At 41.0% G+C, this 242,722-nt stretch overlaps 2 protein-coding genes across 6 annotated transcripts in view; both read left to right on the plus strand.

The window, feature by feature from the left end:
* The window catches only part of rps4x (ribosomal protein S4 X-linked), a 15,827-nt gene extending 1,640 nt beyond the window's left edge, over positions 1-14,187 (plus strand). Inside the window, exons 1-7 of one of the 2 annotated variants that reach the window (XM_060922805.1) lie at positions 1,253-1,332; positions 3,330-3,407; positions 3,516-3,696; positions 11,550-11,647; positions 12,944-13,115; positions 13,351-13,508; positions 14,025-14,187. In XM_060922805.1, the coding sequence (XP_060778788.1) occupies positions 1,330-1,332; positions 3,330-3,407; positions 3,516-3,696; positions 11,550-11,647; positions 12,944-13,115; positions 13,351-13,508; positions 14,025-14,126 (792 nt within the window). In that variant the 5' untranslated portion in view covers positions 1,253-1,329 and the 3' untranslated portion in view covers positions 14,127-14,187. Of the gene's footprint in view, positions 1-1,252; positions 1,333-3,329; positions 3,408-3,515; positions 3,697-11,549; positions 11,648-12,943; positions 13,116-13,350; positions 13,509-14,024 lie in introns of those variants that run through there. The other variant, XM_060922871.1, reaches the window with a different exon arrangement.
* A 13,003-nt stretch (positions 14,188-27,190) lies between these two features.
* On the plus strand, positions 27,191-240,933 carry nhsl2 (NHS-like 2). Of its 4 annotated transcripts, XM_060923136.1 has the most exons (8): positions 27,191-27,534; positions 210,994-211,146; positions 224,919-225,061; positions 229,324-229,513; positions 231,577-231,705; positions 231,953-234,451; positions 237,161-237,293; positions 237,440-240,933. In XM_060923136.1, exons 1-8 carry the CDS (start codon positions 27,255-27,257, stop codon positions 237,753-237,755), a joined length of 3,843 nt encoding a protein of 1,280 aa, XP_060779119.1. In that variant the 5' UTR covers positions 27,191-27,254; the 3' UTR covers positions 237,756-240,933. The 4 variants fall into 4 exon arrangements, with proteins under 4 accessions (XP_060779119.1, XP_060778952.1, XP_060778999.1 ...); XM_060922969.1 differs by lacking the exon at positions 231,577-231,705; XM_060923016.1 differs by lacking the exons at positions 27,191-27,534; positions 231,577-231,705 and adding an exon at positions 174,147-174,548.
* Positions 240,934-242,722: the final 1,789 nt, after the last annotated feature.

Raw genomic sequence — 242,722 nt, forward strand, 5'->3', positions numbered from 1 at the left:
CCGACGGAGAAGATGGATGGTCTCTAAAATATTGGCAAAATGATGTTTATTGACATAGCAATCGTGTGTAACGGGAAGCATTTGCATATCCGAAGTGTTGTGTTTACATCAAAGATAAAATAAACTGATATGACAACGACTGCTGCTGCCAGGTTGGGGACACAAACTAGAAGAAAGGAAGTGTGCCAACAGTGCCAACACACTTCCTTTGTGGTCGATTCTGCTTTAAGGTAAGATGCATTTAATTATTCGTCTGCTGTGGGTTTGGAATCGGTAGCCTGACCGATTCATTCATGTTTGTGGAGCCATTTGTTTGTTGACGCGTGTTGAAATGGAAGATTGGTTGTTGACATGATTTCCAGTGATGCTTTGGTGCTGCTGTGGATCAGATGTGTTGAGTAGCCTGACTGTTTTGTTCTTGCGTGTGGTATCATTGTTGACACGAGGTTGTTTTTTGAACATGCCAATGCAGACACGATTTCCCCTGATGAGTTATGACTTCAGACGCGATGCGTGTGTGGAGGTGTGGAGTCCGCGTGATATGTGCGTAAGATAGGCTTCTCATGTGTTTCGAGATCCACGCTCTGAGACAAGCGCAATCGCAAGCACCCCCCCAAGGGAAAAAAAGGGACCCCCCGAAAATATCGGCATAGTTCGAACACTGGGTTGGAGAAAGTAATGGCAAATAGTGAGTGCACAAACCATAGAAGGTAACCTGTACACAGCGCCAGGGCAGTGTGATGGTATGTCTACTTTTAGATTGTGTTAGCTTATCAATGAACACACTCGTCACTCGACGAGTTTCACGTCTTTACGACGGATACTTAAATGTGTGTTAGGTATTATTGTTGCAGTCTAAGCAGTCATTGTAGCAGCTAGATGAGCGAGAACCGAAAGGGTCTGTGCCATAAACCGTTATTTCTTCATGTCCAAAATGGCGGTCGCGCTTACGAAGGTCACGTGAGTGAAAAGGGTCTATAGTGGAAATGGCGATGAAACCGATAGCCTTCCTGCTGTGACATTACGGATGTCAAGATCATTCACTCAGCCCGCTACCTATATGAATCACTTTAATCGTAAAAATGACTATATTAGATTTATTGTTAACGCTTAAAACTATTCTTGTGCCATTCTTGAGGTCTCAAAGCATTTATAAACAGAAAATGAGGCCATGGCTGGTGAGTTTGAGTGTAGTTCTAATCCAAGCCGCTAGGGGGAAGAAGCGCGTTCAGTTCGCACATTGCGCTCCAATTGTCCCTCTTCGCTCGCCGTAGTGCGGCATATCTCTCTTTCCCCGGAAGTAGGTGGCCCTTTTCCGCAGACTCCATCATGGTGAGCAGATTTCTTTTTTCGTCTCTCTTCAGGTTTTATCCACAATCATCAGACTTTTTGCACATTATTTATCAACCAAAACACTAAAATATAATATTTTCACCCGCTGCGTGCTCATAAACCCTTATATTACTGTGGTTTGGTTTGATTTTGTATTAAAGATGTTTACAGGAAAGTGTTGGGCTTGAGTGTACAGTGGATCTCTGTCCTGCTGCCATATTAGCGTTACATGGCGCCTTAACACAGCTTTGAGCAGTTTAACTCTGTTTTTGCTTTTGTAAGTTTGGTCTCTTTTTGTAAAAAAAAAAAGAGAAACATTAGTGAATGTAGTGTAGTTTCAGTGAGTGTTGCTCGGCTGTGTGCCTGAAGGCCTCGGCTGCTCTGTGTGTCCGTGTGTATGAAGCTAAAGCGTTAGCTCTGGTGCTAAGAAAGCTAAACACTTCCTCTGTGTAAAAGATTACTCTGGAGAATTTTTTTAGTTTTATTTAACCCTTGTTTAACCAGGAAAGGTCCCGTTGAGTCACAGTGACTCTTCTTCCAGGGTGTCCTGGCCAAGTGGCAGCAAGTTAAAAAAACACAAGGACAGAGGACAACACTACCAAAACACTAAAGACTAAATCAGACTACAAAGCACACAAAACAGTGGAATATGTGCTGTAACTAAACATATAACATACACTAAATACACCAAGTCAAAGGAACACAACTAAAACAAGACAAATCTCATAAACATAACAAAAACAATTGACAGTACAGCCAAGAACACTAAAGACAAGAGACTGCAAGAAGACAAGACTCACATAAATTCTAAGATAAAACAAAAACTAAACAACAATAAAATGATTTTTTAAAAAAAACGTAGACACATGGGCACCATATTTAAAAGCAATGGCACTGCTCTGTAAGAGCTGATTTTAAAAGATTTTTAAAAGTATTAACAGAAGGAAGTGTCTCTAGGTGTAGTGTGTTCTGAAGTTCGTTCCAAACGTATGGTGCATAGAAGGAAAAAGAGGTCTTGCCCAGTTCAGTCCTTTTTGAGGGTGTGCTTAATAGTATGTTATTTGTAGATCTTGTACTATAAATACTAGTGTGATAAGAAAGCAGATTTGAGATGTACTGTGGTAATTTACCCATTAATGCTTTCAAAGTAAAAATCAACAAGTGAAACTTTCTCCTGAGAGAGAGGACCATTGAACCATTTCATATAGCAAGCAGTGGTGAGTCCTATTTGCTGTTCCTGGGATAAAACGCAAGGCAGAATGATGTATCTCATCTCATTATCTCTAGCCGCTTTATCCTGTTCTACAGGGTCGCAGGCAAGCTGGAGCCTATCCCAGCTGACTACGGGCGAAAGGCGGGGTACACCCTGGACAAGTCGCCAGGTCATCACAGGGCTGACACATAGACACAGACAACCATTCACACTCACATTCACACCTACGGTCAATTTAGAGTCACCAGTTAACCTAACCTGCATGTCTTTGGACTGTGGGGGAAACCGGAGCACCCGGAGGAAACCCACGGGGAGAACATGCAAACTCCACACAGAAAGGCCCTCGCCGGCCACGGGGCTCGAACCCGGACCTTCTTGCTGTGAGGCGACAGCGCTAACCACTACACCACCGTGCCGCCCCGCAGAATGATATAAAACATCCAATTTTTTCAATAGCAATTGTGAGGAATGCATATAAATCATATCACCATAGTCTAATACTAATAAGAAGGTGCTCTCTACCAACCTTTTTCTTGCTTTGTATGGAAAACACTTGTCTAAAATAAAATCCTAATTTGGGTCTGAGTTTTTTTTAAGAGACACTCAATATGTGTACTAAACGACAGTTTATCATCCAACCATATTCCTAGGTATTTATAGGAGGATACTTTTTCTAACTGTGTTCCATTCATAGTACAAATAGTGTCATTACAAGATGTGTGAAGACAATTAACCCTAAATGGTTTCAAACTGAAAATTAAGTTGTGGTTATTGTGTGTTTCAGGCCCGCGGACCGAAGAAACACCTGAAGCGCGTTGCAGCGCCCAAACACTGGATGCTTGACAAACTTACTGGAGTGTTTGTGAGTTTTCTTCCTCCCACTATCACTCTGATGATGATGATTGTGTGTATAGTAGCTTTTGTGGAGGAAAATGTAGTTCGTCCTGACCTGGTGCTGTATTTTGTTCAGGCTCCTCGGCCCTCCACCGGTCCCCACAAGCTGAGGGAGTGCCTGCCCCTCATCATCTTCCTGAGGAACCGGCTCAAGTATGCGCTGACTGGAGATGAGGTCAAGAAGATCTGCATGCAGAGGTTTATCAAGGTTGATGGCAAGGTTCGCACCGACATCACCTACCCTGCTGGATTTATGGGTAAGTCTGTGAGAGTAAGTGTTGAAATTACACTCCTGATACCGGAGAGAGTTTGCCAAATTAGCATCACATGGGTTGAGATGTGTATAGATGAAAGTTGACAAAACTCTTGAAAATCTCCGGTTTCCCGAATGCAGAAATTTGGTTTCCAGATTTTTTGCGTTCCTAGACGCGGCGTAATGCTTCGCATCGTCCTTGCATGGGTGCAGTCCTTAAATAGCCCAAACACAGTTCATTGATTAAAGACAAGTGTTCTTCGTTAACAGCGCGCGTGCCGGAGCTCGTTAGGAAGGCGCTCCTTCAGGTGCACAAGCTAAGGCGTGCAGGACTGACACTGTTCTGCGCAAGCACAACATAATCGCACTAGAAAGCACGGTCAAGCTGCCAGTGTAGCTGCAGTCTTTTTAGTTGCGAATTACAAGTATTTCCTCTTGTTAATAATTCACCATGTCAAAACAAGTGAAACTTTCCTCCTCCTTTCGACGTGAAGAGAGGTCAGCAATTATATATTTTTTTCCATCAAAGTTGCATATTGTGGCTTCGAAGCCAAGTTTTAGTGCCGTTTCTAGATCACAACATCAAGAACGCGTGGAAGAAACAGCAATAATGGAAGAGCCGGTTTCTAATGCCGCTTTTCCACTACCAACGCAGCTGAGTTGGGCTGAGTCGGGCTGAGCCGTGCGGTGCTGAGTCGAGCTGAGCGGGGCTGTTGGAGTTGCATTTCGACTACAACCGCGCTGAACTGTGCTGGCTGGAAGTGGGTGGACACATTGGGTGGAGTTAGCGAAAGTGGGTGGACGTCACGTGATGACGTTAGGCGGCGCAAACAGTGACATCAGTGAGCTTTTAAGCGGTAGTCTCACGACCCGGATAGTAAACAATAAACATGGTGTCGTTAGTGTTGCTGGTCTTGGTGCTGTGGCTTGTTGTCACCGACAACGCCAACAGATACTGGCAAGAGCGTATAGATGAGGCGAGGCGCATAAGGCTTCAGAACTTCTCGTAATTTGTAATTCTTCTTCTTCCGGGTTTACGGTGTTTACAGATCCCAGCGTGCTCGCGGGGCGTGTGTGGGCATGTGAGGACACTCCTCCTCACCAATCAGTGCACAGGGGAGTGTCTCCTCACGCCCCTAGCCCCACTCGGCTCGGTTTGGCTCGCTTCAGCCCCACTCCAAAACCGTGCGAGTTTTGGGTGCCGAGTAGGGCTGAAGCGAGCTGAGTCGCGCCGCACTGAGGTAGTCGAAACGTGAGCCGTATCGGGCTGAAGTGAGCTGAGAAAAGGGTAGGTGGGAAAAGGGCCATTTGCTACCTAAAACTAGCAATGGTAATTTATTTTTTTGTTGCATAATGTACTCAGGCTGCCAGTCAGTGTGTGAGACAAACACACACACACCCACCCAATGCCCCCTGATTTACATGAGAAATGTGGTATTCATTGGTGTGTTTAAATTTACAGACGATGCGAACTAATGCAACAATTGGCTTCAACTCGCATAAATCTGAATTGGAAATGTTTAGTTCACTTTAGCTTTTGCAAACGCACAACTCTACTAAAAGATTGAGCCTCGTTTATCAATGTCCCCAACACAGAAACCTGAAAGCTTTAGAAACTCTAACAGACCTTTACTTTTTAACAGCACTGTTTTGGGATTTTGCTGAGTTTACCTTCAATTGTCTAATTTTTTTTTTTTTTCAAAGTAATGAACTGTGTAGCAGGAAAATCATCGCGTTTTCTAAATGCACACCTGAAAATTACTCATTAACTAGGGGAATTAAATTTTATATTTTTGACATGTTAATCATTAATGTACATGAAGAAAAAGGCTTAAAAGCTATAACTTGTTTTAGTGAAAATAAGTACTAGAATGCAGGGTTTTGCGTGTTATGTTATTAAATTTTTTTGGGGGGGGGGGACGGGGACGTAGCCCCCCCCCCCCCCCCCCCCCCCCCCCCCCCCCCCCCCAAAAAAAAAAATCTTAGTTTGACTTTCAAAAGTTCAGGATTTTTTTCTTTGCTCCACTTTCATCTCTAGATGTGTAGTCATGGGGAACCCATGGCCTAATGGTTAAAGAAGCCAGCTTGGGGATCAAAGGTGGCCAGTTCGAGCCCCTGGACTAGCAGGAATGGCTGAAGTGCTCCTGAGCAAGGCACCTAACCCCAACAGACCGTTTGCACTTAAATCACGAATCTCCCATGATGCTTTCTGATTTTGTTGCGTCTGCCATCTTTGTGGTATAGCATCCATGGCGACCGATGAGAGTCCATTGGCGAACTGTAATTTTTTGCAAATATATCCACGAATTGAGTAATAGTGACAAGGTCAGAAACAGGGAAAAGAGATGATGTTCAGGGGTGGATCCGTACAGCAACGTCGTAGAGTATGAAGACGATGTATGGCAAATGTACACAACAAACAAAAAATCAACCTAATTATTGACGCCTTCTAGGGCAACATTTTACTGAGCTCAGCTATCTACATTTTACTGGGGCTATGTGCTATGCATTTGTAACTATAATATAAATTGGAGTTGCACTTGCATTGTATATCACTTATGCCGCTTTTCCACTACCAACACGGCTGAGTTGGGCTGAGCCCGTGCGGTGCTGAGTCGAGCTGAGCGGGGCTGTTGGAGTTGCATTTCGACTACAACCGCGCTGAACCGTGCTGGCTGGAAGTGGGTGGACACATTGGGTGGAGTTAGCGAAAGTGGGTGGACGTCACGTGATGTCGTTAGGCGGCGCAAACAGTGACATCAGTGAGCTTTTAAGCGGTAGTCTCACGACCCGGATAGTAAACATGGGAGTCGTTAGTGTTGCTGGTCTTGGTGCTGTGGCTTGTTGTCATCGACAACGCCAACAGATACTGGCAAGAGCGTATAGATGAGGCGAGGCGCATAAGGCTTCAGAAATTCTCGTAATTCTTCTTCTTCCGGGTTTACGGTGTTTAAAGATCCCAGCGTGCTCGCGGGCGCGTGTGTGGGCATGTGAGGACACTCCTCCTCACCAATCAGTGCACAGGGGAGTGTCTCCTCACGCCCCCAGCCTCACTCAGCTCGGTTTGGCTCGCTTCAGCCCCACTCCAAAACCGTGCCAGTTTTGGGTGCTGAGTAGGGCTGAAGCGAGCTGAGTCGTGCTGCTCTGAGGTAGTCGAAACGCGAGCCGTGTCGGGCTGAAGTGAGCTGAGAAAGGGTAGTGGAAAAGGGCCATTACAGTATGTCGCATCTTTATATGTTTTGTCTATGGTTCACAGAAACGGTACAAATAAACTTAACCTTTACGAAATGATCTGCACATACTTGTACATATTTTGTAGTCTGGTCTCTTTTATGTCCGATCTGTTCAGATTTGCAAGCCACTGTCTGTCGTCTATGGGTTAGAGCTTCCATTTGGGGTCTTTCTCGCATTTTAACAGTGGGTAAACTAAACAATCTGACTCCAGCCTTGCAGAATTGTTTTGAGCAGCTGATAATTGCGCAAATTTGCGACATTTCATATGAAGGTACTTGTTGCTACGCATGTTATTCCACAAAGATGGCGGACACAGATAAACCAGAGAGGATCATGGGCATGTGACGTCATGTGCAAACGGTCTACCGCTCCCCAGGCTGCTCTGGGTATGTTGTATGTCGCTCTGGATAATAGCGTCTACTAAATCCCTGTAATTTAAGGTGATGGCCCAGCGATGGTATAGATCTTTCGTCTCATGGCATCGTCAGATCGTACAAGCAGTACGGTGAACTCTGATCTGATTTTATGTATGTGTCTGAGCTCAGATTTGCTTTAGAGGTCATTAGACTTATTCAGATTGGAATAGTTTTACATGTAGACTTGGAATAACGTAATGGTTACTGAAGTAGAGATTTTTAGTCTTTTTTTTTTTTTTTTTTTTTAACCAGGTCCTCCTGACTGACATGTTGGCAAAGAGAACGTAACTTCCTGTGGGAATCAGGGTTTTGTTCTTTTTCTTCCGACATTCTTAGAAATATTAGGTTTTTCCAATTGGATTCAAAGTTTTAATGCCTCAGTTTGACACAATGAAATTCTGTTGGTGAAATCCCAATTCAGTGTCATTAAGATAAATTACATTACCAAAGAGGGAGAGATTAAAGGAAAACTCTGGCGTATTCATTTATTTATTTATCTAACTAAACCTGGGCTCTATCCCATATCTTTGGGCCCAAATATTTACTCGGGACAAAAATGATTGAAATTGGTCCAGTATTGAGTTAGAACATGTACACTTCTGGAAACATGGAAAGGAACCTTATGGCCCTTTTCCACTACCCTTTCTCAGCTCACTTCAGCCTGACACGGCTCGCGTTTCGACTACCTCAGAGTGGCGCGACTCAGCTCGCTTCAGCCTTACTCAGCACCCAAAACTCGCACGGTTTTGGAGTGGGGCTGAAGCGAGCCAAACCGAGCCGAGTGGGGCTAGGGGCGTGAGGAGATACTCCCCTGTGCACTGATTGGTGAGCAGGAGTGTCCTCACATGCCCACACGCCCCGCGAGCACGCTGGGATCTGTAAACACCATAAACCCGGAAGAAGAAGAATTACGAATTACGAGAATTTCTGAAGCCTTATGCGCCTCGCCTCATCTATGGCCCTTTTCCACTACCCTTTTTCAGCTCACTTCAGCTCGCTTCAGCTCACTTCAGCCCGACACGGCTCGCGTTTCGACTACCAAAAACCAGCACGACTCAGCTCATTTCAGCCCTGCTTAGCCCCTAAAACTCACACCGTTTTGGAGTGGGGCTGAAGCGAGCCAAGCCGTGCCGAGTGAGGCTGGGGGCGTGAGCAGACACTCCCCTGTGCACTGATTGGTGAGGAGGCGTGTACTCACATGCCCACACACGCCCCGCAAGCACGCTGGGATCTGTAAACACCGCAAACCCGGAAGAAGAAGAATTACGAATTACGAGAATTTCTGAAGCCTTATGCGCCTCGCCTCATCTATACGCTCTTGCCAGTATCTGTTGGTGTTGTCGGTGACAACAAGCCACAGCACCAAGACCAGCAACACTAACGACTCCATGTCCTCCATGTTTATTGTTTACTCTCCGGGTCGTGAGACTACCGCTTAAAAGCTCACTGAATCAGTGACATACAGAGCATCGTGGACGAGTTCGCGGAGCGCAAGGCTCGTCGTATGCCCTTCAAATAATGCGCGCAGTAGGCTATTGATGTTTTATTATGAGCCATGTACAGTATGTCGCCTAATGTTTTTTTGTTTGAGTTACATGTTCGTCTGAAGGACTTAATGTACAAAATAACATAGTTGCACCCCGTAGTGTTGAAATTGGTAAACACAGTGCATTCAGTGAGGTTTGCACCGCCCTCCTTTTATTTCTGACTCTTCCTGTCACCGTTGCAACCTCTGAGCGCTCATTCGTATGCCCTTCAAATAATGTGCGCAGTATAGGCTATTGATGTTTTATTATGAGCCATGTACAGTATCCTAATGTTTTTTTGTTTCTGAGTTACATGTTCGTTTGAAGGACTTGATGTACTAAACATAGTTGCACCCGGTAGTGTTGAAATTGGTAAACACCGCAGTTGCGGACATTTTGTAGCCTAAAATGATGTTATGATAAGCTTTAATAAAGGGCCCGGTCATTTGCCCCGCCCCCGGCCCGGCTCTGACTTGTTCCGCCACTGTCACTGATGTCACTGTTTGCGCTGCTTAACGACATCACGTGACGTCCACCCACTTTCGCTAACTCCACCCAATGTGTCCACCCACTTCCAGCCAGCACGGTTCAGCGCGGTTGTAGTCGAAATGCAACTCCAACAGCCCCGCTCAGCTCGACTCGGCACGGCACGGCTCAGCCGCGTTTGTAGTGGAAAAGCGGCACTATACGCTCTTGCCAGTATCTGTTGGCGTTGTCGGTGACAACAAGCCACAGCACCAAGACCAGCAACACTAACAACTCCATGTTTATTGTTTGCTATCCGGGTCGTGAGACTACCGCTTAAAAGCTCACTGATGTCACTGTTTGCGCCGCCTAACGTCATCACGTGACGTCCACCCACTTTCGCTAACTCCACCCAATGTGTCCACCCACTTCCAGCCAGCACGGTTCAGCGCGGTTGTAGTCGAAATGCAACTCCAACAGCCCCACTCAGCTTGACTCAACCCAACTCAGCACGGCACGGCTCAGCCCAACTCAGCCGCGTTGGTAGTGGAAAAGCGGCATTAGAGAGATGCATCGGTCTGTTTCTCTCAGTAACTGTAAAGAAACCGTAGAAAATGACTGTTTCTAGAGTCGTGGTTTTACCTTTCTCATCTCCCGCTCTCAGACACGGCACCCCGTTCACTGCCTCCTGTCTGATCACAGAGCTGTTTTCTGATGTTTACAAAGTCATTAATGCAGAATTTATCAAGTCTATTTCCAAAGTAATGCCAGAGTATTTAGCTGATTGCAACAATATGAATGAGCGACAGTATGGAAGGATCCCTTTTGTAAACATCAGAGGCGATATAGCTGTCTTGCGATTTGGCCGTTTTATTGGACTAATTTCAATCGTTTATGTCCCAAGTAAATATTTGGACCCGAGGAATTTTCCTTAAAAAAACGAACAAACTGCAGTATAAATGGAGTAGGAAATACAGGGATTGTGAAAGTACAGTGCAAAAAAGGTATGACAAGTATTGTGCACATAAGATGAATATTGCATTTATAGTCTTCTGCTGAAAAAGTAGAACAATAAAATGCATCCTCTGGCAGCATTACTCAATCAGGAAATCTTATCCTGTCCAAATATTACTGTTAAATGGTAATTTTGCCAAGCAGATTCAGGTCGTCCCCATTCAGACTCGGGAGTCCTAGATCTTGAACACTGGCACTCGGTGCATGTATTTCCTGTATCTGCTACTATTTAAAAAAAAAATGAGGAGCAACGGTAGCCATGTTGAGAATCAGTTTATTGTGTTAGACTTTATTTAATCTGTGACTTAAAGTATTAGGCAAACATGGTTTTACACTGAAGGTAAATGAATGAGCACAAATTAAGTTAGTAGTTGATTTAAAGATGCAGTTGAGTGCTTTTTTTTAATTATTTTTATTTATTTGAGTAGTGGTGCTTTTGCATCCATCAGCGATGAATGTTGGTAAATGCCTGTAATGTAGACGTTCTTATCCAGAGCGATGTACAACATGCCCAGAGCAGCCTGGGGAGTAGTTGGAAGTTCACACTGTTACCTTACAGCAAGAAGGTTCTGGGTTCGAGCCCAGAGGCCGACGGGGGCTTTTCTGTGTGGAGTTTGCATGTTGTCAGCATGGGTTTCCTGCTGGTCCAGGGAATCGAACCAGAGACCTTTTGCTCCCAAAGCTCCTTCTCTAACCATTAGACCATGGCTTCTCTGTGAACATGAGACAGGATTTGACAGCAGAGGTGTCTCTGTGTCTCTGTTATTGTTGATGTGCAGTTTAGCTTTGCAATGCAGCACATCCAGGATTACAGTTTTACTGTTATTTATTTTCCATTTGGAGTTGTTTACACATTTTAGCAATGTGGTGTTGACATGCTGAAATCAGTGGTTTGTATATAATGGCTGAATTTGATAGCACAGATTAACAGATGGCTGGAGCTGCTAGATGTCCGTCCTCTTAACATGTTGTGTTTTAATGGAGCCATCGTCATTCACCCAGTGGGAGTTGAGAGAGGATTGCCAGGAGGATATTAAATATGATTTGATTCATTCGTCAAAACCTGATGCAGCATGATGCCAGGCTTTGTGAAATAACTGACAGACTGTTGCACTATAAGGCCTGGGCTTTCGCAGGGGAATTGGAGCAGGTTGTATGAACAGCTGATGGACAGCATTACTATATTGTGTTCTGTGTTGCAGATGTGATCAGCATTGAGAAGACTGGAGAGAACTTCCGCTTGATCTATGATGTGAAAGGCCGTTTTACCGTCCACCGCATCACCAACGAGGAGGCCAAGGTGAGTGGGATATAATTGAAGTCAAAGCCTTCCTGAGGGACTTTTTCAGAGAGTTTGCTTTTTGAAAGATCGTGAATTCGGCCCTGATGACCATAGCATGGCTTGCTGTCAGTGAGGTCAGTTAGCGCTGCTCTGTGTTAGTGTAACATTGGCCAACTGTCCGTGTCTGTAAACCCAAACCTGGTTTTTGTTTATAACATTTAGACTACCTAAGTGCTGAAAATGTGGTACCTGGGATAAGGCTTTAACATGTCAGTTTTGCAAGCTTAACGTGCAGGGTTTTTTCTAGAAAAATTTAGTATGAGGGCGCTCACCATGGCGAGGGAGCGAAGCGGGGGGGGGGATGGTGCCGGTTGTCTCCCCCCCCGCCGTGCAAAGCCTTTGAAAAATACTCCAATGGGACATTCTGAGGCTATCTGAGAGGGAAATTGTAACAAATTGTCTGTCAACATTGAAAAAGAAAGAAGTAATCATCTTCTGCCCCGGACAGTCTTTGGCTTTCTTCCGCTTCGTGCCACGGGACGACATCTTTAAATGCCCAAGTGTCAACAAAAACAACTCGCGAACTACTTCTGTCAAAAGCTCCCGCGCCGGTGGGTGAAAGGTCATTCAGTCTCGAGAAATCTCGCTCTACAAGTCAGCTGACCTTGTATGTAACCCATGTCAAATCTCGCGAGAGCAGCCGCGACAAGTAAACAACTAAACAACATGGCGCCTCAGTCTGGAAAACGCCAATTCGGATTGTTTTTGCACCGTCTGGCGGTGTATCTACTATGATTGGAATATTTTTGGAGCAATTATAACGTATTTGATGATCAGACACATTGTCACGTAGCGTTGCTGGGATGTTTTCACGGAGTCGGTAAGGGGGCGCACGCCGAGAGTAAGAGGGTGCAGCGCCCCTGTTCCCCCGTTTAGACGAAAGCCTGACGTGAATTTCTCTATCAATAAAGCTATTCGATTTGACTGGGATTGGTTGTGTGGGTTTAATGGCAGCCCTGGTTTCTGACTACTTGAAGTAATATCCTGACGGAACAAACACCCCACCCCCCTTTTTTCTTTTTTTTTTAAATAAACCTTTTTGCTCATGTTGCTTACTGTTAAGACAGAATAGAGCTGTACAGTTGAGTTTAAAGGTCTTGCTAAAAGAAACCACAGTGACAACAAGGCAGCTTGGCTGTGCTTTGCTGCTGAGCCACCTTTTCCATCAGTCTCTGTTCAACTTTGCAGCCACTACATTATAGAAGTCTTGTTTCTGATTTTGCATTAATCTTCCTTTTCCCCTTGTGCGTGTAGTACAAGCTGTGCAAGGTGAGAAAAATCATCATTGGCACTAAGGGAATCCCTCACCTGGTGACCCACGATGCCCGCACCATCCGCTACCCCGATCCCATGATCAAGGCCAATGACACAGTCCGCATTGACCTAGACACTGGCAAAATCACAGACTTCATCAAGTTTGACACCGGTCAGTCCTGCTGTTTTGTAGCTTTCTAGAATCCTTATTTCTTCAAGAACACTGCAGCCTGCTAATACTGATGGGCAGCCAGTGGAAACTTGTGCAAATTGGAACCAACCAGTTAGACTTTAATCCATTATGGAATTATTTGGCATGAGATTTGCCTGTAAAAACCAGATGGCTTTAATATGCGTCGTCATTTCTGCTTGAGCGACATGTCTACTGTCTGTCTCCCTGTCCGTAGGTAACCTGTGCATGGTGACAGGCGGTGCTAACTTGGGTCGTATTGGTGTCATCACCAACCGAGAAAGGCACCCTGGCTCCTTTGATGTAGTGCACGTGAAGGACAGCACAGGCAACAGCTTTGCCACCAGGCTTTCCAACATCTTTGTCATTGGCAAGGTGAGTAAGAAATGGATCTGTCTTCTGATAGCTGCTCTGTAGCTGTACTCGATTTTCTTTTATTGCTCACATTTGGTTTGGTACAAAGTTGGCTCGGTAAGGATTTCAGATGGAGATTGAAACAACGTGATTCTTTCTTGTAAATTCTTATTGTTGGCTGGTGGATTTCCCATTGATCTCATGTGCTTTCCTACATGCATTTTAATAAGATGTTAAACTTGCACAAGAGCTGATATTTGTGGAATAAATACATCATTAGTCACGCAACATGGGGATGATCATGGGTTTTATCCATCATAATGAATACATTTCATTATCGCATTTTGAGTAACTTTAAGGACACACACAAAACAGGCACACTGAGTGGATTTTTACTTTTTTTTTTATACTTTTATATATAAAATGAGCAAGGTTCAAGTTGCTATGTGAACAAACCAGTACCATGTGTGAAGGGTGAACTCATTGTTCCTAATTTCCCTAATCATGTCTTTTTTATGTGGTTATTCACTTAACCAGGGTAACAAGCCATGGGTGTCCATTCCTCGTGGAAAGGGTATCCGTCTGACCATTGCTGAAGAGAGAGACAAGAGACTGGCTGCCAAGCAGAGCAGCAGTTAAGTCCACTCAGGACTGGCTCCCCAAAACCCTGATTTCAAATAAAAGAAATTTACTACAACAATGACACAAGATTGATTTATTCATGTTGCTTCTAATGCTAGTGACAAGGAACAAGTTGAAAGCTGGGTGGAAAAAGCAATCCAAATTAAGTCAAGTTTATTTTTTATAGCGCTTTTAACAATAGACATCGTCACAAAGCAGCTTTATAGAATTTGAATGACTTTAAACATGAGCTAATTTTATCCCTAATCTATCCCCAATGAGCAAGGGTGTTTTTTTTTTTTTTTTTTTGTGGTGATGGTGGCAAGGAGAATCTCCCTCAGACGACATGAGGAAGAAATCTCGAGAGGAACCAAACTCAAAAGGGAACCCCGCCTCATTTGGGTGATAACGGACAACGTGATTATAACATTTTTAACTGTTAAACATTTTAACATTAAAGGTCATAGGCAACGGTCGGAGGTGAAATATAGAATATCAACTTTATTGTCTAGAAGAACGACCCAAAAACGAATTCAATCTTCCTGGTGTCTAATTTGCACCCGAAAATTTAATAAAACGCTTAAAATATACTGTTTTGCCCAATTTCCGAAGGTTTGTTTACATCTCACTTATGCACACTTTCTAGGGCTGTAACGATACACCCAACTCACGATTCGATTCGTATCGCGATTTTTGACCCACGATTCGATACACCCACGATTTTTTTAAAATGTATTTTTAAAGTAGTAAATTTGACTTATTAACATTTACTTACTTACATTAACTATTTAATAACAAATAATTCAGACCACTGCAGAGAATGAGTAATATGTATGCAAAAATGAACAAATGTATATCCAAAGACTGTTTTATTTCTCAAAATAATACTGTTGAGCCGGAAGCTCTGTTTTTTCCGGTTCTGAAAAAGTCATTTTTCCAAATCGTGTAAATCCGTTAAGATTTTTTTTGGGGGGGGGGGGGGGGGGGTGGCTCTCTCACTGTCTCACTCTCATAGGGCCAATGATTTTCTGTGATCGCGGAAAACAGATGGAAATTACGGAATTTTTATGGTGAAACATTGCTCGCGTGTCAAAGTGTAACTGCCACAGAAGGCTTCCGCCCAAGCAGACATGCCTTCAGTGTTGCCAGATATTGCTAACGTTTTCCACCCCAAAATATGTTCAAAACCAGCCAAAAAGCACCTAAACCCGCCCAATCTGGCAACACTGCATGCCTTTCCGGTCAAGTGATTGTGATTGGCTTGTGGCACACCTAGCCAGCCAATGAGCTGCTTGTTTACAGATTCGCTCCCCGCATCGCAACCAGAATGGCGACCGCTTAAAAGAAATGAATGCTCTGCCAGTGGCGAGTGTGGACGTTGCGTGACTCGCAGAAGATTGTCGCAGGTCGGCGAAAAAACGACTTACTAATAGATATAAAAAATAAAAGTAATTTAAGTAAGTTTAAAATGTAATTTAAATAAAAAGTAAAGTATTCATAAATTGAAGTTTGGAAGCGCCTCTGTTTTTGGGCTGAGAAGTTTGAAAGGGTGTACCGCGATTCTGCCTTCTTGTATCGCGACACGGATCGTGGCTCTGCGTATTTCGATTTCGATACGCATATTGTTACAGCCCTAACACTTTCACCACCAAGGGGCGTCATCGTGACGTCATTTAAGCCAAACAGACTGGGAGCAAAACTGTGTTTACTTGCAAACCAAGCATGCATGTAGGAGGTTCATTTATTTAACCACTTTCTAAATATCTTTTTTTTTTGCTGGAGAGAAACATACAGGGCTAATTTTCAACAATTCAATAATAACATATACCAGGATATTTAATGGGGTTCCCCACTGATGCGCGCACACAATCCCTATAACAGAACATGGATTTGTTTATATTGCTAATATAATTTATTGCTAATATTAATACAAGCATTATACTATTTATAGCCTACTCTAAACATGCACACAAACATTTATCATGTTGGTCAATTGGATGCTGGCAGGTTGCCATGACAAACTCCTTTTTGTCTCATTTCCGCAATGATTGTTCAGGATCTCTCAGGATTCTTTACTTAGAAAATTGCAAGCAAAGGTAAAAATGTTTACCTCCAATCTTCTCCTTTTTGCTTGTTACAGTGTGCGAAATAGATTTTGGTTGGGGGGGGGGTCAGTGACCCTGGTCACCCAAAACTTAGATGATAAACTTTATGGGAATCAGTTGTTGTTGTTATACCATAATAATAATAATCATAAGGTAAATAATGTATAAATAAGAGGAAACCTTTTATTCAAACTGATACTGCCATATCACGTGAAGATATTTCTAGAAGTATTTGCACGTAAATTTAATAAATGACTTTAATAAAACAAACATGTAGTGATCTATAATTATATAGTGCTGGTGCTGTCTGAGTGGTGCGCGAGAGACTACTTAGTAATGTGACGTCACACAACAGCGTACAGACCCAAATAAGGGTATAGCTTTGACTCCTGTGGGGGTTCAATAAACGTACAGACCCAAATAAGTGCGTATAGCTCAGGTTTTTGGCTATTATAAAACTTACGCATAATGCATTTATTATATAGGCTCATGCACAGGTTTTAGAGGGGTCTTTTCGAGACCCACCCTGGTCTTTTAAAATACATCTTTTGAGGGGGCTTGTTTAGCTTTTGGGAGGGTCAACCCCCCCCAGACCCCCCTCATTTTGCACGCTTGAGCATTGCTCGTCTGTTTTTTCTTTAACTGCTTAATTTTGTGCTCAAATTTTGTTGGAACAGCATCAGATTTGAGCCTTCTCTGTCCGACACTGACACCTAAACTCTCCAACAGATGGGGATTCTTCAAAAATGAACCTCCTCCAAGTGATCGGAGCACAGAGCGACGTATTTATCCTGCTGCCAACCCTCTCGCTTCACACGCACAATCCACTCTCTCTGCCTCTTCTCCTCTTTTGGAAAATGGAAAAAACTTCTTCCTGAACCGGTCCTGTTGTTACAGTTCACTGCACAACAATAAGGCATAGTTTTTTTTGGAAATTCCCAAACGCACATCTGCACTCAAGCCGAACAGCAATGCAAGTAAACGGAAGTGGACTCAGCTCAAGCGATTTGTTTGGCTTAAATGACGTCACGCGCCGAGTGGTCACGTTAATAGCCGACAGAAATTCGCCGCGATCCGTGCTAACTTATTTTAATTATTACTTATTAACAGTACTTCTTGGGACCAGAAGAAAATTACAGAGGTGTTTTTTTTAACATATAAAGTTTCAAATGTGCATAAAATTAAAACCGTTGCCTATGAGCTTTAAGCATTTGTGCCAACAGATCTAATTTTCAGTATGGTTTGTACGTGGCTGTTGAATATTCCACAATGTTGGCAAATCAAATGAAGTCGAATTACATCCAGAAGCGATAGTCTTAATCCATGAAACTTAATTGTTTAGGAGTTAGCATATTGCAGGTACAGTAATTTTGAAAGTATGTACAACTTAAAGTGCATATCCTGGACCAATTTCGGGTTTTTTTTTTTATATGAAAGTATGTCCTTTTATACACTCATCCAGAAGGGTAATTTTGCACAAGTCCATCTGTCTACAGCAGAAAAAAATAAAATAACAAAACGCGTCTGGAAAAATCCCAAGGGAGTCTGGAGCCAGATTCGTGACGTCACCCGCGGAAGCACCAGCAGGCTGCGCGAGCTTTGCACGGTTTCAGTGCACAGCCTGTGTAGACCAAGCGCTCCCATTTCTCTCTCATTGTCCGGTCTTTTGGAAAACGATGAGCACTAATCCCATCAAGATTGGTGTTGCTACACCCTCCTACAATACATCTGTTAACCATTTTAATAATTACGCGATAACGTTGAAGAAATTTGCAGAAAACTACCAGGTCGTTTTCTCATAAACAAACCAGCGCTGACGTAGGATTCAGAGGGAGGCGTCCCGCACGCGACACCACGATAATCAATGTTTGGCGGGAAATCCGAATGCCAAGTTTTTTCAGAGGCGGACCAATTCACCTCAAATGGCTCGATTTCAACTGAATTTTTCTGGTATTGCGCAAGGTAAAAAAATTGCACAAAATGCAAAATGTGACAGATATTTGCCCAAAGTTTAATATAAAATAGGAGAATTACATTGATCTCGCTCCTGAATTTACCCGTGATATGCACTTTAATTCTCATCTCATTATCTGTAGCCGCTTTATCCTGTTCTACAGGGTCGCAGGCAAGCTGGAGCCTATCCCAGCTGACTACGGGCGAAAGGCGGGGTACACCCTGGACAAGTCGCCAGGTCATCACAGGGCTGACACATAGACACAGACAACCATTCACACTCACATTCACACCTACGCTCAATTTAGAGTCACCAGTTAACCTAACCTGCATGTCTTTGGACTGTGAGGGAAACCGGAGCACCCGGAGGAAACCCACGCGGACATGGGGAGAACATGCAAACTCCGCACAGAAAGGCCCTCGCCGGCCACGGGGCTCGAACCCGGACCTTCTTGCTGTGAGGCGACAGCGCTAACCACTACACCACCGTGCCGCCATGCACTTTAATGTACATGGCAAATAAGTTTAATTCTCTTATAGACTATTTTATTCCTGTTTAGTTCTTCTGTCTGCTTGGTCATGTAATGCATTTTAAAAAAAAACTAACATGGTTGACATAAATGGTGGTTAGTATATGAAGTTAAATACAAAAGGATTTCAAAACAAATGTCAATTTAACAGTAAATGTGTGAAGGTTTTTAAGCAATTAAAATCTGACCAATTTTACAATTGATTTTCTAAACAGTTAAAGAATTGCTGCATGTCTCAGACTAGGAGTAATCAAAGAAACTTTAATAGACTCATGTTTAATAATGGGCGGCACGGTGGTGTAGTGGTTAGCGCTGTCGCCTCGCAGCAAGAAGGTCCGGGTTCGAGCCCCGTGGCCAACGAGGGCCTTTCTGTGTGGAGTTTGCATGTTCTCCCCGTGTCCGCGTGGGTTTCCTCCGGGTGCTCCGGTTTCCCCCACAGTCCAAAGACATGCAGGTTAGGTTAACTGGTGACTCTAAATTGACCGTAGGTGTGAATGTGAGTGTGAATGGTTGTCTGTGTCTATGTGTCAGCCCTGTGATGACCTGGCGACTTGTCCAGGGTGTACCCCGCCTTTCGCCCATAGTCAGCTGGGATAGGCTCCAGCTTGCCTGCGACCCTGTAGAACAGGATAAAGCGGCTAGAGATAATGAGATGAGAGATGAGATGTTTAATAATCCGGTGGAAGTTAATCGACTTGTTGTTTAATTTGAATAATCTTGTTGAAGGAGCTGATTGACCTGCCTGCACTAAATGCAAGAAAGTATGCACAACAGAGAACCATGACTAAACTTGGGCCTGTGTAGTAGTGGCTGAAATGATCACTTAAATTACTCAACTTGTCCTTTGTGTTGAGTCCATTAACTGTAAGTTTGGTGTGTGTATATACACACCCAGAGGATAAACCAAACGGTGGTGGGTTTCCCTCAAGCCTCAACACTAGGAGCATCTTAACAAGGAGAGAGTGTTCTTTATGGTGCTCGCTCTACCATTTAACGATGATCTTTGTGCTACGATGTTTTTGGGAAACTGCACAGACAAGTAAAAAATGAATTAGCAACTGGTGCTTTAATATGATTTTTTTTAAATGGGTAAATTAAAATGAAAAATTAATGTTGACCATTAAAATTAGAAGTCCAAAAGTCGTGTTCACCATTATGATTGTACTGCTATAATGCTACAAACACCAGTACAAAACAATCTTGGAAGTTCAAGTTAATTTAGAAGTTGAAATTTAAATGACTATCACTTTACAATTAAAAACAATAATTGGTCACCATAACATATTCCTGAAGGTAGAGAGCACATCTGGAGAGATTTAAATGTGTTCAAGAGAGCTGCGTCATCTTGAAAGCTGTAAAGCTAGCTCGAGTAAAAGAAGCTCAGCTATCCGTTCCCAACATGGTACTGAGCATAGACATATAAACATAGACGCCGCATTGAGCTGGTGGCCCCGTTGCTGGGATACGTCAGAGTGTCCGCCATATTGGATGTGGCAAATCTTCCCCGTAAACCTCATCTCATCTCATTATCTCTAGCCGCTTTATCCTTCTACAGGGTCGCAGGCGAGCTGGAGCCTATCCCAGCTGACTACAGGCGAAAGGCGGGGTACACCCTGGACAAGTCGCCAGCTCATCACAGGGCTGACACATAGACACAGACAACCATTCACACTCACATTCACACCTATGGTCAATTCCCCGTAAACCAATGCAAGTAAATGGACTGAACTTCATAAAGCCCCTTTCTACAATAATATTTAACTCGATGCCTTTTATTCACCCATTAAGACACACGTATATATTTGGGAAACAAACAGGCATCAAAACAACACATATAACTTTTAATGTGATGGTTATAAATAGTGTGCGAAATACCCTGTACACCGCAAACTAGCGACAGATACGCAATAGATAGCTCAGGTAAGCTAATCAGTCAGCATACCGTAGCAAGCTACCAAAACCTGAGGCCACAATAACCAACCTACAAGACTGAATATGATAAATGATGGAAATAGTGGAAAAACTGGAAATAGTGAATGAAAATAAAAATGTACTGTTTTATTTATTGAGTCACCACACAGACCTACTCTCGTTGAATAAAGTGAACTGAATGAGCGTCAAACTGAGTTCGGCCAGGTTCTAACGTCATACCAAAACAAAATACATCACTGATTCCTTCACATTCAGAAAGGTTAAAAACATTCATCATACGTTCAAAAACGTTCATCATAGTGTGGCACTGTATTATCTAATTCTCACTGCTTATAACTCTACACCTACCCGGTGGAGATGAGCTGGGAAACTGAAGACTGAAGGAACAGCTCCCTCTCTGATCCTGACTGTCTGACCTGTTCTGTCAAAATCCTCCGTTCTGAAGTGTTCACTGCAGAGCATGGATGACGGAGTAGCGGAAAACCCTTCCCGTCGCACAGCTGTCTCCCACTGCTTTTTCATGTCTTTATTTTTGGGAAACCTACATAGTATGTGAAAAGTTAGCTAAGCAACTAACAACAATCAGCGTAGTTACGAAGGAAATACTTCGTTGTTTGGAGACAGGTTTCACCGAGCGGCTATTATGCGCGAGACTTCATATTAGCCACAAAGTCAGAAAAATCTGTTCGTAAAATTACATTATAATGACCAAATACAATGAAAAGTATTTTTCCAGTCTCACCTGTGAAAGGTAATCCCATGTGATCTCGTTTGGACGGTAAACCTGTTGGTACAATTAAACGCAGCACATGAATGAGGCATCTTTATTCTCGGCTACTGTCTAGACGCTATACCACAGACGGTTGAAGAATCTCCACTTTGCCACATCCAATATGGCGGTGAGGATGACGTATGATTCTACGCAGAAGGCGGCGTCTATGTTTATATATCTATGGTACTGAGTCTTGTTTTAGACGTAACGTCAGCACATACGAGCGATTATTGCCAAGTGCAGTCACTCACAGACTAGTGATCATGGCTGAGTAGGGCTGAATGAGCGAGTGCTTCCCATTAACCCAGATGCCTCTTTGAATCCTTGTCTCCTTGATCCTACATCCCTCAGCCTGTGGCCCAGAAAAGCGTATTTGTTGCATCAATAAGTGAAATCGCTTTAGAATGATGGTCCAGCAAGCATGGCAAATATATTTGTCCTCAATTTGATTCTTCCTGTCCTGGTTTCATTTCCTCAGAGCAAGGAGCTAAGAAGTTATGGGAACACGAGATGCACACAGTGACTCCATTTCAAAGGTGATCTTCCACTGGATCTTGATTTGAGCCACTGTAGATCCTCAGAGATGAAGAGGGACACTGATGTATTATATATGCTGTCATAAAATGTGAGCCAGTCATATCGGAGTGTGTTTATTTCTGTAAGATCAGTGTGGATGCACATGAGGTACAGTGGTGCTTGAAAGTTTGTGAACCCTTTTGAATGTTCTATATTTCTGCATAAATATGATCTAAAACATCATCAGATTTTCACACAAGTCTTAAAAGTAGATAAAGAGAACCCAGTTAAACAAACGAGACAAAAAATATTATACTTGGTCATTTATTTATTGAGGAAAATGATCCAATAATACATATCTGTGAGTGGCAAAAGTATGTGAACCTCTAGGATTAGCAGTTAATTTGAAGGTGAAATTAAAGTCAGGTGTTTTCAATCAACGGGATGACGATCAGGTGTGAGTGGGCACACTGTTTTATTTAAAGAACAGGGATCTATCAAAGTCTGATCTTCACAACACATGTTTGTGGAAGTGTATCATGGCACGAACAAAGGAGATTTCTGAGGACCTCAGAAAAAGCGTTGTTGATGCTCATCAGGCTGGAAAAGGTAACAAAACCATCTCTAAAGAGTTTGGACTCCACCAATCCACAGTCAGACAGATTGTGTACAAATGGAGGAAATTCAAGACCATTGTTACCCTCCCCAGGAGTGGTCGACCAACACAGATCACTCCAAGAGCAAGGCATGTAATAGTCGGTGAGGTCACAAAGGACCCCAGAGTAACTTTTAAGCAACTGAAGGCCTCTCTCACATTGGCTAATGTTAATGTTCATGAGTCCACCATCAGGAGAACACTGAACAACAATGGTGTGCATGGCAGGGTTGCAAGGAGAGAGCCACTGCTCTCCAAAAAGAACATTGCTGCTCGTCTGCAGTTTGCTAAAGATCACGTGGACAAGCCGGAAGGATATTGGAAAAATGTTTTGTGGACGGATGAGACCAAAATAGAACTTTTTGGTTTAAATGAGAAGTGTTATGTTTGGAGAAAGAAAAACACTGCATTCCAGCATAAGAACCTTATCCCATCTGTGAAACATGGTGGTGGTAGTATCATGGTTTGGGCCTGTTTTACTGCATCTGGGCTAGGACAGCTTGCCATCATTGATGGAACAATGAATTCTGAATTATACCAGCGAATTCTAAAGGAAAATGTCAGGACATCTGTCCATGAACTGAATCTCAAGAGAAGGTGGGTCATGCAGCAAGACAACAACCTTAAGCACACAAGTCATTCTACCAAAGAATGGTTAAAGAAGAATAAAGTTAATGTTCTGGAATGGCCAAGTCAAAGTCCTGACCTTAATCCAATGGAAATGTTGTGGAAGGACCTGAAGTGAGCAGTTCATGTGAGGAAACCCACCAGCATCCCAGAGTTGAAGCTGTTCTGTACGCAGGAATGGGCTAAAATTCCTCCAAGCCGGTGTGCAGGACTGATCAACAGTTACCGGATACGTTTAGTTGCAGTTATTGCTGCACAAGGGGGTCACACCAGATACTGAAAGCAAAGGTTCACATACTTTTGCCACTCACAGGTATGTAATATTGGATCATTTTCCTCAATAAATAAATGACCAAGTATAATATGTTTTGTCTCATTTGTTTAACTGGGTTCTCTTTATCTACTTTTAGGACTTGTGTGAAAATCTGATGATGTTTTAGGTCATATTTATGCAGAAATATAGAAAATTCTAAAGGGTTCACAAACTTTCAAGCACCACTGTATAGTTTGAGTTCCATGAAGAATTATTACTGCACTACTTTAAACAAAGCCCAGTACCGGTATGTTGCAAGTTAAGGAGTCATGAGGAGCTACGTCACAGGAGGAATATACACTTGCATGTGAATGTGTGTGTTCCACTTGGCTGTGGCTCTTCTCCAGGCCATATGGGTCCTGCTGGGTTTCAGCCTGTTTGTCCTGTAGCCTTTGGCCTGATGGTCCACAGCGCTGCAGCATGGCTCGGCTCATCCCACTCCAACACGCTGTTGGGGCTCGTGTCCAGAATAAGACACACACACACCTACACAGTGTTTTGTGTCCTTGAGTTTAATATATAAACTTCTCCTTCTAGATGGCTTTACGAAGCATTTTTGTTTCATTTCTTTCCAATGCTTTGTGCTCATATCCACATTTACGCTATTGAGATGGCGTGTCCTCAATGTGTAAGCATTATTATTGACGTAAGTGCATCTATTATGAGAGCAGAATTTCAAATGGACCTGACGTGCTTTTTGCAAGCAGGTCTGTGGTCTTTTTTTGTCAAAGGACTTTTTTTATGCACTGGTTGTGCCCTTTGAAAATGAAACATGAAGCTTGCCAGACTCCAGCACTGCTCCTACCCTGCTCACATCTCTCTCTTGTGCAAAATAAAATAGCACTTTGATCTGATTACACAAGAGCTCTGTGGTTTCAGAATCACATTTGGCCAATATTATATATATATATATATATATATATATATATATATATATATATATATATATATATATATATATATATATATATATACTGCATGCAGGCAAACAGAGTGAAGAAGAAAAAGGTTGGACAAACCAGATGAGAAGAAAAATATTTCAATGAAAAGGGGAGGAGTGTGTGTATGTATATGTGTGTATGTGTGTGTGTGTGTGGGGGGGGGGGGGTCCAATCTCAAGGTTTCTGCCTGCGTGTTTGGCCTGTGCGTAATGGGGTGGGGGACCTGGAACAATGGAGACAGTCATGTTTCACGAGGAGCCAGACACGGTTCGCCCACATGTTTCTAATCAATATCACTGCATGACACACTTTCATAAAGTCATGCATGGATGGAAACGTTTGATTATTTGAGTGGATATGGATGACATGCTGCTAATCTACCTCTTCTTCCTCTGCTTCTTCTTCTTTAGTGCTGGTCAGCTTAACTTCACTACTTCAGTGCTGGGAAATGTATGAATAGATGAACAAAACATGTAGGTGAGCCAAGTTATAGTTTTGGGTGGGGGGTGCACACAGGCAGCAGATGTGAGCTTTGGGAGGGGCCAACATCTGGACTGGAGAAGGAGAGTAAGAACTGGAGGATGTTTTTTTTTTTCTTCCCAGAGTTGAACCTGGGTGCATTTTTTCCACTGTTGGAATTCACACTGGTCTTGAAGTGCAGCTGTTAAAACTTAAAGTTGCCAAGCTTACTTTTTCATCTAACAAGAGATGTGTGGCAAAATGCGACAAAAAAAAATCTTTTCATTTTCAGGAAAAAAATTCTTCAGGTGTGAGACAGACTGCAGATCTGGACACTCGATTACTTTTTCATACCAGTGTACTCTTCTGTCTGAACCAGGAGCACCAGCACGGATTTTGCACTAATAAAAGGGGAAAACACCAGATTCCTCTTCCTGGATCATTGTTGTGGGTGGTGTAGTGGTTAGCGCTGTCGCCTCACAGCAAGAAGGTCTGGGTTCGAGCCCCGTGGCTGATGAGGGCCTTTCTGTGTGGAGCTTGCATGTTCTCCCCGTGTCCGCGTGGGTTTCCTCCGGGTGCTCCGGTTTCCCCCACAGTCCAAAGACATGCAGGTTAGGTTAACTGGTGACTCTAAATTGACCGTAGGTGTGAATGTGAGTGTGAATGGTTGTCTGTGTCTATGTGACAGCCCTGTGATGACCTGGCGACTTGTCCAGGGTGTACCCCGCCTTTCGCCCGTAGTCAGCTGGGATAGGCTCCAGCTTGCCTGCGACCCTGTAGAACAGGATAAGTGGCTACAGATAATGGATGGATCATTGTTGTTCTTTACATTACATTATTGACATTCAGCACATGGGTGGCACGGTGGTGTAGTGGTTAGCACTGTTGCCTCACAGCAAGAAGGTCCAGGTTCGAGCCCCGTGGCCGGCGAGGGCCTTTCTGTGCAGAGTTTGCATGTTCTCCCCGTGTCTGCGTGGGTTTCCTCCGGGTGCTCCAGTTTTCCCCACAGTCCAAAGACATGCAGGTTAGGTTAACTGGTGACTCTCAATTGACCGTAGGTGTGAATGTGAGTGTGAATGGTTGTCTGTGTCTATGTGTCAGCCCTGTGATGACCTGGCGACTTGTCCAGGGTGTACCCCGCCTTTCGCCTGTAGTCAGCTGGGATAGGCTCCAGCTTGCCTGCGACCCTGTAGAACAGGATAAGTGGCAACAGATAATGGATGGATCATTGTTGTTCTTTACAATACATTAATGACATTCAGCACATGGGCGGCACGGTGGTGTAGTGGTTAGCGTTGTTGCCTCACAGCAAGAAGGTTCAGGTTCGAGCCCCGTGGCCGGCGAGGGCCTTTCTGTGTGGAGTTTGCATGTTCTCCGTTTCCTCCGGTTTCCCCCACAGTCCAAAGACATGCAGGTTAGGTTAACTGGTGACTCTAAATTGACCGTAGGTGTGAATGTGAGTGTGAATGGTTGTCTGTGTCTATGTGTCAGCCCTGTGATGACCTGGCGACTTGTCCAGGGTGTACCCCGCCTTTCGCCTGTAGTCAGCTGGGTTAGGCTCCAGCTTGCCTGCGACCCTGTAGAACAGGACAAGTGGCTACCTTGCTCTTGGGCACTGGTCCAGGGAGTCGAACCAACAACCTTCTCGTTGACGGTTCCTTGGACTCATTACTACTTAACAACAGCACTGATCTGAACTTCTGTAGCTGGACAACTGGCTTACAACCAGGAAAACGTTTGGTTTTTAGTGTTTGTAAGCCACAACGCGTGCATGATGTTAGGGGTGAAGTAGAAAGACTCGGGTTCGGGCGAATTCCCGCATGCGCAAAGTCGGTGCGCAAAAGTCAGTCAAGTTCAGGTGAACACGAAAAGCAGCAGGAAGCTGAGCCCTGTTTCACAGTTGTGTGTGTGTGTGTCCAAACCGCACACTACCGTATTAACTAGTGTGTGAAAATATTGCGGCAGCTCCAGTGGCCCGTCCAAAACCGCGCATTGCTGGACTCCAGAGCTCAGAAGTGTGACATGCTGTTGAGTTAGTTAGTGTGCGTGTTTTGATCGCAGCTCCTGTACCTGTGGCTGGGCTGCATCCTGCTGTAAAGCTGCTGACTGCTGAATCCTCCCTCACACTCCTGCAGGCTGAACAGAGCTCCGCGCAGTGGACAATCCGCTGCAGCGCAAAAAAGATGCCCGCACGGTTCTGCGGACGCAGCCACGGAGTTCAGCGCGGGGAACAGACCATGCGCTGATCTCTCTCTCTCTCTCTCTCTCTCTCTCACACACACACACACACACCTCCAACACACTGCAACAGTTCAGTAAATATATAAAGAAGAGGAGAAGAAGATGCCGTTCTGTAAACGCCTCATTGTGCCCAAGGACGTGTGTAAAAGCGCGCTGAGGAGCGGCGGAGCTTCCTTCACTGAGCTGGCGGACGTGTGCGGCTTCAGCCTGAGCTCCATCCTCAGGCAGCTCTCTGATCTGTGCAGGCAGTCGGTCAGCATCCTGGAGGAACTCGAAGGAGAAATCGCCAACATTTGCCATCGCTCAGGGACGCTGGAGAGCAAAGTTATCAGCCTGCAAAGACACGTCTCGGCGCTGACATCCAGCAAACCGCCGCTGAGAAGTAAGCTGCGCTCTGGCGCTTTCAGTTCGCGGAGCTCCGATGGATCACTTGTTACACGTTTAAACCGAGTTCAAGGTCGCTGTTTGTCTTGTCTGGGTGAAATATCTCCACTCTCTTGGCATATGAGGTAGGACAAGGAGGTTATACGAGCGCGTGACTTTTATGGCAGTTCGGCGTGGCTGGAAATGGGTGTTTATTTGTTGCGCTCATATACAGCACACATAACTCTCATATACAGCACACATAACTCTCATATACAGCACACAGAACTCTCATATACAGCACACAGAACTCTCATATACAGCACACAGAACTCTCATATACAGCACACATAACTCTCATATACAGCACACATAACTCTCATATACAGCACACAGAACTCTCATATACAGCACACAGAACTCTCATATACAGCACACAGAACTCTCATATACAGCACACAGAACTCTCATATACAGCACACAGAACTCTCATATACAGCACACATAACTCTCATATACAGCACACAGAACTCTCATATACAGCACACATAACTCTCATATACAGCACACATAACTCTCATATACAGCACACAGAACTCTCATATACAGCACACAGAACTCTCATATACAGCACACAGAACTCTCATATACAGCACACATAACTCTCATATACAGCACACATAACTCTCATATACAGCACACATAACTCTCATATACAGCACACACAACTCTCATATACAGAACACATAACTCTCATATACAGCACACATAACTCTCATATACAGCACACATAACTCTCATATACAGCACACAGAACTCTCATATACAGCACACATAACTCTCATATACAGCACACATAACTCTCATATACAGCACACAGAACTCTCATATACAGCACACATAACTCTCATATACAGCACACAGAACTCTCATATACAGCACACATAACTCTCATATACAGCACACATAACTCTCATATACAGCACACAGAACTCTCATATACAGCACACAGAACTCTCATATACAGCACACATAACTCTCATATACAGCACACATAACTCTCATATACAGCACACATAACTCTCATATACAGCACACATAACTCTCATATACAGCACACATAACTCTCATATACAGCACACATAACTCTCATATACAGCACACATAACTCTCATATACAGCACACATAACTCTCATATACAGCACACACAACTCTCATATACAGCACACACAACTCTCATATACAGAACACATAACTCTCATATACAGCACACATAACTCTCATATACAGCACACACAACTCTCATATACAGAACACATAACTCTCATATACAGCACACAGAACTCTCATATACAGCACACATAACTCTCATATACAGCACACAGAACTCTCATATACAGCACACATAACTCTCATATACAGCACACATAACTCTCATATACAGCACACATAACTCTCATATACAGCACACATAACTCTCATACACAGCACACATAACTCTCATATACAGCACACATAACTCTCATATACAGCACACATAACTCTCATATACAGCACGCATAACTCTCATATACAGCACACATAACTCTCATATACAGCACGCATAACTCTCATATACAGCACACACAACTCTCATATACAGCACACATAACTCTCATATACAGCACACATAACTCTCATATACAGCACACATAACTCTCATATACAGCACACATAACTCTCATATACAGCACACATAACTCTCATATACAGCACACATAACTCTCATATACAGCACACATAACTCTCATACACAGCACACATAACTCTCATACACAGCACACATAACTCTCATATACAGCACACAGAACTCATATACAGCACACATAACTCTCATATACAGCACACATAACTCTCATATACAGCACACATAACTCTCATATACAGCACACATAACTCTCATATACAGCACACAGAACTCTCATATACAGCACACAGAACTCTCATATACAGCACACAGAACTCTCATATACAGCACACATAACTCTCATATACAGCACACATAACTCTCATATACAGCACACAGAACTCTCATATACAGCACACAGAACTCTCATATACAGCACACAGAACTCTCATATACAGCACACATAACTCTCATATACAGCACACAGAACTCTCATATACAGCACACATAACTCTCATATACAGCACACATAACTCTCATATACAGCACACAGAACTCTCATATACAGCACACAGAACTCTCATATACAGCACACAGAACTCTCATATACAGCACACATAACTCTCATATACAGCACACATAACTCTCATATACAGCACACATAACTCTCATATACAGCACACACAACTCTCATATACAGAACACATAACTCTCATATACAGCACACATAACTCTCATATACAGCACACATAACTCTCATATACAGCACACAGAACTCTCATATACAGCACACATAACTCTCATATACAGCACACATAACTCTCATATACAGCACACAGAACTCTCATATACAGCACACATAACTCTCATATACAGCACACAGAACTCTCATATACAGCACACATAACTCTCATATACAGCACACATAACTCTCATATACAGCACACAGAACTCTCATATACAGCACACAGAACTCTCATATACAGCACACATAACTCTCATATACAGCACACATAACTCTCATATACAGCACACATAACTCTCATATACAGCACACATAACTCTCATATACAGCACACATAACTCTCATATACAGCACACATAACTCTCATATACAGCACACATAACTCTCATATACAGCACACATAACTCTCATATACAGCACACACAACTCTCATATACAGCACACACAACTCTCATATACAGAACACATAACTCTCATATACAGCACACATAACTCTCATATACAGCACACACAACTCTCATATACAGAACACATAACTCTCATATACAGCACACAGAACTCTCATATACAGCACACATAACTCTCATATACAGCACACAGAACTCTCATATACAGCACACATAACTCTCATATACAGCACACATAACTCTCATATACAGCACACATAACTCTCATATACAGCACACATAACTCTCATACACAGCACACATAACTCTCATATACAGCACACATAACTCTCATATACAGCACACATAACTCTCATATACAGCACGCATAACTCTCATATACAGCACACATAACTCTCATATACAGCACGCATAACTCTCATATACAGCACACACAACTCTCATATACAGCACACATAACTCTCATATACAGCACACATAACTCTCATATACAGCACACATAACTCTCATATACAGCACACATAACTCTCATATACAGCACACATAACTCTCATATACAGCACACATAACTCTCATATACAGCACACATAACTCTCATACACAGCACACATAACTCTCATACACAGCACACATAACTCTCATATACAGCACACAGAACTCATATACAGCACACATAACTCTCATATACAGCACACATAACTCTCATATACAGCACACATAACTCTCATATACAGCACACATAACTCTCATATACAGCACACAGAACTCTCATATACAGCACACAGAACTCTCATATACAGCACACAGAACTCTCATATACAGCACACATAACTCTCATATACAGCACACATAACTCTCATATACAGCACACAGAACTCTCATATACAGCACACAGAACTCTCATATACAGCACACAGAACTCTCATATACAGCACACATAACTCTCATATACAGCACACAGAACTCTCATATACAGCACACATAACTCTCATATACAGCACACATAACTCTCATATACAGCACACAGAACTCTCATATACAGCACACAGAACTCTCATATACAGCACACAGAACTCTCATATACAGCACACATAACTCTCATATACAGCACACATAACTCTCATATACAGCACACATAACTCTCATATACAGCACACACAACTCTCATATACAGAACACATAACTCTCATATACAGCACACATAACTCTCATATACAGCACACATAACTCTCATATACAGCACACAGAACTCTCATATACAGCACACATAACTCTCATATACAGCACACATAACTCTCATATACAGCACACAGAACTCTCATATACAGCACACATAACTCTCATATACAGCACACAGAACTCTCATATACAGCACACATAACTCTCATATACAGCACACATAACTCTCATATACAGCACACAGAACTCTCATATACAGCACACAGAACTCTCATATACAGCACACATAACTCTCATATACAGCACACATAACTCTCATATACAGCACACATAACTCTCATATACAGCACACATAACTCTCATATACAGCACACATAACTCTCATATACAGCACACATAACTCTCATATACAGCACACATAACTCTCATATACAGCACACACAACTCTCATATACAGCACACACAACTCTCATATACAGAACACATAACTCTCATATACAGCACACATAACTCTCATATACAGCACACACAACTCTCATATACAGAACACATAACTCTCATATACAGCACACAGAACTCTCATATACAGCACACATAACTCTCATATACAGCACACAGAACTCTCATATACAGCACACATAACTCTCATATACAGCACACATAACTCTCATATACAGCACACATAACTCTCATATACAGCACACATAACTCTCATACACAGCACACATAACTCTCATATACAGCACACATAACTCTCATATACAGCACACATAACTCTCATATACAGCACACATAACTCTCATATACAGCACACATAACTCTCATATACAGCACACAGAACTCTCATATACAGCACACATAACTCTCATATACAGCACACATAACTCTCATATACAGCACACATAACTCTCATATACAGCACACATAACTCTCATATACAGCACACATAACTCTCATATACAGCACACACAACTCTCATATACAGCACACACAACTCTCATATACAGCACACACAACTCTCATATACAGAACACATAACTCTCATATACAGCACACATAACTCTCATATACAGCACACACAACTCTCATATACAGAACACATAACTCTCATATACAGCACACAGAACTCTCATATACAGCACACATAACTCTCATATACAGCACACAGAACTCTCATATACAGCACACATAACTCTCATATACAGCACACATAACTCTCATATACAGCACACATAACTCTCATATACAGCACACATAACTCTCATACACAGCACACATAACTCTCATATACAGCACACATAACTCTCATATACAGCACACATAACTCTCATATACAGCACGCATAACTCTCATATACAGCACACATAACTCTCATATACAGCACGCATAACTCTCATATACAGCACACACAACTCTCATATACAGCACACATAACTCTCATATACAGCACACATAACTCTCATATACAGCACACATAACTCTCATATACAGCACACATAACTCTCATATACAGCACACATAACTCTCATATACAGCACACATAACTCTCATATACAGCACACATAACTCTCATACACAGCACACATAACTCTCATACACAGCACACATAACTCTCATATACAGCACACAGAACTCATATACAGCACACATAACTCTCATATACAGCACACATAACTCTCATATACAGCACACATAACTCTCATATACAGCACACATAACTCTCATATACAGCACACAGAACTCTCATATACAGCACACAGAACTCTCATATACAGCACACAGAACTCTCATATACAGCACACATAACTCTCATATACAGCACACATAACTCTCATATACAGCACACAGAACTCTCATATACAGCACACAGAACTCTCATATACAGCACACAGAACTCTCATATACAGCACACATAACTCTCATATACAGCACACAGAACTCTCATATACAGCACACATAACTCTCATATACAGCACACATAACTCTCATATACAGCACACAGAACTCTCATATACAGCACACAGAACTCTCATATACAGCACACAGAACTCTCATATACAGCACACATAACTCTCATATACAGCACACATAACTCTCATATACAGCACACATAACTCTCATATACAGCACACACAACTCTCATATACAGAACACATAACTCTCATATACAGCACACATAACTCTCATATACAGCACACATAACTCTCATATACAGCACACAGAACTCTCATATACAGCACACATAACTCTCATATACAGCACACATAACTCTCATATACAGCACACAGAACTCTCATATACAGCACACATAACTCTCATATACAGCACACAGAACTCTCATATACAGCACACATAACTCTCATATACAGCACACATAACTCTCATATACAGCACACAGAACTCTCATATACAGCACACAGAACTCTCATATACAGCACACATAACTCTCATATACAGCACACATAACTCTCATATACAGCACACATAACTCTCATATACAGCACACATAACTCTCATATACAGCACACATAACTCTCATATACAGCACACATAACTCTCATATACAGCACACATAACTCTCATATACAGCACACATAACTCTCATATACAGCACACACAACTCTCATATACAGCACACACAACTCTCATATACAGAACACATAACTCTCATATACAGCACACATAACTCTCATATACAGCACACACAACTCTCATATACAGAACACATAACTCTCATATACAGCACACAGAACTCTCATATACAGCACACATAACTCTCATATACAGCACACAGAACTCTCATATACAGCACACATAACTCTCATATACAGCACACATAACTCTCATATACAGCACGCATAACTCTCATATACAGCACACATAACTCTCATACACAGCACACATAACTCTCATATACAGCACACATAACTCTCATATACAGCACACATAACTCTCATATACAGCACGCATAACTCTCATATACAGCACACATAACTCTCATATACAGCACGCATAACTCTCATATACAGCACACACAACTCTCATATACAGCACACATAACTCTCATATACAGCACACATAACTCTCATATACAGCACACATAACTCTCATATACAGCACACATAACTCTCATATACAGCACACATAACTCTCATATACAGCACACATAACTCTCATATACAGCACACATAACTCTCATACACAGCACACATAACTCTCATACACAGCACACATAACTCTCATATACAGCACACAGAACTCATATACAGCACACATAACTCTCATATACAGCACACATAACTCTCATATACAGCACACATAACTCTCATATACAGCACACATAACTCTCATATACAGCACACAGAACTCTCATATACAGCACACAGAACTCTCATATACAGCACACAGAACTCTCATATACAGCACACATAACTCTCATATACAGCACACATAACTCTCATATACAGCACACAGAACTCTCATATACAGCACACAGAACTCTCATATACAGCACACAGAACTCTCATATACAGCACACATAACTCTCATATACAGCACACAGAACTCTCATATACAGCACACATAACTCTCATATACAGCACACATAACTCTCATATACAGCACACAGAACTCTCATATACAGCACACAGAACTCTCATATACAGCACACAGAACTCTCATATACAGCACACATAACTCTCATATACAGCACACATAACTCTCATATACAGCACACATAACTCTCATATACAGCACACACAACTCTCATATACAGAACACATAACTCTCATATACAGCACACATAACTCTCATATACAGCACACATAACTCTCATATACAGCACACAGAACTCTCATATACAGCACACATAACTCTCATATACAGCACACATAACTCTCATATACAGCACACAGAACTCTCATATACAGCACACATAACTCTCATATACAGCACACAGAACTCTCATATACAGCACACATAACTCTCATATACAGCACACATAACTCTCATATACAGCACACAGAACTCTCATATACAGCACACAGAACTCTCATATACAGCACACATAACTCTCATATACAGCACACATAACTCTCATATACAGCACACATAACTCTCATATACAGCACACATAACTCTCATATACAGCACACATAACTCTCATATACAGCACACATAACTCTCATATACAGCACACATAACTCTCATATACAGCACACATAACTCTCATATACAGCACACACAACTCTCATATACAGCACACACAACTCTCATATACAGAACACATAACTCTCATATACAGCACACATAACTCTCATATACAGCACACACAACTCTCATATACAGAACACATAACTCTCATATACAGCACACAGAACTCTCATATACAGCACACATAACTCTCATATACAGCACACAGAACTCTCATATACAGCACACATAACTCTCATATACAGCACACATAACTCTCATATACAGCACACATAACTCTCATATACAGCACACATAACTCTCATACACAGCACACATAACTCTCATATACAGCACACATAACTCTCATATACAGCACACATAACTCTCATATACAGCACACATAACTCTCATATACAGCACACATAACTCTCATATACAGCACGCATAACTCTCATATACAGCACACACAACTCTCATATACAGAACACATAACTCTCATATACAGCACACATAACTCTCATATACAGCACACATAACTCTCATATACAGCACACATAACTCTCATATACAGCACACATAACTCTCATATACAGCACACATAACTCTCATACACAGCACACATAACTCTCATACACAGCACACATAACTCTCATATACAGCACACAGAACTCATATACAGCACACATAACTCTCATATACAGCACACATAACTCTCATATACAGCACACATAACTCTCATATACAGCACACATAACTCTCATATACAGCACACATAACTCTCATATACAGCACACATAACTCTCATACACAGCACACATAACTCTCATACACAGCACACATAACTCTCATATACAGCACACAGAACTCATATACAGCACACATAACTCTCATATACAGCACACATAACTCTCATATACAGCACACATAACTCTCATATACAGCACACATAACTCTCATATACAGCACACATAACTCTCATATACAGCACACATAACTCTCATATACAGCACACATAACTCTCATATACAGCACACAGAACTCTCATATACAGCACACACAACTCTCATATACAGCACACATAACTCTCATATACAGCACACATAACTCTCATATACAGCACACATAACTCTCATATACAGCACACATAACTCTCATATACAGCACACATAACTCTCATATACAGCACACAGAACTCTCATATACAGCACACACAACTCTCATATACAGCACACATAACTCTCATATACAGCACACATAACTCTCATATACAGCACACACCACTCTCATATACAGCACACAGAACTCTCATATACAGCACACACAACTCTCATATACAGCACACATAACTCTCATATACAGCACACATAACTCTCATATACAGCACACACCACTCTCATATACAGCACACATAACTCTCATATACAGCACACATAACTCTCATATGCAGCACACATAACTCTCATATACAGCACACATAACTCTCATATACAGCACACATAACTCTCATATACAGCACACACCACTCTCATATACAGCACACATAACTCTCATACACAGCACACATAACTCTCATATACAGCACACATAACTCTCATATACAGCACACATAACTCTCATATACAGCACACAGAACTCTCATATACAGCACACACAACTCTCATATACAGCACACATAACTCTCATATACAGCACACATAACTCTCATATACAGCACACATAACTCTCATATACAGCACACATAACTCTCATATACAGCACACAGAACTCTCATATACAGCACACACCACTCTCATATACAGCACACATAACTCTCATATGCAGCACACATAACTCTCATATACAGCACACATAACTCTCATATACAGCACACATAACTCTCATATACAGCACACACAACTCTCATACACAGCACACATAACTCTCATATACAGCACACACCACTCTCATATACAGCACACATAACTCTCATATGCAGCACACATAACTCTCATATACAGCACACATAACTCTCATATACAGCACACATAACTCTCATATACAGCACACACAACTCTCATATACAGCACACATAACTCTCATGTACAGCACACATAACTCTCATGTACAGCACACATAACTCTCATATACATAACTCTCATGTACAGCACACATAACTCTCATACACAGCACACATAACTCTCATATACAGCACACATAACTCTCATATACAGCACACATAACTCTCATATACAGCACACATAACTCTCATGTACAGCACACATAACTCTCATATACAGCACACATAACTCTCATATACAGCACACATAACTCTCATGTACAGCACACATAACTCTCATATACAGCACACATAACTCTCATATACAGCACACATAACTCTCGTGTACAGCACACATAACTCTCATATACAGCACACATTACTCTCATGTACAGCACACATAACTCTCATATACAGCACACATAACTCATATACAGCACACATAACTCTCATATGCAGCACACATAACTCATATACAGCACACATAACTCTCATATACAGCACACATAACTCTCATATACAGCACACATAACTCTCATGTACAGCACACATAACTCTCATGTACAGCACACATAACTCTCATATACATAACTCTCATACACAGCACACATAACTCTCATATACAGCACACATAACTCTCATATACAGCACACATAACTCTCATATACATAACTCTCATGTACAGCACACATAACTCTCATGTACAGCACACATAACTCTCATGTACAGCACACATAACTCTCATGTACAGCACATATAACTCTCATATACAGCACACATTACTCTCATGTACAGCACACATAACTCTCATATACAGCACACATAACTCTCATACACAGCACACATAACTCTCATATGCAGCACACATAACTCATATACAGCACACATAACTCTCATATGCAGCACACATAACTCATATACAGCACACATAACTCTCATATACAGCACACATAACTCTCATATACAGCACACATAACTCTCATAAACAGCACACATAACTCTCATATACAGCACACATAACTCTCATGTACAGCACACATAACTCTCATGTACAGCACACATAACTCTCATGTACAGCACACATAACTCTCATGTACAGCACACATAACTCTCATATACAGCACACATAACTCTCATATACAGCACACATAACTCTCATATACAGCACACATAACTCTCATATACAGCACACATAACTCTCATGTACAGCACACATAACTCTCATATACAGCACACATAACTCTCATATACAGCACACATAACTCTCATGTACAGCACACATAACTCTCATATACAGCACACATAACTCTCATATACAGCACACATAACTCTCATGTACAGCACACATAACTCTCATATACAGCACACATTACTCTCATGTACAGCACACATAACTCTCATATACAGCACACATAACTCATATACAGCACACATAACTCTCATATGCAGCACACATAACTCATATACAGCACACATAACTCTCATATACAGCACACATAACTCTCATATACAGCACACATAACTCTCATGTACAGCACACATAACTCTCATGTACAGCACACATAACTCTCATATACATAACTCTCATACACAGCACACATAACTCTCATATACAGCACACATAACTCTCATATACAGCACACATAACTCTCATATACATAACTCTCATGTACAGCACACATAACTCTCATGTACAGCACACATAACTCTCATGTACAGCACACATAACTCTCATGTACAGCACACATAACTCTCATATACAGCACACATTACTCTCATGTACAGCACACAGAACTCTCATATACAGCACACATAACTCTCATACACAGCACACATAACTCTCATATGCAGCACACATAACTCATATACAGCACACATAACTCTCATATGCAGCACACATAACTCATATACAGCACACATAACTCTCATATACAGCACACATAACTCTCATATACAGCACACATAACTCTCATAAACAGCACACATAACTCTCATATACAGCACACATAACTCTCATGTACAGCACACATAACTCTCATGTACAGCACACATAACTCTCATGTACAGCACACATAACTCTCATGTACAGCACACATAACTCTCATGTACAGCACACATAACTCTCATATACAGCACACATAACTCTCATGTACAGCACACATAACTCTCATATACAGCACACATAACTCTCATGTACAGCACACATAACTCTCATGTACAGCACACATAACTCTCATGTACAGCACACATAACTCTCATGTACAGCACACATTACTCTCATGTACAGCACACATTACTCTCATGTACAGCACACATAACTCTCATGTACAGCACACATAACTCTCATGTACAGCACACATTACTCTCATGTACAGCACACATTACTCTCATGTACAGCACACATAACTCTCATGTACAGCACACATAACTCTCATGTACAGCACACATTACTCTCATGTACAGCACACATAACTCTCATATACAGCACACATAACTCTCATGTACAGCACACATAACTCTCATGTACAGCACACATAACTCTCCTTTAGAATTTTCTCTATTTCTGCATAAATATGACCTAAAACATCATCAGATTTTCACACAAGTCCTAAAAGTTCATAGAATTCATTGTTCCATCAATGATGACAAGCTGTCCTGGCCCAGATGCAGCAAAACAGGCCCAAACCATGATACTACCACCACCATATTTCACAGATGGGATAAGGTTCTTATGCTGGAATGCAGTGTTTTCCTTTCTCGAAACATAATGCTTCTCATTTAAACCAAAAAGTTCTATTTTGGTCTCGTCCGTCCACAAAACATTTTTCCAATAGCCTTCTGGCTTGTCCACGTGATCTTTAGTAAACTGAAGACGAGCAGCAATATTCTTTTTGCAGAGCAGTGGCTTTCTCCTTGCAACCCTGCCATTACACCATTGTTGTTCAGTGTTCTCCTGATGGTAGACTCATGAACATTAACATTAGCCAATGTGAGAGAGGCCTTCAGTTGCTTAGAAGTTACCCTGAGGTCCTTTGTGACCTCATCAACTATCACACGCCTTGCTCTTGGAGTGATCTTTGTTGGTCGACCACTCCTGGGGAAGGTAACAATGATCTTGAATTTCCTCCATTTGGACACAATCTGGGCAGCACGGTGGTGTACTGGTTAGCGCTGTTGCTTCACAGCAAGATTGTCCGGGTTCGAGCCCCGTGGCCAACGAGGGCCTTTCTGTGCGGAGTTTGCATGTTCTCCCCTTGTCCGCGTGGGTTTCCTCCGGGTGCTCCGGTTTCCCCCACAGTCCAAAGACATGCAGGTTAGGTTAACTGGTGACTCTAAATTGACCGTAGGTGTGAATGTGAGTGTGAATGGTTGTCTGTGTGTCAGCCCTGTGATGACCTGGCGACTTGTCCAGGGTGTACCCTGCCTTTCGCCCGTAGTCAGCTGAACTGTAAAAAAAAATTAGTTAAGCCAACTTAAAAATGTAGCCCAACCTGCTGCCAAAGGATTTTGAGTAAACTCAACTCCGGGCCAAATAGTTGTGCTGACTTGCTCTTTTAAGTCGACACAGATGAGTATTTTATGTTGACCTTACTTTATTTAGCAAGTTCAGTGCATTCAAATTGTGATGTTGAAATAAATTGAAATAATCATTCCAATTAACTTTTAAAAGCAAGTTGGCGCAAAAAAACATTATGTTATCCTAAATTATTCTTTTTTGGGCTTTTTCCACCTTTATTGGATAGGACAGTGTAGAGACAGGAAATGAGCAGGAGAGAGAGACGGAGGGATCGCGAAATGACCTCGCGTCGGAATCAAACTGAGGGTCCTGGATTTATGGTATGGGGCCTTATCCACCTGAGCTATGACGCCCCAAATTATCCTTTTAAGTTCACATAGAAGAGTATTTTATGTTGACTTGACTAGACTTGACTTTAGAAGTTCAGTGCATTCAAATTGTTTAGTTGAAATAAATTGAAATAATAATGCCAATTAACTTAGAAGAGCAAGTTGGCACATCATGGTTCTAAGTTGAGTTTACTCAAAATCCTTTGGCAGCAGGTTGCGTTACATTTTTAAGTTGGCTTGACTATTTTTTTTTTTACAATGATTTAGTGTGCATTACATTTTTTAGTTAACACAAACCTCTCAACACTTAAGTTCTACTTCACTTTGCCTATTATTACACAAACAGAAACAAATACCGACATACAAGGAGGGCATTCCCTGGCCTCTGTTGAGGAAAGCTTAGTCTAGACTCCTAGACAACGTCTCGTGTCAGTTTGCACGGACTTCTCACTCCACCTGACCGTTGAACTTGTGAAGTGCGCATGCGCAGTGGCATCGGTTAAGGAGCGTCAATCAGCACTTGAATATATAAGTTCACTTAACTTAATTTTCCAATTCCTATGAACTTGTGGCGAAGGAAAGGCATCTCAACTATTTTTTTTAGTTACTTGAACAATTAGAAGGGAAATTTGTTCATTCAAATTAGAATAATTTTTTCACTCAACAGTTTTGCAAGTTACATCTTTTTTACAGCGTGGGATAGGCTCCAGCTTGCCTGCGACCCTGTAGAACAGGATAAAGCGGCTCGAGATAATGAGATGAGATGAATGGACACAATCTGTCTGACTGTGGACTGATGGAGTCCAAACTCTCCAGAGATGGTTTTGTAACCTTTTCCAGCCTGATGAGCATCAACAACGCTTTTTCTGAGGTCCTCAGAAATCTCCTTTGTTCGTGCCATGATACACTTCCACAAACATGTGTTGTGAAGATCAGACTTTGATAGATCCCTCTTCTTTAAATAAAACAGCGTGCTCACTCACACCTGATTGTCATCCCATTGATTGAAAACGCCTGACTCTAATTTCACCTTCAAATTAACTGCTAATCCTAGAGGTTCACATACTTTTGTCACTCACAGATATGTAATATTGGATCATTTTCCTCAATAAATAAATGACCAAGTATAATATTTTGTCTCATGTGTTTAACTGGGTTCTCTTTATCTACTTTTAGGACTTGTGTGAAAATCTGATGATGTTTGAGGTCATATTTATGCAGAAATATAGAAAATTCTAAAGCATTCACAAACTTTCAAGCACCACTGTGTAACTCTCATATACAGCATACATATCTCTCATATACAGCATACATATCTCTCATATATAGCACACATAACTCTCATATACAGCATACATATCTCTCATATACAGCATACATAACTCATATATATCATACATAACTCTCATATACAGCATACATATCTCTCATATATAGCACACATAACTCTCATATACAGCATACATATCTCTCATATACAGCATACGTATCTCTCATATATAGCACACATAATTCTCATATACAGCACACATAACTCTCATATACAGCATACATATCTCTCATATACAGCATATATACAGTGCCTTGAAAAAGTATTCATACCCCTTGAACTTTTTCACATTTTTCCACCTTACAACCACGAACTTAAAAGTTTTTTATTGAGATTTTATGTGATAGACCAACACAGAGTAGCACATAATTGTGAAGTGAAACGAAAATGATAAATGGTCTTCAAAATTTTAAACAAATAAAAATCTGAAAAATGTGGTGTGCATTAGTATTCAGCCCCCCTGCGTGAATACTTCGTAGAGCCACCTTTTGCTGCAGTTACAGCTGCAAGTCTTTTGTGGTATGTCTCGACCAGCTTTGCACATCTAGACACTGAAATTTTTGCCCATTCTTCTTTGCAAAATAGCTCAAGCTCAGCCAGATTGGATGGAGAGCGTCTGTGAACAGCAATTTTCAAGTCTTGCCACAGATGCGCAATGGGATTTAGGTCTGGACTTTGACTGGGCCATTCTAACACATGAATATTCTTTGATCTAAACCATTCCATTGTAGCTCTGGCTGTATGTTTAGGGTCATTGTCTTGCTGGAAGGTGAATCTCCTTCCCAGTCTCAAGTCTTTTGCAGCCTCCAACAGGTTTTCTTCCAGGATTGCCCTGTATTTAGCTCCATCCATCTTCCCATCAACTCTGACCAGCTTCCCTGTCCCTGCTGAAGAAAAGCATCCCCATAGCATGATGCTGTCACCACCATGTTTCACAGTGGGGATGGTGTGTGCAGGGTGATGAGCAGTGTTAGTTTTCCGCCACACATAGCGCTTTGCATTTAAGCCAAAAAGTTCAACTTTGGTCTCATCTGACCAAAGCACCTTTTTCCACATGTTTGCTGTGTCCCCTACATGGCTTCTGGTAAACTGCAAACGGGACTTCTTATGCCCGTCTTTCAACAATGGCTTTCTTCTTGCCACTCTTCCAAAAAGGCCAGATTTGTGGAGTGTACGACTTATAGTTGTCCTGTGCACAGATTCTCCCACCTGAGCTGTGGATTTCTGCAGCTCCTCCAGAGTGATCATGGGCCTCTTGGCTGCTTCTCTGACCAGTGCTCTCCTTGCTCGCTCTGTCAGTGTAGGTGGACGGCCATGTCTTGGTAGGTTTGCAGTTGTGCCATACTTTTTCCATTTTTGAATGATGGATTGAACAGTGCTTCTTGAGATGTTCAGAGCTTGGGATATTTTTTTATAACCTAACCCTTCTTTAAACTTCTCCAGAACTTTATCCCTGACCTGTCTGGTGAGTTCTTTGGTCTTCATGATGCTGTTTGTTCTTCAGTGTTCTCTAACAAACCACTGAGGCCTTCACAGAACAAGTGTATTTATGCTGAGAGTAAATTACACACAGTAGGACTCGATTAAATAATGAGATGACTTCTGAAGGCAATTGATTGCACTGGATTGTATTTAGAGGTATCAGAGGACAAGGGGCTGAATACTAATGCACACCACATTTTTCAGATTTTTATTTGTTTAAAATTTTGAAGACCATTTTCATTTTCATTTCACTTCACAATTATGTGCTACTCTGTCTTGGTCTAGCACATAAAATCTCAATAAAAAACTTTTAAGTTTGTGGTTATAAGGGGGAAAAATGTGAAAAAGTTCAAGGGGTATGAATACTTTTGCAAGGCACTGTATCTCTCATATACAGCACACATAACTCTCATATACAGCACACATAACTCTCATATACAGCACACATAATTGTCATATACAGCACACATAAATCTCATATACAGTACACATAACTCTCATATACAGCACACATAACTCTCATATACAGCCCATATAACTCTCATATACAGCACACAGAACTCTCATATACAGCACACATAACTCATATATAGTACATATAACACTCATACACAGCACACATAACTCTCATATACAGCACACATAACTCTCATATACAGCACACATAACTCTCATATACAGCACACATAACTCTCATACACAGCACACATAACTCTCATACACAGCACACATAACTCTCATACACAGCACACATAACTCTAATATACAGCACACATAACTCTCATATACAGCACACATAACTCTCATATACAGCACACATAACTCTCATATACAGCACACATAACTCTCATACACAGCACACATAACTCTAATATACAGCAGACATAACTCATATATAGTACATATAACACTCATACACAGCACACATAACTCTCATATACAGCACACTTAACTCTCATATACAGCACACATAACTCTCATATACAGCGCACATAACTCTCATATACAGCACACAGAACTCTAATATACAGCAGACATAACTCATATATAGTACATATAAAACCCATACACAGCACACATAACTCTCATATACAGCACACTTAACTCTCATATACAGCACACAGAACTCTCATATACAGCACACATAACTCTCATATACAGCACACAGAACTCTCATATACAGCACACATAACTCTCATACACAGCACACATAACTCTCATATACAGCACACATAACTCTCATACACAGCACACATAACTCTCATAAACAGCACACATAACTCTCATATACAGCACACATAACTCTCATATACAGCACACATAACTCTCATATACAGCACACATAACTCTCATACACAGCACACATAACTCTCATATACAGCACACATAACTCTCATATACAGCACACATAACTCTCATATACAGCACACATAACTCTCATACACAGCACACATAACTCTCATATACAGCACACATAACTCTCATACACAGCACACATAACTCTCATACACAGCACACATAACTCTCATATACAGCACACATAACTCTCATACACAGCACACATAACTCTCATACACAGCACACATAACTCTCATATACAGCACACATAACTCTCATACACAGCACACATAACTCTCATATACAGCACATAAAACTCTCATATACAGCACATATGTGTGCTGTATATGAGAGTTATATGTGCTGTATATGAGAGTTTTATGTGCTGTGTGTGTTGTATATGAGAGATATATGTGTTGTATATGAGAGTTATGTGTGCTGTATATGAGAGTTATGTGTGCTGTATATGAGAGTATGTGTGCTGTATACGAGAGTTTTATGTGCTGTATACGAGAGTTATAACTCTCATATACAGCACACATAACTCTCATACACAGCACACATAACTCTCATACACAGCACACATAACTCTCATACACAGCACACATAACTCTCATATACAGCACACATAACTCTCATATACAGCACACACCACTCTCATACACAGCACACATAACTCTCATATACAGCACACACCACTCTCATATACAGCACACATAACTCTCATACACAGCACACATAACTCTCATATACAGCACACACCACTCTCATATACAGCACACATAACTCTCATACACAGCACACATAACTCTCATACACAGCACACATAACTCTCATACACAGCACACATAACTCTCATACACAGCACACATAACTCTCATACACAGCACACATAACTCTCATATACAGCACACACCACTCTCATATACAGCACACATAACTCTCATATACAACACATGTATCTCTCATATACAGCACACATAACTCTCATATACAGCACATAAAACTCTCATATACAGCACATAAAACTCTCATATACAGCACATATGTGTGCTGTATATGAGAGTTATATGTGCTGTATATGAGAGTTTTATGTGCTGTATATGAGAGTTATGTGTGCTGTATATGAGAGTTATGTGTGCTGTATACGAGAGTTTTATGTGCTGTATACGAGAGTGGTGTGTGCTGTATACGAGAGTTATATGTGCTGTATATGAGAGTTATGTGTGCTGTGTATGAGAGTTATGTGTGCTGTATATGAGAGTTATGTGTGCTGTGTATGAGAGTTATGTGTGCTGTGTATGAGAGTTATGTGTGCTGTATATGAGAGTTATGTGTGCTGTGTATGAGAGTTATGTGTGCTGTATATGAGAGTTATGTGTGCTGTATATGAGAGTTATGTGTGCTGTATATGAGAGTTATGTGTGCTGTATATGAGAGTTATGTGTGCTGTATATGAGAGTTATGTGTGCTGTATATGAGAGTTATGTGTTCTGTATATGAGAGTTATGTGTTCTGTATATGAGAGTTATATGTACTGTATATGAGAGTTATATGTACTGTATATGAGAGTTATATGTACTGTATATGAGAGTTATATGTACTGTATATGAGAGTTATATGTGTTGTATATGAGAGTTATGTGTGCTGTATATGAGAGTTATGTGTGCTGTGTATGAGAGTTATGTGTGCTGTGTATGAGAGTTATGTGTGCTGTGTATGAGAGTTATGTGTGCTGTATATGAGAGTTATGTGTGCTGTGTATGAGAGTTATGTGTGCTGTATATGAGAGTTATAACTCTCGTATACAGCACATAAAACTCTCGTATACAGCACACATACTCTCATATACAGCACACATAACTCTCATACACAGCACACATAACTCTCATACACAGCACACATAACTCTCATACACAGCACACATAACTCTCATATACAGCACACATAACTCTCATATACAGCACACATAACTCTCATATACAACACATATATCTCTCATATACAACACACATAACTCTCATATACAGTACATATAACTCTCATATACAGTACATATAACTCTCATATACAGAACACATAACTCTCATATACAGCACACATAACTCTCATATACAGCACACACAACTCTCATATACAGCACACATAACTCTCATATACAGCACACATAACTCTCATATACAGCACACATAACTCTCATATACAGCACATAAAACTCTCATATACAGCACACATAACTCTCATATACAGCACACATAACTCTCATATACAGCACACATAACTCTCATATACAGCACACATAACTCTCATGTACAGCACACATAACTCATATACAGCACATAAAACTCTCATATACAGCACACATAACTCTCATACACAATACATATAACTCATATTCAGCACATATAACTCTCATATACAGCACACATAACTCTCATATACAGCACACATAACTCTCATATACAGCACATAAAACTCTCATATACAGCACACATAACTCTCATATACAGCACACATAACTCTCATATACAGCACACATAACTCTCATGTACAGCACACATAACTCATATACAGCACATAAAACTCTCATATACAGCACACATTACTCTCATATACAGCACATAAAACTCTCATATACAGCACACATAACTCTCATATACAGCACACATAACTCTCATACACAGCACACATAACTCTCATATACAGCACACATAACTCTCATATGCAGCACACATAACTCTCATATACAGCACACATAACCCTCATACACAGCACACATAACTCTCATACACAGCACACATAACTCTCATATACAGCACACATAACTCTCATATACAGCACACATAACTCTCATATACAGCACACATAACCCTCATATACAGCACACATAACTCTCATATACAACACATATATCTCTCATATACAGCACACATAACTCTCATATACAGCACACATAACTCTCATATACAGCACACATAACTCTCATACACAATACATATAACTCATGTTCAGCACACATAACTCTCATATACAGCACACATAACTCTCATACACAATACATATAACTCATGTTCAGCACACATAACTCTCATATACAGCACATATAACTCTCGTATACAGCACACATAACTCTCATATACAGCACACATAACTCTCATATACAGCACACATAACTCTCATTTACAGCACACATAACTCTCATATACAGCACACATAACTCTCATTTACAGCACACATAACTCTCATATACAGCACACAGAACTCTCATATACAGCACACAGAACTCTCATATACAGCACACATAACTCTCATATACAGCACACATAACTCTCATATACAGCACACATAACTCTCATGTACAGCACACATAACTCTCATATACAGCACATAAAACTCTCATATACAGCACACATAACTCTCATATACAGCACATAAAACTCTCATATACAGCACACATAACTCTCATATACAGCACACATAACTCTCATACACAGCACACATAACTCTCATATACAGCACACATAACTCTCATATACAGCACACATAACTCTCATATACAGCACACATAACTCTCATATACAGCACACATAACTCTCATACACAGCACACATAACTCTCATATACAGCACACATAACTCTCATATACAGCACACATAACTCTCATACACAATACATATAACTCTCATATACAGCACACATAACTCTCATATGCAGCACACATAACTCTCATACACAGCACACATAACTCTCATATACAGCACACATAACTCTCATATACAGCACACATAACTCTCATACACAGCACACATAACTCTCATATACAGCACACATAACTCTCATACACAGCACACATAACTCTCATATACAGCACACATAACTCTCATATACAGCACACATAACTCTCATACACAATACATATAACTCTCATATACAGCACACATAACTCTCATATACAGCACACATAACTCTCATACACAGCACACATAACTCTCATATACAGCACACATAACTCTCATACACAGCACACATAACTCTCATATACAGCACACATAACTCTCATATACAGCACACATAACTCTCATACACAATACATATAACTCTCATATACAGCACACATAACTCTCATATACAGCACACATAACTCTCATACACAGCACACATAACTCTCATATACAGCACACATAACTCTCATACACAGCACACATAACTCTCATACACAGCACACATAACTCTCATATACAGCACACATAACTCTCATATACAGCACACATAACTCTCATATACAGCACACATAACTCTCATATACAGCACACATAACCCTCATATACAGCACACATAACTCTCATACACAGCACACATAACTCTCATACACAATACATATAACTCTCATATACAGCACACATAACTCTCATATACAGCACACATAACTCTCATACACAGCACACATAACTCTCATATACAGCACACATAACTCTCATATACAGCACACATAACTCTCATACACAGCACACATAACTCTCATATACAGCACACATAACTCTCATACACAGCACACATAACTCTCATACACAGCACACATAACTCTCATATACAGCACACATAACTCTCATATACAGCACACATAACTCTCATATACAGCACACATAACTCTCATACACAATACATATAACTCTCATATACAGCACACATAACTCTCATATACAGCACACATAACTCTCATACACAATACATATAACTCATGTTCAGCACACATAACTCTCATATACAGCACACATAACTCTCATACACAATACATATAACTCATGTTCAGCACACATAACTCTCATATACAGCACACATAACTCTCATACACAATACATATAACTCATGTTCAGCACACATAACTCTCATATACAGCACATATAACTCTCATACACAATACATATAACTCATGTTCAGCACACATAACTCTCATATACAGCACACATAACTCTCATACACAATACATATAACTCATGTTCAGCACACATAACTCTCATATACAGCACACATAACTCTCATACACAATACATATAACTCATGTTCAGCACACATAACTCTCATACACAATACATATAACTCATGTTCAGCACACATAACTCTCATATACAGCACACATAACTCTCATACACAATACATATAACTCATGTTCAGCACACATAACTCTCATATACAGCACACATAACTCTCATACACAATACATATAACTCATGTTCAGCACACATAACTCTCATATACAGCACACATAACTCTCATATGCAGCACACATAACTCTCATATACAGCACACATAACTCTCATACACAGCACACATAACTCTCATATACAGCACACAGAACTCATATACAGCACACAGAACTCTCATATACAGCACACATAACTCTCATATACAGCACACATAACTCTCATATACAGCACACATAACTCTCATTTACAGCACACATAACTCTCATATACAGCACACATAACTCTCATATACAGCACACATAACTCTCATATACAGTACACATAACTCTCATATACAGCACACATAACTCATATACAGTACACATAACTCTCATATACAGCACACATAACTCATATACAGTACACATAACTCTCATATACAGTACACATAACTCTCATATACAGCACACATAACTCTCATATACAGCACACATAACTCTCATATACAGTACACATAACTCTCATATACAGCACACATAACTCATATACAGTACACATAACTCTCATATACAGCACACATAACTCATATACAGTACACATAACTCTCATATACAGTACACATAACTCTCATATACAGCACACATAACTCTCATATACAGTACACATAACTCTCATATACAGCACACATAACTCATATACAGTACACATAACTCTCATATACAGTACATATAACTCTCATATACAGTGCACATACCTCATATACAGTACACATAACTCTCATATAGAGAATGTGCAGTCACGTGACCCGTCCGTGTTTACTCCACCATATTGGACGGCTTCAGGATTGTTTACCTTGCGTGAGCGTAATGGATCCAGGGAGTAATCCCCAAGAAAATTCGGAAAATACCCCATCTACATCGTGCGATAACTTGTCTAAGTTTGTTCAGCATCTTGAAGGTGACGTGAGGCAGCGTTACGTGGAAAAGTGTTCCAGGTTGGGGATTGCAGATCCGTACAACTTGCCGCAGTCCTTGTTCAGGGAAATTCGGAGCTGCGGTGCCAGCGATTTGCCCGATCTGGCCTACCACGACATTTACAATTTTCTTGTTAATCGTGAATCGTGTTACACTGGCAAAGCCCTCAAAGCTTACAAGAGCCTGGAAGCTTATAAATATTTTGTTGCGGGATGGGTATCCCAACTATACTTCTGCAAGGTTCCGAAGAAGAATGTCTACTTGATAACCTCACGGGTAAGTGGCATTAAGACGTTTATCATAAAGAGACTATGCAGGACGTTTTATCGTAAGAATGTTCGAAATCTAAACTCAGTTCCAGATAATGACAGGGTTGTAAATATGTATGTTTTTGTCTGAAAAGAAAAAAAAAATCACAAATCACCGACTATGCAGTTATCATTCGATCTGAAAATCAACTTAACAGATGTACTAGGAGTATTGAATTAGAAGATTACACCTACCTGATATGAAGTGTTCACTACAAATTCGGCTGGTAGAACTGGGGTACCAGTTTTCTCTTCGCACAGCGGACACCCATTTTGCGCGTCTCTCCTCGTCTGCGGGGAATCTATAAAATGACAGGCCCTCCTTTTGGCCCTGTCTATTGGTACAACCAAATGCTGAACAAGATATAACCATTCTCGAAAGATCTACTCCCACACACTTGATAATTAGAACTGGTTCGTCTAAGTTCTATGCGCGGCCATGCCGTCCAAGATGGCAGATAAACAAATATCACGTGACCTCGTGACGTCACGTGCACGCTCTCTATACAACACATATAACTCTCATATACAATACACATAACTCTCATATACAGCACACATAACTCTCATATAAAACACATATAACTCATATACAGCACACATAACTCTCATATAGAATACATATAACTCTCATATACAACGCATATAACTCATATACAATACTCATAACTCTCATATACAGCACATATAACTCATATACAGCACATATAACTCTCATATACAGCACACATAACTGTCATATACAGCACACATAACTGTCAAATACAGCACACATAACTCATATTCGATACATAAAACTCTTACAACCCTGATTCCAAAAAAGTTGGGACAAAGTACAAATTGTAAATAAAAATGGAATGCAATAATTTACAAATCTCAAAAACTGATATTGTATTCACAATAGAACATAGACAACATATCAAATGTTGAAAGTGAGACTTTTTGAAATTTCATGCCAAATATTGGCTCATTTGAAATTTCATGACAGCAACACATCTCAAAAAACTTGGGACAGGGGCAATAAGAGGCTGGAAAAGTTAAAGGTACAAAAAAGGAACAGCTGGAGGACCAAATTGCAACTCATTAGGTCAATTGGCAATAGGTCATTAACATGACTGGGTATAAAAAGAGCATCTTGGAGTGGCAGCGGCTCTCAGAAGTAAAGATGGGAAGAGGATCACCAATCCCCCTAATTCTGCGCCGACAAATAGTGGAGCAATATCAGAAAGGAGTTCCACAGTGTAAAATTGCAAAGAGTTTGAACATATCATCATCTACAGTGCATAATATCATCAAAAGATTCAGAGAATCTGGAAGAATCTCTGTGCGTAAGGGTCAAGGCCGGAAAACCATACTGGGTGCCCGTGATTTTCGGGCCCTTAGACAGCACTGCATCACATACAGGCATGCTTCTGTATTGGAAATCACAAAATGGGCTCAGGAATATTTCCAGAGAACATTATCTGTGAACACAATTCACCGTGCCATCCGCCGTTGCCAGCTAAAACTCTATAGTTCAAAGAAGAAGCCGTATCTAAACATGATCCAGAAGCGCAGACATCTTCTCTGGGCCAAGGCTCATTTAAAATGGACTGTGGCAAAGTGGAAAACTGTTCTGTGGTCAGACGAATCAAAATGTGAAGTTCTTTATGGAAATCAGGGACGCCGTGTCATTCGGACTAAAGAGGAGAAGGACGACCCAAGTTGTTATCAGCGCTCAGTTCAGAAGCCTGCATCTCTGATGGTATGGGGTTGCATTAGTGCGTGTGGCATGGGCAGCTTACACATCTGGAAAGACACCATCAATGCTGAAAGGTATATCCAGGTTCTAGAGCAACATATGCTCCCATCCAGACGACGTCTCTTTCAGGGAAGACCTTGCATTTTCCGACATGACAATGCCAAACCACATACTGCATCAATTACAGCATCATGGCTGCGTAGAAGAAGGGTCCGGGTACTGAACTGGCCAGCCTGCAGTCCAGATCTTTCACCCATAGAAAACATTTGGCGCATCATAAAACGGAAGATACGACAAAAAAGACCTAAGACAGTTGAGCAGCTAGAATCCTACATTAGACAAGAATGGGTTAACATTCCTGTCCCTAAACTTGAGCAACTTGTCTCCTCAGTCCCCAGACGTTTACAGACTGTTGTAAAGAGAAAAGGGGATGTCTCACAGTGGGAAACATGGCCTTGTCCCAACTTTTTTGAGATGTGTTGTTGTCATGAAATTTAAAATCACCTAATTTTTCTCTTTAAATGATACATTTTCTCAGTTTAAACATTTGATATGTCATCTATGTTCTATTCTGAACAAAATATGGAACTTTGAAACTTCCACATCATTGCATTCCGTTTTTATTTACAATTTGTACTTTGTCCCAACTTTTTTGGAATCGGGGTTGTATATACAATACATATAACTCTCATATACAGTACATATAACTCTCATATACAGTACATATAACTCATATTCAGTACATATAACTCTCATACTCTATGAAGTTTATTACCTCTGCCAAGGAGGTTATGTTTTCGGTGGCGTTGGTTTGTTTGTTGGTTTGTCTGTTAGCAACATTATGGAAAACTAATGAATGGATCGCTCTGAAATTTTTCCCAGAGGTGTGACTGGGCACAAGTAACAATCCATTAAATTTTGGCGGTGATCCGGATCACCTTCTGGATCCCAGATTTTTTTAAAGGATTCTTGGTGGAGATCTGCGCTCTCCGAGTGCTTTTCTAGTCTGTCATGGATTGTTGATACAGCTGGTGAGAAAGGGAACTCATAAAGTAGAGTGACAGTGGTGTGTACATGCTCTTATTGCCTCATACAGTTTTCTATACTATACTATACTATACTATACTATACTATACTATACAACACCACACTACACTATACTACACTATGCTATATTACACTATACTACACTATACTGTAACAAACTACATTATACTACATTGTACCATAACACACTACACTATACCACACTACACTACACTGTACTATAACATACTGTCCTACATCACACTACACTATGCTACGCTACATTACACTGTATTATAACACACTGTACTACACTTCACTATACTACACTATACTGTCACACACTATACTACACTACATTACACTGTGCTATAACACACTATACTACACTACACCATACTACACTACACTGAACTACAACCCCGATTCCAAAAAAGTTGGGACAAAGTACAAATTGTAAATAAAAATGGAATGCAATAATTTACAAATCTCAAAAACTGATATCGTATTCACAATAGAACATAGACAACATATCAAATGTCGAAAGTGAGACATTTTGAAATTTCATGCCAAATATTGGCTCATTTGAAATTTCATGACAGCAACACATCTCAAAAAACTTGGGACAGGGGCAATAAGAGGCTGGAAAAGTTAAAGGTACAAAAAAGGAACAGCTGGAGGACCAAATTGCAACTCCTTAGGTCAACTGGCAATAGGTCATTAACATGACTGGGTATAAAAAGAGCATCTTGGAGTGGCAGCGGCTCTCAGAAGTAAAGATGGGAAGAGGATCACCAATCCCCCTAATTCTGCGCCGACAAATAGTGGAGCAATATCAGAAAGGAGTTCGACAGTGTAAAATTGCAAAGAGTTTGAACATATCATCATCTACAGTGCATAAAATCATCAAAAGATTCAGAGAATCTGGAAGAATCTCTGTGCATAAGGGTCAAGGCCGGAAAACCATACTGGGTGCCCGTGATCTTTGGGCCCTTAGACGGCACTGCATCACATACAGACATGCTTCTGTATTGGAAATCACAAAATGGGCTCAGGAATATTTCCAGAGAACATTATCTGTGAACACAATTCACCGTCCCATCCGCCGTTGCCAGCTAAAACTCTATAGTTCAAAGAAGAAGCCGTATCTAAACATGATCCAGAAGTGCAGACGTCTTCTCTGGGCCAAGGCTCATTTAAAATGGACAGTGACAAAGTGGAAAACTCTTCTGTGGTCAGACGAATCAAAATGTGAAGTTCTTTATGGAAATCAGGGACGCCGTGTCATTCACACTAAAGAGGAGAAGGACGACCCAAGTTCACTGTAAAAAAAATATTTGTTGTTTTAACTTAAAAAAGTTAGTGCAAGGGCTGCCTTAAAATTTTGAGTTCACTGGAATTCACATAGTAAGTTAAATTGTTGTGAACTTACTATATTAATTTCAGTGAACTCAAAATTTTAAGGCAGCCCTTAAGGCAACCCTTGCACTAACTTTTTTAAGTTAAAACAACAAATCATTTTTTACAGTGTTGTTATCAGCGCTCAGGTAGAGCTGTGCAATATATCGTATTTTTATCGCGATATCGATATTGGTGTCAAACGATATCAAAATTCATAATATCGATATGAAACGATTTTTTGTCATTTGTCGAAAGGGACGTGCACAATATTTCTACAATGGCAATAAAACAACAATAACATTGACGTGACAGTAAGGTAAAACGAACCCTTCTGTCCCCTAAGGCACACCGTAGCCTTGCATACGTCATCCATTCTACTCCCGCGATATCTCCGCAACAGTAAAAAATCAATTCTTCTGTTTTCATACGTGTCGGGTGATTTGATATATTGATTTGTTAATATGTTGTTTGATTTGCTTGCTAATAGTTATAATAATACAATTAACATATATTTACGTCATATTTTTGGATGTGGGACTGGGTAATGTAAAAATGGCATCTACGGAAGAAAACAAGCACAACAATATTAGCACATATCCAGCTTGCTAGCTGTGTTAGATGTGTTAAACCGTGTGGATTTAAGTGGAATAATTGCGAGTCGTCCTGTGGTCAAGGCAGCGTTTTAAGGTAAGGCAATTTGGTTATTAATGTTGCCCGCCGCGGCATGTTTACTTGGGTTCATTTGATTTTGACTTGTGCATCTGCAGCTAGCATCATGCTTTGAAGTAGGTTCTGCTAAGGACGGGTTTATTGCGCGATGTAGACGGACTCAGATGTAATTACATTGTTTTTAAAATTCCGTGCGCTTAAAACGGTGTCCCCCTGCTAATCATGTAGCCCTAATCATGTGTTGCTTTTACTTTTCGAGTGAAATATCTCTGCAAATGGTATTTCAATGCTGACATGCCAAAAAGATAGCGGAGTCCACATTTGGAAGATGAAGGAAGAGAAGCCTGATGCTTGAAAATAGATCGCTTAATCCACAACGCATATCTGTATTTGAGACATAACCTGCAACTAGTGGGGATGTTTTGGAATGACTGTGCGTAGGGTGCTTTTGGCCACAGAACACTAACCCACAGTAGCAGGAGGACTACTGGGTTCGTGGATTTTGTCTGTTGACTGAGCGACGCATGGTGTTTGCCTTGTGCCATTTCACGGAGCATCTAGCCGCAGTGCCACCTACACTTTCAGGGAATGTTTACATGCCGCTGAGCTATTTTCATGTATGTTAATTCTTAAGGACTTGTCTCTATATTGTGCGTGTTCACACACGGACTGGCCATCGGGAGTAGCGGGAGTTTTCCCGGTGGTTCAGTGTGGGCTGGCGGAGAAAAAAACAAAACAGTTGCGCGCTGGCCTTTAATATGATAAGCAATGTTAACGGTTTCTTTAACAAACTGTTAACATTGTTTATTACAGTTGCGCGCTGGCCTTTAATATGATAAGCAATGTTAACAGTTTCTTTAAGAAACTGTTAACATTGCTTATCATATTAAAGGCCAGCGCGCAACTTTTTTTTTTTTCTCCGCCGGCCCACAAACTCCCGCTACTCCCAATGGCCAGTCCGTGTGTGTGCGTGTTTTAATGTTGGTGTCTTAACAACACACAAGCTTACGTTGTAGTGTGTGTGTGTGTGTGAGAGAGAGATTTTATCCTTGGCTGGCTACGAGCCAGTGTGGACGTTACGCAGTAATCACTGGTAATACCAGCGCTGGCTCCAAACTCTGTGATCGGAAATGTTGAGTGAGGAGAATGTGAGCCTTGTGCAGGCTATAGGACCTATGCAAAGTACGCGCTTGCACAGTAAATAGTTTAAGTAAAAGGCGTTTCAGGGTACAACGGGAAGGGTTGACAGGTAGCCTATGAGGCCTGTACTATAAAAATGTGGCCCGGTGCCTCAGGTGTTGATGATCAGGGCTTTAAAAAAAGGTGTATAAATATCGTTTTAAAAATCGCGATATCGATATTTACTGAAAAAATCGCGATATTGATTTTTTCCAATATCGAGCAGCCCTACGCTCAGGTCAGAAGCCTGCATCTCTGATGGTATGGGGTTGCATTAGTGCGTGTGGCATGGGCAGCTTACACATCTGGAAAGACACCATCAATGCTGAAAGGTATATCCAGGTTCTAGAGCAACATATGCTCCCATCCAGATGACATCTCTTTCAGGGAAGACCTTGCATTTTCCAACATGACAATGCCAAACCACATACTGCATCAATTACAGCATCATGGCTGCGTAGAAGAAGGGTCCGGGTACTGAACTGGCCAGCCTGCAGTCCAGATCTTTCACCCATAGAAAACATTTGGCGCATCATAAAACGGAAGATACGACAAAAAAGACCTAAGACAGTTGAGCAACTAGAATCCTACATTAGACAAGAATGGGTTAACATTCCTATCCCTAAACTTGAGCAACTTGTCTCCTCAGTCCCCAGACGTTTACAGACTGTTGTAAAGAGAAAAGGGGATGTCTCACAGTGGGAAACATGGCCTTGTCCCAACTTTTTTGAGATGTGTTGTTGTCATGAAATTTAAAATCACCTAATTTTTCTCTTTAAATGATACATTTTCTCAGTTTAAACATTTGATATGTCATCTATGTTCTATTCTGAATAAAATATGGAATTTTGAAACTTACACATCATTGCATTCCGTTTTTATTTACAATTTGTACTTTGTCCCAACTTTTTTGGAATCGGGGTTGTATAACCCACTATACTATAACCCACTATACTATACTACACTACACTACACTATACTATACTATACTATACTATACTATACTATACTATACTATACTATACTAATCTCACTCTCTATCTCAGGGGTTCTCAAACTTTTTACAGTCAGGGAGCCCTAATAGTTGAACCCTTTATTACTTTCCACACAGTCAACCCATTATTATTATTATCTCATCTCATCTCATTATCTCTAGCCGCTTTATCCTGTGCAGGGTCGCAGACAAGCTGGAGCCTATCCCAGCTGACTACGGGCGAAAGGCGGGGTACACCCTGGACAAGTCGCCAGGTCATCACAGGGCTGACACATAGACACAGACAACCATTCACACTCACATTCACACCGACGGTCAATTTAGAGTCACCAGTTAACCTAACCTGCATGTCTTTGGACTGTGGGGGAAACCGGAGCACCCGGAGGAAACCCACGCGGACACGGGGAGAACATGCAAACTCCACACAGAAAGGCCCTTGCCGGCCACGGGGCTCGAACCCAGGACCTTCTTGCTGTGAGGCGACAGTGCTAACCACTACACCACCGTGCAGCCCATTATTATTATTATTATTATTATCGCTAAGCTCAGTCCACCGGGTGTCTTGGACTGGCAGTTTTGGACCCCCAAGTTCGAGTCCTGTCCAAGGACCTATGAATTTTAGAGGTCCTTGCACAAGATGTGTGCAGCTCCTCATAGTGCTGCTTTCTGAAGTTATTGTGGTGTGAGCTTGTTGAACTCCAACGTCTTCAGATGTTTTTCAAGGTCTTTGGGTATTGCTCTCAGCGCTCTGACCACAACTGGCACTACCGTGGCCTTCTTTTCCCCTCGTCTTTCAATCTGTTATTATTATTATTATTATTATTTTTATTAGCATTATATGTCAGTTGACATTATTTGCTTATAGACATAATAACAGATATTTGTTGCTTTCCCTGATTATCAATATTAGACGATTTCTGGACCCTGACCCCTTTTTCAGAAGCATAGTTCTAAGTATCTTTAATTCTGAGGCACACTTTTTAAATATGAGATATAAGCAGAATGAATAGTGTCCTAACAAACTGGTGAGGCCAGTCACAGAGTGGTGTTAATGAAAATCAAGAGCTGTACTGTTTACATGTATTGGCTCCAGTGGGATTTCCATTGTAACTAATTTCTAGGCCGAGGGAGTGAAATGCCACAAGGCTGTATTATGGGTCCACAAAAGATTTAGACCTAGAATAGCCATAGAGCTCAGTACAAGCAAGAGATTCACTCAGATGAACAAGACAAATCTGTGTGGCCACCGAGGTCACTGGACAGCTATCAAGAAGTCATGCTGAATGGACTCTTGTCAGATAATAATCAACAGCAAACAAACTGTACGGGCTGTTCCTTGTAGCGTATTCATCTTCATCAGGTTCATCTGTCAAATCCATCATGCGCTTATTCTTCTTTTCATTTTCTGCTCCACAGTTTTGGCATGCAATCACTATCACGCCTCCTACGCTACTCTGTGTTGCTACGCTGTGTTGCTACGCTGAAAAAGAGCAGAATATTTCCTCTGTCCACTTCCTTTTGTCATAGCAGAGGAAGCAACTCCCCAACTTTGTCCTTAATCCCACATGTCTGGCCATGTGTTGCAATCCAGCATTTGTACATCAACATGAGTTCATTAACCTTCTCTGGTGAACAGAAGAATGATGATTAGGCCTAGGCTAGTTTTTGTTAAAATATTACCCATTTGTATTTGCTTAGGATTGTGGCCTAATTGTCCAATAATTCCCTTGCCCTGACAAGTTCAAGATAACTGAATCAGATCCTGAAAGGCAGCAAATTATTTGGCACGGATGATTGTTTCTTCAGAGTATGGCAACTGGAGTTCATGTCCCACTCGAGACTGTGTGTCAGCATTTGATGAGAACATGGGGTGAAGGAGCAGCTTATATTCAGCTGGTTATCCCTTCATGTTATACTTAGCCTTAACATATACACAAAAACACGGATGTGAAGTAAATCAACTCTAATTCTTTAAGGATGCTGGTCATTCCTTCTAGAAAATCACAGCCATGTAGGGTATCAGAGTCTCTCCTATGCCAGGATCTGGTCTTCCCAGGCAGTCTTCTGTCCCAGTACTAACTAGCTCTTTGAGACACATGGGTGCAGCACGGGGGCGGCACGGTGATGTAGTGGTTAGCACTGTTGCCTCACAGCAAGAAGGTCCTGGGTTTGAGCCCCGTGGCCGGTGAGGGCCTTTCTATGTGGAGTTTGCATGTTCTCCCTGTGTCTGTGTGGGTTTCCTCCGGGTGCTCCGGTTTCCCCCACAGTCCAAAGACATGCAGGTTAGGTTAATTGGTGGCTCTAAATTGACCGTAGGTGTGAATGTGAATGGTTGTTTGTCACTGTGTGTCAGCCCTGCGATGACCTGGCGACTTGTCCAGGGTGTACTCCGCCTCTCGCCCATAGTCAGCTGGGATAGGCTCCAGCTTGCCTGCGGCCCTGTAGAACAGGATAAAGCGGCTACAGATAATGGATGGATGGAAGGGTGTGGCACCGATCTCCATTTCTATAGCCCTCGGCCTCTCGCCTATTATATAGCTAGGGTTACAATGAGGGGCTAGTCCTCTTATAACTGCGAGAGTTTGACTCCCTACTCACATCTGTATTGCAGCTTGCCTTGCCAGATGGCAGTAGGTACCATTTTTATGATGGTCTTTGGTATGACCCAACTGCAAGTAGAACTCACGATCTCCCAGTTGAGAGGTGGACACGCTAACCACTAGGCCAACTCGTGGTCATGTAGGGTATAGGATAGGAAAAAATGAGGCAGGAATTGAAATAAAGCCACAGGAAGCCATGGCCTAATGGTTAGAGAAGCAGCTTTGGGACTAAAAGGTTGCCACTTCGATTCCCTGGACCAGCAGGAATGGCTGAAGTGCCTTTGAGCAAGGCACCTAACCCCTAACTGCTCCCCAGTATGTTGCTCTGGGTATGTTGTACGCCGCTCTGGATAAGAGTGTCTGCTTAAATGCCATTAATGTAATGTAAATAAGGATTAATGTGTGTTTAGTAGATGGCCCCGATGTGCATAACTAAATGTTTGTATCACCACCACATCACAGATCATGCTTGATAGATCAAGCATTTACAACATGCCTTGTGTCAAAATCTTCAGCCTTGAGCAGAGCTGCAGAATCATTTTCACTGAATAAATATGACATTATCAAGGTGATATTAAAAACCAATCTGTTAATATTAATATAATTAAGATATGTCTTAGACTAGGTTTAGCCATTAATGTTTTTGCAAAACACTTTCTGTATTAGGGACATTTGTGTATTTGAGGAGAAACTGTTTAGGGGCAATAAACATTCTGTTCTGACTGTGATGGGTTCCTGATGTGCTGTTATTTATTGATAATAATATTAATTTTATACTATAGTGGTACAGATGACAGAGTAAAAAAATCATCTTGAAATGATTGCCACGATTTAAAAAAAAATCTTTTCAATGGCCTTTTTTTTTCAGGACAACCACCCAAGCAAAACTCAGAGAGAGTGATATTTCTATATTGTTTTGATACTTTGACTACTGAAGGGCAGTGTTGGGCAAGTTACTCAGGAAGAGTAATTAATTACAACCCCAATTCCAAAAAAGTTGGGACAAAGTACAAATTGTAAATAAAAACGGAATGCAATAATTTACAAATCTCAAAAACTGATATTGTATTCACAATAGAACATAGACAACATATCAAATGTTGAAAGTGAGACATTTTGAAATTTCATGCCAAATACTGGCTCATTTGAAATTTCATGACAGCAACACATCTCAAAAAAGTTGGGACAGGGGCAATAAGAGGCTGGAAAAGTTAAAGGTACAAAAAAGGAACAGCTGGAGGACCGAATTGCAACTCATTAGGTCAATTGGCAATAGGTCATTAACATGACTGGGTATAAAAAGAGCATCTTGGAGTGGCAGCGGCTCTCAGAAGTAAAGATGGGAAGAGGATCACCAATCCCCCTAATTCTGTGCCGACAAATAGTGGAGCAATATCAGAAAGGAGTTCGACAGTGTAAAATTGCAAAGAATTTGAACATATCATCATCTACAGTGCATAATATCATCAAAAGATTCAGAGAATCTGGAAGAATCTCTGTGTGTAAGGGTCAAGGCCGGAAAACCATACTGGGTGCCCGTGATCTTCGGACCCTTAGACGGCACTGCATCACATACAGGCATGCTTCTGTATTGGAAATCACAAAATGGGCTCAGGAATATTTCCAGAGAACATTATCTGTGAACACAATTCACCGTGCCATCCGCCGTTGCCAGCTAAAACTCTATAGTTCAAAGAAGAAGCCGTATCTAAACATGATCCAGAAGCGCAGACGTCTTCTCTGGGCCAAGGCTCATTTAAAATGGACTGTGGCAAAGTGGAAAACTGTTCTGTGGTCAGACGAATCAAAATGTGAAGTTCTTTATGGAAATCAGGGACACCGTGTCATTCGGACTAAAGAGGAGAAGGACGGCCCAAGTTGTTATCAGCGCTCAGTTCAGAAGCCTGCATCTCTGATGGTATGGGGTTGCATTAGTGCGTGTGGCATGGGCAGCTTACACATCTGGAAAGACACCATCAATGCTGAAAGGTATATCCAGGTTCTAGAGCAACATATGCTCCCATCCAGACGACGTCTCTTTCAGGGAAGACCTTGCATTTTCCAACATGACAATGCCAAACCACATACTGCATCAATTACAGCATCATGGCTGCGTAGAAGAAGGGTCCGGGTACTGAACTGGCCAGCCTGCAGTCCAGATCTTTCACCCATAGAAAACATTTGGCGCATCATAAAATGGAAGATACGACAAAAAAGACCTAAGACAGTTGAGCAACTAGAATCCTACATTAGACAAGAATGGGTTAACATTCCTATCCCTAAACTTGAGCAACTTGTCTCCTCAGTCCGCAGACGTTTACAGACTGTTGTAAAGAGAAAAGGGGATGTCTCACAGTGGTAAACATGGCCTTGTCCCAACTTTTTTGAGATGTGTTGTTGTCATGAAATTTAAAATCACCTAATTTTTCTCTTTAAATTATACATTTTCTCAGTTTAAACATTTGATATGTCATCTATGTTCTATTCTGAATAAAATATGGAATTTTGAAACTTCCACATCATTGCATTCCGTTTTTATTTACAATTTGTACTTTGTCCCAACTTTTTTGGAATCGGGGTTGTACTTTTACAATTTACTGCCTTCAAAAAAGTAATCAAATTACTTTACTAATTTCTTGGTATCAAAAGTAATTAGTTACATTACTCACTACATTACTTTTACTTCCCCTTTTCTGAAAAAGTGAAAGCTTTTGCTGTTAGCTGTCCAGATGTCAGCTGTGGTGGACACAAAGTTTACCTCTCTGAATGTGGCCTTGAAATTAGATTCCATCACAGCATATTCGCTCTCGAGGTAGTCAGCAAACGTCTTTCCCTGTAGCAGCCTAGCATTGCTCTTAGATTAGGTTAGATTCACTTTATTCATCCCACATCGGGGAAATTCATGTGTTACAGTAGCAAGAAAATGTCAAACAGATAACAAATAAAACTGAAATAAAAATTAGACATACGAAGGATTAAATACAGAGGGCTATTTGCATTATCTACTGTGAAAAAGTATAGAAAAATTGCCTTATTGAGAGGCTCAGAAAAGTTGCACATTACAGGTAGACTCTGTATATATACACACATATACAGTGGTGCTTGAAAGTTTGTGAACCCTTTAGAATTTTCTATATTTCTGCATAAATATGACCTAAAACATCATCAGATTTTCACACAAGTCCTAAAAGTAGATAAAGAGAACCCAGTTAAACAAATGAGACAAAAATATTATACTTGGTCATTTATTTATTGAGGAAAATGATCCAATATTACATATTTGTGAGTGGCAAAAGTATGTGAACCTTTGCTTTCAGTATCTGGTGTGACCCCCTTGTGCAGCAATAACTGCAACTAAACATTTCTGGTAACTGTTGATCAGTCCTGCACATCGGCTTGGAGGAATTTTAGCTCATTCCTCCATACAGAACAGCTTCAACTCTGGGATGTTGGTGGGTTTCCTCACATGAACTGCTCGCTTCAGGTCCTTCCACAACATATCGATTGGATTAAGGTCAGGACTTTGACTTGGCCATTCCAAAATATTAACTTTATTCTTCTTTAACCATTCTTTGGTAGAATGACTTGTGTGTTTAGGGTCGTTGTCTAGCCACATGACCCACCTTCTCTTGAGATTCAGTTCATGGACAGATGTCCTGACATTTTCCTTTAGAATTCGCTGATATAATTCAGAATTCATTGTTCCGTCGGTGATGGCAAGCTGTCCTGGCCCAGATGCAGCAAAACAGGCTCAAACCATGATACTACCACCACCATGTTTCACAGATGGGATAAGGTTCTTGTGCTGGAATGCAGGGTTTTCCTTTCTCCAAACATAACGCTTCTCATTTAAACCAAAAAGTTATATTTTGGTCTCACCTGTCCACAAAACATTTTTCCAATAGCCTTCTGGATTGTCCACGTGATCTTTAGCAAACTGCAGACGAGCAGCAATGTTCTTTTTGGAGAGCAGTAGCTTTCTCCTTGAAACCCTGCCATGCACACCATTGTTGTTCAGTGTTCTCCTGATGGTGGACTCATGAACATTAACATTAGCCAATGTGAGAGAGGCCTTCAGTTGCTTAGAAGTTACCTTGGAGTCCTTTATGACCTCACCGATTATTACACACCTTGCTCTTGGAGTGATCTTTGTTGGTCGACCACTCCTGGGGAGGGTAACAATGGTCTTGAATTTCCTCCATTTGTACACAATCTGTCTGACTGTGGATTGGTGGAGTCAAAACTCTTTAGAGATGGTTTTGTCACCTTTTCCAGCCTGATGAGCATCAACAACGCTTTTTCTGAGGTCCTCAGAAATCTCCTTTGTTCGTGCCATGATACACTTCCACAAACATGTGTTGTGAAGATCAGACTTTGATAGATTCCTGTTCTTTAAATAAAACAGGGTGCCCACTCACACCTGATTGTCATCCCATTGATTGAAAACACCTGACTCTAATTTCACCTTCAAATTAACTGCTAATCCTAGAGGTTCACATACTTTTGCCTGTCACAGATATTGGATCATTTTCCTCAATAAATAAATGACCAAGTATAATATTTTTTGTCTCATTTGTTTAATTGGGTTCTCTTTATCTACTTTTAGGACTTGTGTGAAAATCTGATGATGTTTTAGGTCATATTTATGCAGAAATATAGAAAATTCTAAAGGGTTCACAAACTTTCAAGCACCACTGTATACATAAATTATATATATATATATATATATATATATAATTTATATATATATATATATATATATATATATATATATATATATATATATATATATATATAAAGTATGCATAAAAATAGTTTAGGGCCTATATTAATTGCACATAATAATTGCATCGATGAGAGATGGCAGAGGTAGTCGTGGTGAAGTAGTGCAAATATAACGACAAACAGGTTATTGGTGCTACGTTACAAGTTGTGGGTGTTATACAGTCTGACTTCATGGGTATTTTCTTGATAATGCATCAAAATGTGGACGAGTCAACAGTGCAAACAAGTAACATCTCTTCTACGATATAGTCAGTTCACTTCACTTCTCTCTCCCACCGTTTTCTGTTCTGAAGTCCAGTTTTTGTTGTTTAGCCGGAGTGCATGCATCTTTATCAGCGCCTGTGTTTTTTTCCACAAGTTTCACATCGCTGTGTTGCTGCGTCAGATGCTTCATTAAATTTGAGGATGTATTTTTCGCAGTTGAAAGTGTTTTGTTGCGAGACTGACCGAGTTTACAACAGACGACAATGTTCTTCGCATCTATGGTTGTCACAAATTCAAAATAATGGCAGAATTTCCCACTTTGGAAAGCAAATTTCTCTTCCAATAGTTCATCCTTCATCAATGTTTGTCTGACCTGCTGCGCATTCATGTCATAGGAAACAGGCTTGTAGTACTCGAGTCCGACTCGTTTTAAGGACTTGTGACTCGACTTGGACTTGAGCACTGATGACTTGGACTTGGACTCATTTATTAATTGCATTCAGACTTGTAAATTGAAGAAGAAGAAGAAGAAGAAGAAGAAGAACTTTATTCATCACACGCTTGTGAAATTCCTCTCTGCATTTAACCCATCTGAAGCAGTGAACACACACATGAGCAGTGAGCACACACACACACCCAGAGCAGTGGGCAGCCATGCTAACAGCGCCCGGGGAGCAGTTGGGAGTTAGGTGCCTCACTCAAGGGCACCTCAGCCCAAGGCCATCCCATATTAACCTAACCGCATGTCTTTGGACTGTGGGGGAAACCGGAGCACCCGGAGGAAACCCACACAGACATGGGGAGAACATGCAGACTCCACACAGAAAGGCCCCTGCCGGCTGCTGGGCTCGAACCCAGAACCTTCTTGCTGTGAGGTGACCATGCTAACCACTTACACCACGAGAGACAAGCACTTTGATTTTTTTCTTTATTTTTTGTAACATGCCATAATAATTTGGCATAAGATATTTATATCTACATTAATTTTTGTACTACTTTCGTATAAGAGTGTCACACCTCCGTGCCTTAGCACGTGTATCAGATAGACTCTCAAGTGCGCGCCGGACAGTGCATGCACCAAGCGGACTCTTGCAAGTGTGCCGTAAACGACTCGCACCTGCACAGGATTAAGGCGCAATCAGCGCACCTATATAAAAACTGTGAAAACACACTTACTTTGCGAAGTATTGAGTTGCGTTGCTGACACATTACTGAGCTTTATTTGCTTGTTTGGTTTTCTGATCCCTGATTTCCTGTTTCTCATCTTTGATCCTGCCGAGTCTAAGATAGCCTGTTTGTGCCTCGCTCGATCTATTGCCTGTTTCACTGTTTTACAATTTTTCCTGCCGTTCTGGATTGTTTACTTTCTTCACTTGTATTAATAAACACACCTTTTGCGCTTACATCCGTCTCCCAGCCATCTCTGACAGAATACTTCACACTCCCTGATAAAGAGAATGCACATTCACCTGTTCATATGTCATGTTCAGGAACAAACTAATGTTAATGGTGCTAAAACAGCCACCGTCAGATGGTGTGGTTGGAGTCTTGTTCTCGGACTCAACGCAGATCAATAGTGGACTCGACTCGAAATTTTTTTAATGATTTAACCGACTTGACTCGGACTTGAACACTGGGGACTCAAGACTGGACTCGGACTTGAGGTTTAGTGACTCGACAACAACACTGATAGTAAGATAGCCCATCTAGGACAAAATTCAAAGTGTGTTCAGGTAACGAGGTGATACTTGGATTAGTAACTGCAATATAATTACCGTTTTAGAAATTGTAATGTTACTTTACTCGTTACTGAGGAACGTATTCAAATTACAGGAACGCATTACTCACTACTCAAATATTTTAGCAATTTCCCATGTCAAAAAATGCAATCCTTTTTGACCAGTAGGTTTTTTTTTGTCATTTTGTGTGAAATACCTTGATATATCAACTTTTACTGTTATCATGCCTTGAATTTTTCTTCACATTCCAGTCAATTTTAAAGGACAGTTTTTAAACAGGTATGCTATCCTTACAGAATTCAAGGCATCTGGTAGCGAGACTACATTTAACGTGTTGCAGTTGAGAGGGAATCAGAACCAGAGTGAGGAGTTGCTTCTTGGTAGAGTCTCTCCGACTCTATGGACCTGTATTGGAATGATGAATGCCATTCTTCCAACAGATGTTACCTTAGCTATTGTTTTAATGATGGTGTTGGAAAGCACTGTCTCACACGTCTGTCCAAACTCTCCAATAGGCATGAGTTCTGGTGACTGTGAAGGTCATAGCTTATGATGTTTATCATTTTCATCCTCATTAAACTATTCACTGAGTCTCTGTGCCCTCTTCATAGGGGTGGCGTCATCTTGAAAGAAACCTCTCCATCAGGATAGAAATGTTTCCTTGGAGGATAAAACTGATCAGTCAGAAGAAGTTTGTATTGATTTGCAGTGACTTTTCCCTCAGAGAGGACAAATTGAGCCAAATCATGCCAACAAACCATATGCAGAGATGACTGTGAGATCATGGACTCAGGACTATATTTTGGCCCATAGAGATGCCCTTTTAATATGAAAGTTTATCCTTCATACACTAAGGTAGGGTGGCATGGTGGTGCAGGTTGGTGCACTATCACCTCACAGACAGAAGGTTCTGGGTTTGAACCTTGTGGCTGCCTGGGGGCTTTCTGTGCACAGTTACATGTTCTCCCTGTGCTCCGGTTTCCTCCCACAGTCCAAACACATGTGGATGAGGTCAGCTGGCTACTCTAAATTTCCCATAGGTGTGAATGTGAATGGTTGTTTGTCTCCATGTTAGCCCTGTGATAGATTGGCGACCCCCCATGGTGAACCGCGCCTCTCACTTGAAGTCAGCTGGGATTGGGATTGGCCCTTCACGACCCTGATGGATAAGCAGTATAGATAATGGATGGATTGATGGATGGAAGGATGTACCAAGGTACAGTTGTGCTTGAAAGTTTGTGAACGCTTTAGAATTTTCTATATTTCTGCATCAATATGACCTAAAACATCATCAGATTTTCACACAAGTCCTAAAAGTAGATAAAGAGAACCCAGTTAAACAAATGAGACAAAAATATTATACTTGGTCATTTATTTATTGAGGAAAATGGTCCAATATTACATATTTGTGAGTGGCAAAAATATGTGAACCTTTGCTTTCAATATCTGGTGTGACCCCCTTGTGCAGCAGTAACTGCGACTAAACGTTTCCGGTAACTGTTGATCAGTCCTGCACACCGGCTTGGAGGAATTTTAGCCCATTCCTCCGTACAGAACAGCTTCAACTCTGGGATGTTGGTGGGTTTCCTCACATGAACTGCTCGCTTCAGGTCCTTCCACAACATTTCGATTGGATTAAGGTCAGGACTTTGACTTGGCCATTCCAAAATATTAACTTTATTCTTCTTTAACCATTCATTGGTAGAACAACTTGTGTACTTAGGGTCGTTGTCTTGCTGCATGACCCACCTTCTCCTGAGATTCAGTTCATGGACAGATGTCCTGACATTTTCCTTTAGAATTCGCTGGTATAATTCAGAATTCATTGTTCCATCAATGATGGCAAGCTGTCCTGGACCAGATGCAGCAAAACAGGCCCAAACTATGATACTACCACCGCTATGTTTCACAGATGGGATAAGGTTCTTATGCTGGAATGCAGTGTTTTCTTTTCTCCAAACATAACGCTTCTCATTTAAACCAAAAAGTTCTATTTTGGTCTCATCCATCCACAAAACATTTTTCCAATAGCCTTCTGGCTTGTCTACGTGATCTTTAGCAAACTGCAGACAAGCAGCAATGTTCTTTTTGGAGAGCAGTGGCTTTCTCTTTGCAACCCTGCCATGCACACCATTGTTGTTCAGTGTTCTCCTGATGGTGGACTCATGAACATTAACATTAGCCGATGTGAGAGAGGCCTTCAGTTGCTTAGAAGTTACCCTGGGGTCCTTTGTGACCTCGCCGACTATTACACGCCTTGCTCTTGGAGTGATCTTTGTTGGTCGACCACTCCTGGGGAGGGTAACAATGGTCTTGAATTTCCTCCATTTGTACACAATCTGTCTGATTGTCGATTGGTGCAGTCCAAACTCTTTAGAGATGGTTTTGTAACCTTTTCCAGCCTGATGAGCATCAACAACGTTTTTTCTGAGGTCCTCAGAAATCTGCTTTGTTCGTGCCATGATACACTTCCACAAACATGTGTTGTGAAGATCAGACTTTGATAGATCCCTGTTCTTTAAATAAAACAGGGTGCCCACTCACACCTGATTGTCATCCCATTGATTGAAAACACCTGACTAATTTCACCTTCAAATTAACTGCTAATCCTAGAGGTTCACATACTTTTGCCACTCACAGATATGTAATATTGGATCATTTTCCTCAATAAATAAATGACCAAGTATAATATTTTTGTCTCATTTGTTTAACTGGGTTCTCTTTCTCTACTTTTAGGACTTGTGTGAAAATCTGATGATGTTTGAGGTCATATTTATGCAGAAATATAGAAAATTCTAAAGGGTTCACAAACTTTCAAGCACCACTGTATGTCTTTGTCCAATGACCAATGCAAGCCTTCATTATTATTCTAGTGTAAAATATAGAAATTTTGAAAATGTTGTTTTTCTACCTTTAAAAATTTCACTGAAGCACTTTCAGTCTTTAGACCACTCATGCTTAAATATCATCTAGCCTTGAGATTAATAACGCATGGAGTAAAAGGCCTGAAGATGAATGTGACAGGAGGCCTGGACATAATGCAGACATGTTAACGTAACTTTTGTCTGGCTACATGTCTGGTGTGTGTGTGTGTTTTCAGCAGTCAGGAAATCATTATAGTATTCTTGTGTTTAAAATAAGAAAAATGATCCTGTATATTGTTTTAGAGAGATCACCTCTTGTACACCACCACAGACAAAATTTCAAGATACTCCGACTGCATCTATGAAATAAATACCAGAGTTGTGCTAATTTTATGGTTCTAAAATCTACAAATTTACCTGGAACTGTTGTGCTGTTCCGCACCTCCTTGTCATCAGTTTTCTCTAAATATGTGAACTAGCCTAACCTAATGTAATTAAAACATCCATCCATCCATCCATCCATCCATCCATCCATCCATCCATCCATCCATCCATTATCTGTAGCTGCTTATCCTGTGCAGGGTCGCAAGCAAGCTGGAGCCTATCCCAGCTGACTATGGGCGAGAGGCGGGATACACCCTGGACAAGTCGCCAGATCATCGCAGGGCTGACACATAGAGGCAACCATTCACACTCACATTCACACCTACGGTCAATTTAGAGTCACCAATTAGCCTAACCTGCATGTCTTTGGACTGTGGGGGAAACCGGAGCACCCGGAGGAAACCCACGCGGACACAAGGAGAACATGCAAACTCCGCACAGAAAGACCCCTATCGGCCACTGGGCTTGAACCCGGACCTTCTTGCTGTGAGGCGACAGTGCTAACCACTACACCACCGTGCCGCCCAGTAATTAAATCATGACTTGTTGAAGTCTATTGGACATGATTTGTTGAAAATTTTGACTAAAAATGCAAAAAGGTATGCTCTGGGTATGTGTGCTCATTGCTCCCTTGTGTGTGTTCACTGCTTCAGATGGGTTAAATGCAGAGGCTAAATTTCACTGTGTGCTTAAGTCTGTGCTTGAGTGTACGTGTGACAAATAAAGGCTCCTTGAAAAGAAAGAAAGAAAAACAACTCTGAACGCTCAACAGAATATGGTTTTGAGGTTTAAAGTTGAACTCGTCCTTTAAAGTATAATGAGATGGAGAGAAGTAGAGGAGCAGAAAACTGAGTTGATTGAATGAGAGTGAGGAAGAAAGAAAGACTGACTAGTAGAGACAGTGGTAGAGAGAGAGAGAGAGAGAGAGAAATTAGACAGTGTCTGAATCGAGTGAGGGAAATCATTCTAGCAGAAAAGACAAATTCAGGTGAAATACAGAAGAAACTATTAACAACTTCCTGCCTTGGACATGTGCCCGAGTTCCCTCTTGTGCACCACAGAACATTTTTCTCTAATTTAAATAATTTTTTGCGCTTCTGTTGCTCTCTTGCCTGGGAGTTTGGCTGCCATGGCAGAGTTCCAGCTGCCAAGAGAAACCCAGTTAAACTGAACTGAGGCATCATATGCACAGGAATGCCTCAAGAACAAGTTTATTCAGTGGGATATTAAACTCTCCCAACTACTCTATTCTGTGATTTTCGATTTCTCCTTCTCCTGATGTCCTGTCCAAAGATGCACGAGCGAGGACAAAAGGAATCAATTTGTCAGCTGAAACGAAAAGAAACAGTTACGCAACAGGTTCAACCCCCCCCTTTCTCTTTCTGGCATCCCGTGGGAAAGTCATGTTTGGGATTGACGGAGGGGAATGGGATTTTCATGGCCGTGCTCTCATGTTGACCACATTAGCATGATTTTGAAGTCATTTTGCCTCAGGGACCAGTTTCATAACAACACATACTGCAGTGTCCAGTCCAGTCCAGTCTTTGTGTGCACCCAGTCACAAGGGTTTTACAGACGGGAGACCATGTGTGTGTGTTTTTATGTCGAACATGTGCAGTATGTGATTGTTTTTCCTGTTCCTGTAACTCATTCAGGCTCTGGGCGGTGCCTCAGATTCTCTTGGCTGCTCAGTCTTTGGCTCTGAATCTGATGACACAGACCATGTAGCTTTGCAACACAGCCATCTTCCCACTCGCACTCTGACACATTGCTATAACAATCTAACAGACTGCCGTTATGCTCCTGCACTAGACAGTCTTAAAGATAGAAAAAATCAAGAAGCAGCTGTTGGGTCTGAGGGGAACTAGAGCACCTCAACTCGATCTTTGCTTGAAACCTCAGAAATTACCTAATGATTAATCCATTAGTAGAACAAAAATATTTATTGGCTCTTGGATCCTCTGTGACCCTGATCAGGATATAGTAAAGAACATTGTGTTATACACTATATTGCCAAAAGTATTCGCTCACCTGCCTTGACTCACATATGAGCTTAAGTGACATCCCATTCCTAATCCGTAGGGTTCAATATGACGTCGGTCCACCCTTTGCAGCTAGAACAGCTTCAACTCTTCTGGGAAGGCTGTCCACAAGGTTTAGGAGTGTGTTTATGGGAATTTTTGACCATTCTTCCAGAAGCGCATTTGTGAGGTCACACACTGATGTTGGACGAGAAGGCCTGGCTCTCAGTCTCCGCTCTAATTCATCCCAAAGGTGTTCTATCGGGTTGAGGTCAGGACTCTGTGCAGGCCAGTCAAGTTCATCCACACCAGACTCTGTCATCCATGTCTTTATGGACCTTGCTTTGTGCCCTGGTGCACAGTCATGTTGGAAGAGGAAGGGGCCAGCTCCAAACTGTAAAAACAGTCTGCATGCCTAGGTGCTTGATTTTATACGCCTGTGGCCATGGAAGTGATTGGAACACCTGATTCCGATAATTTGGATGGGTGAGCAAATACTTTTGGCAATATAGTGTATCTTTACTGGTTCCTACATGTTTTGCAATTCAGAAGAATCCAATTCAAAATAAAGGCCAAAATTTCACTGGCTATCTCAGGGCTTCACAGCAAGAAGGTTCTGGATTCGAGCCCAGTGATCGACAAGGGTCTTTCTGTGTGAAGTTTGTATGTTCTCTCTGTGTCTGCGTGAATTTCCTCCGGGTGCACTGGTTTCCCCCACAGTCCAAAGACATGCAGGTTGGGTTAACATGGGGCAGCCATGGCCTGAAGGTTGGGCTGAAGTGCCCTTGAGCAAGGCACCTAACCCACAACTGTTCCCTGGGTGCTGTAGCATCGCTGCTCACTGCTCTGGGTATGTGTGTGCATGTGTGTGTTCACTGCTTCAGATGGGTTAAATGCAGAGGACACATTTCACTGTGCTTAAGTCTGTGCTTGAGTGTACGTGTGATAAATAAAAGCTTCTTGTTCTTTGGCCTGGTGACTTGTCGACTTCACACACAGCATACTGTGTATTAAATATATATTTATCACCTCTACTGGGTAGAGAAAAATGTTGAACTACTTATAAACTAATTGATTCAAATAGCTTCACTACTTACGCTGTGAAGCGACACAGTGTGTAGCGTGGCAGCGTGAGTCATAAAATAAGCCAAATGAAGCAATAACTATTTTTTCAAATCTTATTTATTTTGTTGATTAGTCTGTTAGCTCTCGTCCTGTCTTCCTACACATACTGTAAAATACACAGCTGAGAGAACATTCAGGTGGATGGGAATGGTGTGGGTACTTTCCTTTTTTATTGTAGGCCCTGCATCAGGTTTTCCATTACTTTCCCAAATACTTTTTCCCTTTTTTTTTCCTTTCTAGATATTTTGACAGTGCTTTGGAAAAATCATACTCTGACACACTGGATCCTGGTCAGTGTTTACTCTGTACACTCCTCTCAGATTCCTATCATCAGAGAGCATGGACTTATGCTTCCTTTAGGACCCCTCTCCCCCCCTTCTCCACTAACACACACATACACAGAGGTTTCCATAGTGTTCACAAAGTGATATCTGCAAGAAGCACACCGATGTATAATATCCAATATCTCATCATACTGCAGATGTGTTTGTAAAGAAAAAAAAAAGATTTTAAAAGGAGGTTCTGTTTAAACACTTTTTTAAGATTTAGGAAAATATTCAACTTTGGGATGGTATTTATTTGGGGTATTTCACTGCTAGCAGGTTACCCGGTGTTGCCCGGGTTTTGCAAAATTCTGGGTTGCCTCCAGACTTCCATGTCAAATCTGGTGAAGATCCGTCAAGAAATGGTGTTAACTCAAGACAAACAAAAATCCAAACATCCACCACCCAGGGGCCCACCGGGGACCCCCTGGGGCCCAAATATGGAATTTCTGAGTTCTGCCAAATTGTGGCTATCTCCTGTACCTACTTGCCAAATTTGGTGAAAATCCGTTGAGAAATGGCGACGTTAGCTCAAGACAAACAAACAATCTTTGCCGCTTATTATATAGATAACAAGCACACCCTGTCACTTATGACATCATGTCCTTAATTACAATATCATCCACAGGAACAGTATCATGCAATATTGACAAAATATCACCATGCAGTAATACCAAGTAAACAAATGTCATCTGTAAAGACGTGGAAGGGCATCTGAATGCAAAGTTTGACACGGTTCTCCCAATAGGAGAATCTCATCTCATTATCTCTAGCCGCTTTATCCTGTTCTACAGGGTCGCAGGCAAGCTGGAGCCTATCCCAGCTGACTACGGGCGAAAGGCGGGGTACACCCTGGACAAGTCGCCAGCTCATCACAGGGCTGACACATAGACACAGACAACCATTCACACTCACATTCACACCTACGGTCAATTTAGAGTCACCAGTTAACCTAACCTGCATGTCTTTGGACTGTGGGGGAAACCGGAGCACCCGGAGGAAACCCACGCGGACACGGGGAGAACATGCATACTCCGCACAGAAAGGCCCTCGTCGGCCACGGGGCTCAAACCCGGACCTTCTTGCTGTGAGGCGACAGCGCTAACCACTACACCACCGTACCGCCCAATAGGAGAATCACTTTGTAAAAAGGAATACTGTGATAATATACTGTAAACCTTCGGCAAAGTTTAGACCATTTACTACTGGCCAGGGGTGATTCTAGCAACTGATCTTTGGGGGTGCTTAGCCCCCAGAGCTGACAGAGGCACCTGGCTTGAACGACAGTGTTTCCACGTTTATTCCGCATTTAGACGAGACTTAACTAGACAAGAAGACTAGACTAGACAAGACTAGACTTATGCAATGTTTTAACAGAAGCTGACCCAATAAACTATGATATCTACACATTTACAACCACTGACACAAATATTTACGTTATATTTTTAACTAAACAAGACCTACTACTGCATTTGTAATGTTGGAGCTATTCATTTAGAACAGTGGTAATTGTTAATTAATGTGTTATTGTGTATTGTGTAATAATAGTGTGTATTATTATGATTTTACATTAGTTTACATTAGTTTATATTTTTTGTTATCATCATCTCATCATCTCATTATCTCTAGCCGCTTTATCCTGTTCTACAGGGTCGCAGGCAAGCTGGAGCCTATCCCAGCTGACTACGGGCGAAAGGCGGGGTACACCCTGGACAAGTCGCCAGCTCATCACAGGGCTGACACATAGACACAGACAACCATTCACACTCACATTCACACCTACGGTCAATTTAGAGTCACCAGTTAACCTAACCTGCATGTCTTTGGACTGTGGGGGAAACCGGAGCACCCGGAGGAAACCCACGCGGACACGGGGAGAACATGCATACTCCGCACAGAAAGGCCCTCGTCGGCCACGGGGCTCAAACCCGGACCTTCTTGCTGTGAGGCGACAGCGCTAACCACTACACCACCGTACCGCCCAATAGGAGAATCACTTTGTAAAAAGGAATACTGTGATAATATACTGTAAACCTTCGGCAAAGTTTAGACCATTTACTACTGGCCAGGGGTGATTCTAGCAACTGATCTTTGGGGGTGCTTAGCCCCCAGAGCTGACAGAGGCACCTGGCTTGAACGACAGTGTTTCCACGTTTATTCCGCATTTAGACGAGACTTAACTAGACAAGAAGACTAGACTAGACAAGACTAGACTTATGCAATGTTTTAACAGAAGCTGACCCAATAAACTATGATATCTACACATTTACAACCACTGACACAAATATTTACGTTATATTTTTAACTAAACAAGACCTACTACTGCATTTGTAATGTTGGAGCTATTCATTTAGAACAGTGGTAATTGTTAATTAATGTGTTATTGTGTATTGTGTAATAATAGTGTGTATTATTATGATTTTACATTAGTTTACATTAGTTTATATTTTTTGTTATATTTGTTATATTTTGGTAGTGTTCTTTTGAAAATGTAGGCTATATCCAAACCACACTCACTGTCCCCCCAGACAATGACCAGGGTTTGGATTTGTGAATGATAAGCAAACATAAACGCTATGTTACATTAAATAAAATTGACTAACACACGGTGGTCTAGCACCGTAGCACTTGTACAGCTCTGCACAAAAGTATCTCGATATCATATCGAGATACTTTTGATGATCGATGATAAATGTCATTTTTATCATTCTGTTCATAGACCAGGGAACATCAATATTGCATTATGCATATTATTGTGTTGTGTTTAACAATTGTAACTCCAGTCCGTACCTTCACATCTCGCTATGCCAGTAATACTCACGTGCTACTTCGAGTTCCTCATCAGCGTGGAATCCAGTTAAAAAAAAACACCATGTCGTAGCAAGCACTCGCGCGGACAAGCAACCCAATCAGAGGGGACGCAAGGAGGAGAGGTATTTTACTGCTCATAGAACTATCACGTAACAGGTGAATTCAAGAACACATACACGCCCGCGCACACATTCATTGCGCAGTGCGCAAGGGCACTTATTTCTGAAAATTACGTCCAAAAGCAGTGTTTTTGAGGGTGCTGAGCTAGGGGGTGCTGAGCTCGTTTTTGGGGGTGCTTGAGCACCCCCAAAAATAGGCTAAACACGCCCCTGCTACTGGCACATGTCTGAAGATGTATGCAATGGGAATGGGAGTCCATATTATAGTTAGTTGAAGTACTCACCGGCCACTTTATTAGGAACACCCATCCACCTGATGTTTTATGCGGTACTCTAATCAGCCGATCCCTTGACAGCAGCACAGTGCATCAAATCATGCAGATACAAATCAAGAGCTTCAGTTAATGTTCACTTCAAACATCAGAACGGGGAAAAATTGTGATCTCAAAGTGTGACTTTCACTGTGGCGTGGGTGTTGGTTTGAGCCAGATGGACTGGTTTGAGTATTTCAAGAAACTACTGACCTCCTGGGGTTTTCACACACAACAGTCTCTAGAGTTTACACAGAATGGTGCGAAAAACAAAAAACATTAAGCGAGCGACAATTCTGTGGGTGGAAACAAACAGCTTGTTGATAAGGGAGGACAGAGGAAAATGGCCAGATTGCTTTGAGCTGCCAGGAAGGATATAGTAACTCATAGCAACTCTTTACAGCCGTGGTGAGCAGAAAAGCATCTCAGCATGCAGCAGCAGAAGACCACACTGGGTTCCACTCCTGCCAGCCAAGAACAGGAATCTTAGAATCAAGAACAAGTCCCTGTTAAAGTGGCCAGTGAGGGTATATTTTTTGGGGGGAAAAAAACAACAATAAAAATGATTGCTCCAGAGCTGCTTTTGAAAGAAACAAACTTTTGCGAGCCCCAAACTTTCATAGTCTTTCAGAAGAGTAGGAGGACCTTATCTGTCCATCAAGCAATGTTGTAAACAGCACAGCGTAATATGTAGAAGTACACATTTATTGTTTGTTCAAATAAAGTGGCAGTGCTTTGACATTTGACATTGCTGTTTTTTGTGGTCTCATACAAGGAAGACTATAATGAATCACATCATCTAATGGAAAATACTTTCAATACAACCTCATCAGGACAATCTGGACAGGCTCCCCCACCATCGCTGTGTGAAATGTAGTTAGAGGTGCATCTAGATGTACTAGATTTATGGTCAGAAGCTTGTTCAGATTGAAATGTTGGCCTTATGTTTGTCAAAAAATACCTCACATTGGTACAAGCAGAAATAACTCCGGAGCAGGCTGGAATGGGATTTAAAAAAACAGCCACACTCACCTCATCATGCCTATTTCTATAGCAGAAACGGACCAGCGAAAGACAGTTGAAATGCCTGAACTGCAAAAAGAGCTTCAGTGCGATTTCATTCCCAAAACACTTGTGCTAGCAGGATGTCTGAAATATTGCATAGTGTCTGGAGGATGGGACTTGAACTGTAGTTGATTAGGAGATGAAGAAAGAACAGCACAAGGTTCCTCATCGAGAAAAGGTTCCAAGTATATCCTGCTTTAGAAATCTAGACCCATTATCCATTCAAGGAACCATCGAGGAACACTCAGTATTAAAGAATTTTTTTTTTACTCACTGGACGTGATTGGTGGTGGTGGTGGGGTGTTTTATCAATACACCATTAACAGGGAAAGAAATTTATATTTAATTAGTGAATAACTCCTTGTCAAGATCAACAAACAGGCCAAGTCTGTCTGTCGTAATAGTTGTGGAATTATTTCCAGATGGTTGTGGACTCGGAGAGGAAGGAATGGTTTGAAGGGAGGAGCAAGAAATCAAAACAAAGATGAAACATGGAGTAGAGAGGAGAGGAACGTGGTCAGTCGGATCTCGGATTCACTCTATATGAGTGCCTGCATTTGGTACTTTAAATAGTCTTTTTTGGTGCTCTGATTTGATATATCTGCATTATTCCATCTTACCTTACGTTCCAACTGTGTTATATGAGAAAACACCTTATAGAAATTATTGCCTTGAAAAGTGTCTCTATACACGAGATGCACAGAGTCGGCAGATTTCATTACTCAGCACGAGAAGTGAGGTGTGAGTGGGCAATAAGAGAACAAACAGTGCTGCCTCTGAAGCTCACGCTGAGTTTTAATTCTGCTCGCATGATGGGGACCGTATGTGTGAAGGCACCCCTGCATTCCAGCGCGCCCCAGGCCTCCCGGCCCCGCCCTGCCGGATCTGGCGTATGTACACACTCACAGCTCCACATTCTCCTGCTACGTCTGTTGGTAAACATTTCAAAGACACGAGTGCTGCTCAGCTTTTGATTTGTTAATGCCTTGTCGTTTTGTTGTTTCCATTATGAATAACCCCTCCAGAAGTGAAACGCAACCTAAACTCAAAACATCTCACTGCTGGTGCCTATAAATTTGTTCCCTGTAAAATTGCTCTCCTCCCCGCTAATTTTCACTCTCTGGGGTGTTTGGGGCAGGAAAGTGGGGAGGAAAAAATATATGATACAGAATGGTTATCTGTTTTTCCTTTATATTTCATATCGCAGATATTTCATATTGCACATGCTGTAAATATCTATATCATATCATTATACCATTACATACCCTGTAATTTCTGCACAGTTATATTTGTATATTACACTTACGTTATTTACTGCTATGCACTTCTGGTTAGATGCAATCTGCATTTCGTTCCCTTGTACCTGTGACATGTGCAATGACAAAATCTAATCTAATCTAATCTTTATATTTATGTTAATATAAATCAAGAGTTTACAGCAATATGCCCTTGGTGTAGTGAATAATATTGTAGAGAGAGTCAGGTTTTTACACTGACCCTGCGTGCCCTTGCATGTTAGGCAGATTTGCCTTTTGTACAGGATTGCGAAAGTAACTCATTGCTGTAGGATGGAGGAGAGAGAGAGACAGAGAGAGAGAGAGATGTGGCATTGAACTGATACTGCAGAATTTGCTGCAGTGTGTATGTACAGGCATGAAGCTGATGAGAGAGAGAGAGAGAGAGAGAGAGAGATGGAACGAGATGGAGAAAGATTCATGAAGCAGCATCTTCTCTCTCCGTGACTTAAACTCTAGGAGGAATTAAAACACTCTGCTACACATTGAGCAGCATCGGAATGAACTTCCAGTGTTAGTGTGTGAGTGTGTTTCAGTGTTAGTGTGAGAGAGTCTCTGTGTGTGTGTGTGTGTTTTCGGATGCGTACAGCGATGCGGTGGAAGCGGAGGAGATCTCCAGGTCAGGGGAGGCAGGTGGAAGCAAAGAGTTCGAATTCTTCATTCACCGCACCGTTCTTCAGAGGTAACGTTAGTTCCAGTGTGAGACTTGTGTATGACTGAGATGTTTGTTGGAGAAAAAGTCTGTGGTATGCCGTGGTTGCATCCGCGTGTGGATGTAAATGAGTGATTCATAGCTTTGAATATTGGTTACAATGCATAAAACTTTTTGTGTGTGTGTGTTTTCTGGACATGTTAACGAATATTAACGTGTTGACTGGTGTGTTGTTTCAAGTGTACTGTAGACACTAGTCATTCAGAGTACTAGCTGTGCTCAATCACACACACACAGAGCCCTTTTTCACCTACAAGAATGCTCTTTCCACACTTTTCAACCACAAAAGGGTTGAAACAAACAAAAAACATTGCTGATGTGGAACCAGCTGGGTGATTCCACAACTGGATGTTATTTAACCTGCATAACTCATTTAAATGTACTTTTAATCTCAGACAACAATCTTATTTTCTCTGAGGTTCCCTTTGTTTACAGTGGCTACATAGCAAGAATGGGTTTTAGCACAGAATTATTAAATATGTATATTGTGGTTAATTAGCCTTATGAACACACTTCTTCTTCTTCTTTTGGCTGCTCCTGATTAGGGGTCGCCACAGCAGATCTTTCATCTCCGTTGCTCCCTGTCTTCCGCATCCTTCTCTACCACACCTGCCACTTTCATGTCCTCTCTCACCACATCCATGCATCTCCTCTTTGGCCTTCCTCGTTTTCGTTTGCCTGGCAGCTCCATCCTCAACATTCTCCTTCCAACATGCTCTGCATCTCTTCTCAGGATGTGCCCAGACCATCTCAGTCTCATCTCTCTTAGCTTCATTCCCAAGCTCTCCACATGTGCTGTCCCTCTGATGTGCTCGTTCCTTATCCTGTCCAACCTCCCATCGCAAACCTTAACATCCTCAACTCCGCCACCTCCAACTTTGCCTCCCGTCTTTTCGTTAAGGGTATGGTCTCCAATCCAGACATCACAGCTGGTCTCACTACTCTCTTATACATCTTGCCTTTCACTTTTGCTGGGACTTTCCTATCACAAATGACTCCCGAAATCCTTCTCCAACTGCTCCACCCTGCCTGCACTCTCTTTCTCACCTCACTATCGCAGCCCCCATTTTCCTGAGCCTTATGAACACACTAATGATTTTTACATTAATTATTTGCTTTCCGTCTATAATTTGTGCAGTAGGTCGTATGTTGAAAGGGACCTTTTAAATCAATGTCAAAATATCACTGTTAAAGGAGAGAAGGAATGAGAGTGTTTACTTTTCTTCTTCGCATGATCTGCAGGAAATTTGGATGAGGCAGCTTCCTGTTGAACATGTGACTTGGGGAATATTCCAAATATTCATACGTCAACATTTACCCTCAGTAAAGGAGCAGTTCATAAGTTTCAGTTTATAACTGCCATTAAAACATTGATGTTCACCACTTCACCCCACTGCCTGCACTAGCGATGATGAAACAGTGTACGCTTATGGCATTGTTTAAAAAAAAACATGGTTCAGGTTGAGCAGCTGTTCTGGGTGGGGTATTGTTAGGTTTTGATCTGTCTGTAGCGAAGGAGGTTGAATTGACAAAGTATGATCTAGGAGTGTAGTCCTCTGCCGTCTAAGAGATTCTGCCTCATGGATCGATCTGAGAGCAAACAGTCATTGACACAGACACAGCTGTTCAGAGATGTTTCTCAGTTTATTGTAGGACAAACATGAGTATTCACATTCAAAAGTGTGTTGTAGCTATGTGCTTGGATGATGATGTGACTGACGAAGCTAAGTTATCTATGTATGATGTAAATGGGTGATGAAACATTACATCACTGGTTTAGACGACACTACTGTATGAAAGAAGAGGGACATTATGTACCATTACATCACACGTCAGGATCATAGTCTTACAAAAAGAAGAAAGACATTACTGGTCAACGTAACCTTCATTAAACAGAGAGCAGAATATGCGAGCAAAGGTAAATCTCAAGGATTTAACTAAACAAAACAAGTAGCAATCAGGACCACCTGTATCAATTTCAAGCATGCCAAACATATAAGATAAGATAACTTTTTATTATCCCACAAGGGGAAATTTACATTGTTACAGCAGCAAAATATATAAAGAGAAAAAGATAAGACATCGAAGGAGTAGTGCAAAAGTACTAAGTATATATATATATATTATATATATATATATATATATATAAGAGTGATTCCACGCTTATGGGTACTGAAATGGGGACATGAACTTATTTTTAAAAATTCACCTAAAACCATTTCTTTTTTTACCATCAGGTCACAAAACATGTAATCTTTAATGAATGATATGTTAAAAGATAACTTTAATTTTCTGAGATGTAATAAAAACATATTTATATGCCAAAGTCAGAACGTAACAGAAGTGTTGTGGACATATATATTCTCAATTTTAACAATGTAGAATTACTTTTTGAAACATAGGAAGGTGATGTTTTAGCAAATATAATTAATAAACATGTGTAGTAGAATAAACATACACATTCTTTCAATAAGATTAACATGGTATATAGCTAGATTGTAATTAATTTGTAACAGACGCAAGATGGACAATCGTAACAGAAGTAATGGAACAGACATCATTTTGGAACTCATAGGCTTGACTTTGGCATATAAATATGTTTTTATTACATCTCAGAAAATTAAAGTTATCTTTTAACATATCATTCATTAAAGATTACATGTTTTGTGACCTGATGGTAAAAAAAGAAATGGTTTTAGGTGAATAAGTTCATGTCCCCATTTCAGTACCCATAAGCGTGGAATCACTTCACTCATATATATAAGAAATAAACTACAAATTTAGAGATAAAAAAATTAACAAATTTGCATAAATTAACAGGTTTGAAGATATATAGATAAATATATGCATATGAGTCATTCTATAATTAGGGGTACATTTCATGTAAAGCAAAATCTCAAAATATCAGTATTCTTTTTCAATAAATAACCTATATGTTTCCATGGTATATACCTTCAAGTTCCTAAACAAATTAATTGCCAAGCTTAATCTTAAATTACTTTTAAAATATTTTAATGAAAATGAACATTTGATTGTTTATTTTGTCAACCGTGTTACGGACAAATGTTATGTCATCTTAAACATATATAAAAATACTACACATTTGAAAACACATTTGTTTGAAAGTGCTTAAGTCCATTAACAAGATGTTTTTAATTAATCTGTACAACTGTTATGGAAAATATAAATTTTGAGCTTCATAAATAGGATTTTATGGTTCACTGTGATGCAGAATGACACTTTTTTCAACATAAATCCTTGTTACATCGAATTTAGAGTTGTTCTCCCTCCTTATACAAGACTTCCCTATCCAGAGATAATCCCCAATCTTTTATTTTACAGTTCATCAAACACATAAGAGATTTATAGCACAAAAAACACTTGCAACACAGTTGACAGGCAATGTAACACAACTGACGGGAGTAACACAGTTGACAGGGCAGAAGAACAAGAGGACACTTTTTAGGATAAAAAGAGCTTTTTATTGTTTTAAATTTAAATACAAATAAGCTGATGAATTCAGGTGAACTGTTAAAACAACATTTAGACACAATTTCAGAGAAACGTAGCTTATTTAACAAATTGAACATATTAAATCATTCTGTTTGTTTGTCTGTCAATATGAAGATTAAGTGACAAAAACATACTCCTCCTCAACTGTGTCATAGCTGATGGGTAACACAGTTGACGGTAACACAGTTGACATTTCGGCCATTTTTAGAGTGTTGTGCTAACTGCAGACCTCAGAGCTTTCACTACAAGACCTTAATCAATTCATATTTTTATTATCTTTAGCTGTATACTTTGTAAATACAATTTCTAAATCAGGTTTATATGAATATGTTGACAACACAGTTGACAGACAATTAACCCTCTCTAGGACTATTCAACAGTATTGATGAAAATATTGAAGAGGTGAACTCAAAACTTACCACACGGTCTTCAAATTTCCCACCAAAGAGGATATGACATCACATGATGTTGGTCACATGACTTAGGACCGAACCATTTGCCGATTTATGGGGGGGTTTCAGTGGATAACACAGTTGACATAAGTTTCTCGGACGCACACAAAATTCTTCATTTAATTTATAATATAAAGCATTTTAGGCTTTTAAACACTTTTGTCATATTAAAATAATTACCATGAATAAATATTTGTAAAAATTTTAAACAAAAACCTTTTTTTAAAATGTAAATATGAAGACCAAACCTGACATTTGGAAAATCGGACAGCATAAAAACACCAAATTCCAGTATTATATATGCATTTTTGCAGAGTAAAATAATGTAATTTGTTGACTTTTTGTATTATATAAAAGAGAAATGTGTGCTAATGTACAAAAGATCATTGGCTGAAGTTAATAGTTAGTGAAATTGACAAATACAGCACATGGACTTGAGATGTACCCCTAATTATAGAATGACTCATATATGTATACAGAAATATACATATATTTCTATCAAGTATGCAAACCAAAACCGAAAGTTAAGAATCTGCCGAGATTCATTGCTTGGAATATTGTCGATCACAGTTTTTTAAGGTATTCTTATAAATTATATTGTTATATTATTTTATATTCTATCCACATTCACTTAACATGAGCAATCATGTGCTCTGATTGGCTACTCTATTATGAGGATATCAGCTCATATACCTTGAGTAGAGAAAAATAAAACAGCGGAGCGTGTTGCTGAACCAACCAAAGACGAAATAAAAACTACTTGAAAACTAAACCCCCCAAAAATACAAAAAAAAAGCAGCAACAAAATATGGAATAAAAGTATTTGATGGTAAGAACGTATCTTTTTTATTTTTCAAGAATTATTATTATTATTATTATTATTATTATTATTATTATTATTATTATAGCGTTTTTCACAAATGGCTCCTGTCATTTCCCAGCTTGTTTACATTATAAGCGGAAATTATTTTGTCGGGCGTTTTGTATGAAATTTTTATTTATTGAATTTTGCGAAAAATAAAAATGGCCTGTTTCTCAAAATCCAGTGAATGTGGATAGAATAAAACAGTTACTCCACTCGGGGCGGCACGGTGGTGTAGTGGTTAGCGCTGTCGCCTCACAGCAAGAAGGTCCGGGGTCACACCAGATACTGAAAGCAAAGGTTCACATATTTTTGCCACTCACAGATATGAAATATTGGATCATTTTCCTCAATAAATAAATGACCAAGTATAATATTTTTGTCTCATTTGTTTAACTGGGTTCTCTTTATCTACTTTTAGGACTTGTGTGAAAATCTGATGATGTTTTAGGTCATACTGATGCAGAAATATAGAACATTCTAAAGGGTTCACAAACTTTCAAGCACCATCCACTGTATATATATATATATATATATATATATATATATATATATATATATATATATATATATATATATATGCGGCGGCACGGTGGTGTAGTGGTTAGCGCTGTCGCCTCACAGCAAGAAGGTCCGGGTTTGAGCCCCGGGGCCGGCGAGGGCCTTTCTGTGTGGAGTTTGCATGTTCTCCCCGTGTCCGCATGGGTTTCCTCCGGGTGCTCCGGTTTCCACCACAGTCCAAAGACATGCAGGTTAGGTTAACTGGTGACTCTAAATTGACCGTAGGTGTGAATGTGAGTGTGAATGGTTGTCTGTGTCTATGTGTCAGACCTGGTGACTTGTCCAGGGTGTACCCCGCCTTTCGCCCGTAGTCAGCTGGGATAGACTCCAGCTTGCCTGCGACCCTGTAGAACAGGATAAAGTGGCTACAGATAATGAGATGAGAATGAGTTATTCCACTCAATCTCGTCGTACACGGCTTTTAGCCAACTCAGCACTACGTGTCTCATCAGCGATCAGCTCATGTACAACTCGATTTCGTGGAATAATTGTTAAATATACTCATGAATCAACTGCTGTGATGAAACAGTGCTCTAAAGAAGAGATTAAAATGACTGAATCCTAATGTGAACAAAAGTTTACAACCCCAATTCCAAAAAAGTTGGGACAAAGTACAAATTGTAAATAAAAATGGAATGCAATGATGTGGCAGTTTCAAAATTCCATATTTTATTCAGAATAGAACATAGATGACATATCAAATGTTTAAACTGAGAAAATGTATCATTTAAAGAGAAAAATTAGGTGATTTTAAATTTCATGACAACAACACATCTCAAAAAAGTTGGAACAAGGCCATGTTTCCCACTGTGAGACATCCCCTTTTCTCTTTACAACAGTCTGTAAACGTCTGGGGACTGAGGAGACAAGTTGCTCAAGTTTAGGGATAGGAATGTTAACCCATTCTTGTCTAATGTAGGATTCTAGTTGCTCAACTGTCTTAGGTCTTTTTTGTCGTATCTTCCGTTTTATGATGCGCCAAATGTTTTCTATGGGTGAAAGATCTGGACTGCAGGCTGGCCAGTTCAGTACCCGGACCCTTCTTCTACGCAGCCATGATGCTGTAATTGATGCAGTATGTGGTTTGGCATTGTCATGTTGGAAAATGCAAGGTCTTCCCTGAAAGAGACGTCGTCTGGATGGGAGCATATGTTGCTCTAGAACCTGGATATACCTTTCAGCATTGATGGTGTCTTTCCAGATGTGTAAGCTGCCCATGCCACACGCACTAATGCAACCCCATACCATCAGCGATGCAGGCTTCTGAACTGAGCGCTGATAACAACTTGGGTCGTCCTTCTCCTCTTTAGTCCGAATGACACGGCGTCCCTGATTTCCATAAAGAACTTCAAATTTTGATTCGTCTGACCACAGAACAGTTTTCCACTTTGCCACAGTCCATTTTAAATGAGCCTTGGCCCAGAGAAGACGTCTGCGCTTCTGGATCATGTTTAGATACGGCTTCTTCTTTGAACTATAGAGTTTTAGCTGGCAACGGCGGATGACACAGTGAATTGTGTTCACAGATAATGTTCTCTGGAAATATTCCTGAGCCCATTTTGTGATTTCCAATACAGAAGCATGCCTGTATGCGATGCAGTGCCGTCTAAGGGCCCGAAGATCACGGGCACCCAGTATGGTTTTCCGGCCTTGACCCTTACGCACAGAGATTCTTCCAGATTCTCTGAATCTTTTGATGATATTATGCACTGTAGATGATGATATGTTCAAACTCTTTGCAATTTTACACTGTCGAACTCCTTTCTGATATGGCTCCACTATTTGTCGGCGCAGAATTAGGGGGATTGGTGATCCTCTTCCCATCTTTACTTCTGAGAGCCGCTGCCACTCCAAGATGCTCTTTTTATACCCAGTCATGTTACTGACCTATTGCCAGTTGACCTAAGGAGTTGCAATTTGGTCCTCCAGCTGTTCCTTTTTTGTACCTTTAACTTTTCCAGCCTCTTATTGCCCCTGTCCCAACTTTTTTGAGATGTGTTGCTGTCATGAAATTTGCCAATGAGCCAATATTTGGCATGAAATTTCAAAATGTCTCACTTTCGACATTTGATATGTTGTCTATGTTCTATTGTGAATACAATATCAGTTTTTGAGATTTGTAAATTATTGCATTCCGTTTTTATTTACAATTTGTACTTTGTCCCAACTTTTTGGAATCGGGGTTGTATTTGAGCAGAAACACACTCAGAATTAATAGTGTAAAAAGGCATCCAATATTGATATTGACCACATTTTCTATTTGTTAAAATATATTACAGGAGCTTGTTTATATTTAGCCAACATATCGGTTGCTGTGTTATTAATGAATGATGGATGATCATTTTTGTAGACTGGTCGGATCAATAAAAAAGTTGTATTAAATAAATTGCAAACAAATTCAACATACTTCACACTTTTATCGCTATCACTTCTAATCTCCTAGCAAAAGCTAAAAGCAATAAAACCATTTCTCGGTAGTTTTTGCAGTAATGATTGTATGATGAGATCCCTGTGCTGTGTGCAGATGGTGAAAGATTTGACTGTGATGGTAAAAGCTGTTCTCAAAGCCAAACGTATGAATTGTAAACTCCTCCGCAGTTGTTATTTTTACATCGTCCATTAGGAAACGCCCACAACTGATGATGAAACAGTTTGGCTGTTAAATGAGTGGAAACGTGGCTATGATTGGAATGATTTGCAGGTTCCATGATCCAGCCCTATTTAAAACGAGCCCATTGTAAGTCTGTATTTTATGTATGTATTGACATTTTAATTTTAATCTGTTTATAATCTCATCTCATTATCTCTAGCCGCTTTATCCTGTTCTACAGGGTCGCAGGCAAGCTGGAGCCTATCCCAGCTGACTACGGGCGAAAGGCGGGGTACACCCTGGACAAGTCGCCAGGTCATCACAGGGCTGACACATAGACACAGACAACCATTCACACTCACATTCACACCTACGGTCAATTTAGAGTCACCAGTTAACCTAACCTGCATGTCTTTGGACTGTGGGGGAAACCGGAGCACCCGGAGGAAACCCACGCGGACACGGGGAGAACATGCAAACTCCGCACAGAAAGGCCCTCGCCGGCCACGGGGCTCGAACCCGGACCTTCTTGCTGTGAGGCGACAGCGCTAACCACTACACCACCATGCCGCCGCTGTTTATAATATTTACCAAAACACTATTTGTGTTTACTTGTCCCATTCAGAACATGCTTCAATAACAGTATATGACATACACTTACAGGCAAAAGAGTTGTCTTTATTTTAACTATTTTATACTATTTTAGAATTATAACAAAGATATTAATACGATGGAATGACATGTATAGATTTGTTTAAATGAAAGTGTTGTATATTTTAGATTCTTTACAGTATTCTTAAGGAAGCTTTGCACACGCTTGGCATCTTCTCATCCAGCTTCATGAAGCTTTTCTTAAAGTTTCCAAGTAGGCTGAGGACTTATTACCTTCTTCTCAGATGTAAATAAAAACTACATATTTGTGGAAACAGTTTATTTTTAATGAATGCTTACTTCTTTTAAGTTAAAAAAACCCACACACATTGATTCAGGAATAACTTTGCACATTGGCAATAACTTCACTATTTGAATTTATCTCAGAAAAATTCCAACCATAAGCCTTTATCCGATTCTTTTTACATTTAAATCAGTGAAAAATATTTACTATGTGCAAACTTTTCACTGGGATCGTAATTTCAAATTGTGCCTGTGATATCTGTTTACTGACAATTTACAAGCTTCTAGACGACTACCTTCTGTAGGGATACTGGAGGATTTTAGATAGATATGGACAGTAAATATTTAAATAATATTAGCTGGCTTTTTTCATGGTGTATCAGATATATTCCATTCAACCTGCATGATATTGAACAAGTCAAAGATTAGTTCAGTATCATGCTAGCTGAAAGGAATATATCTGATATGCAGTGGTGCTTGAAAGTTTGTGAACCCTTTAGAATTTTCTATATTTCTGCATAAATATGACCTAAAACATAATCAGATTTTCACACAAGTCCTAAAAGTAGATAAAGAGAACCCAGTTAAACAAATGAGACAAAAATATTAGACTTGGTCATTTATTTATTGATGAAAATGATCCAATATTACATATCTGTGAGTGGCAAAAGTATGTGAACCTCCAGGATTAGCAATTAATTTGAAGGTAAAATTAGAGTCAGGTGTTTTCAATCAATGGGATGACAATCAGGTGTGAGTGGGCACCCTGTTTTATTTAAAGAACAGGGATCTATCAATCAAAGTCTGATCTTCACAACACGTTTGTGGAAGTGTATCATGGCACGAACAAAGGAGATTTCTGAGGACCTCAGAAAAAGCGTTGTTGATGCTCATCAGGCTGGAAAAGGTTACAAAACCATCTCTAAAGAGTTTGGACTTCATCAATCCACAGTCAGACAGATTGTGCACAAATGGAGGAAATTCAAGACCATTGTTACCCTCCCCAGGAGTGGTCGACCAACAAAGATCACTCCAAGAGCAAGGCGTGTAATAGTCAGCAAGGTCACAAAGGACCCCAGGGTAACTTCTAAGCAACTGAAGGCCTCTCTCACATTGGCTAATGTTAATGTTCATGAGTCCACTATCAGGAGAACACTGAACAACAATGGTGTGCATGGCAGGGTTGCAAGGAGAAAGCCACTGCTCTCCAAAAAGAACATTGCTGCTCGTCTGCCATTTGCTAAAGATCACGTAGACAAGCCAGAAGGCTATTGGAAAAATGTTTTGTGGACGGATGAGACCAAAATAGAACTTTTTGGTTTAAATGAGAAGTGTTATGTTTGGAGAAAGGAAAACACTGCATTCCAGCATAAGAACCTTATCCCATCTGTGAAACATGGTGGTGGTAGTATCATGGCTTGGGTCTGTTTTGGTGCATCTGGGCCAGGACAGCTTGCCATCATTGATGGAACAATGAATTCTGAATTATACCAGCGAATTCTAAAGGAAAATGTCAGGACATCTGTCCATGAACTGAATCTCAGGAGAAGGTGGGTCATGCAGCAAGACAACGACCCTAAGCACACAAGTCGTTCTACCAAAGAATGGTTAAAGAAGAATAAAGTTAATGTTTTGGAATGGCCAAGTCAAAGTCCTGACCTTAATCCAATCGAAATGTTGTGGAAGGACCTGAAGCGAGCCGTTCATGTAAGGAAACCCACCAACATCCCAGAGTTGAAGCTGTTCTGTATGGAGGAATGGGCTAAAATTCCTCCAAGCCGGTGTGCAGGACTGATCAACAGTTACCGGAAACGTTTAGTTGCAGTTATTGCTGCACAAGGGGGTCACACCAGATACTGAAAGCAAAGGTTCACATACTTTTGTCACTCACAGATATGTAATATTGGATCATTTTCCTCAGTAAATAAATGACTGAATGTAAAAATACTGAATGTAAAAATTGAAGATAAAACAATAGAACAGGTCACAGAAGAGAAATTACTTGGTGTGTTGATTGATAGCAGAATGTCGTGGATGAGTCATGTAAATGAAATGGTGAAGAAAATGGGTAGAGGAATGGCTGCAATTAGATATTGTGGAAAATATTTACCAGGATGCTTTGTTAAGCAATTAATGCAGGCTGTGGTTCTATCTCAGATGGATTATTGTACTGTAATATGGTCAAACACATCAGAAAATAATCTTCAAAGGCTACAGGTTGCGCAAAATAAAGCTGCACGTATAGTGCTCAATTGTTCTTTCAGAACAAAAGTGTTTGATATATTAAAAACATTGAACTGGTTAACAGTTAAAGATAGGTTACATCACACTCTTCTTAGTTTTGTAAGAAACGTAATTATGACAAAGCGTCTTTGTTTAAATACTTGTTTACTCATTTACTCGTACTTTGTTTAAATCCTTGATGTTTTCTAGTAATATACATACATATTTTACAAGACATTCAGTACAGAGAAGATTTTTGTTGCCTGTGTATAGAACAGGGGCTGGGCAGAGAACACTGCATTATAGAGGAATGTTAGCGTGGAATTCTTTACCCTGTTTTTTGGTTAATGAAGTAAATGAGAAAGCTTTTAAAATTAAATTAAAACTGTATTTGTTTACTCAAAATATATGATTATTTTCTGTTCCTCTATAAATAGGATATGTGGTACGATGACTAATTGATGGGACCAACATATTTAAGAAACAAATTTTATTTCCTCTTTTGTTTTTATTTTATGTTTTTGTTTGTACAGTCTGTAAAAATGCATGTCTATTTTAAAAAAAATTAAGGAATTGTAAGTTTGACCACAGGGAGAACAGCACCCTTCTGTGAAGGGGAAGCTGATGTGGATCAATATAAATAAATAAAAATAAAATGACCAAGTATAATATTTTTGTCTCATTTGTTTAACTGGGTTCTCTTTATCTACTTTTAGGACTTGTGTGAAAATCTGATGATGTTTTAGGTCATATTGATGCAGAAGTATAGAAAATTCTAAAGGGTTCACAAACTTTCAAGCACCACTGTACCATGAAAAAAAAGGCAGTCATTATTATTATTATTATTATTATTACACATAGACGTTCCTTTTCGATGTTTATCGTGTCTTTCTCTTTCAAAATTATCTCAAAATCTTCCCTATTTAACGAAGCAAACCTGGTGACCATGTTTGTTTCCAGATTGTCCCATTCGCTCGCTCGCGCAGAAGTTTTACATCTCCGACATGTGACGTCATGTTGTCTTGACAACCATGCAATATCGTAAACCATATTCAACTCTCATTCTCCATTGGGTAAAGTGATGTAGTACACGTAGGATAAGCGATATGCTAACAATATTGCATGCTATTAAAGCAAATGAATGAAACCCACAAGAAGGGAATAGAACACATGTTTTTATTCCATCGAAAAAGTGTCCTGTGTGTATAATATTGATTTACATGGTGTAGTTGTTAACTGGGGCATGTCTACTGAAATCAGTCAAGTGAACTATAAAGTGGCGTACTGTTTACACTGTAGCTGAATTGGTTCAATGCCAGCTTGGACAGACTCTTCAGATGAGCTGCTGGGTTTGTTACTGTTGAACTTTATGCCTGCCATACACTCAGCTGTGTGTGCTCTCTTCCTGCATGCCTGCACTCTGAGTCAATATCTGCACGTCTTTTTTGAAAGACAGAATGGAAGAATAAGACCAAGCATTCAGACATGCAATCTGGCCTATGGGCATGGAGTCGCTCTGTTTCTTTCATCACATGACATGGACTGACTTTAAAGGGTATGTTTCATTAAGCTGAATATTATGGATTCTTCTGCCTTCTGTGCCATAGAGCATGTCCAGGTATTCATCTTGATTTATTTTAAAACACAACTGTTCTACTTTAGAGAATAGGTTTTCCTTGAACTTGTGTAATCCTGGGTATGGGTATACACTGTGCGATTTTGGGCTGGCCTAGATAAAAGATGACTAACATGTAAGAAATGTGGCGATTTCTTTGGTCATGGCTCCAAAATGGTCGTTATCACGCTCTTGCAATTGAAGAAAGCCTGGGACAAAATTCTGACAGTGTCAGAAATTTAAGCGAACCATCTCACAATGTGACTGCTTCTATGACCTACGTCTGCTAACCGACCAGTAGGAATGCAGCATAAAATGACGTATTGATTGACGTTACACTGGTACCGAACTCATTCTTGCTTAGCTTCATTGTTTACCACTATAGTGGTGCAGATGGATGATGCACACCAATGACATTTTATTCTTGTATTCTGACCTGCATCATAGCCAAAGGTTATATGTACAGTCTACGTAAGGTATATCAAACCTGATGTTGTACCCAAGTTTATAGACCCTTTCGTATGTTTGTAAACAAACCGACTGTTGCCAGGATGCGCGCGCAGCCTGGACCCAGAAACAATGGCGCTGCCCATAGACCGGCATTATGAGCTGTCAGATTATGCAAAACAATTGTCGTTACAAGATCGAGAATGCTACATAAATAAGTTAACTCTAACAAGTGGACATCGCCTACCGGATCCGCATTTAATCAAAGAGTGGACGGACGATGTTAGTAAGTTTTCCTCTGATACCTGAAGGCAGTCATACTATTTACAAAAAATGTCAAACTCAAAAAAAAAAAACCCTATTTACAAAAGTAGCCTGCCATCAACATTCTGGTTACAGCGAGACTACAACTTGATTAACAATAGGACATTCATATTCATTTTGTTTTAATCAAATTATGCCAGTGATGTGATGGCAATGTGGCTTTAGCTACAACAGCAAATACCAACACTAAACAGCAATTTGCAGGAGGTAATGGCATGAAAGGAATGATAGTGTAAAGAGTGCAGCTAAGAGAAATCAGAGCTGCGTAAAAAGCGAGAGGCAGAGAGCAGAAATGAAACTGAACGGGGCGGGAGCTAGGTTAGAGCAGTCAACGTAAGTTGGCATTTAGAGTGAGGGCACACAATTTTACCTTTCCATCCTTGCTTTAAAATTGTGATTTTCGGCATACACAAATAATGATGGCACAAAATCTGGACTGCTTGAGTCAAGCGAGACCTCTCCTACAAACAAAATTGCATGCAAAGCTAAGTTAACATGCTAACTATATTCATTACATTGTGTAACTATGACCCAGCTAATCAGACAAACGTTACCAAAGTATTTTGCTGCATCAATAAATGAAGACTAGAAAGAATAAAAAAGAAAGATTTAATAAATAGCCTGATCTTACCTGTGATGAAGTGAGCGCTGCAAACCCGCGCATTTTTGATAGTGCTTTCATCCCAGTCTACACGTTTGATGGCTTGTAGCCATAGACGTCGGCGATTTTTTTTGAATGGGTGAGATCCTGCTGGAATTCTGAACATTTTCACCCCATCACTGCTACGATTCTGACACCCGACAACACAACAACTAGGCATTTCTTCCAAATATTTCTTCTCGTCTCTACCGTCGCTGAGTCTTTTTTGGGTCCAGGCTGCGCGCGCAATTTCCTCTTACGTATGAATGACGTTTACTGCGAAGGGGTCTATTAGATCCAGTGTGGCTTGCAATTGAAATAGAATTTCTGAAATCTCACAGTCTGTAGGTGCCATAAGACTATCATTTTGTTTTTCTGTAAGGTGTGTGTGGAATTTGTGTTGAATAATTTCGAATAAATAATAGAAACTTATTCAATCTATGGGCAAGCCCCCCAAACAGTCTGCTGCTTCAGCTTAAATGGGCGATGTAACCCAGCCTGTGGCACTTGTAAAACTTAAAATAAAAAAAGCACATATTCTTAGATTGATTTGTACAGTTTGACCTGAGAAATGTTTCCAAAATCCACAAAAATACAGACACTGTACAAATAAATGATAGGCGAATGTGTTATTTGTGAACTCCGAAAATATTTGTGGATCCCGTTTTGTGAAAGATGTTCAATTTATTTGTGGCTCACTTTTTTCTTGGCACTTATGTTATTTATTTCAAGACTAGCAAACAACAGTGATAGTAACATAGCGTAACAAAGTGTCTACACAAAATATTATTTTTGTGCTGTAGCACTGAAGCCTTTCATTCATTAGTAAACAAATGCTCTTTGAAAACAGGATGTTTCTGGGTCCCCGGGTAGAGTTCTAGTATTTCACTTGATCCAAATTTCATGAAACTTGGTTCTCAGATATGTCTGATAGTGGTCCAGGGGAGTAGAACTCAGGGTTACAACTGAGCTCTTCTTTGATGCGCTCTTCTTCTCTTTCCACTGCTGGAAGCGATTAAAGGAAAACACAAGGGTCTGAACAGTGCACTATTATTTCACATCATGGCCATAACTAATTATGAGGACAGAGAGGTTTGTACCTTGACATTTCCTGAATGTTATGGGGGGTGAGGAGATAGGGGGGATTGGTTTGTGGGGATATATATATATCCATATCCGCTTATCCTGTGCAGGGTCGCAGGCAAGCTGGATCCTATCCCAGCTGACTATGGGCGAAAGGCGGGGTACACCCTGGACAAGTCACCAGATCATCGCAGGGCTGACACATACGGTAGAGACAAACAACCATTCACACTCACATCTACGGTCAATTTAGAGCCACCGATTAGCCTAACCTGCATGTCTTTGGACTGTGGGGGAAACCGGAGCACCCGGAGGAAACCCACACAGACACGGGGAGAACATGCAAACTCCACACAGAAAGGCCCTCGCCGGCCACTGTGCTTGAACCCAGAACCTTCTTGCGGTGAGGCAACAGCGCTAACCACTACAAAAGGACAGTGTGGTTCTATGTGGTTCCTTTTGAAATAAATGAAACCAAAATTCCTCGACTACTTTGTCAAATTTGGAGTCAGAGTCTGCGCAGTACAGATGAGAGTCCAATGAACAATGAGTACACCCACCCATAGATGACTTGCAACCAAGTGATCAAAATGTGCTACGTCATGAGCGTCCACCATGATGGTGGATATACCCAGGACCTTCTTGCAGTGAGGCGACACTGATAACCACTACACTACCGTGCCGCCCAGTGATTTATCTTCTATTTCTTGGTTGATTAAAAAGCTCATTTTTAATAATTAGATATAAATGATATTTATTACAGCCCTGTGATGACCTGGCGACTTGTCCAGGGTGTACCCCGCCTTTTGCCTGTAGTCAGCTGGGATAGGCTCCAGCTTGCCTGCGACCCTGTAGAACAGGATAAAGCGGCTAGAGATAATGAGATGAGATGAGATATTTATTACAATGACTCCTTATACTATGTGTTCCTTTAATATGAAGTTATTTATAAGAAAAAGGAAAGCAAAATTCTCTCCATAAAAGCTCTAAGACATTGTCAGACTCCTTCGTTTTGGAGACTGAGATCAGTAGATAACTTTAACTTGGGAAGTGCCTGTAAATGAAACTATTTAACTCAACAAAATTATGTCGTGTAACTCAGGGCAATTTATGGAAAGCTAGCATAACATAGATAAAGAAAATTGCAGTTGACGCATTATGCATTCAGCATTGTGATCTGTTAACTCTGACACATCTCTGCAGTGTGGACCTCGCAAACATTTAGCTTCAGGTTATGGGCACTTTTTATATAAAGTCTGAAATGATTCGAGCTTTGCCTGTTTCACAGAGGTGTGTCCACCTCCACTGACTGTCCAAATCTCTGTAATGTTCTCTTGAAATGCTGCTTGCATAAGGATCAGCTTACAGGACCCACACATTTTGCATTCTTCATATAAACCTGTTGAAGTCAGTTATACTGTTGGACTGAGTGTGTTTGAGGATATTTGCTCTCCTATGTGGTGTCATTAGCTCATACTTGTAAGATTCACCTGCCTACTCGGCCTGTATTTGTTTGTTTGTTTGTTGGGATTATTTTTAGCACAGATCGCTGAGAAGGTAACTCTGCATGTGCAGGTTTTGTTCTGCTCTCTCAGTGACGTGGTTTTGCTCCTGGGGACAGGACTCGTGCCAGGCGCATGCTGAGAGAGCTGCACCTCCGACTCTGCCAATAGCTTTTGTATCCGTTTTAATAACATCACCTCGATCATGCTGTGAGGTTTCTCTAATAATAATGAAGGTGAGGGTTTATGGTGTGGTGTTAGCTTGTGTGAAAGGGCAGCTTGTGCCTTGTAGTTCCTGAACTAGGCTGCGTAGTCGGATGGCTCTTGTTCCTGCTCTGTAGGGACTCGCTGCAGGAAATGCCGACTGAGCCTGTTGACTAATAACCTGCTCGGAGGGATTCAGTGGCAAGGTCATAAGAAATGTGTTAAATATTAAGAAAACTTTTAGGGGTGGGACATTAACGCGTTAATTAAGATTAATTAATTTCAAACAAATTAATTAGTTAAAAATATTAACGCATTTTATCGCAGTTTGCATTCCAAACAACCCGGAACCGTTGTTAGTGCACCGTGTTATGGTGCGACAAATATACTGACGCTCACAGTTCCAGTTACAGCAATGGAGCTTGAAAGCGCGCCGGGTCTGCTGGACGGTAAATTTATATTCAAAAAACGACCCGATGGAACTGTTGATAAAACCACAGTTTATTGCAAACTGTGCAGAAAGGAGTTTGCTTATCACAGAAGCTCGTCAACTTTACAGTACCATTTAAATGCCAAGCATGTCACCGCGATTACTGAAACAGCTGCAGCTCGAGGTAGCAGTTCTGGTCAGTAGTGCAAACTCGAAGAAATGGCTGGATTCCAGAAGAAAATGAGCAGGGCAACGTCGGAAAATTTAACGAACATGCCGGTCAAGTGGATTGCCCTGGACTGCAGACCGCTATCGGTGGTAGAAGACAAGGGTCTACGAGATGTATTGCAGATTGCGGCGTGTGATCCAGAAGGTAACAACTAAAATGGTTAGTAAAATGGCACTGAAACTTTAGTCTCTTCAATTTTGGACGGGGACCATACTTTTGTTTACTATTGCAAAATGAAATGCAATTTATTGTTTACAGCCATTAAATGAGCTTGAATGTAAAAATCATGTCTGTGTATTATTTGAACTCTTCACATGTTATTTAGATACATAAAATAAATGTTGCTTTTGGGGCAAATACGGTAGTGCGATTAATTGAGATTAATTAAGATTAATTAATTACAAAGCCTGTAATTAATTAGATTATTTTTTTTAATCTAGTCCCACCCCTAAAAATTTTATATTGTAGGGAATACTTCAAGTGTTTTTTGCCCCAATCTTTATCCACCGTATAATCAGTGTGATTATCATGGACAAGCGTGCGACAAGTTTCACTATACAGTTTACTTAAAATTCACTTTTAATAGAAGTCTAAGGGCAGCCACTGAATTTCAAACATTCTTCAAGCCACATTTAAGCATGCGCATACCCATATACCACTATTAAAAAATTAATTCCGATTGGTCAGAAGGTATAACAGCATAATATTTGTATAAGAGCAGTTCTAATAGTTGATCAGACTGCAGATCACAGGTTTAGAGTAATGTGCTTGTTCTAATACGTTGTTTCTATAGTGTCAGCTCAGTCACTGGGACTCATCCTAATAATTTAATACTAAATTAATTCAAAATATGATGTTATTTACCAAAGATTTTTTTAAAAAATGCAATCGTAGATAAAGTAGATTTCAGTGAGCAGAGGTTTATTTAATATTTACAAAAGAAGCCCTGGGTATCAGCACTTTGTAAAGTCAGCTAGTTTTCCTCCACGGGAAAGTCTTCAGGACAGATTTTTCAGTAACCTGACAAGCTGATTTTTTTTCTTTTGTTTGTTTGTTGTTTTTTTGTATTATTAACTCCATGAAAGAGGAAAAAAGAGGCTGGTGAGGGAGCAGCTGTTTATAGATGGCAGTTAATTGCTGGCAAATTGCTGTGGTATTAGACGAATATATACCGTACCACATGGGCGGCACGGTGGTGTAGTGGTTAGCGCTGTCGCCTCACAGCAAGAAGGTCCGGGTTCGAGCCCCGTGGCTGGCGAGGGCCTTTCTGTGTGGAGTTTGCATGTTCTCCCCGTGTCTGCGTGGGTTTCCTCCGGGTGCTCCGGTTTCCCCCACAGTCCAAAGACATGCAGGTTAGGTTAACTGGTGACTCTAAATTGAGCGTAGGTGTGAATGTGAGTGTGAATGGTTGTCTGTGTCTATGTGTCAACCCTGTGATGACCTGGCGACTTGTCCAGGATGTACCCCGCCTTTCGCCCGTAGTCAGCTGGGTTAGGCTCCAGCTTGCCTGCGACCCTGTAGGACAGGATAAAGCGGCTAGAGATAATGAGATGAGATACCGTACCACTTGAGGATGTGCTGCTTTAGGAAAACAGGAAAATCATATTCAGAGTGGTAGCGGCACCACACCAATTTTTTGTTGATTACCTCCGGCAACTTTGTTGGAAGAGGTTATGTTTTCACCTCCGTTTGTTTGTTTGCCTGTTCCCAACGTAACTCAAAAAGTAATGAACGGCTTTTGCTGAAATTTTGAGGAAATTTCTGTCTTGAAGACGTTCCCGTGGAGGAAAACTAACTGACTTTACATTACATTACAGGCATTTAGCAGACACTCTTATCCAGAGTGACATACAAAATATCCCGAGCAGCCTGAGGTTAGTTGCCTTGCTTAAGGCCACTTCAGCCATTTCTGATAGACTAGGGAATAAAACCAGCAATCTTTTTGTCCCAAAGCTGCTTCTCTAACCATTAGGCTATGGCTTCCCCCATTGGTACAAATCCAGATATGTGTGTGGATCCAGGATTTTTTTTTTCTGTTTCCAACGTAACTCAAAAAGTAGTGAACAGATTTTGATGAAATTTGGTGTACAGCTTAAGTATTATCCTAGGTTCAAGTACTTTGATTTTAATGTTGATAACATGTGGCCTGGCGGAGGTATACACTCTACCGAGTGCCCTTCTAGTTATTTTCCTATTGCTGGGTTTCACGTGACGTGACATCCGCCTCATTAGTTTTTCAAAACTTTAGCTGGTGGTCAACCAAAGCTCAGTTAACAAAGCATTTGTATGGAGAAGGTGCATTGCTCGCATGAAAAATGCCTTACACTTTTAGGTTTTAGGTTGTTCGAATCGATCAGACCATGAAACTGATAAAAGTTTCTTCAGGGTTCCCTGTGAACTAATAAAAGCGGGTGAACGAACACAGGATTTCACAAAAAGACATCGAGAAAGGTGGCTTTCGAACCTCTCACTGAAATCGAAGGGAGCCGAGTCGAAGCATGCTCGAGTTTGCAGTGATCACTTGGTGAAAGGTTTGTATCTCCCTCTCAGCTGTCCTTAGTGTTTTCCAAGTACTTTTCTTGCTATGTGTCATTATTTTATGGTACTTTTTTTAGTCACAAAGCGCTAAAGTCTCCAGCTGTTTCTTTCTTTACTCCTCACAAAGTCCATATGCATGAAGGTCGCGACAAAATTCTTCCCCAGCCGTACAGTTACAATGGGCCGTGATCACTTCTCCGTCTTGTTTAACTAAGATCCAGGTCTTTAAAGGGGTTTCTGATGATCTTTGTGAATGATTTACCGGAGAGATAAGAGTCAACACAAGTGAAAATCGAGCAAACTGTTGTTTGTTTACTTAAAAAAACATACTTACACAGACAAAAACAATACAGGATTCATTCGGCAGTGACTTGATACCGAGTTCCTTTACCCAGCCACATACAAAAAAGTTGTAAGCCTCCATATGCTTCCACGCTTTCATCTGTTTTGCGGTGTAGAAGGACGTCTGCAACACCAGATAGTTCGAGATGTCGTGGAACTCGACTGAAGGGTAGTTTTTTAGATCGCATGACAAATCCTTCTTTCCCAGACTGTAGGGATCGATTCCATTGCACATAGCAATCTTCTGAATATATCTAAAGCGAGCAGTGGCTTCTAGATTACGAGCGTACTCTGATAAGTTATCGCTAGTTGTTTGCACTACGGTAGCCATTTAGACTACCAGCTATTTCACTTCTGGTAAAACCGCTAAGAAAAGTCACGTGACTGAAACCCAGCAATAATAGCATGCTCAGCCATGTTTTATTCTTTATATATTCTATACTAAAACTGTTGTGTTAACTTCACTAGTCATGCATAACCCCACATTCATCCTCCTGAAACAGTAGTCCAAACTGTGAAAGGATAACTTTTACAAATCTAAAGTTTAATTTCCAAATCCCTCTGACTATATATATATATATATATATATATCTCATCTCATCTCATTATCTGTAGCCGCTTTATCCTTCTACAGGGTCGCAGGCAAGCTGGAGCCTATCTCAGCTGACTACGGGCGAAAGGTGGGGTACACCCTGGACAAGTCGCCAGGTCATCACAGGGCTGACACATAGACACAGACAACCATTCACACTCACATTCACACCTACGGTCAATTTAGAGTCACCAGTTAACCTAACCTGCATGTCTTTGGACTGTGGGGGAAACCGGAGCACCCGGAGGAAACCCACACGGACACGGGGAGAACATGCAAACTCCACACAGAAAGGCCCTCGCCGGCCACGGGGCTCGAACCCGGACCTTCTTGCTGTGAGGCGACAGCGCTAACCACTACACCACCGTGCCGCCCCCATATATGTAGTAATTATGGATTATTTTAAAAGGTACTGGATTTTCTCTTTAATTTTTCTTTGTTCCATGATCAGTGAGGTACATTAACATTTCTGCAGTAGTGAAAACACCTTACACTTTATATCCAGTCCTGTGATCAGCAGAGCGAGTAGCATCTCACTGTACATTTAACTCTCTTCCTAATCAGATTTTTTCTGATGATCTCACAGCTGTAATCAGCACTGTAAAGCCGTGCTGGTCTGCCGTTTGTCTTCCTTTCCCCATGTGGTGTGATGTAATCTCTCTTCTTCACGTAAACCATTTGCACAGTTCATCTTTCTGAGTTTGTATTGATCAGATCTCCAGTTTAAATGAATTTGGTGAGAGTGGTTTGGGGTATGTCATCATGTTAGAAAACCTTATGGTTTCCCACCATGGTCAACTGACTATGGTGCTGTGTTTTGTTTTAGCTTTTCTGCTTGTTCAAGAGTGTGAAATATGGAGGAAGAAAAGCAGAGGGGTTGAGCAAGAGTGGGGTGAGGAAGTGAAGTATTGGTGCTGATGGCCCAGCTTTGCTTCTTAGCAGAAGAAATGAGGAAATGAGTACTTTGTGTGTGTGTGTGTGTGTGTGTGTGTGTGTGTGTGTGTGTGTGTGTGTGTGCAGGCGCTGAGGGGGAGTTGTTGCTCTCCAGGCTGAGAGGTGTGATGGTCTCCCCTAGCGGCCCATAACACTCAGCAGATGTTTTCCACTCTCCCTTCTCATATTAATTTATAGTCACATGACCCATCAGGGAGCAAACTGTTCCAATACAATGCTGCTTTCTCTCATTTTGTTCACTCCTTCTCTCTACCTGAGTCTTTCCATTTCCAATTTGTACGGAAATGATTATAATCTCTGTTCTTTTTTTTTATGCTATATTTTCCAAACCTCTCTGCACTTGGCGAATACGACTTTCTCCATTTGCCTGAAAGTTACTCCAGCACAAAACGAGCCTTCAGGAGCAGCCAGAGGCCAGCCTGAAGAACTTTGGCAGAAATACAAGTGCAAGACACAAGTACAAGTAAATACAAGTTCAAGACGTAAAGCTTTCTGAATTGACAATCATGCATCCTTGTCCTGATTGGTTGGACATTGGTGGTTCGCATCAGTTGCTGTTTGAACCTGTTTACAAAGCCTGGGGTACCACATAGACTGAAAGTTCTCCTCTGATCAAATTTTGAATGAGGAGAATTTCAAAAAGTGTATAAAAATTAATGCAAAAATCAGTGACCACAATATTGCGTAGAATTTTCCGTAACATCGCATACATCCTCATGGGAATATAGAAAGCAGTAAAAAAAATTGCCTGAGAATTCATCTCATCTCATTATCTCTAGCCGCTTTATCCTTCTACACAGGGTCGCAGGCAAGCTGGAGCCTATCCCAGCTGACTACGGGCGAAAGGCAGGGTACACCCTGGACAAGTCGCCAGGTCATCACAGGGCTGACACATAGACACAGACAACCATTCACACTCACACCTACGGTCAATTTAGAGTCACCAGTTAACCTAACCTGCATGTCTTTGGACTGTGGGGGAAACCGGAGCACCCGGAGGAAACCCACGCGGACACGGGGAGAACATGCAAACTCCACACAGAAAGGCCCTCGCCGGCCCCGGGGCTCGAACCCAGGACCTTCTTGCTGTGAGGCGACAGCGCTAACCACTACACCACCATGCCGCCTGCCTGAGAATTGTCAACGATATTTCGTTATCTTTAACAAGCCTGACAGTTTCCGCCACATTAGTCTTGTTTACATACTCAGAGAGTTGGTGGAGAGTTTGGTTTATGTTTACAGGCTGCCCTTGTCAAAAAGAAGTATACTTCAAGTTCATTTTATTAAGTATACTTAAGTAAAGTTAAAGTATATTTCTTTAAGTATACCTTTGTGTACCAAGTATACTGATATCAATGTACTTACAGTATACTTGTAAGTAAACTAATCTAATACTTCTTGGGACTAAATTGGCCCACTTTTAGTTTATAAAAAGTATACTTTACGTCTAAGAGAAGGAAACTCTGAGTATACAACTAGTATTTTTTATTTTGTACTGCAAGTATACCACGAGTAAACTTACAGTGGTGCTTGAAAGTTTGTGAACCCTTTAGAATTTTCTATATTTCTGCATAAATATGACCTAAAACATAATCAGATTTTCACACAAGTCCTAAAAGTAGATAAACCCTTAGCAAAAAGAAGTTTATTCAAGTGTCCTATGAGTATACTTATTTTTTTACTAAAACTGAGGAAGTATACTTGAAGTTGACTTTTTATAAACTATATTTTATATACTTAAGAATAGTATAGTGAAGTATACTTGGCTTATACTGAAAAGTATAAACAGAAGTCTAAGACTAAGTACATTAATATTAAGACTTACACTTATACTTTAATACTAAAACTTATACTTTAGTATACTTTTTACGTTTTTCTGCCACAGAGTACTAATACTTAGTACGGTATATCTTGCTCCAAGTGCATAATAAGGTCAAGTAATTGACTCATGCTTAACATTTAATTTATATATTAATATAATATAATGGGCGGCACGGTGGTGTAGTGGTTAGCGCTGTCGCCTCACAGCAAGAAGGTCCTGGGTTCGAGCCCCGTGGCCGGCGAGGGCCTTTCTGTGCGGAGTTTGCATGTTCTCCCCGTGTCCGCGTGGGTTTCCTCCGGGTGCTCCGGTTTCCCCCACCGTCCAAAGACATGCAGGTTAGGTTAACTGGTGACTCTAAATTGACCGTAGGTGTGAATGTGAGTGTGAATGGTTGTCTGTGTCTATGTGTCAGCCCTGTGATGACCTGGCGACTTGTCCAGGGTGTACCCCGCCTCTCGCCCGTAGTCAGCTGGGATAGGCTCCAGCTTGCCTGCGACCCTGTAGAAGGATAAAGCGGCTAGAGATAATGAGATGAGATGTGCACTTTTTCCTTTCATTTTCTCCAGTAAGAAAGGACTTGATTTCATAGGTCTTTGTGTTTGAAATGTTTGAAAATATATCAAACTTGTTTTCAACATTCTGTCTTGTGATTTTGTAAATGCATCACACTCTTGTGTACATACAGTATGAGTAAACTTTAAGAATACTTTAAGGAGTATATTTCCAGTATATAAATAGTAAGCTACAAGTAATATGCCAAGCAAACTTAAAGTATAACAAGTAAACTAGTGAAATAACCAACGTTTATAACAGTATACTTAAAGTATACAATAATAAACTAAAAATAGGGACTCAAAGTATATAACTAGTACAATGGCAGTATATCGATAAGTGTACTTGTGGTATACTTTAAGCATACGAGAGGGATATACCAAGTACATTGATAGTATATAGATGAGTGTACTTGTTGTATACTTTAAAGTGTACTTTTGCAAACTTAAAATGAACTTTAAAGCATACTTTTATAAACTTGAAATGTTCCAATTTAGTCCAAAAAAGTATTAAATTTGTATACTTTCTAGTACACTAAAAGTACATGGTCTGTAGTATACTTGCTATACTTATACTGACGCATACTTAATAAAATGAACTTTAAGTATACTACTTTTTGCTAAGGGAAGAGAACCCAGTTAAACAAATAAGACAAAAATATTATACTTGGTCATTTATTTATTGAGGAAAATGATCCAATATTACATATCTGTGAGTGGCAAAAGTATGTGAACCTTTGCTTTCAGTATCTGGTGTGACCCCCTTGTGCAGCAATAACTGCAACTAAACGTTTCCGGTAACTGTTGATCAGTCCTGCACACAGGCTGGGAGGAATTTTAGCCCATTCCTCCGTACAGAACAGCTTCAACTCTGGGATGTTGGTGGGTTTCCTCACATGAACTGCTCGCTTCAGGTCCTTCCACAACATTTCGATTGGATTAAGGTCAGGACTTTGACTTGGCCATTCCAAAACATTAACTTTATTCTTCTTTAACCATTCTTTGGTAGAACGACTTGTGTGCTTAGGGTCATTGTCTTGCTGCATGACCCACCTTCTCTTGAGATTCGGTTCATGGACAGATGTCCTGACTTTTTCCTTTAGAATTCGCTGGTATAATTCAGAATTCATTGTTCCATCAATGATGGCAAGCCGTCCTGGCCCAGATGCAGCAAAACAGGCCCAAACCATGATACTACCACCACCATGTTTCACAGATGGGATAAGGCTCTAATGCTGGAATGCAGTGTTTTCCTTTCTCCAAACATAACGCTTCTCATTTAAACCAAAAAGTTCTATTTTGGTCTCATCCGTCCACAAAACATTTTTTCCAATAGCCTTCTGGCTTGTCGACGTGATCTTTAGCAAACTGCAGATGAGCAGCAATGTTCTTTTTGGAGAGCAGTGGCTTTCTCCTTGCAACCCTGCCATGCACACCATTGTTGTTCAGTGTTCTCCTGATGGTGGACTCATGAGCATTAACATTAGCCGATGTGAGAGAGGCCTTCAGTTGCTTAGAAGTTACCCTGGGGTCCTTTGTGACCTCGCCGACTATTGCATGCCTTGCTCTTGGAGTGATCTTTGTTGGTCGACCACTCCTGGTGAGGATAACAATGGTCTTGAATTTCCTCCATTTGTACACAATCTGTCTGACTGTGGATTGGTGGAGTCCAAACTCTTTAGAGATGGTTTTGTAACCTTTTCCAGCCTGATGTGCATCAACAACACTTTTTCTGAGGTCCTCAGAAATCTCCTTTGTTCGTGCCATGATACACTTCGACAAACATGTGTTGTGAAGATCAGACTTTGATAGATCCCTGTTCTTTAAATAAAACAGGGTGCCCACTCACACCTGATTGTCATCCCATTGATTGAAAACAGACTGACTCTAATTTCACCTTCAAATTAACTGCTAATCCTAGAGGTTCACATACTTTTGCCACTCACAGATATGCAATATTGGATCATTTTCCTCAATAAATAAATGAACAAGTATAATATTTTTGTCTCATTTGTTTAACTGGGTTCTCTTTATCTACTTTTAGGACTTGTGTGAAAATCTGATGATGTTTTAGGTCATATTTATGCAGAAATATAGAAAATTCTAAAGGGTTCACAAACTTTCAAGCACCACTGTATATACTAATAGTTTAGTAGTTCTATACTTGTAGTCCACTCTTTAGTTTACAAAAGCATACTTCATAGTATACTGGAAATATAGTAAACTTCTAGTCCCCTTTTAGTTTACTACAGTCCTCCCAGCCTGTGTGCAGGACTGATCAACAGTTACCGGAAACGTTTAGTTGCAGTTATTGCTGCACAAGGGGGTCACACCAGATACTGAAAGCAAAGGTTCACATACTTTTGCCACTCACAGATATGTAATATTGGATCATTTTCCTCAATTAATAAATGACCAAGTATAATATTTTTGTCTTATTTGTTTAACTGGGTTCTCTTCCCTTAGCAAAAAGTAGTATACTTAAAGTTACAGTATACTTTTGTAAAATACTGGAAATATACTATTGGTTTACTCGTTACACACTTCTAGTCCACTTTTTAGTTTATAAAAGTATACTTTATAGCATATTGGAAATATACTATTAGTTACTGGTTATTTCCATCTAGTCCACTTTTTAGTTTTGAAGTATACTGCAGTTACCCTTCTAGGTATACTATTAGTTTTCTAGCCCTAACCCTTACCTCATGCACACTACCAGTAGACAACTTAAGTGTTTTGTACCTTAACCTCCTAAGGCCCAAGCTGTTTTTTACATGCATTTTTTATTTTCCTTTGCTATTTGGGCTTATTAGAACCTGATTAGAATAAAAACTAAGCATCATCTTTTGATAAGATGTACTTTTAGAGAAAAAGTATGTCCACATATGTGGATTCTTGTTCCGAATTTCCATAAAGTGCTGTCCACGCATGTGACCGCTAAGCCCTATAGGTTAAGTTACAATGAAGTTATAAAGGTAAGAATTCACAAAATCACAACAGATACTCAGGATTAAGAACATATTCATTTTCTTTAAAAATCAAAATTTAAAGCAACATTGTATTAAATGCCAAAGTATAAAAACATGGCAGTGACAACTGAAATTGCTCTAAAGAAAGAGAAATAAAACAAAAAAAATTAATTATCCCACTCCGGAGAAATAAAAAAAAAAAAAAAAAAAAACTTATATGGAACCACAGACATACCTAAGAGTCAACAATGCTGAAGTACAACTACAGGGCGAGTACATTTAAACATAAGGCACAAATATTTTAATACTTTATTACACTTTTGTCAAGTATATCTTGATCAAAAGTTTAAGTATAAGCTTAATATACTTAGACTTTTCTATATACTTTTCAGTATAAGCCACGTATACTTATGTATAACTTTATTACGTATATATCTGATAAGTAAATAAAAAGTAAACGGAAAGCATACTCTCTTATTTTAAGTTTAAAAGAAGTATACTAGACGCACACTTGAATAAACTTCTTTTTTGTAAGGGTGTCTCTGGTGCCATTGCTGTCTGGGTGCATTTTTCTTTACATCTTAACACGCTGCACCTTTACGATAACACTACGGAAAACAGTTCTCAGTTCACATCGAGTGAAGTTTTACAGAATGTGGATGTCAGCCAGCAGTACAGGTCTGTGGAAAACTATCTTTCAGAGCACGTTTAACGGTTCCAGAGGATTTAAACTGGCCACACTGTTGTGCTAGTTCATAACATCAACGGGATGCACACTTCACCATCGTTTGTTCAGCCCTAGCTAGTGAGGTTTGTGCAGAAATAAGTTGATTGTTTGGTTGACCATGCGCCTGTGCTTGTGTCTTTTCTTGTGTAAATCAGCACTACTCTTCTCTGCATGTTTGTGTAACCTGTGTTTTGCACCTAAATGCTGTGCTGCACATTCCACTTGCTCTTTGTAGTGTGTGTGTTCTGGCGACGGTGGTTTGTTCTGGCACAGACTCGGATCTTGGATGCTGCAGGCCCACATTAGGAGTCTCTCTGCTGACCACACACACCTCACAGTGCTACAGAAAGGCCACAGCCCTGCCTGCTTATGTAACCATGTGGTAACAGGAACTTGCCTGCCAAGAACACAGCTCACATCATAGAGCAATCTTATTCTTTTATTATTTCCTCTATTGCTTCATGATTTGCAGTTAGACCTTCCTTCATGCTCTAATTTGCAGTGGTCCTGTAAACGACTAATCGAAGGCCAGTTTGAGCAGTTCATTTGTTTAGTGCACATTCAATTACAGGAAAATTCAGCTGTGGTTTACCGCATTGTCCTATTACCCAGGTTTGGTAGTATAGCTTGAGAATTGTAATTATTCTCAGTGAAATAATGATCTGAGTGATTCGGTGTGTGTGTGTGTGTGTGTGTGTGTGTGTGTGTGTGTGTGTGTGTGTGTGTGTGTGTGTAGAACTATCAGTATACACCAACCAATATTTTCACTTCAGCCTCTGTTAGTATCAGTATATAAAGGAGCAGGGCGTAATTTGTAGTCCTCTGTTGCCTTTGAGGTGAATTGAAAAAAAAAAGAACTGAAAGTAAAAAACAACAGGTCTTCCGTTTCCCCCACCACCGACCTCACTATCACCACCACCACCACCTCTCATGTTTTAATTTTAATTTAAAAAATCTCTTTGATGTAATATTATCTATTTTTTATTTCCTCTTTTTTTGTTTGATGCATTATTATTATTATTATTATTATTATTATTATTATTATCTCATCCGGTCGACAGGCGGTGAGCTTATGAAATCATGTGTTGTCTGTTGTCCATCGTCCGTCCAGCGTTGTCCATATCTCACGAAAATCACTTCTTCTCTCAATTCTTCACCGATTTTTATTCTTTTTGGCAGGATGGTAGGTCTGCCTGGGGTGCATATAGCTTCTACCCAAATTTGCATAATTGCAATTAATAATGAAGATATGGAGTAATTAAGCCCTAACGAGCAGTTTCCACACAAATCACTTCATCTCCCTCAATTCTTTACTGATTCTGATTCTTTGTCGCATGACGGTAAGGGTACCTAGGGTGCATATTACTCCTACCCAGATTTGCTTAATTACAATTATTAATGAAGTTATAGACTAATTAAGCCTTAATGAGCAGTTCAACAAAAATCACTTCTTCTTGTTCAATTCCTCGCCATTTTGGATTCTTTCTGGCAAATAGGTAGGTATTCCCGGGGTGTATATCTCATCTCATCTCATTATCTCTAGCCGCTTTATCCTGTTCTACAGGGTCGCAGGCAAGCTGGAGCCTATCCCAGCTGACTACGGGCGAAAGGCGGGGTACACCCTGGACAAGTCGCCAGGTCATCACAGGGCTGACACATAGACACAGACAACCATTCACACTCACATTCACACCTACGCTCAATTTAGAGTCACCAGTTAACCTAACCTGCATGTCTTTGGACTGTGGGGGAAACCGGAGCACCCGGAGGAAACCCACGCGGACACGGGGAGAACATGCAAACTCCGCACAGAAAGGCCCTCGCCGGCCACGGGGCTCGAACCCGGACCTTCTTGCTGTGAGGCGACAGCGCTAACCACTACACCATCATGCCGCCAGGGTGTATATAGCTTCTATATATAGCTTATATCTACTGTATATAGCTTGCAGCATTTATTGTGCAAAGTGGCCCACTTTAGATTGTTCCTTCTGGACTAGATGGGGCCAGAGTAAGCGACGCCATCATTGACAGTCTCGTAATAATAATAATAATAATAACATTTCTCATCTCATCTCATTATCTCTAGCCGCTTTATCCTTCTACAGGGTCGCAGGCAAGCTGGAGCCTATCCCAGCTGACCACGGGCGAAAGGCGGGGTACACCCTGGACAAGTCGCCAGGTCATCACAGGGCTGACACATAGACACAGACAACCATTCACACTCACATTCACACCTACGGTCAATTTAGAGTCACCAGTTAACCTAACCTGCATGTCTTTGGACTGTGGGGGAAACCGGAGCACCCGGAGGAAACCCATGCGGACACGGGGAGAACATGCAAACTCCGCACAGAAAGGCCCTCGCCGGCCACGGGGCTCGAACCCAGGACCTTCTTGCTGTGAGGCGACAGCGCTAACCACTACACCACCGTGCCGCCCATAATAACATTTATGTATTATTATTATGAAAGCAGAGTTTACCTGTTTCTGCTGAAGGGGAGCTAATTCTAGGTTTGTATTAAAAAAAAGTAAACAGAAGCACAGTATAAAACAAACCTAGCCAAATCCAGTATTGCAAATGATTAGTATAACTTTCGAATCATTTATTTATTTATTTATTTATTTATTTATACAGGTAAGTAAAACATTATACAGGGTGTTTCAGAAAAATTGATATTATTTGAGATGTAAATATCCCAGAAACTACATAGTCTAGGCAAATGAAACTGAATAGGCTTAATGTTGAGCAATACAAGATTTATTCCTCAAAATTTGAATGAGAAATTCAAAGGTATGTGGACTCCATGAACAGTTTCACAAATTTTCAATATGTGCACCGCCTGAGACACGGCACACAGACAGCCTTCCTCTTTGAGCCGTGTCCAAATCTGCATTGCAGTTGGTGCATTTTTAGAGAATTCTCCCATAAATGCACGCTGCACAGTCTTGTTCGACTGTGTTCGAGCGTACTCTAACACACAAAACACCTTTTCTTTTCTATACCTAAAAAGTTAAAAAGAAAAAACACACTAAACATAAAATTTTGACCTGTTTCCACACATGCTGTTAAAATTTGAGGTCAATTGAACAAGAATTGGCAAAGTTATTAGATTGTGAAATGATGTCAAATTTTTTGAAACACCCTGTATACTGTGCCTTAGATTCAGCTCTGATTTACATCATCATATAACCAAAGCTAAGTAGATGAGACCTTCCACAGATCACAGCTGTGGAAGAGCAACGATGCCCACGACACACAACACTTGATAAAGAAGCTTTTAGAATAGCTGTTAGTCATGCTTCCACTATTCTCACTGCTACTTTTACCTACACTAGATATTTTATTTTATGGCCTGTGTTCTTCATGTAAGAAACAATAGCATGTCGCATTGTTATGAGGCCGGGGAAGCCATGGTCTAAAGGTTAGAGAAGCTGCTTTGGGAACAAAAGGTTGCTAGTTTGATTTCCTGGACCAGCAGGAATGGCTGAAATGCCCTTAAGCAAGGCACCTAACCCCTAACTGCTCCCTGAGCTGTGGGTATGTCAGGGTCCTGTTGCACATTACTCTGGATAAGCGTGTCTGCTAAATGCCTGTAATGTATTATGCTCTGTTTGGTATATCAGAGTACTGGTCTTTTAATAAATTCATTTATCTGCAATTGCAATCCACACAGAAAAAACAAAAGACTATTATCAGTATCAAGATTGTTCACAGCACTGCTGTCTCACAGCTTCAGGGTCCCTGGTTCGATCCTGAGCTCAGGTTTCTGTCTATATGGTGTTCTCTTTGTGTTCCTCCAAGTTCTCTGGTTTCCTTCCACCTATTAAAGGCATGCATGTAGTTGGACTGGCAACTCATAATTTCCTTGAGTGTGAATGAACGTGTGAATGTGTGTGCACATGGTCCCCTGCATTGGACTGGCACCCATCCAGGGTGTATTTCCACCTCATGCCCAGTGGATTTACAGGATATAGGCCCAGGATCCATCATAACCTTGACCAGGATAAAGCTGTTACTGAAGATGAATAAAGATTGTTCATTTAAATTATAAATAGTGTTTTAATATTAAGGTCCCGTGTCCTGGCAGAGCTGGGCTTGTAGTCAACATTTGTTTTCTACTATTTAACATTAACAAGACTGTAGTCAGTAAATAGGATTCAGTGGGTATTGTGTAAAAGATGCATTTTGGTGTGTTTGTTTCTGTATATACATAATATAATCAAATAATATCAAAAGTACAACCCCAAATCAGAAAAAGTTGGGACACTATGGAAAATGCAAATAAAAAGAGAAAGCAGTGATTTCTAAATGTACTTTGACTCGTATTTCATTGCAGACAGGATGAACCCAAAATATTTAATGCTTTGTCAGGTCAACTTCATTTCATTTGTTAATATACATCCATTCCTGTGTTTCAGGCCTGCTATACTTTCCAAAAAAAAAGTCAAGATGGAGGTCAATTTAGTGCCAGTAATGAAGTAAAACTATTAAATAATGATGTGATTTCAAACATGTGACGTTAACAAGTGATTGTCATCATGGTTTGGTTCAAAATCAAGCCTAGTCTTTGAGGAGCAAAGATGGGCCGAGGATCTCCAGTTTGTCAATAAATGCATGAGAAAATTATTTAAATGTTTAAAAACAATGTTCCTCAAAGAATGATAAGAAAGAATTTGGATATTTCACCCTCTACAGTGCATAATATCATTAAATGACTCAAGGAATCTGAAGGAATTTTGGTGCATAAAGGGTAAGGACACAAGCCTAAGCTGAACACCCGTGATCTCTGATCCCTGAGACGGCACTGCATCAAGAGCCATCATTCATCAATATCTGATATAACCACATGGGCTCGAGATTACTTTGGTAAACCTTTGTCAAGCACTACAATATGATGTTACATCCACAAATGCCAGTTAAAACTTTACTGAGCAAAAAGGAAGCCTTATGTTAACTGTGTCCAGAAGTACCATCGCCTTCTCTGGCCTCAGAGGCATCTGGGATGGACCATCACACAGTGGAAATGTGTACTGTGGTCAGATGAATCAGTATTCCAGGTGTTTTTTGTAAGAAATGGACGCCATGTGTTCTAGACCAAAGACAAAACGGACCATCCAGGCTGTTACCAGCAACAAGCCTAAAAGCCAGGGTCTGTCATTGTATAGGTTTGTGTCAGTGGCCTTGGTAAAGGTAACTTACACTTCTGTGATGGCAGCATTAATGCAGAAAAGTACATTGAGAATTTGGATCAACATATGCTGCCTTCAAGATGACATCTTTTCCAGGGAAATTTCAGCAACACAATGCAAAACCACATTCTGCACACATTACAAAGGCAGGGCTGCGGAAGAAGAGGGTGCCTGTCCCCTCTGGCCCTAACAGAGAATATGTGGAGAATTTTGAAATGAAAAATATAACAACGATGACCCTGTACTTTTCAACACCTTCAGACCTGTTTGCAGGAAGAATGGGACAAAATAACACCTGAAACGCTTCATCACTTGGTGTCTTCTGTCCCTAAAGATCTTTTAAGTGTTGTGAGAAGGAATGGCAACGTAACAAAGTACTAAATGCTTTACCGTTCCAACTTTTTTGAAATGTGTTGCAATAATCAAAATTGAAATCAACGTTTATTTTGAAAAAGCAATATAATTCATGAGGTAAAACATCAAATAATATGCTGTTGTATTGTTTTGAGTGCAATTCAGGTCAAACGTTATTTACAAATCATTGTTTTCAGCTTTAATTTCAATTTCAACATACCGTCCCAACTTTTTCTGATTTGGGATTGTACTATGATTCAGAATATCGAAACTATGATTCAGAATATCATTGGTTAGTTCCAGGCTTCTGTTTACATTTTTCTAGCATTGAAAACACACACACACACACACACACACACACACACACACACACACACACACACACACACACAAACAACGCCCCAAACTCCTCAGATCTGCCCTGTTTTCCTTACAAAGCAAATCACGTGACATATGTAGAGCATTCAACAGAGGAGGGTGGGGTTGATCAAGGTAAAAGTTTGTAAGCGTTTTCATTGCAATCCACTTCACAGGCAGCAGAGGGTGCTAAGCAATTATAAACTGCTGCTTTAATGCAGAGCTTTTTCACAGGCTTGCTGGGGTACAGTAGATGGCAGATCCATTTGAGAGGACTCAGAAGCAGCTGGGCAGAGAATAGAGTTGCTGTGTGGGATTGCAAACCGAATGTATTTTTAGATAAAGAGCACACACGCAAATACAACTCGATGTACTCAATATGTAAAATATGACACGCAGAGTGTATTAGGGCATCCTCAGTATCTACTTACTACGTTAGACAAGAGATGAATTATTTTTACCCACTCTAAATCTTTTATAATACATAATTCCCAATTTCTCTACTATGTGAAGACCTCGTAATTTTATTCACTGCCTCTCTATTGCTACTACTCTCTCTTTCTCTCATGCACAAAAACTGATCTGTAGCAGATTTAATTGTGGTGACAGAGGGCTATGTGAGTGGGTGGATGGGTAGAGAGAGGTATTGTGGGACAGGCTATGGTTTTTGCCCAAAGGCTTGCCATTGAAAGAAACACCCAGTTCTTTAAGGCATCACTCAGCAGCCTCTCCATTAGCTGTAGGTCAGGGTGAAGTGGTTAGAGTAACAGAATTAGTCAGCAATGCGCTTGTGTGTGTGTGTGTGTGTGTCTTTCACTCAGTAATGTTATCTCAATAAAAAAAATCACCCATTTCTGCCTGTAAGGTAGAACAGCTTGCTTTTGGGGTGTTGGATTTCCAAACCTGCAGCAGTTTGTGTGTTTTAATACAGCAGAAGTGTTGTGTGGAAACAGCATGGCTGATACCAGAGAAATACACAGTAACATCGAAAGTACGTTACTTAACAGGTACAGCCATTTAAGAGAATCAGTTACATTTCATAATTACTTGAGTGTGGTGTTCATAGGGTTAGGTGACACCTCCATAACAAGTGGCATCAACCGATTTCCAGTCAAGCCAAGTGGGTTTTTATTGTCTCATCTCATCTCATTATCTGTAGCCGCTTTATCCTGTTCTACAGGGTCGCAGGCAAGCTGGAGCCTATCCCAGCTGGCTACAGGCGAAAGGCAGGGTACACCCTGGACAAGTCGCCAGGTCATCACAGGGCTGACACATAGACACAGACAACCATTCACACTCACATTCACACCTACGCTCAATTTAGAGTCACCAGTTAACCTAACCTGCATGTCTTTGGACTGTGGGGGAAACCGGAGCACCCGGAGGAAACCCACGCGGACACGGGGAGAACATGCAGACTCCACACAGAAAGGCCCTCGTCGGCCACGGGGCTCGAACCCAGGACCTTCTTGCTGTGAGGCGACAGCGCTAACCACTACACCACCGTGCCGCCCCTCTTTGTATCCGTTGGAACAAAATGTAATTTCTCCAGGACCATAGTGCAACACATAACAACATTATGGTAAAGTACACAGGACTACATAAAGTCCAGATACACCATAGTGTGAGACAAGTGCCAAAAAGAAAACCAATAAACGTACAAGACAACAGACCAGTGTTGTATGGAAAAAAATAGTGTAATAATTTTCTGAAAAGTGGAACAATTGTCTATAAAAAGATTAACAAGGGCTTAATCCAAGAGACGTCATCTGTCAGAAATACTGCTTGCCTTAAATGTGGTGTCAGTCTGACATCATAATTTTCGTTGATATTCATAGAGCATCATGACAACTGACTTTGTGTATTTCTGGTATGTCACATAACAGTGATGATGGGACATGTGACACATCAAAACCAAACTCTAATTTAGGATCGGAGAAAAGATACATAACTTTGTCATTACTGATTTTGTAGTCATAAGTTATTATATCCATGCTAGAAACAGTATAAAATAAACTAATTTCAGTTCAGGGAAATATATATAAGTGTCAATACTGTGTCAGGATATAGTCATTAGTAGTAATTATGATAAGAGCCAGAAATAGATAGATAGATAGATAGATAGATAGATAGATAGATAGATAGATAGATAGATAGATAGATAGATAGATAGGCAGCATGGTGGTGCAATGGTTAGCACTGTCGCCTCATAGCAAGAAGGTTCTGGGTTTGAATCTCATGGCTGATGGGAGTTTGCATGTTCTCCCTGTGTCTGGATGGGTTTCCTCTGGGTTTCCTCCCAAAGGCATGCAGATTAGGTAAAATACCCAGCCACTGGAGCTGTACAAGACAGTGCATGCTTAGTGCTGGTCCCAAGCTAGGATAGATTGGGGAGGGTTGCGTCAGGAAGGGCATCCACCGTAACAAATTTACCAAATCAAATATGTAGAACAGATCTGCTGTGGCGACCCCTAATGGGAGCAGTCAGAAGACTCTCTCTCTCATATATATATCTCAATCATTACTGTACAGTGAGGGTCAGTGTCCTAGTCTTCACTATGTAACAGTGTAATACAGCTGTTTTTTATGTCGATATTACTGCCAAGAGCTAAGTACAAGAGACACCGCAGTGAATATTTTTGGCATATTTTTAAATGCTATTTTTGCTCATTTTTTCCAGTTACCCTCAAAATGACAAGCTTTGTCACTTAATAATCATGTGACTCATATATAAAAAGTATACTAAGCTACAAAGTCAGCCGTCATGATGTTTTAACTTACGCCAGTTATAAAGTGTCATCACATAAAGTTATACCAACCAAAATTTGTCATTGACATAAAATGACCATAATGACAGATGATATTAAGTGTTTAGTGATATTAAGATCTCATCTCTCATCTCATCTCATTATCTGTAGCCGCTTTATCCTTCTACAGGGTCGCAGGCAAGCTGGAGCCTATCCCAGCTGACTAAGGGCGAAAGGCGGGGTACACCCTGGACAAGTCGCCAGGTCATCACAGGGCTGACACATAGACACAGACAACCATTCACACTCACATTCACACCTACGGTCAATTTAGAGTCACCAGTTAACCTAACCTGCATGTCTTTGGACTGTGGGGGAAACCGGAGCACCCGGAGGAAACCCACGCAGACACGGGGAGAACATGCAAACTCCACACAGAAAGGCCCTCGCCGGCCACGGGGCTCGAACCCAGGACCTTCTTGCTGTGAGGCGACAGCGCTAACCACTACACCACCGTGCCGCCTGATATTAAGATATTAAGTATTTTGTAATGTTCAAGTTTATAAAAGTAGGCTTCTGTAGGTGCTATATAACCCTATGAACACAACTTAAACATGTTTAGTGAGATCTATTTTTTCTCTTCTTTTCTGATCCTCTCTCTTCCCCACTTTCCCGTCCACTTCACAGGGTTTACTCGTGACACACCCAAGACCTACGAACACATCACAATTCAACTCAGAACAGTCTCTGACCAGGCTTTAAATAAAACCCATACCTGATTTCCCACAGGTTTTAGAAAGCAGCAAGGTGGCAAGCTAATCGCTTGCCCTGCACTTGATCGTACTTGTTGGTTTATGCACCAGATCATGAGAAGAGTTTTGAAACACTATATTTTAGAAAGTGGATTTGGCAGAATAAGCAAAGAGCAGGGAAATTTAAGCAGTTGCATCAAGTATTATTTCATTGGATTTGCTTATTTGCTGAGAAGACGGGAAATAAAAGAGACTGGTTATAGAGATAAAGGTGAAGAGAAGGAGGGGTGCGAATCGAGGCGGATGTGGTGAGAGAAAGAGCAGTTGACAGGCTAATTGAGTTTAAAGGGAGTTGTGAGTGGAGATAGAGCTAGCTTTATGTGCTGCTCTGAAAGAGAAGGCAGCTGGGAGCCTGCACACAGCCCAGTTAAACAAGGCATCGTGAAGAAGGTGTGTGCGTGCATGTGAATGTTTTTGTGTGTGTGTGTGTGTGTGTGTGTGTGTGTGGGAATGTGGAGGCGGCGGCACATATCCCTGCCACCCAGACTCTATATCTGTGTGAGTGTATGTCCTATGATCTCATGTGTCCTTCTTCATTTACTCAACGTGTCAGAGTATGTGCTCTTGTGAGAGTGTGTGTGTGTGTGTGTGTGTATTGATTTGGAATTGTGGTCTTGAGTCAGAGTCCTGATTTAAACTGATTTTATCATCGGTGTGAATAGGTGAGTGTGAGATACATTTTCATGCTTCCTGTGTATGCAAGAGAAACAATGTTTGACCATTTGACTCCATATCATTCAGTGAGTTACACAGACTGTACTCATCTCATTATCTGCAGCCGCTTTATCCTGTTCTACAGGGTCGCAGGCAAGCTGGAGCCTATCCCAGCTGACTACGGGCGAAAGGCGGGGTACACCCTGGACAAGTCGCCAGGTCATCACAGGGCTGACACATAGACACAGACAACCATTCACACTCACATTCACACCAGCGGACAATTTAGAGCCACCAATTAGCCTAACCTGCATGTCTTTGGACGAAACCGGAGCACCTGGAGGAAACCCACACAGACACGGGAAGAACATGCAAACTCTGCACAGAAAGGCCCTCATCAGCCACTGGGCTCGAACCCAGACCTTCTTGCTGTGAGGTGACAGTGCTAACCATTACACCACCGTGCCGCATATATATATATATATATATATATATATATATATATATATATATATATATATATACGGTATATATATTTTACTCACATCTTCAAGTGAATTTTGCATAACTTTGAAAAAAAATTCTGTTTGAGCCATGCCCACTTCAGGTTTAAATCCATATATACAACTATGGGGAAAAAAAAAAATCAAGAGACCACTTTTAATGGTGACTACCTGAAATAGGCATGGCTCAAACAGGAATATATATATATATATATATATATATATATATATATATATATATATATATATATATAAATAAATTCCTGTGTGCTGTGAGGCGACAATGGTCAAACATATCATCCCATCTCATCTCATTATCTCTAGCCGCTTTATCCTGTTCTACAGGGTCGCAGGCAAGCTGGAGCCTATCCCAGCTGACTACGGGCGAAAGGCGGGGTACACCCTGGACAAGTCGCCAGGTCATCACAGGGCTCAAACATATCATATCATATATATATATATATATATATATATATATATATATATATATATATATATATATATATGAACCCTATCCCTCCTGGAAAAATTGGAAAACACTGAAAACCTCCAGGTTTCACAGCAAAAGGGTTCTGGGTTTGAGCCCCGTGGCCAGCGAGGGCCTTTCTGTGTGGAGTTTGCATGTTCTCCCCGTGTCCGCGTGGGTTTCCTCCGGGTGCTCCGGTTTCCCCCACAGTCCAAAGACATGCAGGTTAGGTTAACTGGTGACTCTAAATTGACCGTAGGTGTGAATGTGAGTGTGAATGGTTGTCTGTGTCTATGTGTCAGCCCTGTGATGACCTGGCGACTTGTCCAGGGTGTACCCCGCCTTTCGCCCGTAGTCAGCTGGGATAGGCTCCAGCTTGCCTGCGACCCTGTAGAACAGGATAAAGAGGCTAGAGATAATGAAATGAGATCCCTCCTGGAAAATTTGGAAAACACTGAAAACCTCCAGGCTTCACAGCAAAAGGGTTCTGGGTTCGAGCCCAGTGCCCGATGGGGGCCTTGCTGTGTGGAGTTTGCATGTTCTCCCCGTGTCTGCGTGGGTTTCCTCCGGGTGCTCCGGTTTCCCCCACAGTCCAAAGACATGCAGGTTAGGTTAACTGGTGACTCTAAATTGAGCGTAGGTGTGAATGTGAGTGTGAATGGTTGTCTGTGTCTATGTGTCAGCCCTGTGATGATCTGGCGACTTGTCCAGGGTGTACCCCGCCTCTCGCCCATAATCAGCTGGGATAGGCTCCAGCTTGCCCGCAACCCTGCACAGGATAAGCGGCTACAGATAATGGATGGATGGATGAAAACCCCCAGATGTAGAAATGCCACACCTGTCAGCATGGTGTGTGAATTCTCGTTCTGACGGTTCCTCAACTTCAGCCACAGCACTCAAGTTCATAATTGAAGATGTCAGCATGACTGTTTAATCCTGCTCCACAGTTATTATTCTTATTTTTAACTGCTAGCAATATTTTCTATCCAATTTGTCTCTTCCCAAAATGTAAATACACTTGTTTCCTAACAGTCAGTTACTAAGGATGAATATGTTTTGAACACTAATGTAAATGCATTGCTCACAATGGTCTTTTTTGCTTCATGAATATTAAGTGGGATTTCAGTCCCAGTGCACACCTCTAGTGAGCCTTTGTATACCTTTGAAACCAAATAAATGAATAGTGTACCTCCTGTTTGTATCTGTTAGAGTATGTTCTATGAGAGAGAGACCCTGTGTCACTTAACATGTAAATAAGAGGCTATTGTTGAGATGGAGATTGTGTGTTTGTGACTTTACATGTCTCTTGATTTATCACCTTATCTCTCAGTCACATTAGGCATTTTGAAATTGGCTTTGCTTCTTTTCTGTCTGTCTTAAACTGCATTCCTGTTCAATGCTTGGCTTGGCACATGGAAAGCAGGAATAAAAAATATCTCGTTTTCGACCTCGCCTGTGATGGAGTAAGCGGGGTGAGGTATTGTAATCAGTGCGGTTTATGTGTGTGTGTGTGTGTGTGGGGGGGGGGGGTGTCTGTCTGTCTGTAGAGAGTTGACTGATTGACTTCAAATGTTCAGGGTAGGTGGGCAATGGTCCATAGATTACCTGATTAAATTTGGGGGGTAATTGGGTTAAGGTGAAGGTCAAGGTCACTGGAAAGGTCAACCTTTCGGTCAAAATAACATATTTTCTAGTCTGGTTAACACCAGACCATATCACAAGTGAAATATGGTCTGGAATCCGCCTATTGAGTTTCTCGTAGGGGAGGTGTGGTTTACGATTGTCAACGGCCGTTTATTGGACGTTGCGAATGTCTATCATTTGGCGTATACGTAGCCCATGGCCAATCATGGCAGTTGTACCCGGTGACGTAGTTAGAGCGACGAAGAAGACGAAGAGGCGAAGAAGAGAAGGAAAGAGAAAGAGAAGGCAAAACAAAAATAGGAAAACAATGGCACCGAACTTATTTCACTTGTGATATGGTCTGGTGTTAACCAGACTAATTCAGAACAGTGTCTAAAGCTTGATCGAAAGTTTGGTTTGTATCGCTCGCCGCCATGTTAAATGTGATCTGTAAACAGTCCCAAATAAACTACAAGCTTCCGTTTGTCGAGTAGTACGCGTCACCGTCTTTCCACCCCTCCCCACTCTCTGATTGGCTCCCTAACTCAGGCGAGCCTTTAGACCATAGTTTCCATGCTGTCTTTTCAGATCGGAACGATTGTGCAAAGCAGCATGGGATTTCCCAGGCTACATATTTTCCATTCTAACCCCAAAACGGTTGCCGATAGACAAATGTTTACCATTATGAGCACATAGGAACTCCCATATGACCTTTCATTTGGCACCATGATCTTTGGCCTTGAGTGACCTTGAAAGGCCAAACTCAAGGTCATGGATTTTCAGAGGGCTGTAACTTGAAAACGGTTGATGGTAGACAGATATTTACCATTATCAGCTTACAGGAAGCACCATATGGGCTTTCATTTGGCACCATGATCTTTGACCTTGAATGACTTTGAAATGTCAAGCTCAAGGTCATGGATTTTCATCGGACTATAACCTGACAGCTGATGATTGAGAAATATTACCATTATCAACATATAGATATAAAATAAGTGCTGTCGGGCGAGGTTTGTTTTGCCTGGCAACATTTGCTTAAGCTAGTGATTTGACCTTGATATTCAATTATTTTGATATGCAATACTTTACCTAGTTGTAATAATTGTTACGTAGTTCTAGTAATTCACGAGTTCAAGAAAGATGGACCAGGATGTTAGTAGTTTTGTTAGGAAAGGATAAAGGATGGTGCATTAAAATGTAGAATGCTGAAACCTATTTAGTTGATTGTGATTTGGCATTGTCTCTCTGCAGCTGGTTGCTTCAGTGCTGCTCGTCTCTGTGTCTTTGCCCCTAAAAGGATAGAAGTCCAAACACAAAAATGCTTCACAGCTTCCACAACTAGAAATGGACCTATTCAACATGCGCATAATAAGTCCACTGGCTTCAGTTGAACACAGTTCATCATGAATCACACTTCATCTTCATCTGTCCATCTGCCTTTTATTATCAAGCACAGAAACATGGATGGGAGGACTTGTTGTGATGTAATGCTGCTTGCAGGGCCACTAGAGTCCACTAAGAGGCAGAAGAGCACTGCTTGTTAAAGCCTTGGGCAGTGAGCTTTATACACACGCGTACACACGATCCTTTGTGACCTTCTTTGTTAATTTTCAGCTAGGCAATATCTGACCCTTAAAACTCCCAGCTTATTTATTCATAATGTAACAGATTATCTAACAATGACTATGAATTATTCAAAAACTACAGTGAAACTAAATGAGCATGGCGAGTAGTCAAGAAAGATCCTGGGACGTTAGAGTTAATGGACAGTTCATATTCCTAAGGCAAAAGCATAATAAAACATGTCTCTCAGAGAAGAGTGCATAGAAGGACATGCTTGATCACCTCGAAGTTCTTAAAACAGCCTTAACGCAAAGTTGTAGTTAAATTTTGTTGGTTTAAAGTCTGTAAACACACACTAGCCTTTGCGTGGGTGACTCATGAGTCCCAGATGACCTCATTATAACAATCCTGCTGTTTAAATTGCTCCACAGAACTGCATAAAGCCATCACTAAATTACTGCATGTATATCTTATTGCATTATTACAAACGAGGGAAAAAATCTCCAGCCTCTGTGCTGCCCCAGGCTCTGTAATCAAGAGAAAAAATAAATCAACGTCCAACCAATCAGGAAAAAGAGACGTCTCTACTTGCCTGTCAATCATTTTACTTGTTGAATCAGTGTACCCCTTTGCTGCACTAACACTCAAGTGTTCTAGTCAAAGCAGCGTGTGCTGTATATATGCTGCGTTTGACTGATGATCTTTGAAGGAGAAACTCTGAGCTTGAAATTATGTCTTTTTCAGCCTTTGAGCTACGAAGTAGGTGGAAAAAAACCCCTGAATGTTTGTCTTTTATTCCCAACAAGCTCGCCAGCTAACTGTGATGAGTGATGTATTTTCTCCTCAAAACAGCAAACTCAATCAGTGCTATAGATTTACCAAGTCAGTACTGGATGCCTGCATGTTGACTGATCTAAAGTGAATATTTATACTTGTTTATACGACATAAAAGGTAAGACGTGATACTTTGTTGATGCTGTGTGCAGCCATGTTGATTTGATGTCACTTGCTGAACTCAGAGGAACTCAGAACTGAAATGAGTAATCCCGAGTTTTATATATATATATATATATATATATATATATATATATATATATATATATATATATATATGAGTGATTCCACGCTTATGGGTACTGAAATGGGGACATGAACTTATTTTTAAAAATTCACCTAAAACCATTTCTTTTTTTTACCATCAGGTCACAAAACATGTAATCTTTAATGAATGATATGTTAAAAGATAACTTTAATTTTCTGAGATGTAATAAAAACATATTTATATGCCAAAGTCAGAACGTAACAGAAGTGTTGTGGACATATATATTCTCAATTTTAACAATGTAGAATTACTTTTTGAAACATAGGAAGGTGATGTTTTATCAAATATAATTAATAAACATGTGTAGTAGAATAAACATACACATTCTTTCAATAAGATTAACATGGTATATAGCTAGATTGTAATTAATTTGTAACAGACGCGAGATGGACAATCGTAACAGAAGTAATGTAACAGACATCATTTTGGAACTCATAGGCTTGACTTTGGCATATAAATATGTTTTTATTACATCTCAGAAAATTAAAGTTATCTTTTAACATATCATTCATTAAAGATTACATGTTTTGTGACCTGATGGTAAAAAAAGAAATGGTTTTAGGTGAATAAGTTCATGTCCCTATTTCACTACCCATAAGCGTGGAATCACTCATATATGTATATATATATATATATAGGCACGTCCTAAAAACGGAGCTCCCGATGAATGTATAAGCAAAATATTTGCAAGGGCACAAAAACCAACCTGAATAGAATAATAATGTTATAGCATATGAACCATTGAATTGTGTAGTGTTCTGCATTTCACGTCAGTAAATTGCTGCATTGTCTTGTGACAGTGATACCAATAATGAGATACACATCGCAGTTACGAATATAGATTTATTCCTTTCTTTGACATTGTATGTCATGCGCCAGAAACAACACCACGACATTTATTATGGTGTGACTCTGCTGGGTGCCTGGTGGACAGCAGTGAACCAGCACTTTCACTTTACATCATTAGTATATACAATCCCAATTCCGAAAAAGTGCTGTGTAAACTGTAAATAAAAACAGAATGTGATAATTTGCAAATCATGGAAACCCTATATTTCATTGAAAATAGTACAAAGACAACATATCAGATGCTGAAACGGAGACATTTTATTGTTTTTTGAAAAATATATGCTCATTTTGAATTTGATGTCAGCAAAACGTTTCCAAAAAGTTGGGACAGGGCAGGTTTACCACTGTGTTGCATCACCTCTACTTTTAACAACGCTCTGTAATCATTTGGGAACTGAGGAGACCAATTGCTGTAGTTTTGAAAGAGAAATGTTGTCCCATTCTTGCCTGATCTAAGTTACAATTTCAGTTGCTCAACAGTTCGGGGTCTCCTTTGTCGTATTTTGCACTTCATAATGCGGCAAATGTTTTAAACAGGAGACAGGTCTGGACTGTAGGCAGGCCAGTTTAGCAACCGGACTCTTTTACTACAGAGCCATGCAGTTTTAATATGTGCAGAAAGTGGTCTTGCTGAAAGAAGGAAGGCCTTCCCTGAAAAATATTGTGTCTGGATGGCAGCATATTGCTCTGAAACGTGTATATACAGTTGTGCTCATAAGTTTACATACCCTGGCAGAATTTTTGCTTTCTTGGCCTTTTTTCAGAGAATATGAATGATAACACAAAAACTTTTTTCCCCACTCATGGTTAGTGGTTGGGTGAAGCCATTTAATGATAAACAACTGTGTTTTCTATTTTTAAATCATAATAACAACAAAAAACATCCAAATGACCCTGATCAAAAGTTTACATACCCCAGTTCTTAATACCGTGTATTGCCCCCTCTAACATCAATGACAGCCTGAAGTCTTTTGTGGTAGTTGTGGATGAGGCTCTTTATTTTCTCAGATGGTAAAGCTGCCCATTCTTCTTGGCAAAAAGCCTCCAGTTCCTGTAAATTCTTGGGCTGTCTTGCATGAACTGCGCGTTTGAGATCTCCCCAGAGTGGCTCGATGATATTGAGGTCAGGGGACTGAGATGGCCACTCCAGAACCTTCACTTTGTTCTGCTGTAGCCAATGACAGGTCGACTTGGCCTTGTGTTTTGGATCGTTGTCATGTTGGAACGTCCAAGTACGTCCCATGCGCAGCTTCCGGGCTGATGAGTACAAATTTGCCTCCAGTATTTGCTGATAACATTCTGCATTCATCTTTCCTTCAACTGTGACCAAGTTTCCTGTGCCTTTGTAGCTCACACATCCCCAAAACATCAGCGATCCACCTCCGTGCTTTACAGTAGGAATGGTGTTCCTTTCATCCTTGGCCTCGTTGACACCTCTCCAAATGTAACGTTTATGGTTGTGGCCAAAAAGTTCAATTTTGGTCTCATCACTCCAAATTACCTTGTTCCAGAAGTTTTGAGGCTTGTCTCTGTGCTGTTTGGCATAAATTTTTGTTGGTCTACCTGACCGTGGTTTGGTTTTAACAGAGCCCCTGATTTTCCATTTGTTAATCACAGTTTGAACACTGCTGACTGGCATTATCAATTCCGTGGATATCTTTTTGTATCCCTTTCCTGTTTTATACAGTTCAACTACCTTTTCCCATAGATCCGTTGACAATTTTTTGCTTTCCCCATGACTCAGAATCCAGAAATGTCAGTGGCTGGATGAAAGATGCAAGAGTCTGTCTGGATCCCAGAAACTCACTCAGCTTTTATGCACACACACTGATTACAAGCAAACAGATCACAGGTGAGGATGCTACCTTTAGTAGCCATTCAAACCCATTTGTGTCAACTTCTGCGCATGTTATCAGGCCAAAATCACCAGGGTATGTGAACTTTTGATCAGGGTCATTTGGGTAGTTTCTGTTGTCATTATGATTTAAAAAGAGAAAACACAGTCATTTGACAATAAATGGTTTCACCCAACCACTAAGCATGAGTGGAAAAGATGTTTTTGTGTTATCATTCATATTCTCTGAAAAATGGTCAAAGAATCAGATTCTGCCAGGGTATGTAAACTTATGAGCACAACTGTATCATTCAGCATTAATGATGCCTTACCAGATGTACAAGCTACCCATGTCATGTGCACTAATGCACCCTCATACCATCACAGATGCTGGCTTTTGAACTGTGCACTGATAAGCCGGATGCTCCCTCTCCTCTTTAGCCTGGAGGGCGTGTTGTTCATGATTTCTAAAAAGAACTTGTGCTTTTGATTCATCAGACCTCGGGATAATTTTCCACTTCGCCTCAGTCAATCATAAAAGAGCTCGGGCCCAGAGAAGGTGGTGGTGTTTTGGGTTATTGTTTATATCTGATTTTAACTTGCATTTGTGGATGCAGTAATGAACTGTTTTCACAGACGATGGTTTTCTGAAGTGTTCCTGAGCCCATACAGTGATTTCCACTACAGACACGTGTCTGCTTTTAATGCAGTGTCGCCTGAGGGCCTGAAGATCACAGGCATCCAATGTCAGTTTTCAGCCTTGTCTCTTGCCTCTCTGTGATGCTCTTTTTATACCCAATCATGTTACTGACCTGTTGCCAATTAACCAGATAAGGTTTATTTATTTTTTTATTATTATTATTATTATTATTATTATTATTTTTAGCATTACACAACTTTTTTAGTCTTTTGTTGCCCCTGGCCCAACTTTTCTGAAACATGTTACTGGTATCAAATTCAAAATGAGCATATATCTCATCTCATCTCATTATCTGTAGCCGCTTTATCCTGTTCTACAGGGTCGCAGGCAAGCTGGAGCCTATCCCAGCTGACTACGGGCGAAAGGCGGGGTACACCCTGGACAAGTCGCCAGGTCATCACAGGGCTGACACATAGACACAGACAACCATTCACACTCACATTCACACCTACGGTCAATTTAGAGTCACCAGTTAACCTAACCTGCATGTCTTTGGACTGTGGGGGAAACCTAGTCTGGTTAATACCAGACCATATCACAAGTGAAATATGGTCTGGAATCCGCCTATTGAATTTCTCGTAGGGCAGGTGTGGTTTACGATTGTCAATGGCCGTTTATTGGACGTTGCGAATGTCTATCATTTGGCGTATACGTAGCCCATGGCCAATCATGGCAGTTGTACCCGGTGACGTAGTTAGAGCGACGAAGAAGAAACTCTTGATAGCATTTTCCTGCTCTGGACCAAGCTGTGCCACAGAAATCCTGAGATCGTCTGCCTCCTTTACCTGGTCTTCCACCAAGGCAGTCAGCGGCGAGACTACCGCAACGACCGGGGTTTGGCTAAACCCCATCTGCTTAGCCACTAAGGGGGCTAATTGGTAAATGAGACTTTTACCAAACCCTGTCGGGAGCAAGGCAAAGGCATCTGTCTTCGTGTCAACGAAAGACTGTAACGCCAAACGCTGTTCTTTTTTTAAAACAAACTTTCGCTCTAAACTATTCAGAACAGTGTCTAAAGCTTGATCGAAAGTTTGGTTCGTATCGCTTGCCACCATGTTAAATGTGATCCGTAAACAGTCCCAAATAAACTACAAGCTTCCGTTTGTCGAGTAGTACGCGTCACCGTCTTTCCACCCCTCCCCACTCTCTGATTGGCTCCCTAACTCAGGCGAGCCTTTAGACCATAGTTTCCATGCTGTCTTTTCAGATCGGAACGATTGTGCAAAGCAGCATGGGATTTCCCAGGCTAGGGGAAACCGGAGCACCCGGAGGAAACCCACGCGGACACGGGGAGAACATTGAGCATATATTTAAAAAAAAAAAAAAATTCTCAGTTTCAACATTTGATATGTTGTCTTTGTATGATTTTCAATGAACTATAGGCTTTCCATGATTTGCAAATCTTCACATTCTGTTTTTATTGATGTTTTACACAGTGTCTCAACTTTTTTGGAATCGGGGTTGCAATTATAAATATTTTAAGACGTTATTTCCCTGGTTGCATGGCATGTTCTCATTTTCTGACTTCAAATAAATTGTCAAATTTCCAGCTCCTTCCCGCTGAGATGTTGATATAAACGGTGGTAATTACGGTCACTCCCACATGACACGAAGGCAGCATTAGCAAACTTCCTCCAAAATCACTGACTACTTCTTCAAAGGAAGAGGATGAGATGGAACAAGAGACAGAGAAAACAGATTTGGCGGGAATCTTCTCCCTGAAGTTAATCCTCTCAAATGGCCGAGTAGAGGGCGGTCTTTCAGTGGTTTATTCATCCCCCTCTCCTCAGCTAACCCCCTCTCACTTTTCTCTCCTTTTCCTGCCAGCTGAGACTTTTTGCGGATGAGTGAAGAGCCAGGTGTAGTTGTGGTGGAGAAGTGAGCACTGTAACATGGTCCTGACTCACTTTCTGCCCACAGATTGGGTTCCATTCGCCCACCCATGACGTTTCTCCTGTATCTGCTAGAACCCTGCTCAGTCAGACGCCCTTTGTTTTCCATGAAGCTGAGTAGCTTCTCAAATTTCCTCTGACTCTCTCTCTCTCTCTCGTAATATGCTCTATCAGATTCTTAAAACCTACTTTGGTTCCATCTCTTTTTCTTATGCACTTTTCCCTCTCTACCTCCCTCTCTTGTTCTTTTCTCTGAGGGGGATGGGGGGATGAGGCCCGCTTCGCTGAGATTTACTTGGTAGCTAATATCTTATTACCGTGACGGCTACTTCTGATTGGCTCATCTCATTTTCCTTCCGTAGCCACTGTAGAATGGTTCATCTATAAATCTTGTTTCTACTCCTCTATCCATCCTTTCACTCATCTGTTTCTGCTTAAACGTATCCCGTCTTTCTTTTCTTCCGTTGCTTGGAATAGTTGTTTTTTTAAACCATGAGCACAGTGAAATAATATTATTCAAGTCTTAGAGCAACAAACTAGTGCCCTCGTGCGTTATAGTGATGAAGATGTGCATGTGCAGAGGCAGAGGGGTGCAAATCAATTTTAATGTTGGAAGGCAGAAGTAATTTTCACATTCAGTAGAGGAAGAATGTAAAGCAGAATGTTGGAGTGTCTGGTGAGGGTTTTTTTGTACTCTGCTCTGTCTGTTTTCTGCATTCAATAAGTTCTTCATTGTGAATGTAAGAGGATTCACTGAACCCCTTGCCTACACACACACACACACACACACACACACACACACACACACACACACACACACACATGGTGAAATGGTAAAAAAAAAAAAGGATGGAGTGATTGTAATAAGAAAGAAGAAGAGATGGGAAGAGACACTTGTGCCAGTGTCGTTCTAACAAACTCACTCCCACAGGGATTTAACCTTTAAGGGATTTAATTTTAAGCAAGTTTTCTTTTCCCTCCTTCCCTCACTTTTTTGCTCTCCCCTCCTTCTGGCCCACTACTCCCCTCCTTCTTTCCCCTCTAAGCCCCCCAAATTCATTCCCCCCCGTCTGCTCCCTGCTCCCACCATTCCATATCAGGGACAGGACAGAACGTGACTTCTCTCCTCTCTCTCTCCTCTCCTCTCTCTCTTCTCTCTCAATGCCAAGTGGATTCAGCTTTTAGCCGCAGGTGAGTATCAACACCAATATCAGCCCTCCAGAGGAATGTTTTCAGAGCCATTATTTTTGAAAGACTCAGATCTGCAGTTATCTGATTATACGGTTATTTCCGAGGCAAAAGTTTGGAAGGCTTTGATATTTGTTGTGTCTCGGTTACAAAACATACTTTATATTTATTAGCTTTCTGAATCAGATAGCTCATAAATGATATGAGTTTATATAACAGGAAGATGATTAATGATTGACAGCTAGACTCGTGTAAATCAGAGATGTGAAAAATCAGAGTGAGAAGATCACACTGGGTTAATGTGGTGTGACCTGATGATGTCACTTGCTTTCTGTGTACACCCCTAGAAAAAAATGGCTCCTCAAAGGTTCTTTAACATAAGTGGTTTTTTTTTTTTTTTTACTTCCTAAAGGAATTATACTTGAAACCTTCAGTTGTTGAGTCCTGCATAAATTCAGAAACATTTAAGAATTCGTGTCAAGGTTTGAGGTTTTTTTTAACTACATTTTTAAATTATTATTTTTACTACATATTTAGCCCATGTATTTGTGGTAAATCCTGGTGCATTTGACTCTCATTGTTAAGAAAACCCCTAACCATTCTTTGCTTTGTCCCTTTTGGGGGAACCCCAGAACAACAGTGGGCTTCTCTATGTCTATTTTCTGGCTTTCGCTCAGGATAAAAGCGTCACTCTGTTCTGGTTAATGAAAACATTTCCCTGCCTTCTTCATATGCTAATGAACAGCTTATAACAGACCTGTTATACACTGGATGTTGAGGTTGAATTATTTATTTATTTATTTATTTATTTTGGGATGGACCTTTATGAAAGTCTGGATGGGTTACTGGCTACTTCATTGGGATATCACACACCTACATGCAATCTTAGAAATAAAAAGGTCCTAATCTAGTGGGTAGACAACCTAGAGGATGTAACGTACCATTAAGACTCGTTTAAGGGACATAATTGGACCCTAAAGACTTCTACAGACATTATATGGTTTGCTTCATGGGTCACAAATTTTTTTTTTTTTTCAGTGACAGTCTACACTTATACACCAGGGGCGATTTCTCAGAGACAACAAGGGAAGCTGAGCTTCCCCTAAAATTCTCTCCCCAAACTGCGGCATCTACGACGTTGAATTCTCATTAAAACAATAACTTGCATAACATAATATATGCCCAAGATTGTATTTACATTCATAACTATCCTGTAACTTATTTGAGTGATGTCTGACGAACTTGCAGTTCGCTACGAGAATCACCTTTGCTGCCAGGCTGTAACCAGCGTTGCCAGATACTGCTGACGTTTTCCAGCCAAAATATGTTCAAAACCCGCCAAAATGCACTTAAAACCGCCCAATCTGGCAACACTGGCTGTAACCTTTCTTATTTCAATGGGCTCTATGGCTGGCAGCCGGGTATCCGTTGCAGTCTATGAGAGGGCTCTGAACAGCCAATTTCGGCTAGTTGTTATTGGTTAAAATAGACAAAATCGTCACTTCCAGGGAAGCCGGGCTTCTCTGGGACTAAATGAGACAGTGGAAGGGGCAAGAAGCTGGGCTGATGAAGGATTATTGGAGGTAGTGTTTGAAAGACATGAGGAGGGCGGGCTCTGTACTTCAGCATCGGCGAGGAACACGGAAGTATGATCAGTCAGTCCCCAGCGGATGTCAAGAAAGTGTAGTCGTGTGCCAAAGTGCTGTTTGACTTTCTTTTCATATAAACGTTTCTTCTCATTGATGTCTCTGTACATTACTCTGTAAATAAATGTAAATATTACTCGTTGTGCTCCGTTAACTTTCATCCATTCTATCAGTTTGATCATTCGCGAATTCACTCGTTTATTTCATTTGTAGTTCAATCTGGTTGTAGGCTAGCTTGAGCCTTATTGGGATCTGCAGTGCTAGCTGCTAACAGAAATTGGTAAAGTCTCTGGAAAGCACAACCAGCTGGTATGACAGGGTCACAGACCATTTTCTGGAAAAGGAGCGGAGGGCAGAATTTGTGTATAAATAGTGTTCATGTTCATGAATCTGAAGTGTGTATATTGTTCAGTAATGTTAAGAGAATGGTGGGCTCTGTGTTATAGGTTATACCTGGGTATAATATCCAAGGTTCTGTGTGTTGCATAGCCTACCTGGTTATGAATTTCCAGACTGTGTTGCAGAAGATGTTCAAGGATGTGTTGCACAGCTGGGTGTTGTGTTAAAGACTCTGTGTTGCATATCAGGGTATGATGTTCAAGGCTCTTCGTTGAATAGCCAGTGATTTTTGGATGTTTGATATTTTTGATTAAGGATGTGAGGCACTAGCCTGGCAAGCCAGACTATAACATGAAATGTACAAGCAAAAATACTTTCTGCCACTAGGTAGGGTTGTCTAGTTCACTATGCTAATGGGGCACACCTTTCTATGCTTTGATATCCGGCCTACAGGTTTTACGATGAATGCGTAAAATGGGCTTCCCCTGTTTTAAAAACCAGCAGCCGCCACTGTTATACACTGATTAATGTATCTTTAATTCATAAGTCAGATTGTAACAGAAGCTAGATTCGAAGGAGATTCATTTAATTTTTAATGAGTACATTTCAGATGTGTTCTAATTGATATTGGGTGGCATCGTGGTGCAGTGGTTAGCACTATCACCTCAGAAGGTTCTAGGTTCAAACCGGGACCTTTCTGTGTGGAGTTTACATGTTCTCCGCGTCCCTGTGTGTGTGAGTTTCGTTTGGGTGCTCCAGTTTCCTCCCACAGTGCATAGATATGCAGATTAGGTCAACTAACTACTCTAACTTGTTCATAGGCTCCAGCTTCTCTCTGACCCTGACTTATACAGTACTTAAGAGGTATTCTTGGGTTCCACATGACGTCACATCTGCCTCATTAGTTATTCAAAACTTGAGCTGGTGGTCTACCAAAGCTCAGTTGACAAAGCATTTGTACAGAGAAGGTGCATTGCTTGCATGAAAATGCCTTACGCTTGCGTTGTTTTAGGTTGTTCGAATCGATCAAACCATGAAACTGATAAAAGTTTCTTCAGGGTTCCCCGTGAACTAATAATAAAGGGTGAATGAGCACAGGATTTCACAAAAAGAGGTCAAGAAAGGTGGCTTTCAAACCTCTCACTGAAATCGAAGGGAGCCGAGTCAAAGCATGCTCGAGTTTGCAGTGATCACTTGGTGAAAGGTTTGTATCCCTCTCAGCTGTCCTTAGTGTTTTCCAAGTACTTTTCTTGCTATGTGTCGTTATTTTACGGTACTTTTTTTTTAAGTCACGAAGCGCTAAAGTCTCCAGCTGTTTCTTTGTTTACTCCTCACAAAGTCCATATGCATGAAGGTCATGACAAAATTCTTCCCCAGCCATACAGTTACAATGCGCCGTGATCACTTCTCCGTCTTGTTTAACTAAGATCCGGGTCTTTAAAGGGGTTTCTGATGATCTTTGTGAATAATTTACCTGAGAGATAAGAGCCAACACAAGTGAGAATCAAGTGAACTGTTGTTGTTTACACTTCAACTTGCAGCGCTTCGTTGTAAAGACATGAACGAAAAACTTTTTTAAAAAACATGCAGACAAAAACAATCCAGGATTCATTCGGCAGCGATTTGATAGCGAGGTCCTTTACCCAGCCACATACAAAAAAGTTGCAAGCCTCCATACTCTTCCATGCTTTCATCCATTTTGCAGTGTAGAAGGACGTCTGCAACACCAGATAGTTCGAGATGACGTGGAACTCGACTGAAGGGTAGTTTTCGAGATCGTATCACAAATCCTTCTTTCCCAGATTGTAGGGGTCGATTCCATTGCACATAGCAATCTTCTGAATATATCTAAAGCGAGCAGTGGCTTCTATATTACGAGCATACTCTGATAAGTTATCGCTAGTTGTTTACACTACGACTGCTATTTTGATTTGCTAGACCACCAGCTGTTTTACCAGAAGTGAAATCGCTAAGAAAAGTCACGTGACTGAAACCCAAGCATAGATAATGCTAATATGCTAATACTGATCTGTTTTTGGCGGCACGGTGGTGTAGTGGTTAGCGCTGTCGCCTCACAGCAAGAAGGTCCGGGTTCGAGCCCCGTGGCCGGCGAGGGCCTTTCTGTGCGGAGTTTGCATGTTCTCCCCGTGTCCGCGTGGGTTTCCTCCGGGTGCTCCGGTTTCCCCCACAGTCCAAAGACATGCAGGTTGGGTTAACTGGTGACTCTAAATTGACCGTAAGTGTGAATGTGAGTGTGAATGGTTGTCTGTGTCTATGTGTCAGCCCTGTGATGACCTGGCGACTTGTTCAGGGTGTACCCCGCCTTTCACCCGTAGTCAGCTGGGATAGGCTCCAGCTTGCCTGCGACCCTGTAGAACAGGATAAAGCGGCTACAGATAATGAGATGAGATGAGATGATCTGTTTTCCTTGTCATTTTTATTCCCCTGAGTCTAAATTGCTTCAATTCCCAAAAAACCTAAAATACAGTTGCTTGTTTATTGGATAAACAAAATCTAGTAATTACTAATCAGTTGAATTTTATTTAAAAATAGAATGTGCAGATAACTCCAGTTTAATGATGTTAGCTTTGTGCAAAATAAGAGGTCCTTTACATTCCAGATGGTGATAATATTCAGCTCCATGGCATATGGCTCTGAGCATTATTGACAGAATGTTGAAGTCTATGGCTCAACAAGGTCACATTGTGAGTCATAAAAAATAAATCTCCCTCACAAATTAATGACATTTAGCTCCTTAGCCATGTGCACACACCCTAGAACCACTTCCCACCTTCCACGCTGATTGAAGTGTGCTTAACCCGGCGAATATTTGATTAAAACAGTTGGGGGAAAGTGTATGTGTGTATGTACCGTATATGTGTGTGTGTGTGTGTGTGTGTGTGTGTGTAGGGGGGTTGCTAGACTAATAACCTGACTGGGGGTCCAGTTTCACGATGGAGACCTAATTATACCCTAGAAACACAGAGCATTACAGAGCTTAGGCAACACATCCCAAGACACACACATTAGGCATCTTCACATTTCATTAAGCAGGGTTACACAAAACAGAATAAAAGTTCTGAAGGCAGTTTTCGGCTAAACAAAGTCATTATTTTACTAGAGCATTAAAAAAAAAAACAGCCTCTATCCTATAGATGTGATATCAAAGTGCAAATGAATTTTGACACCTCTGTTGTTACTGAAAGTTTTTTTCAGGAACATCAGATGATCAGAAGTGTTGGGATGGATGAATAAGACATTTTGTGTATTTACTGTATTGTGTGTGTGTCTATGAGAAGGCCTGAGTGAGAGAGAGAGAAATAAAGAGCAGAAACTGAGAGACACCAAAGACCAAAGCTATGTGAGAATAAGAGAGTCTCACACAGGGTTTATGTAATTCTCTCTCTCTCTCTCTCTCTCTCTGTCTCCCTCTCTCTTTGTCTCTCTCTCTGTCTCTCTCTCTCGCCGTCTCTCTTTCTCTCTGTCTGTGTGTGTGTGTGTGTGTGTGTGTGTAAGGAAAAAAGAGAAAAATCCCTAGTTCCGCTTATATAACAACACTACTGGACCACCATCTTCTATATACTGATCACTTCAACTGTTGTAAACTTTTCTCAACACAAGTCTTGGGAGAAGAGTCCAGATGAAGTGAGCTCAGAGGAATGTGTGGATTCTTGATTCCATGAGAAAGCTTGTCTTTTCCAGAGCAGCTGGTCTCAGTTTGTCATTCCTTTTTCACACTTCTGTATGAAGTGTTCAGCTTTGGGTCAGGGATCAGTGGCCTAAACTCGAACATATGTGATAATCAATCCATCAGTCAGCGAACTGGTGAAGGAATGTAGCGTTAAAGCATTTGCTGAATTGTTAGATTAATTTAACTTCTGCTTAGTCCTACAGCTACATTGGCTGGGTTTACATGGAACCTAATATTGCAGTTATATATCAGGTTAAAAGCCCAAACCGAATAAAACTTCTTGTTTGTATAAATAAACCGAATGAAGTTTCAGTTGGTTGCAGAGGGGTAGTTTAAAACTTTTCATAAACTGATCAAAAGAAAATATTAGCCATTAAAACGTTTGAGCAGATTGCTTTGCACATGTTCAGTCCATCTTCACACAGCACTGATGTCCAGGTGCTTTGTTTGTAGTCTCGCAATAACAGCATATACAACGTCACACGCTGCGTACGGAAACACTGGACAATTGTGCCAACTTGTCCCAAGACAAATGTTTACGTTGACTTACAGTATCAATCAAAAGTTTGTACACCCCTACTCATTCATCAGTTTTTCAGTATTTTGACTCTTTCAAGTCCCTGTACTCAGCCTGTGTTTGTTTTCTTCGTCTGTGAACTTCTCGCAAAATGTGTCCAAATCTCTGCAGTTTGAACATTCTTGGGCCATCAGTGCAACATAAATCCACCTTCTGTTGTGTTGCTGCACTGGCCAGCAACACATCTACGTGGCATGGCAATAAATTAGCTCAAAATGGAGGATCGGAGTTGCAGTCAGCTCTGTGTTTTAGTATAGCGGAAATGGCGATGAGACCAATAGACTTCCTGTGGTGATGTCACAGATGTCATGGTCATTCACTCAGACCGCTACCTATATGAATCACTTTAATCATAAAAATTACTATATTAGATTTATTGTTAATGCTTAAAACTATTCCTGTGCCATTCTTGAGGTCTCAAGGCATTTATAAACAAAAAGTGAGGCCATGGTTCTGTGTATCCTCTTTAAACCATTCGGCCATGCACACTTTTGAATGTGCATGATATTAGCCTCTTTTGCATCTTGCTACATAATCATACAATCTGAGATGAAGACCAAATATGCTCCTGTAAACTTCTCGTACATGCTCTTCTAGACCTCTCCTGCTAGCTTGTAATTCCAATAAAGCACACGTTTTAGCTGGAATAACAATCCCCTAATCCTCTACTGCATGACTGACTTTAATAAGAGAGGGAGATAGACTTGGAGTGACAGAATAAGACGACATAATGGAAGAGAGGAGAGAATAAAATAAAGAAGTGAATGACAGTGTAAAGTGGGATAACAGAAGGAGAGAATGATGTGATGGGGGGAGAAGTGTTGGAGCTTCTTTGCTGTGTAATCCAGACGTCCGTGAGATATATACATACATGCTGTGATTGCGAGGCTCCATGCTAGTTCTTCTTGGAGTGGGATTATTAATCTGAGACTAATTATCCATAATCCGCATCCACAGGCCAGATGGCTGCTCCTCTAGCTTCCTTCCATCCTGTCTGATAAAAACTACACACATACATACTAAGCATACACTGTATGTACGCATGATGAGTATAAGATACTTGTGATGATTATCTGGAGTGTATTTGAGCAGCAATGATTATGAGCTTTTGAAATTGATGGAATATGCATCATCATCTCTTTTGAGTTTATCACAGATGTCACCTTTGAGGCGATGTAAGTTCTGACCATACATTATGATTCTGACTAAATGGCTGAGTGGTATGTGCTGTAAACAGCCTCGGTTTGATGGTCCATCTTGTAAAGAGAAGCCTATTTAACAGGATGGGTTGAAGGTGCTGGCAGTAACTGTGATGGATTTGCTACTGTGAGGAGTTTGGCAGTGTTTAGAAGAGCAGGTCTGTGCCTCTAATGCATCCACAGATCCAGCATCCAGCTCGTTATTCAGGCTAGATCAATAGTCACACTGTCATGTCAGTTCACGAGAGTTTGATGATGGTGAAAGGAAAGAAACTGTGCAGTCCAGACAGATCAAGTTCCATGAGAAAGCTTATAGTCTGTTTCAGCACATGATAGAATTTGGACTGGGATTAGTTCCATTATGATGGTTATTATTCTGTGAAACAGAGGGAGAGTAAGAATGGATGCACAACTTGGGATCTTGCATTTCTTTCCCACACTGCATTGCTTAATTGGAAGCAAGAGTATGAGGGCAGCTGTGAAAGCAGCTGCAACACACCATGCGGTATTGAGTTTGTGAGTATGAGAAACAGGGACACGGAGTAGGATAGCTCTCTTGTAGTTTGTATTGTGACCCATAACACACAGCTGTTATTTCTGGAACTTGAGAGGCTTGCACTGATCAGTTTTGAAAGTGTGTGTGTGTGTCTCACACATATGCAACACTAATGTGTCTGTTTGTCCTGTTCTTGTTCTTTCACTTGCAGTTCTTCAGCAAGACCCTGTTTGTCTCCAGATAACAGCTGAATGTCAGCTTTGCTATCAATTATCTGCACACTTTCCAGCCTTTGCTGTCACATTGACAACACCACTGCCGAAACACTGAGGCACAAATCATATGAGCTCAGAGATTTCTGCCTCCATTACAAGTGACTTTTATTTCATCTTGTGTACCAGGGGTCCTGAGCAGAGGCCGCTGATATAAATGGGCTAGTAGAACTAAACCCTCCCTCTTGTTCGAGGGAAAAAAAACTACATAAATGGATAAAATCTATACATCATCTTATTTGCTGTTAATAAAACTGATTTTTTCCCCTTTTGTGGAACCAAGAACAGCACCACTAACAATCATAAGTCTATAGATACACTGAATGATATGAAGTGGAGGCTAGGGCTGATTTCTTTGTAGCCCAGACTGTAGAGTCACACATCCTGTCATTGACAGTTGCATCCAATGACTGTAAAAACACGGACAGTGTAACGTCTCTAAACGAGACCGTCAAAAACGGTGTAGCTCACTCTGGCGCCATCTAGTCCAGAAGGACCGATCTAAAGTGGGCCACCTTGCGCAATAAATGTTGCAAGCTATATACACTCTAGGAACCTATTTGCCAGAAAGAATACAAAACGGTGAGGAATTGACAGAGAAGAAGCGATTTTAGTTGAACTGCTCATTAAGGATTAATTAGTCCATAACTTCATGAATAATCGCAATTAAGCAAATCTGGGTAGAAGTTATATGCACCCTAGGTACCCCTACCTTCATGCCATCAAGAGTCGAAATCTGTGAAGAACTGAGGGAGAAGAAGCGATTTGCGTGGAAACTGTTTGTTAGGGCTTAATTACTCCATATCTTCATTATTAATTGCAATTATGCAAATTTGGGGAGAAGCTATATGCACCCTAGGCAGACTGACCTTCCTACCCAAAAGAACAAAAATCAGTGAAGAATTGAGAGAAGAAGCAATTTTCATGAAATGTGGAAAACACCGGACAACACATGATGGCATAAACTCATCACCTGTTGGCTGGATGAGCTAAAAAATGAAGCAACCACAGGTTTAGCGCCCCTGCTGGCTGGCTGTAGTATAATGTCTAGCACCACCCATTTCCATGTATTTTAATGACAAAATAGCCTATTTTCCATGTCACTTTTGTCTAAACTGTCTTTCCATCTACAGTATCTAATTCGTACAGATAGTTATTTTCCCTATGCGCATTTTTAATTTTCCCCCAGAAATTAGTTTTTAAAAGGCCAATCTACTATATCAACAGCAATGCGCTGGAACTTGGTTTTGGGAGAAGTGGGCAGAGCCTACTAAATCCTTGACTTGCAAGTGACGTCAAAGCAAAATAGAAACCTGGATGTCGGCCATGTTGGTGGATATACAAATACGGGGTCAAGCGACATTCCATACGATACATAGTCACGCGTGCGCAACTCTCTTTGTTTTTCCACTGCTTTAAGCGTTCTTTTAGCTCTGCCATATCTTTGTGCTGTATATGGTTGTGGTCACAACAGTACTCGTGACCGTGGCACGTTCCAATTTTTTAGAATTCCGTCCATGATTCAGAAAGAGGGTGAGGAAACTCTGAGGCTTAGTACAGAGAGGAGACGAGCACGGCTGAACAACATCGGCAGGGTTGATCTAACAGAAGCTAAAAGCAAAACAGCTCGTGTTTGCAGTAGTCATTTTATCTCAGGTGAGATTCAAAAGCTTTCTCAATAATATCATGGAAGAATTTTATTTTGCGTTGCTAGAATTTTGCTGGGGCGGCACGGTGGTGTAGTGGTTAGCGCTGTCGCCTCACAGCAAGAAGGTCCTGGGTTCGAGCCCCGGGGCCGGCGAGGGCCTTTCTGTGTGGAGTTTGCATGTTCTCCCCGTGTCCGTGTGGGTTTCCTCCGGGTGCTCCGTTTTCCCCCACAGTCCAAAGACATGCAGGTTAGGTTAACTGGTGACTCTAAATTGACCGTAGGTGTGAATGGTTGTCTATGTGTCAGCCCTGTGATGACCTGGCGACTTGTCCAGGGTGTACCCTGCCTTTCGCCCGTAGTCAGCTGGGATAGGCTCCAGCTTGCCTGCGACCCTGTGGAAGGATAAAGCGGCTAGAGATAATGAGATAAGATGAGAATTTTGCTATAAAATTAGCATTCTGTTGTCGTGGTTCACTCGGTCATTGTTATAATTTTAACCCGTGTATTACCATTTCGCTTCTAGGAGCGCCAGCAAAATTGTACCTCAAATAAATTGAAATGTGATTTGTGAGCCATAAAGTTAGAGACTTGTCAAAATTTCACACTTCGTCTGTTGTTTACACATAGACGTAAACTAAATGCAAAAGAAGCCCGAACTTACCCTTGCAAGTACAACTGCTTTGTCATCGTTGACTGGTTTAATTAATAAGGTATTTACCCATCCAGAGACAAAAAAGTTATATGCGTCCGTGGACTTCATTAGAGATTTGTTGACCCACGAAGTCTGCCAAACCAGATGGAATGTGATATCTGGGAGCTTGATGGTTGGTAGAAGTGTCTTAGTCTCAGAAAAATCTGACTTTTTTGAAAAATATGGGTCAAAACCACACATATATATCTTCTCTTTGTATCGAATCTTCGCTCAACTGTTCAAATCATGGTAATACTGAGAAAATCCAGCATTGTTTACAGACATGCTTTCAGCGGCTGCCAGCCTAGTTGCTTTGTATATCCACCATCATGGCGGACGCTCATGATGTAGCACATTTTGATCACGTGGTTGCAAGTCATCTATGAGTAGGTGTACTCATTGTTCATTCGACTCTTGTCTGTCCTGCGCAGACTCTGACTCCAAATTTGACAAAGTAGTCGAGGAATTTGGGTTTCATTTCTTTCAAAAGGAACCACATAGAACCACACTGTCCTTTTTTTTTTTTAAATACAGTTATTGGTTGTGTCAGAGGGCAGCAAGGTGGTGTAGTGGTTAGCACTGTCACCTCACAGCAAGAAGGTCCTGGGCTCGAGCCCAGTGGCCGACGAGGGCCTTTCTGTGTGGAGTTTGCATGTTCTCCCTGTGTCTGTGTGGGTTTCCTCCAGGTGCTCTGGTTTCCCCCACAGTCCAAAGACATGCAGGTTAGGCTAATTGGTGGCTCTAAATTGACCGTAGGTGTGAATGTGAGTGTGAATGGTTGTTTGTCTCTATGCGTCATGAACACCTGTGACGACCAATTTGAGCCATTCATGATTGAAGAAGTAAATGCAGCTATAAAACAACTAAAGCCAGGAAAAGCTGCAGGACTTGATGGAATCCCTCCGGAGACTGTTCAGCACTTCGGGGGACGAACCAGGAACTGGCTTGTAAACTTCTTCAACTCGTGTGCGACATCCTACACCATTCCTAAGATATGGCGAAAATCGAGGGTTGTTGCTCTTCTGAAACCAGAGAAAGAGCCTGAAGATCCTAAGAGTTATCGCCCAATCTCACGCTTGTGTGTACTCTATAAAGTATACGAGAGATTGTTATTGGAGTGAATAGCACCCTCGGTTGAAGATCTCACGCAGTACATCGAAGATGGCTTCGAGGCTAAGAAGATCACTGGCATTGTGTTTGTGGACCTGTCCGCAGCTTACGACACGGTGAACCATAGGTCATTGCTCATGAAGTTAGCCAAGACAGTAAGCAACATCCCAACTGTCCGAATCATAGAGTCTTTGTTGACAAACAGAAGATTCTTTGTCGAAATGGATGGAAGGAAGAGCCGCTGGAGGAGCCAAAAGAACGGCCTACCACAAGGCTCTGTCCTATCCCCGAAATTATTTAATATTTACATGAACGATCAGCCAGTCTTCAACAATGTCAGAAGATTTCTGTATGATGACGATTTGTGTCTAGCGACACAATCTGATAGTTTCAAGACTATCCAACAAAGGCTAACTGAAGCACTTGAGGCACTGACCAAATACTATACAAAATGGTCCCTGAATGCAAACCTAGGAAAGACTCAAGTTTGCACTTTCCACCTGAATAACAAGGAATCCAAGACCACTCTGGATATCAGATGGAACGGCAAGCTGCTTAAGAACACCAAGCACCCCATTTACTTAGGAGTGACCTTGGACAGGACACTGTCATTCAAGGAACACATCCTTAAGTTAAAGAAGAAGATCTCCAGCAGAAACAACTTGTTGGCCAAACTGGGAAACTCTAACTGGGGAGCCGACGCCAACACCATCCGAACAACAGCTTTAGCACTGTGCTATTCAGTTGCTGAATACTGCGCTTCTGTTTGGGCTAGGTCTGCACACGCCAACAAAGTAGACCCCTCACTGAATAGTGCATGCCGCATTATAACAGGAACCATGTGTGCGACCCCACTGCCAAGCTTGTATAGGCTGTCGGGCATTGCACTGCCCAATGTACGACAAGAAGCTCTGTCTCGTGCAGAGTGGTTCAAGCAGGCCAACGATGAGCACCATCCACTTCACCAGCACCAGGAAGTACCTCGCCGTCTTGCCTCGCGCAAGAGCTTAGTCACCGTTGAACCTCTCGACCCTGCTCAGACATCAAATTTCCGTCTTGAAAGATGGAAAGACCTAGACGACGCTGATCTCAATGCAGCGCTTCCCGAACATCAAGAGCAGTTGCCAACAAGAAGCTTTCTCAGTCACAAGGACTGGGTGACATTGAACCGGGCAAGGAGTAAAGTGGGTAAAACAAAGAAGAACCTGGCACGTTGGGGTATTGCGACAGATGCAAGATGTCCCTGTGGCGAAGAACAGACGATGGACCACATCTTACGGGACTGTCCACTAGGTCCTCACTGCTCTGATGTGGACCTAAGAGAAGTCACCAGCACCGCCATCTCCTGGATAAAGCACTATTGTGACAAGATATGATGATTAAGAAGTTGCATGTGAAATAATAACAGGTGAAACTACACACCTTTGGTGCTTGGCCCCTACAAAGCCAGAACAAGGTGGCTTATTTCCTCAATCACTGACTTTTCAAAATTCCTTTGAAGGAGAACCTTGATGTACATATATAGAGTTAACAAAGATTGTTCAAAAATTCAAGTCAAGTTTATTTATATAGTGCTTTTAACAGTAAACATTGTTGCAAAGCAGCTTTACAGAATTTGAACGACTTAAAACATGAGCTAATTTTATCCCTAATCTATCCCCAATGAGCATGCCTATGGCGACGGTGGCAAGGAAAAATTCCCTCAGATGACATGAGGAAGAAACCTCGAGAGGAACCAGCCTCAAAAGGGAACCCATCCTCATTTGGGCAACAACAGACAACATGACTATAACATTAACAGTTTTAATATGAAGTCAGTTTCGTTGATGTTGTAACTCTTCATTGATGGAAACTTGAGTGCAAAACTGTTCATGACAACTGCAGTCCTAAAGTTAGCAATTCAACTGTAGTCCTCAGCCATAAAAGCATTACTGTAAGAGTCCAGAGCGTCTTCCAAGTGTGACTTTCAACTGTCCACATGGGGCCGTCCTCCACAGGAGCGATGCGATGAGACTCCAACCAGACATAGGGCACCAGGATGGATCAGGCAGGTCTGAGGAGCAGAAGAGGTCAGCATCTCGATCCCAGGACCGACATGTAACTCAGAGGAACAGATTTGGGGAGGGGGAGAGAGAGAGAGAGAAAACACAGGTTGTTAGGTATGCCCAATGTCACCTGAATAAGTAGGAACAGTATACATATTGCACTGAGTACAAGCAGGGACTCTGGCAACTAACTATGACAGCATAACTAAAAGGGGAGAGCCAGAAGGTAACACAGGCATGAGGGAGCCCCGGGACATAAAGCAGCAGCCACTACACCGTCAACAAACTCGAGTGAGCAAGCGAGTGGGGGACTGACAGCATCCATACATCCCAGTTTACCAAAACACTCTATGTCTGAGGACCCTCCAGATCTACTCCTTTATCTCATAAAACACCATTAACAAAAGGCTTGACTAAACAGATATGTTTTCAGCCTAGACTTCACTATACGAGGTACCAGCAGATAGCCTGCACCTTTTGATCTAAGTAGACGTGGCGGGTCATAGAGGACCAGAAGTTCACTCAGGTACTGTGGTGCGAGACCATTCAGTGCTTTAAAGGTCAATAGTAGCATTTTATAATCAATACAAAATTTGATTGGGAGCCAATGCAGTGTGGATAAGACAGGGGTGATGTGGTCATATTTTCTAGTTCTAGTAAGGACTCTTGCTGCTGCATTTTGAACTAACTGGAGCTTGTCTATGCACTTATTGGAGCATCCAGACAGAAAGGCATTACAATAATCCAACCTGGAGGTAACAAAAGCATGAACTAGTTTTTCTGTGTCATGTAGTGACATTAAATTTCTTATCTTAGCAATATTTCTGAGATAAAAGAAAGCTATCCGGGTGATGTTATCAATGTGAGTTTAGAATGAAAGACTGGGGTCACTAATCACTCCGAGGTCTTTTACTGCTGCACGTGAAGAAACAGAAAGCTGTGGTTGGTAGAAGAGAGCAACTGGACTTGCTTGAAGATTCTTGAAAACGTTTCACCTCTCATCCGAAAGGCTTCCTCAGTTCTGCCTGACTAATAGGGAGTATCAGGTATTTATCCTCTCATGGATACATCTTAGCCAGAGAGGATCGTTCATTTTTGTCAACCTGGAACGGCCATCACCGAACAGAGGTGGGTGTCTAAGACATCTTTTATCAGCCACCTACAATGCAGCCATCAGAATTCTGATTCTGATTCTATGATAATCCATGAGAGGATTTAAATGCCTGATACTCCCTATTAGTCAAACAGAACTGAGGAAGCCTTTCGGATGAGAGGTGAAACGTTTTCAAGAATCTTCAAGCAAATCCAGTTGCTCTCTTCTACCAACCACAGATTACTATGTACCTGGATTACTGAGAATCTTCACAGACATGTTTCTACGCACTTTGGGATGAGATCCCTTTGACTGGTGCGGGAGTATGAGAGGACTTCCAGAAAACTGTCAGACATCTTAGCCAGAGAGGATCGTTCATTTTTGTCAACCTGGAACGGCCATCACTGAACAGAGGTGGGTGTCTAAGACATCTTTTATCAGCCACCTACAATGCAGCCATCAGCATTCTGATTCGGATTCTATGATGATCCATGAGAGGATAAATACCTGATACTCCCTATTAAGCTAGCCGCACACTACGCCAATTTTCAGCGTACTGAGCCAACTGAAGTCGCGAGTCAGGCGTAAAGACTAGTTTTCGATGGTACCGACTCATCTCACAGCTGAGTCGAAAAACTAATCGGGAGCCAGACTGATCGGCGAGAGTCGCTAGCAATAGCCAATCATATCTTTCGCATATAACACGTGACATCATTAAACACAATTTCTAGCGCGAGAAATACGTGTTGGTAGCACCTAATGCATGTATATACTGTAATTCCATAGACTGAAGCTTTATCCATAGACAAAGTGAGCTGGAAAGCCACTCTGCTCAAGTTATGTGGCTGAATTCCAAATCGCTTTAACTCCCCTATATAAGTGCACTATTTAAGGTTGGGAATAATAGCTCATGCAGCCTAGATAGTGCGCTACATATTCCATGTTGTGTCATTTGTAATTCAGCCTGTAGCATCCTCAAGTGTTGGATTTAACAGTAACTATATCCAATAGCCAATCACAAAGCTATTAAGTTGTCACGTGATATTTAGCGGAATGTTTGTTATGATGCTTAGTTTGCATAATCTCGTTTGGTGTCGCTTCAATCACGACTGCACTCGTCAACAGTCGGGGAATATGTGCGTGCCCTGTCGGGAGTCGGCTCTGAAATGGGTCGGTTCGGTACCGCGTGGATCGGCGTAGTGTGCGGCTAGCTTTAGTCAGACAGAACTTAGGAAGCCTTTCGGATGAGAGGTGAAACGTTTTCAAGAATCTTCAAGCAAATCCAGTTGCTCTCTTCTACCAACCACAGATTACTATGCACTGTACCTGGATGACTGAGAATCTTCACAGACAAGAAACAGAAAGGCCATCCAGAGTTACTGTGCAATCAGAAAACTTACTTCTAGCTGCATGTGGTCCTAGTACAAGTACTTGTCTTGTCAGAGTTAAGCAGAAGGAAGTTAATAAGCATCCAGTGTCTAATGCCCTTTACACATTCCTCAATTCTATTAAGCTGGTGTCTCTCATCAGGTTTTGCAGAAACATACAACTGTGTGTCATCAGCATAACAGTGGAAACTAATACAATGTTTACGAATAACATCACCCAGAGGTAACATATATAAAGAAAAAAGCAGTGGACCCAAGACAAAACCTTATGGAACACCAAACTTTACCTCAGTATGTCTAGAAAAATCATCATTTACATCAACATACTGATAACGATCAGTTAAATAAGAGCTGAGCCAGGAGAGGGCCATTCCCTTAACTCCCACAACATTTTCTAGTCTATCCAGAAGAATGGAATGATCAATGGTATCAAATGCTGCACTAAGGTCAAGCAACACAAGCAGCAAGACACAGCCCTGATCAAACGCCAACTGTAGGTCGTTTACTACTTTAACCAGAGCTGTCTCTTTGCTGTGATTAGGTCTAAATCCTGACTGATACATTTCATGGATGTTATTCCTATGTAAATAGAAGCATAACTGCTGTGCCACAGCTTTTTCAAGAATCTTGGCGATAAAGGGGAGGTTTGATATTGGCCGATAATTGGACAGCTGACAGGGATCAAGGTCAGGTTTTTTAATCAGGAGTTTGATAACTGCTAGTTTAAAGGACTTGGGTACATAGCCAATCCTAAGGGAAGAATTTATTATTTTTAGAAGCGGTTCAATTACTTCAGGTATTATCTGTTTGAATAGATGTGTCGGTAAGGGATCTAGTACACAAGTTGAAGCTTTTGATGCCGAGATTAATGAAAGTAATTTAATTTCTCTAAGGAGAGTAAAACATTCTAATTGCTGATCTGATGCAGTTATATTGTTAACTACAGGGTCACTTACATTGTCTGACCTTAAATTAGTAGTGTGAATTTTTTGTCGGATATTTTCAATTTTGTCATTAAAAAAATTAATGAAGTCGTTGCTACTACATACTACAGGTGTGCATGTGTCTATAGTGGACTTATTCCTGGTTAATTTTGCTACAGTATTAAATAGGAATCTAGGATTATTTTTGTTATCTTCTGTTAGGGAAGAGATCTAGCAGCACTAAGAGCTTTTCTATACTTCAGGAAGCTCTCCTTCCAAGCTAATTTGAACACTACCAACTTTGTTTGACGCCATTTACATTCCAATTTTCAAGTGGTCTGTTTTAAAGTGCGAGTGTCATCATTATACCAGGGTGCTAATTTTTTGTCTCTGACCATTTTCCTTTTAAGAGGAGCTACATTATCTAAAATATAGCGGAACGTTGACTCTAAGCATTCAGTTGCCTGATCAAGTTCTGCAGGGGCTGACAGTGACCCAATCAAAGTTGACAGCTCTGGGAGACAAAGTTGACAGCTCATTTATAAAGCTCTGTGCAGTAGTTGACGTGAATGTACGTTTAATACAGTAGCGTGGTGAGGTACATATATTATTACTCAGACGTATTTTGAATAGATGAGATAATGATCTGAGATAACTTCAGACTGTGGAAGTATGACTATATTGTCTGCATTTAACCTGAATGTTAGTATTAGCTCGAGAGTGTGACCACCATTATGGGTTGATCCTATGACATTCTGATTAATCCCTACTGAATCTAAAATGGACACAAATGCTGTTTTCAAAGGGTCTTCTGGGTTATCGAAGTGAATATTAAAATCTTCGACAACTAAAGCTTTGTCTAAGGAAATAACCAGGTCTGAGATAAAATCTGAAAATTCAGAAAGAAACTCAGAATATGGCCCCGGGGGCCTGTAAATAACAAGTAACGGAATTAACTGGGTAGACCTATTTTTCGAGGCTACATACATTATATTAGTATGAAGAACTTCAAATGTATTAAATTTATAACCAGGTTTTTGTGTTACACCTAGATAATCACTATAAATAACAGTGACGCCTCCTCCTCTGCCAGTTAGACGAGGCTGGTGTATATAACTGTATCCAGGAAGACTAGCTTCATTTAATGCTATATATTCATTTGGCTTAATCCGTTTCAGTTAAACAAAGTGCATTAAACTCCTGATCAGTAATGAGTTCATTAACAATTAGTGCTTTAGATGTAAGAGATCTAATATTTAATTGCCCCACCTTTAGATCAAAGGTGCTGGCAGCGGCTGTACAGTCAGTATGATCTAATTTTATATTGATTAGATTACTGGAACAAACTCTCTGAAAATTTCTACTTTTTTGTTGAGCTCGGGGAACAGACACAGACACAGTCTCGATGTAGTGGACCCTGAGTGACGACTCTGTGCAGCTAGCAGACAGTCGGTTTAGTCTGTTCGTCTGCTCCCTGGCCTTAGCTCTGGATTGTCAGCTACAAGCTACATGAAATCCCATATGGTAGAGCCTTAAGTTTTATCTGGGCAGCACGGTGGTGTAGTGGTTAGCACTGTCGCCTCACAGCAAGAAGGTCCTGGGCTCAAGCCCAGTGGCCGACGGGGGCCTTTCTGAGTGGAGTTTGCATGTTCTCCCCGTGTCTGTGTGGGTTTCCTCCAGGTGCTCCGGTTTCGTCCAAAGACATGCAGGTTAGGTTAACTGGTGACTCTAAATTGAGCATAGGTGTGAATGTGAGTGTGAATGGTTGTCTGTGTCTATGTGTCAGCCCTGTGATGATCTGCCAACTTGTCCAGGGTGTACCCCACCTCTCGCCCATAGTCAGCTGGGATAGGCTCCAGCTTGCCCGCGACTCTGCACAGGATAAGTGGTTACAGATAATGGATGTGGTGTGAATTAAAGTGTTATTCAGAAGAGACTGCAGACTTGAAACAATTAGGTTAAAAATGGAGTCACGAATGGTACTGTATATCTGTCTTTCAGTGAGTGAATATGCGCAATAGTTTTATGCCTGTTATAAGACCCATTGTTCTTATGCTAATGGTTTGCATATGACACATTTTCCTACAGACTGTAAGTCAAATATTCATTAGTTTTATTTGGAAAACAGCCGATAAATTTGAGCTGATGGTGATAATTGTTCTCTATTTTATGTTACTCAGGTGTATATGGTGTTGTATATTTGCACAACGGACCTAATTACAGTGTCTAACAGTGGTTTTCCTTATAACAGTATGGTATGACACAGGTTTTTCCCCCACAATTTCAGATCTGAAGAAACCTATAAATCAGTACTGTTAGCTTAGAGAGCGTCTACTGCTGCCAATCTCTGTTTCATAAACAGGAAGATAAGCAGGAAGTCCAGTAGACATGCCGAATAATACTGTGTGCCTCAGTTCAATAACATTACAGTTTAGAATGTAGAGAATGCTATATACTCTGTGTGTGTGTGTGTGTGTGTGTGTGTGTGTGTGTGTGTGTGTGTGTAGGTTAAACAGGATATGAGAGGATAAGCATTCTGTCTTGCTCACCCACTCTGTGTGTGTGTGTGTCTGTGTCCCTGGCCCATGGGGTGTAAAGGTGAGCAGCTCTGTCCTGTGCTGTGTCCTCTGCCCCTTCCTTCCCCTGTCTGTAGTGAAAGACTGATTGCTGCCATGTTTATTATGGAAACTCTGGCACTGGCACATTTGAGATTAATTTGTAAGCCCGAATTAACAGACATTTAAGGTTACGCTCCCTTATTTGCATTCATTATAAGAATGTGTTCTGTTAGCAGTTGAAGTGGAATCTCATCTTTATGGCCAAATATTTTAAGGTCAAACTATTAATGATCCTGCTTCCCAAACAACAATATAACATGTGAACATGGGATTATTAATTTGGGACTAATTATCCATAATCTCTGTAGGCCAGATGGTTGCTAGTCCAGAGCTTCCCTCCACTCTAAATGTTTACACACACAGACAGACAGACAGACAGACAGACACCAGTCCACAGACTGGATATTTGGGAAATCATCACTCTAGCAAATGGTGTTTTGATTGACTAGATATCTGTCATTTCCCCCAAAGTTTGGCTTCTTAATTATTATTTTTTTGTTAATGATCATAAACCTTTAAAAATTAATATCCCTTTTTTTGTAACACTTAAAGAAAATTGATGTGTCAGAATATATTGAATTTCTCTCTTTGTTCCCATCTCAGAGTCATTTATATCTCATTATCTCTAGCCACTTTATCGCAGGCGAGCTGGAGCCTATCCCAGCTGATTACAGGTGAAAGGTGGGGTACACCCTGGACAAGTCGCCAGGTCATCACAGGGCTGACACATAGACACAAACAACCATTCACACTCACATTCACACCTACGCTCAATTTAGAGTCACCAGTTAACCTAACCTGCATGTCTTTGGACTGTGGGGGAAACCGGAGCACCCGGAGGAAACCCACACGGACACGGGGAGAACATGCAAACTCCACACAGAAAGGCCCTCGCCGGCCACGGGGCTTGAACCCGGACCTTCTTGCTGTGAGGCGACAGCGCTAACCACTACACCACCGTGCTGCCCATATATATATATATATATATATATATATATATATAAAATGTATGGTGCTTGAAAGTTTGTGAACCCTTTAGAATTTTCTCTATTTCTGCATAAATATGACCTAAAACATCAGATTTTCACACAAGTCCTAAAAGTAGATAAAGAGAACCCAGTTAAACAAATGAGACAAAATATTATACTTGGTCATTTATTTATTGAGGAAAATGATCCAATATTACATATCTGTGAGTGGCAAAAGTATGTGAACCTTTGCTTTCAGTATCTGGTGTGACCCCCTTGTGCAGCAATAACTGCAACTAAACGTTTCCGGTAACTGTTGATCAGTCCTGCACACAGGCTTGGAGGAATTTTATCCCATTCCTCCGTACAGAACAGCTTCAACTCTGGGATGTTGTTGGGTTTCCTCACATGAACTGCTCGCTTCACGTCCTTCCACAACATTTCGATTGGATTAAGGTCAGGACTTTGACTTGGCCATTCCAAAACATTAACTTTATTCTTCTTTAACCATTCTTTGGTAGAACGACTTGTGTGCTTAGGGTCATTGTCTTGTTGCATGATCCACCTTTTCTTGAGATTCGGTTCATGGACAGATGTCCTGACATTTTCCTTTAGAATTCGCTGGTATAATTCAGAATTCATTGTTCCATCAATAATGGCAAGCCGTCCTGGCCCAGATGCAGCAAAACAGGCCCAAACCAAGATACTACCACCACCATGTTTCACAGATGGGATAAGGCTCTAATGCTGGAATGCAGTGTTTTCCTTTCTCCAAACATAACGCTTCTCATTTAAACCAAAAAGTTCTATTTTGGTCTCATCCGTCCACAAAACATTTTTCCAATAGCCTTCTGGCTTGTCCACGTGATCTTTAGCAAACTGCAGACGAGCAGCAATGTTCTTTTTGGAGAGCAGTGGCTTTCTCCTTGCAACCCTGCCATGCACACCATTGTTGTTCAGTGTTCTCCTGATGGTGGACTCATGAGCATTAACATTAGCCAATGTGAGAGAGACCTTCAGTTGCTTAGAAGTTACCCTGGGGTCCTTTGTGACCTCGCCGACTATTGCATGCCTTGCTCTTGGAGTGATCTTTGTTGGTCGACCACTCCTGGGGAGGGTAACAATGGTCTTGAATTTCCTCCATTTGTACACAATCTGTCTGACTGTGGATTGATGGAGTCCAAACTCTTTAGAGATGGTTTTGTAACCTTTTCCAGCCTGATGAGCATCAACAACACTTTTTCTGAGGTCCTCAGAAATCTCCTTTGTTCGTGCCATGATACACTTCGACAAACATGTGTTGTGAAGATCAGACTTTGATAGATCTCATCTCATCTCATTATCTCTAGCCGCTTTATCCTTCTACAGGGTCGCAGGCGAGCTGGAGCCTATCCCAGCTGACTACGGGCGAAAGGCGGGGTACACCCTGGACAAGTCGCCAGGTCAAGACCCCCCTTAGGGCTCGAAAAAAAATTTAAATTACAAGTTAAAATGGTTGTCTCTCATGCAATCTCATGCAAACATTTATAATATTAATAGTTATTTGATTTGCATATTTACATCAAATGTTTAATACATTTCATCAATTCATCTGAAATAACAATATTTCAAGTACAAGGCTTGATATTTCAAAACATCTAGCAACTACTAATTTAAATGTTGAAACAACCATTTTTAATATGCTTTTGCTGTGATACCTTTTTTACAACATATACACAGCTTGTATGTGAAGATTCTCAATCATCCAGGTCATAGTAAACTGTGGGTGGTAGAAATGGGCAACTGGACTTGCTTGAAAATTCTTGAAAACGTTTCACCTCTCATCCAAAAGGCTTCCTCAGTTCTGTCTGACTAATAGGGAGTATCAGATATTTATCCTCTCCTGGATCAGAATCAGAATCAGAATTTTGATGACCACAGAATTATATACACAGCTTGAGTTAAAATAAGGGGCCACATGTTTTGATGTCCTCAGAAACTCCTGGATTTTAGCAAATAACAAGATTCAGCTTTTTCCATATACAAAAATATCTATATTTTATAATCCATTACTGACTACAAATGAGTTTTCAACCTAACAACCACATTAGAAAAGATGATAAAAAAGCTAACAAACTTATTTCAAGACCTACCTTAGTTTTATTTAATAATTGAAAGGTAATCAAATGTAAAAAAAAAAAAACATGTTCATAAAAGCAGATACTTGTGATGAATAATTTTAATTCTAGAAGAAAGCACATTGCATTTGCACATCACACAATATCAGATGACAATTTAAATCACCAATAAATGTTTTCAATTCACTTATTACTACATAGCACAGGGCGGCACGGTGGTGTAGTGGTTAGCGCTGTCGTCTCACAGCAAGAGGGTCCGGGTTTGATCCCTGTGGCCAGCGAGGGCCTTTCTGTGCAGAGTTTGCATGTTCTCCCCGTGTCCGCGTGGGTTTCCTCCGGGTGCTCCGGTTTCCCCCACAGTCCAAAGACATGCAGGTTAGGCTAACTGGTGACTCTAAATTGAGCGTAGGTGTGAATGTGAGTGTGAATGGTTGTCTGTGTCTATGTGTCAGCCCTGTGATGACCTGGCGACTTGTCCAGGGTGTACCTCGCCTTTCGCCTGTAGTCAGTTGGGATAGGCTCCAGCTTGCCTGCGACCCTGTGGAACAGGATAAAGCAGCTAGAGATAATGAGATGAGATGAGACTACCTAGCACAAAAATCAGAAAAGTGCATGGCCAATACCATTAATATCAAAATTCTTTCCTTAGGAGCAATACTTGCAGAAAACACCTGGGCCAAAATTAACCATGACTTTGCATTTTTACCATGAAATTCCCATTTTTACTCCATGTAAAGACTTGAATCATTATAGAAAAATTGGGCATAATGTCCCCTTACACCGGCCTAACCTGGCCGGCCTAGGGGGCATGTGCCCAGTTTCATACCCACCCTTCCTGAATCATTATTAAACTTGCATCAAATACACTACAAATGTAAATGGTACAAGTTTAACAATGTGACAATGTTCCTAATTTCACAAATCAATTTGTTTGAATGGTATATAACATAAGAGTTAATATTATGTTTATCAGATATCAATATCATCATCATGTTTTATGATGAAATAATTAATTACTGTGAGTCTATGTACAAACTGATCCTAGAAATATGGTATGGGCCCAAGGTCCCTTGTAGAGAAACGAATCATGACAAAAAATTCAAGTTAATGATCATAAGTGAAAAAAAATTGGGCATAATGTCCCCTTACGCCAGCCTAACCTGGCCGGTCTAGGGGGCATGTGCCCAGCTTCATACCCCCTTCCCTCAATCATTATTAAACTTGCATCATATACACTACCTATCAAAGTTGAATGTATGTGGTACAAGTTTAACAATGTCCCTTATTTCACAAATCAATTCAATAACGATACAGTCTGACATTAATAAATAAACTTTAAGTTACTGTACCTGGTTTGATTGGACAGTCTTCTTGTTTTTCAAGTGATTAGTCTTATTGACGTGACTTTTAAGTCCCTTCTTCCCGCTGGAGCTGTACTTGATAGTCTTTGAACAGCAGTCACAATACGCAACTCCCGGGACGTCCGGTTTTCTCAGCCATATTCCCATTTGTCACCGTTTTTGTCAGACTCGCTTAACCATTCCCATCTCCATTTATTTCTAGACGTCTTTTCTAATTCTTTCATATTGGAGCCTTCCGATAAAAACTTCATTTTGACATATTTTGATCAGCAACCAGAGGCAAAGCACGTGGATCTGTCGCAAGGGAGGGAAGCGAAATAAGGCTTATTATAAAAGCTGAAGTTTCATTGGACAGCAGTTAACAGTGAGCCAATCAAAAGCACCGTTCTAACTCACACCAAAAGAAACGGCGACTCATGGGAATAGCTGTGTTGATTTGGTCGAACAACGTGCTACATGCGTGAAACATGATATCACACATGTATAACACCGTGAAACAACGGGCTAGTCAGGACCGCTTGTTGGTAAGCGGCGTATAAATTGAATGAGGTTTGTGGCAAAGACGAGATGAAAAGATTTGCCTCATGCAGAGACTGTACCACGGTAACCCGGTAATACGCCGAGAGTGAGACAGTGAGAGGGCCACCCCTATATCCCCCCCCGAAAATCTCAACGGATTCACACGATTTGGAAAAATGACTTTTTCAGAACTGAAAAAAACAGAGGTTCCGGCACTGGCCAGAAAACTTGCACCCATGCTTGTGTGAAAATATGATGTTTTAGGTCATATTTATGCAGAAATATAGAAAATTCTAAAGGGTTCACAAACTTTCAAGCACCACTGTGTGTATATATATATATATATATATATATATATATATATATATATATCAGTCATGTTAATATACCCCTTCATTCATTGTCAGTAACTGTATTATCATGGTCAGGGTTGCAGTGGGTCCCAACCTTTCCTGGGAACTGTGGATACGACACATTCACATTCATTCACACTTGCGGCAATTGCTAGGTTTCACGTGATGTCGCATCTGCCTCATTAGTTATTCAAAACTTTAGCTGGTGGTCTACCAAAGCTCAGTTGACAAAGCGCTTGTACGGAGAAGGTGCATTGCTCGCATTAAAAATGCCTTACGCTTGCGTTGTTTTAGGTTGTTCAAATCGATCAAACCATGAAACTGATAAAAGTTTCTTCAGGGTTCCCTGTGAACTAATAATAAAGGGTGAACAAACACAGGATTTCACAAAAAGACGTCGAGAAAGGTGGCTTTCAAACCTCTCACTGAAATCGAAGGGAGCTGAGTCGAAGCATGCTCGAGTTTGCAGTGATCACTTGGTGAAAGGTTTGTATCCCTCTCAGCTATGGCGTTAGTGTTCTCCAAGTACTTTTCTTGCTATGTGTCATTATTTTACAGTACTTTTTTTAGTCATGAAGCGCTAAAGTCCCCAGCTGTTTCTTTCTTTACTCCTCACAAAGTCCATATGCATGAAGGTCGCGACAAAATTCTTCCCCAGCCATACAGTTACAATGGGCCATGATCACTTCTCCGTCTTGTTTAACTAAGATCCAGGTCTTTAAAGGGGTTTCTGATGATCTTTGTGAATGATTTACCGGAGAGATAAGAGCCAACACAAGTGAGAATCAAGCGAACTATTGTTTGTTTACACTTCAACTTGCAGCGCTTTGTTGTAAAGATGTGAACGAAAAACTTAAAAAAAAACATACTTACACAGGCAAAAACAATCCAGGATTCATTCGGCAGTGACTTGATAGCGAGGTCCTTTACCCAGCCACATACAAAAAAAGTTGTAAGCCTCCATACTCTTCCACGCTTTCATCTGTTTTGTGGTGTAGAAGGACGTCTGCAACACCAGATAGTTCGAGATGTCGGGGAACTCGACTGAAAGGTAGTTTTCGAGATCGTATCACAAATCCTTCTTTCCCAGACTGTAGGGGTCGATTCCATTGCGCATAGCAATCTTCTGAATATATCTAAAGCGAGCAGTGGCTTCTACCGGTAGTTTACGAGCATACTCTGATAAGTTATTGCTAGTTGTTTGCACTACAGCAGCCATTTAGACCACCAGCTATTTCACTTCCGGTAAAACTGCTAAGGAAAGTCATGTGACTGAAACCCAGCAATTGAGCACAGCTCATCCACCTACTGCCATGATTTGGGGATGAGGGAGGAAACCTGAGAAAGGGGAGGAAACTCATGTGGACACGTGGAGATTATGTGATGCAGTGACCCTGAGCTCAGGTTTGTGCAACCATGGTGCCATGTAAAATCATTGTGTGTGTTTATATACTACTGAGGACCAATTGTCCCCATAAGGATAGTAAAATGTGACAATTGTGACCTTGTGGAGACATTTGGATGGTCCCTGAAAGGAAAGTGTCATTCTTGTGGCTGTTGTTAAATTAAAAAGCAACAGCAAATGGGTGGTGTAGTGGTTAGCACTGTTGACTCAGAGCAAGAAGGTTCCTGGTTCGCCAACCTTGGCCTTTCTGTGTGGATTTTACATGTTGTGTCTGTGTGGATTTGCTCTGGTTTCCCCCAGAGTTCAAAGACATGCAGGTTCGGTAAAATACCCAGCCACTGGGGTTGTACAAGACATTGCGCACTTAGTGCCTGGATAGATTGGTGAGGGTTGGGTCAGAAAGGGCGTCTGGTGTAAAAACATGGGTCAAAAGGGATTGAAAATCAATTGGGGCTTTTCCATGTGTTCTTCCCCTGTCACTATGTGACCATTAAATTAAAGAGTCAAAAATCTTCCTTTTCATTACTAAGGTTAAGGGTTAGGCTTCGGTGCAGGCATAGCATTAATTAACTGCATTAATAATTATGGCAGTGGAACGTCTTCAAAAGGGCGATATTGAGACAGTGAGATGTGTACGTGTGTGTGTGAAAGACAGAGAGTAATTAATGGACACTCTCAGTAAGGCTGTAGTCATTGGAGTGTATTCTGTGCTGATTGATGCTGCAGTTGATGTTGTATGTAACCTGCAAAGGGCAGCTCTGATTACGACCTGCGAGTGTATGAGAAACAGAATGACTCGAACTGGATGAGATTAATAAGTAACTGAATTGACTCTAGACAAAATCTTGACTCAAAAAATCCGAACCAGGCTTCAACATTATGGTCAGATGCAGGGAATCAGTGCACCAATACTGAGTACTGATACAGAGCCGATATTATCGTGAGACGCTGGATGAGTATGAATTCAGATTTGACATATTCTTTATGTGATATTTAAATAATATTGGCTGGCGTTCAGTGGTATATCAGATATATTCCATTCAGCTTGCATGATACTGAACAAGTCAAAGATGAGTAGCTGAATGGAATATATCTGATACACCATGAAAAAAAGACAGCCGTTATTATTATTATTATTATACATGGGCGGCACGGTGGTGTAGTGGTTAGCGCTGTCGCCTCACAGCAAGAAGGTCCTGGGTTCGAGCCTTGGGGCCGGCGAGGGCCTTTCTGTGTGGAGTTTGCATGTTCTCCCCGTGTCCGCGTGGGTTTACTCCGGGTGCTCCGGTTTCCCCCACAGTCCAAAGACATGCAGGTTAGGTTAACTGGTGACTCTAAATTGACTGTAGGTGTGAATGTGAGTGTGAATGGTTGTCTGTGTCTATGTGTCAGCCCTGTGATGACCTGGCGACTTGTCCAGGGTGTACCCCGCCTTTCGCCCGTAGTCAGCTGGGATAGGCTCCAGCTTGCCTGCGACCCTGTAGAAGGATAAAGCGGCTAGAGATAATGAGATGAGATTATTATACATTCCTTTCGGGTGTTCAACGCGTCTTTCTCTTTCAAAATTTTCTCAAAATCTTCTGTATTTAATGAAGCAAACCTGGCGGCCATGTTTATTTACAAATTGCCACAGTCGCTCCGCAAGCGTGGAAGTTTTACGTTTCCGAAGTGTGACGTCATGTTGTCTTGACAACCATGCAATATCATAAACCATATTCAACACTCATTCTCTGTAAACATACATCTTCCAGTGCTGCCCTCTGGACATATCCTCAATGATGTTCCTGGAATCATTGGGTGTTTCAGGTCTTTCAACATCATACACCCTCCTCCAGGTGACCCAGCCAGGGCTGATCAGACCCCAGCTTGTGTCCAGGTGGCTAGCTACTGGCTCCATGGCTCTCCTCTTTTGAGTCACAGCCATCTTAAGGCTCTCTCTGCTGCGTTGGTAATACTGCACATGGCTCTCCTTTTCCTCTCTCCTATGATGCCCAGATTGCTAAAAGCTCTGACTAGGGAACAAGCTGCAAATCCTCTGCACCCTACTTCCACTGGGAGACACCTTGCTGTCCATCCAGCCTGCTGACAGGTGTTAACCAGCTCCGCGTACTTTGAGAACTTCCTTTCGAAAGCTTCTTCCAAGCGATCTTCCCATGGAACAGTCAGGTCCAGCATCACAGCTCACTTGGTTGACTCAGACACTAGGACATTGTCTGGTCGCATGGTGGTGGCTGGGGAACTTCAGCTGTCGTCCAATGTCAACCAACAGCTGCCAGTCCCATGCCGAGGTAAGGATGCCTGCCAGCGCTGTTCTTTTGGTAGGATTCGGCCGCTCTCCCACTCTGACAAAGGCGATGGTCTTCTTGGAGGGTTTGCACCCCTTGGCCAAATCAAGTCCTGTACTGATGGCTTCAACGATGGACTTCAGGACCTGATCATGCCTCCATCGGTACCGTCCCTCTCCAAGTGCCTTTTTGCAGCAACTGAGGATGTGTTCCAGGGTTCCTCACTTGAGCATGCTGGTGACTCTGCAATGCCCCATGTGTGCGGGTTTGCTGGACTTGGGAGGACATCGTACACCACCTGGATGAGAAATTGGGTAGAGTGACGTAATACACGTAGGATAAGCAATATGCTAACAATATTGCATGCTATCAAACCAAATGAATGAAACCCGCTAGAAGGGAATAGAACACGTGTTTTTATTCCATCAACAGTGTCCTGTGTGTATAATAATAACAGACATGACAGAAGTCCTTATGTGAACCCAAGACACACTGTAATAAAGCATGCTGCCATGAAACTCATGGCATTTTTCAGAACTGAGAAAGAGATGCTTAGGGATAATTCTACTAAAAGGATGTCAGTGTGGATTATTATTGCGTATCGGCTGATGTCTTTGTTGTACTGCAAAATAAAAATGATTTCGGATCATAAATATACATATCGGACGCCTTTTCTTTGTAGTGCTAATGTGAAGCATTGACGATGCATGCTTTTAATAGGTGCATTGCTATGTGCATGTGTGTGTGTGTGTGATGTTTACCAGACAGCTGGATGTGATGAATTGATAATGCAGAGTGGTGCTGTGGTTCAGAATGCTAAGCTTCAGGCTGCAGTAAAGGGAGGGACCTGCTCTCTCTTCACTGCAGTGTGTGTTGGTGTATTGGCAGCCTATAACCTTTAGCCTGGAGTCATAACAGGCTTCCAGCTCCATTTATTATCCCTCATTACTTATCAGGCTTTTCTTTGTCCCGTCCTAAACACTGTGCTTTCATTAAAAATGCCCACTTAGCATGTATAGCTAGACTCATGAGTGTTGGGTTTATGATTGTGTGTGTGTGTGTTTGTAGTCAGTGATTGCAGAACACCATCACTGCCATTGCCATCCAGCACTCGTCTATGTGGCAGCCCCTCCCTTCTTCCTGTCTTCCTTTCCAGTCCCTGTCCGTCCATTACCTTTCGTCTATCCTGTTCATCCAAATTCCCCTTTTCTCACCGCTCTCAGTATTCTGTTGCAGCTCTTCAGCTTCTCTGATATTCGTTTTACATCCTCTCTCTTTCTCTGCTTTCTCTCAGCCTCCTTTCCGTCTAGCTCTTTCTACCTCTCCTCTCTGCTGCATCTCTTCACAACTGAATTCTTTCTATCTTCACTTCCTTCCATCCTTCTCTCTCTCTCTCTCTCTCTCTCTCTCTCTCTCTCTCTCCAGCTGCAGTAGCTCCTCCTCTCCTTGAGAAGCACTCAGTAGTGATAAAACAGCCCCCTCCTTCTTTTCCCTCTCACACTCTGTCTGTGTGTTTCACACACCCCTTATACCCTTCTCGGTATTCGGCTCACCTCTACTTCCTCCCCATCCTTCCCTTTTTCTCTGTCTCTCTCTCTTTTCCGTACAGACCTGTTCCATACATCAAGCCCTCCCGGGCTCTCAGTGAAGTGAATGCACAGCTCTCTTACTGGCTGGAATCTGTGAGAGATGTGACTACTTGCTCTCTGTCTGTCTGTCTGTCTCTCTCTCTCTCTCTCAGGCACACACTCACACACTTGCATGCACTCGCGTTCACACAAACAAATACACTCCAGATTGCAGATCGCTCCGCTTCGAACGTGCACACACGGAGCAGCTACCTCTCTCCGTCTCACTCACACGCAAACACACGCACACACACACATACTGTCTGTCAGTCTCTGTCAGTTCGCTGGGGTGTGAGCTTGGGATGAGGTGATGTTTTGGGACAGGAAACACGGGACCATGGGCAATTCCCAACGCCGGGCCAAAGGGAGACACAAAATTAAGGGGGCAACAGGTACAGTGCACACACACACACACACACACACTTGTTTTGCACAAGTAATATCATCCATATGCAAGCATATCCATACATGTGAACATTGATATGTTTACATGAATTCATTTTGTTTCATCTCATTTTATGTCTGCTCAGTTTAATAATCTTATCACTGATGTCAGTCTTGGGAAAGTGTGTGTGTGTGTGTGTGTGTGTGAGAGAGAGAGATGCTGTGTGATGATATCAGAGGTTAATGTCAGTGGCAGGTAACATGTGACTACGTAACACTGTGTGTGTGTGTGTGTGGGTGTGTGTGTGGGTGTGTGTATGCACGCACACACACGTGTGTGATGATATCAGAGGTTAGTGTCAGTGCCAGGTTGTGCATTGCTACATAATCCTGTGATTGTTCAGTTATGTATGAGCTCAACTCATATATATATATATATATATATATATATATATATATATATATATATATATATATATACACACACACACACACCTATCAGCTTATGTATCCTCGACATATGATGTTCTGCTGTTCTGCCACTAATCCGCACTGTGTGTGAATCCCTCACTAAGAAGCTTGTTTATGTCGATGACTGGCCCTAGTACCTGATGTGTGTGTGTGTGTGTGGTCAGACAGTATTGTGTTCCTGTGGCCCAGTGTGTCAGTGTGCAGCTTGTGTTAGCACAGAGTGTGTATTGTCTGATGTGTGCAGCTCTGTGTCCCTGTGCTGGGCCATGCGCATCAGATCACATCAGAATCTCACCCTCTGCTTAACCTTATGCACCTTGGAAAAATGACAGTAGCAAGCTTGAGTAGTGTGTGTGTGTGTGTGTGTGTGTGTGTGTCTGCGTGCGCGTGTGTGTTTTCACTGGAGTGATTGGTTTGATTAGAAATACAGCAAGAGATTGCTGTGCACACACTTTTCTCATGTGTACGCCACTTTTTCATTCATGTTTTTTCTCTCACCCATTACATCATTCTACCAGAGAGAGAGAGAGAGAGAGAGAGAGAGCATTAGTTGTCATGGAGACAGATAGGTGGTAAAGCTAGTCATTTGAAAGCTTGTTCACTTGTCAATGTGTGTGTGTGTGTGTGTAATTACTCTGTTCAGATTGATCCCATATTTAAGCCTAAAAATTCTTTAAAAAAAAGTAGCCATTTTATTTGGAAAAATCTACAATAAAGGTGTGCTCTGTAGGTATGTAGCTACAGCCTGTAGCACGACTGTTGCTGTGCAAATGTCAGCTCCTCTACCCCATCCATCAGTGGAACCACCACAGGACCAGCCATGATTTAGTGGCGGTCTGATCTAAGCACTGACACCCACATGGCCGTGGCATGGAAGACCGGATCACGTGGTTTAGAGTGGATCAGGCTCAGCAGTGTTGTTGGCAAGTTTAAGTCACCTCAATGTCACAAACAGCTGTGCTTTATACTGGTCACTGAGTAAAGGACAAGAGGACATCCACAGTATGGACCATCAAGGTAGCAGAGTCTGATAAAGCGGCACGGTGGTGTAGTGGTTAGCACGGTCGTCTCACACCAAGAAGGTTCTGGGTTCGAACCCAGTGGCCGGTGAGGGCCTTTCTGTGTGGAGTTTGCATGTTCTCCCCGTGTCTACATGGGTTTCCTCGAGGTGCTCCAAAGACATGCGGTTAGGTTAATATGAGATGGCCTTGGGTTGAGGTGCCCTTGAGTGAGGCACCTAACTCCCAACTGCTCCTTGGGTGCTGTTAGCATGGCTGCCCACTGCTCTGGGTGCATGTGTGTGTTCACTGCTTCAGATGGGTTAAATGCAGAGAGGAAATTTTGCAAGTGTGTGATGAATAAAGTTGTGCTTTCTTCTTTTTTTCTTTTCTTTAAAAACGAAACCCAAAGCCCAACTTTCTTCTGGCCGACAAACAGTATCAGCGTGGAATGATGATGATACTCTCATCTGAATGTGACTTGCAGAGCACAAGCACAATATCAGCCTTGGTGAGAACACATCTCTAATATAGAGATTACAGTAGGGCCAAAAAATGTAAATACTGTACAAGCTTTGGTTACATTTGTGCTACTTTTGGCTCAGATTTCAAATTATGTAAAATCTTTAAATGTGGCTGTGTAATTATATGTATGATGTTAGACGGCTGCTCAAAGATATAAAGTTTATCTTCGAGTGGTGAATATATATATATATATATATCACAAGTGAGTGGCATAAATGAGTGATATATTTTTCAACAGGAGAAGATAAACTTCAGATCTTGTTACCGCTGTGTAATGTTCTTTATATTATATGGACACATCCACACACAAAAAAACACAAGTTAATCAAAACCTATGCTATGCTATGCTATGAATGACATCATCATAGCAAAATATCAGGAATTATTATACATACAGGATACTTTTTCCATGGAATAAAAACATGTGTGGGCGGCACGGTGGTGTAGTGGTTAGCGCTGTTGCCTCACAGCAAGAAGGTCCGGGTTCGAGCCCCGTGGCCGGCGAGGGCCTTTCTGCGCGGAGTTTGCATGTTCTCCCCGTGTCCGCGTGGGTTTCCTCCGGGTGCTCCGGTTTCCCCCACAGTCCAAAGACATGCAGGTTAGGTTAACTGGTGACTCTAAATTGAGCGTAGGTGTGAATGTGAGTGTGAATGGTTGTCTGTGTCTATGTGTCAACCCTGTGATGACCTGGCGACTTGTCCAGGGTGTACCCCGCCTTTCGCCCGTAGTCAGCTGGGATAGGCTCCAGCTTGCCTGCGACCCTGTAGAACAGGATAAAGCGGCTAGAGATAATGGATGGATGAATTACATTCGATCAGAATCAGCATTCAATATTTGTAAGTTACACCCCTGTTCTTAAAGGGGAACTGAAGTCATTTTTAAACTTGCTTTATTTCTTAATTAACGTGTTATTCGATTACGTTTTCGGTTTTAGTAACCTTATATCGTGACTCGTATTGGCAACTAATTGCAATTAAATATTATACTTATTGGCCTATTTGGTTTTTAGCCGAGTTGAATTTAGTTCGTTTGGTCCACGGCAGGCGTCACTTATCCGTGCGATCTTCACGAGACTTGTGCGAGACTTCGAAACATGAAGTGTCAGCCAGGTGTCAGTGCCGCCATTTTGAAAACTGTTTTCCAAATGAAGTATTGCACAAAAACGAGTTTAAATGACGATTACTGCCGACTTTTTTCAAACTTTCCTGATTGCTATCAAAACAAACAAAACTTCCGGCTTGATTATGTCAGCATTCGAAGGAGAGCGCGCGAGTCTTTTGACAACGTTGGCAGATGTTGGTCGCTTTGATTTCTGCTGTACGTTTTACTTCCATCCTACAATGTCTCGCACAGGTCTCAACGAATCTCGTTTACGGCTATTGCTTTGACATATGGACTGATATATTACAGAGCATATTTCAAACACTCATAACTTGCTCTAGCAGTGACAAAATAGCTATCAAGAATGCATTCCTATATTTAATAAAATGAGAAATAGAATTTTGATAATAAAAAATTTGCCTTCAGTTCTCCTTTAACTTTTTGTAAAATCTATAATTGTTCCTTCGAATGTGTATGTATTATAATAATAATAATAATAATAATAATAATAATAATAATAACTGGCTGGCTGGCTTTTTTCATGGTATATCAGATATATTCCATTCAGCTACTCATCTTCGACTTGTTCAATATCATGATATCTGAATGGAATATATCTGAAATACCACTCAACGCCAGCCAATATTATTTAAATATACTTGTCATTATCAGAACTAGCCTGTATGCAGACATCCCAAGTCTCCCGGAAGTTCCGGGAGACTCCCACATATTGGTAGCGGCTCCGTGATGCCCCCAAATTACATACAATCTCACGGAATCTAGAGCAAGCGAGCAAGCTTCATCCCGAACCGACCAGATGCAAACTTGTGTACGTCACAATAACAGGGCCATGCAGCCTGTGGTGTGGTGGCACACTATAGAGGAGAGTAGAGTGCGGTTTGGTATGCGGCCAATTTCACAATGCGTATTTCCCGGTTTCAGAAAAAAAAACAACAACCAAGTGTATGCGCGTGCCCTCTTGTGGTTCATATGTGTGTGCACGCACTTGCAATGTGGCGGCGATGGCGCGTGAGGCATGTTTTCTCCCGCCTCTGTGTGTGCTGTTTGGCCAAAGCAGTGGAGAGTAGAAGAGAGGAACAGGTCACCATCTTCCACGCGCTTCTCCCTCTAACGATGATTCAGTCAGTCAGTGCATAGGAGCAGGAGCGTCATGGCAGAGGCAGAGTGCCCCAAGAAACGAAAATATAAGACACATTTTACATCAGACTACACAAAAGTGTATCCTTGTCTGATAAGAGTAAGAAATGCTCTGGGTGTCCAGATTCAATCGGTAAGGAGCTTCATATATGGCACATTGTAGTTATCATAGTTTATGGGGGGTGGCACGGTGGTGTAGTGGTTAGCGCTGTCGCCTCACAGCAAGAAGGTCCGGGTTCGAGCCCCGTGGCCGGCGAGGGCCTTTCTGTGTGGAGTTTGCATGTTCTCCCCGTGTCTGCGTGGGTTTCCTCCGGGTGCTCCGGTTTCCCCCACAGTCCAAAGACATGCAGGTTAGGTTAACTGGTGACTCTAAATTGACCGTAGGTGTGAATGTGAGTATGAATGGTTGTCTGTGTCTATGTGTCAGCCCTGTGATGACCTGGTGACTTGTCCAGGGTGTACCCCGCCTTTCGCCCGTAGTCAGCTGGGATAGACTCCAGCTTGCCTGCGACCCTGTAGGACAGGATAAAGCGGCTAGAGATAATGAGATGAGATGAGATGAGATGAGATGAGATAGTTTATGGGTTGGGGGCAGCTAAGTCCCCAAGTCAGGGTGTCAGCTATGAATCTGAGTGAATTCAGGTATTGTTCATTTCCAAAAGGCCACCCCAAAAATCCACCAGAATGCAGGAAATCACATCAACCAAATCCAAAATTTTCTGGGGGAGTACCCCCATACCCCCCAGCAATGTATTTGTCCCATCCCCCCAAAAAAAATCTCCAAAGCAGGGGGGACCTCCCTGAAATGAATTTTGTCAGGTTGGGATGTCTGTGTATGTGCTAGTTCTGATAAAGTGTTCTCAGTTATCTGACACAACCTTCAAATAAAACTTGCTTCTTTGTGCTTTCGACTTGGGAAGACTCGCACACAGCATGCTTGCTAGTAAAACAGTTCAGTTCATAAGAACGTTGCTGCTATTCAAGTGGAAAACGTGGCCACTGAGCATGAGTGAGCTAATGATTTAGCTTGCTAGTACAAAGTCTTTTTATTTAAACCATGCGAAGGGCAGTGACAGTGGATATCAACATTTCTTTCTGATGTGTTGCTAAATTTCAAAGTAAATACTCTGTAAGAATATTCTTGAATATTAAAAAAAATTGAAGAAGAAGAAGAAGAAGCTGAAGTCTGGCTTCAAATCAAATCGTAGCACTGAAACAGCATTAGTGAAAGTAGTGAAATGATCTAACGTGGGTAGTGTGAGAACTTAGTTGTGCTTTCTGGGATTGTGTTTAACTATTTAACATAATCCAGTTCACTTATTAAACTGGAAGGCAGTATTTTGTTATTCTCGGTGAACATGATATCTGTGGCTTACTACGTACAAGTCCCTGTACTCAGCCTGTGTTTGTTTTCTTCGTCTGTGTTGCCACTGTGTCAGATTACAGTCACTGGATCACACTTACACACATCTGTATGTATCTGCATACACAACCTGTCTGTCCATGGTTTCCTGGATGACTAGCATTTTTAACTACGCAAGTGCATTTCCTGAAGAACACATAAATGTTGTGAATGTCATGATGGATGGATGGATGGATGGATGGATGTGTCAGGTGAGTTGTGCTGTGTCTCAATTTACACTACCGTTCAAAAGTCTGGGTGACCCCAAACAATTTTGTGTTTTCCATGAAAAGTCACACTTTTATTTACCGCCATAAGTTGTAAAATGAATAGAAAATATAGTCGAGACATTTTTCTGGCCATTTTGAGCATTTAATCGACCCCACAAATGTGATGCTCCAGAAACTCAATTTGCTCAAAGGAAGGTCAGTTTTATAGCTTCTCTAAAGAGCTCAACTGTTTTCAGCTGTGCTAACATGATTGTACAAGGGTTTTCTAATCATCCATTAGCCTTCTGAGGCAATGAGCAAACACATTGTACCATTAGAACACTGGAGTGAGAGTTGCTGGAAATGGGCCTCTATACACCTATGGAGATATTGCACCAAAAACCAGACATTTGCAGCTAGAATAGTCATTTAGCACATTAGCAATGTATAGAGTGGCTTTCTGATTAGTTTAAAGTGATCTTCATTGAAAAGAACAGTGCTTTTCTTTCAAAAATAAGGACATTTCAAAGTGACCCCAAACTTTTGAACGGTAGTGTACATACCTCCATTAGTACACTTCCATGTAGTACATTATATACACTATGTAGTTACTTGTGTAGTACATGAATTGGCTAGTGTTGTCTCAAATCGAACACAGCAAGTTGTGGCTTACCGGAAATGATGATTGCAACATTTGACCACGGGTTGTTGCATAACACACCAAAAAATATCTGCCGGCTTTTTTTGCTCATCTCTTAAAAATTAATGTTTTTAATTTTCCTCATTTGTGTGTGCATTGATATTTAACACGACATGCCCTCCTCCAGCTGGCTGAAAATAGGTCGGTGGTCCCTCCCCTTCCGTTACATAACCAAGATGGTGACTACTGAGGCTGAGAAGTGTGCAGTGTTGCAAACTCAACATTTTGACCGTTTTGAGTATACCATCCAGGTGCACTGCATGTTCCCATACTTATCAGCGTGATGCACTAATGCACTCAAAACTGCAAGTGTAAGTACAGAAGTACACAAATTAAGACAACCGTAGATCTGAGCTATGAAATGAAGTTTGATTGCTGTTGGATGAATGGTGACTGAGCAGCACAGCTTGGCTTCTGATGGCCAGTGTGGGGCTAAAAATGCATTGCTGCCAATGGAAGACAAAAAGAGATGGACGAAGAGCAAGAAAAAGATGAGTGTAGATGAGTCATAGCTGATTTTATGTCTATGTTGGGTGATTTGTCCTGAGTTGTCATGGGGAAACCATGATCTAATGGTTAGAGAAGCAGCTTTGGTACTAAAAGGTCACCGGTTCAATTCCCTGGACCAGCAGGAATGGCTGAAGTGCCCTTGAGCAAGGCACCTAACCCTTATTGCTCCCCAGGCTGCCCTGGGTATGTTGTATGTTGCTCTGGATAAGAGTGTCTGCTAACTGCCTGTCATGTAACATGTCATATTAAGTTTGGTGGCTCTCTGATGAAGCATGACCAAGCAGGACTTTGATTCTGAAACTCCATATATTCTTACAGGGCAAGAAAGAAAAATGAGAGAACGAGTGCATCTTTCCAAAAGCTGTATACAAGCACACTGTTTGGGCAAAGGATGGAAGAGTTGAAGTTGGTTTGGGGTCAGTATCTCAAAAACTGCAGGAGAAGTGTGGTGAAAAACATTTGGTGTGATAGATAACAATAGGATGTGTGTTTCACAATCGCACGAAATGAAGGCACCAGAAATTGTAAGTGGTAGTGAAGCAAAACAAAAAAGCAAAAGACTACCATTGGCCAGTAGTAGAGATTGGTGCGATATTGGACTTTGATTTAACTTTACTAACACTGAAGTCTATCATGTACAGAATATGTTCAGTTCCTATGTTCAGTCACAAAATGCCAAGAAACTGATCCATGCTTTTTCACTTTGACTCATATAACGCTTTGCTCAATTCCCACTACTACAACATACAAACTACACCCTGTGCAAAATGCAACAGCAGGGTGTTGCTGTACTAGACAGTAGTACAGTAGTACATTACTAGCAGAGAGGAACTGTCAGGGCCTTCAGAGATGGCCCAAACATAAAAGCATTTCAGATGTTATATTTAATTGCTTTTATTCTTTCATCATTTCATTTTAATTATTCTCTTCTAATTCTAATTCAGCCTCATTTTCTATCAAATTTGCTTCAGAAATGAAAGGGTTACTGTCCTGAAAACTTTAAAATCGAGTTATCCAATGAGATTTTTGTGTTTGTCTCTAGGCTGAGAAGAGTTTCGAGCTGGCTCACTCATTGGTTCGGACTTCATTGCTGGGACAGAAGGCCATGGCAGTGTATGTTTATGTAGGAAGTGACAGATGAATTAACCAATCAGATTTTGAGTTATAGTAGGAGGGACCAAAAATTTATCGCCTTCAAGCTTCTTGAAGGCCAACGCAAGCTTAACCACGAGTCAGCGCTGTCGGCACAGCAGTGAAGTCACCTTCCAGCCGGTGTAGCGTTCATCAGTAGTGTTAGCGAATGCTGATAAAACGGTCAAGCCAGTGCTATCGAGAGCAAGTAGCACAGACTAACGACTGAAAAACTACGATTTCTGTCTCCAGACTCTTCTTCCACGCACACTCGCCATAGTATTTTTCACTCAGGCTTAAGTATTCATTTCCCTGTGTAATTTACTTAGTTACTTTTAAAATCAACGTCGACAACTACACATAACGGAGCGACCTAGCAGCCTGCTGCTAATCCCTTGCAAAATCCTTTGCCCTGTTGCTTTTTTGGTGTGTCTGGCTAAGTTTTGGCTGAGCTCAAGCCCCAGCTCTAATAGTAACTGTTCACCACTGATTACTAGTAGTACTAGTATTAGTGGTTAGCTCTACTAACATGTACTAGAAAGAGAGATCACATTCGACTAGTTTTAACTTCACTCCACTGGCTGCCCATTTCCTTTAGCAGTGACTAAAATTTTATTCGTAGTTTTTGAATCTCTTAATAGTACAGCACGTACTGTTTTACAGCTCTGAATGTCTGATAAACTGGCCGACTCTATGTTCCAGAGTGTGTTTTGAGATCATCTTGTGCTAGTCTTCTCCACATTCCATGTGTGAAAATTAAAAACAGGACTGAAGCAGCCTTTTGTTTCTGTGCCCCAAAGATCTGGAACACATTACCATTAAACATTCGTCAGACTTCATTTATCATTGATTTAAAAACAAACAAACAAACAAATGAAAAGTCGTGCAGAGCATGATACTTGCAAAAATCACAAAGAAATGGAAGTTATGGCCGATTAGGTGTTTTTATAAGATTTGACCTTGGTGACCTTGACCTTTGACCTTGACCCACCAAAAACTAATGATGTCTTTGTGTGACCCTAGCAGAGGTGGACAGTAATGAACTACATTTACTTGAGTACTGTACTTAAGTACACTTTTTGAGTATCTGTACTTTACTCGAGTATTATTTTTTTTGGAAACTTATAACTTTAACTTCACTACATTTAAAAGACAAATATCCTACTTTTTACTCCACTACACTTCTATCAAGGTCCTCGTTACTCGTTACTATGAAGCAGCTTTGAAAGTGGATGTTTTTTACTTTTCTTTTCTAAAATGTGATTGTTTTTTTCGCAGGTGACACTGAGACAGTCTATCAGTAATCACTAGGGTCACGTCACGTCTATAGACTGGATAAAATCAAGTTCACTGATTTCTCAGCAGCATTATTTAACATGATCAGTTGATGGCAGAATGAAAGGAGGCGGTTCTTCTGGGGAATGCATGCACCCATGGCTATACCTAGAACCCATCTTTCAGTTTTCAGAAAGGATTAAAGATTCATTTCGTTTTAAATGTTTGCTTTGTTTACTGAAAACAATCCACATCACGGCCGACAAAAACTCACTGTCCGACCTGCAGAAGCATACTGAGGGATGGAAATGTTTTATTCCAAGAGAAAGCTTGCAACGAAGTTGTCTGTGTTTTTAGAGCTAGCGATAACGTTGCAAACGTAGCTATGCGGTCTGGTTAGTCAAATGACTTTCTATGGATTTGCCCGCCAAGTCTCAATCGCCTTGTCCACAGCTAACGTTAACACATAGCTAGTTAACTTGGACACTGTTAGTTAGCATGTAAAAACGGAGTTATGCAAACATGAATAACGTTAACTTATCTGAAGTCCTTTCAGAAATATGTTTTAGCATAATCTTGCCAAATAAACAATGTAGAAATTTTCTTTTCTAGTAGCGTTAGCTACCCAATATGATTTTGAGTTTGAAAAGTGTTTGCTAGCGTCAGGTGGAGCTTCACTGACTAGCTAGCTTAACATTAAACCACCATGATGCACAGCATGCGTTCATTTTGTGAATTCACATTTCTGTCTTGGGTAACGGCGTTAGGTTTTGTAAGCGTTGTGGCAATAATACAACAATGTGTTGACAGAAAATGTACTTTTAATACTTAAGTATTTTTAAAAGCAAGTACTTCAGTACTTTAACTTAAGTAAACATTTGACTGGACAACTTTCACTTGTATCAGAGTAACATTTGACCAGTGGGATCTGTACTTTGACTTCAGTAATGAAGATGGGTACTTTGTCCACCTCTGGACCCTCGTGAGTTGTCCTGTGCATTTTGGTGAAAACTGGTCAAGAAATAGACGACACTAGAGCACCAACGAACAAACGGACAGATCAACATACTTGCAAAAATCTCCGATTTTCGCAAGTAACAAACGGCTGTAACATTAGTTATTAACTAGCTTTTATTATCTGCTTTACTGTCACAGGCATGCTTCTTTCACAATATATTTGTAGTATCTTAATGCCTTTTAATTATATCTAATTTTACAGCTTGTTTAGGGGGCGGCACGGTGGTGTAGTGGTTAGCGCTGTCGCCTCACAGCAAGAAGGTCCGGGTTCGAGCCCCGTGGCCGGCGAGGGCCTTTCTGTGTGGAGTTTGCATGTTCTCCCCATGTCCGTGTGGGTTTCCTCCGGGTGCTCCGGTTTCCCCCACAGTCCAAAGACATGCAGGTTAGGTTAACTGGTGACTCTAAATTGAGCGTAGGTGTGAATGTGAGTGTGAATGGTTGTCTGTGTCTATGTGTCAGCCCTGTGATGACCTGGCGACTTGTCCAGGGTGTACCCCGCCTTTCGCCCGTAGTCAGCTGGGATAGGCTCCAGCTTGCCTGCAACCTTGTAGAACAGGATAAAGCGGCTAGAGATGATGAGATGAGATGATTTGTTTCTTTCTTTGGATTTTTTTTTTTTTAATGCTTGAATATAGCATGAGAATTTTTGAAACCTGCCCACCTCTACTTGTGATGCGTACAGATGACACATCTTGCTGTGGATCGAGGTTTTTGTGAGGAATCTGTGTGCTACTCAGGTGGTTTGAGACCCCAAAGACAAAGAGACAATGATTTGATTGTGTGAAATGGCAGTTTAAAAAAAAAAAAAAAGAAGAAATTCTAGTTTGCAGGTGGACAGACTTGCATGAAAGAGTGTTTGGGTCAGATATTTGGTCTGGTTGTTTTCAGCAATAGATAAGCCTTCTGATCTCGTGTGTGTGTCCTTGGAAATCTGTGGTTAATTTAACAACAGTGTGTGTTCACTCATGAGTGTGTGTTTGAATGTGTTTGCTCCTGGTTTCTCGTTGCTGCCGGCCATGATGCACTGATATTTTGCTCTGTTTTTCTGCAGGCTGTGTTAGCACTGTGATAGTGTGCTGTGTCACACGGCACACTGATCTGATAAAGCTGCTGAGTCATGCTGGCATTTTGCCCGCTCTGTTTCTGAAGCTGATGTGTGATCGTGTGGCTGTGTGTGTATTGCTTTGCAGCTCACAGTGGTCATCAGCTGTGGTTCCTGGTGGATCTTTGGTAGAGACTCTTTAGGGACTCTGCAACTGAGCGTGTGTGTGCATGCGTGTGTGTGTTTCAGGCTGTATGTCACCGTCAGTTGGTTAGGAAGGCGTGTGTGAGTTTAGGAAGAGAAATGTGGTCACAATGGAGCGGGGGGGAGGCAACCCCAAACACGCAGAGCTCATGTATCCTTCCTTTCACTCTGCCATCGTGGAGGAAGCAAATCCAGACCCCCACCTCTCTCTCTCTCTCTCTCTCTCTCACATACACACACATACTGTACACACACACACACAGAGTCTCGCTCTCTCTGCTGTGTTTCCTTTTTCCTCTATATGACTGTTTTCTTGGTCTGTCTCTGACTCAAACATCATCTCTCCCTCCTCCAGACTCTTGGTCTCTAATTTGTCCACCTTTCTTCCCTCCGTACCTCTCTCACTCATCTACTATTTTGCTCTCCTGCTTCATGTGCAACTAGCTGGAGCACTTTCATGGCACTAGCGTGGTCTCCAATCCCTCCTTCTCTGTCTCTCTGTGTCTCACTCTCTTCTTCTCTCTCAATTCCTTTGTGAATATTGTCATGGAGAAATTAGACATCTTGAAGAGCAGACCAGGTAGGATGGACTCTATTCTTCTTCTGTTATTCACTTTTTTGACACTATAGTCAAACCTTCAAACAGAAATTGTGAGAGAGTCTGAATCCCACTGAGCGTTATGACGAGTGCTCATGGCAGCAGACTGTGTGTGCAGGTCCACCATGAGCAGCACCTGGGGGTTCATCTCAAACTCTAGAGCTGTAGACATGAAAGGGGATGATAGATATATGCGATCAGACCTTTTTTTTTTTTTAATCCCTGGAAGACACTAATGTATTCCTTGTTTTTCCACATCTAAAACTAAGCATGCATTTGTTATTAGTGAATGGGATTCATTAAAATAAATAGCCTGATAGTACGTCCATTATGTCAGATCACGCTACATTGGTTTTTAAGCAAATCCAGGATTCGGTTTGAACTGTTTTAATAATAGGCAACTAGTAGGCAGTTTTATAACATTTTTCCAAACTTATACTGAGTCATTTGACCTGTGAATGCTATAAACACTCTGAAGCCTCCAGGCAGTATTAGATTTCTGGGCATTGTGGGTGAATGTTGGATGAGTTCAAACCACTGTAATGTTGGTTTATTTAAAACATGCAATTTTTGGTTGATAAATTATACAGTGTAACTTAATCGTCCTGTGTGTATGAGAGTGAGACTGTGAGAGTGAGACTTATGCTTCAGTCATGGAGCCTTGAGTCATGGAATCTTATCACGTGTGCGTGAAAGTGACTTAAGGTTATGCGGCATCTTGACAGGCACGCGCACACACACACACGCACACACATGCACACACACAAATGAACCCAGTGCCCGTTTCTTGCTCTGGTTTTCACTCTGTGTTTGGTTCCCATTTCACCACTGGATTCCAGCACAGCAACGCCATCCACAAGTATAGTGTAATAACACTGATAATACACAGACCCTGCTCTCTATCTGGCACTTCTCTCTCTCTCTCTCTCTCTCTCTCTCTCTCTTGCTCTCACACACACACCAAGACTTACACATATTTCCATTCAAATGCATAAACATACATAATCTCACTTTCGAACAAACTGTACCTGTAACCCTTCTCACACTCATAGCTCCATCTATGACTACATTCTTTTTGAGAAGCCCGCTGGCTAATTATGGAGGTAAAATGAATGGTAGAGAAAATTAAGCTTCATGTAATTTTTATGCAAATGAGTTTCTAAATGAAGTCTTCGAATTCTGGCAGCCTGACAGGCCTTATGACTGAGAGAGAGAGAGAGAGAGAGAGAGAGAGCTCTATATACTACAGCTTCATACTCAGGGTTAAAATCTGAGTGTGTATTATGTGTGTTGATGTGTGTGATGGCTGTGACAGACTGTCGGGCTCTGCCTTTCTCAGAAATGAGTGTCATGCCAATATTCAATATTGTGTAAATAGATAAATAACCCAAAGAGACATGTGTGTTGAATATGTGAGTGTGTGAATGTGGTTTTGAGGCTGCTGCCAAACCTGCATTTTTATCTCAGTCATCTCTTGAGCCAACCATGGATAGATCTGTATCTTTTCATTACAGGATTTCTTTCCAAGCTAATCCCACCCTCTTTTCCACCTCTGTCTTTCATTGGCCTTATTATTTGGAGAAGCCAGTAGGAAAGGTTAGCAGTTAGTCGTTTACTACTTTGTGTTTGTGTGCATGTATATATTTATCCATCCATCCATCCATTGTCCATAACCATTTATCCTGTGCAGGGTCGCGGGCAAGCTGGAGCCTATTCCAGCTGACTATGGGTGAAAGGCGGGGTACACCTTGGACAAGTCGCCAGGTCATCACAGGGCTGACACATAGACACAGACAACCATTCACACTCACATTCACACCTACGGTCAATTTAGAGTCACCAGTTAACCTAACCTGCATGTCTTTGGACTGTGGGGGAAACCGGAGCACCCGGAGGAAACCCACGCAGACACTGGGAGAACATGCAAACTCCACACAGAAAGGCCCTCGCCAGTCACTGGGCTCGAACCCAGGACCTTCTTGCTGTGAGATGACAGTGCTAACCACTACACCACCGTGCCACCGTGTGTGTGTGTATACACACACTACAGTACCAGTCAAAAGTTTGTATACCCTGACTCATTCACAAGTTCCATTGAGGACTTCGAAAAATTTTGATAATCAGCATGTTTTGCAGATCTAGAGGGAAAAAGCTATTCAAATTCTTTTCATTGTAAAAGTATTTGAATATATTTTTCTTATTTCTCTTATTTCATAGTTTTGATATCTTGAGTATTCCTATATTCAAGACATTAAAACTATGAAATAAGATATGGAACATATATATAAAACAAAAAAGTGTTAAAATATGTTTCATATTTTAGATTCTTCAAAGTAGCCAGCGTTTACCTTGATGACGCTTTGTACACTATTGGCATTATCTTAACCAGCTTCATGAGGTAGTCACCTGGAATGCTTTTCAATTAACAGTTGAGCCCCATCAAAAGTTAATTAGTGCAATTTCTTGCCTTTTTAATGAGTTTGAGATCAAACAGTAAATCATAAAAATACAGTAAATAGCCCTATTCCACAACTGTAGTAATCCATATTATGTCAAGAACTGCCCAACTAAGTAAACAGAAATGACATCCATCATTACTTTAAGATGTGAAGTGACTCTTATTTAATAAAAAAAAAAATAAAGAAAAGCCTCTGAATTAGAAGGTGTGTTCAAACTTTTGACTGGTACTGTACACTGTAAAAAAAAATCTTGTCAAATTTACAGTGAAAAACTGGCAGCTGTGGTTGCCATTTTTTCACTGTAAAAAATACAGTGACAGTGTATATGGCTTTACGGTAAGGTATATCAACACTTGTAAAAACAACAGTTTGAAAATGTTCAATTTTACAGGTATTCAATGTACAATAATCAGTACATAACTGTTAATTTTACGGATATTCATTGTACAATAAACAATGATTCAAAATGATGGTTACAAGCAATGATCTACTAGACAGATATATATTTTTTTTAGAATTTTTTTGGGCTTTTTTCACCTTTATTGGATAGGACAGTGCAGAGACAGGAAATGAGCTGGAAAGAGAGACGGGGAGGGATCAGGAAATGATCTCAGGTCGGAATTGAACCCAGGTCCCCAAATTCATTGTATGACACCTTAGTTGACTGAGCCACAATGGTGGGCATGTTTTTGTTTTTTTAACAGGGCAATGATGTAATTTTAACCATCACATTCTGTTTTAGTCTTACAGTTTGTCTGTGTTTAAACTACAACAATTTGTAAATTATACAAAAAAATATGATCAATTCAACATATTCTTACTGTTAAATTAACAGTGGTATTTGGTTAGGAGTTTTACAGTATATTGATGTAAATTACACACTGCTTCATTGTTTTTGTATTTACAGTTTTTTTATGTCATGATTTTACATAAATTCACTGTTAATTCTACGGACATTTTTTACAGTGTACTGTATACTCATAGGTCTTTGAACCATTTGGAGATTTCACTTCTTCCTAATTCTAGTCATCCACTGATGTTCTTACAAACTGAATCCTAAGCACTTTTCCTGTTGTACACCAGATCTGATAACCTTGCTGCTTTAGTGTAGCTGATTGCCACTTGCAGTTCGTTCCTATATTCAAGATAGACTGCCTTTCAGATTTTTCAAGTGTAGATCATAAAGAATTTTCCCTGACACCCAATTATTTTTGTTTAGTAGACCAAAAGCTACTGAATTCAAATCACAGACTTCCAATTTTATTAGTTTTTTAAATAGAACAATTAATGAATTTAGGGCCACGTGGCCCTAAATTCTCCGCTATTTTTTCCTGCTTCACCATGACCCAATTCAAGGTACTACATCATGCATCACGTGGTGGGCTTTCCCCATTCACGCAAGGCATTGTGGGATACACATTTGAAGCAGGAGAGAAAAATGGATGGCGCGAATGTGCAAATGAAACGCGAAAGACCGACTACAGTAACGGAAAGCGCGAAGAAAAGATGTTATGTTGCAAAGGAAAGGAAACATAGGACCAAACTAATAAATATTAGCAGTCAGTGAGCACCTCGGTGTGATCAGCTGTTCATTTAGCGACAGAATGATATAACGGTCAGTGCACGGTCAAGGTAAACCTGCACATGCACACACGGACTTCCTCTGTCTGCTTGACTGTGCAAAGCAAGCGATTTCATGCACATTATTAGCTCGGGAATCCCCTCAAATTAAATAACTTCCCAGTCACAGAACGGCCTGATATTTTGTGAGATATTACAGAAATAAACATGTATCACAATGACCAAATTTCAGAGAGAACTAAATTTCACCGATTTTATGAAATCAAAAGGCCGTCTAGCTTTAATCAATGTGGACTTTTATACTATCAATTCTGTACCTAAAAAAGTGTTTGTTTGTTTTTTTGCAATGTAGTTGTAGTGGTTTCGCAGGATGAACACTATATTTTTAAATAAACCTTATTTAATTGTATACAATGGTAATGCTTGCATCTTGACTAATGGTGAAATGCATGTGCTTAAAGGAGATACGCAGAACCTTTATTTTTAAATAAATTTCTGAGTGGATAGTATCTCCATCCTTGACTCTTGTTTGCTGCATAAATGGGAATTAAAATATATATATTTTTGAGAGTTAAAATCGACCGCAAAGTTGACATTCGAGCTGCCCCGCTGAGCCAGCCAGCCCTGAGTGCGTGACGTCACAGCGGGAACCGGTTTTAAGGCCGAGGCCTTTTACAGCTATAGACCAAAGTCATATAAATAAAAATTTATGGTGAAAGTAAGAAATCCCGTTACCGACTTGCTCAACTAAGACTGATTTGACTTCACTGATTGTGGGTTGACTCTCATTAAAACAGGATAGGTGTTATAACTTATGCAACATACATGTACATGCATGCATTTTCACTGATCAAACGTAAAAGGCTAATTAAATAATCAGATGAACTGAGACAATCACATTCTGAAGCAAATAATCTCATACCGGTAATTTAAATACACAATACAAGTTACATGTATTAATCTAAATGCAAGTAAACAACGAGTGTTGTTGTTTTTGTTGTTTTATATCCAAATGATGATCTTCACATCTTACCCCTCTGTGTTCTTGCTTCTTGAAGGCCGATCTTGTGGCTGATTGTTTTGAAACAATCTGACTTTCAGTTGTTCATTCAGTTCTCTGTTCATTCGCTTCTTCCACGTAAGGGCGAGATATTGGTGCTGAGGCAAGCATATCCAGCGGAGAAATCAGACGGCTGATCCACTCATTCTCCATTTTCTCCATACTGAGTACTCCGCCATTACTGCTCAGCACAGGCAATTACTAAAACCCGGGACAGGATGGGACGTCACCAGTTTTAGCAACAACCGCGGGGAGGTCACTGCCCGAGCAATAATATGTCCCGTCCTGGGTTTTAGCAACAACCCTCGACTCACACTCCGGGAGAACTGGTGCAACTGAACTTTCTTTCCTTTTCTTGTAGTTTTCTTTTCCTTTAATTGTTGGTACTGCACCCTCTTTCAATACGGGCTTATAGCCAACGCTCCTCAACAGATCAGAGGTCTTGTACGAGTCCTCAGTAAAATGTGCAGAGCAGAGGAGAGACCACTTCGTAGCCACCCAATGTGCCCGTGAACTTCTTGCAAAACGCATCCAAATCTTTGCAGTTTGAACATTCTTGGGCCATGAATGCAACGTAAATCCACCTTCTGTTGTGTTGCTGCACTGGCCAGCAACACATCTACGTGGCATGGCGATAAATTAGCTCAAAATGGAGGATCGGAGTTGCAGTCAGCTCTGTGTTTTAATATAGCGGAAATGGCGATGAGAGCGATAGCCTTCCTGCAGTGACCTCACAGACCACTACCTATATGAATCACTTTAATCATAAAAATTACTATATTAGATTTATTGTTAATGCTTAAAATTATTCATGTGCCATTCTTGAGGTCTCAAGGCATTTATAAATGAAAAGTGAGGCCATGGTTCTGCGTATATGCTTTAAACCATTGAAAGAACATCACAAATGGTTTCATATGAACAAAATCTTTATTCTTTTGGCCTCATTAGTCTGCTCTTGAACCACTGTGGTTTTCCTCACCTTCTTCTGCCCACCAGTAGGCATCAGTCTCTGCCTTCCTCCATATCAACCACTTTAACGCCACTCGTTCATCGACTCCTAGCATTTTCACAGGCATCACAGCGTATGTATGGTATGACAGGAAGTTGATGAAGTGTTGTTTCCTCTGAATGCTGTTGTGCAGACAATGGGCTCTGGAAGTTATTAGAGGGATTGGTCTCTGTTCCCACTGTGTGTTTATACTCTGTGTTATGTATTTGCCCACAACAGGCAATTCTTTTCTTTGTACTTTCATCATAATCGATGTTTGTTCTAATATTTTGCCTTGAGGCATTTAATCTTTGTACTTCCTTAACATTGTAGTACTCAAGCTGCGATCTCTATTGCCTGTGGTGGATTAAATGTCTAAATGCAGTTTCTCCTTAACCCCTTCAATGCCCTTAGACAAGTCACGTACGTCATGAAATCTTTTACCACTGTGCTTTATGACGGAAGAATGTTTTAGGCATTGACTGTAATTCATATGTGCCAATGTGCCATGTAAGGTACATAAAAGGAGGTGTTTATGACAAGTAGCGTACGTCATAAGGCACAGCGGTAAAATATTTCATGACGTACGTGACTCGTCCAAGGGCATTGAAGGGGTTAATGTCCCTGGCTTATACATGTAAGTGTGATAATTTCTATAAAATGGGAGATAATTGGCGGCAGCATGGTGGTGCAGTGATTAGCACTGTTGCCTCACTGCAAGAAGGTTCTGGATTTGAATCTTGTGGCTGACTGGGTCCTTTCTGTGTGGAGTTTATATGTTCTCCCCATGCCTGGGCGGGTTTCCTCTGGGTGCACTGGTTTCTTCTGATAGTCCAAAGACACGTGGACTAGTTCACCTGGCTACTCTAAATTGCCCATAGGTGTGAATGTGAGTGTGAATAGTTGTTTGTCTCAGTGTTAGCCCTGCGATGGACTGGCAACTTGCCCAGGCAGGGTGTACCCTGTCTCTGGCCTGAAGTCAGCAGGGATTGGCTCCAACTTCCCCCGTGACCCTGACGGATAAACAGTAAAGATAATGGATGGGAGACAATTTGAACATGCCTTTAAAGTTCTTATTAATGTCGCTGTGGTATAGTAGTTAGCACTGTTGCCTCACAGCAAGAAGGTTCTGGGTTTGAACCCCACAGACGATGGGGGCCTTTCTGTATAGAGTTTGCATGTTCTCCCCATGTCTGGGTGCTCCGGTTTCCCCCGCAGTTCAAAGACATGCAGATTAGGTAAAATACCCAACCGCTCGGCCTGTACAAGGCAGTGCATACTTAGGCTACATCCACACGGCAACGAGATTTTTTTTTTAGCGGGTAAAAAAATATTGCGTCCACATGGGCAACGGATCAGTAAAATATCAGGTACATATGGCAACGCAACGCTTGCTGAAAACGATGCAATACACATGCCACACCTCTACGTGCGCTGTAAGATGGTCCCATCGGAGACACCAGAACACTAGAAGAAGTAGGACGCATGCGCATAAACCCCTTCTTCTACCCGGCATGAAGCACTCACAGGAACAAACACACAACAACAAGAAGAAGATGGCTGTACATTTTGCTTCAATAATGCGAATAAACTTAGCAGCGACTGCAGCACTGAAACTTCTACTACTCTGGGGTCCGCCATTGTTGCTGTTGTTGTTACGAATGATGCGCGCGAGAGTGCTGCTTGTTCTAGTCATGTGGTTGTGACGTCATCGTAAACAAATCCGTTCTACTCATCCAGACGACTTCGCAACGGCGCCGTTGCCAGATTGTTCCACTCTGGAAACCGTTCTCAAAAAATATCGTTTTGGGGCACCCAAACGCCGGTGCCGTGTGGACAGGCCGAAACGATAAAAAATTTTATCGGATTCACCTGAATCCGTTGCCGTGTGGACAGGGCTTTAGTGCCAGTCCCAAGCCTGGATAGACTGAAAATCCAGTGTAAGATTAGCATGAGCTAAATTGGTTATTAACCTTCTGGAAATAAAGTCTCATTATCATTCCTATACACGCATGGTTGTGAACTCTAGAGACTGTTGTGTGTGAACATAAAAGTTAAAGAGATGACACTTTCTTCTTTCTGATATTTGATGTGAGCATTAACTGAAGCTCTTGACTCGTATCTGCAGGATTTTATGATTTGTGCTGCTGCTGCCACATGACTGAATAATTGGAAAACTGCATAAAAGTGCAGGCGTACAGATGTTCCTAATAAAATGGACAGTGAGTGTATAGTTATAACTTGGGGTCCGTTATATTATTAGCTTATATGAAAGCATGTGCATTCTGTAACCATAGTTACTGTCCTTATTTGCTCCCTATACACCAGCATTTCTCAACCTTTTTTCAGTCACAGCACCCTTCAGAAGTATGCAAATTCTCAAGGCACCCCCATATAAAATATACGCAGTCACGCTGACCATACACTGACCCCGGCAGTGACGTTGTGACGTGGGAAAGGGGGCCGTGAGACAAATTTTGATGATGCATGAGGCGGCGATGATCTGCATTAGTGTAACTATCATTTTTTGGAATTTTAATTCATTTTATTTATTTCAATGTTAGAATATATAATTTTTTGACGGCACCCCTAACGAAGCCAGACGGCACCCCAGGGTGCCGCGGCAGCCCGGTTGAGAAAGGCTGCTATACGCTATACTGTCTGTTCTGTTTTTGTCCCTTTTTGCTATTCACTTTCCTTATATGGTTAATGTTGCTCGATATCCCTTGTTAGTCACTGTATTTATAGCCCTCGTGGGTTCCCAGGGTGTTATGAAATATTGCATGTGTATTTACCACCAAGCCATGAAGCTCTAACAAATTGTTACTACAGGGGGACCATTAGAACTGACTAGCCTAAACAACAAGATGCTAAAACACATAAACACTGTATTGTTACATATAATTATAATATATTCATCATGCTCAATTATCCCTGGATTGCTGTTGAGGTTTTCTGAGGGACAAACCTTCCCCGAGCGCTGCCCATGGACCAAACCAAACTCTCGGTACAAACATACTTGTGTGCAAAAAAGCCTCAGTGTGAAAACACCCTAAGACTTGTGCATTAGTCACTGAGAGTGTGTTGACACAGCTTTATAGAATATAAGTGTGGCATGTCGAGTGCTCGTGCACCTACTACACACATATATCTCACGGCACTGATTTATCAAGAGAGTGTGGCAGTTTCAATGAGGCGCACACACACACACTAAAGACTTTTGAAACAAACCTTCAACTGTATTCTTGTTGCAGGTCAGGTTCGATATCAAATAAACCAAGAACCTGTCTGTAAGACATTACATCCTAGCAGTGCTTCCCTGAGGGAGTGTTATAAAGATTTACTGTCAGAAGCAATGACAGAAGGGGCATTGAGTCTGGCACTCTGAGAGAATTACTAAAAATAACAATAATAAAACATGATCTTTTTATTATCATGATGTTCAAATTAATATTTTGTTACCGCTCTTGTAGACAAGGTCCGAGTTTCCATAAAATCACGATTAGCCTCGAGCTAGGAAAACTTATTAAGTGTTTACAGGAATGCAATAAAATAGAATCTGAAAAGAAATGTTGCTCGCTAGTAATTAGTTAACATTAAGGGATCATGTTAACACAGAAATCGTGCATTTTTTTGCACAAAAATGCCATAAAATGCATGTTCAGAATTTTAATGTGTCTCAGGACGCAGGGCTCCTACTGGAAGAATTTTTGTCCTGATTACCTTGTTGCCGGGCAAGCTTTGTGTTCGACAGCAACTGGTACAAGTGTATGCGAGTGATTGTAAGTCCAATTCAGTAAACATCTGCAGATAAACTTGTAGAAGTTACATCTAAAAGAACAATTCCAGAGACCTGGAGTGCTTTTGGATGTAATAACAGACGTGGAGATAAACCTGGTTTAACTTTTCACTGCTTTTCACAGAGAGATAGAGAGGTGTGCAGAATATTAAATAAATACATTTGTGGGTAAATTATATGGATCTGTGATGCCTGCATGTTTCAGCCTTTTGATGTAACATGATCTGCTGGTATAAAATACATTTTTAATCGTTTCAGAGAGATTGTACTGACTGCAGTCATCTTGATTTTCATTATTAACTGTCATGGCTGTTTCTTTGTTTGCCTGGCAATATGGCGGATACTGCGTGATAAACAACGTCAGTGAAAGTCCTCCAGGAACCACTCGCAAAGAATGACCAAAAAACCTTTAACTTCGTGGATTGTCAATGAAAAAAAAAAAATATATATATATATATATATATATATATATATATATATATATATATATATGTATGGGACCCAGTGGCGGCTGCTGGTTTTTAAAACAGGGGAAGCCCATTTTACGCATTCATCGTAAAACCTGTAGGCCGGATATCAAAGCATAGAAAGGTGTGCCCCATTAGCATAGTGAACTAGACAACCCTACCTAGTGGCAGAAAGTATTTTTGCTTGTACATTTCATGTTATAGTCTGGCTTGCCAGGCTAGTGCCTCATATCCTTAATCAAAAATATCAAACATCCAAAAATCACTGGCTATTCAACGAAGAGCCTTGAACATCATACCCTGATATGCAACACAGAGTCTTTAACACAACACCCAGCTGTGCAACACATCCTTGAACATCTTCTGCAACACAGTCTGGAAATTCATAACCAAGTAGGCTATGCAACACACAGAACCTTGAATATTAAACCCAGGTATAACCTATAACACAGAGCCCACCATTCTCTTAACATTACTGAACAATATACACACTTCAGATTCATGAACATTATATGATGCACACTATTTATACACAAATTCTGCCCTCCGCTCCTTTTCCAGAAAATGGTCTGTGACCCTGTCATACCAGCTGGTTGTGCTTTCCAGAGACTTCACCAATTTCTGTTAGCAGCTAGCACTGCAGATCCCAATAAGGCTCAAGCTAGCCTACAACCAGATTGAACTACAAATGAAATAAACGAGTGAATTTGTGAATGATCAAACTGATAGAATGGATGAAAGTTAACAGAGCACAATGAGAAATATTTACATTTATTTACAGAGTAATGTACAGAGACATCAATGAGAAGAAACGTTTATATGAAAGAAAGTCGGACAGCACTTTAGCACACAACTACACTTTCTCGACATCTGCTGGGGACTGACTGATCATACTTCCGTGTTCCTCGCCGATGCTGAAGTACAGAGCCCGCCCTCCTCATGTCTTTCAAACACTACCTCCAATAATCCTTCATCAGCCCGGCTTCTTGCCCCTCCCACTGTCTCGTTTAGTCCCAGAGAAGCCCGGCTTCCCTGGAAGTGACGATTTTGTCGATTTTAACCAATAACAACTAGCCGAAATTGGCTGTTCAGAGCCTTCTCATAGACTGCAACGGATACCCGGCTGCCAGCCATAGAGCCCATTGAAATAAGAAAGGTTACAGCCAGTGTTGCCAGATTGGGCGGTTTTAAGTGCATTTTGGCGGGTTTTGAACATATTTTGGCTGGAAAACGTCAGCAGTATCTGGCAACGCTGGTTACAGCCTGGCAGCAAAGGTGATTCTCGTAGCGAACTGCAAGTTCGTCAGACATCACTCAAATAAGTTACAGGATAGTTATGAACGTAAATACAATCTTGGGCATATATTATGTTATGCAAGTTATTGTTTTAATGAGAATTCAACGTCGTAGGTGCCGCAGTTTGGGGAGAGAATTTTAGGGGAAGCTCAGCTTCCCTTGTTGTCTCTGAGAAATCGCCCCTGATGGGACCCCAATTTGGCCAGTCATGTGGGTCCTTTGGACCTCATTTTATTTCAGTTCAAAGAACACACACACACACTAGTCTATATATGGAAATTTTATTATATAGACATGAATGATTTCCTGGGAAATACGCCACTTGTATTTTTCATATAAACTGCATCCGGGACATTGTAACATGTTTTCCAATATCTTCACTTGTGAGGAAATCGATTAATTGTTTTTGATTAACTGGTGTAGTTTTTGTTTGTGAATGTGTCAAATAATAAAGAGAAAATCACACACTGACTTGAAGATATGTAGTTTATCTTCTTGTGTTGAAAAACTCGTATTTTTCATATGAAATACATCCCAGATCTGAGTAACAAATCGTCGCTGTCAGGTCAAAACCTGCTATGTGACATTTTTCCTTTTTTACAGGAGACGTAAAAAACTCTGAAATAACAAGCTGAGAAGCCAGTAAAAGTTTACTTGTTCTATTTTTAGCTTTTCTAATTAGCATAAATGGAAGCACAAGGTCAAAATTGACCAATCAGCATAGAGAACCCAATTTGACCTAAATTGTCACATAGCAGGTTTTGAACTGACAGCGACGAAATGCAAACTATCCTCACTCCAATGACGTCACTCCCAGTGTTTTCCCACTGACTGGACGTGCGTTGTCAAAATCGCAAACCAGTTCAAAACTGAAATTCTTTTGATTAACTTGCATATTTTTTGTGGATTTGTCCATATAATATAAAGAACATTACATGGTGGTGTGAAGATATGAAGTTTATCTTCTCATGTTGAAAACTAATTCACTCGTTCACTCCTTTTTATCTGCCCCAAGATCTCAGAGTAATTTTTTTACCCTGATCAGTGCTAGTTGAGGATGTATTTACTTTTTTTCCTGCTGTGTACAAGCATATGGGCCATTTTCAAAAAAATGTACCTATTACGGTAAAGAAGAAGTCTTCACTTATTTTTCAGTTTCTCATCAGAACAGAGGGGTTTAATTGAAAAATGATTCACATAACTGCATAGACAATAAAAACCTCTCTAAATTTTCATACTGAAGTTGTTATCTTATTTAATAAGAAAAATAAGAGTGATTTATGTTATAATTTTTCTTTACCTTTACCAATGCAAAAACTAATTATTCATAAATATATCTTACATTCTTGAACTTACTCAGGAGTAAATTTTATTTTTCACAAAAATAACTAATTAGGTGTTTAAACAAAAGTATTGAGTACATTATCTGATTTGCTTTTTTTTATAAATTCAAAAAATATTGTTGTGTTACTTTAGTTTCTTTACCGTTACCCAAAAATATTTTTGAAAATAATTAGTTCCTAGTGCTTGCTAAAGAGGGAGCTGTTCGATATCATGAAGTGCCAGGATGTTGGGACTCCATTTTGAATTTTTTTGAGGCAGTGGAGGCTGAAAGGTGAGCAAAACATTTCATTAATTACTCATATCACACAAATATACTTTCTTTACCGTGATGCACATATCATCTTATAGACATCAGTGATCAGATAGAAACTATTTGTAGTTGTTGATTAAGTTTGAGTGATGAAATATGAGCAATTATTTGAAAGCATAACTGTCATGCTGTGTTGTAAGAGAATGAGACACCTCTTTACCGTTACCATATACTTTCTTTACCGTTACCATTCTTAATAACGGTAAAGAAACTTTGGTAACGGTAAAGAGAACATCATGCATAAATGTCTGTTTTTCCCCTAGATTTCCGGGCCAAATAGGCAAATAGAATTGAATTGAAAATATTTTAAGTCATTGTGTACCAGATGAAATATAATAAAAGCTTTTTTGGTATGGTAACGGTAAAGAAAGCCACAATTTCAGAAAAATTAATTTTTTTTATAAAAATAATAGGAATCTAGCTTTGCTGATTAGTAGGACTTGATTTTAATCAATAGGCAATCTTTTTGTACATTTATAGAAAGAAAGAGTGACAAAAATCTTTTAATTTCTTTACCGTAATTGGTACAATTTTTTTAAAATGGCCCATATCCAGACTGCAGTAAAATACGCAGCAGGTCTGTACAGCAGCAGCGATGCCCTAATATGGGTAGCAATAACTCAGCCAGCACCATGAGAAAGGGAAATCACACGATTGTTCTTTGGATATGTAACATGGGCTCTTTCTGTTTTCTTTGGGAGAACTGTACTTCCCCTCTTTCTGATCGTAGCTTTCTCTGCCAAATCATACTCCAGCTCCGTTTGACTGCTCTGTGTTTACTGGCTGCACCTGAAAGTGTACGTACAGTATGTGACAGTGAGTATTTTAAGCTGCATTGTCAAATTTAGTCATTTTCATCTTTTTAATGCGTTGCGATATGACCCTGAAAATGTTTACAGCACAGAAATGTTTCCAGGTAGAAAGTGATTTTTGTGCATTACTTTATGATTTAAAATTATGAACTGAAGCATAGTGTAATCAAATAAGAAAGGAATAAAACACATCAGGGCATGCAGTAATATGTAAATACTATTCCATCCTCAAGACTTTTCTTGTCAGAAATCTTAAGGTTGCAGCTTTACCTCTGGTGCTTACAGAGTAGAAGAATCACTAAAAATCTTACTTCACCATATCAGCGATTATGAAAACATTTCTTTATATGGATCATCTGCCATAAAAAGTCCTTGTGTAGGTTGGGACTATAGAAAAGATAACGTATTAGAAGAAGCATATTAATCTAAATCTATGATTTGAATTACAGCCGGGACTACTGTCAGAGCTGCTGTTATAGGAAATTAATCAAGACCTTCTGACCAATCAGATTTGAGAATTCAACAGTAATATTAAGTCTACTGTTGGATAGCAAAACTTACAAGAGTTTGTTGTATTAGTCGTGTATATATAACAGTTATTCCATGAAATTGAGTCGTACATGAGCTGATAGCCGCTATAAGCTGTGTATGACGAGATTGAGTGGAATAACTCTTTTATTCTACAGTGGTGCTTGAAAGTTTGTGAACCCTTTAGAATTTTCTATATTTCTGCATAAATATGACATCATCAGATTTTCACACAAGTCCTAAAAGTAGATAAAGAGAACCCAGTTAAACAAATGAGACAAAAATATTATACTTGGTCATTTATTTATTGATCCAATATTACATACTGGGAGTGGCAAAACTATGTGAACCTCTAAGATTAGCAGTTAATTTGAAGGTGAAATTAGAGTCAGGTGTTTTCAATCAGTGGGATGACAATCAGGTGTGAGTGGGCACCCTGTTTTATTTAAAGAACGGGGATCTATCAAAGTCTGATCTTCACAACACATGTTTGTGGAAGTGTGTCATGACACAAAGGAGATTTCTGAGGACCTCAGAAAAAGCGTTGTTGATGCTCATCAGGCTGGAAAAGATCTCTAAAGAGTTTGGACTCCACCAATCCACAGTCAGACAGATTGTGTACAAATGGAGGAAATTCAAGACCATTGTTACCCTCCCCAGGAGTGGTCGACCAACAAAGATCACTCCAAGAGCAAGGTGTGTAATAGTCAGCGAGGTCACAAAGGACCCCAGGGTAACTTCTAAGCAACTGAAGGCCTCGCTCACATTGGCTAACGTTAATGTTCATGAGTCCACCATCAGGAGAACACTGAACAACAATGGCGTGCATGGCAGGGTTGCAAGGAGAAAGCCACTGCTCTCCAAAAAGAACATTGCTGCTCATCTGCAGTTTGCTAAAGATCACGTGGACAAGCCAGAAGGCTATTGGAAAAATGTTTTGTGGACAGATGAGACCAAAATAGAACTTTTTGGTTTAAATGAGAGGTGTTATGTTTGGAGAAAGGAAAACACTGCATTCCAGCATAAGAACCTTATCCCATCTGTGAAAAATGGTGGTGGTAGTATCATGGTTTGGGCCTGTTTTGCTGCATCTGGGCCAGAATGGCTTGCCATCATTGATGGAACAATGAATTCTGAATTATACCAGTGAATTCTAAAGGAAAATATTAGGACATCTGTCCATGAACTGAATCTCAAGAGAAGGTGGGTCATGCAGCAAGACAACGACCCTAAGAACACAAGTCGTTCTACCAAAGAATGGTTAAAGAAGAATAAAGTTAATGTTTTGGAATGGCCAAGTCGACGTCCTGACCTTAATCCAATGGAAATGTTGTGGAAGGACCTGAAGCGAGCAGTTCATGTGAGGAAACCCACCAACATCCCAGAGTTGAAGCTGTTCTGTACGGAGGAATGGGCTAAAATTCCTCCAAGCCGGTGTGCAGGACTGATCAACAGTTACCGGAAACGTTTAGTTGCAGTTATTGCTGCACAAGGGGGTCACACCAGATACTGAAAGCAAAGGTTCACATACTTTTGCCGCTCACAGATATGTAATATTGGATCATTTTCCTCAATAAATAAATGACCAAGTATAATATTTTTGTCTCATTTGTTTAACTGGGTTCTCTTTATCTACTTTTAGGACTTGTGTGAAAATCTGATGATGTTTTAGGTCATATTTATGCAGAAATATAGAAAATTCTAAAGGGTTCACAAACTTTCAAGCACCACTGTATCCACATTCACTGGATTTTGAGAAACAGAGCATTTTTATTTTTATGTTTTGCAAATTCGATAAATAAAAACTTCATACAAAACGTCCGACAAAATAATTTCCGCTTAGAATGTAAACAAACCGGCGAAATGACAGAAGCAATTTGTGAAAAATGTGATAATAATTCTTGAAAAATAAAAATGAGAGCATCTTTCATTCCATATTTTGTTGCTTTTTTTTTGCATTTTGGGGGATTTTGTTTTCAAGTAGAGTTTTTATTTCATCCTCAGTTGGTTCAGCAACACGCGCCACCATTTTCTTCTTCTTCTTTAGGGTTTTTTTGGCAGTTGGCAAAACAACTTAAAGGTGCATTACCTGGAAAATGAGATATTGGGGGGGAACTATATTATTTTCTCTATTTCTGTTTCGTTTAAATACTTGATAACAAAGTGATATATCTGACTTGATGCACTCCGCCATTTTGTTTTTCTCTTCTCACGGTATATGCACTGATAGCCTAGTAGTAGAGTAGCCAGTCAGAGCACGCGATTGCTTATATCCAGTGATTGTGGACAGAATAATTGTAGCTATCCTATTAGCCATTACGTGTGACAGAGTACATGATACTTGTATGAGGGCACATTAATTTGTTCTCATCTCCTCATCTCATCTCATTATCTCTAGCCGCTTTATCCTGTTCTACAGGGTCACAGGCAAGCTGGAGCCTATCCCAGCTGACTACGGGCGAAAGGCGGGGTACACCCTGGACAAGTCACCAGGTCATCACAGGGCTGACACATAGACACAGACAACCATTCACACTCACATTCACACCTACGGTCAATTTAGAGTCACCAGTTAACCTAACCTGCATGTCTTTGGACTGTGGGGGAAACCGGAGCACCCGGAGGAAACCCACGCGGACAACATGCAAACTCCGCACAGAAAGGCCCTCGCCGGCCACGGGGCTCGAACCCGGACTTTCTTGCTGTGAAGCGACAGCGCTAACCACTACACCACCGTGCCGCCCTGTTCTCATCTCCTATTAGAGAAAAATATGTCCCTTGTGGAGACACTTGTAGAGACGTGCTACTCTTTACTGATCTCTCAACAGCAACACTGGGCTTTCAACAGCGATATGTCTCCCAGTGCTCTTGAGTCATTACTAGACACTGGTGTAATGTGGGGAAAAGCTCTTAAAAGTCTCTTTTAACACCTAGTACAGTAAGGCACATGGGGAGTATTTAGTTGCTTAGTGACATCAGCTGGGATGAAGTACGACCGGTGCATTTTAGCATCTCAGGGGAAGTGTGGTTAGTGCTGTGGACTTCTTAATGAGTGGGTTTTTATGAAGGCCTAGTTTACCTTATTACATGCAAAGCCAATATAGCTAAGCAAAATAACAAATTTAATTAGATCTTAATATGTTCCCAGTAAGGCTTGTAATGCTTTATTACCTTTTAATAAAACTGGGTTTACACACATGTACCCAGTAGGGTTGCCAGATTGGATGCAGTTCACTGTAAACCTTTTTTTTTTTTCAACTTAGACATAGGTGATAGAAACAGGGATAGAGATCCAGCACTACATTTTACTGAGACTAGATATGTGCAGACTGTGGTTTGTAATTGGTTGTAAATAGTTCATATTCTTTAATGTGTCTCATGTTAGGAAGTGTGGGCCTGTAGAAGGAAAGGATGGGTGGATGACAGATGGCCATCAGTGGTCAGAATGAATGTGAGAGGTGGAGAAGGCGAAGGGTGGATGCTGATTAACCCCTCAAAGGCCACTGCCTCAGTTTCCTCCCTGTACCTCCCAGACACTTCCTCTCTGATGGTGCTGCGTGTGTGTGTGTGTGTGTGTGTGTGTGTGTGTGTGTGTGTGTGTGTGTGTGGTTATCAGACATACTGACACACAGACGCATTTTCTCTCCCAATCTGTCTTTCCTGTCACTCTTTGTCATACATGAGAAGACACATACAGGAAATTAAGGCAGGAGGGGTTGATGCAGGCAGCAAGGAAACAGCAGTCCTTCTAAGTCAGCACTGCTGGGAGTTGGGGACACTGCAGAGCATGCAAACATACCACAGCATCACTAATACCCAATATCTCATTTGTGAGTCCAAATATTGCTCTTGGTATCCGGATACAAGCTGTCTGTGTGCATGAGATTATAAATTAGTCATAATTATGCCAGACCCATTTGCCGAACTGTCATCCAGTGGATGTTTTGGGATTGTTGTTGTTGTTTTCCCCACCATTCTGTATCTCTGGATACTGTTGTGTGTGAAATTCCCAGGAGGTCAGCAGTCTCTGAAATACTCAGACCAACTCTTCTGGCACTTCCATCAAAGTCGCTTAGATCAGATTTAATTCTCATTCCAATTTGTGAAAATTAACTGAAACTCTTGATGTGTATCTGCATTACATTGCACATGATTTGCTGATTGGATAATTGCATGTTCAGGTACACCCTCACCAGCCACTTTAAAAGGAACTTATTCTTGATTCTAAGATTCCTGTTCTTGGCTGGCAGGAGTGGAACCCAATGTGGTCTTCTGCTGTTGCATACTGAGATACTTTTCTGCTCACCACGTTTGTAAAAAGTTGCTATGAGTTACTATATCCTTTCTGGCAGCTCAAACCAATCTGGCCATTTTCCTCTGACCTCTCTTATCAGCAAGGCAGTTCTTTGGGTTTCCACCCACAGAACTGTCGCTCACTCAGTGTTTTTTGTTTTTCGCACCATTCTGTGTAACCTCGAGAGACTGTTGTGTGTGAAAACCCCAGGAGATCAGCAGTTTCTGAAATACCCAAACCAGTCCATCTGGCTCAAACCAACACCCACGCCACAGTGAAAGTCACACTTTGAGATCACAATTTTTCCCCATTCTGATGTTTGAAGTGAACATTAACTGAAGCTCTTGATTTGTATCTGCATGATTTGATGCACTGTGCTGCTGTCAAGGGATCGGCTGAGTAGAGAACCGCATAAAACATCAGGTGGATGGGTGTTTCTAATAACGTGGCTGGTGAGTGTATATACATGTGTATACACCTATATATACCGTACATACATGTCCAGGCTGTACCCTGCCTCAGCTGGGGTGTCACCTGGGATTGGCTCCAGCTCACCCGTGACCCACAATGGATTTTCGGTATAGAAATTGAATAAATGACTGAAAAAAATTGTGCCACCAAAACAGATCTGACTTGTCAAGGCACGGATTCCACAAGACCTCTGAAGGTGTGCTGTGGTATCTGGTGCCAAGGCGTTAGCAGCAGATCCTTTTAGTCCCCTTAAGGTGGGGCCTCCATAAATGATACTAATTTGTCCAGCACATCCCACAGATGCTTGATAAGATTGAGATCTGGGGAATTTGGAGGCCAAGGGGTCTCTGTTAACATCCAAGGGGTCAGTGTGGACATGGTGGAGGAATATAAGTACCTGGGTGTGTACTTGGATAATAAACTGGACTGGTCCAAAAACGTGGACACTGTATACAAAAAGGGCCAGAGCCGTCTCTATTTTCTGAGACGGCCGAGGTCCTTCAACATCTGCCGAACGATGCTGCGGATGTTCTATGAGTCTGTGGTGGCCAGTGCCATCCTGTACGCTGTCGTCTGCTGGGGCAGCTGCTTGAGGGTGAAGGACACTAACAGACTCAATAAGATCATCAGGAAGGCCGGCCATGTTGTAGGCGTGGAACTGGACTCTCTGACAGTGGTGTTGGAGAAGAGGACACTGTCCAAAATAAAAACAATCTTAGACTGTCCTTCCCACCCTCTACATGAGGAGCTGATCAGCCACAGGAGCGCATTCAGTAAACGGCTGATTCTTCCACGCTGCACAACTGAGAGACACAGGAAATCATTCCTACCTGCTGCAGTCAAGCTGTCCAATGCCACTGTATAACTGTGGTACACTGTCTTACCAGGTATCCTTAACTCAGGTGCAATATATGTATATAGGAATCATTGTATATAAAATCACTTCATTTTGCTTTTATTTAAGTTATTGAACTTATTTAAATTGATTTTATTTTTATTTATTCTTTTTTTAAAGACTATTTTATCTTCTATTTTTAGACATGTTTACTTCTTCTTTGATTCAAGAGCTTGGTTGCAAATTTGAATTTCCTCCAGGGATTAATAAAGTGATTCTGAAGTCAGCACCTTGGTTCCTGAACAATTTTTGCACCGTAGCAGGTTGCATTATCCTGCTGAATGAGGCCAGTGTCATTAGTGAATCCCATTTCCATGAAGGGGTTTAGTTGGTCTGCAACAATGTTTAGGTAGATGGGACGTGTCATTGTTACCTCTACATGAATGCCAGGACCCAAGGTTTCCCGGCAGAACATTGCCCAGAGCATCACACTGCCTCCGCCGGCTTACCTTCTTCCCATAGTGCAGCGGTTCCCAAAGTGGGGGTCGCGACCCCTTTGGGGGTCGCGGAGGGACTCCAGGGGGGTCGCGGAGAGACGGGACTGTTTGCATGACACAGAAAAAAAAAACGGGCATTGGAATGTTTTGAATGGCGTCGGAATGTTGGTAATGCGTCAGCCGGCAGAGAGTCATTAAATCAGTCTATAGAACCCAATCACCCCCTTTCACTCCATAATCGCTCCCCGCCCTCCAATATGAATTTCATTCAGTGTATAGCTGCCACGGTCATTAGAATTCAATTGCTCCCTTTCACTCAGTAATCGCGCTCCGCCCTTGAATATTAATTCAATATTAATTCGATATTGTTGTTATTAGCAAACCCTCCTCCTGTGAATACAAACTGTATAAAACAGGTCCCTATTTTGAGATTCAGAACAAAACATCGGACGGCGACTTTATGACAACATGGACAAGTTTCTACACGTGCTTCCTACAAAACGCAAGGCTGCTGCACAGGACGAGTTCCCATGCACTTCGGCAGCGAAAAAGATAAGGCGGTATGATGATGCATACATCGAAATGGGCTTTACGAGCACATTGGTGGGTGGTGAGGAACGACCGCAGTGTGTTCTCTGTCTGAAGACCAAATACAGGGCAAAGTTGAACATTGAAAACGAACTAAGGGTGGCGATCTCACAGTTATCACCAAGATTTGAAAAACTCTGTACTGAAAAGCAAGCACACACAAGTCACTGAAAAAATATTCTGATGTTCTGTGTAATGTTCTGTTTTATTATGATGTGCAATGCTCTTTTGTGGATAATGCTCTTCTGTGAATAAAAAATAGCAACTTTAATATCCGTCTGATTATTATTATTATGGTTATTATTACTACACTACACACTGCATAATGGGTGGTGGTGGTGGTGGGGGGGGGGGTCGATGTCAGGGGGTCCCAAAAATATTCTGAAGTCCAAAAGGGGGTCCCCAGCCAAAAAGTTTGGGAACCACTGCCATAGTGTATCCTGGTGCCATCTCATCCCCGGCTAAGAGACGCCCAAGCACCCGGCCATCCACATGATGGAATAGAAAATATGATTTATCAGATTAGGCCACCTTCTTCACCTTGCTCCATGGTCCAGTTCTGATGATTATGTGCCCATTGAAGGTGCTTTTGGAGGTGAACAGGGGTCAGCATGGGCACTCTGACTGATCTGTAGCTACGCAGCAAGCTGTAATGTGTATGTGTTCTGAGCCCTTTCTATCACAGCCAGCATGAACCTTTTCAGCAGTTTGTGCTATGGTAGCTTTTCTGTGGGATTGGACCAGACGAGCTAGCTTGCACGCCTATGTGTAACAGTGAGCCTTGGGTGACCATCATCCTGCCATCAGTTCACTGCTTGGACCACTTTTGGTTCTCTTGTTGCGTAATATATTCCACCCCTTGACAAGTGCCATTGTAATGAGATCATCAATGTTATTCACTTCACCTGTCAGTGGTTTTAATGCTATGGCTGATTGGTGTGTGTGTGTGTGTGTGTGTGCACCTACAAGTATCAGTGTCACCATGACTTTACACACTTGTCATGTTTATGCTTATCACACAGATGCTAAACAGATTAAATAAGCGTCTGATTTCAAAATATTTATCTCGCTCCTTATCTCTCGTCTCTAATCACGTTAGCTTCTCTCTTGAGCTGTACTACTGTAGATACAGTAACCATGGTGTAGGAGACAAAGTTTAAAAGAAAAATAGAAAAATTATGTTTCTATGAAATTTATTTTTATATACAGAGTAAATGTGGACTCTGATTTTCACACTATTGATGTTGACTTTACACTTCGATCAGAGTTTCCACCCGGTTGTGCTGCATTTAAAATCCCGTGGACAACTGTGGGTTGGTTATTTTTATTTAAAAGAAACAAATACAGAAAAAGGGGGAAATCTAAATGTCACAAATACTGTATACTTTATCTTTCAGTCAGCTCCTTGAAGCACTGAAAAAAACGAAGAAAAAAGGCATCATAGCAAGTGACGGTATCTGGGATATACTAAAGTACAGTCTAGTAATTATCTATTAGTTCCTACTCCCAAATGTATGCTTAATAAAGATATTTATAGACAACATTTTTACTCAATTCAAGCTTAATTTAAAGTTTTAAATGTTTAAACGCAATTAAAAACATTATATTACCTGTATACACGTACGACTTTATAGCCTGTATAACTTTATATTTGAATACTAATCATCTCATTATAAATAATATGAGATCAATTTGCCCATATTCAAGACATTTTCACTTGCTAAGATATTTTTGCAGGATGGCCAGCGTTACAAAGTTCACAATATCCAAAACAGTTTCCAAAAGGTGTATCGTGCCATAATTTATTGCAGCATAAACATTATGTCATCATTTCATCAAACCCTGAATGGAGACCATGGCTTTAAAAAACTGAATGGTGCTGATGTTATTTACAAGCACTAATCAAATCAAATCAAGTTTATTTGTATAGCGCTTTTAACAATAAACATTGTCGCAAAGCAGCTTTACAGAATTTGAACGACTTAAAACATGAGCTAATTTTATCCCTAATCTATCCCCAATGAGCAAGCCTGTGGTGACGGTGGCAAGGAAAAACTCCCTCAGACGACATGAGGAAGAAACCTCGAGAGGAACCAGACTCAAAAGGGAACCCATCCTCATTTGGGCAACAACAGACAGCCTGACTATAATATTAACAGTTTTAACAGGTATAACCCTCAACTGTCCTCATGGGGCCGTCCTTCACAGGAGCGGTGCGATAAAACTCCGACCAGACACAGGGCACCAGGATGGATCAAGCAGGTCCGAGGGGCAGAAGAGGCCAGCATCTCAATCCCAGGATCAACATGTAACTCAGAGGGACAGATTGGGGGGGGGGGAGAGAGAGAGAGAAAGAAAACACGTTGTTAGGTATGCCCTAAAAATGACAAGTATTAAATCTGTGTGGTAGGCTCGCAGAGACGAGAGTCTTTACATCAGGCATAACACACAACAATGGCATGTTAATATGGTAAAAAATATCATGACCTGCTCTGGCTGGATGCTTGATTGGGTGATGGGAACACACTCCTCAGCAATGATGAGATGCAGATGGGACCCTTAGGGCTGGCCAAGACAATTCAGTTACATTTCACCGGGTCTGGGACATGCGACAGAATGTCTGACGGCCGATTCCCTGCAGGCTACGATAGCCAGTCGAGGTCTCCACCCTCTCCACCAAAAGATTTCCTGTTGACTCCATGTAACTCAGAGGGACAGATTTGGGGTGGGGGGGAGGGAAAGAAAACACAGGTTGTTAGGTACGCCCAATGTCACCTGAATAAGTAGGAACAGTATACATATTGCACTGAGTACAAGCAGGGACTCCGGCAACTAACTATGACAGCATAACTAAAAGGAGAGAGCCAGAAGGTAACACAGGCATGAGGGAGCCCCGGGACATAAAGCAGCAGCCACTACACCGTCAACAAACTCGAGTGAGCAAGCGAGTGGGGACTGACAGCATCCATACATCCCAGTTTACCAAAACACTCTATGTCTGAGGACCCTCCAGATCTACTCCTTTACCTCATAAACACCATTAACAAAAGGCTTGACTAAACAGATATGTTTTCAGCCTAGACTTAAACGCTGAGACTGTGTCTGATTCCCGAACATTACTTGGAAGGCTGTTCCATAACTGTGGGGCTTTGTAAGAATAGGCTCCGCCCCCTGATGTAGCCTTCACTATACGAGGTACCAGCAGATAGCCTGCACCTTTTGATCTAAGTAGGCGTGGATTAGCACTAGCGTAACTAGCGTAACTTTAACGAACCAGGTGAATCAATTAGCCTGATATACAGTACCTGTGTCCTCTTGCTCATGATTTTTACCTCTGTAACCCGATCACAAAAACAATTAACCTTCAGTGATACAAAAGCATGAGCGATGCATCTGTCAATGCCCTTTCTGTCTGTGCTCAAGTCCACAGGTCAGTTTTCCTCCTGATCCTCCGTATGTCCCCACAGCTACATCAAGCAAAGGAGCGGCATCTTAAAGGAATATTTCAGTGTTTCTCAAAGTAATCTCTATCTACCATATCTGTAGTGTGTGGGGGATTAAAGCAGAAAAGAATCTCCCTTTACTGAGCAAAAGAAAAACATGGCAAATGGCAGCTGTTTAATTTTGTAAGAAAGAAAGTGTCTGGAATACAATACTTTCATGAAGCATCATGAAATATTTTGGTCATTATATCTGGTAATGTGTTTTTTGTTTGTTTTTTTAAGAGAAGGAAGCATTTGTGCATATACATTAGCAATGTCAAAATACATGGTGTTGCTCAAATATTGGACAGCTGGATACCACTACATACGAACAGCTTTGGCAAGACATTCTCTCATGTCTGTCTAATCCTCATAGTATGATTGTTGAAATGAAAAGATTGAGCCCTGTGATGACCTGGCGACTTGTCCAGGGTGTACCCCGCCTTTCGCCCATAGTCAGCTGGGATAGGCTCCAGCTTGCCTGCGACCCTGTAGAACAGGACAAAGCAGCTACAGATAATGAGATGTGATGAGATGAAAAGATTGTAGTTTTAAATTTGCATTATAACTTTTTTAATGTATTAACATAATTCAGCAACTACCCTTGCCACCATCACCACAGGCTTGCCCATCAGGGATAAAGAAAGTTATTAGGCATAAAATTAGCTCATATGTTGAAAGTCTTTATTTCTCTATAAAGCTGCTTTGTGACAATGTCTGTTGTTAAAAGCGCTATACCATTAAACTGACTTGACTATCCTTCGACTTCCAAGTTTTGAGTAATCTTGTTCTGTTCTTTTCTCAGTACAAGGAAATATTTTCCATGACAATCATATATACACTACAGATGCAGTACATAGAGCTTAAAGCCAAACAAAATTCACAAACAAGCGCCATTTGCAGATCACGGCAAGTGCCCTGATGTGTCCTCCGCACGTTTAAATAAAAGAGAAAACTTTATAACAACAATTTTTCCATTTTAAACGTTATGATATTGTTAAAATAGACTTACCTGGATGCAACCATTTGCACTGAAACCGGAAATCTGCCTATGACGTAACCGGTTCACTAGTACACTGTTTACCTTCGTTACGCAGAGCCATCAAATAAAGGCTTCTAATTTAAAAAAAAAAATCCCCAGGTGCCACTGTTCTCTCTCTCTCTCTCTGTGTGTGTGCGTTTAATGCAGAGAAATAACTTCACTGTGCTGTAATGTTGTGTGAGAAATAAAGGCTTCTAATTAAAAAAAAATCCCCAGGTGCCACTGCTTTCTCTCTCTCTTTCTCTGTGTGTGTGTGTGTGTGTGTGTGTGTGTGTGTTTAATGCAGAGAAAGAACTTCACTGTGCTGTAATGTATGTGTGACAAAGGCTTCTAATTAAAAAAAAAAAATCCCCGGGTGCCACTGCTCTCTCTCTCTCTCTCTCTCTCTCTCTCTCTCTCTCTTTTTCTGTGTGTGTGTGTGTGTGTGTGTGTGTGTGTGTGTTTTCACTGCATCAGATGGGTTGAATACAGAGAAAGAACTTCACTGTGCTGTAATGTATATGTGACAAAGGTTTCTAATTCTAAAAATCTAATCAGAAATTTTCTGTAACCATGTGATTTTTAATGGCAAAAAAAAAAATACGCGAATCAACTGATTTCACTTTTATGAAGTTTAAATCTCACTCAGCTGGACAACGCATACGCAGTACTGACACAGAATAATGTACGTTGTTATAGCAATGTGATTCTTTCCATCTAAAAATATCACTTTTCTCAGTGAATAAAAACAAAAGCATGTCACATAAAAATACAAGGAAATTTTTTGAAGAAACACCTTCATAGGCAGCAAACAGCCTCCTGGTTGGGTATGTGTGCGCTCCCTGTTTACGTGTGTGTGTGTGTGTGTGTGTGTGTGTGTTCATTTGCTGCTTCACTGATCAGTCTTATTTTTACAGCCAAACGCTTGACACTCAGGCATCTTTACGGTTGTTGACAACAATTTAGAAGTGATGTATCCACTAGATCTCAGTCTTGGGAAGGCATGCAGTGTGTAAGTAACGTCACAATCTTGGATTCTCTCACGTAATTTTTACTCATTTGAGCCTTGGAGAGAGTAAGATGGCAGCACACAGGGACATTTTATTTTAAAAGAAAACCAATCTGGATACTGTATACAGATACAAATATGAACAAATGAACACTCAAACATGTCTCGTTTGGATATTACCGTATCTGTGAGTATAAATGAGTTTATTTTGGGGTTTTGTTTGGGTTTAAGATGAGAAAATGCTGGAGTATTCCTCTAATTCCTGTTTGGACAGTTAAATAATTCTCAACAGAGTTTTGCAAATTTACAGCACATCTTCCAACCTACCTTGGTGTTAAAAACTCTTTATCAGTGGTGCTGGTCTCTGTGCGCCACATAACCTCATCACGTGCTGCGTCCGCTTCACTGGCTGGAAAGGCTGCAATCTCACACATCAGTGGAAGAAGAAAGAGAGAAAGAACGAATGAGAGAGGCATCAGAAAACCAGGGGCCATAAAGAGAATCTGAATTGGGTTTTTCGTCACTACAATTACTTTCTGGACCTAATTGCTTTTGGCAGCTTTCTGCTTGTGATCGCAGCACAAAACACACACATTTTAATGCCTCCTCATGCACGTGTTTGAAATCGTCAGTCAGCTGAATTCTCTCCATGAGCGAGCTTGACAGATGGCGATTTAACCTTTCGAGCATATTTTTGCTCATACTGTGTGAGATCTTCACAAGTTTTCTTCCAAAAGCTTCTTAAGACAACACTCAGTTCTAGCGTGATGTGAAAAGTTAGCTTGGCTAATGATGATGGTTTTTCACAAAGGCCTGGTGATGAATGTCTTGAAACGATATAAAAAACGAGAGAGATGGTATCATTGCAAGGGTGTCTCAAGTCCCAGTTCTGTGTAGTCACATCACCTTTTTGTCCTGGGTTCTGGGTGTGGATGTGCCTTTCACAAGGGAATACAGCTGCATGTTCCTGTCCCCTGTGTGTTCTGTGTGTTTGTGTTGTACCGTGCTGCTCATACTGTGTTGACGACGTGCTGTGGACTGAGATACAGATTGGACAACAGCTACATAAAATATGAAGCAAGCAACATGGAGGTTTGGTCCTTTGAACACACACACACACGATTGTTCCTGACTAGCTGTTTTACTCAGCCAGTCACTCCCTGTGCTTGTTAAAGCCATTGTGCTTCAGTAGACACGAATCCAAAGAACAAACAAACAACAGATAAAAATGAATAAATGATTCAGCTTCTCTCTTTCTACCTTTTGTTGACAACAGCCACCCACAAACTTCCACTGTACTTACCGTATGTGGCCTCAAAAATAGCGCTGTGGATATGCCTGTCTTCAGGTCCCTTTTCCCAGGAAGATGGATAAAAATATATCAGTGAAGAATGTGTGCCTTGTAGAGTTGGAAACATGACAGTGGTGTGATTTAAGCAGTTTTTCTTTTTTGCGCTTTTCTGTTTAAGAGTCTCATGGTCAAAGCAGAGGCGTATCTGGGGGGTGGATTACACATTCGAAACCTGCACCACACTTTATTATCAGTTTATGCTGTGATTTTGGCGGCACGGTGGTGTAGTGGTTAGCACTGTCGCCTCACAGCAAAAAGGTTCTGAGTTCGAGCCCAACGGCCGACGAGGGCCTTTCTGTGTGGAGTTTGCATGTTCTCCCCGTGTCCGCATGGGTTTCCTCCGGGTGCTCCGGTTTCCCCCACAGTCCAAAGACATGCAGGTTAGGTTAACTGGTGACTCTAAATTGACCATGAGTGTGAATGTGAGTGTGAATGGTTGTCTGTGTCTATGTGTCAGCCCTGTGATGACCTGGCGACTTGTCCAGGGTGTACCCCGCCTTTCGCCCGTAGTCAGCTGGGATAGGCTCCAGCTTGCCTGCAACCCTGTAGAACAGGACAAAGCGGCTAGAGATGATGAGATGAATGAGATTAGTGAAGAATGTGTGCCTTGTAGAGTTGGAAACATGACAGTGGTGTGATTTAATCATTTTTTCTTTTTTGTGCTTTTCTGTTTAAGAGTCTCATGGTCAAAGCAGAGGCGTACCTGGGGGGTGGATTACACATTTGAAACCTGCACCACACTTTATTATCAGTTTATGTTGTGATTTTGGTGGCACGGTGGTGTAGTAGTTAGCACTGTTGCCTCACAGCAAAAAGGTTCTGAGTTCGAGCCCAACGGCCGACGAGGGACTTTCTGTGCGGAGTTTACATGTTCTCCCTGTGTCCGCGTGGGTTTCCTCCGGGTGCTCCGGTTTCTCCCACAGTCCAAAGACATGCAGGTTAGGTTAACTGGTGACTCTAAATTGAGCGTAGGTGTGAATGTGAGTGTGAATGGTTGTCTGTCTCTGTGTCAGCCCTGCGATGACCTGGCCACTTGTCCAGGGTGTACCCCGCCTCTCACCCATAGTCAGCTCGGATAGGCTCCAGCTTGCCTGCGACCCTGTACAGGATAAACGGTTACAGATAATGGATGGATGCTGTGATTTTATTTAATATATTTCCTTATCCCACCCCCACGGTGACACCGAAGGGTTGAAGGATTGCTTGTATTCTGAGAAACATTACAACTTAAGTTCTGCATAAAAACAGCAGTTTCTCCCCTTCACTGTAAAACATTTCAAATTGGTTTAACTTGGAAATGCAAGTTCACCTGCTGCCTTGAAAATGCAAGTTAACTCAATTTGATGATTATCTTTGTTTCAACTCAGAAAAAGTCTCAATTAGTCAAGACAACTAAGTAATTCAAGTCTAACCTTTGAAAACTTGCACAGATTAGTTCAAATTAAAACACTTTTCAGAGCTCATTGAGTTAAAGAGAAAAAGTAAGTGGACAGAACTAAACAAGGCTGAAATGTTTTACAGTGTTGCTGGGTTTCTGGCTGTAAACTTAGTGAAATTTGCCCGAGCCCTTTTGATTGACTTCTCCGTCACGGTCATTAGAGTCACACTGAGAAGGACTTTGGTTTAGCCACTGGGCCACACTGGGCCTTATTTAATGTCCTGGGGCTCTGACTCTGTTCATGCTAGTTAATCAGCTGCTAATGAGACTGAATATATTTGGCTAATTAATCACTGCACGTACATACGTCACTATATGTCACTGTGTATGCAGGGGTTCAGATGCCACAAGAATGACTTGATCTCTCTTTTTCTGCCTGCTAGAGCTCCACCTTAGACCTTATTCGTGTAGTCACACAAAACAAAAGGTGTGTAACATTTTAGCACCTGTTTTAACAGCTGCATCATTCAGGTACCCTCTCTGACCTGAAAAGAAACATTAACAGGTTTTATGTTTGGGACACCCTTTTAAAGTAATCATACATGATTGTAGCGCTTTAAAAACGCAACCAGAACACTCTTTACTGAGAAATGTTGCTAGCTGACTAACTAAATCTAGCTAAAGTCCATATAAACTAGTGTAAAGTTGCAGCTAGTAAAGTTCTCATTATCTGTAGCCGCTTTATCCTGTTCTACAGGGTTGCAGGCAAGCTGGAGCCTATCCCAGCTGACTACGGGCGAAAGGCGGGGTACACCCTGGACAAGTCACCAGGTCATCACAGGGCTGACACATAGACACAGACAACCATTCACACTCACATTCACACCTACGTTCAATTTAGAGTCACCAGTTAACCTAACCTGCATGTCTTTGGGGGAAACCAGAGCACCCGGAGGAAACCCATGCGGAGAACATGCAAACTCTGCACAGAAAGGCCCTCGCCAGCCACGGGGCTCAAACTCAGAACCTTCTTGCTGTGAGGCAACAGCACTAACCACTACACCACCATGCCGCCGCTAGTAAAGCTAACTAATTAATTTCAACCAGGGAGCAACTTATGAATCTACAAACATATACATCTAAAAACATAATATTTGTATATCTGTTAAGCAAAACAGTTATTATTCTATCCGCATTCACTGGATATGAGCAATCGCGCACTCTGATTGGCTACTCTACTACTAGGCTATCAGCTCATATAGCATGAGTTGAGAAAAACAAAATGGTGGCATGTTGCTGAATCAACCGAGGATGAAATAAAAACTCAACTTCAAAAAACAAAACCCCAAAAAATAAAAAAAGCAACAAAATATGGAATAAAAGTATTTGATAGTAAGAATGTATCTTTTTTATTTTTCAAGAATTATTATAGCATTTTTCACAAATTGCTTCTGTCATTTCGCCGGTTTGTTTACATTCTAAGCGGAAATTATTTTGTCGGACGTTTTGTATAAAGTTTTTATTTATCAAATTAAAAAAAATAAATACATAAAAAATGCTCTGTTTCTCAAAATCCGGTGAATGTGGATAGAATAAAACAGTTATTCCATTCAATCTCGTCTTACACAGCTTATAGCCAACTCGGTGCTACGCGCCTCATCAGCTATGAGTTCATGTACGACTCGATTTTGTGGAATAACTGTTAAATACGTGTTAGCTTTAAAGGAACAGTCCACCGTACTTCCATAATGAAATATGCTCTTATCTGAATTGAGACGAGCTGCTCCGTACCTCTCCGAGCTTTGCGCGACCTCCCAGTCAGTCAGATGCGCTGTCACTCCTGTTAGCAATGTAGCTAGGCTCAGCATGGCCAATGGTATTTTTTGGGGCTGTAGTTAGATGCGACCAAACTCTTCCGCGTTTTTCCTGTTTACATAGGTTTATATGACCAGTGACATGAAACAAGTTCAGTTACACAAATTGAAACGTAGCGATTTTCTATGCTATGGAAAGTCCGCACTATAATGACAGGCGTACTAACACCTTCTGCGCGCTTCGGCAGCGCATTGATATCTGAGCTCCGTATCAGTGCACTGCCGAAGCGCGCAGAAGGTGTTAGTACGCCTGTCATTATAGTGCGGACTTTCCATAGCATAGAAAATCGCTACGTTTCAATTTGTGTAACTGAACTTGTTTCCTGTCACTGGTCATATAAACCTATGTTAACAGGGAAAATGCGGAAGAGTTTGGTCGCATCTAACTACAGCCCCAAAAAATACCATTGGCCATACTGAGCCTAGCTACATTGCTAACAGGAGTGACAGCACGTCTGACTGACTGGGAGGTCACACAAAGCTCGGAGAGGTACGGAGCAGCTCGTCTCAATTCAGATAAGAGCATATTTCATTATGGAAGTACGGTGGACTGTTCCTTTAAGAAAAAAATGTGTTTATCGAGACTCACTCTTCTGCTCCCTCTCATTCTTTCTCCCTCTTTTCACATTTGCAGTGAAGAGAATAATGAAACTACCTGCTGCAAGAAGACTTGCAATACCGCCTTCACATTTGGCCAAAATAAGTTAGTTCCGAAAATTAAGAAATGAAGATCTCATCCCAGTACTCGTATCATTCATCCCACTTTAAAAATGATATCTAGTACTTGTTGATCTCATAAAAGTTTTCGAAATGATCTGACTCAGAAATAAAGCTTGGTAATTTGCAACTAACAAAGACTTAGTATCTCTCCAGTAAACTTTTCGCTATTGTTGTATGAACAAGTATTTTCACTATAACAAGGATTTTTGAGTTTCAGTCGGTTTTGTTAGCCCCTTGAGGGAAGCCCTGTGCATCTCCAAATGTGAGATGTGTGAGCAGGAGGTTGTTCCGCATTTTAATTGACCTCATGGCCTGAAGTTCATGACAAGCAAATTGTAGCTTTTTGTCAAGGACAACGTTTGCAAGTGTTTGTGAAGTGCTTGAGGCCCTTTATCGCTATATTCAGTCAACACATTTTTGTATGTTGTACTTGAGGCAAGACTTACCTCAGTCTTTACCTGTTATCCCTCATGTTCAACACGGTTTCAGCTAACTTTCAGCTGTGTGCTCTTCATTTTATTTATTTGTTTGTTGAGCGTTTCTTAAATACAATTGCAACAGCATACATTTTCATTGTTAAATTACATTGTTAGCCTCAGAGGAATATCATAATTAGGTGAAGAAGAAGATTCAACTTGGCAGAACTCTTCGTCTAAGTTTGAAATCATTAGCAAAGTCAATCACGGTAGTCAAAAGTTGAGAAAACTCAAAAATGTCTTGCAGCATGTTGCCTCGATAATTTGAGTTTTCTCAACATTTTCGTTTTTACACTGTGCTCGTTCCTGATCATTCCTTCCTGGTTATGTGAATGTCCTGAAATACCTTCTAAATTGTTCTATTATTGTTTTGTCAAATATATTTATTTCACTTGTTATCATTTTTATTCTCAGCCTATCAACACTAAAGGCATATTTTCAGTCAGAATCAGCCGGGGGGAAAAGTGTGCATTTTAAATGTTAGAAAATGTAAAGATGTACACACTTAAGGGTGAGGTCAGTGATTTTGGGAGTAGTTCTAAGTTCAAAATTCAAACAGTTTCGGTTTTACCAACAAGCCTAGAGCACCTGAATGCTATTGCAAAAGACAGAGTTTTCTGTACTGTATACAAACAAACCACCAACGTCCTGACTGGTGGTCCACGTCATCTGTTTTTTATCCCAGCTCTGGAGCCTGAGGCACAAAAAACTGGAGTTTCTCCTCCAAATGGATGTCCTGAATTAAAAAAAAAAGCAACAACAACAAAAAAGGCTGATACTTCGTTTACACGTAGCCGGGTATTTATGAAAACGGGTATCTTCTCCTCCCTGTACTAGAAAATAATTCCGTTTACACAATGCTCAAAAACAGCCAGGGAAGGCTGTCAAAAACATGTCAAACAAATAGAAAGCCAACCAGAGATCTGAAAGCCAAGGAGGAGGGACCGTCAGATCACAATGCTAAAACTCCATTTTCCCCATAACACAGAGAAAACTCTGTTTTCCACTATTTACACGCAGGCATGAAAACGGAGTTTTCACAAATCTCCACTTTGCCCGGAGTTTTCAAAAGCAGCCGTTTTCAGTGACTGAAACCTCCGTTTACGTGTAAATGATGGGTGCAACCGCATAAATAAATATCCGTTTTTATAGATACCCGGCTACGTGTAAACGGAGTCTGAGCCTGTCTTCAAAAGACTGTTTGCTTCTCTGGAAGCAAGAGCATACACTACCGTCCAAAAGTTTGGGGTCACTTTGAAATGTCCTTATTTTTGAAAGAAAAGCACTGTTCTTTTCAATGAAGATCACTTTAAACTAATCAGAAATCCACTCTATACATTGCTAATGTGGTAAATGACTATATTCTAGCTGCAAACGTCTGGTTTTTGGTGCAATATCTCCATAGGTGTATAGAGGCCCATTTCCAGCAACTCTCACTCCAGTGTTCTAATGGTACAATGTGTTTGCTCATTGCCTCAGAAGGCTAATGGATGATTAGAAAACCCTTGTACAATCATGTTAGCACAGCTGAAAACAGTTGAGCTCTTTAGAGAAGCTATAAAACTGACCTTCCTTTGAGCAGATTGAGTTTCTGGAGCATCACATTTGTGGGGTCGATTAAATGCTCAAAATGGCCAGAAAAATGGCTTGACTATATTTTCTATTCATTTTACAACTTATGGTGGGAAATAAAAGTGTAACTTTTCATGGAAAACACAAAATTGTCTGGGTGACCCCAAACTTTTGAACGGTAGTGTACTTTACTGCAAAGACCCTGGATATGTTTCTACCATCCCTCTGCTTGGGTGCTGAGATTAAGGCAACGTGGTTAAATCGAGTAACAGTCAACAGTTGGACCAAAACCTGTCTTTCACAAGGAGGAAACACGTTCTGTAATCTGTTTAGGACAAATAGTTCTTCAATCACTGGTCTACTCCATTCATATGGTTTGAGTGCTGGTGAAAAATGGTTTCATCCCAAATTAGATAGTGTTTTTGGTCTCATTAACAGTCGGTTCTACGGTATCAGTGTGTCTTAACTGTTCCCCTTCTGTTTGTCTATACTGTATATGCAGGTCGCTTTTTTCCCTTTGGGTGCTTTAGTGCTACAGCAGGCTGTTACATAATGAGAGGAATTGTATAGTAATTCCTTGTTGGAGAGGAAGTGCTGAACAAGTAATTAACTATACACAGCTCACCTCCTGGGGAATGAATTTCCCTCTCTCACATTCTTTTTTTCTCTTTCATTACTGTCTGTCCTAAGGGAATTTTGCTTTAGGGTGCTGAAATAATATCAGTAAAATCCATCCATCCATTATCTGTAACCGCTTATCTTGTGCAGGATCACGGGCAAGCTGGAGCCTATCCCAGCTGACTACGTGCGAAAGGCGGGGTACACCCTGGACAAGTCGCCAGGTCATCGCAGGGCTGACACATAGACACAGACAACCATTCACATTCACACCTACGCTCAATTTAGAGCCACCAGTTAACCTAACCTGCATGTCTTTGGACTGTGGGGGAAACCGGAGCACCCGGAGGAAACCCACGCGGACACGGGGAGAACATGCAAACTCCACACAGAAAGGCCCTTGTCGACCACTGGGCTCAAACCCAGAACCTTTTTGCTGTGAGGTGACAGTGCTAACCACTACACCACCGTGCCGCCCAATACCAGTAAAATGCATTATTTAATTAACATGCCTTTGGTTAAACTTAAGAACATGGGCAGTGGTGAATTACATAACCAACCATAACTTTAACCAGTCATACTTAACATCAAACTGTAGAGTACACTGTTACTCCTGGAGTGCTCTTCTTCTGCACCATAAATCACAGTTGAAATGTCACATGAAGCAATAGTTTGGGTCAAGTTTGACTTATTTCTTTTCACTTCCTATAGCTTGGATTTGAACAATGGGTAGCACAGCATGTAGCGTTCCTGAGCCTGTATGGAGTTTTTGACAATGTCTTTGTGCATTTCTGCTGGGTTCTTCAGTTCCGACCTTCCTGAAACATGCTGGAAGGTGGATTAGTGACTTTAAGTTGACTCTAGTTGTGAATGAGTGTGTGGATATTTGTGTGTAGTGAACAGGCATAGGAGCAGTTGCTGAGGATGAATGAAGGCTGCTGATGCTGCTGAGGATGGATGAATGAATGATTCTATGTTGTCCATCTCGGAAACCCAAAAGAAAGCAGTTTGACAAAGAAAAGAAAACCTCACCTTTTGACAGTTTACAGACAGATAACTAGATAGCACATACAATTTAAACATATCAGAAACTGAGCAAGGGCTCAATTAATGCTTAACCAGATGGGTACCAGATGTTTCAAAACAGAAAGCCATAATGCAGTTTCATTAACTACCTGGCTGAGGTAAAGGGTCATGCTCTTGAACAGTGACCCAGCAATCCCTCCAACTGTTCTGGGATTTGAACTGACAACCTTCCAGTCATAATCACTGAACCTTAACCGTTGAGCCACAACTGTAATGAATACAGATATAATGGATTGCATGGACAGTTCTTTGCCTTTTTATAGTTCTGCAGATAAGCACATAAATGAGAAATGGATTGTTATTGTGTTTACAGTAATGCAGCTAGCTCTAGCTGTACCATCCTGTGTCTCTGCACAAATACTGCAATACCCAGCCCTCGTTTCCTGATATTACCTATGCAAATATCATCAATATTTATTTGTGTCTTTCTCTCTCCCCCTCTCTCTCTCTGATCTCTCCCTCTCTCTCTCTGATCTCTCTCTGTCTCTGTCTCTCTCTCTCTCTGTGTCAGCCACCACCAACTTGGACTCGGAGAGCAAGCGAACGGCCCACTTCCAATCGTCATGGCAACAGCATGTGAATGTGTTTGGCTCGTGGAGTAGGCCGGAGTGTGTGCAGGAACTGCACCAAGAGGCTCAGCTCAACCTCCAGAGCCTGCTGCAAGGTAGGAACCTCCAGCTGCAGGGCGTGTGTGTGTGTGTGTGTGTGTGTGTGTGCACTTGTGCATTTGCATGCTTGTGTGAGGGGTTCAGGAAGATCTGGTTTTGATGATTAACTCAATGCCATATGTTCAGGTTCCTGTGCGTGCTGTCATTCGGAGTGTGTGTGGCTGCGTCTTCTGTGCCCGCATGTATTTATTTTGATTACAAATGTCCCTGTGTGTGTGTGTGTGTGTGTGTGTGTGAGGAATACAGTGTTTATATTGCTCCATGTTATCGCTGTGTCGTCTTTACATCCTGCCTGTCTCTTCCCTGCTTTTCTCTCCTTCTATGTCTGTATGATTCAGACTTCTCCTTATTTTGTTTTTGGGTGAAAAATACACTCACCTTTTCTCTGTTTGTTTCATTCTTACACTTGACTTAATGAATGCATCGATGAAGATGCTTACTGACGCTTCTCGGAGTGTGTATGTGTTTGTATGCAGCTTGCATTTCCTTCTCTGGTTCTCTCCTTCCTCTGCTCTCTGTCAGTCTTTGCTTTTCACATATTAATGGATTAATGGTTAAGGATGAGCAGATGTTCGTCATGCACTGTGAGTTTGTGTGTATGTATGTATGTTTGGGGGGGTTGTGTGTGTAGTTCTGTGTGTGTGTGTGTGTGTGTGTGTGTGTGGTACAGTACTTGTTGAACCCTGCGTTACATTGAAAGCACAGATTTTGCTTAAACAGCGATGAGTGGGTGGTCAGCGGACTTGTGTGTGTGTGTGTGTGTGTGTGTTTCATATTTTCATATCTAGACATATATGATATAAATGCTGCATCTTTAGTTGTTGGTGAGCCATTAACGATTACAGTTTTGCTTTTGTGAATGACACTTTAAGAGATGCTTAGATTGATGTTTAGTGTGTTTCTTTCCTTGAAGTTCAAGTTGATTAAAACATCGCTGCCTGACATGCCAATGCATGAATTAATATGTTCTGTACATTCAGTAGACACCTAACCCGAAGTAGCCTAATAAAATCTAATACACATCAGACAATACAAACCAATATACAGTTGCAGTCATAAGTTTACATACAAGGACCTGAACGTCATGGCAATATCGGGCTTTCAGTGATGTCTTTGAACTGTTCTTTTTCTGTGGCTGAATGATTGTACAGCAGATATCTTTAATGGGGGAAAAAAACAGAATTCGTTGCACAAGTTTTAATTTATTTTGGGTTTTCTGAAATCAACACAGGGTCAAATTATATATACAGGTTCAAAAAATTACATATACTCACTTAGATTATTAATTCAGTGGTGCTGAAAGTTCCAAAATGTTGTTATTTAACTTGCCAAGGTCAAGTCCTCTTAACTTCCTGTTAGTGATCATGACCGACTAAAGCTGCTAGCTCCTCTGAGCACAACATATAAAGGGTTTGTTTGCGAGCACTCATTGGATTGACCAACATCTCTGTAAGCCATTTCGAAACAATTGCAGATTCCAAGAGCATCAGTTCAAACAATTGTATTTAAGTACAAGTTATTGGGAGGTGTAGCCACTTTGCCAATCCACCACTGCACACACACACAAGTCTGCTGACCACCCACTCATCGCTGTTTAAGCAAAATCTGTGCTTTCAATGTAACACAGGGTTCAACAAGTACTGTACGACTTTACATTAGAGATGTCCCGATCCAGGTTTTTGCACTTCCGATCCGATACCGATATTTTTTTTCACTTCCGATCCGATACCGATACTGGCCGATACGATACCGGCCTATCCGAGCATGTATTAAAGTTCAAAGTTATTTACCTTCCTTACCTAGTTGTCAGACTCATGTTGAAAAGGGTTTTAGTACTCTTGAGAACAGCTAGCCAGCTGAATTAGGTGAGTTTGAATAATACACAATGGTTGATAACAAGAAACTGACCTGTTTATTCAGGGATAAACACAAAATAGACAGCATTATAAATAAAAAAACAGAAATGGCATCAGTGGTCAGTAAAAAGTGCAAATAAGACTGTAAACTGTATCAAAAAAGCAAAGCACATAAACAACCTTATCTGTATCTATAATATAGTCTATTAACTCAGCATCAGTACTCTTCTCTTGAACAAGTGTAAACCAAGGCTTTAAAAATCAGTGCAAATAATACTGCAAACTATTTAAAAACAAAAATGCCTTCTACTCCCCAATCTGCTAGTGTTAGTTGTGTAGGACCTTTCTTTTTGTCTGCAGTTTTTTTAAGATACTCTTCGTGTTCTTTATGGTGGTATTTTGCTAAATGCTTTATTAAGTTGGTTGTATTAAAACTTCTTACAGCTTTACCACCACGCCTGACTTTATTGTGGCATATGTTGCACTCCACCTCTTCGTCTTTGTCGTCCTTTAGGGTAAAATGATCCCACACAGCTGACATCTTTACCGTGAAACTACTGCTAAATTTACATCGCCGTGATAATGTAGAAGATGCCACTGAGGTAAATTGTAAGACGCTAATGCTGGTGCTGAAGGTGTGCTGGAAAATGCGGACCGGATTTTGGGGAAACCAGAGCAAAAAACTGGAATGGATTATCTAAATCGGTGCGCTGGAAAACCCGGAGCGGACTTTTTTTTAAAAATGGATCGGGAGTCTGGATCGGAATTTTTCCGCGCCTGCCGATCCGATCCCGATGCGCATTTTTTGCTGATATCGGCGGCCGATCCGATCCTAATATCGGATCGGGACAACCCTGCTTTACATCATTACTATACAGTTACAATCAAATATCAAACTTGACATGTCAAGCAGTTGTCCAGTTACATCTGTCACGTCCATGTGTGATGGCGCTCAGAGTGCATTAGGAGGAATTACCATGCACCTGTTCCTGATTAGAGCTCAATCACAGCGCATACATAGAAAGACTCTCAGTAACACACAGATTTTGCGAAGTATACACTCTGTACCCTGCATCTGACGTTACCAAGCCTTGTATTCTGTTTCACTTTTCTGGTTTTGACCCTGTTTGTGTTTTTGGACTGTGAGTATTGTATTACCTCTGATATCCTGTCTGTGCCTTGCTCGACCACTGCCTGTTTTTCAACTCTGCCTTTGTCTCCATTTTGGATTTGTTTGCTAGCGTGTTTTCAATAAAACTCTTCCTGCGATTACATCCGTCGATCACCCTTACATGACAGAAAGTGTCAACTGTCCAACAAGCTAGTGGACTAATAAAACTGTTTTAACTGGTTTTATATGAAACTGTTGTGAATATTTTCCGTAAAATGTGTTTGTAAATAATCCCACGTTAATTTTTAAAAAGCAAATTAAAAATAAGCGCTGGATAAAAGACCCATCTATCTTATATAAATAAAGATACAAATTTTGTTGTCCGGTGGTCAAGTGTTTATGAGATGCTTTGCCTGGCACTTACGATCAGATTCCCTGCGATGGTACACGTTCATCGTTTGAACGTACGTATGTCATTTGTACGGATGTCATACAGTCAAAAGCTATCAAAAATCAGGTCGAAGCATTACCATATTCTCTTAAGTATGCAGTTCTGCTCTGTGCATTTTGCACGCAGGGAGCTCCACCATAAATATCTCTTTGCAGAAAACTTCACTTTAACAACATTTGGAGGTTTTATCTTTGTTAAATAACAGAACCATTTTAATCCACTTATTATTAGCCTTAAATTATAAGGAGTATCTGTTATACAAGTCTCTGTGTAAGTTGTTACTAAAACTGTTGTTAACTATGATGTATTAGAGCAAGTGCATAAATATAAACCTGTGATTTGGCTTGCAGCTGGCTCTACTGTCAGAGCTGCTGTTATAAAATGTTAATTAACACTGTCTGACCAATCAGATTTGAGAATTCAAGAGCCCTATGGTAATACTTTCTTAGTTATACTAGGAGCAGCACTGTGATAGTACATGAATTGGCAATCTGCATAGATAAAGTGGGTAACTCTCAACTGTTTTGGATTTCTTTTCGATAAATCAATCAGTAAACGATCTCTCCAGACCACATGTTGTCTGACAAGCCGTGATTACTGTGGCATATAATCTGCTAATTAAGACATCCGTTAAGTGCATACTCTAGTTGAATGCAAATAATATTAAATACTGTCTTCTAATTAATTCACACAAAGGCTGACACTCTTTGCTAAGAGCTTTTTTTTAAATTTGGTCTTCCCTTAATGGTCAGATTTGTTGTGAATCCAGCCCAATGACCTTACAAAATGGTACATATACTTTAAAGGTCTGATGACACGTTTTTGACATCTTTGGTGATGTTTTATAACATAAAAAGTAATTCCCGATGATCCATATATTAATTCACGAAGGCGCCTATTTTACAAGTTATGATAAAAAACGCGGCTATTTGGGCAAATTTGACGGGGCTGCAGCACCCAGGAGACGAAAGAGGAGGAGGAGCTATATGACGTCAGCGAAAGAACCTTCCTCCTCACCAGTTTGTTGTTGATGCGGCAGGTGTTCAGTTTGTCATTATTATACATTATTATACATTTTATATATATATATATATATATATATATATATATATATATATATATATATATATATAGTTATTATGCCTTCGCGTTGTGTTGCCGGCTTTTGCTCCAAAACCCACAAGGATGGGGTAAGTTTATTCAAGTTTCCCAGAGATCCCGAGCTGCATGCGAAGTGGGTGAAGCAAGTCAGGCGCACTCGTGACAAGTGGGAGCCCTCACCAACATCCGTCCTGTGCTCTGAACACTTCGATTTGGATTGTTTTGACACCCTTCCCAGCTTAAAATAATCTCTTGGGTGTTCAGTTCAGCACAAACGTGTGTTACTACCATCAGCAGTGCCTACAGTATTCCGGAGGGGGTCTACTAGTAGCTATGCCGGATCCAGCAGTCGCCTGGGACAAGGCGACTCCTCCAAAGACAGTCCTCCTGTCAGAACATGTGTTGAGAAACGACATAAGATAAAGGTACGTAGAGCTATAGAGTGCTCCGACATGATGCTAAAAATAGTAACACTGCGGTCTGCGCGGCCATCTTGGAAGCCACTCGCTCCAGAGCGCTCATAGAGTACACATCATAGAGTACACATTCATGATAATCATAAATGTAATCATAAAGTCGGCGTGATATCAGTCATGTATTTGCTTGTGAAAGCTTGCGGCTTTCATGTAACTGCCGCCTAGCAACGAGAGGCAAAGGGTAAAGAGGGTAGACTATCATAGATTCTATTCGGAAGAGATCAATGCATGATTGCTTAAAAATGAGGTATTTTAACAATTTGCATCTGTTTTGTGATTATCGTGACACTTGTGTGTTATATAGAACTGTATGTCTTATCAGCACATCGAGGATCTTCCACCGGAGGCTTTAGCAAGTACTCGTAGCAACACTACACTTTACCCTTTGCCATGCGTTGTTAGGGAACGGTAGCAAGTACCCCGATGACCGACTTCAAGAATATGTAGAAAAAAATTTAGAAATTATACTTTCCAAAAGTCATTTGAAAAGCTGCTGAATCAGAAGCTGCAGAGTTTGTATGTACTAGTTGTGAACATTCACATTATTATCAATCTCATTTATTTCAAATCAGATAAAATCATGCCATCATGATCACTGCTTAAAGTACCAGTATTTGGTTGTTCTTTTGTTCAGAACTGTGATGCCAGCTGCCAAGTAGACCGGCGTTTTCATGCGCCATTTCCATTGAGTAGAACAGCCAGTGAACCGCAGCGTGTTCTTCCGCTGACGTCACAGCATGGCCGCGAGCCACGGACCCAGTTTTCTTGCGCTGTGCAATTAAAAGTTGGATATTCGCGTAACAACAGCTTCTTTTCACGTAATTATAACAGAAATCTAACATGTTTGCCATGTTGTATAGTTTATTTAAGAAATTGCATTGAGTCATGTTCATGTCATCAGACCTTTAAGTCTTGAGGATACCTTTAGCTGTACCGTACATTTCATAATACACCATGGAGCAGTTATCTGGAGAAATCTCTGTACTCATGGAGGTATTAACTGTCAGATTTAGGAAAATCTTTAAAAAGTGTGTACCTGGTTTTAAATTCAAGACTTTAAATTTTTTGATCTAAAGTAATTCACGGTATTTTACATTAAAATTAAAATTTAACCTGTGCCAGCTTAGTTTCTTAGGGATCCTCTGGACTCCTGATTCACAATCAGTCCTAAAATGGTGCAGTCATGCTTAGTTGTTTACAATTCTTATAGACCCCTTGCGCATGACAAACACCATGTGATAGTTTCTCCTGGGGGACAACCAGAAACCGTCTTTCCTGTAAGCAAGGCTTAATCTGTCTTAAATATGGTTCATTTTTGCACTGTTTTTGGTTGTTCCAATCGTTCAAATAGAGAAAAAGATAAAAGGAATTACTGTCTCCCTGGAACTTTTTCTTGAACTTCTGATTGTGGCTTAGGAACTTGGACATTTCTTTAGAAAGGAAACATCTCTGATCTGGGAGTAGAAGACTTTTTTTTTTTTTCCACAGCAGTAGGAAGAACCCAGTACACCTTGTTATCTGTAACTGTCAGTGAATCCCTTTGCTTTATTCCAGCTTCGAGCCCACAACACCGATGTTATATGAGAACAGCTCTCTCCCAGGCCTGCCATACAGTTGCAGTGTGCGGCCATGATCTTGCTATTTTTTCACTGATAATCCACGGAGTTAAAGGTTTTTCGGTCATTCTTTGCAAGTGATTAACCTGGAATAGAATATTAGTTGTATTCAGTCACATGACTTTTGCTTGCGAGTTTACTTTCGGTGAATGAAGTGGTGGTCAGACAAACCAATTTGGCTGCTGTCATGCAGAGATCTCATGAAACCGTCTCTGACTATTTTCACAGTTAAGAGGCCAATGCACAGTCAAGATACTGTCAGAAAGTTGTTCTTTGCAATGGGATACCGTAGATCCTTACACCAGTGCCGTATTAAGCCAATGCGGTGCCCCTGGGCACTATACCTCAAGTGCCCCCCACCACCACCACCCTGCGCGCACGCGTTCAGTAACCTCCTGCACACACTCACAAACATATCCTCCTCCCCGGGGTCTCCCTCGCTCCCATCTTCCTCAAGGGGATCCTCGTCGTCGCCGACCCCTCGGCTAACACTGGCTGTGGTTGTAGCATCTCCCCGGCTAGTGCTAGCAGGGCCATCTCCCTCACTAGCATCGCTGATTTCACTAGCTTCGGCTTCAGCGCTGGTAGTGACAGCAGTTGTCGATGTTTTTATAAAAAAACGATCTAACACTGGAACATTTTTAATTGCAGCTACACGCCTGGAGTCTTTCTCTTTTTTAATTTTCTCTTTGCACAACCACTCAATTGATGTCTGTCCATTTCTCATTTCTACTGCGGTTTTTAAAAAATTGATACATTTCACCGTAGGTGGACGGGCTCAACTGACAGGTTGAGGAAAGGGGGTTTAATGGTCACATAGGCCACTCTTGCTCAGAATTATGATTATTGTTGTTGTTCTGGGCGGCACGGTGGTGTAGTGGTTAGCGCTGTCGCCTCACAGCAAGAAGGTCCGGGTTCGAGCTCCGTGGCCGGCGAGGGTCTTTCTGTGCGGAGTTTGCATGTTCTCCCCGTGTCCGTGTGGGTTTCCTCCAGGTGCTCCGGTTTCCCCCACAGTCCAAAGACATGCAGGTTAGGTTAACTGGTGACTCTAAATTGACCGTAGGTGTGAATGTGAGTGTGAATGGTTGTCTGTGTCTATGTGTCAGCCCTGCGATGACCTGGCGACTTGTCCAGGTTGTACCCCGCCTTTCGCCCGTAGTCAGCTGGGATAGGCTCCAGCTCGCCTGCGACCCTGTAGAACAGGATAAAGCGGCTACAGATAATGAGAATGAGATGTTGTTGTTCTTATGAAATTAGTGTTCATAATGAATTATATATGACTATTTAACAATGTCAAGTGTATAACCATTTTAAGTGTACAAACATTCACGAAAAATATTTTTAAAGTTTCTGTCATGTGGTGCCCCCCCACTGGCTGAGTGGTTAGTGCCCCTGGGCACTGTGCCGCAGGCCCATATAGTTAATCCGGCCTTGCTTACACGCTAGTAAAGAAGCATTTTTCAGATGATTTGAAAAATTATCCTTCCGTTGAGTTCCTCAACATCTCAAACTCCCTGGCTGTAGACATCATTCTACACGGACAAACAGATGAAAACCTGGAAGCGCATGGAGGTGAACAACTTTTTATATGTGGCTGGGTTAAAGATCTGGGGATCAGGACACTACAAGATAAATCCTGTATCGTTTTTCCCCGGGTAAGTAGGGATTTTTGGGATTTTTGTACACGTCTTTGCGGTGGTTGCTAGGACGTTACAGGTTTTAGTATCGGGTGTAAATAAACCACAGCCGCTCGATTCTCAGTCCTCCCTGCCCTTCTTTTCCAGCAAACAATATATATTTTTTAAATTAAAACAGAAAACGCAGTGAGAAGGTGCATTCCAACATCTGTGTAGGTAACACTAGGCCACAAATCTACATCATCATGCCAGTCGTTTCAAGGAATTTTGTACAGATCATAACCACTAATAAACTCTAATTTCTGCGTATATCTATCCTTTGCGTCTTTCTGACTAAGTTTATCCAAGTAATCCGGTAGTAAAGCTTTTTTAGCTGTAGTTTTCTTTGAACTACAGACATCTGACATCTTCAATATCGCTTGTGTTCGGTATGTAGACAAAGTTCGCTTGTCCCTCAGGACAGTGGTAGCAATGGTTGCTAATGTAAGTGTGACGTCAGTGCAAGGGGTCTGTCTGTTGGCAGCAAGCTTTTAAGAAGGTGTTTTCTCAGTTGTGGGGATATTGCAGTGGTTGTGGAGTCGGTAGAACAGACAGACAGCTCAACTACTAAGAAAAGCAATGCAAGGCAGGATTGAAGTTTTGACATCCCGGCACTGCTTAGCAACAGTAAAAATGTACTGGAAATACTTCACTGAGTATTATAAATCACTAAAAACTAAATGCTTCCTCCACTTTGCACATTATCCAAGTGTTATCTTTAGTTCTTGCTAACTACTAGGGCTGTGTGATATGACCAAAATCTCATATCCTGATATAGGTCATTTCATAACACACTATCAAGAAATTCATCTGTCCAACCATACATTATCTATCCCACTTATCCATCAGGGTTGCAAGGGAAGCTGGAGCCAATCCCAACTGACTTCAGGTGAGAGGTGGGGTACACCCCCAGAGAGACAGACAGCCATTCACACTCACACCTATGAGCAATTTAGAGAGCCGATTGACCTAATCTACTTAATTCGTTGACCTAATGTCTTTGGGGCCTTTCTTTCTTTGGACTGTGGGAGGAAACTGGACCACCTGGAGAAAACTCACACAGGCATGGAGCAAACATGCAAACTCCACACAGAAAGGCCCCAGTCAGCCGTAAGGTTCGAACCTAGAACCTTCTTGCTGTGAGGCGACAGTATTAACCACTGCACCACTGTGCTGCCCCTCTGTAAATTCTAAGAATAGATAAATAGATAGATCTATTTTTATTATTAAAAAACAGGTATGTAGCATTTTCAGATTATCAAAATCATCAGAAAAGTGTTAAATAATTCTAATCAGAATGAAATAAAGTGTAAACCTAGTATAAGTGCATATTTTGAAAGGGACGCATCCAAAACAAACCTTCCAAATGATTTCTGACACACCAGAATAAAGGATAGAGCAGAATATGAAATATGTTTTACTTTCGTCACATGATATATATCATCCAATCGCACAACCCTACTAACTACCCTGTAATGGTTAGTTAAACTGGAGCTAAATCTCAATGAAAATAAATATTAATTACTACTTAAATTAGCATGAGCCACATACGTCAGCTTTTATTTCGATGATGAGACTTGACAAGTAGTAAGCATTTTTACTTCTGCCAACTTTGTTGAAGGAGGTTATGTTTTTGTCTCTGTTTGTTTGTTTGTTTGTTTGTTTGTTTGTTTGTTTGTTTGTTTGTTCCCAACAAAATTCAAAAAATAGTGAATGGATTTTGATGACATTTTGAGGAAAGGTGAGCCATGGACCAAGGAACAATTGATTAGATTTTGATACAAATCCCAATATGTATGCGGATACAGGATTTTTTTAGCTCATCCAGCTGTAGGCCAGGCCAGATGAGCTTATGCGATCATGCATCGTCTATCCGTTGGCCATCTGTCGTCCGTCATCGTCGTCCATCCACAATTTACAAAAATCGCTACTCCTCCTACAGGATTGATTGGATTTCGATCAAACTCGCATACAATGTTCCCCAGGTGGGTGTGCATAAAATTTGTCAAGATGGTGGCACCACCTGTCATATTTACGATTTTCTGGGCATCTGAAATTTTTAGGTGACTCGTCACATTAAACACTACTCTTTGTAAACTGCTGGGACGTTTTCACTGAAACTCACCCAGAAGGCTCTAAAGATGTATACCAACAAGAGTTGTTCACCAGGTGGCGCCACCTACCATGGATGCAGCTTTAGAGGGGTCACGTGCAATTTCATGAAAATCACTACTCCTCCTAGAGGAGTGATCAGATTATGATCAAACTCGTATTGAATGTTTGCCAGGTTGGTATGTATAAAAATTCTCAAGACGGTGGCACCACCTGTCATATTTAACATTTTATGGGCATTTGAAAATTTTGGGTGACTCATCACACCAAACACTACTGTTTGTAAACTGCTCGGATGTTTTCACTGAAACTTGCGCAAAAGACTCTAAAGACACGTTCCAACAAGAATTGTTCACCAGGTGGCGCCACCTGCTATGGATACAGCTACACAGGGGTCATATGCAATTTCACAAAAATCGCTACTTCTCCCACAGGATTGATCAGATTTCAAACTCACACACAACAACAGTGGCCAGTATGAGCTACAGCCTCATTGAGGCTATTTTTTTGTCTGTTCCCAACATAACTCAAAAAGTAGTGAATGGATTTTGATGAAATTTGGTGTGCAGCTTTAGTATTATCCTATGTTCAAGTGATTTGATTTTTATGTTGAGAATATGTGGTTTGGTGGCGGTATACACTCTGCTGGTTGCCCTTCTAGTGTTTTCATATTATTTGTTAATTATTTTTTATTCCAACTAAATTTACTGAATTCATGAGTTCACCATGTAGACCACCAGTGTATCAGCCAATCATGGGCAAACACTGCATTATCTGTAACAGTGAGATCAAACCAACCTTCCTGTTAGTTGAAGAATTCCTATGACACTTTTGTTGTGGGGTGGCACGGTAGTGTAGTGGTTAGCGCTGTCGCCTCACAGCAAGAAGGTCTGGGTTCGAGCCCCGTGGTCGGCGAGGGCCTTTCTGTGCGGAGTTTGCATGTTCTCCCCGTGTCCGCGCGGGTTTCCTCCAGGTGCTCTGGTTTCCCCCAAAGACCGTAGCTGTGAATGGTTGTCTGTGTCTATGTGTCAGCCCTGTGATGACCTGGCGACTTGTCCAGGGTGTTCCCCGCCTTTCACCCGTAGTCAGCTGGGATAGGCTCCAGCTTGCCTGCGACCCTGTAGAACAGGATAAAGCGGCTACAGATAATGAGATGAGATATGGATGAGATATATTAGTTAAGAACTTTGTTTGAATTTGGAAGATTGTTTTAAATAGAACTTTTAGTGTCTATAAAAGATTATTTACATTTTTAAAACACTTGCTTATTGTGCTTTATTGGCATACTGACGTAGTTTGGTACAGGTTCCTTTTGTTAGCGTCTCTATTGCTTTTGATATTTTTGAATTATTCCCAGTTGTGAAGGATGATAAATTAAGAAATAAAAGCACTTCCTGGTAATGACTGGCGTTATGAGAAAATGAATACGTAGATTAGTTTGTTTGTATTTTCGCCTGATTAGGAGAACAGGGAAGTAGAATACATTTTTTTCCCTTTCCACCCAAGGCTCTTCACTCTCTTGCATAACACTGATTGACTGTGAATGTTCAATCCTGAATAAGGCCTGGAGAGAAAAAAAAAATCAAAACAAAACAGGTCCTAAGAAATGGGCATAGATAAGCAAAGAGGCATTGTTTCTCTCCTGTGCTCCCATGCCTTCTGTGGAGCCATAAGAAAAGGACTGACCCATATTTAATAAATGGCTGCTTTCCGGGGTGCATCTTGTTAGGCGAGTTGCTTTGAGGTTATTCGTCACTGCTGTGGCTCTCAGCATGCATGAGTGGCTGGCTGCATTTCTGCATGAGCCGTCTGATTGGCTAAGAGGAACGGAGACACTTGTGTCCTAGCAGTGTTTTGCGGCTGAATGGCCGAAGGCAGGTCAGCATAAGAGGGGTGGGTGTGTCCAAAATATCTTTACATACACCCACGGAAAGATACACAGGTGCACGGACGGAGACACACACAGTTCAGTGTCTTCTCTGTCAGCTTTTCTTCTCTATCATCTTCTTTGAAGTGGTTTGCAAAGTCTTCAAAGCCAAATCCTTGCTTTCACAAAGCAGCCTAGGTGAGTTCCTTCTGTTTGGACCATGTGCTTGCTAAATATGGAGGAAATGCAATTTAGGTTTTGAACATATATCAGTAAGAGTACCACAGTTTGTTTTCAGTTTTATTGTCTGCCTTAACTGTTGTAACTGGGGTCCATTTGAGATGGAATGGAAAGCGGGATGATGGAATGTAAAGCAGGGGCAGGTGGCTGGTGCAGTTCTGGTCTTGTTTGACAGCTGTTTGTGCAGTTGTAAAATATGAGATTCCATACACAGAGACCCGTTAACACCCTGCTGTAATGGTGTTTTTGAGGCATCTTAGCTGTACAAGTTTCCTGTGTTTCTTTCTGACAGTAGGAACATGTTAGATGTTTGTTGACACAGGCCTTTATAAAAGTGATCAGCAACAATCACTGATGTCCTTTTTTTAAACCATGCCTAAGTCATATCACCTTTCCTTTGCACCACTGCTATTCTTTATCCCCTTTTTGAATGCATACAGGAACAAGCTGATCATGTCCTGAAGGCGGCTGAGCCTACAACTCCATAACTGTGAGCTGAAATCCTGAGATAACAGCTACTCCAGAAACACTAATCCGGTTATAGGAATGAATAATGCTCATTTCTTTTTTCTTTTTTTTTCTAAAACTTTTTAGCATTGGAACATAGGAACAGTGCAACTGTTTACAACACACTATGAGAAATGTTTGGTAGTGGTGGAGCAGATACTCATATGCATGTTTGCAGCCCGAGTGGTGTGTGTGTGTGTGTGTGTGTGTGTGTGTGTGTGTGTGTGTGCGCGCGTGCGTGCATCAAGTGGTGGGCTTTGGGCTGGGGGCTTTTGTTGACTCAAAAGGTATTCCATTGTCTCAAAGCACCCATCATTGCTAGGCAACCTAACTCTGAGATTGCGGCATCCCTTTTCTGCTTTAAGGATCAAGTTCACTGCCCAACACACACACACACACACACACACACACACACACACACACTGAAAACTGTGGTTTGCGAGGGGGGGAAGAGTGGGAGGAATGGGAAAAATGGATTTAAGCGTGTGTGTTGTGTGTGTGAGGGTTTGGGACGGGTGTGCATGCATGCTGTGGCTGAGGTTAGTGAGTGCTTTATGGATGGATAATAGCCACAGGGATGAGGTAGAAAACTCACATGGGATTTTTTCGGGAGGCCTGAAAGGGAGAGAACTATAGAAAAGGGGCTATTTCTATATTGCGTACTGCATGTTAAGTAGTTTCTTTAAGCCTAAATGCTTCTCCATAAAGGAGGAGTCTGCATGTGCTACTGCTAATGCTAGGCTGTTTGTGTGCAGACTTTGAGGAGCAGCTGTATGATAACAGAGTAACTGGGCAGACATTCCGGCACCCTTCCTCTCAGAGCTCAGAGGACACCTCCACTACACTCAGCCACTCGCCTTCCTCACTCAACAACAAGAAACCAGAGTTTGTCTTCCTGGTAACTATCTGCTTGTTTTCTTGCAGAGTTAAACGTGGTGTTGTGGTGTGTATATGTGATTTTTTTTTTTTATTGCATAGATTTTGTGAAAAGTTAACAGTAAACATAGGTAAGAGTACCCCACAGACAAAAACGTCTCATTTCAATATACCAGACATGGATGATGACTAAAATTCCTCCAAATTCACGCCTGATTATGTGATACTCTTTTTGTGTATGACTTCTCTTTGAAGCGCTAATGATCAAGTAGAGCGGTGGCTACAATTATCGACACCTTAAAGTAGTTCTAGAATTTTAGAACCCACTATTGATGAAAATGTAGTATAAGGGTATATATTCAATGTATGCAAATTAAAAATAAAAAATTTCCCCATCAAAGGGGTGTATTTGAGCGACAAAACCGAGCTTCTGGGAAGCATTTCCTGGAAATCCCAGTCGGGAGTCACGTGACCGATGACGTAGTAAATTGACCAGGATGGCAGCATCCAGTATAAACACAAGCGAAATGAGTGAATCAGACAGCGATTATTCAGACGAAATTGCGTCTGAAGACGAAAGTGAATCGTGTTCCAGTCGATGCACAACATTTTTTCTACTAAATCAGAGGTCTGGGCCGAAATGTGCGTCGTGATCGGCAGTATATTTGGGGCGAACCGATGGCGTTCAAGCGGCCTTTCCAACAACACGGAAATGACTGCAGCTGTCAAAGTCTGCTTTGTGTGCGTTCGGAGCTTGGGGAGAAGAAAAATGCGGGCCTGAATGGAGACAGTCACGGCTGTATCGTAGAAGTGCAAAGCAGGAACTCGTCCAGGGATCGTCTAGTTCTTGTTTAGTTAAAGAACCCTTTAATTGTCCTAAAGGTTCGGGAAGCTCGTTCAAAGCGCGCCTCAAGATTCTCCCATGGACTATAAAAAACACTTTTCCCTTTACACTCACCAGCATAAATATGTGCACTAGCCTTCAACTAGCACCAGTCTGCCCTCGTCCGCTTTACTTGCCGGTTCCACTCAGCGAGATCGTATCCATTATTCTGATCAGGATCAGGGAACTGATGCAGAGATACTCCGTCTTTGTTGGTTTTAGAACAGCTGTACGCGACACACTTTTTTACCGTTCTTTAAATTCATTTCTTAAGACAAGGATTTTTTAAGATGTTACCACACGGACTGGCCAACGGGAGTTTTCCCAGTGTCAGGTACAGCAGGAGGCGTGAACTACCTGTCAAATTGGGCGGGACGTTCACGCCTCCTTAGAGTAACATCAGCTGATAAGGCACGTCACCACTCGACATCTGGTGACTGTTTTGAAGAAGGCAGAAGTTTATCACCGAAACTGTCAAGGTAACATCTTTAAAAAAATCCTTGTCTTAAGAAACGAATTTAAAGAATCGTTTCAATAGGTAGACATAATGAACTTTCACTACACACTTTTTTACCATCGTATACAGTGGAAATAATCCGTAGATCCGCGAATTGTCACTCACAGTCACAGTATGTACAGGCAGTGAGCTGTCTAGCTTGTCAATTTACTACGTCATCGGTCACGTGATCGCGGCGCGATGTTTTGCTCGTGGGCTATCGCAGAAAATCCGCTATAAAATCATTACGGATAAACATTTTTTAGTGATTTTTTTTGTAATATACTACAAATATTAGTATTCATCGTTACATGCAAAGGCGATTTTCAAATTCTAGAACTACTTTAACAATCTTTTGGCTGTTGCAAAAATAGAAAAGACTTTCAATACGTAAATTGTGTATGAATAATTACTCAGACTTTCACTGGGGAAAAAACAGAGTTGATTCCCGATTACTTAGCGTGTCAGGTCACGTGACACCATTCCACGATTATCGACACCTTTGTCTACAGTTATCAACACCGTTCCACAGTTATCGACATCTCGATGATTATTTATTTTAAAAAAAACAATCAGTATGTGGTATTAACAAAACATAGTTTTTATTTAAAATTTGTTTTACATAGACTTATATTTAGTACAAAATATCTTTTATATAAATATATGGATGTCGGTGTTTACATAAATGAGGAAGTAAGTCTAATGTTTGAAAACAAATGAACTGATAATGTTGAACCTGTCAGAAAATCTTTTTGTTCCACTTTCTACCCACTTTCTAAGTATTTTCGTAGATCATATTTTGTTAATAATTCATTGTTGTTTGTATTAATTTCTAGTTTTATAGTTTACCAATAAACATTAACAGGCAATTGACATTGTAACCACATGAACATCCAAGTCAAAGGTCGATTTTTTTTTTTTAATTGAAATTTTAAATTTACTTCTAAAAATATAAAATGTCTACTGATGTTGTAATATGTGGTAGATATTTACAGCAAACTGCAAAAAAATTCTGAATGGAATAGAAAAATCTGAATATTTCAAGCATGTAATTTTTTATATGCCAGGAATTTAATTCTGATCTAATTCTATTTATTGCAATAGTATTCCAAATACTCCATAAACATTCCATTCTGTTATGAATCAGAAAAAAAATTATTATAAATCACAGCACTTTAATTTTTTTAAAGTACTTCATCTGCTTCAACAATGTTACACAAAGATCGATCCATAACAGCTGTAAATGTCACTTAATTCCACAGCGTGTCGATAATGGTGGACACTGGTGAAAGTGATCACTATTATCGACACCTCATGTAACTTCTCAAACGCATGTTTCGATACAAAATGGCGACTGTCAAATGAAAGAGTAAGAAACAAAGTAGGTTTCGACAAGGAGATCATGAAATATCAGTGAATTTGATAAGTAAAAACATGTCCATGATCTTTCCACCATGCTTACCTGCGATCATAACGTCTGGGTTTTCCTCAAATTGCTGATCGTGCTAAAAAAAAAAAAAATCCATCTCAGGTAATGAGCTGTGTCATCAGACGACAAGATCAAAGGGCGAGGGGGGTCTTCCGGTTGATTAATTAACCAATAATAACTGTTGTAACTGAAACTCACCTTTGTAAAATTGTTTTTTATTGGTAAACCTGAAAAGGTGTTGATAATTACGGACTGTCAATAATTGTAGCCACCGCTCTATAATCAGTAAAACTAAAGTCCCAGAGAGTCTTAAGGCCCGGTCCCACAACACCGATAACTATAGCTATAACTACAACTAATGATAACTATAAATAAATCGGTCCCCTGCAGTTTATGTGGTTGGTGGTCACACCAGACCGATAACGATACCTGTAGCCCAGGCCTGGGTTTATCCGTATCGGTGAGATTGCTTCTGAAGCGATTTTTCCAGGCCTGGATCTGATCCGATAAACATCTGACCAATCAGGTAACTGTTTACATGTGACGTTGTCTGAGCACGTGCTGTTTTCCCTCGGGCATCTTTGTATATCCTTGTTGCATCATGAAGTCACACAATACAGATTCACGGAAAATAAAAAAAATATATAATACAATGTACGGATCTTTTATTCATGGATATATAATTTCCGTGAAATATAAATAGTAAATTAATAAAGTAAACATCTAAATGCAGGTAAGATATTTTAATTATGAACTTCGGCAGTCCAAACGTTTCATTGTTTTAGACTTCTTAATTTTTTATCCGTGATGCATCATCTGTATGAAATCAGTAACCAATCTGTAATATACTGAAACGTCCGCGACCAATCCGTAAATTATTAGCATCCGTGATGCAGCCGTATTAAAATCCGTAACCACTCCGTATTTTGTATCCTTTTTTATTATATCTCTGTAGTCTGTGACCTGTCTGTATTTTATCACCCACCGGAGTGTGTGCATGGGTTGTTTTGAAGACCAAGCTGTACAGTACGACCCGGAATAATGTGCTACTACTTGGGAAAAACTTCCATGACTATTCCTAAGTTGCATGCATTTATTTCCCTGAGTGGCAGCACCAAGTGATATTATAGTCGGGATTATAGTTATAGTGTGGCTGCTCCAGACTGGAACTACATTCAGGCAGAGGGATAGTCAGAGTTGTAGTTATAGGTATAGTTAGGGTTATCAGTGTTGTGGGACCGGGCCCTTAGAGAGTGAATGAGCTCCCTGATACACTTGATACACTCCTTGATGATCAGGTTTCTTGTAAGGTTCCCCCAAAACAGAAGGGCTCCTCTTCAGAGAGGGTTCCAAGTACAAGCCATTTAGGAAGTTAGAAATGCTTAACTTTATGAAGAGCATATGTAATGAATTAGCTGTTACTTAATTCATGAATAATCCAATTCAGTTAATCCATTTTCCTATATTTCTACCTAGCCTGCAAATAAACAGGTGTGTGAAGATGAGACAACATCATTAGGGATCCGGGCTCAGGATCCGGCTGCTCGTGGCATAGACCGCTCCCTCCTGGGCTGGAATTCTTCAGTGGGGCCTCCAGTGGCTGAAAAACCTCGCTGGCACCTGAGTCGGCACTCCTCTGCACACCTGGTCCCTATCGATGTCACAGGTACCGGACACTTAACATATCCTGCTCTTGCAGTTTGTAGTGCAATTTGTTTTTATCAAAGAGATTTATTTTTTTTAATTTCTCTGAGTCACAGTTTGCTTTTGTTTGTTATTAGCAATCAGTAATAACCCTTTGCCTTTTCGATTTATTAAGTTTGATCATTGGTCTTTGCTCCTCAGATAAATTAAAGGAAATTTCCATTTAAAAACCATTGAAAATTTTAAAGTGTGTGTGTAGGCTCTTAGTTGCTATCTTCGTTACTCTGATGTCTGAACTGGTTCAGCCCGGGTCAGGCATTTTAGGATTTCCTGCATGACATCATTTTCCTCATATTGTTTCCTTGCCACATTTCCTACTTTTATTTTCATGCTGAACATTAAATTGCCCAGCCTGAGTGATGTAACTTGTACCACATGCCAAATCATCTCCTCATTTCCACTCATGGGTGTTGTGACATTTTTTATCCATGAGTACCTCCCACGTCTCTCAAGCTGTCACCTGTTTTAGTCAGATATTGGCTCTTCATTTGGCATAGCACTAGCACGCCCGGTCTCTGGGTTCTCCTATTCCTTCCTCATCATTCACTTTTACTTCTCAGTCTTCTGCTGTCTCTCTCTTTCTCTCCTCTTCCCCAATATTCCTCTTCTCTGACTTTGTCCCTTTTGCACTGTCCATTTCCTTTCTCTGAGCACAGTGCAGTAGAGTAGGCTAGGTCTATATATTCTGTTGATGCCAAACTCCGGCAGCCTGGGATCTAATTCGCAAAAAGGTGCCATTCCGCTCCCCATCCGCCTAAGAAAATGAACAGGTAGCTGTTGCCATGGCAACGCCCAGCTCTTCCCTCTTAGCTTGGTGAGGAGGAGTGGAAAAGCTGTTCAGAGTGATAGAAAGGGATAGAAACAGTGACAGAGAGGGTGTTTGAGTGTAAAGGAGAAGGAGCGAGAGCTTGTTCCCTCTCCTCTTTTCTTCATTTTCATGAATGGCACAAACACACTTGTTAGGAGAGAATGCAGCTTCACTGGACGTTTTGTGAGTGTGTGGACATAGCGAGTTTCTGCTGTGTAGCCATGGTGGCTCACTGGTTAAGGCTGGGGCTACTGATCTGTGGGTTCAAATACCAGCACCTCTAAGCTGCTACTTTTGTGTTGTGTTGTGGCACAAAACCCTTAGCCCAATTGAATCCTGTCCCAGTTGCATGGATAAAAGCATCGGACAAATATGTAAATGAGTACACTGAGAGCAAGGCTTAATTAACAAGTTATGTGTAGTTCAGTACATCACTGTGATAGTACTGAACATCCTAAAGCATTTCTCTTTTTAATACCACAAGTTCAATTTATTTTAATCTTTTTTTTCCTCACTATTGACATAGCAGTATTTTATTCCTACAGCATGTTTCATGTGAAGGAATCACATGTAGTGTATCAAACATAGTCTTACTGCACTACTCTGCAATAGTAAAAGTTACCCTACAATTGAATGTTAGGGAATGTACCGGTACAGGAGTTAATTGTGAGTAGGGCAGGTGCAGGTTTCAAAAGTGAATAGTTGCCTTTTTTTATCAGTCCATGAATATCAGCCCTTTTCTCAGAACCATTCATTCAGACAGTGTGCACTGTCTACATGTCGAGTGTCTTATTCCATTTCCTAAATATCAACTAGGCACCAACAAGTCATGAGTAATTCTTCATTTCATGCTGGCCATTCTGCTTGGTGGATGTACGACTTGATGCTGCGAACCAATCAAACCTGTTGCATATACGCAAGATATTTTTAGTTGACATTATAGAAGGCATATGTTTAGAATCAGTGTTGTAAATTAGATGTAAATCTAGACTAAAACCTGAATCTATTACGTTGAATCTCTTTCGATTCATCTTAGTGTTTATCTAAAATGTTCAAAAGGATTAACCCTGTGATCTGTTTGGTCAGGTGGCCATTTCTATTTGAAGGCATAGTGTGTCTCAGAAAAACACTTCGAGCATTGATATAACTTACACACACATATTTTGATAAAGCTCTGTCACTCAGATTGAGAAGTGGTATCTCATGTCTTGCCTCAGGCCAGAGCTTTGATAAGCACGCCAGCGAACTCCAGGCCCCCTTTAAAACTGAAAAAGCGGTTAACCCAAAGACCATCCGCCGCCCAAGGAGTGTGATCGCAGGCCCTGATGTCACGCTGCACTGCCAAGGTGACCAATAGGAAGTTAGAAAGTTCTGATAGGGACTGAGACCAAGAGGAAGTAAACAAAAACAACCAGGTCAATGGGCCACAATGTGTGCTTTCTTGCTACTATGTATGTTTTTTGGCTTCACTGGAAGAATGTATGGGCTTTCACACCTTACTTAATACAAAAAAATTGCATGCTTCTACAATTATGGCAAATATGTTATGTGCTCTTGATTTCTAAGTTCAGTCTGTTTTTATCTCTCCCTTAGGTGATGGCAAGATTCTTGCTGTTGATCTGATACAAGGTGCCTGTTCTCCTGACTCTTCCCAGCCAAGATCTCTGGAACTCACCACAGAGAACAAAGGCGAGCAGTACATACCCTTACGGAAAACTCAGAGTGACCTAGAGCACAGTGTCCCCCCATCCCCCAAAGCCCCCAGAGGCATGATGGACCATGCCACTCTTATGTGCCCCAGCCCTTCCTGGAATGGCCCAAAGGGTTCCACCTTCTCCCCCTCATGGAATGACTCCTACAATTATACCCTAACACCAAACCCTGTTGCCAAGCAGCCTTTGTCCAAACCTGGAGCATTAGACTCTGGTGGAAGTGGCCGCATGTGCCCTTCCCAAACCAGCTCTGGCATATCCATGAGCTCTGTATCACACTCTAGCTCCTTCACTTACATCTCAGAACCTTCTGGGCACAGGACATATGCAGTCACGCATGGAAATGCAATTAAAAATAAAAGAAATGAGACTGAGGTTGCAGCGTCTAGTCCAGCTTCCGGTAATGGCCTCAACAAGTGTGAGCAAGAGAAGACATCAACACGAGCTAATGCTTTCAAGTTCCGTGAACGCTCCCTTTCAACACCAACAGATTCTGTCTCTCTCTGCTCAACAGACAACATCTGCTGTCCAGGGGAGACAGTACCTATAGTCAGAGAAGGTGAGAGCTATGCCTTGCTGTACCCTAGCAACAGCTCTGAGGACAACACCAGCACTGACAATGTGTCTGTCACAACAGGGTCTGACTTATTCCCAGTGAGTAGACTGAGGTCACGATCGCGAAGCATCTCACTGAAAAAGCCCAAAAAGAAGCCACCACCTCCAGTACGCAGTGTGTCCCTAGTAAAGAACTTATCAGCAATTGATGGAATGGGCACACACCATGGTGAAACACATATCAGAGATGGTAGGCCTAAGAGCCTTTTCATACCACGAGATCATAATTTCCAGGATTCATTCCGACCCGAGTTTCTTATGGCATCTAAACCAGATGAGGAGACACACAGCAGTTTGGAGACAGCCTCTGATACATCTCAGCCCCCTGACAGAGAAGCTGACCTAGCCTTCCCCCCTCATTGGCAGCTCAGTGAGTGGAAATCCAACAATGACCCTTATCGTTCATTATCAGGCTCCAGCACTGCTACAGGTACAACAGTTATTGAATGCATTAAAGTACGTGGAAGCTCAGAATCCCTGCATTCACCATCAACCTCTCGTGCTACTTCCCCTTCCCCACTTTCCAATGAAGCAGAGACTAAGGTCTCTCCCTTCAAGCCTCCATGTCTTATGTCTCCCTCAAGTGGATATTCTAGTCAGTCTGAGACTCCCACCCCAACTATTACAAATTCTGCCATCACTGGACTCACCCCAACAGGGTGCAAGATGCGCCCAAAGATCCCAGAGAGGAAGTCCTCACTTCCAGCCACCTCACCAAAAGACAAATCTCAGTCTCGCCTCTCTTTTGAGTTACCTGTGAATTCCCCATTAGACCTGTCATCTGTCAAACCCAAACCTAAAGCTAGCCGGAGGCACTCAGACACATCTACCACCAGCAAACCAGGAAAACTGAATCAGTCATCACAGCCCGTGGTCACCACAACAGATCTGCGGAACATCAGACTACGTTCAGTAAGCCGCTCAGAACTTGAAGACAGTCCTGATGGTTCCTCTGACATCATAGAGGAGGAGCAGGGACGTGATGGTAGCCCTCCTACCACCCCATGTAGTTCTAAGCCACCCAAACCACCAGTTGCAGTAAAGCCACCACTTCCCAAGCGACCCATGAACCTGATGCTCAAGTCTCCCTCATCATCACCCCATGCTCAGGAATCTCCACCAGCCTCCCCAATAGACCGGCCAATGCCTGTAGCCAACATCTACATGGTGGTCAGGAAGCCTAAACCTAAGAGGCCATCCCAGTCATCACTTAGTCCATCTGTACCTCAAGAGCAGGTGCCAAGACATCCACCCCCTCTACCTGAGCTTGACCTAGAACATGGGATACCAATTGAGGAAGATTTTGCCTTTCCTAGCAGTCCAGAGAAAGAGGACATAGTCAAGACCTTTCGTAGTCAAAGTCCCATTACCTGTGTAGCTGACTTGGACAAGAAAAAACCCAAGGTACCACCACCAGTACCCAAAAAGCCAAATGTTCTTCTCTTACCTTCCCCTACTGTCCAGGCACCAAGCAATGGCACTACAGAAAAGCAAAGCCTCCTACTTGAAAGTGGTTCTCAGTCACCTCTAGGACCACCACCATCTGAAGCTGAGGAGGTTTCTTATAATGAAGATGACCAAGAATTACCTATTAATCAAGAGATTCCAGGAAGTTGCGAGAGCAGTGCACAACATAAAAATCGAGGACACCTAGAGGTTCTTAGAAATGAAGGAAACCATGATACGCCAGTGGATGTCAACCCTAAGGATATTGGATCTGTTCAAGATGTTGATATAAAGGCATTCCCAACAGAAACAGTGACAGGTATGTCATCTTTTTAAAACATACAGTACCCTTCACGATTATTGGCATCCCTTGTAAAGATTAATAAAAAGGGGCAGAAAAAAAATCATCTTTTGGTGAAGTAGCTTAATTTCACACTGAAAAAAATGAGAAAAGTCCAACCTTTAATTGAAATAAATTTATACAGAGAAAAACAAATCCCTCATCAAGAAATAATTATTTTCAACAAAAACACATGTACCACAATTATTGGCTTCCCTGCATTTAATACTTTGTACAGCCTCCCTTTGCAAGTAAAACAGCACTGAGTTTTCTCCTGTAACATTTATAAGGTTAGCGATGCAGAGCAGGGCATCTGAGACCGTTCCTCTTTACACAGTCTCTCCAGATCATCCAGGGTCCTGGGCCCTCTCTTGTGCGCTGTCCTCTTCAGCTCACCCCACAGGTTTTCACTGGGGTTCAGGTCAGGGGACTGAGATGGCCAGGGCAGAAGCTTGAATTTGTGGTCAGCTAACTGTTTTTGTGTTAATTTGGACATACTTTTCGGGTCATTGTCCTGCTGGAAGATCCAATGACGACCCAGTTTTAGTTTCCTGGCAGAGACAGCTGGATTTTTATTTAAAATGTCCTGGTATTTCATGGAGTCCATGATGTCATGTACCCTAACAAGGTTTCCAGGGCCTTTGGAGGAAAAACAGCACCAAAACATCACAGAACTTCCCCCATATTTTACAGATGGGATCGGGTTCTTTTAATTATAACCATCTTTCTTTATGCGCCAAACCCACCTTGAGTTTTTATTACCATAAAGCTCAATTTATATTACATCAGACCATAGAACATGGTTCCAGTCAAAGTTTTAGCAGCATTTCATAAAAATTCAAGTGCTTAGGTTTGTGGTTAACTGATAGAAAAGGCTTTTTTTTTGACAAACCTTCCAAATAATCTGTTGGCACGGAGGCGGCGTCTGATGGTGGGTTTGGAGACTTGGAAACCCCAAGATTCTACTTTTTCTTGTAATTCACGAACAGTGAATTTTTTTTTTTTGGAAGGGGGGATTTTTTTTTTTTTTGCCTCTCTTACCATTCTCCTCACTGTGCATGGGGGCAAAATAAAATTGGGTCCTCTTCCAGGCAAGTTTCTAACAGTTTCATCTGATGTCCACTTTTTTATTAATGCCCTAACAACAGAAATGGACATGGCTATTTTTTATTACCATTTGCTGACTTATGAAGGTCACTTCTCCCTCATTTGTTTTGTGTGTTCTCTTATCTTTCCCATGTTGATGGATGACTAAGGGAATTTGGCCTCTGTGTCACTTCATATTTGTTCCCCAGTTAATCAGGAAGTCATTGATTACAGCTTGAAAGTCCCTACACACTCCAGTCAACTCAAAAATATACAATTTAAATGGGAAACATGCTTCAGTTACATTGTGTTCTTTATAATTTCCAGTGGTGCTAATAATAGTGGGACATGCGTTTTTGTTGAAAATAATTATTTGTTGATGAGGGATTTGTTTTTCTCTGAATAAATGTATTTCAGTTAAAGGCACTTCACCAATAGGTGGATTTTTTTTCTAATCCTTTCTACTAATCTTTACAAGGGGTGCCAATAATTGTGGTAGTGTGTGTGTGCGCATGTCTGTGTACATGTATGTATGTATGATTATATGGACACAAGTGTTTTACTGGGCGGCACGGTGGTGTAGTGGTTAGCGCTGTCGCCTCACAGCAAGAAGGTCCTGGGTTCGAGCCCCGTGGCCGGCGAGGGCCTTTCTGTGCGGAGTTTGCATGTTCTCCCCGTGTCCGTGTGGGTTTCCTCCGGGTGCTCCGGTTTCCCCCAAAGACATGCAGGTTAGGTTAACTGGTGACTCTAAATTGAGCGTAGGTGTGAATGTGAGTGTGAATGGTTGTCTGTGTCTATGTGTCAGCCCTGTGATGACCTGGCGACTTGTCCAGGGTGTACCCCGCCTTTCGCCCGTAGTCAGCTGGGATAGGCTCCAGCTTGCCTGCGACCCTGTAGAAGGATAAAGCGGCTAGAGATGATGAGATGAGAAGTGTTTTACTGGGAAATACACCACTTGTAGTTTTCATACAAACTACATCCGGTACATGGAGAACCAACACTGTGACCTGAATTTCTATATATCACTCGCGAGGATATCGATGAATTGTTTTGAAAATTTGGATACTTTTTGTTTGTGAATGTGTCACATGTGGGCTTGAAGATATGAAGTTTATCTTCTTATGTTGAAAAACTCGCATTTTTCATATAAAATAAATCACAGATCTGAGTGACATATTTCACTCCGATGACGTCACTCACAGTGTTTTCCTGCTGACTAGATGCACCAGTAAATGGCGAACCAGTTCAAAATTAAAATTATTTTGATTAACTTGCATATTTGTTTGTGGCTGTCTATATAATACAGTATAAAGAACGCTACACGGCTGTACGAAGATATGAAGTTTATCTTCTGGTGTTGAAAATATTTTCACTCTTTCGCTTCGCTCACTTGTGAATATGTTCACCACTCGAAGATAAACTTCATATCTTCACGCAACCATTTAATATCCTGTATCCTCTATAGAGAGAGGATATATATATATATATATATATATATATATATATATATATATATATATATACAGAGAGAGAGAGCTTTTCATTTGCATGCACTACAGAGGGTACTCAAGTCAATGTCTCTATCTACAAATGTGCTCACAGAAACTCCACTGGAGGAAAACAGCTCTGTCAAAGACAAGACAGAACTACACATCACTGAAGAAACAGACGATGGTGTGCTTGTCCACACACCTACCACTCATACAACTGAAGACCTTTTCACCATCATACACAGGTCTTGCAAACACTGGTTCATTATAGTTACCACCTGTTGATTGACCAACTGCAACCATAATGAACATTAATAACAAATCTGCAATAATACAACACAGTACATGCTTTTTGATCAACGCATGTAACAATGGATTTTTTCTTACCCAGATCTAAGCGGAAAGTCCTCGGCCGTAAGGAGCCAGCATTTGGCAGTCGTCAGAGCCTTGTGTCACCTGTGAAAAGCAGCAGCAGTGACATTCGAACACTAACGCTGGGCAGCACTCCAAGGTCAAACTCTCGAAACGAGAACTTCATGGCTCTTCTCCAGAAGAAGGGCAACAAGTCAAGCAGTGGAACGCGCGTCTCTGCCATGGAACTGCTGAAGAGCACAAACCCTTTGGCTCGCCGTGTCACTGAGTTTTCTCAGTCAGATCTGGATGCTGCTGGAACTGATCCATCTAAAATGGCTCTACCAGACCAGTGATTCAGCTTGTAGAGAACCAAATGCAATGGCTGATTTTTAGTTGGTGCTCCACTGCACATCTAAATGGTTTTACTTCCCAGGATCTTGCACTGTTTGAAGTGAGGTGCTTTTGAGTTGTTTTGAATTCTCCTGGGTCTCACCTTTTTTTCCATGTTGCTGTGGAGTGCTGTCCATATCAAAGGAATGGAACCCAGGTTTGCTGTGAGGGTCTGAAATAGTGGGTTAGCATTGTATTTTACCACTGAGAATGTGTTACATTAACTCCTCTGTGGAAATATACAAACGGTACAAAGACACACCAGCCTTTGTATGTAGTCAAATTTGCCAATGCCCATCCTCAAAATGCAGAATTATTGCAAGTCTAGGCAAGACAAGATTTCTTTAGTGATTTAGGATGGAGTTCACACAACAAACACGAGTGTCCTTGTGAGAAACATTCCATATAGAAAATGTAAAACAAATTCCCTTAAAAAGCACTTTTTTTTATTATTACAAAAGTAGTTTACAGGTAAACTATTTGTCATTTGTTTGTTTATTTCCAAAACAAAAGCTATAAAAGGCTCTGTTTAGCCTTCTGGGTTTTATTTAACCCAGAATAAAATGCTAAATATACAATATTTAAGTGTACGTTTAGAATTTTTGTGACTTTCCTTAAAACTGCCTATTTTTGGTGTGTTTACAACTAACAGGGACTAAAGTCACAAAATGGACAACCTTCATGCAATATTCTTCATCTGAATCTAAATGATAGATCTTCCCTCACTGCCAGTAGTGGTACACAGTGGGTAGTAATGCTGTGTATGTGTAGCATATACACACAACGAAAAACCAAAACCACCACAGAACAGATTATGACAACAGTACCAAATTAAAGAAACATATGAGCTGGAAACAAAACAAAACGAAATGATCAATGACTATAGACAGAACGTTTCAAATCCTCCGAACAGGGTATTTGATTCTGGTTGTATAGTATGAAGACCCTGTCAGGGGTTTCTTGTTCTGGCCACCGAATAAAGAGTCTGCACTGTTTAACACAAATGAAACCAAGGAAGGAAATTGCCAAGGACTATAAATGAATGGTAAAGAAGAACTTCTTACTGTCTCCTCTGTATCTTTTTGACCAGACTTTGGGAGATGTGGTGCTGCAGACTGCTGTAATCACCACATACCCAAATTTAAAGCTGCAGCTAATGCTGAACATTTATCTATGTCCTCATTGTATTTGTCACTCAGTATATGATCATTCATACTATGCATCAAGGCTGGATGTACTGCTTCTGTGCCAGTAAAGGCAGATTAGCGGTGAATGCCTATGAATGTCAAGAAGAGGGAACAAAGCTCAACCGTTTAGTTTTCTGGGTTCTTTTTTTTTTTGTCACTGCCCATGTCACTGCAGAACAGAAAATTTATTTCTATGATATAATGCGTAGACAGAGACTATCACAAGAAACTGAGACCTGTGTAGGTCACAACATCTGGTTTGTCTATTAGATGTTTGGAGACAAAAAGAGCAAATTATTTGGTGAGCAAACCATTTCCCACAAAGACTACTTGTTCCTTCCCATTTCTTTAAAATATTTTTCTCACACATGTGACTGTGCTTCTCTGGTTCAAAATCAGAATCAAGAAACCTGGTGCTATTGAACCAGAGCGCCCTCTGCAGTCCAGGAGGGGAAGCACACATGGTGAAAAATCTGTTCTAACTCTCCTGAGAACACTGAGGATGAAGATTAAATAATGAAGATTTTTATTATATCAGTCCTTCAGGTATTCTGATAGCATCTAAATATAACAGAGAATATGAAGTATTACATTAAAATAGTGAGTGAAGCTTGTTTTCAGTATTTAGTGAATGGAGAAAAAAAAGACAACCAGTGTTTGTTTGCCTTGTATTCTGGCGTCAAGCCTGTGTTTTTAAATGCCTTGGTAATGCACTTATGTAGAAATATCCAGAGTTTCTTTTAGTCTTTTTATGAATACTACTCTAACGGTCATCATTACTCTTGTGTACTCTGTGCTGCATCCATTCTTAGTCAGTAATAGTATCAAAATTTCCAGAGGAAAGTGGAGAGGGAGAGAAAATACCTAGATATACAAAGAGTGAAGTATATATTTAAAAACAAAACAGGCTGTTAGAAGCCATGTGTTGAGTCACTGAGGGTTTTCACATAAATCTAAAGACAAATTAGACTGTACTTTGTCTACGGGGACTACAGGGTGAAGCCATGGCCTAATGGTTAGAGAAGCAGCTTTGGGACCAAAAGGTTGCTGGTTTGATTCCCTAGATCAGCAGGAATGGCTGAAGTGCCCTTGAGCAAGGTACCTAACCCCAACCGCTGCTCTGGGTAATGTTGTATGTTGCTCTGGATAAGAGTGTCTGCTAAATACCTTTAATGAATTGTACTTTCTGCCTCACAGACTAGAATGATACAGTGCCCTATAGTATAGTAGATTTCTTTATGTGAAAACATGTTCTTGCTTCTGTATTCTTCCTCCTTCCTCCCTCCATCTTGGCCTCTTTCCCGTTCGCCTAATGACACCCACAGGAGCTCACGTTTGTACACAGAGGAGAGATGAATCTCAAAAACGCCTCAACAAAGTGCGAGCACAGAAAACATCGAGAAATTTAGACCCTACAGGGTCTAGTTTCCTAAAAGCATTGTGCTTAGGATCAGCAACTATTAGACAAAGTGATACCCGTGCCCTTGTGATCTATTTTAAAAACATTGTTGGCAATCAGTTGAAGTCAAAGCTCCATCCCCTTCTATGCCTGGAAAGTTCTGCACGACAAATGATTTTCAGCAAATGCCAAATTCAAAAACATACACTGTATATAACATATAATTCTAAGATACGACTTTGTCAAATTTTATCACAGAGATGACTATAACAGAGGATTATAAAGGCTGTTAAAGATCAGCTTAGAGTTTGCTGACTCTCTGAAGAAAAAGCTTTAATTGCCCCTTGTCTCTCGGGACAAACAAAGTTGGGTGGGAAAGAAAGTACTGGGAATTATATTTTTGTTATTTTATCATTGGAAAGACGTATATAAAAATTCTAAATATTATGAGCCTCCCTCTCCAGCAGTACGGATATGTAGCTGTGAGCTCTTCAAGCAGCTATGTCTTGCCTATGTGCTAAAAAAATTACATAAATAAATTATTTTTGTTGCTTACGTGTTCTTTCGAAGTCTTCATTTTTAGTTAATGGTGTCTAGAAATAGAAAGACAATGTACAGGCATGATGATGCAGATGATTTCAAATTATTCAAATAGTTCTGATATGTTTTTATTCCATTTAAGGTTTGTATTAGAGAAAGAAAATGTATACAGTGATGGATTTATACACTTTTCATAGCTGTGTATTGTTTTTCATGCTCTGTATTACTGACTTGGACATGAGGACCAGCTAAAATTGTATTCAGAGTATTGACTTTTCTTCTCAAAACACTAAAGAGTGGAAAATTATTCATTCCATAGTTTATGTCATGATTCCTAGACAGAAAAGACAGAAAAGTATTGCATTGCCCTCTTGTGGACATGTTGGTGGAGACCAAATATTGGCAGCAAAAACAGCAGTTTATTTTTATTTTGGGGATTGGCGGACTAAAAGAACCAAAAGTTTAGCTTTTGGTTACTGAGGTAAGGTTAGGGTTAGATTCATCTGTAGGCGTAGCATTAATTTGCTACTTGAATAATTATGTCAGTAGGAGGTCCTCACAAGGTGTGTGTGTGTAGGATAGGGTTGCATACATGTGGGCTGAATCTGCAGTAGAACATCACCATGGACACAATCTGAAGAAACTCTGCTCAACAGAATGAAGATGCATGGCCATATGCAGAAAAGTGTCAGAAAATGTGATTAACCTCTTAAAAGTAGACGGCCTTTCGATTTCATAAAACCAGTGAAATTTAGTTTCCTCTGAAATTTGGTCATTGTGATGTACGTTTATTTCTGTAATATCTTTAAAAAAACAAAAACAGGCCATTCTGTGGCTGGGAAGTTATTTAATTCGAGGGGATTCCCGAGCAAATAATGCGCATGAAATCGCCCGCTTCGCACAGACAGAGGAAGTCCGTGTGCGCATACGCAGGTTTACTTTTCGGCATCATCTTCTTCTTCTTTTGGGTTTTACGGCAGCTGGCATCCACAGTGTTGCATTACTGCCATCTACAGGTTTACCTTGACTGTGCACTGACAGTTCCATCATTCAGTCACTAAACGAACAGCTGATCACACCGAGGTGCTCGCTGACCGCTGATATTTATTAGTCTGGTCCTGCGTTTCCTTTCCTTCGCAACATAACGTCTTTTCTTCTCGCTTTCTGTTACTGCAGTCAGTTTTCCACGTTTCATTCGTGTCCTCCATTTTTCTCTCCTGTTTCAAATGTATCCCACAATGCCTTGCGTGAACGGGGAAAGCCCACCATGTGATGCATGACGTAGTATCTTGAATTGGGTCATGGTGAAGCAGGAAAAAATAACGGAGAGTTTAGGGCCATGTGGTCCTAAATCTATTAATTGTTCTATTTTTAAAATAACTAATAAAATTTGAAGTCTGTGATTCGAATGCAGTAGCTTTCGGTCCACTAAACAAAAATAATTGGGTGTCGGGGAAAATTCTTTTTATGACCTACACTTGAAAAATCTGAAAGGCAGTCTACCTTTAATCTCTCAGATTTGTTGATGAAGTCAGATGTTATCACTATCTTGACTACACATCATTATAAATTTGTAGTACTTAATGAAACATATTTAATTTAAAAAATGAATAAACGAACAATCAGGACGTTTAGGGGTTAAAGCAGATAGTCGGCAAATTGAGACCCATATTGAGAACACAGCACACAGTCAGTCTGAGAATCACCTAGTTTTAGTTTACTTGATTATCTTACATGTTTTGCAGCATTTTTGTGTGATTGTTAAGGAGTAATTTTTCCAAAAACTAATCATAGCTCCCATGCA

The sequence above is a fragment of the Neoarius graeffei genome, chromosome 1 (genome assembly GCF_027579695.1).
Source record: "Neoarius graeffei isolate fNeoGra1 chromosome 1, fNeoGra1.pri, whole genome shotgun sequence".
NCBI lineage: Eukaryota > Metazoa > Chordata > Actinopteri > Siluriformes > Ariidae > Neoarius > Neoarius graeffei.

Bases quoted from the DNA above. Each gene is read 5' to 3' on its own strand.
- nhsl2 (XM_060923136.1), top strand. From the start codon at position 27,255: ATGCCGTTCTGTAAACGCCTCATTGTGCCCAAGGACGTGTGTAAAAGC. The intron at 231,706-231,952 runs GTGACCAATAGG...TCTCTCCCTTAG, and splicing joins TGTCACGCTGCACTGCCAAG to GTGATGGCAAGATTCTTGCT. The intron at 234,452-237,160 runs GTATGTCATCTT...ATGTGCTCACAG, and splicing joins CCCAACAGAAACAGTGACAG to AAACTCCACTGGAGGAAAAC.